The following is a 288,358-nucleotide window of genomic DNA, read 5'->3' as shown; positions in this document are numbered from 1 at the left end:
CGATAAACACATATAGACAATCAAATATAGGCGCAACTAGACCTCTAAAACTGTTGACAGTTTACCAATTGATATTTGATGGTATTTCACCAAAATAATAATACAAAGGAAGTTAGGTTTAAAAAAAAAAACGGGTACTAAATTTGAACTTGGGGGTTCTAAAGACCTTTTTGCACCGCTCTAGTTGCGCCATTGCTTCAATCTTACAAAGTTATAGGTAGAACGAAGTTGCTTCTTCGTTTTTAGGTTATTTAATTATTTTACATTTTGTTTTATTTTACTCATAAAACTCTATAAGACCGCCAAAAAACGACGCATGTATATCGTATCAGTGTATCGCATGAATCCTGGAAAAAAGAACAATTTTAAAAAAATATTAAATATATTAATTGAATATGAAAATTAAAAAATGATCACTTAGTACGCACACATTTACATGCCCGTATGTACACACATAGAAATTGTCTACATTGAACTCCTTAAAAACGGTCTGTATCTTTAAATTTAATATAATTTTTAAAAATATTGATACATAAAAAATATATTTCTTTTGAAAAATATTTTTTTCTTATTGCATAAAATTATGTGAAATAATATAAAAAAATGTAACTACCTAGTATATTTTTATATATTAAATATAATATATTAACTTGGTATAATATACAGTAAAATAAATTTTTATTACAACAATGTACATTATAATATAAATATTTAAAAATTTTTTAGGGTTGTGTAAGTAATCATTTTTTTTTATATCAATTAACATATTTATTTTTTTTTTAAACTGTTCATTTTTATTTTGTTCTTTTTTTCCTTGATATTTTTTACCGATTATACCGTATCACACATAGTAATTTTGATTTTATAATCACCAATATTATAGAGTCTACGAGCTTATAATTGAAGTTTGTGGCCAAGGATTTCAAAATAACTCTCTGTGTTAATCCAAAAATATTTATCGTGACAATAGTCAGAATTCATAATAAATATTGAGAAGAAGTGATATTGATTTTTAATTATGTCATTCAAACGTTAATAGGTATCATGTTAACAAAAACCTTCATAAATCTTAATTATTTATACTATTTCAATTTAATTTTTTCACGTAAGTTGTTATGATTAAATTGTGAGTCCTAGTGAATAATTTAATGGTTTTATTTTAACAGTATCAAACTACTATGGTAAAACTTAACATGGTTTAATTACTCTAATAGAATTTAAAACTGTTCTAACTATCTCTTAAAATAAATAAATTATGAAAATGAAAATTGAATATATTATGATGTGTTATTTTGCTAGTTGAATATTAAGAGTAAAAACATTTATGTGAACACTATATTAGATATTACTTTAAACACAAAAATATAGGTATGTCAATATACCTTATTTAATATAGAAACATTAAACGATATTATTGTATTTAACTAATAGTATTGAATTTAGTATACGTAGATACTATACCCAGTGGCGTATTTTGTATGGTTTTTAGGGGGGTGTCCAGATAATATAGGTTAATTGGTTGCAATATTTCTCTGTTTTACATCTACCACCACTAACAGACTAACCTCATAATATACTCATCAAATATTGTAATGACACATTTTTTATTTATTTAATAAATAGTAGTCATTTTTATGTAATTTAAATCATACAGGTATAAAATAACTACTGACTACTGTAAACATAATATTAGTATTAAAAATAAAAGCAAATAATAATCTAAATAAACACAAATTTCCACTGGAAAAGCAAGTAACACAGACACATGAATAAAGCACGGAGCCGTAAGATAAAAATATAAATTGCATGATTACTGTAATAGGATAATAATAATATAATATTATTAAACACATTAGTTACCATCATCAGTCACAATAATTTACTAATTATTGCTATATATTTTGTTTGTTACATTCGATACTAGTGGTGCTATACAGTGGTGTAGTCATAAATATTTTTTTGAGTATACACCTAAATTGAGAAATATGTAATACGTGGGGGGCTCTGCCCCCACACCACCCGGATACTAATTAACTTAAATTTATCTATTATTATAAATATATTTAAATACATAATAATAAATAATTCCATTATAGCAAATGTATTTATTTATTATTTATAAAATGTTCCACTTTGTTTTTCTAATAGCTCCACTTTCCTTAAACGGTTATCATCAGCTGATCTGAACTGCAACAGCCAGCTTCCAACACATTTGGTTGGGTTTCCTATACTAAGAGGTGGCCCATTTATATTGATAAACATTTATCAATAGTATTTAATTTTTCCCCATGTCTTATATATACCATATTGCCGTCGTCATAACTCATAATATTAATTTAATTTTAAATATTTATTTTATTAAATTAAATGTAATAAAATAAATGACAAGCATATTGTATTATCACTTATCAGTATCTATTCCCTAGTATCTGCTACTTGCCTAATTTATAATGTTTACATAGTATTTAATGTTTATAGTTTATTAATGACTTCTGATGATAAATAAATAAACCATGAGTAATTTGAGAAGTTATGCTTATGACGTTTGGACAATTTTAAATTTTCCTATTTCTTATAATTTTATTATTAATTATTCGGATACACCAATTCTCTTGGAGTTATTAGAAAAAAAATCAGAAATGTTCAAATTATAATATGTAAATTGTGGTAATATGGTTATCATTCAAAAGGCTACGACCGCATACCCGTGTATACCCTCCACTACACCACTGGTGCTATAAGAATAACAGTTTTATAAATAATTAAAAATATAATAGGACATAATAAGTATATTATTTAAAACTAAATTAATTTCCTTTCCTAATTAGTTAATGATTTGATATAATATTAAATTAGTTCGTAACGAATCACATATTATTGTTTGCCAAATTTCCTTCAAAATTTACCAAAATTAAATATTGAATTTTTTTTTGGTTTAGGGAGTGTCCAGACACCGTGGACACCTATCCAAAATGCGCCACTGACTATACCAAGGGCTTACAGAAAACTGTGACCTTGAATATTGTCTCGGGTGTCAAATAATATGGCAAATAGAGCATAATATATTATATGTTTTGTGTGCATTTTATGTCAGGATGTCACTATCATCAATCTTGTGATAAGGTTGCATTATAAATACTTGGCGCCTGATATAGTGATGTGTACTGAATGCAACCAAACATACAAGATTTCTTATCGCTAATCTTATGAAAAACAGTCGCCGTAGGCTCTGCTTATATATATTTTTATCCGTAGTAGTGTCGTAGACTCGTAGTGCATACTAGTGACTATTATTGATGGAAAGCCTTCGAAATATTTTATTTTAAGGTTTAATTAGTTATTAAAAAGCTAGTGGTTTAATTGTATACGAAAGATTTGAAAATACGTAATTATGTTTACGTACCTTATTGTACTTACGTTGTTTGCTTGTTTAGGAGATCTTGTCAGGTTGTCGTCACTCGTAGTTTTATCCCCATTAACAATTTTATCAGATTTTAGTTATCGTGATGAATTCAAGATCTTAAAATATACAAAGTTGTATTTAATAACATTTTCAAAGGACGTATTACTCCATTTATAGATAATGTTGTTCTAATTTTTTTACAAATTTGAAATCTTACCAAACTACTATTAAATATTTGGAAAAGTTTTCCTCATTTATAATGGATAAATAATTAAATTTAAAATATATACAAATGAAAAATAAACGTAAATAATAATTAGGATAGTTCTCTCACTTTAAGATTAATGATAAAAGATTACCGCCAGATGAAATATTTGAATTTGAATTATACAAAGAGATTGTAGTTGCATTAAAACAAATTTATTGTTAATTTAATCATGTTATTAGTTATTTTTATTTAAAGTTTTTCAATGGAGTATCGTAAATTAGTTATTGTTGTTAATTTTAAAATGATACTTACCAAATATTTAAAATAATAATATATAAATATACTGATCCGTTACTCACCGATGTGCTGTTATCAATGTGGTGACGAACGAGGGCGAATCATGCCGATGGGCGCTGGCCAATGGTCGATCAGTTGATACCATTCATTAATTTCCGTTCGTTGCCCTGTAATAGTTCGCTGTCCGTTCACAGTTGCAAATTAATGTTAATTGTTAACTAAAAGATTTATTAACTTTAATTTTAACGGTATTACTTTGAAAGTTTCAATAAGAACCAAAAATGACTTCCACAAATTTCAATGTTGGCATCGGTGACATCAGGAGAAATACTAGCAAGTAAGTTTGCGCTAAATCACGTTATTTCTTCATTTGCTTTTACGTGTGATTATTACTATATACTTCGGAAAATTTTGAGCTGCATGAATATTTTGACATTATTATTACATAAATGTATACATATTTTAAATTTACTCAGTTGTTGGTTACTATTCATTTGGTTTTTCTAAATATTTTTTGAGGGTTGTGTTTTCCCGCTAAAAAGTAGAACAAAGGACGTGTTCCATAATACATATCTACACAATTATATTTTTACGATCAATATCGAAAATAGATTGTAATTACATAACAATCAACCAAATATGCATGCGTAACTTTTATTATATTTATTTGACATATAGGTATAACTTACTGTTTCTTTAAACTATGTACCTATGTAAATTGTTAATGATTTTGTCAATTAAACTATAAATAATATTTATTATTTTTATTGGTTATTTAATATATTCAGTATACTATACTCGATATTATATTAATAAGACAATTAATTATTATTTGATTTCAAATATTTGCTGCTCTAATTACTTATAGGTACTATTGTACTAAAAATTAAATCATTATCAAGAACTAGGTAGATGCAGCATAAGTTTATCACATAAATAATATGAGTATACTTATTTAATGTAAAAATAAATATTAATTATATCTATCTTGGTTATTCTGTGTTTATTAAAACATCTTTTTAAAACAACTATATCCTTGATTAGTGCCATGGTAGTCAAAATTATTAACACAGAAAAAAACTATAAATTTAATATTTTTTTAGAAAATAAATCCTTATTTATATTTTATTATAAAAAAAATAATGTACAATTATTTATCATTAATATTTCTAATCTCATTTTCCTGTTCAACATGAATTACTATGAGATAACTATTGAAAATGACTAATATTTTTTATGTTATTATGTTTTAATTTTTGATTGAATTTTATTTACCCATAATGTTCTATTATATTACTATTTAATTTTCATAACTTAAGAGGACATTATACCTGCATGTGTTGTCTCTATCTTACTAAAGTACACCATAGCAAATTTGCGTTCAGCAGAACACATTTTGTGATGTTAGTTTTAATATTAGAGTAAATTTACCTATTATCAAATTTAAAGATAAGAATATTATCTAGAAAATTGCATATGCTTTCATTGATACTAAAGCTAACATCACATAATGTGTTTTGCTGAACGTAAATTTGCTTTGATGTACGTTAGTAAGACAGAGACACAACAAGTACGGGTATAATATTCTCTTAATTTGTAATTATAATTAACTTACCTTCTATTACCCATTTATATAATACCCTATAAATAGTTAAATTAAGTTGAAAGTTACTCATATGTTTTTCATTAACTTGTTAAATTAAAGTTAATTTAATATATAAAGTAACATAACTTAGTTTAAAGTTAAAATTTTCGAATTTGCAAAAATAAAAAAACTCCAGATTCATAATATTGACTTTTAGATAGTTTTTCTTTATGCTCAAGAAAATAACCAGAGAAATTTAAAATAATACATCAAAGTACCAACTAGCTATCAAAAAACCAGATTTTTTAAAATAAATTCTAAAATTATGAATTATTCTTCAGACAAAAATTAACTTAATTTAGATATTTTTGAATAAAATTAACTTGAAGTTAACACATAAAAAAAAAGAAAGTAAATTATTAAGTTATAAATTAATTTGAAAAAAAAAGTAACGAGTTAATTAACTTAATTTTAACTTTTAATTTGTTAATGCCCAGCTTTACACAAATTTATGATTTATAGGTATTCAATTTATAATTATATTTTCTCTTAGCAAAAAAAATGTATACACTATGAATACATTAATTAAACAAACTCTGGAATAAACCTAAACCTTATTGTTACTAATTCCCTGATTTTATAAAAATTAAAGTTGGATTTTTGAGACAAGTTCTATAATATTGTACTTTTAAATTAATGTTAGATATTTATTAATTACCTACTTATAATAGGTATTTATAATTTATGGGATTATTTAAATACTTAAAATTTATTATACAATTTTGGTTTGTATAAGTATATTTTGGGTAGCTAAGTAGCGTTATATTATGTATTATTAATTGGAACTTAATTTATTAATTTTTTAATTAGTATTATTTTTTGTATATAATTAAATTTGATAGTTTTTATTTTATGTATTGTTTAATCTTAATTCGATTTGTTTAATGATTTATTTGAATGTTAGTAGAATATTATTTTATATTTTTTTATATTACTATATTATTTTTATGTATTTTCTGAGTTGAACTAAGTTTCCTTTATAATTAAAATTGGTTTTATTAGTTGAATAATGAAATTTAAAAAGGTTTAAGATTACTAAATACTACTTGATCTACCAATAATTATTAATCTGTCAATATGCTTTTACATGTACTACAACTTCACTGTCTACATACTAGATACTAGTTCTGTGAAATATATAACATCCTCTTAAAACCTAGTAATTTTATATTAGTTTCAATTTATAATCAAATTTTTTTATAGGCAACGCCCTTCCTGAATATATCTTGTACCTAATCACTTGTCCTTAAGTGCTTATTGTTTCAAATACTATATTAACAAATAATAATTGAAGATTTTTAGGAGTGGTATAGAAATTAAATTTAATAAACGTTTGTTCTTGTTAGAATTATAAATGTAACATTATATATGTATATAAATATATATACACACACAAAAGTCTATTAAAATGAAACTAAACCTATAAAAATCTACTAAATAATACTTGAATTGTTTTAATGATTAAATATTTTCAACATGATTGTAAAAAAAAATATAGACGAATATCAATGGTAACATGTTTCTTTGTTCATGTATAAATGAATCTAAGTAAAATATTGTTTATATTTAGGTACAAGAATGTTGATTTAAAATCATTCATTTTTCTTTTATGAAAAATGTAAATAAATACATAATTACTAATAAGTCGTAATATAATTGATTAGTTTTTATTTCGTTTAATGATTCAGTTTATGATTTATTGAACCTAAAAATTAGTAGGTATAAATGTTATGCTTATTATTATTTAATATTGTTTATTTATTTATTGTGTTTGATTAAAAACAATTATGATTTCAAGCCTTATAGTCTAAGTACCTATTAAAAATTTATTGAAAAATTCGATTCGTAAGGTATCCGTACTGTTAGATATTAGTTTTTCAAACGCTCAATAATGAACCTATATGTATCAATACACTCTGATTTCTTCCTAGAAAATTTCGATCATTTTTTGTATTATTTTTAATGTCTATAAATAAGTATTCTCATTGTTTATTTATAAAAAAGAATTATGAATAGAAAAACGAATGTATGAGTAATTTTTAAACTTATTGATTCGTGTTAGATATTTAGGTATCCAAAAAATGTCTGGTCTAACACTTTGGGGTCATCAGTTGAATCAAAAAAACAGTTAAAATATTCATTTATGTAATAAATTCGTAGTTATATTCTTTTTGTTTTAATGTAAACGTATTAATATTAGTATACTCGTATTTTACGTTTGTATTGTAGTTTATTGCATTTATAACTAGGAAAAAATTGATTGTTTGTAAAATATTTTTCGTATAACAGTTTTAATTTTTATCGTAAATAACATGTATAGCACAATCGGGTTAATGTCCTTAATACAGTACAGGTATCGTAAACCAAAAATAACCATTCACAGATTCAATGTAACAATATTTTTTGTTCTTTGTATAACGAAAACCGTTAGTAGTCACTACTCAGAGTAGGTAGTAATATATCTAAGGCGCATTGTATACCATTAAAAAGAGATAATGAAAATGCACTCATCATCATGGGAAACATTATGAACCATGGATAATGGTCTGTTGTCCAGGCAAAAGGGTTTCATAATGATCATGCTGGAGCTGGACATCAGTATGCCCAGTGGTTTTTCGTTGGGCGTATATAGTAATTTTTAAAAAGAAAATAACTTTCGAAACTCGAGAGTTCAATGTTTACAACAGTATTTTTTTTATTCCATTTACTACTTCAACTTTTTAAGTACTTTATAACAATACAAATTATTTTATATTAAAATTGTGTGTGATTCTTATGAATTCACATATACATTTTTATAGTAAATATATAGTATTATAGTTGTTAATGTTTAAGTATACAAAAACTAAATGTGGTATAGGTCGGTGTGCTTAGAAATATTATTATTAGGTAGTTATATAATAATGTTAATCATCTATTCGTGTATATATCTGTAACTTTAAAATCGTTTCTTAAACTTCCTATTCTCGAAATAGTTAAAAATAACATAGTTAATAATAAATAATATTAAACATTAAAAAAATGCACTATTTGTGTTTCACATCTTATTTCTCCCCACCCTGTTTATAGGACGATGGCATTATAATATATGTAGTGTGTACTGGGTGTAGAGGACAAAGAGTAAATATGATGACCGTTCCGGTTTGGATTTGATTGTTCCGCTATGGTTTTGTGTTATATAATAATGTTCTATTAAAATGAACAGAAGATGCAACTAACGAAAATGTTTAGACAAAATTAAAACAATCAACAGAGTCGTCGAACTGTGATGTTAAGCGTGGCGATTATAAATATGGGATTAAGGTGCATAAGCGAGTATAGAAATGTAGCTAATTATAAAAGTAGACCTTTTTCAAAGATCGGTTCGTGAGCACGTATTCATTAAAACTTAGAAAGTCTAAGGATTTTAAACTGTTAGCACGCAAACAGATAAGATTTCAGTAGTCAAACGTTTAACTATTATATTGTATTTCGAGGATCAGCACGAATTAATACAGATATTTTTTTTAATTGGATTTACATTTTAAATTGCTGTTGTAAACTTGCGGTTGTAGCCCTATCGAGTCTATCGTATATAAAAGGCGTTAAAAAATTATTGAATAATTAATATAATTTACTTAAGACAATGTCAAAAGAGTTACTTTCCCCTTTCAGTTACTTTTGATCTTTTAAGTAGTTTTAATAATATTATTGTAATTTAATAATATACCGTTAACTGCAATATATGTAGAAAATAGCCTATTAACAAGAATGAACAATGGCCGCAGTCAAGGCTATAAAACAACACATTTAAAAAGTATCGAATCGTCTTTAAGAAATCCGGATATAACCTACATAATATTATTATTAATAAGTGCACGATCTTCTATAATCTTGGTATAAACTGTTCATGCACTAGTAATTATTTTCGTTTCTTAAAGAACTTTTAATCATACATTTATTGTATCTAACAAGATATTTAACAATAAACTTAAAACTCAAATAAATATGTTTAATAAGCTAATTTCAGTTAACTACGTATAAAAACAACTGATAGTAGCAGGTGACTGGTTTCAAATAGTCGACGGACCGTATCTTGTTTATGGAGGACTTGTCATCCATCGATAATTTGTAATTTTTAGATCGGTTAAAAATGTATGGATAGATCCGGTACCATGTATACAGTGTAAAGTATTTGACCACAGACCTTGAATTCATTTCGTCGTCTTAAAAAAAACCATCATGTTTAAATAAATTAAAATGGTAAAAGTTTAAATGAAAAAAAATAACTATTACCTAGAAGTTTTAAATACCTATACTAAAAAATTAAAATTTCGCCAAAAGACAAGCATAAATTATTTTAAAAATGAAACCTAGTAAATTAGTCGTAACTCATCATTTTATAATCTTATATCCTAACTCATATATTCATATTATGGTTAAACTTCTAAAATGTATAAACTGAGCCGAATTGTCTGTGGGGATAGAGGGCTATAGTCCAGGGGTTCTAAAATAAAGAGGCCCCCAGATTAATAATAAACGAAGTATAAACATTTTTTTGTAAAATTTGGGCCTCCAAAAATAGTAAACCGCCAATTATTACATTAATCTGGCTCTATTTTTATATATATTTTAATATTTCAAAAGCTTAACAATAAATAAGTTATGATATAAAATTACGTGAGTATAAGATTATAATATTAGTTTATAAGGTTTACATTTTTTAAATAATTTATACTAGTCTTTTGATAAAATTCGTAGTACCTAATAGTTGTATATATTTAAAACTTAATAACATTACAATAGTGTTTTTGAATACAAATTGATGTTTAAGATACTCATCCTTTTACGTATTTAATATTTATGTAGCTTAAAATTTAAATAGTAAAACCCATATATTTATATTTTATTTATAAGATGGCAATATTTAAATTATTTATTAATAGTTTTGCAGACCCATTTATATGAAATAAATTAAATGGTTATTGTAAACAATTGATTAAAGTACCATTTTAAATTCCATATTTAATAAAATTATCTTGCTGATAAATGATAATATTAGTTTAATTATAAAATGTCCTAACTTAATCAACAGAACTACTTTCAATTATTTAAGAGTATTTTGTTTTTGTATGACATTATCATGGACTTATAATTACATTTTTAAAAACTTAAAATACATTTTTTCCGAAAATATTATTTTGGCCAGTGTTTGAGATTCTATTGTTGTATATTATCCTATGATTATAATTATTATATTGTAGAATATTAATTTAATTTGCGCTTGACGAATTCGTGGTGTTAAAGTTTCAATACAAACCTTAAAACTGTTATGTGTGTAGGTACAATAAAATGATTATTGTCAAAAGTGCTTAAATTACGTGAAACTGTTTTCTGATTCCTTGCAGACATTTCCGTCTCATATTGCTACTTTGACAGTTATACTGATTCTTTTGGTGAATACTAAAACAGTGTAAATCCGGTGTAGTGTGTATAGTGTATATATTGTATATGTAGCCTTTCAATAAGGAAAGTGAGGAGTGGGCTTGTGTTAGGAAGTGTTGGATCCGTCTTTTTTGGTCGGTGGGTACGCGTCCGCCATAGAAGTGAATCGTTGCATGCAGTCTGTCGGCGATTTACCCGTAACCACGATACCGCAGCACACTAGGAAAACAAGAGTGCCCTACACCAGCGCAGTCGTGTATTGTCAGTAGTCCTCGTTTGACGTGTCCCTTGTGTTCTGTTCAAGTCTCTCATTAGCTGGACCATGGCTACTTATGCGTCCTATAGACACATTGAGTTGGACAATATAGGATGTGGAAAAAAAAAGTAATTATACATGATTCAAAATTAATGTAATATTTATTAATTTTAAGACAAGTTTGTCAAAAATTACTCTAATAACAAGTATTTAGTTTAGTATAATTTTTTATTTTAATAAATTCTTTTTAAACAGTTAATTTATCAAATTTTTTTTCTTGTCATTATTAAGTTCTTTTTATTTAACTTGTTTTGATATTTTCATATTGTGTAGGTAAGTTTTTTGAACAAAAACTGTTATAATACTATTTATATTATCTACAAAATATAGTATTTTTTTCAAAAGTATAGTTCATTGTTTTCAATTATAGACATTAAAAATTAATTTTTCTAATTTATAATAACGCGTCAACAAAGTACTAGTAGTTTTTACCTAATACATAAAAATCTTGATTGATCTTTATTTACGATATTTACCATTTAGTATTTACTAATGTATTAATAAAAAGTAATCTATCTTTATATATTCAATTTATAAATGCTAAATGAAAAAACGTATTTTAAAATATTAATTATTTAATAATAAATATATTTTTTTATTTTAATTTATGATAGAAACTTGTAATTAAAAAAAAACTTAAAATTTTAAACTAATTACGGTTTATATGATTACTTATTAGAGTAAAATAACGTATTTAATTAAAAAATTATTTAGAATTTAATTGATTATTAAATTCGTATGAAATTTTTGTAAATTAAAATTTTAATTAGGTATCTTTTATGTATGACTATGTATATGTAGTTTAATAACAATATAGTATTATGTGCTTATTATTATTTCCCATTTCTCAAGTTTATTTTTCTGTGACTAATATGATAATGCAGTATTATCTTTTAATGGATGTTTTAAGCTTAATTCTTGTTTAATTAAGTTAAATACTTTTACTTTACTAATATTATTGATATCTTTATTTTTTATTTTTACTCAATTTTAAAATTTATGTAATCATTAATGATAAATATCATGAATTGATCAAAGAAAATATTGGTTATTTATAAAGAAGCTAATTTGTGGTATTTAAATTGCAGTTTATATAGTATAGTATACAATTATAATATTCATTTTCTTTATAGAACGATGCCCCTAATAATATTATTTTTATTTTTATCTTTATGATTAATAGTGGATAAAGTTGATACGTATGCCTACAATTCAATATTTGTGAGAGTTGGATTTTGAGTTATTCTTTCACGTACATTAACAGTAGATTACCATATTATTCAAAAGAGTTATTTTACTATGACGTATCTTACTATTTTTCAATAATAACCATGAAGTATTTTCATTTAATTTGCTTCACTTTCATTCAATGCGGTGAATGTTTAGAAAGAACATATATTTTTCTTGAAAATTTGAACTATTTAATTTTCCATCTAAATATAAAAGTATTACAATGTACCTCATAAAAACGTAATTCACGTAGTAGGTGGGGGGGTACACATGGTATTGTGCATGCAAATAATAGAGCACGGAAAGTATACATAAATTTAGTAAACGATGACTACACAGGTACCTTATAGTGATTTGGTGTCTGGTACAGATATAAAATGTCAATGTGTATCACATTTTTATTTGCTATTTTAAAATATTTTCATATTGTTTCGGTACCTGGCAATTACTGCATTTAACTATAAATTAAATTGGTTATTATTATTTATAATATGTTTATGTTATATTCAAAATGATGATCCCAGGGGTAGAAAGGTGTGCTAGTTACGGTATTGTAACTCATTTGAATTTCTATGTGTACGGTCCACCGAACGTCATAGATGTTCACTATAATCATTATACTACATAGTGGCACGTGACTTCCTACGGGAATATTTTCGGATAAAATAAAAACGGTTCATTGAGTTTTTGAAATTATTTTTGAACAATGTTGTGTTACACTTCCATAGAGGAAATGTTTGATCTATTGTAGGTTGTCATCCGTTACTCGTGCTATAATAGCTTATTCTGGAATCAACATTCGTATTCTACTTTATTATTATCATGACCACCCTACAGTGTTAGTTATAGGATATACCAAAATAAATCGTGATAGGGGGAAAGTACATATTTATATTCTTACGTATTTGTCATTATTACCTTCACTGCAAATAAAATTCAGATATTTAATCAATATTGAATGCTTTCGAACGATAATATTAATCCTAGGCTTCAAATAATATTATACCCATGAACCAAATGCAATTGAACCTAATTGTTTTTAGTTAATTAAACTTTCCCTATTTGTATGTGACCCCAATAATCCATTAGGAAATTAATAAAGTATACATCTGCATTTTCCTATTTTAAATTACATACCACGTTTTTTTTTTTAATTTACATTATTAGGTTAGTAATATATTGATAAAAAAAATAAAACGTTATTGAGATTATGTAATAGATTTATTAATATTTTGTGTGTTATTATTACGTTTTTACATCTAATATATCTCGGAATGAAGAGTTCGTGCGCTTGATCAAATTTTTATGAAACTACCAGGTTAATAGTTTAATAACTAGTAAACTATATTAAACTATGAAGTTTCATACGCAAATAGAAAAACGAGTTCATAATGCCTAATGGTTTTTTTTTATTTATCACTTATAGACTAGAGACCAATAATGTACAATATATATGGATCCGTATAGACCACGCGGTTGCCCTCTTATCGTATTGTATTTTTTTTGTTCATTTAGTACCCGTTACTACGTAATCGCTTTGGAATCTAAAATAGTTTTATTGTACAAATGTACTCAAGTCAAGTTCTGTTTCGTCTTGAACCACGGCTTTGGTGTAATATGCTAACCGAACGTTGACCCTTGTCCGTTGTATAGTAAATACATAACAAATTACCCCGCAATGGCGAACTCCTGGCTTTTACTATGTAAATGACGGTTTTAAACACGCATCAAGTATTAAAGATATTATAAATTAACTGTGTTGCTTGAGAAATTCATATTATGTCTATTTTTATTTATTAATATTATAGACTAAAATATGTAATAGAAGTATAGTTTATTTAATTCTATAGAATATTAATTTTTAGATTCTGAACGGAGTGATGAATGTATTTTTTTTTATTCTTATTTTCATAAATTAAATTGAAATGTAGCAAATATACTTATATTGATTATTTTGACTTGATTGTATGTTGTGGGTAAATGAAAATATTTCAGACTAAAGTTCATGAGACTTAACATTTGTTTAAATAAATGAGTAATTTTTAATTCTTCATAACTCCGTGGCAACTATTAAAATATGTTATTCAATAGTTTTAATACAAATCTTTATTAAAAATTAGTTACTCATTACTCGTAAGTTTTTATATAACATGAGTCATGTCATTTGGAATGTGAATACGCCTTGTATAACATATTATATAATTTGGGGAGAACTCTAACCCTTATGAGGGTGAAATGATCGTGTCTGCGTCAAAACCCAATTTTATGCGTTGCAAGATTTTATGGGGTCTAAAAATCTTTGACATGTAGCATATAATAACTTATTAAGTTTTATAATGTGTGTGTCGGTTGTAAAGGAAACAAGAATGACAAAGAAAATATTGGACATGCAGTAAATTTCGATACTGTTATAACTTATATTGCATTTTTAGCATTGTCAATGTCAATGAACGTAAGTCAAACATAGTCAATCTATTATAGCGGCGTTTATTATTCTATAGTTGTTCTCAAACTTTTTCATGCCAATGAATAGAGAATCCCTCTAGCTATATTTATAATCGGATGTACTGTCCGTTTTGGTATACATACGGTATTTATTAAAATTATTAATTTGGTTTATGAAATAATAGAAACGTGCTTAAAATCAATTGCTCATAAATCTTCTATTATAAATAACGGTTGTTTCGAATACGACAGTTGGAATTATTGAGGGTCGATCCCCTTGTAACAAAATCTATTTAGTCAATCGAATTTGTTTATGATTATTCTGTATTATAATATATACCTACATAAAAAAATCAATATTTAATACAATTTTAATTTTATTATAAGTAAAAATGTATTAAAAACGAGAGTTACGGTTTTCAACAAATATAAATAATGAAACATAATAATTATGAAATTTATTATTAATGTATATTATAGGTATTTAATACGTTTTAAACATGAAAAGAAATATTTACTATTTCAATGTAGGATATATATGGGTACATATATTATAATATATTTTAAATGACAGTTAATATTATACCTGTATTACCTACATCAATTTCTTTACTTCTATATACTTGTATATTATATTCTAATTTAATAATTTAACTTTAAATAATTATTATTTATTGCCCCTAAGTCGTAAAGAACTACCATTGTTTTAACTAAACGGAACTCTTATTGTACATCGTATATTATTCATACAATCTGTATTTTTATAGTAATTAACGATTTGCAACTCTGTTAATCAACCATTTATTAGGTATTATATAGTTTTTCTTATTTGATTAAAACATGAAAAATAAAATAAAAGAGCACATTTTGTATTTTCATCGTGGCTGTACTGGTTTATTTTACAGTTCAACCTACACGCACAATTCAAGGTAGATTTTTTTATTTAATACTCCAATATAAAGCTCAGTACTCGATACAAGTTCTTCATTTTACATTAAGTGCTAGTCAAGACCTATCACTTTGGTAAATCATTTTTTGTTGGTTTTTGATATTCGTCGAACATGAGTTTAAGGTACTTATATTATTTTACTTTTAATTATGTATTATTATATTATTATACACAATTTTTTTTAATTCTTAAAATATTTAATTATTACATTTTGATTAGGATAATTCTAGAATTAAAAAAAATTGTAGTTTTAATTATGTTTTCATTTTCATTTTGTCAATAAAGAAATTTGTGTAGGATGATAACTATTAGATATTCCAAATAAGGCGAGGTCATTCAAATATCGTCCAGTTTTCTTTGTCTACCCACTTATATAATAAGAAAAATAGTTGTGATGTATTAAAATCGACCGTTTCTTGAATATGACTATCGATTTCCCAGTTTTATTTTTTCACTTTAATAAAAATAATATTTCTAAATTATCTATTAGAGAAAATAAAACACCTCCTGGAGGAGTTTGCCATGATCTTTGGGGCGCCGAGTTCGTAGGATCTCCGTGTCATAATAGGCAAGTAAAACACTCGAAATGTATGCAGTATTTTAAATTATGAAACATTAATTAACAATATTAAAGATAATCCTCATATCTTTGTCGGTGGTGTTAAAATTAATGTAAATTTAAAACATTAAAAGTCAATAATTATTAATTTTACATTTTACTTAAATAGTGCTTGAAACTAATTAATTATATTCTGGCTTATTTATAATGCGCTGATTTTGAGGTTTTGACTTCCTAAAAAAATGTTTTATTAAGTGCAAGTATCAATGTTTTTGTATGCTTAATTTGCATTAACAAATATTTACTAATTTCTTTAATATAGCTTTTTAATAATTATTTCTATCTAGTATTTACTTTGTATAGTATACATATAATCTACATGATATATACTATGGTACCTAGAACTATACTTCCTGTGAAGTCTTATGATTGTTATTTGTTATTTTATCTTCAATTATCTTAAAATATTGTAATTGAAGCTTGAAGGTAGGTTACTATTTATTGCTTATTTATAACTAATTGTATTAAACTATAATTTCTTTTAAATTAAAACCAATACTTTTTAGCTATTACAGGTGATAAATATTTCAAAATAATTAAGCTGTAAATAATAGTTTAATTGCATACTGTTATTACACTAATACACTTCCCACATACAAATATACGTGTTTGATTTATAGATATTATTACCATATGGTATAACTTCTTATGAATCCTTGGAAAAGTGGTGACCTATGTCAAGTTTTTTAAATAATAATGATATTTATTAGCTCATATTATAAAAATATAAATTTGTTAAAATAACTGAAGTACCTATATTGAAAATTTATTTATTTATTGTTATTTGAACATACATTAATGATAACATTTATTTTTATCCAATGATTAATAAAGGTAACATGTCACAATTAACAATATTAATATAACATGAAATATTATAGGTACATGTATTAGTTTTTAATATATTTTAAAATGCATTAGCAAATATAATTATTTATATGTACAATAAATTAATAAAACTTTTTTTTAGGGTTTTAAAACCACCGGGCGGTGGAAGTAGTGACATATTTGGAACAGCATCATGCGATGAAGTTAATCCACATAAACGTGGTACAAATCAGAAGAATCTTCAAAGTTCCATTATTTTGGGTGGTCAAACACCAAAACATAGTAATGGTACAGTTGCCGCTAATGGAAATTCAGATAAACCTGGTAATTTTAATATTTACTTTATGTTCTTTGTACAATATTAGTCTATAAATATTTTAATTGAATAAGTTATACTTTAGCTAATGATATTAATGTTGAATCTCAAATTACTAATGATAATAAGGTTGAGTCTAATGTTGCTAATGATAATAATGTTGAGTCTCAAATTGTCAAAGAAAATATTGAAAAAATATTTGAAACTCAAAGAAATAAAGGTAAGATTAACATATGCTTGTCTACAAATGTTTTTTCTAGTTTTTATATTTTTCATTAAAACATAACATATGAATACATAACTTTAATTTAATACATTACTTACATTTCTTTTGTTTTTGTTATTATTATTATGGATTTTAATTGTAAATTGTTAAACTGTAAAAATATATTAATTTACAGCTTCTTTGTAATAATTGTTAAAATTTGGTATTACATTTTTATTAACAACCAATTGTTATAACTTATAATATATTATAAGTATATCTCCTAATAAGAAATATTTATTCCATTTATTTTATTAAGCTGTAAGATAATTGTACAATTCCCTATTAATTATAATCTTCAAAATTAACTTCATTATGAACTTTATATAATAATTATTAATTATTATAATACAAAATACTTGGATAACATTTTTTTATCATAATGCTACTATTAAATTACTTTTATTATATTACTAATTTGTTAATTTTAAATTATAATATTTTGTTAATGATATTTGTTATCATTCAAATTATTTCATCTTAATGTTTTATATTTTATGCTTTTTTAAAACCTTATTATTTTTTGTCAGCTTTTAGTTATTAGTTAACCATAATATTATACATACTGCATTAACTATAATATTTTTTAACATAAATGTATTTTATTATTTATTAATAATTCATTTTTAAATACCCTGCATTCTAATAAAAAGAAAATGCAAATTAATTGCTTTTAAGTATACTATAGTGCATACCTTTTCTGCATATTTAATAATTCGATTCTGCTTGCTACTTTTATGTTTGTCTACTGGATATTTCCTTGAAGCTTTTAATTTTGAATCTGCTTCTACCAATAAAACTAATTGTCAAAGATGGTCATATAAGAAGAAAGGTATGTTATCAACTTAAAACCAAAAAAAAAAAAAAATACATATATAACTGTTGTAATAAAATAAGGTGATTATATAGTATATTATAGATTATATAATATATACCATATTATAATATACAACTAAAAAATGTTTTTTAAAAAAGAATTGAATTAGAATTTGTAAAAATTAATCTGTATTATGTAATTAATTATTAAATAACTATTAATAATGTTGTATGTATAATTGTTATAATTTTAAAACTCAATAAATTGTAAAAAATTAGATTTCATATACCATGTTAATGTAATGTACATTTATATTTTAGATGGCAATCCAGTGACTGGAGAAGGTTATGAAGCTCCTAAGGCTACAGCTACACCAGCTCAGCATGTTTCTGCTCAATCAGAACCAGCTCCAGAACAAAAGAAGGCAAGTCGTGTGCCACCAGGTGGATATAGTTCCGGATTATGGTAACTGCTGAGCCAAGAAGACCAACTAAAATTTTGTCACAATTTTTACATTGCTTTTGTATTTCTATGATATATTGATGACCATTGATCACATTTCATCAATAAAATATTTATGCCTTATGGTATATAAGAAAATGACTTTCAGTATATGAAATACATAATATTACAATTGTCATTCTTTTAAAACTACCCTGCATTTTACTCATTCTCAAATTGTTTGATTATTGTTTTGTAATGTTTGTGAATTGATTTATTCCTAAAAAAAATTCTTTTTTTATACACAATAAAATACTATATTTATTAATGATTTTAGTGTGATATATTAGTTAATTAAAACTAACATAACCTAAATGTCTTAAATGAATAAATTATTTATTTCTCCTAATAATTGTATATTTATTTCTAAATAATTTAAACATAATTTGTAGGTAGTAGGTATCATTAATGGCGCCAGCCGCTGATATCAATTTCAAATTGTATTTTATAAAAATAAAATCTTAGATAGAAGGTACCGCTAAACAGTGAATTTGTTTCACTAAAATACGGGACAAATTGCATGTACTTTTAACCAAATATTATAACTTGCCTGGATTATTGTCTGCCCCAGGCTTCCCGCCTAAATTAGGTATTTCATCACTTAATCAGCAATATTTAATACTTATACACAGCGATCGGTGCTACTGGGTACTTTAAAGTAAAACAAACGTGATATAATAATATATCACAATAATAAACAAGTTATTATTATCAATATAAAGTCAAATAATTTATATTAAAATAAAACTTAACAAAAAAAAAAGGAACATAATTTAATTCTGTCTTTTAATAATAGATACCTTAATAGCGGTTAGTAGTTTGTAATAAATACATCATTAAATATTATTACATAAAAAATAAAAATGTTTTCCTAATAATTTATTATGATAAATACAATTAATAGTTTATGGCTTTTCTATCGTTTTTAAACTGGCCGTAGTTAATTCCATACGAGAAATCGTCGTACTACTACAAGTCTATTGCGATGGACTCAATTCCAATTCAATATCTCTATTGATGGTTTTCCTACGCGCGACGCCGTATCCACCGATATATTTTTTTTCCACAAATCCAGACAGCTATGATGGCGTTTGGATTTCCGAAATAGATCACAGGAAGAGTTGGTTGCCTTACAGAGCATCAGCTGTTCGGCGTATCGCTGGAGCAGCGCGTCATCGTCGCCGGTGGGTGCCGCCAAAAAGTCGCACCGCTGTCGTTTGTGCACGCAACAGTGAACCGGTCCCGGGTCGGTTTCGAATTCGGGCCTCAGGTCGGTGAACGCGAGTCCGGCGCGTTCGGCCAGTATGCCCGTCACGTACAGGTCGTCGATCCAGAAGTATCTTTCGCGCACCTCTATCGCCCGCAGCAGACGGACGACGGACGCCGCCCTGGCCACGTACAGCCAACCGGACAAGAACGGCGGGTATGCGTCGCCCGCGAATTCGGCGCGGCTCACGTACCACTTGTTGCGCTCGTCCCGTATCGGTTTCGCGTCGATCACGCACCCGGCCAGGTCGCGATTGTCGGGCCGGCCAAGCACGGCGTTCAGCTTGAACAAGTTCACCGCGATGTCGTCGTCCATCTTGACCATGTAGTCCGACCGCGGGCACCGTGCCGCGAACCACGTCAGGCCCATCGCGTGCTTGTACGTCAGGTTCCTGTACGCTTCCCGGAAGTTGCCCTGCACCACGTCCCCGTGCCGGGACGATTCCCGGAGCAGCCGCTCCTGCAACACTCGATCGTCGACGCGGTTGCCCGACGACGGCAAGCCGACCATGAACACGTGACGAAATCCGAGCCGGTCGAGCACGGTCCGCGGGTAGGACTGGCGAATGGCCCGACGGCGTTCGAAGTGGCCGACGTGGCTGTGCACCACGACGGGCGTGTGGCGTCGCGGTCCGTCGCACGCGCCGCTGTCGATAACGTACTCGAAACCGTTCAGGTCCATCAGGCGTTGCCGGCTGTCGAGACGCGGCGGTCCGGGGCGCATCGGCGCGCTCCGCCCGGTGTTTCGGTCCGCGGAAAACGTGTCGAACAGCACCAGGAACGACGTGTTGACGGCGAGAAACATGGCGATTTCGTACCTCCACGACGACGGCGCCATTGTCCACCGGTGCTGCAGGTATCCACGGTCCGCGACATCGACGGTCCGATCCGGATTACTCGACGACACTCGTTGACGACAATATTATCATTATTATTATTATTCGGTTTCCGTTTCACGTGAACGATGTAACATAGTCATTGATAATAATATTATAATATTTTACTTCTCCGCGAACGCGTCGCTTCGACTAAATAAGGTCTCACGAGATTTTCTAAAATTTAGTCGTCGGCGATAGCGCGGCGTGTAGCATGTTTACTTTGCAGCCTTGGAATCGCGTGAGCATTCACTGAATGTCGGTTTTCTGCGACATTAAACATTTAAAACAGCTTTCACTTCTCTCAAGAATGGCAAACCCCCGCCTCCAACGGCCTACGCCGTTCGTTGTTGTAAACGGTATGATGGAGGGGCGGGACACATCGGCGGTCTTTCGACCTACACCATCACTGTCGTTCACTCAAACATAATAATATATAAATAGCAGCCGGACGCAGCGATAATGGAAACCAAGTCGACTGCAAAAGCTTACGAAATCATCTCTTGAGGGCACCTACGTTACAACGGGTGATCGAACGGCGCGTAGGTGTGCTTTGCGCAGTAGGAAAACTTAGCGTTTTTATTTCGTAACGTCGCCGCTGTGCTACAGACTATGCCGTTACAGCCTACAGGATTGTTTAAAAAACTATGATACTAATATACTATTGGTCCTACTTTTTTTTTTAGTGCAAATACTGTAGATACGGTAAAAAGGGTAGTTATTGGCATTCGGTAAAAAAAATAAGTTTGTACCTATCACCATAACAATGATATCATTTAAAAAATTTAAGTGATAGGAATTTAATTGTACCCATCGTTACTGACTGTCAGTGCCGGATGAACCGCCGGGGCCCTGACTTTGAAATATTAGAGGGCCCGGGGACCCGATTTTATGTACATTAAAAATCAAAGTACCATAAAATAAAATAGATACTTAGTGAAATTTGTTTTGTTTTTTTTCAAATTGTGTATTAGATTTTGTTTTGAAACTATTTTTAATTTATTTTCCTATCGGTGGTTGATTATGTGAACCTTACATAACACTAGACGTTTTATTGAAACTTGGTTTAGATCACAGTTTAAATCGTGGTTTAGACATTAAAAAATGTCGAGGCCAGGGATACGACGGTACTTCTGTGATAAATGGAGCACATTTAAGAGTGCAAACAAGGATAAAATATATTGTTCTATCAGCCAAGTATGATATCCATTTATTTTTTCTTGCCATTTTTATCTGTATAGTTTCTACAGAGTACAGGTATTCTGTTAAATAAAGATAAATTATTTTATCACAATATAAATATTATAGTTCTTACTTAGGGTAACTTATACAAGTATCAGTTAAGAATTTAAGATTATGTTGTCTGTCAAATCCCATGTTATTTACTGTATCAATCAAATATCCTATGTTAAATTGCTTCTTGAAGGGCCTATTAAGGGGATCGAAGCAGGTCGAAAAAACTTGTAATACATGTGTTTGGTAGATTTTAATTTAGAAAATATATTTGAACTTATATATTATATAGTCTTTTAGGTTTCGATCTAGGTGATTTTAGATATTTAAAAAAATGAACACGTACTTAAGTCTTCATCAACAAAGGAAATTTATGGTGCTTTTTTTTAATTTTTTTATTTAACGATTAATTTGAAAATTAAAAAGACTAGATGGTCTAGATGATAAATTCAAATCTGTTTTAAAAAATAAAATCTATTAATCTCAAACCTATATTTTAGAAATATAATTTGTGCATGGTGCACAGCTTAATTTTAAATGAATTTTGACTGGTCGTTAACATTAATGTGTTTATAACTGAAGGAGTTATCGACATATAAATAAATATTGGTGTTAATTTATAAAATTACACAGTGAATAATACTAAAAATGCATCCGTTATACAACTTTAATTATCTGGGTATTGGATTACTTAGTTCCAAAGTCTAGCTAGTAGCTATAACCTTAAGTCTTTAATAACTTTTAATCATTGTAACAACATCCAAGCCCTAATTATTATTATTTAATACTGGATAAATCATATCTTCATGTTGTGAAAAGGTGATGTTCTTTCAAAAACTGTTTGATTTTTATGCATAATTTAGCTATTTGTTGAACCCGAAGTTTAATCATACAAGTTTTTGAATTTAGTGTTGTCATTTTGCAGTGTTTAGAAATGGGATAAGTATCTAATATAAGTTTATCAAACAAAATATGAAAGTAATGGTATATTATTACCTATTATTTAAATTAAAAAATATATTTAGGTAGGTACCTAAGTTAGTCGAAAAATACAGATACATACATTGGCGTAGCCAAGGTAGGGGGGGGGGGGTTAAAGGGGCTATAGTCCCCCCGCAATTGGCTGTATTTTTTATATTGTTTTGAAATATTTAAATTCAAATATGGAAATTGTCTTACAATAATTTTAATTATTTAAAATAGTAAATATGTTATCGTATATAATCAACGCTAATATGTAATCCAGGGGCGTCATTTCAACTTTTTTATTGTTGGTGCCAAAATTCAAATCATTACCGGGAACATACTAGTTATAGTATAACTTGTAGTATATAGTTATAATAGTATAACATAGTATATATCAAATATAGTGTGCAGGGTACCCTGACACACCTGGAACCCCCCGTGCGCACGCCTATGTAAAAATATATAACTGAAATGTGAATATTGCACTTATAGGTAGCTGGTTTAGTGACTGTATGTATTTAAATGTACGAAATTTTCTAAAAATTGATCTCCTTAACAATTTGCAATGAAAAAGATAATTCTCATTTGAAAGAAAGAAGTTATTGTAAATTGTAATTTGTAATCGTTACAACCGCCCCTTCGCCTTCCAGCAATATTAACGACCAAGTTACTCTAATACTCAGTGACTTCGATTTGCAGTAAACTCTGCCGAGCAATCATAATGCATCTATATAATGCATATTCTGCAGGAGTCGCTGATAACCGTGATATATTATTTTGTTAGTTGTAGGAAATCGGTTGTTGGTTGTTATAGTGTTGTCGGTTGTTTTATTAGCGTTCGCCCATTGTTTTTTCACCATACCGTCTATACCTATATCAAAAATTAATGTGATAAATGTTTAAAATGGTTAATAATTTTAATCTATAGAAAAAATGTAATTTTTATTAAACGGTATATAGTAATAACTAATAATTTTATAGTGTTGAAAATTTGAAATGGAATCAAAAACAAAAAACCTACACGCTACTATAGCACGCTTACTGTTAAATACTATAGTTGAACAACTTACTGTAATATACTAATATACGTAGCTGTGTGCCTGTGTAATCATAATGTCAAAAATATTGTAGCAGGGGAAGGGGAAGTGTTACGGTTACAATAAATTCTATTTTTCAAATGAGATTTATCCTTTTCATTGCATATTGTTTAGGAGATAAATTTTTAGAAAATTTCGAATGCATAATCTATACTTAGTATAGCTAGAAAATAGGTTTATACAAGATAATTCAGTCAAATAGCATACTAACCACTTTTTATTTTTGAACATTAAATTATTTAACTAGGTTTATAAATCATCTTATTTTTTTTAAGTGGTATCATTTAATATTTTAATAATATTTTGATGATTCAAACTTATTATTTCTATCGAATACCAATAGGATGGCAGAAAAAATATTATGTGTATTGGCGTAACAAATTAGAATAATTAGACTAAACTCAAATATCTTTAAGAATTAAAATAACATTTATACATATACTTATGTACGTATCTATATCAATTATATTCTTCTAAAGATTTAAATACTTTAGAAAGAATAGTAAACGCTAGACGCCAGAGAATGATAAAATGAGCCAACAGATGATAAATAATAATAGGTCAATTCGTAATAAATAATTTAATAATGATAAATAGTTGTATACGTAATATATTATATGATCGATTATAAGAGGTATGGATAAGGGAAAACAAACCAATTTAAATTGCGAAAGTTGCAATAAACACATGCTGAAAACATATACAAAAATAGCGAGATATGACTTAATTAATACCTTTTTATGTCAAAATGTCGAATAGATATTGATATTATTACTATTAACAAATAAATAATTTTTTATAATGCATAGGTACTTAATTATTATTTTAAGTACAGGAGTAAAATAAAGTATATTATTGAAATAAAACCATTAAAAATGTGTAAAATTATTTAATGTGATGATAAAATTCAAACATTTTTGTGAAGATATATTTAAAGGGAATTATTCCTTCATCGTGGTGTCCCTCTAAATCAGTGATCTCAATTCTTTAAAGGGATGATCCCAAATTAGAAGTTACATTTTTTTGGGATATTTCCAAATATCTTTCTTATGTCTTATCTTCTACTTGCATTTGTAATTTTAGGTTATTGTATCATGTGTTGGTGTCTTGGTGACCAGAGAAGTTTTTAGAATTTTGACACCGTAGGTAAGATTTGATACCAGTAGCCTCTTCCTATAAACTACTCTTAAAAAATGTATTACTTATACAATTATTTGGGTATACAATTTTTTTAAGGTTTTCAGTCGCGTGTCTACCCATATGTAAACTGATAAGTTAATAAGGTTTGAACCATTTTTGGTTTAATAAACGATGATCAACTACCTACTTAAAGAACTGGTCATCCATTTTAAATTTCTAGTTTTAAGTTGATTTAAAAGAGACGAGATCAGTTTATAAACCTTGATTCAATAATTAACGTTTATAAGTAAAACATTAACCAAAAATTTTAATATTTATTACCATTCTTGGTTGGTTAAACTTTTCTACTACAGACGATTATAAAAAGTGGTTAAATTTTGCAAGGCTCAATTAAAAATTATTGAACAAAATGTTCACTATAGTGATAGCAAATGCTGTGAAATTCTTCAAACTACTTTCGTCTCCAAATGTCTTAAGCCCAACTTTTATCTTAATTAAGTACTAAATCGACTTGTTTAGTATTCTCATGATAAGTATAACTAAGTGTCTAAGTTAATACTAATTAAATCAAATTTTCCTGAGAAAACCTATTCAATTTATTATTAGTGTTTAAACCTCATTCATGAAATTGTTGATAGTCAATTGTATTTTTTTTATACTTGACATTTGAAATACGTATTTAGCCAATATTAATATCAGTATATATAAAAAATAAAATTGATCAACTAGGTAAATATTAATTAAATTAAACCTAATAAAAATATTTGTAGTAGGAGACAGGAGTAGTACCTAGTTTCAACTTTCAATAACTAAAAAGGTTTCTATAATAAGCTGTAAACGAAAAAATTAATCTGGGAAAATGTGGAATTTTTAGTTACATTTATGCCAAATACCAATGATTAAAAGTATCATTTTATAACAAAAGTAAAGTTTTTGGTAAATTGCTGAAAATATAGATAAAAATAATTTTGGTAGGTGCATCACTCTAAATCGATCACTATAAACCCTCTTTCAACTATAGTTATATACTTACACAAAAGTAAATTCGATGTGACATAATGAAATAAAATTCGGTCCTAAAAATTAATAAGTATTTATAGGCAACAAAATAAATAGAATAATTTAATTTTGTGTGTGGTTTATACACCGTAAATACTCACTACTCAATTGAACTATGTTGAACCAATAATGAACAGTTAGATAATTGGTTAAAATTTTCACCGGTGAACTGTAAATGAAAATGTTTTGCTTTTTAAATTTAAAAAAGTTCACACCAAGCTAAATTCACTTTTCAAATCTCTTAAGTCTTAATAGACGGGGCAGAAACTTACAGATCTATGTTTCGTACCGCAAATTTATAATAATTATAATTGTTACAAATTACAATTATTATAAATTATCATGTTTAATATAATCCTAATACTCATATTGAACTTCAATTTATTGTTACTCGGGACTCAACCTTTGGTATTTTAGGTGTTAATAAAGTTGACTTTAATTCATATTACAGATTCACAGATATATATATACATATAAGGTGTCATCAGTTACGTATTATAATAAAATATTTATTTTATACCCAAACTATTAGGTGGTTCAAATATAGGTACAAGTTGTACCGTACAACACCTGAAATGTATACATTTATATATGTATATATGTATATTTATATAATATGTTAATTGCTAATGTATTTAAGTATTCATAATAAACTAATAACCAATAAAATTAATTAGCATACACTTGGTATATACAGTACAGTTGATAAGATTAAAATATAAAACAGTTTTAAAATTAACGCGTAGCAGATAACTTAACACTAAATTTATTGATAAAATATTTATCATCGGAATCAACCTCTTGATCACATCACAAATTATTTGCAACAAGAATTATATTGAACATATTTTAATTGAATATGATTTTTTTTAGTTTACTGTAGCTTGTTACTTCTAAGATACCTAAGGCCGCCATTACACCTGCACGCCCACATTACACTGCGTATCTATTATTGTCGAAACGTTGCAGGGTCACTGCAGGTACAATGCAATGTGCAGTATTGTAATGACGATTACTTGTACAAATTTTCGAAAGATACAAAAATAAATTAATACCATTTGTTCGACCAAAGACCAAACGACCACCTTAAGATTCTACGAATATTCAACGTTTTAGTAATAATATATATATGCGTGATTCAGAATCCACGACTCCACCGCTGAAATCCTCGTGGGGCGCACCGTTGTCTGTTGTATATACTTATATTATACATTTTATAAATTGCAGTACCGTCGGCAGGGGGCCAAACGACATGTCCCTTATACAATAAACGCGTGCGAGAGGGGTCGGGGTGTTATTAAATAAGTTCTATGGCGGTGCTCACGGGGGGGGGGGGGTGAGTCTGAGCGGGTCTCGCACACAGGTGCGCGTCGGCGTCGTGATTTTAATATTTATAAAATAATATATGTATATTGTACAGTGCAACTGAAACCACGCAGCAACGGCGGCGTAGGAACTTTGACGGAATTGGGTCAGTCGGCCATCGATCGACTGCGGCAGCGGCCTAGTGGCGTACATCATGCGCACGTAACAAATTTGTGCTACATATTGGGACGATTTTTTTCTTTTTGATTATTGCTGTACTATGCAGTATAGGCATTCATACTAGTCAAGATGGTGTAGTGGTCGTCTTATAGACGTGGGCTAATAGTATTATTATGCCGACGAGCTGCGACCCTACAGGCACCCAGATATTCGGGGAAAGAATGAAGGCCAAAGGGAATTTCTTTTATTCTCGTCAATTATAGGTATTATAGTCGTACAGCAGCAGCTGCCGCCGAAACGGTCTCGCGGACTCGGCGGGGGGCCTCCCCGCATATTTCGTCCGTGTCAAAAGCCGCGCGCCAAACCGGCTCGACGGGGACGTCCCTGCGCGCGTAACACGCGACGTCGGCCGCCCGCAAGACGAAGACGTCGAGCCGCGCGCAGTGCGTGCCCGACGTATTACGGCCACGGGCGTTCGGTCCTCGCGCCGCGGTCACACTGTCGCCGCTCCGTATCGCGCAACGAAATCGTACCGTCGTCGGGACGCGCGTTTTACTATAACAACAACACATCGTACTATATATATATATGTGTGTGTTTTTATTATACCGTACGTACTACTACAACTATACTACGTACTACACTACTACGCGCATACTACGGCCGGCGTCGGCGTGTACGTTACCACCGCGCGCGGTCCGCGGTCGGGCGGAACGGTTAGCGGTGGGCTGGGGAGCGGCGGGGCACGCGCGTGGGAGAGCGAGCGAGACGGACCGACACCGCGGTCCACGTTCTCCGATCTATCCGTCCTTCGCACACACCGCTCTCGCCGCTTTGTATTGCGGCCGTCGCCGTCCCAATCAATTGTGAAACAACAGCGCCCCGCGCACCACCTCGCACCGGCCGCGGACACGGCGGTACGCGCGCGCGCGCCTTACACACGCGCACACGCACACACGCGCGCGCGTGCATTGTAAACGACGACGGCGACGACCGCGGCCGGGCCCCGTCTCGAGTTTAGTACCGCTGCCGTAGAGGCTTCACGTACGCGCTTAGGTTCCGTGCGCGTTTGACAGCGACACCACCGCCGCCGCCGCCGCCGCAGACGTAGCGCGCGCGCGCCCGCCCGATTCATTTTACCCTCCGAGAGTTTTTTTCTTTCTCATTTCTCCCGTATTATCATCGCCGTTGTCTCACGGCGCTTCTCCCGTTCCGCGCCGCCGCCGCCGCCGCCGCCGAGAAGGATTTTGACATTATTTTCGTTCGGACGTCGTTTTTTCGGCGCGCGCGCGAGCGTAGTTTTCCGTGTTCAATATTATATTGTTTAAAAATATAATGTTTATTAATCACGGATATTATGTCATGAACAATAATATTATGTAAATCCGACGGCTTCGTTGTTTTTTTTTTTTTTTTCCAATACCGTTTTGTGGTGTCTCGCGGCCGATAAGTCGCGACTATCAATAATAATAATTACGCGTAATCAACGCGATAGTTGCAGCCCGCCGTACACGCCAACCGTATAGCCCCGCCGCTACACGGATCGTCACTCGGTATGCCGTCGGTACGGGGTTGCTGCGACCGGACAGCAGCGGACCATCATCTCGTCGTCACCGACGACGGCTGCCCGCCCGTCGTCATTCCGGCCGACCGACAGCGATCGTAGATTCTCCGCGGCGTCCACATCGGGTAATTATCTTATATTATTGTGTTACGCGCGATTCCGATAACGATTGCCGTGGTGGCGCGGTGTTTCTGCGACCCGGAGCGTTCGCCCGTCCGCGAACCGTCCCGCGGTTTATCGCCTGAAACGTAACCCGCCGGTAATCGGCAAATTAATGCTAATTAATTAATAATCATCCCGTTTGCGCGCGCGTGTGTGTGTATATATGTGTATGTCGCGCATAGTATTCGATTCATTCATCCTTTGTTCCCGCAGGCCAATACACCAGCTCTTCTAATCATCTGTTGCGCTAGTGCGCGGCGTTCAGTGATAACACACGTTTTTCGCTACTCGTCGTCGGTAGATAAACCGAGTCCAATGGTTTACCACTCGTAAACGATTTTGAAATTTCAATACGCACACTCGTATTTTTGAGTACATGTCGCACGACGTATCTATGCTGTACCGCGATTGTGATGTGTCTGTTTTGCGAGTTTTTTCTCGGAATACAAAAACTCCGCGATACTACTTGCCAACATTTTCGTCCAAAATATATGCCCCCCCCGCCATCGTTCTAACACAGACTAATGACCATATATATTCATGTTATTCTTATTTTCCTGTTTGGTTGTTTCGACGATTAACCAATCGCAAATTGACCACCGTTCGTTTTCCAATACTTCATGAAGTACCTACATATTTGTTTACTTTTGGTTGTACCAGTTAATTTGTATCATAACTTGGGCTTCATCGATACACATCAATTACTACTGCGATACGATTAAATGTATCTATTTTGTGATTAGTCGTTATTAAATATGAGTCTATATACTAGGTATTATCATTATTCATTCAGAGATAGCAGTCATCTTATTCTCATTTAAACCCACAAATGTATGTGTATGTTTTTTAATCAAAAGTATTCTTTTTTTTTTTTAATGTTAAATTAAATATATTATTGCATTAAGTACTTGAGAGGATGTTGGTGTGTTTTCTCTCTCACCCTTACACAGAATAGCAAATTTATACCTAACCTGTTATCAAACTTAAATCCAAAAATATTATATGCGTATTTTGGCCTTTTCACAAAAAAAGTGTTGTTTTTAAAACAAGATGTGATTTTATTAAATTGTAACATTTCACATACTTGTATAAAAATGCCAACATAAGAACATAGATAACGTTCTTAACTTCAAGTTTGGTAATTGGTTAAATCACTTTAATATTAAAGGTAACAACACATTGTTAATCTTGCAGAATGCAAATTTATTTTGTTATGTATTAATCAGAGAAAAAAATAGTGTGATGACTTCCGCATTCCGCTTAATACTTATTAGTTATTTCATAGTCATATCACAAGCTAACTTGTTTATGTCACATTTTACTTTGTATTAATACAATATATCTTGATTTGTATTATTAAATAATAAAGTATGCATCTTAAATCTTAAATATTAAAAAATTATCTTCGATTACAAATTTAGCTTTAGATTGTGTCCTCATACAAATATATTAGGTATATATATTGTATAGTTTTTAACTTTTACAATGTTGATTGGAACTGTTGCAAGGTCAATTTATTTAGATTTATTTTTACAGTTTACCTATCTAGTTAATAGAAACAAAATAAATATTTAATAAAATTATTTTATTACATTTTTTTTCTTATGAATAATACGTAAATTAATTTAAAATTATTGATTTTTAACTATGTACTTACTCTAATTTTTTTCTTTTACTACTATACTAGTAAATTTATGCATTAAATTTTTCATAATACCTACCATGTATGTAAATGTTATAAATGTTTAAAAAAAACTGAATCATAAATAAAATAAGCTTTACTGTTAAATTTCTATAATTATTTTATAATATATCTCATAATTACCAAGGTAATTACATATACTTATAGTATTAACATAATCGACAAACCAGTCATCATACATGTATACAGCAAACATAACATGTTTGTCTTATGCAAGGATATTTGTTTACATTATCATTTATCAAATTGTATGATTTTGTATAGGTGACAATATATTTTAGAAATATTTATAGTTGTTACAATATTTATCTCCCTTATAAAAATAAACAATTCACTTTCAAAAAAAAAATTAGCTTTTATGTTAAATTTGATATTGATTTAGTTGGATTGGATATTATTATTAATTTACTTCCTATGTAGTTTTTGTGCACAAAAATATTTTAAACGAATCAGTTGAATTAAAACATAAGAAGTCTTAACTAATATGTTATTATTATTACATAACAAATTATATTTCACTAGTATATACCAGATTTAAGTACCTACTTATTTTTATACTGATGTCAAAATTCAAATTTATCTTTTTTCAAACTTTGTGCTATCATCGTTATCCTATGAATTTTAATAAAAGTATTATACGTATTATTGGTATTAATTATACATTTATACCTAGCAAATTGGTTTATTTCAACGGCTGATAAATAGAAAAAGTATTCAATTTTAATTTTAAATAGGTACCATTAAAATATCTACTAAATGTCTAAATATCAACTGATAAAATAAAAACCTTTAAAAATATAAAAGAATATTATGATTAACGATTATTAAGTTTATTTATAAATTGTAAAGGGTATATAATATATATCATATCTACTTACTGCTACTCAGTATTTTATATTGTTTTTAATTTTTATTATTTTCTTACAGATTTGAAGAGATGAGAAATTGTGAACAGACATACCCTAAAATAAACCCATTGATGAATCCACATGACAACATGGACCTAGTCAACTGCCATTCCAATATATCAGTCAATGTTAATAACAACAATAACCAAACTACAGTTAAAAAATTGCCAAAGAAACGAAAATTTGATTTATCTCAACTTGAAGAATGTGACCCTGTGTCTGATCCACTTTTACCTGTTCAAAAACAATGCAACACCAGTTGTGTAGCCAGTGTCGTTGTTGTACCTCCTCAGTCTATAGCTGTTGATTATTCTAGACTTGATGGATTTGACCGACCTAACTATGCTGATGTGCCAGTAATTGTTGAAGATCATTCTGAACAAAATGGGGAGGCAACATATACAAATGGTCATAATGAAACATCAAGACTTGGTGTTGACTTACAAGAATGGACTGATCATAGAGTATTAGCTAAAAGAGATGGAGTTTATTTGCCAGGTCTAATCAGACAAGCAACATCAAATGGTGATGTTTGGATAGAATTTGACTATTCAGATGAAGGACAACGATATGTTTCATTTAAAGATGTTATAAATGCTAGCAAATATGATGTTATCAGTGATGCCAGTCCATCTTTAAGTCAAGTATGTTATGTATAAGTACATATATGTTTCAATAATAGCCGGGCGTACAGATTATAGACCTTATACTATTAGACTAAAACTGTACATACAGTGGCAGTGTGAGAATCGTGTCAATGTGTACTCAGTAATATTGCCCATCTGGACAACAAGTGTACATGCTTAACATTTTAGTATATACAACACGTAATCATAGAAAAATTAAGTTTAATTAATTATAGTGTTGCACAACGTTCGCACTTAAATAACCTTATTGTATTGTACATATTGATTATAACACAAAATATTGAATGGTAGTACGAGATCGTATGGTTGAAATGAGAAAAAAACAAGTACCCCTATCCTGAAATACACATCGTACATTCAGTTACTGTCTATTAGTATAAGGTCTATGGTACATAATGACATTAAAACAGTTTTTAGTTGGTAGGAAATTACTAGGTTCATAAAAGAAAATATAGAATATAAATATTTATATTTTTATTTTTATCACTTATGTGCTTTACACACACAGAGATCTGTTAATTTTTCACATTTAAAAGTAACACGTGAATGTAGAACATATTTAAAATACTTAAATACATGATTTATACCCAATTTTTATTAAATTGTAACAATTATTTATATTTTACTCGATATATTAATTATGTTATATATAGCCTGTTACCATATAGATATATTATAAAATTAATTAGTTTTCAACTAAAAAAAATTATTATATTATTTAAATTTTATTCTACAGTTCAATACTTCAATGTGAAGAATGATAATAAATTATAATCAGTACATATGATTAAAAATGATAAATCATTTTTTGTATTAGCTCTAACTGAAAAAAAAATGTAATTACATAAGTAATTTTAACATTTATTTAACTGGCAGTTATATTTAATTATTTCTAAATTTGCAGTTAAATAGAGTGCAATTGTACAATTAGTGAAAATTTAAGTTTCACTATACAATATCTATAATATAGGAAATTTAAAATGTAAATTAAGTATAGGAAATAAATATGATGATACATTATGGCATATATGATTTGAAATGATTATTCATTTTTGTATTAGCTCTAACTGAAAAACAATAATCTTGTAAATTATTTAATTTTTACTCTTCAATATCTATAAGACAAGAAATTTAAAATGTAAATTAAGTATAGGAAATAAATTTGATGATACATTATGGCATTTATGATTTGAAATGATTATTCATTTTTGTATTAGCTCTAACTGAAAAACAATAATCTTGTAAATTATTTAATTTTTACTCTTCAATATCTATAAGACAAGAAATTTTAATTCTAAATTTAGTATAGGAAATAAATATGATGATATATTATGGCATATATGATTTGAAATGATTATTCATTTTTGTATTAGCTCTAACTGAAAAACAATAATCTTGTAAATTATTTAATTTTTACTCTTCAATATCTATAAGACAAGAAATTTAAATTCTAAATTTAGTATAGGAAATAAATATGATGATACATTATGGCATTTATGATTTGAAATGATTATTCATTTTTGTATTAGCTCTAACTGAAAAACAATAATCTTGTAAATTATTTAATTTTTACTCTTCAATATCTATAAGACAAGAAATTTAAATTCTAAATTTAGTATAGGAAATAAATATGATGATACATTATGGCATGTATGATTTGAAATGATTATTCATTTTTGTATTAGCTCTAACTGAAAAACAATAATCTTGTAAATTATTTAATTTTTACTCTTCAATATCTATAAGACAAGAAATTTAAATTCTAAATTTAGTATAGGAAATAAATATGATGATACATTATGGCATTTATGATTTGAAATGATTATTCATTTTTGTATTAGCTCTAACTGAAAAACAATAATCTTGTAAATTATTTAATTTTTACTCTTCAATATCTATAAGACAAGAAATTTAAATTCTAAATTTAGTATAGGAAATAAATACGATGATACATTATGGCATATATGATTTGAAATGATTATTCATTTTTGTATTAGCTCTAACTGAAAAACAATAATCTTGTAAATTATTTAATTTTTACTCTTCAATATCTATAAGACAAGAAATTTAAATTCTAAATTTAGTATAGGAAATAAATATGATGATAAATTATGGCATTTATGATTTGAAATGATTATTCATTTTTGTATTAGCTCTAACTGAAAAACAATAATCTTGTAAATTATTTAATTTTTACTCTTCAATATCTATAAGACAAGAAATTTAAATTCTAAATTTAGTATAGGAAATAAATATGATGATACAATATGACATATATGATTTGAAATGATTATTCATTTTTGTATTAGCTCTAACTGAAAAACAATAATCTTTTAAATACTTTAATTTTAAATATTAGGTATTATATTACTTAAGTTTCATTCTATAATAATTGTTTAATTGGAAATTTATATTCCAAATTCTATATAGTAAATAATTATGATGATATATTATGCAATATATGATTTATTATGATTATTTGATTTTGTATTAGCTCTGACTGATCAAAAAAATTATATTTAAATAATTAAATTTAACATTTTTTTATTTAAAGTCCCACAATTGTACAATTATTTTTAAATAAGTTATTTTATTTTATTTATTACATAAAAATATATTAATATATTATTCAAATTAATGTTTTTTAAACTCTTATTTTCAAAAATTAAATTTTAACAGAAATACTCGATAAACCATAAATATTAATATAATTTATATTATTATATCTTCACCATTATTATTTTGCCATACTATATCCAACCTTATTATAAATATATAAGTACACTAAACTATTTCTAATATGTCATTTTTGATTTAACCTTTTTTATAAATATATTGGCTATATAATCTTTAATTATCTATTTTTTTATTAATCATTTTCTTATTAAAATTGTTTTATTATTTTGTTAACTGAGTGTATTTTATGTAAGACATTTACTTTATCACTAAATTTTTAAAAACAATTAAACAGTTAATAAATTATTGAGTGCATCTATAGGTATCACTAAAAATTTATAAATAATAATTTAATAAAAATAAATAAATAAAATAATCCTCTATAATTTTTTCTTTATCATAGGGATCTTCAACGTATTTCAACTAGGTAGTTAGATATTATACTAGTGATAACCAGAGTTATTTTTAATATCTAATTTTGCATTTTTTTTTAAATTATAAATCAAATACTATCAGTTTTGTTTATGTATTCTTAACTTATATCTTTCTATCCAACTACTTTAATCCTAATGGTAAAATTGAGTTTTGCTGATAACAGTTAATTTTCAAAACTATTGTACTGATTCAAATAAAAAATTATATCAATAGATTTTTTGGGACTCCGCATTTATCAGAATCTTTTTTTTATTCCTGAATTATGTACTAAAATACTAATAAAATTTGGTTAACTTTATTCAATTTGCATAGGCAGATTGTCTATGTATGTAGGATGTATCCATAAATTAAGATATACCAACATTAAATATCAGCCATTACTAAGGTCTCAATAGCTCAGTTTTAAACTTGCATAAAAATGTATCATTGATTCTATTCATCTATATTGTTTTTCATAATCTACGATATAATAAATGTGATCAACCTATAATTGGTACAAGAAAATTGAACATAAATCAATCTTATTTTCTTTATTAAAAATGGATAGATAATTGTAATTAACTAATTAGTTTTACCACTGTTTTTTTTTAAATAATCAAAGTTAATTAAAAATTAAATTGTTATTTTTTTTTCATGTTCTAACACTAATTGAATAAATACAAAATATATTTATGTTTTCAGCTTATTATATTTTGAAAATATATTTATTTTTTTATTCTATATTGTATTTATATACCTAATGATTATAATTTTGTTTTTATAGGTTAACATTGGTGCAAGGGTATGTGTTCGAATTGCTGGTACTCAACCAGATGAAGGACATCTGGCTCCCCGAGTATTTATTGAAGGTGTTGTACAAAAAATAATTACTAGCCCTGTGAGATTTGTTGTAAGTGTTGTATCTGGTAACAATGAAGAATATGTGGTGAAAAGAGCAGATCTTCGCTTACTATTACCACCATGGTGGGATGAACTTGAACATGATGTACCTAATGGTCATATTCCATTAATACGAGAACCTACACCACCCATAACCAATGAGCCAGCCAATTATTATCAGACTTCAGTATCTTCTCCTTTGCAACCTATAAATAATCGCCATTTTGATGATTTCTGTGAAAGTGATGATGATCTCCGACGAGAAGACATATTATTTATGTCAGATGCTGGTAAGTTTAATATATAAAGTTTAAATTTTGTAAAAATAGGACTTATATATTTTAATATTCTGCCTTCCTTATAGAATACAATTAAAATATTGACAGTTTTTTGCTCTGTATTTGTATATTATAAAAAATTACCTACTTAACAATATTTTATTAAGTAAATCATATAAATAAATAAAACTTTACCAAAATAATTTAATAAATATATTATTTAGTCATGTAAATAAAAAATATGTATAATTTCTGAATATAATTTTTTGATCATTATTAATTTTTTAAATAAAATTTTAAGGCTAATTCCTATCCTTAATATGAATTTTATAATCATTAAGAGGACATCATACTCGCATGTGTTGTCTCCATCTTACACAGGTGCGACATAAAAAAATCGCATTTACACAGTCGAGTAAAACTTGCTTAATTTTGGTTCTAGAGTAAATATGCTTATTATAAAATTAAAATATGACAATATTTTTGAGGGTAAGATGCTAAATTTTTTTTAAAAAATTAAAATTTTCAAAAATTAAAGGTTATTAAAAATAATGAATGTTATATTAGGAGTAATGGAAAAAACTCACTAGACCGTGTAATTGCGTTTTATCTATGTCGTATGTGTGTAAGGCGGAGACAACACATGTGGGTATGACGTCCTCTTAACTAAATGTTATTGTAAGTACTTATTGATTTATTTTTTTGATTTTACTTCCATAATGAATTTTTCATTTTCTTTATTCTCAGTAATAAATAAAATTAACATTTCATATTTTTCTTTATCTTTATTATATGGTTAACCACAATAATTATCTTTATATTTCGTTTTATCATAAAGATTGTATAACATTAATTACTGGATTCTGTCTATTAGTAATAGTAGATTTAAAACAATTATAGGTATTCGTTTAGTATGTGACCTACCGATCGAAAATCAAGTTTAGTAAGTGACCTACCAAAACCATTACCACAAAATAACAAAACTAATTTAAAGTGGCGCGTATATAAGGGGGTCTTAGGAGTTCAACCCCCCCCCCTGAAATGTATAGTTGGTACGAGCATTGATTTTGATAGTATAATTAATTGGAATATAAGAATGGAAATTATTATTTTTATTCCCTCTGAAATTAATTTCTATATATGCCAGTGATAATTTATGCCATAAATGTCATGGTGAATCAAAGACGTTGGTACACGAGGAAAAAAAATAGCTACGGGTGAAATTCCAGAAATCAGCACTATACGATGTATCACATGTTCATGGGGAATTAGGGAGTATTAAAAACTGTATCTTACGAAAAATGCATGGAACATCAGCTGAAATGTTGCCACGTCATTTAATTGAGGCATGGTACCGATCTATTAACATGCAAGATACAATTTTTTTAAATTTTTAAGTGACGTACAAAAAGTGTATTGCCAAAAATAATTTAATATTTATAATAAAATAATTTTATGACATTTTTTTTACACTGATATTTTGATGACTGATATTGAATGTAATGCAGTAATCTGCATATAATAATAAAATAACTTAATTATTTTATGATTTTTAATATGACTGCTTTTTAATTATTTATATATGCATACAAACCAAATATCCTATACGATAGGTCACGCGTCCGGTAGGTCACATACTAAACGAATACCCAATTATATATCTACAAAATTAAATTTTAACTGTTTTTAATTATATCTTTAAAAATTTAATTTTTTGTTTTTAGATGCTGGGAAATTATCAGGAAGCAGCAAAAGGAGTAGTATGCAAAGCAGAGGTAGTACATGTAGCATATTAGATCATGGAGGTAGCACCACACCTAGATCCACTCCAGTTACTCCAAGATCTCAAATCACATCCCCTCATAAATATAAGAAAGGAGATATTGTAACAACACCAAGTGGAATAAGAAAAAAGTTCAATGGAAAACAATGGCGACGGTTATGTTCAAAAGAAGGTTGCTCAAAAGAGTCTCAAAGGAGAGGATACTGTTCTCGACACTTGAGTTTAAAAGGCAGTAGTTTAAGGTCTTGTGCTTCAAGTAGTACGAGTTTTACAAGGTATTAAATCATATAATTATATATATTTATTTAATTTACTAATTATTTTTAATTTGTAAATAATTTTAGAGGAAATCGAAGTACCATAGATGGAGATGAGACTTCAAGGGAATCTCAAACTTCTCCTAGTTTTTCTGAAAGACGATTGGCTGGTCGCTTTGACCCCGATGAAACGGAAGCTGCCAACATGCTTGGTATACAACGTAATAATTAATCTAGCATTTTCGAATTGTTTAATTTTGTAACAGATAACTTTTTAAGATTATTCATTTATTATTATGCATATACATTATACACTATAATTTATTAATCTAAATGTTTATTTTTACAGTTTCGTTAGGAAGTTCAAGATCTGGAACACCATTATATTCTTCCCCCTGTCCATTAGGTGGTAATAACACACAATCACCGCTTACAGTTGGATCCCGTCAAAATATGTTCCTACCCATTATTTTGCCAGCAAATCAAAATTATCCTTCCACAACACCTACTGGACTAGCTACTCCACCTGCCATAAACAATAATTCTAATAACCAATTTAGGCAACAACAACAACTCGTAAAGTATGAAAATTAATATTTATATATATATATATATTTTATATGTATTTTTTGGGGATTAAATCAATTTTTTATTTTTACAAATCTAAACTTAAAATAATTTATTTGAAGTAAAACTCAACTATTTAATTAGTTTATTAAAGTCATAATTTGGGTAATAAAAAATGATGTATGTATTTTTGTTGGCTTTTTTTAAGTATTTAATTGTAAACATTTTCGATTTTTTATTAATTATCATTAATTTTAAACAATATTTCTGATTTTCTTTTATATTATGTATAATTTATAAGAATATAAAGAAGAAGATAAATAATAGCAAATATTATTTACAGGCCAGAGTTATTGAGACCAAAAACACAACATGGCTTACATGAGTCAATGCCAACTTCAAGTCAAACTAGTGTTATCAGAATTTCACCACATACAATACAACCTAAACCGAGTATTGCTATAAATTCTCAAGCACAAATATGTTGGAGAGGAATCTTATCTTCACCTCAACAACAAACAAAACACATAAATCAACCTACAGCTCAATGGCAAGTTGAGAGACATCCAAGTGTTGTAGTATCATCTCAACAACATGGTCATATATTAGAAAAAGCATTAACCACCGTTGAAATGGTTAGTGCAATAAATATGAATAATAATTAATAAATAAAAACATTAATTTATACTTAATATTTAATGAATAGAATACAGTTAGTGATGCATATGGTCGAGTTTGTGAAAACAATGAAGTTCTTAATAGAGACAATAATAATGTTTTTCAAGAATCTGTGATAAAGAAAGAACCTGCTGTCAATAATGTATCATTTACACAACATTTATTACATACTACAGGATATCATCAAGTAAGAAGAATAGTTTTTAATTTTATTTAAATAAATATTTATTAATTTTTTAATTTAGCAAAACCGAGTGCAAAACATTCCAAACATAATCACAACACCTTCTGTAGTAACAAAACATAATTATACCACTCTTCAGAATGAATACCAGGATTATCAAAATAAGAATTCAGTACTTCAACAAGTAATTGTTCATCCTACTGAACTATTACCTGTATTACCCATCATGGATGAAAGAAAAGAAGATCCACCTGAACCTAACTCTACATTGATGAGTAATTACATTTTTATAGTTAAAATTTATGTGTTATTAATATTATTTATAAACAATAATGTTCTATTTTATTTTTTTTATTTTAGACAATGAAAATGGAAATTTAACTGTTTATTCATGGGATACATTATTGCCAATACTGAATTCAGAAGAAGTAGTCCAACCAAATATTACTTCAATGCCAAAATCACTCTCTCCCCCCTTATCAGCTCCACCTATTTTAACTCCACCACCAGCTGAATCACCCGATGTTGACGATGATGATGTATTTGAGCAAGAACCTTGCGATACTGATGATCAAAATCCTAATACTGCAGCTGGAAAACGTAGAACCCAATCTCTTAGTGCTTTACAAAACACTAAAGAACCACAAAGTCCACTAACAAAGGCTAAAGATCGAATAAGACGACCTATGAATGCTTTTATGATATTTAGTAAAAGACATAGAGCTTTGGTTCACCAACGACACCCAAATCAAGATAATAGAACAGTATCAAAGATTCTTGGAGAATGGTGGTATGCATTAGATCCGGATCAAAAACAAAAGTATCATGAATTGGCTTCTGAAGTTAAAGAAGCTCATTTTAAAGCTCATCCAGAGTGGAAATGGTGTAGTAAAGATAGAAGGAAGTCAAGTGGTAGTGGTCGATCTAAGTTAGGATCTACTGACGAACATACACCATTAGACCATGATCCTATGGTTGAAGTAACCATAGAAATGGCTGATGAACAAAAAGTTCAAGAAAAAAAAGACCCTGATGTTGAAATGAAAAATGATTCAGAAGATGAACAAATGGTTTGTGTGATATTTTTTTTGTTTTAAAAACATTTTTCATTATTTTGAGTTTATGAATTTCAATTTTTTTTTATATTTTATAGGTTGTTGTTGAAAGTTCTGAAATTGATTTAAAATGTAAAGAAAAAGTAACAGATTCTGATACTGAATCACAAAGTGATGCTGAACCACTACATGACAATAAAACATTTCCACAACAACGGTTTAGTCCTGTGAAATCAACTAGTTCTAGTGAAGTGACTTGTCGGCCAAAACCAATAAAAGCTAGGTAAATCGAAATATACATGTATAATTTAATTTAAAAAATGTGTAACATATTATATAATGTATTAATTAATAACAAAATAATAATTTTTTAAACTTTTATTGATCTACAATTTATTTACTTTTAAATTATATTAAAATAATTATTTGTTTTTTTATAATTCAAAATATAATTTTGGTTTGATGTTTTTAATATTAATATTTAAATATTTTATTAAATAATTTCATTATAAACTTTGAATAAACATTTTATTTTTAGATTGGTATCTACGGGCTCATCAGATTCTAAATATCAACCAAAAACAGTTAATTCAAGAGAACCAACAACTCCAATTGTATATCCCTATCATTCTCCTATTAATCCTGTAGGAGTTTCTCCATTTCAACCTACTGGTGGTGCATTTAAATTGATGCCAGCTTCACCAAAAATTAAAAATCCTTCTGATCAATTTCCTCAACAAACAACTGAACCAACCGCATGGACATCATCTGGATCCGAAACTTGGAATCAAACAAAATTGATCAATACAAATGCTTGGGCAGCATCAACTGCTGAATGGAACAATAATAAACCAACAACTACAACAACTGTTAACTCAAAAATAGTTGTAACACCCTTATCTCAGCAGAATATATTTCATTACACATCTTCACCAAACAAAGAAACTGAACAAAAACCTACATGTTCTGTTAGACAAGTAATAGGCGGTCGACCTGTATTAATACAAACTGCTGCTAAACAGTCTTCAGGGTTTCCACAACAATCATTAACATTAGCATTTTTGAATTCTGGTGACTCTTCTACGTCTCTAGTCACTAATTTATTAGTGGCTAAAGGTAATGATAATGCAAATCCATCAACAAGAAATAATGAAACAACCACTGTACAATATTTGATACCCAGTCGATTACCAAACATATATTTGCCACAACAAACGCTTACAAGTAAAATATATATAATATAATGGGTTCATTTATGTATCTAAAATAAATTATTATTTACAGATACATCATTGAATCAACCACAGTCTGTGAAAACAACACAAGCTTCTACTGTTATTGTCAGTACTCAAAATAATCCATTGGTCATTAATACAAAGTAAGTTTCTAAGTAAAAATTAAATTTAAATTATTTAAAATATTATGATTTCACAAAATTTGTATATTTTCTGTTTTCTATATTTTATTTAAAATAATTATATACATACAACAACAATTTTTAATACTATAAACCAATATACTAAAGCTTCAAAAAAATCAATATTTTTTTTTTCATGTAAATTTATTATATTTTGTTTATTATTTTAGTGAAACTGGAACTGCTGTAAAAAATACCAATACCTCAGGTAGTTAATTAATTTTAAATGTTTATTGTATTTAAATAATTAGTATAAAATATCATTAAATTCATTTAGAAAAACGAGATCCCGATATTGTAATAAGAGCTGATAATGATGAAAATCTAATGTCTTTTGAGAAGTCACAGTATACAGATTCTAAAGAAAATAGTTCACCAATTATATTTGATTTTAAAGACGACAATGCTAAGGTCAGTTGATATTGTTATCAATATTTAGTAACCATTTAATATTAATTGATTTTTGGTGATTGTACTTTAGGAGGAAACATCAAAAAATGACATAGAAGAAAAGCCATTTGTTCTTGCTCCCACTCCAGCACAATTAGGCAAAGCTCCTTTACAAAGAAGACAATCTATGGGTTAGTAATTTAACTAAACATAAATGTTTAATCAAGTAGAACTTTGATAATCTAGTTGAATTCTGACTCAAAGTTACTTATCACCATTGTAAATTTTAATTAATTATAAAATATCCAAAATAGGTCAAAATTATCTAACTAATTATTATTCTTTGTTTATAACCGCCGTCAGTGGCAATTTTAAAGTATATAACATAAATAATAATTTATAAAATACAAATTATTAATAATAGATACTGATATAACTATTGAAGAAAAGAAAAAACAGAAATAAAATAATTAATATTTTGTAAGATTGAAATATATTTGAGGTTTGTTATTAATGAAGTGGAGCATATTATGTAGAGCAGAGGTTCCCAAACTTTTTTGCCCCATAAACCACTTGCCAACTTTTTCCATTTTTGTAGACCCCTAAAATTAAATTTTTACAAATTTATCTAGGTGTTTTTTATAGTTTACAGTGCTTACACAGAACTGCTCACCTGAATAGGCTTTATTATGGAGTGCATTTTTTTAAAATAAAAAATGTGTTGTTTTTGATAATAATTATACCTTAATTTCTTTAATAATGACAATATTCAAATAATTTTTTTAGCAATTAAAACGATAATAAATGCAAATAAAAATGTAGTAACATAGAAAAAAATCAAGGTTAGTTTTTAAATATATATTTAATGGGAAGGATGAGCCTGATGCTTTGATAGTAAATTTTCAATATTTAGCTTCAAATTAGTCGTTCCTTAAAACTTTGTTACATAAATAACACATAGGTAGGTTTTTGTGGACAATGATGGAATGAAGCCGAACTTCAAATAATCAGTGCTATGTTGCTTAAATTTCCATTTAGAATCAGCCATAATTAATAGCAGTTATATTATACAATATATTATAATTTATATATTAGTAAAAAAATTAACCGATTTATGAATTAGTAAAACTTGGAAAAATGGCAAACAAAGTATGATCTATAATTGGCTGTCATGAATGAACTAAATTACTAAACGCACAGTAATATATTATATTTTAACCATTGACGTTGACCGTTATCATGTTTATTATACTTATCACTACCTAAAAATAAACGTAATCAACTGTAATGTGTAATATTTTGATTTATCTTGACATTCTGTTAGTCGATATTAATAATGTTCGTTATAATAATCGCTATCGTTTGCATCGTCACACACATATTATAAAATATGTATTTATACATTTTTTCATAAAAATTACAATACTCATTTTTGACATAATTTTTGTGGACCCCTATTTACACATGATGCACCCCCAATCTTAATTTTCATTGACATAGACCCCTTATAGGTCAGAATAGACCCCTGTGGGGTCGTTATAGACCAATTTGGGAGCCTATGATGTAAAGGATAGCCATAAAATATGAAATGAAAAGGAATAAAAAAAAAGAGTATGGCTTTGGGCATTGTAAAAGTGTATGTTAGATAAAATATTGGGTATATCCAACAAGCCATTTAGAATGGAAGAAATTAATTATTATTTAAGTATAAATTAGTAATTAATTTTTGATTGTATTTTTAACATTCATTTATAAAAGATTCAAGATTTTACGATGATAAAAGAGGGAGGGAATCTCAAATATAAGATTCTTGTAGATAAATTTGCTTTACGTTTCTGGAATTTACATATTTTACCATTTATATACCATCTGAACTACAGCATTTACTAGACGACTTACCATAAGTCTAGACTATTATAGACAGAAATACAGAATATTAATAATTTTTTTATGGACTCAGTCCCCCTCTAATGGTGGTTAAAAAATGTCTCCTAATTATTCATAAGATACACCAGAACACTCCAATTATAACCAAACATTAATCAGTATAATTCAGAATTCTGTTGAAATTATTATTTGAGACATATTTTTTTTAAGAATTCATTTAATGTTAAAGAAAACATTTATTAAATAAATTACAATTTATGTTCATATTTATAATTTGTTTTTTTTTTTTTTATATAGCTCTATATTAAATTTTGTAAAATTAAGCCTTATATATATAAACTGTAAATGTGTGTATTTTTAAGCATGTTCACCCCATCATATGTACAATTTAAAACACTAAAAACACTATTTCTACAATATTAATATTTTTTGTATGGATGATTTTTCTAGTTTACTTAAAAGACGACTAATGCTTACAACTTAGTATTATGAGAAAAACATATTCTATTTCAAAATATTAAATTTGTATTTGTTATTCTTGAAAATGTAATATTATTTGTGATTAAAATTTTTCATGAAATAAATTATAAATTTGAATATTATTCAGAGATAAAAGTAGATAAGGTAGAATGAGTATATTACACAATCACTATTTATACATTACATAAAACTATATTTTGAAATATAAAATTAAATACATTGTTTGAGTTTTGTGAAATACATAAATACTAAGTTTATAGATGCATTTGATTTTATAAAATAAAATTTTTCATTACATATATTACATTATATAATGTAATTAAAGAATTATAATCATTATTATTAGATTTATATAATTAAAATACATAAATATGGAACTATAATTTATAAATTATGTGGATAATCTCTAATATTTATCATACATTTTTAGTATCTTCAAGTCAAGATTCATTGCCAAATTCATTACCTGATAAAGATTCTGATTTGGTTGAAGATGCAACTGACGAAGTTCCAGTGTCACCGTCAGCTAAGCGCAGCTTTTTCAAAAAAAATATTGAGGACGGTATGGACCGTGTTTTAGAACAAGTTAATTTTGAAATGAAATTTTCGTCGTTACCACAATTCAAACCAGATGAATGTAATTCACCAAGTGCAATATCAGTACCGTCCAGTCCCCATGTATTCAATGCTCAAACATTCCGCAAAAAGCAATTACCTGACTGTGACACTCAAGCGGAAACTCCTAAATCATCAGGGAAACTTGTTGGAAATACATTCTTTGGTCCAGATTTTAATCCAGAAGCATATAGAGGAGTATTAGAACAAGAAGATACAGTGGCAGCTTCACCTAGAACTCCTAAAACACCTAGTGGACGAAATGATAGTTCTGCTGCAGAAAAGGGACACCGAAAAATGTTGGAACAAAGAAGACAATTAGTTATGACTTTATTTCAAGAGCAAGGCATGTTTCCTTCTACCCAATCAACCTCAGTATTTCAGGTAAATAATAAATAATAGTTGTATGCTAATTTAATAAATACTCTATTTTGTTCTATTTCAGGCTAACCACTCAGATATTTTCCCTAATAAATCATCACTACAACTCAAAATACGAGAGGTGCGTCAAAAGCTTATGGCACACAACACATTGACTCCAAGTAGTGCAAGTGCTTTAAATAGCCCTAGTGAATCTTCTACGACCAATACTCCAAGTAAGAATTTACGTTTCCACAAGGAGCTCTTGTACTAGACTGAATTTCAACAAAAATATCTAGAACAGTAACTACTAATGAGGTGATTATATTATAAAGAAAAGGGCATGGTCTAACATTTAAAATGATATATTTTTCAAGTATTATACTATCATATTTCTGAAATTAAGAACCTTGCTGGATTAACGCCGTCTGTAATTTTAGTTATTTAATACATTCAGAAATCAAAATCTTTGGAACAAAGTATGCTATTCAAAATTATAAATATCTATATTCATTTGTCATCATACATTTTTTTTTTTTAAGCAATATATTGATATTAATTAACATTAATATTTAAAAAATTATATTATTATACATTTTTAGTTATAATTTAATTTTAATTTATAAACATATACAATATATATATAGATATATAAATATATTTTTAATATTTATGTTTATTTATTTATATGGAATAAAATTACCTTAACTCAATACATTGTATAAATAATTATGATAGAATCAATTCATTATTTTATTAATACAATTTTGAAGTGCTTACCAACCATAATTGGTGATAAAATCAATTCAAATATAAAATAATTTATAAGTTTGCCGTTACTCCAGAAGGATCCAAAATTATTAATAAAAAAAATTGTTATAAGGCGGATTTGTTTTGTTTATAATTTTAGATTCGTCAACATTGCCATCTCAACAGACCCATAGTGTTATGACATCCAGCTAATGCCATTACATCATAATGCTTTAAACTTCAAAGATATATTCTGCTACAAATAATATTAAGTAACTGGTTTATTACTATATATTACTATCTATAAGTCACCATCGTTTATAGATTATTTTTTATAACCAAAATTTTATTTTTATTTGATTTTGTACAATAATGTTATTGTTTTAATAAGTTGAATAAAAGATGAATGAAAATGTTAAACGTTCTTTTTTTACCTATACATAGACTGAGGTTAAGGACATTAATTTATAAATGTTAATAAATAGCACTTGCTTGACACCTGTTATAGCACTGACATTTAATAATTCTTACCTCAACTGTTTTATTATTATTATAGTTGTGTAACATAACATGTATATTAATTAATTATAATAATAATATCGATCTCTAAACTCAATAGACAAATCCACCACCATAAAAGTCTTTCAGAACTTATTGTAATTGCTCTTAATGTAGTTTTGTAACCTGTTGTTTTTATTATAATTATTATGTATATTATTTTTTACTTAGTGTATACTTATATTGCTTAATTATTAATTATATTTGTGCCATAGATATGCGTGGTTATTCATTTTTAAATTAATTTAATTATTCGGGACACTTCAATTCCATTTAATTGTATGAATATTTTAAGTAAAATTAACAGATATATGTTTAAGTTTGAAAATTTATTTTTACTCATTACATTTTATTATTAATGGTCTATGGTAACATTTTGTGTAAGTTATTTTTAATGTTAACTATGACTTATAATATATGATTACAACCGTTCAATACAAATTCTATATTCAAAATTTGTACTATATATACTTGAAAATAATTTTATTCGTTTACAATGTGTTGTGAAAATCAAAGTTTTAAAATTAACATCTAATATTTATACAAACAACTTTTATAATTCTGTAATTAATTAATCAATGTAGTTTTAAACTCATTGTTGTTCTGTATTTGTGTTCATAAATTTAAATATTATATTCTGTACCTATTGGATGCAAAATATGTACAATTTGTTAAATGATAAAGATAAAAACTCAAAAATTGTTTGGCTAATTTAAAAGAAAATTATATTTTTTATAGACGAAATTTGATCAAATAAGCAGTTACTTTTTTTTAAAATTATAAGTGCCATTATTATAAAAATTAAAATATAATCGATTTGTTTTAAATGCGGGTCTGCTCAACAAAAAATGCATTTGTTTTTAATTTTCACTGGTATTTTGGTACATTAGTACAATAAATGAAGCCAATTATAATTTTTATTTTTAAGTACAAAAACAGTTTTATTAGTTGTTTAGAAAAGCAAATTGTATTGTATACTTATATACTGTGTTAAATTATTTATAAATTATCTTAAGTTGTAAGTATAAATAGTCTATGTTGCAGGTTAGTTCATTCAATGTTTAATGTCTTATTAACAAAAAAAAAAAAATACTGATAAATTAATTACACACTTAAATATGTATATTGTGTCATTAATTGACAAGTAAAAAAAAAAAAAAATCCTGTCAATTTAGTGCACCACTGTGTATCCATATATTATACTGTTTTATTATATTGAAGAGTGTAAATAATACGAATTTGATGTAACTGTTAACAATTTGTATAACTCTATTATAATATTATACTGTTTATTAATTTATCTGTTTATAAATATTAATGATGCTAAAAATTCTGGACGGTACAGAGGTATAAAATTCTTTATTCAAAATTCACATATTTATTTCTATTAATCTAATATTTTTAAATTTAAATTGCATTATTAATTAAACATTGCACTAGCCGTCCTCAGAATTTTTCAGTTTTGATTAAAATGTATGTGTTTACCTTTATTGCTTGTCATGTTTAACGCTTTCATCAACATTTAAATTAAAAATAGAAATTTATGTATATTTTAGTTCATAGAACAGTGGGTAAACATTTTTAATTAAGGGGACCACCTGTTGTATGTGACAATTGAAATTACCTTATGTATTGTAAAATTATGTTGTTAAATTAACCCATTCTATATGATTAGAACTAAATCAACTTTTTGTTAATTCTTTTATTTATTTTAACGTTATATATTATATTATTATATCAATGTCTGATTTTTTTATTATTATTATTATTATTATTTGTCTTCATATAATGAAATTGACTGTTTCTATTATTATTAGTTCTTTTTTACGTTACTAGTTATTATTTTTAATTATAATATTAATATATATTTTTAAACAAAACAAATATTACTATAAGTTGTTGTTAGTCAAAAAAAATTTTATAGTTTTAATTTATCGATTATTATATTGATACAATATGAAATTACTAATTAAAAGTAATATATTATTATTATATTATTGTGTGTAATTTATACAACTTAATTTATAATAGAAAAGAAAATCTATTGTTTACCTCATTAGTGGCACAAAATTGTTGGTGTAACGAAAAAATTTCAGTTACATCACAAACATATTTTATTCACTCAGTACCTTTCAATGGATGGGTAGGGCATGATATTATTTTGTGGGAAATGTATTGTATTGACTATTACACATCTTTATTATATTTCAATAATTATTATTTTTATATCCGTGTATAAAAACACTATAAACTATAAAATGTACCTAGTAAGTGTATTTTACATTTTTACGTTTTGTATTCTTAAAGTACCATCCCCTTTCCATTCAATGTATTTTAAATGGTGAACATGACGTTACGGCAGAAAATAACCAATGGAATTACGGAAATCAAATACAGCAGGGCTCATAGGTGCCTATTCGATTTGTTGTGCAATCATTATGACAATAAAATTGAAAGTCGATTATTCAATATAGAAATATATATTGAAAATTATAGAAAAAGAAGTATAACGATTCACAGTAGTCACAGCAGTTGGTGGTGAGCATACAGTACTCTGAAAGCCCATGGACTTATTTGTCAAACTTTGTAAGCTGTGTTTTTCTGTCTAATCCACTTAGAATATATAGGGATTTGGACGTGTTTTTATTCCCACGTACCGCCGAATGATCTAGTGAAACAATAAGAATTCTAAAAATTAATTTAAATTTTTCGACTACTTAACATCGACTTTCTCAAATTTTTGATTTTTACCTCTTTAAATTCTATAGAAGGAGAAATAAAAAAATGGGATATTTCAATTTTTGAAGAAATTATAATATTTAAAATCAAAAATACAAAATCTAGAACAGATGCGTTAAACAAAATAGATAGAAAATCACGGCTTTCAATCCCCTTAATACTGGATATCTATACCTGGATAATCAAACAATATAAAATAATTGTGGATATCAGTTAATGATGCCTCTCCGTACTATTATAGGCTGTAAACCAGGACTTGAATTTGGTATTTTGTGGCCTTAGGCAAGAAAAAAAAATGTGGCCCTCTGTCAACAATAGTGTATATAGGCACCCTTCCACAAATGAGTTGTATAAAACAAAATAATAATTTATCACAATTTATTATAGTATTTACTTATAGGTTCATTTTCACAAACATAATTATAATGTTATATACATTTTTATCTTTACAAGCTACAGATTTCTTCATTCTTGTACCTATTATTAATTAACTAATTACGTATATATATGTGTAATATATTTATTATTGTAATTGAAAACAAAATTTAACATTTTTTTTTTATATTAATTATTAACTGTAAAAAACAATACATTTTTGTATTTATAATAGAAATAATAAATAAGCTATTTTATAACATTACTTTTCTTGCTGTTTTTAAAGCAAATACATTTATGATGTTATCAAAGTTTAAAGAAGATATTGATATATACCGTGATATTTATTGTGACTGGTGGCCCGTGTAGTGTTTCCAGTATGTATACAAATAGACTTGTATTTATTTTCATTCACATTTTACGCTGATAAAGATTAATTATTTTATTTTTTTTTTAAATATTATATGTTTCTTATATTTATTTTATATGATAAAAGTAGTAGGTACTCAAAAAAAAAAGTAAGGTTCATAATAATCCGAGGTCCTCTAATAACGGAGGCCATAGGCAATTGCCTATCGTCCTATCCTGTCTAATGATAAATTGGTGAATATAGCTCTGCTGCAAACTAAAAGAAGGATGGCGGAGATTGTATCATCCAATGAGAAAAAGTTAAATATTTGATGATTTTTATTTTTCAGGTTTAAAGAACACTTTTTCTCTATAAAGTTCAAGAACGACATTTTAGCAAGTATATAATATTACTCTATTCTAATAGTAGCATGACGCATAATAAAGTATATAGTTGGTATGTATAATACTTTTTTCCTGTATATCGCAGGTTAGACAATGCATTCGTCGGTGGATCACACGTTGGGCCTGTCCTCTCTATTTAATCTATTTTGGTAATTTGTTTACTATATGAACATTATGAACCATAGCGTTTGTATTAATGTATTATAAACATATCTGTGAACCTATACACATAGGTCTACCATATATGACAGCATTTTTAATAATATAATTATAATTTATAACATGAGCCATTATCCCGATTAGCTGGTTAGGTACTATGGTACCCAGAGGCGGAACTAGGGGGGGGAAGCCGGGGATTGATCCCCGGGCGTAAAATTTTAATAGGCGTAATTTTTTTGTAGGTATTTAAATTAATGTTTGGTTTTAGAAGTTTTTTTCTAATTTTTTATTAAAATATAATTACAATCTATACACAAACAATAGGTATTAGTAGGTACAATATTTTTATTTCACTTAATAATGAAAAATAAAAATAAAATCATTCATGGCGTAAAATAATTAATCATTCTATTATTAGATCGCGTAGCTGCGCGATCGGCGGCGTACGTCGACGGTCGACAGTACATATAGATTATAGAGACAGACTAATAATACAAATTAAATATAAACATATATTATCAATAATAAATATAAATATAATAATTAATATGTACGTTATCGTCGACGCGCGGCGATGACGCGGATAAAAATAGTACAAAATTAATTACCACAGACCACAGTGACAAATTCTGCCATTTGCCATTTGAAAGCGCGGCTGAACCTCTCTACGCACGGAATAGCCAGTTAGTTATAGACAATAGACATCATTTTAGTTAAAGGTAAGATTATAAATAGATTCGTATAAGTATAAGTAATAAGTATATACCTACTATAGTCTATAATTATTAAGATTCTGAGTGATAGTGTCAAACTAGGTATTTATTAATGCTGTGTTTTCGTTAAAATGTCTGGTCTGATACCTACACAATAACTTTTATAAGATTATCAATCAACGTACGATATAATATTATATCTGTTTATTGAAAATTATGTTAATATTTTATAATATTATTATATATTATAATATTTACCAAGATGGTTATACATTTGTTTATGTTTAAAAAAAAAAGATTTTATTTTTATAATTTGATTACATTTTTTATTGGTCTAAAATCTAAATTTTTGTATCTTTATCAGAATAAACGAATTTATATTTCACTATAAAGGTCTATTATAATTGAGGCACACAGAACCAAAACAGCAAAAGTGTTTTTATATAGGACAGGTGCCTATTCAAGTTTTGATTATTTTGCAACATTTTTTTTCTTATAAAATCCACTCTAAGGAAAATAATAAACTCACGTTTTATATATAATTTCTTGCTTTTTAAACTAACTATCAAGCATTAACTCAATTAACGTTGATTAAGTTTTAATGTGGGTTAGGCCACTCAAATTTTTAAAAATATTTAGGCATACCAATGCTATGCTATTTAGTCCGATTCATTGAAAATTTGTTAATCACTTTAAACTGAATCTTTTTGATATAGTCTAAATTTGGTTACACCACAGTCCACAGAATAGATTAATTATAATATATATTATTATTGTTTATATTAATGCCTTAAACTGAAATTGATGAAAAAATAAAATTATGTTTAATTATTTTTTAAATTAAGGTTTATTATGTAAATAGTAAATATATAAAAATATAATACCTATATAATTGTTTAATGTTTACTATTGCAGACTGAATACAAACAAAAATAAACAGTTTCTATTTAAATACCCTATTTCGAAAAAAAATATGTAACCACTTTAAGTTTTTAATGTTGTAAAAAAATTTTAATTCCATAAACTAAATAAAGATATCTAGTTGCATTCATCGCTTCAGTGGTTTTAATTAGTAAAATTATATTATGATTTATGTTAATATGTTATTATATTAAATTATATTATATTATATTATTTTTAAAAAAGCAGCAACTTTAAGTTATTGGCGTATTTGTTTTATAAAATAGTATTTTTCCATCCAATTTTGGATAACTTAAAAAAAGGAAAAAATATAAAACGAGAGATTATTTTTTGTAGATTTTTATTGGTGCTATGAGCCTCAATTTATAATGTATTGTAAATTGTAATTAAGAGTGTAACAATATATCTACATATTACCTTAATTCGTAAATGTAGTTAATTATTCAATATTTTATAATTTTAATTATATTACAGTAAGCAATATAATATTAATTTAAGTAATTCAATAATTATAATTCTTAATGATATCAATACATTTTTTGCTTCACTCAGAACTTAAGACTGATTTTATTAAATTTTTAAAATTTCAAAAAAAAATGTTAATACATTTAAGGACGAAAATGTCAAAGCGGCCTCCAGGTTCATTTTTTCGCAATAGAAAGCAGAAGATAGAAGCTGAAAAGATACAATTAGCAAAACAGTGGGAAAAAACGCGGAAAAACTGGTTAAAGTGTGAAAATGTGGATAAGTCTGAAGATTCTTTGGATGTTGATGTCAATGAAGTAAATATTGAACAACATGAAAATGAAAACACGATTATAAAAGAACCATTACCATTGATAAGTTGTAATAGCAATTTAAATGAAAAAATTACTAATGACGATTCTTTGGATGTTAAGATAAATGAAAAAAATATAACTGTCAATGACTTAGAACTCATAACATTTAATATAAGTGAGAATTGTCATCAAGTTAATAATGAGAATACTTTTGAGGTATCTTTAGAAGGTCAAAATAAGTATGAACATTTTAAAGCCACACATTATCCTGACATTTTATTTGACAATCCTCGTTTTTGGTAATTTTAATATTTTCCCCGGGGGTAAAAAATCTTAGATCCGCCTCTGATGGTACCTATATCATGAACTATAGTTATACTTTTGGTATAGTCGGTATAGATCTAATATAAACCCGTACTTATCGCTGTGCAGAAAAAATAAATGTAGCGGTAAAAAAAGTTCCAAGTTTCTATGATTATTATTTTTGAATTAGAACAAAATTTTCAATACTTTTTCCTTATTCTGCAGTGTTATACTCGTATAGTCGTATTATTATTGTACATTTATACTCAATATGTATGCAAATAAGATATATGAAATGCTGTTAAAATAATCACACAAAATACAAACCACGTAAGATACGGTAACCACAAATAAGTGTTCTAATTTAAAATCGAATCGATGTAGGTTGTAAGTTGCAACCATAATATATTATTCTATTAAGTTCTAAAAAAAAAAATCAAAAAAATGAAATTGTCAAAACATAGATAATTTAGTGACGAATTCAAATCTGCTTTTAAAATTAATATCAGAACATTATATTGGGCGTAGTGATTGAAGTGGTGAGCTATGTTTTCGACCGAAAATGAATCACGCTTCAGCCCCCCCCCCTTAAAGAATCGCTTATAGATACATTAATTTTGATACGGCGCTTTGTGTATGCAATTTAACAGCATGACAGATGAGTCTATTCCGTTTAACGAAAACTGGCCGTTGACTGGCGCGACACTAGCGGCAATTTTTAACCAGTGGTTATCATAAATTTAATGTAAAACTAATTGCCGCGTTTTTTTAAATTTATATACGAATTACGAGAGAAAATGGTTTAAAAAATGATCAGTATAAAACATTATTTCAATACATAGTATAATATATTACATAAAACGTATTAATTGCAAATCAGTCAAAAAAAAAATGTTTACACATACAATAAAAATTAAATATTATTAATATCTATACTTAATATTAAACATTTATTAATAATATGGTCAATAATATTTACAAAACAGTCTACAAATACATATATACTTAAAATTATAATCAATATTAGTTATTCCAATTGCTCTATCTCTGATTCATCATCACTGTAATCGCTGTTATCGGGCAATATGGACAAAACTACTGGTTCCATTAAGGCGTCCCTAAGAATTTCCTTTCGGTGATCCGATTCTTGTAGTTTTTCGGTATGCCTTACACAATTTTCCCAATCCTCTTTGGTTACCGCATCTAACGCTTCATGGGTAAGACGTTCGACATCAACCATCTTGAACGTATTGTTATTTTTTGCTACTTGACGTTTAACTTGGGCCCATATAAGTTCTATTGCGTTGTATTGACAGTGACGAGGAGGTAGGTGTATTACTTCATGGTTTTTTTCTAACGCAATTTGGTCAAGCAAGTATTTCTTTTGGCGCGGAATCAAGGCTTTAACTTTTTGATGAAGTTCCGGTAATGTTTCAAGCGGATGAAATTCAATATTTTTTTCGCTTAACCATTTTTGTATGTCCGATTTTCTCCAATTACTTTTTGGGTGGTTTTCTACCAATAACGAATGATATGACGCATTACCCATTACTAAAACAGACGGTTCTTCCAGATTGTTTAAAAGTTCAATAAACCAGTTTTTAAACATTTCGGCATTCAATTGACTGTGATAGTCGGCGGTATTGCCTAATATATTGCTACGGAATACTAGTTTGGACCCTTGAATAAAGCCGTAACGAGCACATCCAGCATGATACACAATAACTTTGTTACTTCCTTTTCCTTTCAATCCTTTAGTGCCATATTCATTTTGCCATATCATTGACTCCGAATGGTTTTGGTTAACCCGTGTTTCGTCAATATAAACGATTGGGCGATCATCTTTCATTTCGCGCAACGCACAAATTTCTCGAAGAAATTTACATCGAAGTGCAACGATGTCATTTTTCTCCATAAAAAATTTACGGCCATCATTACACTTCTTATGAGAAAATTTCAAATTCCTTAACAGATATTGCATCGAGCGTAAGCATCCGGAATAATTGATTTTTTGTCTTAAAGCATTTAATATCAATTGTGTAGTTGGGTATTCACCTCGATCGTAGAACTCGTGCACAGTTCTCCTAACAACATCTGAGTCGAAATCGTTGAGCTCCGACACAATTTTCGCACGTTTGTAACCTTTGCGCGGAGACCTAAATACCATAACTGACGTTGAATCTTCGGCTTTACATTTTGCTTCGGAGCAAATACGTCGGACAGTGCGCTCTGACAATCCACAAGCTTCAGCAGTACGTATTTGTGTATTTTTAAAAAAATCGGCGCTTAAATCTGGTCTTGTTGACAGTTGTTTTAGAAACGTATACACTTTATAAACAATTTGTTTAGTCTGGCTACGAGTATCACTATTGCTAACAGACATTTTTAATAAATTTGAGAACAAAAATTTTTTCAAACACTAACAAGAAAAAATACACAAATATTCACGAAACACAGGTACAACACACTGTCTATTACAAATGTCGGTAGCATAAATCATATGGCACAAAATCAACATTTGTAATATACAATATACACGCGTTAGTATATACTCCATATAATCATTTCAGTTCTCCAGCTGAAACAGGTTTGCAGCATCGCATAAAAACATATACCGTACGCCTATTGTGTAAATATCACAGAGGCAACTCGTAGTTTGAGAACCCGTGATTAACGGCAGGTCGACGGCGGGCGGGTTTTGACGGTTTCCCGTCAGTTTTCGTTGCGCGGACTTTTTTATAATGTGAATAATAATATTGTTACATCTGACACCAGTTAGATAATTTTAAATCATATTATAAATATTTTTTTAATATTATCAAACATGAAAAAACCTAACTTCATTATATATCTTCAAATTTTAAATTTTATCATAATATCATGCTCATCGCCCACGCCTTACAATATCTAAATCCAACACATCCATCTATTTTTGTTTCATAATATTTTCATTGTAAATTTGTAAACCTATTTTAGTAAGTACTATAAAAGATTTAAAGATCATAATATTACTACGTGCTCTGGTGTCCCATAACGGCGTAACAGTATGATTATAGGTAATAGCCATGGTTGGATTTCAACCATGGTAATAGCTAATTGGGATCTATTCTTGTCGGTCATGGAAGAAAATACGTCCAATTTACCACCCCTTCCACAAAAAACATTGACCCAGGCCACGGATTAATCCGTGACTCAGACGTAGTAAACTCAAATAATCAAGAAATTTGTCGTATTTCATCATTCGATGCACTATTTTGTTGAAGCTGCATTTCGTTAATATAATCATTGCCGCGGCGGAAGAGTAGGGCAGAAGGGACAGCTGCCCAGGACCCCGCGCTTTTCGTGGCATTTAATGATTTATATTTCTATAATTTTGTTTTTCAAATCAAAAATACAAGTCGCTTCTGCAGTGGCTTATTGGTGCACGATCCAAAAAAAAAAATTAATCTATATATTATAATATGAATAATTGTATAAATCCATAATATTACAATGTCATCATTCTTCAATATTGATAGAAAACAAAACCACGATTATTGGATATAAGCCTACGAAAACCAATTTAAAAAAAAAAATGTTTGTGTAAAATATGCATTTATTTTAGTATGAAAAATGTCTCAATAGGCTAATTAGAGTATATAAGCAAAATAATATTAATATATCTCCAAATAATGAGTTTGTCTCATTATACTGATACTAGTGATACTCATTATACCCTAAGTAGTATGTACTCTAGGGCATACATAATATGAAACTTGTAAAAGTTAAAAAAATATAATTGGAACATTAAATATAATATATATTAATACATAATATTAAATAATAAATAAATAAATTTAAAATGTTACAAAATCAATAATATATTTACACAAAGAAACTACGCTAGTGGGCTTTCCACTGTTCCATCTAATAAGGCAATTAACTCTTCTACGCTATGTACTGGTAAATTACATGTATTATTCTTGCATACATATGCAGCTACTTTTCCATTTTCTGCAATTGCTAAACCTTTTGCTAGTTCTGATAAAGAGTTTTCATCAGCATGAGCTAATACAAGATTAGGCACATAGCGTTGTCTAACTGCAGACAATAATGCTTCTAGATCAGGATTGTCTAAATCACCAGTAACGTATACCTAAACAGAACAGTTATAAATTCAGAGTTAGCAAGTAGTTTGCAATAATTTTCAAGACTATTTTTAGAATTTGCAAGTATGAATTATAGCAGTTATCGGAGGTAAGGATATTGCAAGACCAACTTCACCCAGCCCTTCAATGTCGACCCAGAAACTCCAAACCTGTTTTAAAACTTTCCCTTAGTTAGCAAAAGTTTGCAAGTCTATTTTAAGAATTTGTAAGTAAGTACTATATTATTTATTTTTTTTCATCGCCTAGTAGAAATAAGTGGGAGAAAAGGCATGTCTTGTTGTAAGTAATTAATTAACTCTTCTGCATTCATCCTTGAGGTAGCTCTTAACAATATTATGGTCCAATAACTGTTTCTAAAACGAGCAATAAAATTATATATATTGTTTATTTTTAATTAACAATTTAATTTTTTTTTCTATTTGTGAATGGTTTAATTATTTTTTACATGTATGACATCAGTTGATTTCCCATTTAATTCTACCTTATAATTTACATCAAATATTTTTTTTTATTCAATTTAGGGAATTTTATAATTTATAGAATTAAACATATTATAATTAAAAAAACATCATAACTAAGCAGATAACAATAATAATTTTAGTACAAAACCGACACACCCTGCAATTCAGTCTACTTACAAACATTGAATAAGATAATTTGTTTTGAAGAAAAAAAAGTCAGTGTATATTGGAAATAACTGGAATGAATCTATTCTAAATTCAAGAAATTTCTTTAAACATTCTTAAAGAACAAATTTTACCTTTTGATTTAAATCAAATATAAGTAGTTCATTATATGAACTAAGTAAAATACCGCCATGAAGTTGGCCATTCAACATTGTTCAACCATTTTGAAAACTATGCTCAGTCTATCAGTTAAAAATGGTTTTAAAATATTCTACATCATACTTACAGAAGTGATTGAATCACAATGTAGAGTGAGGGCAGACACTAATGCTGGTAAAGCACTTGAATTGTTAGACAAACGGCCAGCAAATGTCAAAAACAAAGGATCAATTTTTAAACGGTATTCAGACTTTTCAGTCAATACTGATAGTCTTAATAGATTTAATGCCGATATTGAATTACCAGAAGGTTCAGCTCCATCATGATCTAGAAATAAGGTTTTAAAATATAACATTCATATATAATCCATCATTCTCTTACCACTCTTGAATCTCAAAATGATACTAGGATCTTTATCAGATGAAGAATAGTATCCAAATTTCTCCTTATCCCAAAATAATTCATCTTGTTGTGCTTGCAATTCATCAGCCCATTTTAACCATTTAGACTGTAGTGTACATTCATACAAATCTAGAAGGCCGCGTATGAGAAAAGCATAATCGTTGAGGAAACCCGAAATGGGTTTTTCTCTAAAAAAAATTATGAAACAATTAACATTTAAAACATTCAAGATTTTATGCTAAATTACATGTTAGCGATATCTCCATTATCATTTACATAACATGATCGCAATAATAAATTAATATTAGAGTTCCACGCATATGTTTCAAGAAATTCGGCAGCTTTAATAGCTCTTTGTTTATATCCCTCCACATTTAATGCTGATGCTGCTCTTGCGTATGCTGTTATCATTAGTCCTACAAAACTCAAGAAATACAATATAATATAATACAGTGAAACTTCAATATTACAATCTTAAGGGAAAAAAAATATTGTATTAGAGAAATGTTTTTTAAAGATTTGGTTATAATTTGATCTGGTTCTCAAAAGTATTTTGTTTAATGGAAGATTTCTTTTATAATAGGATTTACTTGTATAGTACATTTAATTGTGTTTGAAAACTTTACTGACATATTTTTATATTGGGAATTAGTAAATGATTAATAAATTAATATCATTCATTTTAGATGAGAGTCATTAGAATAAGCCAACAGTATGACTTTAGTTTTCATACATTTACAAATTGTTTTAATTTGTATAATATGTATAAAATATTTTATTGGAATAAATTTTATTTTTCCTATCTTTCTTTCATAGTTATTATGCTAAATTAACTATAGTTCTACATTTTTCTAGTAATTTTTAATTCTAGTTTTAATACAAAAAGGAATAATAATAGGGAATAATCAAAAAATAAGATGTATAAATGTTATACAATTTTAAATCAGAAAATTGATTCCACTTATGAATTTATAGTTTTAGTAATTTGTAAATATTATATTCTTAAACTTTTTTTTGTGTCCTGGTATTAAAAGTACTTTATTAATAGGGAAAAATAGATATATAATACTATACTCTATTCGGAATGAGATCGTACCTCGGTGGTAACCAGTTTTTGTTGAGCGGCAGTCAGACAACACCTGTTTGTCTACCCTACAGAGTCAACTATCTGCAGGCCTGCTATGTAGTAAAGCCATGCCCATACGCACAAGTTGGCCGCCGAGGTACGATCTCATTCCGAATAGAGTATAGTTATCATACTAAATATTATTTTACTATATAAAATTCAATAAAAAAGTGGCACATGTTAATTTAACTTTGGTCATTGTTTTATTTTTAAGAACCTAATTTACAGAATTACTTAAAATTTTAGTAAAAGGCTAATTTACCGTTCCATGAAGTTATTATTTTATTGTCTAAATGTGGGCGTGGTCTTTTTTTACGTGCTTCAAATAATATGTTCTTTGCAATTCTTAGTTCTTTTTCTACATTTTCTACAGTTATTTGAAACTTTTTGGCAGTATTTTCTTTGCTTCTAAACTCTATCAACACATTTTGATCCAATAACTCTCCATGAGGATCCTATTAATAAATTAATAAATGAAGTAAATAATAATTAAGTAAATGTTTTTATCATAGGTGTGTAATGTGTACATGTGCAGCAAATGATGTATTCTCTACATATTACATTTATTTTTAATTTAGTTAACCGGTAAATATTTATTTAGAGTTTACATAGAATGATTTTAAAAATATTGAATAAAATAAAAATATTTATTTTCAGTTGATCAAATTGAAAAAATAAAATAATTATAAATGCGAGAAGTTTATAAATATATTGAAGGTCATATCCACAAAACTATGGTGTGCACAACCAAATACATCATATTTATAGCATACAGGTGATATCCATTCAATCAGCAGAGTTATACAGCTTACAATAATAGATATACATATTATAATCCATTTGTCGGTATGTTATATCAATAACATTAAACAATATTTTAATTAATCAAATAATTAAATGATATACCATGTAAAAAAATAACATTTTTGCTTCATTTTAACATAATACATTTTACTATTCATAGATATAATGAGAAAAATAAGTGGGCTGCTTAATAGTCTATTGATCAATTAAAATTGTGTGCTACACAAGATACAAAATTCTACATACACTTATGGTTTGTATTTGTTTAAAACATCACTAGACACTTACTGAATCTGGTCGAACATTACCATTAGGTAAAACACTAAAATGCCAACAAAATAGTTCAGAAAGGTTAACATCAGGTTTTGAATCAAGAGGTTTGTCTAAGAGTGTTTTTACTTCTTCCTGTGTCCAAGTACAAAAAGCACCTTCACGTTTTTTAGTAGAATCAGCTGTAGGTAGTGAATCTGCATCTTCAGCACTATAAAATCCACCTTGCTAAAAATTATGGTTTTTTATAATTTAAATTAATTCATAAAGCTTACAATATAAATAAAAATATTTACTATCATGACATTTAATTTGTTTAAAAATAGTTTTGTAAATATTAAATTAATTCATAGTATAATAATACTATATAGATATTATTATTAAATTTTTAATATTAAAAAAAAAAAATATTTGTTTTAGATTTAAAAAAAAAGTTTAACTAACTTGTTCTATTTACTATTTTGCTCTGTGTTAAAAATAAATATATAATACATTACAATAAGGCAAATTCTGTACCTCATGACTTAAATCTCTGTTGACATATTGCAAGATGTCATGAACAACATCTGAATACTGTTCATGTTTGGTGATTTGGAAAGCAGTGGTATAAGACACAGCTAATTGTGCTTGATCATACAACATTTTTTCAAAATGTGGTACATGCCATTTTTCATCTGTAGAATATCTAGCAAAACCCTAAAAACAATGATAGTAAGTTCAATTTTTTTTTAACCCCTTAAAATTTCTCACTTGACCAATGTGATCATGTATACCACCCATAGCCATTTTTTGCAATGTTGTCAATGCCATTTCCAAGCTGTTTTTTCCCTCAGATGATTTTGACATTTTGTGAGAAACATGAAACAGAAAATCTAATATTGACGGCTGAGGGAATTTAGGTGGCATACCAAAACCACCCCACTCATCATCATAAATTCTCTGAATTTGTGAGTAACATGTTATCCATGTTTTAGGGTTAGGTTTCATTATATGAGAAAGTTCAGTCCCAAGTTGTATATCAAAAGCTGTAGTATTATTAAGTATTTTCATCAGTTTTGAACTATTTTCCAACATAGAGTTTGAATCATTTTTCCACTGATAAAAAATGAATTATACATTCATAATGATAATACAAATATTTATTATAATTAACTCACCCTTTTAGCCATGTGTAAAAGAATAGTTTTAAATCCAGGACGCCCATATGCATCTTCAGGTGGATAGTAAGTTCCACCACCAATTGGTTTCAAATCAGGTGTTAAAAATACGCTCATTGGCCATCCTCCTTGACCAGAAGCCGCCTAACCAATTTAGGAGAAAAATAGCATGTAAGTTAAAGGTACACTAACATTATTATTGGTTAGGTATAATTTAGGTCATTAGTTTTTTATAAAAATGTAAAATAATAATAATAATAATAATCTTTAGGACATAGGTACTTTACTATTAATTATATCCAAACAAAAGTATACAGTATAAGAAATTTTTAAAATTTAAATTTAAAATTCAAATATTCGACAAAAGCAGATTAGTTAAATTAGTATGTATAAATAATACTGTTATTTGCTCTTCAACACTTAAATAGTTGTACATTTTAATATTTTAATAGGATGCAATTAAGTGTATAAAAGATTTTGTTTGGATACCTGAACAAAAGTCATGTACAACTGATCTACATCGGGTCGTTCTTCTCGATCCACTTTAATGTTCACATAATGTTCATTCATGACCGCTGCGACGTCTTGGTTTTCAAATGACTCGTGCTCCATTACATGACACCAATGACAAGTGGAATAACCAACCGATAGAAAAATAAGTTTTTTCTCTGATCGTGCTTTTTCAAATGCTTCATCACCCCATGGATACCTAAATAGTATAAGGTACTGGTTAGTGGTTTAAGTATGACTTCCAAATAATTTAAATACCCAATTAATATATAAAGTTAGTACTTGGAGAATATTATTTAATTATAATATTATATTAGGAATACATTACATTTATAGGTTAATTACTTTGTATGATTTACAAGATAAAATTCCTAGCTTTTATAACAAAATAATAAAAGTTGAAAAAACATTTCAACAATTAGGCGATTCTATGTATTATACTTGTGTTTAAGTTTCACTAATTTGTTTGAAAATTCATAAAATGGATAGTTTATAAATTAAGAACATAATTAGAAAAAACAAAATAGGTATTATCTAAAATTCATACCATTGCACAGGATTTTCAGCATGTTGTAATAGGTATGGCGATCTTTCCAGAGCCAAACGGTTTTTGATTTTTTCCATACTTTTTGAGGATATATTCGCAGTTGAATTCTGAAAATGTCTATGAAAATTTTAACAATAAAAAAGGAGAAATTAAATAAATTCTTACTTATAATAATTGTAGTTGGGATAAATTATCACCGGTGTTTTTAGAAATGCTGTTTGTGTAGTATTCCATAAGCGATAAACACGGCTTTTTATTTTACTAAGACCCAGCATAACAGTACCTAATAACAGTTATTTGATAAAAAAAAATAATGTCTCTAAATTTGATCTGGTGTTTTAATGGCAAAAATCATGTTACTTTAAAATTATAAAAGTTATAGAAACCAGATAGGTTAGACCATAATTAATTATTATAAAAAAAATCTATTTATATGTAATAAACTATAGTAATAGCAAGAAAAAATAAAAAAAAAAATTTGGTAAGAACTACGAAAGTACGAAATATAAATTTAGTTTTATCACTAATTATATATTATCAAAGTATTAATTATCAATCAAAACACCGTTATCACCATAGTACATAATGTATACGGCTAGATTACGCTAACATATTGAGGAGCGTCTAAACACAGGAATGCACCTTATGCACTCTGCGCATGCGCGTAATTTATTCACCACTATCATTGTTAAGCTGTTATCAATACATACCACATATTATATTTGAAAAGTTAATTATTTTGAATTTGTTTCCGTTTACTACATGTTGTATAAATAATATAATAATAACAATTTAAGTGTTAAAATAATTTACAGTTTGTCATTTCATTTTAGTTGTTAAAAAACATGTCAAATGTATAAAGTATAATAATAATATTTAAAGTGCTAAAAAAAAATCAAAAAACATCTATTAATTTTACTTCTTAAAATAAGAATGTTCAGTTTCGTCACAACTTAAAATATATTTTTTTTTTTTAGTAGTATAGTATTGAGCTGTTCAGTTTCAACTCTCGTTGGTTTTATTAATTCGTTAGGTTTTTCCTGTTTTTTTTTTTTGTAGAGAAGAATGTGTCTTGAGTTTTAAGTTTTTTATTTGGTGGTTCATTTACTATCTTACTAAAATCTTCATGTGTCTCGTCATTATTTGATGTTGCATCAATGAATGCTTCTAAAGAGTTTAATTGTTTTAATGCTTGTTTAAGATGTTCACTGTTTTTTATATTGTTTATTTTATTGGCTAGACTAATGGCCTTTTCTTTAAATTGTTCTTGCATATTTTCTGTTTTTTTTTTTTCAAGTGTCTTAATATGAACTTGTATTTCATCATCTTTGTTTGAAGTTGCATCAAAATTTATATTTTCTGTATCTGCTGCTGACAAAATAGCAATATCTTCAGAATTTTCTGTTGACATTGTCTTCAGAGCAACATAATGTATGTGCTTACATATCATAGACTTGATTTGGTAATCAGGACAAGAACATTGAAATGTGTGAACACACAACTTACAAATAGAACATATCATTGGACAACATACATCATCATTATTTTTTTTTATTTTATAAAACTGACTTGGTGTAAATTCACTTTCAACACTCCAGTTATTCTCACTATCCAGATTGATTGTAAGTTCAAGTAATGTACTTTTATTGTGTCTTTTTTTTATTTCCTGAATCCTTGTACTTGTTTTTCCCTTAGTTAATTTTATAATTCTTTCAACTTTTTTATCACGGGTATATCTTCTAATAGTTGTTATACTTTTATCTAACCGCCCAACTTTGCAACCATTTAAATAATGATATTTTATTGTTTTGTGCATAGATTCTAGATGCATATTACAATTTATACCTAGACCTATACAGACAATCTATACAGAAAATATAAATTTTGATGCAACTTCAAACAAAGATGATGAAATACAAGTTCATATTAAGACACTTGAAAAAAAAAAAACAGAAAATATGCAAGAACAATTTAAAGAAAAGGCCATTAGTCTAGCCAATAAAATAAACAATATAAAAAACAGTGAACATCTTAAACAAGCATTAAAACAATTAAACTCTTTAGAAGCATTCATTGATGCAACATCAAATAATGACGAGACACATGAAGATTTTAGTAAGATAGTAAATGAACCACCAAATAAAAAACTTAAAACTCAAGACACATTCTTCTCTACAAAAAAAAAAAAACAGGAAAAACCTAACGAATTAATAAAACCAACGAGAGTTGAAACTGAACAGCTCAATACTATACTACTAAAAAAAAAAAATATATTTTAAGTTGTGACGAAACTGAACATTCTTATTTTAAGAAGTAAAATTAATAGATGTTTTTTGATTTTTTTTTAGCACTTTAAATATTATTATTATACTTTATACATTTGACATGTTTTTTAACAACTAAAATGAAATGACAAACTGTAAATTATTTTAACACTTAAATTGTTATTATTATATTATTTATACAACATGTAGTAAACGGAAACAAATTCAAAATAATTAACTTTTCAAATATAATATGTGGTATGTATTGATAACAGCTTAACAATGATAGTGGTGAATAAATTACGCGCATGCGCAGAGTGCATAAGGTGCATTCCTGTGTTTAGACGCTCCTAACATATTGTACAATAGTACTTAACTATTCGTATTTTTTGTATTTTATAATTTTTAGATTACATTCTGAGCCAATCCGTGACAAAAAAAATTCATGAAAATTTTAAGTCTGGTTATCTGCTACAGAATAATAAAAATTATTTTGTTGAAATTTTGAATATTAATTTATTAACAGAGATCTCAATTAAAGTTAAAGATGGATACATTTTTTTCCCGAATAAGTCAATAGAAATATATAGAAAAAAAAAAAAAAACGAAAAAAAAATGAACACCCTTTTGTGAAACAGATACAGTCATCGCTTCTTTCAAAATCTAAAATGTAATTATTTAAATTTTACAATTATGAATTAAGATTCAAGATATAATAACATAATATTGTATTATTATTTATGTTTTCTATAGGGACTCATGAGTAGAGAGTATGAGACTACAGAGTTACCAAACAAAAAGCTATTGATAACTTTATGTTAAAATACATTCAATTGTTTTGAAAATCAGTCATAATTAACTAATTATCATGCAATTTTTATACACATTGCTGACTTAGCTGGAAATAAAACTTTAATTATACTTGTTCCAGCTTTAAGTTATCAATTATGGATCGGCAAATCAAGAATTTATGATTATGTCTATCGGTAATAAAATTAAATAGGTATTAAATATTAGCCCATACGAATAACATATTCTTTTTATTTACACACAAAATTGGTTTTAATAGACACAAATGTGTAAGTTTTTAACTTAGTTTTGTTTGTAGACAAATGTTAACCCATTATTTATTTTCTTACGGAATATATTTACTAAAACAAATGTTTATAAATAGGTGCTCAATCTTTTAATAACGCATGGGAATTTGGATATGATATTTAAAAAATAAAAATGATACAATAACAATTAGGTCTAAATACACAAAACTTTTGTGTTATTTCAAAACCAATAACTTGATACCAATAAGTTGTAAGTATAAATATAAATAGTCTATGTTGCAGGTTAGTTCATTTAATATTTAACCTCTCATTTACATATCGTAATATGGTCGTATGTATCAAACCTTGCTTTATACAACGAGACTTGGAAATTTTTTTTTTGAATATACTTTCATCTCAATTTTATACGTCTTATAATATATATATATTATAATGTGAAGTACAGCAAAACATCAATTACCTGTCTTAAACTAGAGAACTAGACCAAGAGAGTGATAAATAAAAGAAAAAATTCATTTTTATACTTATAATATTATTATACGTATTAGTGCTAAATAGTGCATATTATAATGATAATTGATAAGAAAAAATAAATAAACCAATTTGAAAAAATTAGTTATTTTGATTTGTTTATATGATTCTCCGTATCTTTTTTAGATAAGTTTTATACTTCTCCAAGTACGTGCAATGCACATATCCACAAGACGGGTGTAAATTATTCAATTTATAATTCACGATACTATACTATGACGGTCGATGGCGTACAATAGAAGTTGGTCGATAATCGAGGTTTTACTGTACATATAAGGTATACATGTGATTTGTTTGTATGAATATTAGTGTAAACTAGTTACTATAGTGTACTTATATATTATGCTAATTTTAATTTACTGGGAAATTTGGAAGGTATCTATCAAAGGAGAGGCCAGTAAATCTTTATTTACGACGTAAATTTTACATACAATCCACATCATTAGTTTTAAGTTTTAAAAATAACATATTGAAATGTCGTCGTTGTACACTGCTTATGTACACAACCGTTATACGTTTTGCACACAATTTACTTCTATTACAATTATCAATTGATATTAATCATTTCATGTCGTATATGCGCACAGCTATACACAAACACATTACCGAAAACCAGTTTAAATTTGTCGCGATTAATAATCTGTCGTACTCGCAATACTCGCATGTATTATAACTTGTACTACTATTTACATGACGTATCCGTTTAATGTAACTACTTTAAAGTGGTAAACACTTAAGAAATCGCGAGGTGAGTACGAATATTGTAGATACTACCAGCCCAATCGTCCAAGGTTCAGTACCCACGGCCCACGAGATAAAATAACAATAATTATAAATATCAAGTACTTACCTAGATTATGCCTAACTGGTCAATTCTTCGGAATACAGACTTCAGTTAAAGGATACTAATGCAGTGCAATAATTATTATCAGATGAGTGATAAGAAGCTTGTGAAATAAGCATTAGTTTTATAGATGCCTTATGCCTACTATTAGAAGGTATATGATACCAATTACTATTGTAATTAATAATACTTATCATGTTATTGTAGAAAAGTTCACATATCATTTTTTTCTAAAAATATTAATCGTGAATGCTTAACTTAATTTCTTAGTTCCTAAATTGCCGATTAATATTAATATCAAAAATAAATTATACTAAACGATTGTTTTTAAATTAGCCTATATTAATTTAAATTTTTTAATAATTATTTCTAATTATTGTTAAGGCTCGGAGCTTAATAGCTTAAACTTAATTATGTACAAAAATTAACAATTTATTAATTAATTAAAAAAATAACTAATTTTATGTATTGTACTAAGCTTGAACATTAAAAATTTAATAGACTTCAAGACTTCAGTCTTCAATATTTTGTACATAATATACTTGTAAGTACCACTTGATATTGGTTAATTTTAGTCGTTTTAGATTTTTAGATACTAATCTGTACTATTTTTGAAAATTTAAATGAAATAATATAATAAACACTCATTTGGTTCAATATAAATAATTATGTTTTCAACAAATTTAAAGGTAAATAATATTTTTTACAATTTTTAAATAAAAAATTATTTAAAGATACACTTCTCAGGTAAAATCTTAATCCACATTGTACATTATATTGTAATATGCAATATAAATAATAATGATATACATTTTAGTATACATTTGTGTACATTTTAGTTTGCACGATATACCTAATATCATTAATTACTTGATAAAATTACATTTTATGTAACGTTTACTCTCTTAAGTCAACTAAGTACATTATGAGTTTTAACTATATAAATGTCTCTATGATTGATTTTAATTTTCAATTTTGGTTGTACAAAAGCTTGACAGTAAAAAAAATAGTATTACAATAATCTTGCGTAATTCAACCTATTCAATTTAAGACTTAAATGCGTTATGCCTACTCGAAATAATGTATACTGAGACATTTATAGGTATCTATTATATGTAATGTCTAATCGAAATAATGTATGCGTACTCATTCGTTACAAAGTATTATATTATTTAAATGGTATAAATACACGATTTCGCTTTAGTCCTAATGTGATAAATTTATCGACCGACCTTGACCAAACACCGTTTGGTACATACTACCTATACAGAATATATACTTATTGAATATTTTGGTTATTAAAAATAAAAACAATTTTATTGAGAGGATTTATCACCGTTTATACAGGGGTGACAACTGACGATGTTATTCATGAGATCATTTGAATTATAGCTACATTTTTGTACAAGCATGATATAATCATTAATCATAGTTGATAAATAATATTCAAGATTAATTCTGCAATATATAACGTTCAAAAATTAATTTAATATGTAAATAGATATACAATTGATATGGGAGCACGCAGTGGTATTGTGTGTGCGATGTCATTGTGTACATGTATATGTTTGTGTATTCTGTAACTTTCTATTTAATATAATATGTATGGTATGTGATAATTTGAAGATCGCCGTTGAAAGACCCGCGGGGACGAAAACTTTGGATATACTATTACTCTCAAGTTCGGCCCTGTAGACACACACACGCGCGCGCGCGCGCGCACATACACACACACACACGCATATATATATATATATATATATATGTATATTAAAGTCAAAAATCTCCAGCGGCTTCAACTTAATTATCTCCACTAGCCAATGTTTATATAATATATAAAGTTATGAATAAAAAACGTTAGTCGCATAGACCAGATGCGCTTGCGGTTTATCGTCCTAAAATCCTAAATATTCACTCTTCAAAGCTGTCGGTACAATACATTACCTAAATAATTGTATAATGTATTATATTACGCATTGCTGTTACATAGCCGCTAATAAATCAATGTGGAAAACGTTTTTTTAATCTACATCAGTCGATTTATCTAAATTATGTGGGTTTTCGCATTTAATTGTTTGCAATGTTGTAGACTTATTTTATTCATTAATATATATATATATATATTATATAATATTATTTAGCATTATATAATAATATATTATATTCGTCAATCTAGGTAATATTTCTAACTTTAATAAATGTTTTAATGATTACAGCGCTTGATTAAATTTGAATTGACTTGCCTACATTAAAAATGACTACTATTTATTTAAATTCATAACACCCGATTAATTATTTTGTTATTTGTGATTCGTGAAAAATCGTGTTAATTCAAATCAATTCATTGTTTCACACGCGGTGAAACTGCAGTGTTATTATTATTACTATTATTTTCAAATATATTATGCTCTTTCGATATAAACAGCGGTGTTTATTTAAACTGGCGCCTGAAAAGTTGGCTGAAACGTATGCAGTTATATACTGGCTTTAAGTGGTTCACCTAATTTTTAGTGGCTGATATATAATATAATAATTTGATGGTTTTGTTTGACTTAAAGATAATTCATTATTCACTATTAATACCTACCTAGATATTTTTTTCTTCTATGCAAAATCAAACTTATGAGTTATGGTATCCGATTAATTTCAGACAGATTGACTATAATTTTAAAGATTAAAACTCATGATAAATTGCTTATTATATATTATTGGTAATAAAGGTGTATAAACTACAATAGATAAATACATACAATTAAACGAGTATAATACAACTATGATAGGTACATATTTATTTGATACTTGATTGCGTAAACTGAAAATAAGAATTTTTAATTAGTTATTAACCATTGGAAAAAGATAACTGGAGTTAAACCAGTTAGAATAATGTATGCTTTTTACGTGACCTTAATAATTAACATTAATTCTGAATAGATACTCGTATTATTATCGAATTCCAATCTTTTTGCATTGCACAGTAGTAGGTCCGTGATGCTTAAAATCGATAAAAACTTTCATAATTTTGTTTGTATTATTAATAACACTATTATGTTACAAGTAAAATCTATAAAACGATCTTGTGTATATTATAGAATAATATATTATAATATAGACATACTTATGGGCTTTATAGGTATATCTACATACAATAATTTTTGTTTTCAAAGTATTGTAATATTATATTTTCCGTTAGATAGCTTAGCAATAAAATATTATTACGTTTTAAATAGCAGATTTATGTATAGAATTGACGCATTGTATATGCCATAATAGAAGTATACTAGGTACCTATTTGACATTTGATTTGATAGTGTTTGATATACAAAGCATAACATTATGTAAAGAATGTATATATTATTATGTATTATTATCATACCATTTCATTGTTAAAAATCTTAAAAAGATTTAAGTTTTTACGTTTCGAAGGTTATTTATTTTAATTTAATTTTTATAATATTATTATGAGTGGTTTAGGCTAGGTATTAAGGTTGTATATACCTTTACACTTTACACTATACAGTATTAAAGTAGTACAGTGTACGTATTTAATATATTATAATATTTAATATAGATATTTATTTATAACTAATATAAGAAAGTGTCTTCTATTTCAGATAAAATATATCATAAATCAATATTAAAATAAATTTATAGGTTATAGTATATAATACTTAAATTATTACAAAATTGAAAAAACAAATAAATTTTAGATAATGGTTCCTAGCTGTCGGATAACTGATCAATAACAATAAAAAAAATCTGTCTGTTCAGCGGTTTCCAATACAATATTGGACATTCGTCTTAAAACTATGTACTTATACATTTACATCGGCACTGCACGTTAATATGATGTATAATAAAAAATATATATATTGAATGAAATTTATTTTATAATTGCAAATATTATTTATCAACTAACCCTAAGAAGTCACTAAATGAATAAAGTATTATTGAATTAATAATATAAAATAGCTAATTAGTTCATAATAAAAGCGATAATCTTAATTATTGGTTATAGAATTTAATTATTAAAATACATTGCATTGTTACTAATTTTTAATATCATTAACTATTAATATAATATATTATTTTTTAATTTATTTATGATGTTCTACATTTTAACATTTAGTTTTTATCTGTTAAAAAAACAAACCTGTCTATTAATATATTTATTATTTTGAAAAGTATTAATGTTTTTTATATAAAATAATTAAAAAACAACATTTTTGAAAAATATTATTATATATATATATACTTCAAAGAATATTATTTTATTTAAGTTTTCTAATTTTTTAAACGCCAATGTATATTTTTTATTTTATATTCCAAAGTAGAATATGTTTCTGGATAAGTACAACATACAAATACAATTTTGAACCAGTGCAACTTACTGTTATAACTTTATAAGTATTTGATGAGTGGAGTGGTACAGGTGTAGATATCCCAAAATATTAGGTCCACTACTCCACTCATCAACACTTTAAAGATATAAATAATTTAACTTCTCTAATTAAAATAATTAGCCTATATTTTAAATAGTACAGCGTGACATGCATACAGATTTTAGGTAATATTAAAACTTTGATCCGTGTATATTATACACGTGTAGCTATTTAAATCACACGCGATTTGCCATGCAAATAAAGTTAATAAATAAAATATCTTATCAAAATTGAAACAAAAGCTGTAAAAACGACAATTATATTATATTATTATAGTAGTGTATTTCGTATTTGGATGTATATATGGTTAGCATTAACATATTTTAAGGGTTATTTATAATTTAGTAACGCCCTTCGGGCACTATTATCTTATAAATTAAGTATTGGAGGGGTTGATATTTATTTCCCTTTCAAATATTCTCGGCCACGATCATACAAGTAGGAATTGTAAACTTTAATAAATTATATTTATAATAACCAACTGATGAATATTTAAATTTTAAAACAGCATTTATAAAATACAATTTTTTTAATAATTTTGAGAACATAAATAATTAACATGTTTTACGTTTTGTTAATGAATAGTGAACAACAAAATATACAATACGTCAATACCTAGTACATCCTATTTGGTTTGTTATCGTTATGTTTTACAAATTAAGAATTATTTACTTTTAAAAATATTTTCTTTAGAAAATCATATAATAATTGTAATGAATATAAAATATTATTTTGTTGGTTGTAAATTAGTAATCCAAGTATAAATTTTATTTATTCATAGAAATTTATATTCATAAAACCAATATGAGTTATACTTTAGTATTATCAATAAATAATATATTAATTTTTTTCAAATTATAATAATTTAAAAAGATAATTTAAGAAATTAAAAAATATAACGAATTGCCTAATGTGGTTATACAATAATAAATAACTTTATGTAGAAGGGAAGAGCATAGTAACCAACAGTAGTTTGGGAATGCAAATTAAATAAAACAAATTTTATAATAAAATCTAGTGTCAGAAACAAAATAATGTGGTGTTAGTTAATCTGACGTCTCATAAATCATAATTGAAATTTAATTACGTTAAATGTTGATTTCTTAATTTCTGGTATAGGTGATATGTATTGTATATTTTTTTTAATCAAGTTAAACTGAGTAAAATTTAAATAAGTCTTAAAATAAAACAATCATAGAAAATCAAAATAGGCTACGAATGTCATGTTATAACATTTATATGAACTCACAGACTAGTTCTATAATTAAATACAATAAGTTATGTAATTAAATACTATTATTGTATGGCTTAATTTACAGAGTAACCGTATTTATGTAATTTAAAATGGGTTTAATAATTTGAGTATTATCTTATTATGCCTTATGTTCTAACATAATAGTTCAATAAAAAAATTGATTTTTAGTTAACAATAAAACATTTAAATAGTAAATTATCATATTTTAACATTATTTTAATAAAATAGAAATCTAAGTTTTAGGAACACTTAAATAGTATTCAAATATCTATGATTGAAATGATTACAAGCGATTTTGGTAAAAAGTAAATAATAGAATACTGGTGTCCTAAATCCTAATGTCCATTAGTCGGGACAACGGGGTTACTTACAAGCAGGCTTAACAAATTAAAAGGGACAATTCCGTTTCAGACTGAGATTTATGGTTTTATCATATTTTTTTTTAATCGACATCATTAGGCCTTAAGTCGTTTATAATTTTTTTACATATAGCCATAGTTCTATATATGTGTACATGTATATATTATTATGTCTCTATTTATTTATATTTATCTATCACTATCTATAGTGTACACACTATAGATAATTATTTAATTAGTATGTTTGTGTAATATGTTATGTTAGTGTTAAAAATAAATATAATAAGTGTTTTAAACAATCAAAGTTGAAGACCAGCAAAAGATTTGACTTCATCAAGAAATTTGTATTGTTTTGTTTCAACTAACCGATAAGTACCTATTATTAAATTAAAAAGTTCTTTTTTAATGAAAGGTTCGCTTACCGTGAACAAAATGTCACAACACAGTTGTTATCAGGCTATGTGCCAAGCTCCAATTAGACAATAGTCGTAATAATGAAAGACTGTTCATTCCATTAAAAATATATACAATGTGCCTATTTTTATCATCTTCACAATCTCTATTCTCTCGACATCGTGTCTGTCGGGGAGTGTACGAGAAAAGAAGACTTCGCTGAACTCTTTCAGTGAAATATGATCAGAAGTAGAAAACAGGAAAAAGAAGAGTGTAATATGTTTGCTTTTACCACATATTTTAGCTATATAGTTCCACAATGTTATTGACACAGACCCGAGTTACACAATGCTACATACCCCACAGTCGCATCAGTATAAATACATTATAAAGCATTTAAAACTTATTATTTGTTCGGTAATACAATTATGGTCTATAGATATTATATGGACATTATGGTTGCTAAAATATATTATTGTATAATTAATTTTGCAATGGACAATGTTATTATATTTCAGGTATTTGATGTTTTCAACAGTATTAATAATAATAATTTATTATTTAAAATTGTAAATTATCAAATACTATTATGTCTATGGTTTTTAAATTTTCAATAATAAAGAATTATAAATCCTTACTAATTTAGTTATAGATTATTATTTATTACGATTTAAGTTTCCTGAATTGCATATTTTAGATAAATATTTATTTATTGTTAAAGTTTCACTTTTTCTCCATCAGTACTTACTCTTTTTAAATGCTGAATATGAAGAATATTTTTAGCAGTGTTCGCGGAATTAATAATTGTTAAAGGAAAACAAACAAAATTACAGCGCCTAAACGCCCTTAACGATTTCACTGCTTTAAGTCTAGACAGTGTTATTTGTTTTAATAGTATCTACTTATCTACGTATAATGTACGGTAGTTTTATTTTATAAACCACAATATAAGATAATTTAGGATTAATTTTGTACCTTTTTTTTGGTAAAAGTGTTTTTATTTGCAAATAAAAAGTAGTTACGAGTAGGTATTTTGTTTTTATTAATAAATGAAAATTTTGAATATGAAAGATTTTGTAAGTTTCATCACTTGACCTGTATACATTTTATATAAAATAGTATAATATATTATTATTATTATTTTTATTAGGTATAATGTATAAACGAATATTGTTATTAGCTGTATAAGAGTACAATAAAATGAATATAGCTGATAATATTGGAAATATGTCAAGAAATATGAACATCCCCGAAGCTTATTAAATATAAAATATAATACGCGCATACCTACTTCAATGCTTCATCATAAGCACTTTCATATAACATCTGCTGGTTATTTATTTATATGCATTTATTAATGAAATTTGTTACTAACGAAAACTTTTCTTTGTAAAATAAGGTAAAAATCCTTATTTTACTTTATTACCAATATATTATGAATTATTATCTCAGGTTTAAAATGAACATTATTTTTTTATTGTGCAAGCATATTTGTGATATTTAGAGCAATGATATTGCCGCAATATGCTTCCGGTTATATACTTAAAATACATCAATCATTCTTTTATGCAATACGTATAGTTTCATAATTTATTGATTTGTTTCTAGGAATTAATTAAAAATATATAAATTAATTATTATAAATTATTGTTTATAAATTTATCTAATTTAGTTATACATTTTTTAGAATTTATGGTATTTTAGCTATTCAAGTGAGTTATTACTCATTACCATATAGCAGTAATTTATTTCACTATATTTTATTTCAGTTGCAAGATAATTAACGATGAAAATATTTGTTTGAACCTATATCAGAAATAATTAATAATAATATATAAACAATTACTTTCATAAATTGATTTATAGTAATAATAGTTTTAATGAATAAACTCTTAATTATTTTATAGTATATACCTACTGTATAATAATATCTAACGTTACTTGTAATCATTTATAATGCATACCGAAATAGTGGCAGCACGAAGGGTGAGCAAAGACCACCCCAAATTGTTTCAACCACATTATTCAGCCCCCTTCCTCTTGAAAATTTCAAGATTATAAAAAAAATATTAATTCTGCTATTGTATATCAGGACCACCTAGGTAAAGAATCCTGGCGTTACCGCTGTACCAATATAATACGACATGAATTAATAATCTTCAATATTAGATCCATTATTATTTTTATAGTAAAAAAAAATTATCACAGCTCAGAATTTAAAATGGTGTATATTTCTTATGCTAGAAATGTTTGTAATACACATGCGAAAACGCAATACAAATTACTAAAAATGTTTTAAAATTTTCCGCTATATTTAAAGGACAAAAATGGAGAAAAACGGGTAAATGTGTTTATGAAAATATGCTCTATAGTAAAAAATTATAATATAATATTAATAACTGTTAAAAATACTTAAATGCGACGAATATGCCTTTGTTATATTTTATAACAAAATATGCTAAAATATGCAATCAAACTTTGTATATATTTTCACAATTTTATAAAACAAAATAATGTATATCTTGAATATTTTTATATCTATATTCTTATATCTTCCATTAAATATTTTACAATAACTGAACTATCACAAAAAATATGATTATATGTACCTAAAGGCAAGAAGGATCAAACTCTATTTATTAAATTAGCAAGGTATTTTTTATATTATTCTTTTGCAAATTAAATAATTGAGTATACCATAATATTATGAACACATTTTTCATAATTTGGTCATAACATTCATTTTATAATATATGTATATTTTTTAAACCTAACATATCTTTTATCTATGATGTTGTAATTAAAATTTTTTAAACATTTTATATTGCCATAATGTTTTCTTAAATAATTAAATTACTTCATATTATTATCCAAAGTATACAAGAATTTAAAAAATGTATGTTCTGCAAAAGTATCCCTATATTATTTTTAGAATATAACATTGTGATTATAAAGTTACCATAGAACTTAAAAGTATATAATAATAATATATACAACAAGAACATTTATAACAATTCTTTGTATGGTGAGTAATTATATAGTTGTAAACAAATCGATATTGATTATTCATACATTATTTCAATAGTAAATATGTTTATCGAGAAGTATACTTATATTTTTTCAGAATATAAATTAAACACATAATTGACTTATGTTATGAGATTTAAATATCCAAAATTTATATTGATGTTCACTTATCTCCTATTTAACGATTTTTATTTCCTTTTATAGGTGTTATACGATGTTGTTGATGTGTGTATCATTTATTTTCTATTTAAAAACAATAAAATCGTCTGCTATTTTGCCAATAAGCAATTTAATAATTACTAATAAAGTGCGCTTCTATCAACTCGTTCGTCGGGAAACGAATACACTACTTGCTACTTTTATATTGAATGTCTATTCTAATAATCAAATAATAGTAATAAATAACTTTTATTTTAGCGGGAAAAAAATAAATTTAGAATTTTTTCATACTTGCACTTACATAAAACATATAAAAACAAGCTGTTAACAAAAATATTTTTATCCTAATTAGTATTAAGAGATCTTTCACATTGCATATAAATTAAGTCTGCCAGAGAATACATATTTATTATCAAAAATATCATACTCCACGATAATGACCGGAAAACTATTATATATTATCATATACTCAGAAACTTTTAAAATTGGGTCTTTGAATTGTTGATGATGCACTGCGTAATACAATTAATTTTATACAATCATGTCAAATCGTTACATAATGCATATTTATAATATTGTATACTTTCATCGATACTTTCAAGTAAACTTTTATTTGAGTACATTTGCGTGGATTAAAATATTCAACTCTATAGTCTAATATCAATATGGCATGTCAGTACCCGCAAAGAATAATAAATATTAATTAATATATTTTATATAAAATATTCATATCTGTAAAATATTATTCCATCACTTAAATCGGTCTTCAATCTTTTGTGAGGCGGCCTGTATAATATTCATTATATTATAATGTATTGTTGTTATTACTGATGTCAGCTATTTCTATTGTTTTGCTGAGGTATTATTATAATAAGTACCTGAGAAATATAAATATTATTAACATCGATTAGTTATTTTAAGCTTTAAAGATATTATATTATATAAAATATGAATACGAATTGTTTTACAAAATATCTTTTTTCATATACCAGTATGTAATTAATTGATGACAAATTATCGCTACAGACACTATAATACATATGTCACACGCGTTTAAACTATACATAATTTATAGTATCTATTTACAAATCACAATTAGTTTTGAAATTTGATTGTATTCGACATATATCATCATTGTATAATATATTTGGATAATGTATTGTAAATGATGCATGACACAATGCAGTATTATTATATTTGTAGCAGTAAGCCAAAATTATTATTATTATTTTTGTGATTGAATACTTTAACATTGCAATTTCCAACATGATATACAAAACTATGGTTTTTATACCTTGTTATCAGGGTTTAGTAATTTAAATTAATGTTGTTACCACCCACAGTAATTATTCTTTATTTGTTTCACTCCTAACCAATTTGTATGGAATAGACCTGTTTTGTTATTTCCTCATTTCGTGTAGGTATAAGTATAACTTTTAGTAAATGTAAACAGAACCCGAAATAAAAGTAATTTATTTATACTTTAGCTATACTTATTTATTTTTAATGAAGCTAAATAGGTACCATCATGACTTTTCCGTCTTATTTCTTTCTCAACTATCTCTGATATCTTCAACTTATCCAATTAAGAATATTTATCTTAAACTTTTATAAATAATAGGTACTTACGTCTTACGATGTAAATAATAAATGATTTATTAAATTGTAATACTCGTACCTAATTGTATTTTTTTTTATTAATAAAAAGTTTAAAAAAGAGGATATCATATTATATATTGTACCGTATACTAATTACTTATATATTGTAGTCTATTTAATCCTTTAGTATTTCGTTTTCTTCACCTAAATGAATACCATTTAATATGTACGTACCTACATAAATTTGAATGTGTGTTAACAGACTAATATTTTTTTGTTGTATTACATTATTTTTATTTTTCATTTATACTGTAAACCTTACAGTGTAAAGTGTGAATGAATGTGTAACAAATTTGATTCTTATTAATACTTGACTAAAATTTATTCGAATTTATTAAATGAACATAATTTAATTGTAGAATACATACATAAGAATTTGATTTACTGATAAAACGAACTTCCTAGCAAGTACATTATGCCTTTAGCTTGAAATTATTATTTTTATTACACAGCAGAAGTTCATCCATAAATAAAAATGTGGATGAAGTATTTTCAGATATTCCGACGAGTATTCAAAGAAAGGAATTTACAAAGGAACATGATAATAGAAAAAAAATGTGATTGAATGATTTCCAATAAGAGATTTTTTTTTTAATGATTTTGCAAGATTTAATAATATCATTCTAACAAAATATATTTCATTCAATTTATATAATAGTCCAAACTATGTTTGTATGAAATAATGTATGCGTACACAAATACAAAATGTACTTATGTATAATGTATATAATCTAAGAAATTATTGAAATAATTAAGATAAAATAATTTTTACGTCAAAATTTTCTTATTGCCTAAACCTATGTATGAAAGAAATCAAGATTTTTTCCTTTGAAACATTGAATTTAATTTTAATTATTTTAATATAAAAAAAAAATCATATGTATATATATATAGGTGAATATTTTTGTATAAAACCAATTTATAATTATAATAATAAATTATATATATATAATAGAAATATGGTTTACCTATTGATATAAGTACTTATATTGCTTAAATTACCTATACCTTTATTTTAAGAATAAATGTGTATATTTACTTCACATAGAACATTTTTTTACTCATTTTTTTTTAAAACATTAATTTCTGTTGAGTGAAATAATAATATAATTATAACAACTTGAATATGAATAATATTATATAAATACTATTCAATATGTTTAGTTTATACATATGTACGATAAACATAACAAAAACGTTTGTTTCTATTTTATTTCTAGTAATTTTATTGTTTGATTTTTAAATACATTTTTTTTTCTATCGAGCAATAGTGCGACAAACTTATTTCATGTGAATTAATGTCGTCGGAGATGTGCATAAATCTCAACAATGGTCGCGTGTTGATTCCGACGACGCGTAACACAACGTCGTAATCAATTGACGGTGTGTGCTCATTCCCCAAATAGTCGTGCACGTGTGTTATACATACGAAAAACGATTGCAATAGGGTCGATACAATTTATACGATAATTATGATGAATTTAGGGTAAGCTTCAGAGTTCAGACTATCGTATGTAAAGTCACTTATGTGCGTATTTTACTCATCTAATAACTTCAAAAATAATTTCGAATAAGACGAAAACTGCCCAAAAACTGGTGGAGAATATAGAACACAGAAGTATAGTTTACGAATTAAAAAAAGTATCGTTATATATCAGGAGTGGTCAACATGGCTATGTACGCGAGCCACATATATCAATGCAAATATATCAAGAGCCAAATATTATCTAATCTGTACTTTTATACCACAAAAATAATAAAGATAGCTAACATCCGATAAACATATCAAATTACGAAATATGAAATTATAAAATAATAATAATAATAATAAAAACATTTTTTTTTTTTTTTAAATGTGTACGAAAAAAATTAAAATTATTGGTTTTTGTAAATAAGATCGCGAGCCGCATACGTCGATGAAGAGAGCCGCAATTTGGCCACCCCTGTTATATATTATAGGGTTTTGGTCAACTATTTAATATACCTACTTGAACAGGTATAATAGTGCATTTAAGTAAGAAGAGTGATTTTTAATGCTTAAGTATGAATTTATGATAAATGAAAAATTAATAATAATCGTTCAAATGAATCCATATAATATATAAATCAACATCGATATTGATTTAAACTCGTCCAATAATACAGTTGGAGACTCAGTAAAAAAAGTATGGTATTTTGTTTGCGCTGCTTTGTTATAAGCTGTACATAATATTCACAGTATTAAATTAGAAGCAATTCTATAGAATATAAAATATATTGTTATCGTTTTGAATTATAATGTTCTGCTCCTATTTATATTAGCATATACCTGTTGCAGATTATAGCTGGATAAAATTGTATGCATTACAATGTTATTATTATTTATTGGTATATTAGGTGTATAAACGCGATTGGTTAATGGCGTTTTACTAATGTGTACTACAAGTGTTAAAATTCAATTCAATTTGGGAATCTTTAGCTAATCTAGTGAATTTATTTAAAGAAGCATTAATAGTAAAGTTAGTTCTGTGTAAATTAGTATGAAAAGTAGACTTAGTTTGTCGTCGGGGATATTTAAACATTTATAAAATTAAGCAATTCTGGACAGTCTATGTAACCATTGACTAATTTAAAAAAGAATTTCAAATCATATATCAATAAAGCTGATGTCGCTCTTCGAACAACAAGGCTGCTATACTATATAGTATATAGTAGGTATTATGATCGTATACATATATACATGTATATAGTTTGAGGAAATAATCGGAGGTCACCACACCACACTTCACCCCTTCACTTGTACGGCTTATATTCAATCGTCGGCCTCGTCTCCCTTATAATATATATAATATGCGTGGTTTTTTCCATCGAGGGTAAGATTTTTTTAAAACGCGTATTCTATTATAACGTCATAGCCTCAGTCATTATTGTGTTGTGTATATGTCGTCCCCCGCCACCGACGCCGCTGCCAGTGTCCGTTTGAGCGTGCAAATTGTCGACCCTCCGGATGATCGTCCCGCCGAAAAAGGGTTCCCTCGTCGGCGGCGAGTATCGATCCGTCGACGCAACTGCCGCGTTACGATAAGCGAACTAAACGCTGGTACATGAAGAAAAAAAACCACCAATTGCTGGCAAATTTAAAATACGTTGTTCTTCTTATTATTCTGAAACCATAATGATATGTGGTATAAAAATGAAAAACAGTCAACGCGTTTGATGATCATTTCTTTTTTTGCAGTACACTCACTTTATGTACAGCATAGGTACATCGTACATATTATTATGTATGTCTTTACGGATAAAACTTTTCCGCGATGTTTATAGACACAGTTTAAGGATGGGCGACCAGGGTCTACATACAAGACGCGTGCAATAAGGGGGTGCCTCAACGACATTTAAATATATATATAACTACTAGGTACCTAATAGTTTTAAAGCAGTGTATCCCAACCAGGGGGGAGGATGAAAACATTCCTGGGGAGGCGCATGCAGTCATTAAAAAGTAAAATTGTATGTATTAAATTGTTTTTATTTTACAATGTAGGGAAAAATGAAAAAAGGTTAGGTGATCGTTGTTTTCAATTTATAGGAGAGGGTGCGAGATTTTTGAAAACCTACAAAGGAGGCGTAGGATAGAAGAAATTTAACTACTGTTTTAAAGTGAAAATCGAAACAGAAATCTTATGTACCTATTGACAAAAAAGTAAAAACATAATTTTTAGTTATTAATTATTAATAATTTACTACCTCTATGACTATCTTGCCATCATAGTATTATTATTTGATTATTATTTTTATTCTATTTAATAACAATTTTGTATCTAATAAAATTTGGAATTAATTATTATTACGGCCGGGGGGAAGTGCAAAGCCAGGGTTTTTGTAGCATGTTTTAGCATTTGTAGTGCCGGTCTTGTGGCTGGCGGTAACTCGAAATTCATAGAGGAAAAAATTTCGAGACATCAAAAAAACAGTTAAGTATTATGGCGCCTAACAGATAATTTTTTTTATTTGAGATATCAAAGTTTCAAGTTGCCATGAGTCAACGTACTTTTATTTTATCTATTCTGTGATCCTATTTACAGGCATTATTAAATTGCTATGGTCAAACGTGTATGTATGATTTATTATGTATTATCTGTTTATCTATGTTTACAAGCTTAGTTCATGAATGGATCTGGGCAGGAAACTTTTTTTTTGATCCATTTTCTTATCATATACTCTGTTATTACATTATAAAATTAGTACATTGGGTATTTTTTTTTGTTTTTATTTTTGAACTATTTAATCTTTAAATATTTCTTTTAAAATAAGTATAAGTAAACGTGAAAATATTTAATTATATATATAAAATAAGAACAAGAATAAATGTTTATATTATACATCAATATTAAGACTACTGTCTTGTGTAAAAATCCAATAAATGTCTGCAGGACCTCAGGTAGATTAGGTATGAAAATATAATATATTATAGGTACATAATAAATAAATTAGTAATTAGTAATTACAATTTATATATTTTGCAAGCGTACACCTTGACTGGCTTAACCAGCCTGACATCCAACACCCCTACACCAATTCGCGCACGTATACCTATAAATTTTACAAATTATATTTATCGTTTAAAAATCATACTAAATATCTTATAGAATGAAAGAAGTACATACAAATATCTATTTATAAGTGTTATATATGGTAATAAAGAAATATTTGATATATTTCATTACCTATAATTAGATATACTATAGACTCTATAGTATAGAGTATAGACAAATATCTAGTACCAAAGTACCAATGATACACAAAAAAATTAATACAATCCATATATATCGTAGTTCAATAATTTACAACAAATTACTATTAGAAATTAAACACAGTATAACTCATATAGTATATAATATATATTTAATAACATTAATGTTTTAGTTATATAAGAAAATAATATTAAATTATAGTATAAATGTATTGCTGTGTAGTTGGGTGAATAAATTATAAATAGTACTTTATATTTTTTTTCATTCTATTCTTTATTCTGAAGCTATATGGCTATTTTTTCTCGGTTACAATTTTGAGATAAGTTAATTTAGTACTTTTTAAACTACTTTTATAATATAGTATTCATAGTTTTAAACTTATTTTGTTTCTAAAAAAATACTTTTTAATTTTTATTTATTTCGATTTGAAAGACAATAATTTATAGTTTTATACGCATCATGTATAACAGATAAATTGAGAATATACCCACTAAATACAATCGTTGATACCATAAATATAGATTTCATATTAAACATTACACTTATTTTCTTTATCTTCCAGTTTCATATTTTAAAGCTCAGTTGACGTGATAGAATGTAAATATTCATAATCACTCATTAATATATTATTATTATACATTAATTGTATAATAATATTTATTCAAGCACACGCTATTCGTGAAAATATTTTTACAGTAACTATAGTATAATTATATTTTGTGATTTTCTTTAAAGAATCTAAGAATTTCATCAGAATTTAACGAATATAATTAGTATGATCAATTGAATATTATGCATACTATAACTTTTATACGACTATATATTTAATTATTAAAATCTAAAATTTGTATAGGTACTTACTTCGTATTTTAAATGTTTGCTCACGATGAATACCTATATTATAAACAGTATAAATGTATTTGAAAGATACGTTCTATTTTTGTTATGAAATAACATAACATTACAACATAAATGTTGCAACTCCCCCGGACTCATGCACAATAACCATATATTATTTAGATTCATAATTTATGTAAATATAAATTATAAACAATAAAATAAATAAAACAGACTAATATTATTGTGTTCTACCTACAATATTAATTAAATACATTTCTAAATGATTTAATTTAATATTAAACAAAATAATCAAACATTGAAATTTATGTATTCCTTAATCCTTTGCTAAATTAATTGAATAAGTTATAAAATTATTATATACTCTATTAAATTGTACATACCTAATATACCTAACTTTCGGTAAGTTCGGCGGGTCGGTAGTCGACGGAATCAATATAAACAAATATTGGGCGGAATCGATAATATTTATTAGGTACTATACCACCTGTTTTGTATTAATTTATTATAATAAAATTTCTAATTTTTTTTATTATTGTTTTTAGTATAATTGTGTACCGATTATTTGAGTTAATTATTTAATTATATACCTAAGACTGATATTTTTAATAATAATAAAACATTAGATAATTTAAAAAAAATTAAAATATTAAACAATTCTAAATAACTATAATTTTAAATAAATAATAGAATAATATAAATTGTTACTACAAACTTGATTTATATAATTATAACACAAATGTTTATTATGGTGAAGTTTATGAACCACTACTTAATTGTATACGAGAGGCAGTGAAAAATTATTTTTGGGAGACAACTCGTATAAAATTATGAACTACCTACAGGCAACTAGCGTATATTAACCTTTTTATTTACGATAAGGATAGTATATTTTGGGAGGCAACTAGTATGCACCGTTATTAATAGCACTATTTAAGGTATTTATTTGGGTTGAAAATAAGGAACAAGACACTCCATTTAATCTTCAATTATTTTCTCCAGTTTACGTTTATACAATTTTGAAATAATAAATTATATAAAATATTTACAGATAATTAATCTCACAATTTTAACACTATTCTGACATTTTATAATGAAAAAAATAACTTTATTGCAGTATTACAATATGTCATACAAGAGTATACTAAGCAGTTAAATTTGTTTATTCACCATATGGTAACCCATACGACGTGTATAAATAAGTATAATCTGAATAGACGCTAAATAAATTCATAATAAATGTAACCACTACTATGCTTTCTTTGATTGCCCCTGGCAATCGAAACAAGTCGTATTTGAAATAAACGAGCAAATATTTTATTCTCAAAAGTGGAATTCCGATAAAATTACATATATTTTGTCCTTGGGACATGGGTCACATCCAGATCGCCGTCGATTATAATATTATTGAAACAAAAACAGCTCGGTAAGTCGTAATTCTTGTAAACCGTCCCACGCAAGAAACGGGTGTGTACAAGTTTCATTTTTTTCTTCTTTCCAACGAGAAAAATCCTTCGGCGACAACGATACGTTTTTTCCCCTGTTTACACCCGTACATTGCTTGTCCAGGTGAAGATTACAGGGTGACCCCACACACACGCATTAAATCTAAACGTGAAAAATAAGAACATTTAAACTACCGATAATTACGACCGTTTTGACAAAGAGCTGTCGTCCAGTGTCTACGCGTCTAAGATGGGGCCCGCCGGCTGTTTGTACACCTATAACGCACACACACAAAAACAAATGTAGTATAATATACACACGTTTTTTCCCTTCCCGTTTACTCACACCTGGGGAGCTACTTTTATAGTCGCTGCACTATGACTGCTGGATAATCAAACCATCATCATAACGTAATATGTGCACGAAAAAACGTATAATTTTATACTGTACGGCCAAACTTATATATATTATTATCATACATTATTATTATAAGTAAGAGTAGGTGCCTAATATTGAAATATTACATATTTTTTAGACTTTTTTTTATTTTATTTAATATGGTCATCATTTATGTAAATTAGATTTCGTGATTCATGAATTATTCGATAATTTCTGATTGTAAGTTGTAACCCATTATTTTTTAGAAATTTAAGTAGGTAGAATATTTATTGGAATATATACTCCAAAATGTAGTTAACATTGTAGTAAAGAAATACAATATAGTTAAAAACTTAAAATAAACAGTTGTGAAAAAAATAAGAATACATAACTTGAAAATAAAAAAAAGTACGAAGTTTTCGGGGTAGGTGAAGTATATACAGTAAAGGCTTTGAACACGTGGTAAAGAAGATGGCTATGGCTATACGCTATACGAATAGTGTGACTAGAGAATAAAGAAAGGATATTAGGGAATTCTAAAATAGCCTCTATTACAATTCTAATTTACTATTATTATTATACATTTTTTTATCACATACGCTTTTATAAGCTTAATTCTTAATAATGAATTTCTTTTTTATAACATTTACTAAAGTTAATAAATTTATGTTCTTATTTAAATATTTATGATTGATTTTTTTTTAAAAAAAGCTCTTTATTAAATGATGTAAAATTGAGCTTCATATGTGTATATATATATATATATATATATATATATATATAGGTAAAGTGTGAATGAGTGATTTTTTAAGCATGCTCACCCCACCCACAGAGCGTAGAATTTGAATTTTTCTTGTACAATTTAAAGCTCTAAAAAGTAAAAACATTACATTTTATGATATAAATATTTTTTTGTATGGGTGATTTCTTTAGTTTTTTTTAAAAAATAACCAATACTTGCCACTTAATATTATGAACAAAAATATTCTCTTTCAAAATATTAAATTTTTAATAAAACATAAGTTATATTTAAAAATGTTTTATTTGTGATATACATTTTTCATGAAATAAATTAAAAATTTGAACATTATTCAGGGATAGAAGTGGGATGGATATGTTACACAATCACTGTTTATATATTACATGATATATGGAAAATGGAACGTTAAATAAAATTATATGGAGACATTAGTCTCACCTGGAATTTGTTCCTACTTTAAGTCCTCATATGTTAATAAATTGGATTTGGGTAAAAATTCCCGTTTTCTTTATTTTTTTTTGTTTCTTTTTCCCGTTTACAATAAAAATTTTGATCTTTCATAAGTATAAACTAGATCTAGCTAATTTTCTATTCAAAACCACCCTCGAAGTGAAAACAAAAGCATTATCGAGTTATCGGGTGCACAGACAAAAAAAACATACACACAGATTGTAAAATCAATACATTGATCGCTTATATTCAGATTTTAATATAACATTATAAATTAATATTAAATTAAATAATTTTAAGAAAATATTTTAATAAAAAAATAAAAAATGTATATAAAAAAAAAAAATTGAAATATTATCAATAATATTGTATTTGATATGTATAATTATAAGAAAGTACCTATGTTAAAGAAAATGAAGATTTCCAAATAATAATTTTGGCTCTAAATTCAGTAGTGTAAACTTGAGCCTTCTCATTTTGTTAAATACCTAATGAAAATTTCCTTTTAATAATCTAATACTTTTTAAAATGTATTAGCTATTAAAATCACATCTTGGCGGGAAGCGAGCTTTTCGCGACGATTATAACGTGGAGGCGGGGCCACCGAATCAAAACCTACTCAATTATTAATTAAAATTATACCATAATAATGGTGTCATTATCAGTTATGGTATAATATCAAATTTATATATAAGATACCATATGGTAAAAGTATAAATATAATTCATATGAATAAAACGAAGCGACGAATGACGATCATGTACAATGTACATAAAAATAGTTGTTTACATTTTTCATTATTGCATTATAGACTATAATTATTTATCATTTGGATAATACAGGGGTGAATCCAGACCAAGATAGTAGGGGGGCGATTTTTAAAGGGCACACATTAATTTTGATAAATTATTTATTTAGGTACATACATATGTTACTTTCCACAGTCTCGTGCAGAATAAAATAAAATATTTTTTATAGTAGATAATTTTTAATAAAAAAATATATCACTATAATTTTGTTACCCTTGAAGTATAATTACGTCAAAAACTAAAATCAGGGACTTAAACTATTTTTTTGAGAGAACGGGGGGGGGGGGCGATCGCCCCAATCGCCCCCCTCTGGATCCGCCAGTGGGACAATTATATTAAAATACTTGAATAATGTTAAATATTTACTCATTATTTAGGTATAGTCATTCATACTTAATTAGTAATTACTATTTACTGTATAATTAAAATTATTTAAGTGTTAATAAATATTTTTTAAGTTTCATATTTTATTTATTTTCATAAAACTCAAGTAAAAAAGTAAAACATTGTTGACGTAATAATGTTATTAATTTTTAGATACATGTATTTTTGAGCATCAACAAAAAGATTACATTAAACTATTATTTTATATTGGACCAATTTAATTATACATTATTTATAAAATATAATATAAAAACAATATAACATGTAATATTAAAAAAATATATTTTTATTTAATTGCAAATTCTATAAAATTATTTCTAGGAATAGTAAATTGATAACAAAATTATTTTATGTGAAAATCAATCAAATCAACGACTGCGACTGAAGATAATATTTACAACCATGCTAACGACCAAACTTAATGATTAGGTAGTTGATAAGATTAAGTAAGTGAATACTATTATAGTATTATATTATATTATATTATATTTATTATATTTACCTATATATAACATATTATTACTACTTAATTATTATACCTATACCTATTATATTAACTAATATATTATAAAATAATTTAAAACGGAAAAATATTATTTTCTATTTATATAAGCTAGAAAATAAAATTTGATTATGATTCATTTTGTAACATATAACTATAATATGGAACCTATGTTATAATAGGTATTCAGTAAAGATAATATTTTATTAGTCTACTAACTTAATCTTATCATATAATGTATTTTAGATTATCTATAGGCCTTGCAATAATAGATCTCTTGACTCTTGTAATAGCTTTATTCAATAGCTACGAACGGTAAATTTAATTATTATTTAATTAATATCAAGTTAAAATCATTTTAGATTTTACTTCTTTACTATAAAGTATTATTTGAGCTCAATCAGAATCGATGAGTCCTATAATGTAAGTTTTGTTTTTTGAATCTCACAACACTTTTTATAGCAGAAAAAAATTCTTCAATTTTAAATATTAAGGGGTTTTTTTTTGGTAAAAAATTAGATCTAGTAGGTATTTGAGGTTAAATTCCCATCGATGTATATTAATCGACAGTTTTTAGCTGAACGCTAAAAAAAAATGTACTATAATTAAGTTCTATGATTATTTGAATGAGATTTAAAATCAACTCTTTACATTTACGAAGATGATATCATTAATAAGAACAACATGTTTTAATCATAACCGTAGAATTTTTGGGACAGACAAATTTCTAACTGGCCTAATCTATAAAAATGGTATTTATGGACATTTAAAATGTTTGCCTCTTGGCTCTTTTGGTTTGATTTCCATAAATGTTGATAATTTTCCATTAGGATAATAAGTTGTTATAATAACATATACTATAATAATACAATATAGAAGAAATATAATAATCTATCACGTTTTTTATTAAACGTTTGAAATTAAAATGTTGACAAAGTTTGTCATAATAATGAAATATTGCTAATTATTTTGTAGTTAAAAATTCATATTTTTTTTTTAATACCATCGAGTTGAAAATACATAATTCCTCATAAGGTGTTTTTAAATTATTTAATGCACGATTTATTTTTTAGTAATTTGAAATGTTATAAATAAAATAAAATATTGATACAAGATGTTTAAACGTAAAATAATCGATTTTTTCTCCAACAATTTAAGTTTGTATTTCAAAAAACATTAACGCTTGAAACTAATGTGAATAGATTAGTTACTTTTCCCCATCTCGTATATTATTTTAATTTTTACGTATAATAAAATATTCAAAATATTTACGTCAATTTTAAGCTGTTTTACCACTAACCTATTTAAACCTCATATACTAACGCCGTATCTATACTGTTTGTTAGTAGGTATACAAACGATAAACGTCATGATAAATATGAATATTAATTAAAATTGCAATTTACTCAGGTTCTACAAATGCAAATATGATTGATAGTTTAAAGTAATTGACCTATCGCCTTTCTATTTTTTTAAGTTGACTATAACGTTATACAAAAACAATAAGTTGATCTGCATTGTGAAACGTTACAGTTAAATTGATGATGATGTGACGGACTGTGGAGTTAGGATTAGTTCTGAATAACAATAAACTATTTATTAGTTATTTATTGGACTATGTTCATTATTGTATAGGACACTGCAGTCCACGGACACTATTGCTCTTACATATTTTGATGAAAATATAAGCTATACGTAAAATGTACAATAATATTTTGTTTTAAATTTCGTATACCAGTAGGTATACCTAAAGGACTAAGATATTAATTAACAAACTAACTTGATTAAACGCGGAGGCTTATTAAGCACTATATCGGCGTGGTGTTAATTAACTTTAATTAATTATTTTTAACTACAGTAGTAGTATTATAGTTGTCATTTTTATAGTAACGCCTTCAAACAGTAAATACACCTGGTAACCGAGAAAACCTCCCTTTCACGTAGCCCAAAAATATTTGTTTACTTTATTTTGATGATTATCTCGTCACGGGTGGACTTTGAAAAAAAAAAGAAACAATAAATTATTCAAACCACGTACAATATATACCATATATAGTCGGTTTACTGTAAAAAAGTAGGATGACTCTCGATGTAATTAATTAGTGTTCGACAAAATCGAAAAAAAAATTGTTGTAATTGCATTTTTAAGTCGATAACAGAAAAAAAATGATTAATAATAACAAAAATATGTAATTTCGAAACTACCATCCCTGGTCGGTAGAGAGCGCTTCTCGCTCTACTCGCCGCCGCCACCAAACTCACCGGAAAAAACCGAACCGCCGTATACCGGACCCGACGGGCGGTCGGCCACCGGTGTACCGCCGAACTGTCGTTGTACGGTTCTCCAGTCGTTGCCCCGTCGGTCGTTGTGCACGTACTGTTCGTCCGTACTCGTGCCGTGTGTTTTACGTGTGTGTGTGTCGTGTGGTTAAATCTATTTGTTTTTTAATAGATTTTCCCGAAACGTTTTCGCGTGCGTTGTTCGTTCGCGTCTATCCTAAACATGTTTCGGTGTCGTTATCGCGCCCGAGTATTGACTTTCGGAGAATAATTACAATATTTCGTGTCGCGATCGGTGGTGGTTTTGATTTAAAATTTTTTTTGGATTTACGTACTTTTTTCCAGTTTTACCCGCTGCCGTCGTTTTATCATACCCTCCCCCCAGTGCGCGAAGGTTAGGGTAGAAAATATGAAAACCTCCCGGCGACGGGAATTTTGCCGGCCTGTGCTGCTGATGCTGCTGTTAGCGTTCATATCGGTCGACGACGTTACAGGTACATATTATTTTTATTTTTATTATTATTATTATTATTATTATTATTATGTTATATGGATGATTGATAATTTAATATTTAAACTACACCTGCAGCTATTACACATTCACACACCTGTGTAATAAATATAGTTTGATATTTTACGTCCGATAAGACCGCCGTATACTTTGGACGTGATAAATCAATTAATTAACTTGTGGTTTTTTGTTTAATTAATAACTTTTTAAATTATTGATTACGTATGAAATCGGATACCTGTAACGAATAAATTGAATTCGATTTTATAAAAATTAAGTTTTTTATTAGATTCATTATAAATGGTTATATGCAGTAATTTACATACTTTCATTACCTTCATAATGAAATAATATATACATACATATATATATCTTCATAATAATAATAATGGTATTCATCTTCATAATTTTGTTTTTCTATGGCCGCTTGTTTATTCTAGTCAGAATGTTATGTTATGTTAGAAAAACATATTGGTTGCCCAGTAACTATAATTGAAAAAAATCATTAAAACTGAGTTTTAACATTGTTTGTTGTAATAATAACATTGAATTAACGTTCTACGTGACACTGACACAATACCCTATTATCCGATAGGTAGTAAAAAAATACTGTTCCGGTATCTAATTATAAAAAATGTATCATATACGTATTGTATTAAATCACAGTAGTTACCATTTGCATTCGTAAATCATATCATGTGATGAAGGGGTGATACCGGATCGCTAGCACGTTAAAATTTACGATTTCGTCCGCTCGACGTACTTGCCGAGTTTTTCGATTTATATGAATATTGTTCGCGTCCTACTGTCTCTCACTCTATGACGTTCTGCTGTCGCGCGTTACGCTAATGACTTACTAGCGTATTATATTTCGCTGTCCCTCGACTAATAATTATTATTGTTATTACTATTATAATATATGACCGCCGCCGCTGTCAATTCAACCTCGACCGAGGTCAACCATAGCCAAACGGTCATCAACTGCGGCAACGCTATGGTAATTTCAATCTGCACGAACAGGTAGTGTTTGTTATTGTCCCCATGTCCTCCATAAGAATGCGTTAAAAATCAAAAATATAAAACTTTTAATAGAGATGATCATTAAGATGTTGAAACCGTGTAACTACTACATTTCTACATATTATAAAATTTTTAAATATTTAATCTATCCTTAAAGTAAGTGGTTATGAATCTTTGTATATTTATTACTTTTTTTCATATATGTTTAATATCTAATTTTTCTTTATTTTTTCTCTAATTTTTTTGTGCCTTATTATTTATCAATGAATGGGTTTCTACAGAATTATTAAAAATTAATTATAATGATTATCTTGACGATAATATTTATACTTACCTACGTAATAATATTTTTGATTTGTTATTTGTATAATTTATAATTTAGGTAATGATAATATATGTAGATTGCTTAATTAACTTTCAATTAAAACATAAAAAAATACAGTGGTAAAAATTCTATCGTTTGGTAGCAAAATATTCTTAATCGACTTTTATTTTTCATATAGTGTTGTTTGCCCTCAAATACATACAATTGGTTACTGTGAACTTTTCGACCCTAAATATATTATGTTTTCAAAGATACAGAAGTCGTCATAAATCAATAGTTGATAATAAAATAAAATTCTAAAACAATTTTCGAAAACAAAAGAAAAAATTGTACAAGAGTATCACTGAGAAAAATTTGAAAGAACTAAAATAACTTTGTAGCCATGTCTATCCATTAACTTTTTCCGATGTTAAATACCTATTAGTATGACACTTGATAGTAGATTAGCTGACTTGGGACCCCTTCCTTAAATCAAAAATAAAGATTTTAAATAGCAGATTGCATTTACTAATTTACTAGGTATGCCTAATTTATAAGTCTAAGCTCTCAATCTGCACTTAGCTTATTTTATACTAATCTTTTCTGAGGTCTATCTGGACATAAGCGATTCAAATTTGGGGCTGTACAAAACCATCCTCAATTCGTAACATTCTAGTGATTTGCACTCCATGTGATAATTTCTGCATCGTGGTATATACTAAACTCCACAATTTACACATACTTTAAAAATGAATTAGTCAAACAATAAGTTACCAAACTACAAATTATTCTACCTAAAGTTGCTAATCCATTAGTATCACAATTAAATTTGATCAAGTTTATAATCTATAAATCTTACCCATCGACTAAAAAGAAAATATAGCAGAGATCTGATAAACTAAAATTATTATTTTAGTATTATTATGATGTCTTTTATAAGAGGTAATCATTATAAAAAACACGTGGGTATTTTGAATTTTCACTGAATAACTTCTTCTTCCTCTTCGTTGTTCATCTGTAGTATACATTAAAAGATTATCTTATTTGCTTATTGGGCACAGATTGTAAATATTATTTTATAAAATAAAATAATCTGTTTGAAGTTTGAATTTATAATCTATTTTTGTTATTGTTTTTTAATGAATACATATAGTTAATGTAAACTTATCGGCTTATAATGTACCTATGATGATTAAGTTGAAAGTCACATAATGCTTCCCACTTACTCACACTAAACGTCTGTAAAAGTTTATATACTTTTCATTTTTATGACGTTAAAGTTTATGTACCATACTTAAATTACAATGCATAATAAAATGTTTTTACGATCTCCACATTAAACTAGTGATGTGAAGTACCTTGTATGTACAGTCAAAAATTTATTATTTTCTTACATTAATATGTTATACGTTGAACTGTGTATATTATTATTATTATTATTATAAACGTGTTCAGAACAATTTTGTAGATGTTACTAAGAATAATTTTTTGGGTTTAAAAAATAGTTTAAAGTCAATTTAAATTCTCTGATTTATCCATTGCGAGAGTAGAAAGATACATAAATACGCATCATGTATGTGTTTTGTTTATTATATAATGTGAATATTGTATTACATTTGTATTATTTCTAATATTATTTCATTTATAAGTTATTAAATAGGTATAATAGGTAAAATAGGTAAAATAGGTAAAATAGGTATAAATAGGTTATTTATTATATCATGATAGGTAATAATTATAATATATGATATATTTATATTTATGATATATATTATACAGCTCATACAATGTAATATACTATAATTCTGTTTGTAACTGAAGCCGAACAAACTTTTCCATGTCTCTCATTAAAGGTTAACAATAGTTAAATAATGTGTTTTGTGTTCATATTCAATGTCTACATAACAGGGACATTAACTTTGTCATTGAATCCGTTAGTCTTTGAAATTATTTGTTATCTAAACTTCGACTATTTTAGTTTATTTTGTTTTGAGGAACATTGTTTTAGAGTATTTATTTTTTTATTATTGTTGTTCTTTCAAGATTATATATGAATTTACTTAAATTGTATTTTCGTGTTATTAATTTATTTGAGATTTTTAAATATACGTATGTCCTTAATTTGATTTCGATATGAATTGATGCTTACTTGAATTACTTCTTAATCTATTCTATGAACTGATTACATATTACATACGTAGGTACAAAATTTTTTTTATTTTATTTTAATAACGAACATATTATAAACATTTCTCACGATGTGTATTGATTTTCCTTTCCGTTATTAAACAATACTAAACACACTTTTACTCGAATTTATACGTACAATACGTACGATACTACATATAATTTATATGCCTAAATAAATTCTAAGGGGGGTGGTATACTGGTATGACTGCGTTCAAAATTGAATACAAAGTCTTATCCCTTCAGGGCACCTACAAAAAAACCCTATCATATAATATAGTATACAGTAGGTGTAAATGCACAGTGCGGAGATTAATGATTTATCGGCGGCAGACCGGTTTTTTTCTGACTTAATTTCATACATTGCTTCGGCTATTTGGAACACAAATTATTATTTATTGATATGCCGGAGGGGTCACAGGAAGGGAACAATAATAATCTATTGGGTCAGTATTAGGTTGAAAAAAATCTTTCATGTCCTACCGATAATTGGAAATCGGTGTTTAGGTATGTATGGCAAGAGAAAATCTAATCGGGAGTCGTAATTGGATTATTATACACACGTGTCTTAAAATATCAAAAATATTGACCGCTTTTATATTGACGTTATTTACAGTAATGTAGGTATTTAGGTATTTTTTGCTTAATTTTTATTTATTTTACAGCCAGCTATAGCTTCTACGTTCAAATATAGCTATTAATAACTTCCGGGTGACGGTTCATATACTCATTATCAAATATTCCAGTAATAAACGTCTTCGCTGATAAAATGTATTTGTTTTTATATTGAGAAGAAATGGACAGACATCGAATGTCGGCAAATTCATTTTTGTTAAATAACATACATAAAATACCTATACCATGATATCGTTATATATATATATATATATATATATATATATATATATATATATATATATATATATTTAGTTCATTTTATTTAATCATAGTTTTAAGTTAAGCCTTTGAACTTTATACTTAATATTTTAATATAACCCGAAAATGATTATAAAATACCATTGATACATAAAAAAATAAAAATATTATTACATTTATAATTTAAGTTTTTAACAGTAAGTACCCATCTAAATTGGAATTCATAATATTATATAATTGTAACTGAACTTGTTACATCAATAACACAATATTTTATTTTATTATATTTTTTATAGACTTTTTGCGTCCTGGTATATGAATTGTAAATAACTTATTGAAAATTATGTTTGATAATAATATTATGTCCTGTATCTATTATATTCTGAAAGAATTAACACATTTGTTTTCTTTACGTTTTGTTCAATTTTTAAATTAAGTCAATAGTCTAGTAGCATTGCAGTTCTCAAAATTAATATCGATATATAAACTATAAAGTAATATATTTATTAATAATTTTGGATAATGCTTGCTAATTCTTAAATAACTTATAATATTTTTTTAAATATAGTTATTTGTGGAGTTGTTTATTTAATTTTTATGGTTTGTAAGACTTACAGACTTTATCAGAATTAATTGCTAAAAAGGTTTTATGATCGATGTTTTAATAGTTTCGTTGAACAGGTCGGTGAATTTAACGTCTCAGTTTAAATATAATGATTAATGTTTTCCTTAGTTGTTTATATTCGTACTCGAAGCCAATCGGTTGTAAGTACACTATTGTAGGTAAGTATATCTCTATATATCGGTACATCTCTATGTAGGTAGTAGGTACTGTATAGATGTGTTATATGTGTATCCAGATTTCCGGATATATCATCGGGTTAACGGTGTTTGGAGCGTGGAGAATAAAATATTCTCAAGAATATTATTGTCGGAAAATTCTTAGTAAGTTCATTGATTGATGGTTTTTATAGTCAGTTATGTCTTGACGCGCCGTAAGGGGCGGTGTATCGATGATTTACATTTGGAAGTCGTGCGCATTTCTTATCCAAACGTTGATGGGTGAGCGGCAGCGCGGCGCTCGTGTTTGGTACATTGTTTTCGGGTGGTGATAATTCTTCGGAGCGATGACTACGACGACACGCCGACAACTTGCCGCGAGAGCAAACCATTAATGAGACTAAAGACAGATTTATACGCGTTGACGATGACGATGGTATAGTGATGTTTTTACAATGGTCGTGTAAGTTTTGATTGACGCGATTAGCAAACGGAAGAGAGATGACGATAAAGAATAAAAAGAGGAAAATAATAATAATACATATTATTATACGTCGCTGCCCGTTTTCTTGCCACTGCCACCGTAACTGCAACACATATGGCCATCGTGTAAATCTATTACCGAGAGCGTTTTATACAATATATATATATATTTTTTGGTCATGTTCACTTTACTAATAACTCTCGTTTATATTTACGCGCGTGTCTGTGAACATATACCTTATACATGTCGGTTGTCGTTTTTCGTCTTATAATATTATTACCGTGTTTTGGTAGGTACTATCAATAGTGTATACACAAAATGTATTATTATATTTGCTCTGCCAGGGTTGATGCAAGCTTATTGGCAAAAAATCTTGAAAATTTGTCAAAAAAAAAATATATATATATATAAAATATAAATAAATAAAACGTCGTAGTATGGAGGGGCAAAACCGCAGGTGTTATTTTTTCGTCGAAGATTCAATCACATCAGCTGTCCGGTTTCCCCCTTCCTTCTCCCACCGGGTCCATTGTCGGAACGATGTTTGTGATTACAGCGTGTACGTATACTGGAGAAGAATATATTATAAATTATAATATATGGTTCGTAGGGATGTTTGGTATCCCTATAATAATATATTTACGTATATTATATTATATTGGTATATTTCTACAGTGTTGTGTGTGCTTCGTTCTGTTTCTCAGCAGTCAACGCCGTGGTCGTTTCATTCAGTTGAAATTATTCTTATTAAAAAAATCTATGATCATTTTGCTACTAAATCCTGTTTAAGTTCCAGCGACGAATTGTACAAGATATATTAGTACATAACTCAATATGTTTGTATACTATAAGTATATTATATAATTTATAGATTGTTTAATGTTTATAGAAAGTTCGTATAATTCGTGTAATTAAATTTATGGTTTTAAATGTTTTAAAATTGTACATTCTACCTTGACTTGACATAAAATAATATCGCTAACGAGATGATAATGTCTCAAATATACTGTATTGCAGATAAGTATTGATATGCATTTTTCAAAATGCAAAATTATTTAATTGTGTATTTTTTACATGTTTGTTTTAATACAAATATTTAGATATAAAATTCGTGAATGCTAGTGAATTGTTAATTCGTATAATTAGAATATACAGTATACACTGACCAAAATCCTGAATGAAAATACATTTTTACTCTGTATATGACTAACTGTGAGTAAACTATTATGCGGAACGGGGATGTTAATTTCGTGATTTGTTTAGTTTGTTATATAATTTAAATAATTTAATTTATGTGTAGATAACAATTATAATAGTAAGATATTTTTTTCGTCACCTTTGAAAACTTTTGTTTTCTGAACTATGGGTGTTGCCGGTCTACAATTTTAATGAGTTTTTCAATTTTTGATTAGTCTGTTGTTATTAAGGCATTAGATAAAACTAGATATATTTCATAGAGGTTCTTATTAAAATACCTACAGGTTTGGACTGGTAAGAACAGGTATCGACAAATGTCATTATAGTTTGATATTTCAACACATTGATATTATATAATATGTATAAGTATGTTTTGTATTATATTAGAAAATAATATAAATTAATAAAAAATAATTAGTTGTAGGCATCGTGTGAATACAAAAATCTTACCGTTGTTATAAGCCAATATATTTATATTATTACGAACATGTCTGATATATAATAATTACCTATACATCTTTGGTGATTGGGGACGATGTGAAGTAGAAAAGAATAAACGTTTAGGGATTTAGGTGAAATCTACAATCGAGGAGGTATTTTTGGGTGAACTGTTCAAATTCACACGGGCTTCTCATTCCATCCCGTTGCTTTTCCGTAATACTTTTTTCTCATAAAAGGTTTATATATGGCGACAGTAAAATACAAAAATGCCTCGTGTATATTCTATTTCTATCCGTATGCGGACACCCGCCACCGAATGTAGTGCAATTTTCCCCTTCAGAACAACAACTTCCCAAACGCACAATGGGCTTCTCGATTACAAGCCTCATATATTATATCCATCACTGCCATTATTTGGAGGTTAATGTTCGATACTTGTGTATTTTTGTACATGTGTCTTTTTCATAAAGCGGACGAATGTTTTGTTTTATTATTGAGAAGTTATTTTTTCGGCCATATAGATATAGTGAATGTGTTACAAATTACTCGCTAATAATAATTGTGTTTTCCAAATAAATTTTTTTGTTTCTAATCTATGATTTAAGTTGTTTATGGATATTTACAATTGTGGTTGAATAATTTATAGAATTTAATTGTACTTAACTTGAAAAAATTCGTAAATTTGAGTAAATAAACAACTATAATTACGTGAATAGTTAAAATCATAGATCTGTTTTTTTGTATAGCATAATATGTAATATTTATATTCTATAGTAGAAGTTTTATTAGTATTATTAACCACTTTTAATAGTAGATATATGGGATATAAATAAAATCAGGATTAAATGCAACGGCCAGGGCCTGATTTAATAAAATTAGGGCTAAGTGCACAATTTTTTTTGGGGCCCTCAAGTCAAAAATATTTTTTAGAAAAATTTTACATAGATAGGGGAGGGGAAAATGTTAATAATAAAAAAAAATTTTTGTATGTTAAAAGTATTAAATACCAAAATACCTATTTCAAAATTCATAAAATATTTGTACATTATTTCATGTACTATAAATACAATTTAGTTACTCAATTTAGTTACTTGGTCTAGTAAATTAAGGATAATGAAAAGACAATTCTAATTAAATAACATAACAAAATTATACTATATTAAAATATTAAAAATACTTAAGGATTAAAATAAATTAATTTCAGTCTTCCATAATATTTTAAAAATGGAAAATAACTTATTAATTTAACAATTTATTCTATATAATTAAAATTAAATAAAAAATGACAAATTTCTATTTACATTTTATCATAAAAGAGTTTAAATTAGTTATTAGGTATCAAATCCTTCTGAAGTTCAAACAATTTTCTATTATTATTATTTTTATATTTTATGATGGTAACTTATTAGCACTGGGATATGGAATGACAAAAATAACCAAAATTCAACTGACAATTTAATGATAAGAATATACTAAAGTCTGAACATTCACAGTTGGTATTACATTTTAGAAAATACATTTTTGTGGAATTAATTAAAAAAAAATAATTTTCTACAACTTACAGAGCCCGGGGACCACTAGAAATTGGGGGCCAAGTGCAAGTGCTCCATCTGCACTTGCATAAATCAGGGCCTTGCAACGGCGTATATACAATAGCGATGATTGACGTGATTTGAAGTGATAACTTCTTGGTCAATAGGTTGGCAGGGAACAAAAATTTAATCGATGTAATCTATATAAATATATAATGATTTGGTATCATGTATAATAGATAGAATTTTTAAAGAAATGTAATAAATATGTCTTTGTATTAATATTCGAGTGTAAGCTTTAACGTAATTATATTTTAACTGTAACTTACTGGGTATAAGTTAATAATATTGTTATTGATTTATTATTGTTTTTAAATATTATTTCTGTTTACGTTTTTTAGCTTAAAAAATTATGCCAATAAAAAAAATATTATATTGAAGTTAAAAAAAGCGTTTTAGATAATATATCCAAGAGGGCTGGAAAAAGTTAGGGGTTAACATATATAGGGGTCGGTGAATGTTATAGCGATCAGAAGGTGAAGCCCCATATAATACTAAATAACTGTTGTTAATAAGAATAGGTATATTAAACAAAAATGAATAAGCATTTTATTTTACAATAATTGATTTCAGTGTTTACTGTTTAATTGCTTAATGCACTTAGCATGCTTACGAAACATTGATTTTCAACAATAAATATAAGTAAATAAGCAAATAAACTAATAAAAAGCTCGTTTGTATAATAGAAGACTTGTTTTAATTATTTTATTAGTTTTCTTTACATTTTACCTTAAAATTATTACTTTTTATTGAAGATAAGTTATTTTTTTTAATTATTACTTGTCAAAAATAGAAATTGTTTTTATTTTAATTAGTAATCTTTACGTTTTAAGATTAAACTGTTTTCTGTGTAATCTAGATGTTTTGTGGGTACAAGTGAGCTTTCGGTTAGTTATTGTTCTTTCTATTGTGCGTAAAACTAGGTCCATTGTTTCTTCAGGCGATTTATCAGTTCCCAAAAAGTTTTCAAATGCCCAAACTATGCTATAGACTTTCCAAAAACAGTAAACCTTCCATAAATCTCTTGGGAGTTCTATGTATAGTTACTGGAAAACAACACACGAGACAATATAGTGGTAGTACATGAAGCTGCCACCGAGGAAATATAACAAAGATAAAAAGTAACGCTACTTAAAAACGATACAACGCTATTCTTGATACATTTTTAGTATAGGGTTAACAATATGAACCCATCTCAATATAAAACTTAAACTTATACATTTTTCAATCAGGTATAGATACAAACAATAACGTACTCGTATTTTAAAACATTAAAACATTTATTTATTTATTTATTTTTAATTATACCTATAATGTTAAGATTTTAAAGTCTCAATCAAGTTTTGAACACGAACGACGAAACGTTCATTACTATAAATTATAATAATTTATGAATATTTGAATGATTTTTTTCAATTATAGTTAATTGAATTATATATTATTTTTGATAAAATTAAATCTGTCCTATAGAAAGATTGTATTATGCAATATTATATTTTGTTACTCATTTTCTATTCATTGCTACGTTATAATTATTTTTGGGATTTTCATATCTAACTAACCTTGGTCATAGTATAGTTTCTAAATGTGTCCTTGGTCTACAGAAGTGCAGACAGTGGTTGAGAGGGTTATGTTTCCTGAACGTCCGGAACTCTTTTTTCTCCCTAACCCCTGAGACATATAGCATGCGGTGTATAAATAGAGTCGCATCCATTAACTCCTCGGAGTGTCTGTCCGCATATAAACGGATATATTAAAGGTGTTTTTTTCTCTCGTTTAAATAAAAGAGCACGAGTCCCATAGGACTAGATTCGGATTAAATAAGCTTTTTTAGAATATATATATATGTGTCTAAACGGGTTTTGCCTAGACGATTTATATGTTACTTAAATTAAGGTTTTTTCAATGAAAAGAAGAGATTTGAAAATAAAACTCTTATTGCTATATAAGTACTCTGTACATCTAGCATAATACTATCTAGGTAAGAAAAGTTTATTATTTTCTCATTAAAGTTATTATTTAGTATTTACTCGTAAAATACTAAAATGTCAATTTAATTGTGTAATTCAGTAATAGCGAAGAAATGAAAATTAAAAAAAAAAAATTGTTATCTATCTAAAATTTTATTATACGTAATTTTTTTGTTACTAAATGTCTTCTTAAAATAATTTTTAAATACAAAATTGAAAGTTGAGCGAATAATAATATATATTATTTAGAATCTAAATTTTAGATCATAGTATATGGTTATACTCATAAATCATAATATGACGTAAATGCTTAATATAGCTATTGTAATTTATTCCAGATAACCTGAAAACGTTGCATTAGTTTTTGAAAAACATGATATTCATAGTTTCAACAGTATAAGTAATTTGTTCAAAATTCAAATCTTAAACGATATTTCTATGAGACTATGTTAGTTGCTTATCAAAATTTTTTTTCTATAGAAATCTTTCGAAAAATGTTATATCAATAAACATTTTTAATAGTATAATTATATTATTATGTAGAATCTTCAGTATTCTTATAACAATTTCGAAAATAAACTTATTTTTAGTAAAGATCAATAAATTATATTTAACATAAAACCAAATATTTTAATTTTTAAAATACACTGCAGTATATTTATTTTTAATTATTTTTATCGTGATAATTTTAGTTATTATTACTAATAAATTGAATTTAAATAATAAGTATAGGTTGTTTTATGTTATATTTTACTTTTCAAAAACCTATTTGTTTTATATTTTACCTTATTTATTAGTTATTATTCATCATCGATTATTTATCTATAGGAATTCTTAATACAAAAATTTGAGAAACTAAGAAAACATTCAGTATAAGAATATGAGGATTTTTAGTTTTGGGGAAACTTATTATGTTATTAATTGTTGTTACTATACGCAGGTGTGTATTTTTTCAATTCAATATTTTGGTGGTTCCGTGATTCTTTATACTTTGTACCGCAAATTCATCGTGATCCCTTATAATATGTTCGCCTTATTTGTCAGTGGTTTTCTATTGTAAGCGTTTGTAATACATACCTCCCGTGGGTCTAAGAACTGCAGGTGTGAAAACGGATGTGCCTCTCAATATGTGCTAATCTGGAAAGATAGGGAAAGAAAAAATATTTTACTAACATGGATAGTTTTCTGAATAGAACCTCTAAGTTTGTGCTAAAATAGTATCTTCAATGGTAATTATATATATTATATATATATAACATATATGATTGTGTGGCTGTTTCTAAAACGTTTTTGACGAACACGTGTCTCCGAGAGGGGAGACGATGATATTATAGTGTATATACCACTAACCCCGGCTGTGTTTACTTGACAAACAGGATCGTGTTGTTTCAGTTAGTGGATTCGTATGTTACCGAATATTTACATAGCTAAACGTGTGTCACTCTTGTAATATTCGTCTTGTTATATTTTTCTTTTGGCTTCACACCAGCCACTTTTGTATAGCATTTCCGGATCTACTGAGATTTTCGCCGTAGACCAAAAATACCATCATATTTTGCTGTTGCAGTTGCAAGCTAAAATACAACCCCATCGTTATGTCTACTACGCAGAGCCTGATGTACGATTGAATTTTCGAAATAAATAAATTAAAAATAATAATAAATTTAAATTTTATTTTTAGTGAATATCTAACATTGACGAATTGTATTATTTGAAGGATAATCACTGGTAATCCATTTAGCTTTATTCTATAATTGTGTAAATGGATATCATCTGTAATTTATAAATACCTATATCTACTGTTTGTTTAGAATGAGTATTGAGTAAAATAATTTATTAAAAACACTACAAAGTTAAATTCAAATTAGAAATATAATATATTGAAAAGATATACCTATTATATTTTTTGTTGTAACGAATTCCTATTGATGTTTATTGATGAAGTTATACGAGTATATTGAGAATATATTTAAATATCTAAAATGTTTACAATTAATTAAATGAAATTCTCGTCTAATAATTGTTTACATCTTTAAAACCAGTGATATTAATTTTTTTTTGTTATATATAATCATTTATCAATCAATTTAAGGTGTTATACATTATAGACTATAGTGTTTTTAATAATAGATTATAATTTAATATAATATAATATAATAATATCAAATACAATTTTAATACATTTTATATATTGTAAAAAACTAAAATAAATAAAAATAAAGGTTATAAATTCTTACATTTTCATTTTTTTTTTTTATCAAAAAGTGCAATTTTTCTTATTCATTGGTCCTACGGGAAAGGTAAATGATAAACTTCTCTTGGCCGCGTGTTTTGCATTTATGCCTGTCACGGGTCACGGAAATTATATCTCCCTTGCAGAAATGATTGTAATATTATATTATATGACTGTACACTGTTCAGTGTATATTTATGACGAAGGCTCGAGGGTGACCGTAATAAAACAAAGGTATACTCAGTATTTGATTATACCAGAATAAACATTGTGATTGTATTAGTTTTTAAATTATTTATATACATTATTAAATATTTACGTAAAAGTTAAAACATGCGTGTGTTTAAAAATATAAATACTTAAAAATATACAAATAACTAAGCACTAATGTATATTGTACAGACACTGTAGACCGGGATTTCAAAATGTATTATTTGGCTTTTATAATAATTATAGAGTTTGTTTAATATTAATTATGCAGTTTGGAATTCGTATGGAAATTAAAACAGATTGTATTCATTGAAAGTTATTTGGGTTAATATTCGTTATTTTAAAATGTATTTATATGTAAGTTTTATATTGTATATTATGTATTGTCAATATTTGCTTAAATGTAAATACCTATTTATTTTTATATAAAAATTTGTATTGGATGACCAAATAAATTAATAGCCATATTATATTGTGTTCAGTAAAATCTACTTCTCACTATCGTGTGTGTGTTTCTTTCTCTCTCGTGATATATTAAGTTTTGTCGATGCTAACATCTTATAATTTTAAACGTAGGATCCATTATTGATAAGAATAATCAATTAAATTTCGATAATACTTAAATAGTCTTTGTGATGATTAACACTCAGTTATCGGTAACATGGTTTGTACGACCTATAAGGTACACATAAATAATGTTTAATTGATAACGCTGATAGTACCACCCTCACGCAAGTGCGTTGAGGCTCCCACGTCATATCCTTATTAGGGCATCCTGACGAATTTTATATTAAGCAAAATATATTGCGGTCACACTTTTAACCGTACAGAGTAAAGTGAAATAAAAAATATAAACACGAGGCTTATAAAAGACCACCTGGGTTGGATATCTTTGGATTTTTATGCTAATACATACAACTCTACACGATTACGACATGGTTAATTCGTGCAATGTACCCTGTTCATAGATCTGCTCTTAAACATTCAAGTGTACATAGATAATAATATAAGCGTCATTAGTATTCTATAGTGTATAATATGAGTGTGCGAGTGCAAACTATTCATGTATTTGTGTACTGTGTATTGTGTAACATGGCGATGGTTAGGTGCATTCCCATCGGACTTGCCTTCGGATTACGACGCCGTACAAACATCATGTACATAGTAACACATGTATGCAAATACATATATTACAATAGAAAATAATTGATGCATTCAGTTATGGATAGGTTATGTCTTATTGTGTCTTGGGAGGAGGGGATAGTTTCATAAGGTTATGATGTTAGTTACTAAATATTGTCAATTCTATCTTACAATATTAAGAAATTTCTCAGAAATTATTTAATATAGTAAGAATAATAAATTACATAGAATCTATATCCATATTTTAGCTACTCACATTTTACTTAATATTTTTGTATGTAGCAATATTGTATACAATTGTAAAAAATATTAAAACATATAAAATGTAAATACGAGTATATGATTAACATACTTTTGATTGCTTTCATGATAAATTGTTTTATTTAGTTGATTAGTACTCAAAGTTGACTTAATTTAGAATAAGTTAATCGTACCTAATAAAAGGATTGATTATATTATATTAATATCGTTAACTAATAATGTTGTACTTATTTTTTTTTTACAGAGAGTTTTATTTTAGTTTTATTCGTTTATTTTATAAACACAATTTTATATACAGTGAAACTTCCATATAACGAAGTTGAATAAGTAACAAAAAAAATTTGTAATATGGAGGAATTCGTTAAATAAAATTACGTTTTCACTAACAATGAAAGTCATAGTTCTTAAAAATATTTCGTTAAACAGAAATTTTCGTAAAATGGAAGTTTGTTATATGGAAGTTTCACTGTACAATGTTATTAATTTTTTAAGTTTATAAGACTATTTAAATAATATATTGCATACGTGATAAAAAAAAATTATTTAAGATTTAATTCAAATCTTACCGCTAAATATAATAATAATTGTAGTTGAAGCTTAAGTTAAAATTAAACATTAATTCATTTTAAAGAAAATCTCTGAAATGTCTATGGAGTACCTATAACTATGATCAATATGATAAGGTATAAAAGTCCGATGATTGTATTTTTGCAATTTATCAAACATTATTAAGCTTACATTGGTTTAAACTAATATGTAGATGGGACAAGAGTTATCAGACACGGTGATAGACCAATAAAACTACCACAAGATCCTTTTAGTGAGCTATAGGTACTTATTTTGATTTGGATACAACTTATTGTCTATATTTAGGATTTTTTTTGGTTCAAACTATTTGAATGACTATGATGTAATATTTAATTAAATAAAATATAGAATTTGTAAATATTAATTTAATAGAATGAAAACAAAACATAAAGTTATTCTTTAGTTCTTTGATCATACAATTAATAAAAAACAACAGCAAACTAAATTTAGTTTCCAATTTATTATACTGCAATAGTAAGCAGATGTTTAATTTTAATCAAAAAATAAAAAATAATTATAATTATTACTCTTCAATCATTAAATATTAACTAGTTTAGGCAACTAAATTAAGTAAAATTATATTTTTATTCTAATTTTATCCGCCTCTTTGTTCAATTGTACTAAGGTTTATACTTGCTATAATTATAAATGATTATTTTATTACTGTCAAATATTATTAATGAGAGTAATAAATTTTAACTTTGAGTGTTTAAATTGAAACTACTTCTTTAGTGTTTTTTTTATACTTTTAAACAATTACCTGTTAAACATTGCTTGTAGTATGGTATGTCACATTAAAATAATACTCAGTTAGTTTATTTTAGCAGTTAGTTCTATTGATTTAATTTAGGAATTTACAGTGTTTATCTATACTTGATACTTATAAAAAATATTTTTTTATTTTATACTTATACTAATAGGTGTTTTGCATGTTTTCTGTTATTATTATTCAATTTTTGATAGAATTATGATTTTCCATACCAAATAGATTTTTTAATAACATTTACCTAATATTTACTAACGAAATATTTAATTCTACAAATACATATTTATTTTATAATACATTTTATAAATTGTGTGTCAGTGTCATTGTTTGTATTAACACATTTTAATAATTTTTATAATTTAGAAACGTGGTTTATTAAAATAAATAGTTATTGTAGAAAATAGAATTAGATACTTTTAGTGCTAATGAACAACGATTTTATTAATGAATAGCTCCAAAATCTATTGTGAGTGAGAAAAGAAAAAAAAATAGTATTTACATTGGTTTGAAAGTGTCTAGGTACTAGTTTTTTATCAGTCGTATTACCTAAAAGACGTTGACAAAGCACGGCACTTTTTTTTTATTGAAACACTTCTTTCTTTTTAGTGAAAAACAGCTAGTAGTTCATTTTTATGGTCCCCAAAAGTCGAGTTTCCTTGACTGAATTAGGTTTCGGATTGGAAACCATATATACACATTTTTGTTGTCGTAGAGCACACCAAAAAAGTGGTAAATGAGGGTGAGATATCAAATAATGAAAAAAAGAACCCTTACTCCAACCAGTCTTGATTTATTGGATTATTTTGGTTCGGTACCTTTCGAATTTACTTACATAAATATGAGACTTGTAGACTTCATAGAAAGTACATTTTAGAAATTCGATTTTACTTTATTTAAAATTATGTGTGTTTATAAAAACTATTATTTTGAATTAAATTAAATTTATAATCATATAGCTAAAACGAATGCTGATTTAACTACCTATATTCTATTTAATATTGAATATAATTATTATATTATTTTAATTTGAATGGATAATTTATAAAATATAATTTTTTGTCTATAGTTAAAAAATTATCTAATGAGTAAGTAATTGCATTGTAAATACTAAATTGTATTTATTTCTTTATGCTTTACTTTTTTTACTGTTTTAAATATCCATCGAGAAGATAAAACAAAATACTGTAATGATTTAAATGTGTTAACACTAGCATAGTTTGCTTATATATATATAATACATAATATATATAGCGTACAAAAAAAGACTGAGTGTATCTATATTAATTATTTAATGTAATTTTATTGCGTTTATAATATTTATTATATAACCATACGTTTGTAATAAATATATTTAACCGTAGGCTTTTAATAATGTACGTTCTATGCTAACTTTGTTCATTGCCAGAAAATATATTTTGTTTAAATATCTTTTAATTTAGTTAATTTTGGAAAGTTATATATTTACATCACGAGGTGATAATATACGTTAATTGTTTAATATATATTGTATAATATATTAAAGGAACTGTTGTGTTGTAGCACTTGTAGTTTTTATTATTATAATTTGTTTATAAATCTTTTAATAGTGTGTATATAGTTTTAAACCACTGTAGTAGAACATTTAAAATTGTTTTAGTTCAGGCATTCTATTTTTTTTTAATAAATGTTTTGCTAACACATTTTCATCTGGATTTTTAAATTAAAAACTGTTAAAATAGTCATTTACATAGTTTTAAGAAATGTAAAAAGTTTTAATACCCAAGTTACCGCTTAGTATTGGATAATTGTATCAATCATAGAATATAAAATTTTTTTTACATTATTTAAAAATTATACTTGAGATATTTAGGTATACCTATTATAATTTTAAGTACCTACCTAAGTTCATTTTACTAAGTAGGTATCTAGCCTAGTATTTAAAATCTGAATTTTTAGCAAATAAAGTAAATACCTTTTATTTTATAGCAATAATATTACAGTTTTTATTTTGTTCACATTTTTTTTTTGGGAATATTCAATTAATTATGATATGCATTAATTCTCAAAATCATTTAGGTTTGGTTTTTTAATTTAAATTTAATTTTTTTAAATTTTTATTTCACCATGGAAGTTAAGTTAATACTAGCTATTGTTTTGAGTGAGAATATAAATATAAAACAATAACATGTATACCTACCCTTATTTGGATTTTCGTTTCATACTTATTTAAGTTAATAAATATATAATCCTTGAATATTAGGTACGTACCTACAATTCTGTATCATAAAAAGATAGCAATTTAATGATGTACATATTTATATAAATAATTTTAAAACATTCCAGTTAAATATTTATTTGCCAGATTTAATTGTCGAGTTAATGAATACTTTAATGTTTCTTATGGTATTTTAATCACAGTAAAGAATTCACTTTTCGTTCTTTCATACTGGTTAATATTAGAAATTTTTTCACTATGGGTACCCCATAGTTCACGATCATGAAGTTTGTTCAAATACGTGCAGCTACTTTTTTATAACATACAATAAGTGCATTTTAATTTGTGTTTGAAGTTTCGGAAACAATTGATACAATTAGTCGATAGTGTATATTTAATTTGGTCGGGTGGATAACATTAGTAAAAAACACGGACTATATATCGTGTTGTGCTGAAAAAAAAATATAATGTCTTATGACATTGACGTAACTTTGCAGAAATACAAAAGAAGTCGATTAGCTTTAAAAATAATTAATAAACTACTTTAATCAAATTAATGAATATTTTCCGTTATATATTGTGCATATAAATTATTTAGTTAATTATGTAGGTTAGGTGTAATTATAAGTTTGGGTAACGAAAATTGAGTTTAACTTGTAAATACATAGAAGTATACAAATATATAATAATTAACACTTAATGTATTTAATTTCAAAATATGTATAATGAGATATAATAAAAATATATTATATTTTCATTAATTTAAAAGTATATAAATAAATCTTTCCAATGTTATATATAAATATATTTAAGCAATACTAGTAAAATATTTTATTTTATTTTAAAACAATGGTAATTTTCAAAATGTGTAGGTAGTATTGGTTAAGATGTAAAAAGGTTAAAAATGGTGGGTCTATAAAGCTTTATTTTTAATTTTCTATATAATCTTGAGTCTACACTTACACAGTACCACAATACCCGGTATTTGTATTAAGTGAAGTTCTTAAGAGGACGCTATACTCGCATGTGTTGTTTCTGTCTTATACACACGTAACATAGTTAAAAACTATTTTGCGCGGGACAACTTTACTCCCACGATAATATTTTAATCAAAACAGCCAAAATTATAAATGACATTGAGAAGAAATTTACCTGTGTTGTAGTATTTTAATGTTTTTGATAGTGGTAACCAATAATTTTTAATAATTAAATGAAAAAACCTAAAGTTCTCAAACCGATAACTTTAATTGCTTTCATGTTATCAAAAAAATTAAAACGCTACGTCACAGGTAAAGTTCTTCCCAATAGGATTTATAATTTTGGCTGTTTTTATTAAAATATCGAGGGAGTAAAGTTGTCCTGCGCAAAACAGTTTTTAACTATGTTACGCGTGTATAAGACAGAGACAACACATGCGGGTATAGCGTCCTCTTAATAGATATTTAATCAAAAAGAAACGTTTCTATTGTAATGATCAGAATACAGTAGATTAGGCACAGTGTATGTTTTTCAAATACAGTTTCATTAGTGTTTCAACCTTTTATTCTAGTACTAGTTGATTATTAAATTCATTAGTTTGTTTGATGTCGTCAATATCAGTTATAATTCAAATTAACCATATGGTTTCTTATGTAGTTTCTATATTTTATAATAAAAATAAATAATATTTATTAATAAATAGGTATTTAATTAAAATATATTGAAAATTATATTATTTATTATTGTACATTTTGTAATCATTATCAAGTTTTTTGTTTGGCTTATTTTTTCTAAAAGTAGGGATATTTTAGGGTGCCAAAATGTCGACAACGTTTCGACACGGCGCTAAAACCACCTGGCATAAAGGGTGTTGGTTTTGTCGAACCAGTTATTTCAAGACCTTGAAACCGGTCTCCCACAAAGACGCCGCCGTTTCCGTAGCACATAGTTTATTCTAAACATTACTCTCTGGCATTTTTAAGTTGAATGTGTGTGTGTATGAATGTGTATGCATGAGTATGTATTATAGAAAATTATATATACACGGCTATTATTGTTATTTTTATTTCTAGTGTGAATTAATATATTGTGAATATAGAAAATTAAGTTTAGCCATGGGTAATACTTCAATGATGCTCATTTTATTAATTATTAAAAATAATTTAAGAAACGTATACGATTAAGAATTCATTCCCATGGCGTTGTTTTTTATTTTTTTTTATCAAGTTGAACATGATATAATTTGTTAGAGAACATAGTTGTTCATAAACGCATAATCTTTGTAATTATTGTTGAATTATATAAAACTAAAAAAAAAACTTACTTTTTTAATCCATATAGTATATATCATAAAAATAAAGACGTTTAAAGAGTATATATTATATAATTTTAATTTAATGGAGAAAATAAAAACAAAAATAAAAATATTGTTTTTTTTTTAAATCTTTCATAAAAAATCTCAAGATTACAAGGAGAATCCAAAATAAAATTTTAGTTGTTCCCACGACTCGATGTATACTGTCAAAATTTGTTGTAGGTTTTAATATTTAAAAATAATTTTTAATAATATGCCAAATACTTAAAAGTGTTTAAAAAATGTTTATTATAATGTTACCAAATATAAATATATGAATTAAAAATGCTGCTATTTTCAATAATTATTTATTAATATTCTATTCAACTACTTATAAAATGTTTATAACACACACACACACATATACACACACACATATATATATATGAATACACTATTCATTTTTTAATTAATACATACGACATTTGTCATAGTTTTATCTTTTATTTAATTGTATGATTTTTTCTGTTTTAGGTAAATACTCGTAAATGGATTTTTCAATAAATATCTCATTTTTTTTTTATATTACATTGAGATTACAACACAGACGTTTTGTTAAATTTTAAACATTCAATGAAGTATTCTTAACAACTATATAGATTATAGTATCATATTTGTAAGTATCTAAATAATATTACTTATAAATAAGACTAATACAGTTATACAATTTAACTTTAAAGTTTCTATAAGTTAATGTAGATAAGTAGGTATTGTAACAAAAATACTGAAGTCAATTTATTTAGATCAACAAGTATTTTCATAAAACATAGTTATTATTTTTTATTCTAATTTATATATTTTATTAAGTTATTTACACTAACTAAGTTATAGTAAATATTTACTTGAAATATTATTTTTATTTTTGATAGTTTGTTATATAGTTAAAGACGTAATTAATTATTAAAAGAGTAATAATTGGATAAGATAATATTAGTTGCAATCCAAGTAGGTACTAGATATAGTATAGTTTGATGTACACATTTGGTACGTCAACAAATCTACGATAGTAAAATAAATATATATCAATTATCTATTAGATACATTAATTATTTTATTAGATGCCTAAGATGAATGATTTTCATTTTTGTAAAATTGAAATTTTTTTTTGCACGGCATAAAATAATGTTTATTTTATTTATCCGTACATTTTTTTTTTGTACAAGTTAGTAGATTTTTCGTTCGTAAGGCGTATTATTGCGTGCATTATTGAAACTCAAACAAGATATAAACTCAAGATAGCTGATAGTTTATTGGGTTGCAAGGTTGGTAGTGGGAAATATTTGTTGTTAGAATAAAATGCCACTGTATATATTCATGGAAAAGGGTGTAGGCAGAGAGAATAATTACAAAAAAAACACACACACACACACACATACATACATATAAATAAATAAATATATATATATATACATTATTATACAATTAATGAACAAAAGACTTATGTAAATGCGATAAGAGTAGCACGACACTTTGCATGTAGTAAACTTGCAGGTACTTACTAGTTATATAGTTTAATAAATAAAGAAATAATAATAATAATAATAATACGTAATATTGAAGAAAATAATAAGTTAACCGTCGAATTTCATAGTTTTAATTTTATACATGTATATTCAACAGAAGGGAAGTTTGTTGTTAAATTAATATTTAATAAATTATCAAAGTTACAAACAGTATATGAATTATATTTTAAAACTTAATTATGATTTTTATATTTATAAATATATAGATAATTGTTAAACGGGCAGAACAGATTAAATAATATCTTATAATTTGTTTTTCTAATAGGTATATTATTAAGATTCATGGAACTAAAAATATTATGAAAAATTGTTTAGTATTGTATTGTTAAGAGGACATCAAATATGTCATATTCATGTAATACTCATAAAAGAATATTTGTATATGACTTACGTATAATTAGACAATGTAAAAAATATTTTATATTTTTCATGAAATGAGTTATGTGATATTCGATAATAGTTTAAGTAATTTACTTATTATTATTATGCTATTGACTAATTGTTTACAATTAATGAAAATAACTAAGTATAAAGTAAATTTACTATCTATGTATTCGCATACATAATTATGTATTCTTAATTTCTATTACAATTGTGACAAAACTTTTATGTTTTTTGTGAAAAATTCATCAATTTATTATATTAGTTATTTTTCTCATATTTTTGAAAAGTCAGAATTGACACTTCTCCTTTTAAAACACATGTTCCAACGATGCATTTTATAAAGGAGTTGACGTATATACATTGACGATGATAAATGGTAAAGGGCACGAATGACGATATTAATAAGTTTTATCCTTTTGAATTTTTTTTTTATTTCTTAAGAACTTGATTTTAGAAAATTTTTTGATTTTTAATGAATCATAAATTAAAAATCTTTAGATTATCTTTATCACGGAATTAAAATTATATAGTCTTTAATATGTGTTTCTATCAGTTACAACTATAATATTATTGAATTGTAGGTTTAAATCATAGGTACCTAATATTTTTGTTTGAATGATTATTTTTTCAATTAAGCTATTATTATAAATCTTAATATAGATACGTACAACAGATTCCTATGAGCTGATAAATCTCTTTACAAATTACGCTGTATCCTTAATGTTATTACTTATTATTCTAATACTTTGTGTATTGTATTAATGAATTAAAATCATTGCCCGTTACCGCCAAACATTTGCACTTAAGAATACTAAAGTCTAAAATACAACGAAGTGAAATATGAAGAGTCTGATCTATATTCCATTAAAATAATTGCAATAACTAAATTTAATGTACTATATAATAGGTACATTGAAGGATTTGTTTGTCATCATTATTATTTATATCGTCATTATTATTTTTAATCGTAAACTATTTATTACTATTCACAAGATTAATAATAATACTTGACTTTTAAGTTATATTTAAAAATATACTATATACATTGATAATATTACTAATTACTAATAATAAAATTATAATTTCTTATTTAATAACATGGTGCTTCTTAAATTTAAGAAAATATTTATTAAAAATATAATTTATCTTTTTAGATCAAATATTTAAAATATTTATTTAATTATTACAGATAAGTAAACGAAGAAAATAATTTGAACATAATCTAGTAAGAAAATGTATTTAATTTTTGTCACTTATCACTTCTATAGTTGGCATTTTTTTATTTATAGTACAGTTAACTGGTACAAATTGACAATAATAATCATTAGCTCCTAAAAACGTACAGGCCCCTAAATTGCTATGCTTGGTGTAATTAATTACTGGTGCAGCGTCAACTCTGATTATAGATAATATGACTTAAAATATTTTTGTATTTTCATTAGGTAAAAATTATTTTAAAAAAATGATGATTTTTTTTCTTAGTTTGTATACAACGCCTTAAAAGCGTTCGATATCACGTGTTCACGATTATACGGTAGTTGTTCACTGGTACACGTGTGGATAAATCGTTTCCCTTCTGCTGTTTAGGACTTTTAATAATCCGCTTGATGACAGCAAGTCGTCGTCGTCGTCGTTTGTCTAATTTTGGATTCTTGCTGGCTACATAGTCCTCCGACCCTTTTATTATACGTTGAAATAGAAACCTGACGCGACGTCTAGAAAGGACTCACACATTCTTCAACCCTTTTTTAATCATAATCTGAATTTTTGTTATTTCACTTTTATGATAATACATTTTAATATGTTTAATATTATATTGTTTATGTTTAAATTATCTTTTAAATAGTATACAATAGTTAGAAATAGATTTTATTGTAACAAAAAACTTTAGAAAATATTTATATTAATTTATAATAATATTTAAAATTTTAGGGTATCCTAAAAATGAAACACAAAAATTTCGAAACCCATTATGATTATTAGTACCTACTAGTATAATATAGAAAGGGGAATTATTACTAATTGTGTGTAATTTGAATATTGTTCTTATATATTTTGAATGACCGGAAAAGATTTGATTGCCAATCTAAGTTTGCATAACGTTTCCTCTTATTATTCTTAACATTATTTTAATTTATTAGATTAAATATTATTGTTGTTATAAATTAGACCATTTACTATTGAGTGGTGGCTTATTATTACTTAATTCACCAGCTGCCATTTGGGGTAAAACGAATAACATTAGATTTGTGTGAGTGTATTGTTATATTTATGTAGATATGAATTGCATAATCATTTATAATGGAATGTTATTAGGTTTAGTTAGAACTAAAATATTTTTTTTTAGTATTATTATAATAAATGTGTTCGTTTATTCATATATTTGAATGATTACTTTATAATTTTATAAGTTTTAAACATTTGAAATATAAATTTCTATGTATTACCTATATTAACAGTCAGTGGTGATCAATCGGGAGGGGGGATGATATAATAAATACCTAATACAATTTTAGAAATTGAAAAGAAATATGAATTTCGCCTGTATTATATAAAATCAAATTATACGAACCTAAAGCATGCTTACTTTAAGTAATTATAAAATGGTTTGTATGTTAAACAAAAAAACGTAAAAAATTGAATTATTTGTAAGAATTTAAGTTATTATTTCAACAACTAATAAACGTAGGCCTTAATGTGATTTTAATAAACAGCTACTATATAGATAGAAAAAAAATATTGGGATGTTTTTCGCTTTTGACTCCTCAAAGTTTCTATCCAATTTGTTATACCAAAAACATGTTATATAATATATAATATTATATAATATTATATTATAATGGAGTTGTAGAAAAATAGTCAGATGAATGACGTACAAAAATGTAATTTTTGGGTATTTCCGGATATTCTTAATATTTTACTAGCACTACAATTCATGGGCGTCACCAACATTACAATGACCAAACCTCCGTGATTGATTCACAGGCGTTGTCAAATGCTAGGATATAATACTATGTAATTGGCGATAAAGTTTACTGACCCGAATAATAGATATATTTGGGGTATAAATAGAATGTTTGCAAATATGTTGAACAATAACTTAAATATACTTATATTATATACTTATATATATATATATATAAAGTTATTATTATTAATTTTGGCTTCTTGGTTACAGTTTTTTTTTTTAGTAAATTTAATTTTTTATATATAGGTAATATTAATTGTATAATGTACATATTTACAACGATATTATACCTTTTAAAAATAATTAATAAAACAAAATAATTTTGTACTTATTTTTTATTTTACATAGTACATTATTAGTATATTATGTTAGAATATCACATTTTTTAATGAGATAAGAATTTTTTTTAAACAGAATTGTCTAAAGAATATAATTTATTTTCTGTAATATAAGTTCTATATTGATTTTCATTTTGTTAAACTAGGTAGCTTTGTAAATTGTTCAAGAAGAAATATATTACTAGGAAACATTGAAAAAAATGGTTTCTCAAACATCCCTTAGGATTAAATGTCTCATAAGAATGTTGTTTTTATTTTTGTATTGGCTAATAAAAAATATAAAATGTTGTTCAACTATTTTAAGAGATAGAACAAATTTTTCCCTGTAGACAAGGAAAGTAATAAGTATTCAATAGGTAGTCATTACATACAGTTCCGATGACATTTCGCGAGGAAAGTGATTTTCAAGTACTAACATATCTATATATCTATATAATATATAAATATATATATATATTTTATGTTTCTATGTCTTATAAAGTGTATTTATCTGTGTGTACTATCTACAATACAATAAACTATTGATATCATGTAGTTATTATAGGTATACCGTTCTTATTGTGTAACATAGAAATGTAATATGTATATCTACTTCATAAAAATACATTTAAAAATTACACTTGACAAATCCTTGAGTAGAATATTAAAAATTATAATATAGCGGCATATATTCATTTTTTTTTAGTGAATATAAAAGACGTAATGTACCTGAATTACATTTTTATTTTATTAATGCTTTATTTTATATTATGATCATTTATCAATTTGAGTTTATAAATAATTATACTTAAATTTGTTTCTAATTTATTTTGTAGAATTTTATTTTAAATGTGTATGAGATACTATATTTCATGTAGTATCTAATTCTAAAATGTATTGTTTAAATTTTCATTGATAAATCATTTTATCAATTTGGAATCTCTGGTTGTGCCTATACGTATTTTGTTTTATGTATTTACCTATAATGTTTATATTGTACATAAGTCATTCATAGTATGGACTTTAACGGTGTACGGTATTGAATTTTATTATAGACAAAAGCAATACGACATAATCTTAAGCATGATAATACATGTGAATTGATATATTTTAGGAACGTCATCGCATTAGTTATTCATTTTGTTTGGTGCCGAACTTAATGAAAACATTGCTTGTGGGGTACTGCCTACCTCTGTGAGTTGTTTTACAAAAGAGACGTTTTCGACATCGTAATCACACGGTCGTACCGTAGTAGAATCCAATTACAGTTACGGTAACAGAGGCAAACGCACATAAAGAACAATGCGCCCAACAACCTCCGCCTCTCCACACTGCCAAAAACTAACTTTTCTCCCCCAGTAATAAACGCCAACTATATTATACTACATAGGCACAGGTCTATTGATCCACAGGAGAGTTGCATGTATGCCACGTGACGCCGATGTAGTTATACCGTAGGTGTTATTAACGTTTCCCCAGGAATTCACCCTTTTCAGGTTTTATTGCAGAACATCGACGTAATAACATATAATAATGATTCTTAGTTTTTCCACGCAATTTCTGTATAAATAAATGATATTAATGTAATAGTTTTTTAAAAATATTTTTAAGAAATTACTGTTCATTCTTGTGTTTACACCTATAGATATTTTTTAATGATTTTATATGTTTATAATTTATTACTTAAAGTTATTTAAACGAAGTAAGTATTAAAAAATTTTTTTTTGCCTAGACTCTGGTAATACTCCGTATAACATTAGATTATGTAAAAACTAAGCATGTTATTTTTCCTCATAATATAGTACTTACTAGAATAATAATCAACTTGAAATGTCGAAAAAAAATATATACAATTAATATTTTATTTTGTTTGGATAGAGTAGGTGGGATACATTTTATTGTTGTTTTGTTAATATGTTATTATACATAAATATTTGTATTTATTGGATAAGAAAAACGATTCGTTAATGATGATAGTCATAACCAAGATTTAAAAAAATTTGAAAATAATAAGGCCTCATAATAGGTGTTGATACTTAAATATTACTTAAAAAAATGAATAATTGGATCATTGTAAAACTAATACATTCATGCTTTGCTTAAAATCTGATAATATTTTTAGGTTTATATTAAATTAAATTAATATTTATTTTGTTCTCACTAAGATGTTATCTGTATTTTATTTGTAATAATTGTTCCTTATCATTTATTAACATAGTTCTTTAAGAAATTGTTTTAATTTTATAATATATTGTATATATAAATATATAAAATTATATAATCAAGTTCACTACTAACATTGTATTAGTGTATACTGTATACACATGTACGGATTCGTTATGGCTAGTTGTTTCTTTTATGCACAGAAAATAAGTTTGTAATTCTGTATATTACATTCTCATATAGTCACATACGTAATTATTCGCATATTAATTTGTAACGTATTCAACTGTCAAGCGAGACATAAATATTTTTAGTGTTATTTAAATTACTGTTGGATTTGTTTTTTTCAACCGAAATTATCATGGAGATATTCTTGTAACTGTACTACTCTTTTGATGTTTTACTAACGTGGAGCATAATATATATTTTTAAGAAATGTAGGCAAATGTATTTTAAAATGAGTGGCAACTTCATAATGTACTTAATTATTAGTTGGTTACATAATCGAGAATATTATTTTAAAAATAATGTATACAAATAGATATAACTGCTAGAGAAATATGCTATAATATATATTGGACTTTAATTTATTAAATCGTCCTAAATGTCAGATGGTTAAGATGCAGTCAAACAAAATAACTAATAATTATTTTAAATTTATTTCTCTCAGGATTATGAGTGAGATAAAATATACTCGTATATACACAACTGACAGATTGACAAAGAACGTTTTGACGTAAACTAATTGTCGAGTTGTATAAAATTAGGTCGAGCATTCAACTAAGTTAAGATAAAGAAAATCAATTATTGCTAACAGTAAGACTTAATCTTTGTGGAAGTTAAAGGATATATTTTTAAATTTTAAGCATGGAAAATACTAGTATTTTTTTTATTCGTATTATTTTCAAAACTATTTATATTATAGTTAGTACTTACATGCTCTAAATTAAATATTTTTTGCTATTATTTTTAAGTCAATTTATTAATTGTTTTTTTTTGTGTTTTAATTTTTCTTTATTTGTATGTACAGCGGTCAAAATTTAATCATATTGAAGATTTTCTGAAGATTGAATATACCTATAAAACATAATACATTTATACTTTACAATAGTGTGTATACATTTTATTATTTATACAAAGTTACATAAAAAGGAATCATAATATTATATATTTTTGATTGCTATTATCCCGTATATATTGAATTTAAACTTAACTTTCTCTGATTTACCTATATTTTAGTTTTTGTTCTATTGATAAAATATCTTTAATTAGAAAAATTATTACCAAATGCACTTTACAGCGATGGTTTTCCGCCAATACTAGTAGCCAGTGGCGTGTGAAATAACTCGAGTGTAATATTATTACTGTACTATTCATCGAACTATCACCGACAGTGCGTGTAATCGGGTGGCTTGCCCGTATATTGTATTGTATTGTCGTTTTGGTTGGATCGCGTGCGCCACCGGATGGATGTGCACGCGCCTGGTCGAAAGGGTTGCTCTGTTCGAACACATCCGGAAAAGGTATTAATGATGAGTGGATGAATAGTTAAAGGGAAAGTACGGCTGTTTACGTTAGGTATTCGTCATATGACTCTATATAAAGTTCAATGGTTCGTGACAATATATAGTATGTTTTAAATCATTTATATAATATATATATTATCAATGTTTTCTATGGAAAAAAAAATAATGAAAATTATCGATTTATCATTGATTTATTATACATGGAAAGTCATACATAATTACTTATCTAATTTCTTTATTTAATGTACATTGTTCATAATTTATTAATTAATATTTGATTTTAACCTAAACGTGATAACTAAAACTAAAAAAACATATGTATTTTTTTTTTTTAGAGTTAGGTGATCAGAAGTTTAATATAAAAAAAAATTAAATATAGAAAAAAGAACAGACACTGCATCAAAACAATTCATATTTTTAAGTATACAATTTGAACTATTGATTTATTCATTGTATCTACAATAATAAAAAAATAAATAGTGTTACTACTACTTTACACTATAATTATAGTATTTCGGCGTTTAAAAATATTTCTTAGTTTTTACTTTCGATGCCAACAATAAATGTGTGAATTTGTATATTATTTCGTGGTTTGCAGTTTTTAACAATGGCATTTCTTAAGCAATAATCAGAAACAGGTATATTTCTAGTTTATGAATTTTCAACCCTCGTAGAAGACTTGGTCTTATAGCCATAAATTCTCATTCACCCTGTTATACTAAGTTCATTTCTGTGGTAAGTTGAACCCTTATTGTCCAGGTGGATGTTCTCTCTAAGAACTAAGTTATTATATGTGTATGTATCAATTTCCCCCTACCAATTAATGTTTAGGCTATTCGTGTTCAAAAGCAATCTTGAGATAAATTATTTCATAATTTAAATACCTACTTTAAATCATTATTATTTATTATATTTTATTTTCTTGTAGCCAAAACACGTAGATACTTGTAAAATATGCAACATATATGTTTTATAAATTATTGGCAAAAATAAATAAATTAAAAAATGTATTTATATTATAATTCACTATAATGTAAACATATTTATCTATGTTATTATATATATAATATAATTTAGGCCTATAGTCCTCCTTCTAATCAATGTTAAAGAGTGTTTATTTGTACTACACATTTTCTATCGGTCTATTAGGCAAAATTTTAAATGATGTCGACAGAAAATGTCTATTAAAAATATTCGAATATCATTAAAGAATCGCTTGTTCTATAAGAAAAAAACAAAGCGTATTTTTAAATGTATATGTAAGTTGTCAGTAAATTTTGTTATACAATTTATGTCGTAGAATAATTCGGTAGTCAGTTAGGCAATTACGGTTATATTTTATTTATAGTATATGATTTTTTAGTTTGTCGTTTTATTTTATAATATTGAGTTTCTATTGTTTAATTTAATTTGTGATAATTTGTATAGGTACTTACCTATAGTCGATTAAGTTGCTTATTTAATTAATGACCTTATGAATTAAATTATTTGTTCATACATTTTTAATAAGCATTTACAAAACAAAAATTAAATTGAGTTACATTTTTATAATATAAATTTGTTAGTCATAGATCGATATAAAAAAAATTTATGGATTCTAATAGTAATAAAATATTTAATGTATTAATTTGTTTTATAATAAGAATTAATATTAAGAACATAATACAAAAGAAACATAATTATTAGTGAAAAATTATTTGATAAATAAGTAATAAGAATATTTTTATCGTGTTCGATTTCATAAAAATTCAATGAATTATAGCGAATGTATTTAAAGGAAATAATAATAAAAAGAAATAGGTAACTTTGACGTTTGTGTTACTGCTAAGTTATAGTTATAGTGTCTTGGTTCTTTTTTCTTTATATTTTATACATTTACATATATAATATACATAAACGTTATGTTATATTATAGACATGTTTAGTATCCACAGCTCGTATTATTAAGACGTATGTATTATAAACACCTCAAGTACCGTGCTTAATACGTTGTGATGCGCATCAAGTCTTTTTTATTACGGTATAGTCGTAATGTTTCTCATTGGTGAACGTTGTGTAATTTAATATAGAATGAGAATTAAACATAATTTTTACCTTAATTATATTTTATAGATGGAATGCCTTTTATGCATTAATAAAATTTTTATTTAAAACTAATGAAAATAATTGCTATATTTTAATATATACATATAGTTTAAATGGTAGTATTATTAATATGAAAATTACTTTTAAACGCATTTAAATTTTTGTTTTAAACATCATATAATATTATGTAAGTCGACTTTGATTTAGGACTAAAAAATAATTGTATATACAAAGAAACTATTTTTTTTTTTATTAGGTACCTGCTCGTTTTTTAATTCATATCTTATTATTATAAATTATGTGTATGTGTACTTGTTAAACGAATTTTAAGTGGCTGTAATTTAGAAGTATAAAGGAGGTAGAAGAATTATTAGTATTTTTATCTCGTTCTTTAATGACTTCATTGTTTAAAAATAAATTTCATGTAAGTCTCTTAATTTTTGCCTCTGGACGATTTTGGAATAAAACTTGCGTAGCAATGGTTTGATAGACGTATTATTTGTCAAAACGACATGAGTATTTATTGACCAAACTTTTGTAGGTTGTAATTTTCTATTCCCGCAGGCAACTACCGTCATCGTTACTCTCTATCAAAGTGTATAATTTTCTTTAAAATGTGTTTATCTTTCTTTGTCGTAGACAACAAAGCAAAAGTATTCCACGTGTATGAAAATCCATAACAAAAATATTGCTGTACTGAATTTGAGATATAGAAAAATATACTAAAATTTATTTAGAGCTAGTAGTTTTATCTGATTATAATGACAAAATATAGTCATTAGATTAATGTTATAAATAATCTATTGCAAATTCCATGTAATTTTTTTCTTTTACTTTTTCTTATAATTGAATTTCGATATAGTTATTGTTTGTTAATGTTTACTGTTGTAAAAAACTGTTTGAAAGTTTAAAATGCCTCAATATTTGTAGGTCTATTCCAATTTAAAATAAATAAATCTGCAAATAAATTTAATAATCGTATACAAAGATCAAGGGTATAGTGAATAATTTTTTCTATGTGGCGTACTTTTCGTTGAAAAATATTATGAATATTTCGTGGTGTATTTAACTTTGGTGGTATAATATAATATATGTATATATACTCGTATAATACGTGGTAGATATTAAATAATGTTCGCTTGAGATATTACGTGCAATGAAAAAACTCGTTGCAGTTTGGGGTTTGTATAGAAATAGAAGTCTTATCGATTTTCTCGTCTCGGTTCTTCCTTGAGGTGAATCCCTTTATACCCTCTTTTCATATCTATATGGTTTTCTTTCGGCCGTAATAACTGGGGTTGATGTTAGATCCCTTCTTCGGAGTTCCAAGCACGTTCGTTTGTCGACCAAGGATGAGGGCCACAAATGCACCCTTCAAGATAATTCGCCTAGCACCCTAACCAATGTCCGAAAACGCATAGCTTTTATGGGACACTTTTGGTCAGCGAATTCCGTGTGTATTGTTTACACGTAAAGGTAGACAAAGAATTTGTCCCCCAAGGCCAATTTTATTATTTTGAATTCTTTCTTTATAATCACTTCATTTTATTTTTTAACTGGGATTTTGGGTAAACTATTTGCTAATTGTAATTTAATTGATTAATTCGTTAAAAATAAGTATAGCTTTTATACAATATTATGTAGATTATTGCATGTCTACATTATTGTATTATTGTAGACTCTAAAATATACATAGGTTATAGACTCTTGACATATTTGTTTTTGTATGACGTATATACTAGTATATACATTATATACCATACACTTTAAAGTTCAAATAATTTATAGAAATCAATTTTTCAGTTTTTTACTTTGGCCATCTCCCAATTTTTTTTTTTTTCATAACGTCGAGTATTAAGGTAAATCAAATAAATACTATAAATAATAATAAATATGACTCTGTTATTCACAAATAGTTAAGTCGTCAAAAAAAAATAAGTTTTCCGTAATATGTTTAGTAATATTTGATATAAAATGTATTTATTAATCAATTATTATTTGTTCGGAGGATACGTTTATTTATTACGTTTTTTATAACCAAAAATAAATATCCGCTATTTGTGTCTTGTGATATTATATTGAAATTTAAATATAAAATAATACAGTTATTATTAATTGTTGAATTGTTGTTTTTTTTTTAAATATCATATCATCATTATCATATGCTCTGATAATTCAGTAAGAATTTTAGCTCCAACTGACAGTGCTCACCAACTTTTTTGGCTTGGAATTCTTTCTTCTTAGTCAGTAACTTCCAATATTTTCGTATGCAAATTATTCATAAATTAATATATTTGCTATAGAAATTAATTTGTATATTCATTTTTGTTTGTATTTAGTTCACGTACATGAAAACTATTCACTCGTCACAAGAATAGATTTAAATCTTTCATCTACTTTGAGTTTTTTTGATAGCTAGAGATTATTATTGAAATAAATTATTAAAGTATATTTAAAAAATATTATCAACCAAACATCTTTTACTATCTCATAAAACTTTGAATTGATTTTCGGTTATAGTAAAAAAAGTTTTGTTTGATATTGTTTTATTTTATTATAAAAAATTGCATCGTTTTTGTCATTGTAAACGGGGACTTCTCAAAATATGATTTTTAAATAGTTGATGATGGTTTTTGCATCATTTTGTATGCGATATCCGGATAAAAATGCATTTTGATGATTTTATTAAACGGAAATAGAAAACCACTCTTAGTGGTAACAATAAAGAATCGCCGACAAACGAATTTATTTATTTCTTTTCGTAAAAAAGTACGTGTACAAAAACCTAAACTGAATTATACCCTTGAGAACGATAATACCGTTCGAATAATAATGAGCGCTGAAGTTACCAGGGGGGCCAATGTTCTTAAAAAAAAAAATACAAGATTACTTTTTTTTATTTATATCTATGTATGAATTTCGATTTTACACAGTAAATATTTTTGCTTCAGGAATGCTTTAGAAATATTCAAAATCGAATAGATAAATCCATAAATAGAATAGAATAGATATATTATATGAAAAGACCTATTTTTTATGACATTGCTTATAAATAAATATAAAAAATTAAAAAAATTAATTAACTATCATTATTATGAGTTTAAAATTTAGAAATACAGCATATTTAAAAAAATCCTTCATTTTCTCATTGTGATTAATAACAGTTTTCGGCGTTTTCGCTGTTTCCTAATTACTCTGAAAACTTGATGATTATAATAATCAAGTGTTATCGGAAATTCCGGTTCTTGATATTTTGATGGTAGAATTAAGAATACCGTTCAAATAAATAATATCTTTTATGATACTTTATTATAAACATAAAAAATTATTTTTTATAAACAAAAATAATAAAATACTCTTATCTTCTGTTAGTATTTTTTTATTTTAACAAGAAATTGTATAAACTTAATCTTAAAAAAGATCTCATTACCTGATCTGTTGATAATAAGGCAAATTGTATTTATTGTGATATAATTATAAGAATTAAAATTATATTAGCTATATTTTGTTTTATATTTATAAAAAAAAAAATATAAAATTATGATATTGGTTATTGATATGCCTACTTTGTTACCTATGTCTTTATATATTATAAAAATTAATATTTATGTCTAAATTTAGTGCTATATGATCAAATGTAGAATTGTTATTGAAAAAAAATTATTTTTATTTTAAATAAATATTAACTACAAAAGTCTTGTGTTACTATAAACTTGTTACGATATGAATTTGAATGCAAATTATCAATTCAAATGAATAAATTAAACCGTGTTCATATTATTAATATAATGTATGTACATAATAATTCAATATAATATGTTGTGTTTAATACCGAATAGATAGTTTTAATTAATTATGGTTTTTTTGTTTATTTCAGGTGAGAAAAATGAAACTTGATATACCTACTTCATTTCGTTTTTAAAAACATATTGTTCCAAGAAAATATGTTTGGAATACTATGCCGATTACATTACGTAAGATTATAAATTATGATGTACGGCCTTGATTAAGAATGGTTGTGTACATTGTTCTGGTTATTGTCTTGTATACCTTTAACTTACTACGTACACACAATGAAAGGTTGATCTAATAGAATAACGTATTTATGAAATAAAATTGGTAAAAACAAGTTAAATAAATTGATTCGTTTATTTAAAAATAAAATAAAAGCGAAATAGCATAATTTTAATTAGTAATATTATTTATAATATGGTGATGATAATACAATATTTAGTGTTGGTTTTAATGTTTCGGAATTCCTGTCGGTTTTATTGATGTAAAATATTAATTATGATTTATGTTGAAACTGAAGGTTATCCTTTGATAACTAAGTTTTCTTAAAAAATAATTTAATATAAATTGGTAATTTGACGATCTTGTATTACGTTGTATTATGGAATTTGATCCATCACGATTTTTATATTTCGAGTATAACCATTATAATAGGTACTGAATTCCGACAAAATTGTATAGTTATTACTTCATTAGTTATATAGACTGTTCTATAACATTGACTTATTGAGCTATAGTAGACACAGTAGTTTTCTATATATACCCGAGCATTTTAAAGAGGATGTATTGAAATAATATCATTTTACACACACTCACTCACTCGGGAATATCAGACTTTTTTAAAAAGTTACTACTATATGTTAGGGGGTTTGTATATATTTTTACGATATTAGCACGCTTCTTTCGTTTGATGTGTTTTACTTCTAAAATTCCGTTTGGGAAATGCATTGAAATTCCAGGCAATTTAAACACAAAAGATATGCCCTCGTTTGAGTTTCGTCAAGCAAAACCGAACCGGGAGATTAAATTTGTGGACAGACTTGCCTACTGGTGTTGGTGTTTGATGGAGTGGAGGGAAAAACGGAATTATGATGTTTTGGTCTGGGGTGGCGTGATATACTTTAATGAATTCTTCACCATCCTTGTATATATATATATATATATATATATATATTTATAAGACTCTTCCTCACAAGCAATCTAATTATGATGCGAGAAAATATTCTGTTTGTGACGATAAAACTGTCAAAAGCTGTGGTTGAAGTATTATACAATTATCTGAAACTTATATTTTACATTTCAATTCGAACCATTCTTTAATTATTTGATTACGAAAAAAGTAGTTCTATATTATATTTTTGACGAAATCGTGACTAATTTCCATTGTTCTATTCCTCTTAATAGTAATCTAAATATTATATTAAATATCGGTAAAATCTGTTATATATACTGGTCACGATTATTGGCAACGCGCTTAAACATGATCATCATGACTTAGTATCCATATAAAGTGTGACAATTTAAGATATGATAGCAGTATTTCTCAGAGTGAATCGATTTATAACATTAATTATAATTATTTTTTTAGTATTTTATTAACATGTTGTATTACTGATGTATAAAAAACTTCAATGAATACTAGTAATATTGTTTGTTAACAAACGGATACATTTTTATTAATGTTATATATATATATTTTTAAAATACATAAACTTAATTAAAATTAAACGAATTAATTTAAATATCATGAAATTTACTTAATGTATAATAATTTGCGTATTTGTAATTTATTAAATATTATGAATTGTATACATTTTAAATCTTACAAAATTTTAACCAGAAACTTAAAGAAAAAAAATAAATGTTTTAAATCATTACTCATTAAAACTTATCTATAGTATCTAGTTCTGCTACTATTTGAAAAAAAAAAATTGTAGAAAACCGTAGAATAAAATACAATATAAAAGCAGAAGTATTTTTATATTGTATTGAAAGGTAAACAATAATATAAGATTTACGATTATAGGCACATGTACATAATTTAGAAAAATTACTGTCACATTAACACGCCACATACTACCTAATAATAATATTTATTTAATTATCCAATCCTTGTTTTACCACGATATTGGCATCACGCAAGTCTTTCTCATCTGTAATGATTTTACGCCGTTATATACACCTATACGTATTACGTATTTATATAATATATACGAATATATGATATATATATATAAACTGTCGCGCTTTCACGATAAGCTCGCTGAAGATTTATGCAGTCTGATAGAATAAGAAAAAAAAATCGCACACGTGAAACTATAAATCGTTAACGTATTTTTATGCACCTAGAGTCGGGATTGCATATATCTGCAGTGACGGTCTGTTTGCATTCAATAATCTCGCATATTATTTGGTGCGGGAGTGTAAAGAGACTGTCGGCGTAAATAAATTACGGTGGTAGTGTTTTTAAGGGGGAGGAGAGGAAAGAGGTGATCCGCGTTGTAGACGCTGCCGTCTTGGGAAATTGGTCGTGCAGCGTGTCTCTCGTGAATGTTTCCCAATACTATGTAATGGGTTTTCTTTCGCGGTAGGCGGATTGGGCGGAGGTTGTGAGCGGGAGGAAGTTCGCTTCCTTAAACTGTAATAAAGGGTCTTGTCCCGGAAGGGAGAGAAAATCGAATGCGTAAATTTCTGCCATCCTGTGTGCACCTTTACAGTATACGGCTGTAGCACCGCTCTTGTGAACGCCAAAGCTCGCATGTCTGAAAAGGCCATTACTCAACGACGCTCGTGACCAAGGAGTTCGACAATCAAGTATTAGATGCTTGACGATGATTGGATACTATATATAGTGTGGTTCGTGTTAGTAATAATATGTTTTATTGTTCAAAACATAACATTACAGTGCAGCATATATAACCCCTTCCGATGGACTTGTTCGATTGTTTTACGCGTGTTATTAAACCACATCAGAGTTAAACTTTATAATGACGTGAAAAGTCGTAATGAAACTTACAATATATATAATTATAAGTTAAGAATAAACTGTTTTATTTAAAATCAAATAGATAAAAATAATTAATTTTTTTTTGTGAATTTTGGTTATTAAATACTTTGTATATTATACGTTTTTTGTATTATGTCATTAATTTGTGTAGATTGTGTGTATCATTTAATAAGTTTTAAGTATTAATAAAAATGTATACAAGTATATTGATAGAGTTATCGTGTATCAAAAACTTAAGCATAAACGGTAGATTTACGTGGTACAATGGATCTTGAAATGTCAACGCACTGTTAGTAAAAAGCTTAAACGGCTTAGACTTCAATGGATTTGAACGATTTGTCTTTTGGCTACAATGGTCGGTTTTTCTATTATTTTGTGATATGGTTGCCTAGAGTTGTAAGAGGGAAACGTCATTAGCACGCGGTACGTAAAACGTCCGTCTGCTGATGATTGATGTCATTCAATTCCAACCACTTTGCTCGCAGCACATTCTGGTATTATTATAATGGTCCTCCGTTCAGTATTATTCGCTGGGAAATCAGCATTACTATTAAATGTTGTGTGAAAAACGAGTCTTGTCGGCGTATAGGAATAATTTTCCATTTCCGTTAACACTTGATAACGTGTATAAATCATCACAATTGTTGTTAGCAATAATTGTGAATAAAATAAACATTGTGGTATAATTACATATAGGTACTTGATTTAGATTTAAAACCACTGTATTTATAATGATAGATTACGTCAAGTAGTTATTTTAATATCGTTTGATTAAATTGATTAACAATTAAACATAACTAGTGTTTTATACACGACTAGGTATTTATACTCTACCTGAAATTACCTGAAAGTTGAGGCTGTTTAAAACCACATAAGTTTACTTTTATTTGAAGGTAATATTATAATGTAATACCCGAACACCATATAAAGCCCTCGTGTAGCATAGATCGTAGTCGTCAGAGGAAACTGTTGGGGAAGACTGTTTGTATGATAGGGATTTGCCGACTATAATACGCTAAGATGACAGCTGCAGAAAAGAAATGAAAGAATTCCAAAATAGGGCACCTTCTCCTTATTTACACGCGTGTGTGTATAATATGTTGACAGAAAACCGAGCCGGTCACGGTCGACTGACCTGCTGCGGTGCATAGTCGCGTCTTCAGCCTGGCGTTGAATTATTATTTATTATTTTTTTTAACGGATACGCCTGATTAGTAACACAAATACTCCACACATGTCAATATTCCTGAAAATGGATGACGACTGACATATATAGAACAGTGATAATGCGTGACATGTACGTGTGGTAAATACAATTTTTAAATCCAAATACCGGTAAAAAATGTATCTAAAAGGCTATTTTATTCTAATAATATAACATCGATATTATTGTGTGTATTATTCCCATTTACAAGTACATGGCATTTTTATTGTGTATATAAATATCAATTTTTATTCAATAAATTATTTTATTTATAATCTTAATTTTTTTTATTGAAATTTTGTTTTTGTTTTTAAATTTTAAATACCTCCTATCTAATGATTATTAGTGAAGTTAACTTTAAATTTTTCCACATTATATAGAGAACCAAAATTAATATTAAAAAAAAAAAAATAATAAATGTGATTATGGTTATTTTTGTGACAGTGAATAACTTATCTTAGGATATAATACGTCGTTTTAATGTATAATTTATTTTTATTTTTATTGTTAAAAATGTACCTATGACGACTTTCATCAATATTTTTTGTATAATATGATTACTTGCAACTATTAATCAAACAGCCTCTTTTAAATTTGTATGGATAAACAAAAATCAGTAGATTATCACTAATTTAGTATATTAATATAATATAATTATTAAATGCATAATATGATATAAAAATTATATAACTAAACACATATTACTTTATAATAAAAGTTTTTTATTTTAATCATTATTATTCAATTTTTGTTTTTAAAAATATTTTTTTTGTAATTTGGAATAATAATTTATTAGTTATTTTCGTAAAATCAAAAATGTGTTATTAATTTAAATGATTATAACCGCAATTTCATGTAATATTAGTCTAAATGTCTGCTGGCGGTGAGACCAATAATACTATCCAGTATACTTATTACTTACCTATTGGCTACCTATATGCTATATGTTACAATAGTTTTGTTTCTCTTTTTAAAATAGTTTTATTTTTCTGAAGCACTGGTATCTGATTAAATCAGTTATATATTTTAAAGAAAACTGAGGCAAACTGAATATATTTTTATGAGTTCTGTTTTCAAACTTACTGTACATACTCGTCGTATATTGATATAAATTTATATGATGATCATATTCATAAAACAGTAGAATAGGCGACCAATAAATTCGGGTTCTCAATAAAATCCCAACCCCTCCCAGATGACGCGAATTTCGATACACCTCCACAAATATTTCTGCTTCAATATATTACATATATTTATAAAATGTATACTTTTATACGCGTATAAATGTACACGAGGAGGCTGAGATTTATTTTTATTGCTAAGAATAGTGTACATTGTATTGAATCATAAAACATAACGAGAGTCCTCATCTTGGTATTTTCAATGTTTTTTTGGAAATATTGAAAGGTATGCGTCGCAATTGACCATTAAGAATACATCTGGGCGGATGACTACTGTATAAATTACTCGGTTCCTCGATACGGATATTATGTTTGAAAGATTTATTGATATGCACAGCCGTGTTTTGAAATTTGAGAAGGATATCGTTCGTATAGTTTATGTCTCTAAATGGTACTAAACGTGTTTAGTTTTTGAGACTGTCTTTAAATGTATCAATTTTCATAGATTTGGTATTATAAAAAAAAAATAGTAATAAAACGTACAGTAAAATAATTATATTTTTTAATTTAAATAAAACATGCAAAATAATTGAACTTAAATTAAGCTTAAGTAACACGATTATTTTATTTATCATTTGATTATTAGGACTTAAATATATAGTTAAAAGGTTCTGTTAACCATTAGGGTGTTATTTTTTCTATATATAGAGGTAGCTATAATATAAAAAAATATAATCATTTAATTACAGGTAGGATATGTTTGTAAAATTGTATTTTAGTCAGTATTTTTGTTTTGATGTTATAAACGTTTCTTTATATTTGCTTTTAATTATTTTTATCCTTGTTAATATATTATTTGAAATGTGGTCGGACGGTCGTAAAGTCAGGTGTCGGCAGATATTGCACTACATAGACTCTGGGGGCTTCAGACCCATTAAAATCGTTATTATTATTACGATCCCTGTAAATTTTGCGTCAGGAAGACGAGACCTCCTACAGGCGGAACTTAACAGCGATTATCTTCTGAGACCTATTAACCGGCACACAACGACTGTGGACCCGCACAATATTATTTTTGCACTTGCATGACGATATGGCCTGTTAATGGTCTTTCGACAATAAAAACGACTTAAAACTTTAAAACTTTAATTAGCATACTGGTACATATTCTGTGCTGAAGTGTTATATATGTAGGTATACATTTTATGTATAATATCACGAGTAATTGTTTATGGCCGTAACTAATGTTGGCTAGAAAAATAAATTAAAGTGCGAGTGATGTGATTATTGGTTACTTATTTGTTGTTGGATTAAATAAACAATTTAGAAAAAATTAACATAGGCAAGTTATTATACAAAATGTTGGCCTTGTAAACGTAAACAAATTGTTATGGAATATATAAATCATGGCCATATAGTTATGTATACGTATGTATACGTATATAGTATACGCACAAACGTGTACCTATCCTAATCCAATAATTAAAATATTTAATTTTGAAATTAAAGTTAAATTAATTTTGTAAGTAATTGTGTTCTATTAAAATGTTTTATATAATATTTTCGTCGATATATTTCTTTACGATATTACATTTATTTCATTATTCAATGCCAGTAGTCACAGAGTATGATATGCGTATAATTAGGATGTTGTAGGTTATATTATTGTGGCATTGATTGATTAGTCCCGGAATCACGCTGTCCGTGATTAGTGATCGTTACTCTAAGCATCAATTTTAGCCATCTATAATTTAAATATGTAAAAGTATAGGATTGTCATATTATATTTTTCTGAAATTGGGACAAAAATGTTTGTAAATAATTTTCATGGAAGACATCGTATTACTCCTCCGCAGTCAATCGTAAGTTGTAACAACCTATTTTTCGTTACTGGAATATTACACTCAAATATAATGACTAACACTTTGCAGAATATGTTTGAAACGTAAAAACTAACTTGGTGTTACAAATCGGAATGAGTAACCAACAACATGATTAATTAATAAGTAATTACAAAAATTTAGTTTGGGGATGGAAAAACAATGCATAATATATATATATATTCGTCAATAATATTGTTGTCTCCGAGCCGAAAAAATAATCTTAAATAAATTTCTTTATTTAATTAAGTGATCAATTTAAATATTTTATCATTTATAGAACTTTGAAATGTTTAGTAGAAGACTAAATGTTAACATAAATTATTGAAGTTTGATTCTAAATTAATTGCCTATCTCCAAATACTTTTTTTTTTATCTGGATTACAAGACTCCATGATTAAAACAGATACTGTAGTTACTTTATTTCAGTAACTTTTTAATTGGCTTGATATTATAATAATATAATGAATCATTAGTTAAGCAGTATTTACTCGTGGAAAAAATATAACCATTTATTATAGCTGATCCAAAAGCTTGAATTTGTCTACCATCTGTACATGGCTTATGTCTGTAAATATCATAGTAGCCAGGCTATAATATATATATTATAGAATGCGTAAACTAAAACCTAATACACGTAATATAATGTTTTATCGTTGTCGAGACGATAAAAATCGGGAATCTCCTAAACGAGTCTTCCGACTTTGATACAAAATATTCAGCCATTTAATGAGCACCAACACGTACAATCAGTTAAAGCCTCAATAATCCGAACTTACGCAGTAGCGTCGTGGTCTTTGAACGTATGAAACAGATGCCCCCGGTGGAGAGCAAAACAAAATATTATATAATAAAACGTCTTTACGCACATGTTACTCATCACACACATGCGGTTCTATACATTCTGCTAATTTATAACGTCTCTTTGGCTACCGAAAATATGTACATGTAGATAATATATATATATCACATACGTCGTACACGATATTTATGTATTACGCACGTTTCTCATAATAGATGCAACGACACCAAACCTAGAAATAACTTACTGTCTATAAAATAAAAACTATATAATATGTATAATATTATAAACACGCATACAGCATGCAGTATTATACATTTATAAATTATAAACGAATTGAGTATTTTATATATTATTTGTTATTGTAATCGTTATTTTCTTCTACTGAAAGTAGTTATATAGGTAGATAAATACCTACGCCTAAAAAAAAAAGAAAAAAAAATAGTTGATGGAAAAAAATTTCAATTAGTATCGAACTATGTACCTATTTGTATATAATATGAATGTGTATATAATGTATATATTATATACACGAAATGATAATGGAAAGTCCACGTTATAGTGTTATGAGTTCCTGATGAATTATTCAATATGTGATTCTTGGACGCCGAGAGTCGATGCAGTACAGATAGACACCTACCCCCGCTGTGTCGAGAAGTACCAGTTGTCAAATCCGCGGGACTGGGAAATTTACGTTTCCATTGTATAACAGTTATAATTTATACTCGAGGGGAACCCGAAAATTGTTCTATTTATTGTTTATTGGGCATTGTGACGGACCTCCGGATGCGCGCTTACATTCATTAGCCACCTCCGTAGATAACGTGGTCGAATATATAACTAAAGGTATCGTATACAATTATACCTACAATCGTGTACGACGACACGTCAAGTTGATCGATCGAAACGACGACGTGTGCGATAATATCACTTTAACCTGGTCCGTTCGGATGACATGAACATAATAATATATATTTATTATATTGAGTTGTCTGCATTCGAATTGAAGACACGTTTGCGATGATCAAAGTGGGGCTAAAAAAAAATAATAAAAAATACTATATAAAGGCCATTCTTTGGTGAACGGAAATTATACTTATCTTGTACAGACATACGCCTATGTGCTATCTATCAACGAACAAACACGATAAATCAATTAACGAGAATATAGTTGTCGACCCACTAAAACAATATGAAAAAAGGGATTCAGCATTGACCGGAAATCTTAATATGTTTTAGATCCATCATCTCAGCTGTGTTTGCCGCCCAGTCTGTTCGTAATGTAATAAAACGTGAGAGGGGAAAATACGGGCTAAAAAGCTAATTCTTCACTTCCTACGTGTGCCACAGCTAACCGCAGCTATTCCTATTGTCCCAATATAATTCTATGTTTATTCTTTTTTTGACTGTATAATTTATTTATATATATTAAATTTTGGTAAATTAATTACAAATTAATTTTGTGGACTATCGCTTTATAAATCGTTGTTGTATACACACTATTCCATTACTTTTTATGTATAAATCACATTTTAAACATTCCGAATACTCCGAGACTAACGCGTTTTTACTAATGAGCACGAGCATGATGATTCATCCTTATTATATATTACTTTGATGGTTTATTAATACTTAATGTTTTTGATAATGCAGTTTATTTACAAGAAATTATTGTTATTATTGTTTTTATGTGATCGAGGCTAAAAGAAATTGCATGTTGTTTATAGGTACAAAACTATAAACATGATTCTAAAAACGATTTTTTATTTGGTATAAGTATTAAGTCCCCATTTCAATGTGTGCATTATAATAGTGTTGTGTTGTGAAAGCTTTCGTGTTCGTATACCTACTTATCGTTTTATAATATACGTAATTTTTACATCCTCATAAGTGGTTTAGCCCTATGTACTGCAGGGTTAGAGTGTGGTACAATTGAGTGCTAGACACGCGGCTTTTAACGTTTATATATAGTACAAAGACTTTCGCGGTATGTCTTATTATTATTGCTACCACCTGGTTAGAACCACGTCCGTATACAACAGTTATACAATGACACTGTCGACGCACTATTTCTAGGACGCGTGACATCTGTGTATTAAATTCATTACAAATTAGTGCATTGTTTTACTTACATAGATATTATTACTTGAAGACTTTAGGTAAGAGCAATATGTGCTAATATTATGCATAATAACGTGTGTTATTAAATTATTCTAACAAAAAAAAAAAAAAATAACTATCAATAAATAACGGAAAACAATATTTATTTCGTATATGCACCGATAAATATGATGGTTGTTTTCAAGTTTCAGATCCCAAAACTACTTGTGAATTATTTAAAGATTATTCGTGTGTTTTAAAAAATTTGATTTAGCTAAAAACAAATTATATTTTAGGTATTTTCTATATTTTATCATAAATTTAAAAATTACATTGGTACCTATGCTACCTGCAGTATATTTTTTAAAATTTTATTTATATGAACCACGGAAATACATCTCATGGGGGAAAAAACTATTATTTTTCAAAAGTTTCGACTTTGGTCGAGTCTGAAATATCTTGAATATTTTCTCATACCCCGATGTATCTTTACGCTTCAACAAATTCTCTACAGGCTAATACCATAGATTTACCGGTACTCGGTACCGGTGTGCATTCACCGTAAACATAATACGTATATATTATATATACATATATCATAATATTATAAAACGGAATTAGAATAATAACTAAAACAAACTGTACACACTGTAGTGGAATTATAAGTGACCTATTATAACTAGATTTGTTCATGCAAATGAAACGCATCGAATAACAATAATAAATATTATTAGTATTACCGGCCTACGCCTACTGCACGTTTTCTAATAATTGTGGTGGGCGAAATATGACGTGTTTCATTTTTTTATTTTGGTGGTTAACCTTTGTTGTAGCGATACCAGAAAATATATATTTGCGGAATTATCTCACTAATCAAGGCCAAACCAGCGTCGAAATGCTGGGATTTGAAAAAGGCTCCGCGTTAAATCCAATCATTGAATAAGTATTTTTTTTTGGTGTTAGACATTTTTTTTCTCGTTTTTATGGCGACGTTGAAGAAAATTACATCGCACACAAATAGCCTTAGTGTTAGGCTTTAACAGCTTTCTGATGAGTCATAACTTTAATAAATTATTCTTGTGTTATTTTTCTTATAAAGAGCGATAGGAAATTTTACAAAAATATTAACATTATTATAAATTATAAATTATAATTCATTACAGTTTCTAACCATCCGCTTCAGCTGTTAATTTTTAGATATCTAATTAGACTGTCGTTCTATGTATCATATTGCTTTAATAATTGTAAATAATTCACAAATTTTACTTTATTGACAGTGTGAAATGTAGAAGGTCATGTATATTATAAAGAGGAATTTATTTTTAGATGAAAATCTTACACTGTTGAACTGGTTGCTGGAATAATTTTTGCATACAATCCATAACATGGAACCCACGCTCGAGATGAGTCGTAAAAAATAAAACTCCGATTGCTTAATTCCGATACGGCTATACTCTGCGTAGTCATTTATTATTTGGGTTTACGGCACCTGTCGACTCGGTTGTCAGTGTTCGATTTTAATGTGAAACACAATGACGTTTAAAAAATTACCTTTATAACTATTTTACTTATTATCGTTTTTATTATTGTGTATGCCTTGACAAGAGTATTAGAAAAATCAACATTTATATTTTTATATTGTTTCTACAAATATTATAATCTTGATAAATTGTATATTAATTTCGCGGATAAGCATTTTCGATAAAGATTGGTGTAGCAACACACGAGTTGTATATCTCTAATCAGTGATTGTTAATTTAAAAAAAAGTTCCACGTAATTTATATTTGACTTAAAAATTGTATTACCTTAAGTATCAATCTATAAACATAATAATGTGTACACTTCAATATATTTTAAATAATATAAGAGTTTTGTCTTGTAATTTCTATGATATACTAACACAAAGATTATTATTTACGAGTTGACAAATACGTCTTGTCGTATTTTATGATATTGTAATAATAATATTGTAGTACAGCGCGACGGTATTATATATTATCAGACATCGACGTTGTATCAACTCCCGCTATATTATGTACCGATATGAAAAATGGATGGTACATATGTCGGTTTTCATCTGTTCTATATGCAAATACGATCGACACCTACTCGATATGAATGAGTGCATCTCCTTTGCCATTGTCGCACGTGTGTTGGCACATCATTATATTAATTTTTTGAAATTTTTTTACGGATAAAGCCGTTTTTATTCCTTAACATATTATAACATATATTATTATCATCGTCTGAGATCAATAATTTTTTTACGCTCGCCCACTGCACGTTGCAATATCCACTTTATAAACACAGTAGCGGAGGCTGCTCGACCAACAACAAACGCTTTTTGTAATAATCGATGGGCTCCGGTATCCTACATTACTATTCAAGTCACGGCAGTGTCGTGCACACCATCGATATCGAAACAAGTTAACAGCAATTCAAAGGTTTTTTTCCTTTTAAATGCCAAAAACCGATATATATATATAATAGATAACTATCCATGAATATTTTACTTAACCTATGGCGATTGCCGTATAACCTTTATGACAAAACTAATACGTGCATATACGTAGGTACTATGATATGTTATAGTGGTATTACGTATGGTTTGATAAAAAAAAACATGACATTTTTTCCTATGTGGTTGTTGAACCTTAAGCATTTAAATTGATGGTTAATCGAACATCGTTGTAATATATATACGCGTTTATAATGTTATGTACTTAAATACTGTAATTAGGTAAGTTATTATTATAAATACATTAATATTCAATCATGTCAAATGTAAAATGAAATTAATTATTTCTCATGTGTAAAAAGTTATTTAGATTTTAACAAATACCTACGTCATGTGTGGAAAGACATTTTTTTTAGTTGTTTTAAAAATTTAATGTATTATGATAGGTATAATTAATAATATGTTCATATTATTTACACTTTATTTGCATCATCCAATAAAATCTTAAATCATCGTATAAATAAAGATTTCATTTCAATATTACATTTTACGATTTAAGTGTTTTGATCAGTTTCGATATTTTAATTAAAAGAAAACAAAATACGTTATTAATTAATATAAATGATTCCTTAACTGTATGCGAGCATATAAATTATAATAATAATGTTTTAAATTCTTTTTTTGAACGGAATAATAAGTTGATGTAAGTAAAATTAATCACATTTTAATCAAAATGTTTGTTATGTACTTGAAATATTATTATAACCATTGTACAAGGTTGTAATTTATTTCTTTCATAAAATTAAAAACTAATAATTTTAATTTCAAATTTTATAATTATGCGTGTAAAAATATAAAAACATGATATTCTATTACAATCAATTGTCATAATATCATTTTTTTTTTCATCCGAAAATCCTCCGAACTACGTGAAATATTTTTTTTAAGAATAGGTCACCATGAGGGTTACTCAAAAACGGATTATTATTAAACTGCACACGTTTCATGACTGATATTATGTATTTTTCTATCATTTCACTCTTTCTCTCTCTCTCTCTCTCTTGGTATATATTTCAGGGTGGTCTGGTACATGCAAAGCGTGAAATAGCTCCTAAAGATGCTAAAAAAAAAAAAAAAACGTGCCTACCGTGCAGTACAACGATTGTCGTGTGCTACAGCAGGGCGACATTGATGGATTGCCATTTGCGCTTCCCCTTCAAAAATTCCATTTTTTTTAAACATTCTGTGAATTCGTGTTTCCCTTCTTTTTAAAACGGATAAGACTTTCATCCGGTAAAACTGCAGTGTACAAAAGGGTTTATGTACGTGATTCAAAGCGAACGCGAAACGAAATGAGCCGGTGCTACACGCTTGAAAGCTTTATCGTGAAGAGCGTGAAAACATTATGAATCAACGCAAGAGGTGAACGAGAAAAAGTTCGTCTGGTAAATTATGTGTTATTAAAATATTATCATAGATGTGTATCGTGCCGAGGTTTTATAAGTGTATACAAATACCAAAATCGAATTCCTATAATGTGCATAGAAATTACTGTTGATTAAAAATTAACCGCGTAAAACGATAGTTTTTCCCAGCTTGTATATCGATTTTATTATCTTCTTTTCCGCGAATTGGAATGTCTTAAGTTCGAAACAGACGTTATCTGTTGATGTCGCTATCGGATAATATTTTATACGATAGGGCGGCGTGGAGTTTTCGCGTCTACGTAAGTAATTTTGTTGACAAATCGACGCGCGATAGCATATTATTGCCTGACAAATCGAGTTTCCCAACTCGTGTCGCGGCGCATTAATTCGCTGCGCTTAAATACCCGCCGACCGCTCTCCTGTTATAATATATTATTAGATCGGAGGAAATAATAAAGGCTTTACAAAGGTCCTTTTCCTCTCCCGCTACCGGTAACCTACTGCGGCAGGGTCGCCGCAGCCACTGCGGCAGCAGTCCTGAGCTGTTTATCCAGTCGTGGCGTGTTTATTAATTGCCGGTGGATTTGCGAAAGGCTTTACGTATAAAAACCCTCCCGCACCGGCCCACCATCGAGATTTGCAGCTTTTGTCCGACGGTGTTATATATATATGTATATTATACCCGCCCAAGGCCATCTAAACTACCGTTCTCGAAACGATGACTCCACCACGTGGCGGCGGACTAAACTGCAGTGTATATTATTATAGTAACTATAATCTATATATACGAATACATGGAGTTGGTTACGTTTTCATACAAATACTGTTTAACGTCGCAACGACGATTAATATAATAATAATATACCTACCGAAGATTGTTATCATATTATTATTGGTTATTCACAATAATATAGATAAACCTGATGGTACGAGTTTTATATTTCATAAATATTGGTGTAGGAGTTGGTTTTTAAATACGATTGCGTAATAATACGATACTATAGGCTATACTATATGGTGCATTTATTTGATCACAATGCATATGCACCTTTGTAAATATTTGTTGTGGACGGACTTATGGTAATATTACAGTATGCGTAATTCGTATGTATGTAAAGCGATCGACTGGGTATCTTGTTCACAATAAATTCATAAAATATAAACTAATTTAAATTAATGATTTAATTTTAACAACGGGTAAATTGCATATTTGTTTAAAAGGTTGAATAACGCGCCCAGAGAAAAGTATTTGTTTATTGCGAATACACCGAGTATTACGAATCGATACGATTTGCTTTTATAAAACCTTAAAAATATAATTTACCAATGGCTGTGTGTGTCTCGTTAATAACATTTACAACTAAATTATATAAATGATTATTGTTCACGATCACGATATAAAGTAAATGTAATAAGTACTTTTAATTAAACTTTTGTTTTGATCACTTATACAAAACGTATAGCCAATCGTCGAACACCAATTAACTTTTCAGGAGGCTTATTAAATTATTATGTATACAGCCAATAAGTTAATATTTATTTATAATTACTGTAAGTTATAATAACAATTATTGTATAATGGTTATTACTTATTATTTATTATGTTCAGCAGTTTAACAAAATACATGTATAATGATTAATGTGTAAAATGGTTTCATTAATATTGCACTTTTTTCTAAAAATATTTTGATTGCTTCATTATTTTATTTAGTACGCACTTACAACGTTAAATCATTCCTGAATTATAAAAAATAAATTTTTTAGCATATTAAACTATTAAATTAAATTAAAATTCCACGGATATTATTCGATTTTTTTTTTTTAATAATATTTTTGTTACTCTTATATTAACTCAATCATTATTATAGAAATGTATGCATTTAATTTTGTATACAAAATATCGTAGTTTAAGGCGTTTTAAGTGTTATTAATTTAACGGCCTCAAACTAAAATATTCGATTTTAAACATGCAGCATCGATGCTGTCGAAATCAATGTACCTAATGCTTGTATTATTTTGGAATTTCAACAAAGAACAACATATTCATATAATTTTCATAAACCCATTGAAATATTGTTGATTTATTTTATCGTCATACTGCTGAATTCCTCTTACCTATGTATACTATGTTATAATAATATGTGTAGTATATTGTATAAAGTTTGGGTTTTTTATTCTTTTTTTCGAATAAATTATCGATAAACATGGTTTCCAACACATTTTTTTTTTTCATATTATGCACTCTTTTAAATTCCACGTCGTTTGCAAAAACGACCGTATGGGGATGTATATGTATTTATTTACACGGCAGGACGCGTGTGCATTGTAGCGTTTTATTTTATTACAACTGCCGTAGTGCTTAACACACGCAGAAACATAACTATGGGGCAAATATATAACATTTCTGTTATACTAATGACCATCATTCTAATGAATGGTTATTGTCTTATTAACATTTGGCGTATTGAGCGTTTTCGGTATAGAATATCATAAACGATCAACAGTGATTACGATTGGAACCGACAAAAATATACCTATTGATATATTATATGTTTTAAGGTTTTTTCAATTTTATCAGAAATTTACGAAACAAATACTCAGTTGTGTGTGGCTGTATGTACATAATATATAGAATACAAAGAAAATAACTATAACGTAAATCTATATCATAATAATTAGTCTTGTCACATCCTGTAAATATATTGCATAGTAATGAGTCTTGGGATTTTAAAAGTATTACCATGAATGGAGGAGCTCTTAAAATTTTAACGGATTTTATTTTCGTAAACAGATATCAATTAAATTTTCCTATATGATAGTAAAAAACGTAAATATCCTCTCTCTTTTTCTGTTATAAATATTGCGGTTTTAATTTCAGATTTAATAAAATTAATTTTTAAATATTAAGTCATTAAATACGTAGGACTCGGTATTTGGTTTGGATCAAACCACTATCACATTTTGAATGTGTATATCAAGTATCTATATTTTAATTCATATTTACCTGCATAATTTGAATATTATATATATTATATATATATCTAATATAATTTTATTTATAATCATTGATTGTTGATAGTATGTATTTGAAAAATAAAGACAAGTTTACTCGTGTCCGTTAAAATGTAATTGTTAACAACATTCTTTCGACAAAAAAAAAAGGTAAAAATAGTTTTTTCTTTCCATTGTTCATTCGTCGTTGTATTCAAAACAAATCTTGTGTAAAAATTGAATTTTTTTAATGTTCTTTGTCCGTTTTCCAACCTCTTGAAACTTTGATATTACTTTAAACATTTTTCTATTTATAAAAGTTTAAAAACTAAATGGATTTTTTTTAATCAAGTCTTCTTTTTAAAAGTTTAACTTTTAAACTATTAATTTTGTACTTACCTTTATTTGTATTAGTAAAATATCTCCAAAAATGAAATAATATAACAAGACATTTATTTATTATTATTTTTTACATTTACTTTTTGTATGTGTTGCATACTTTATAATGATATTTATTGTATAATAATATTTCTCATTTAAAGATAATATAATTATTATAGTAGTGTTTGTTTGATATTTAATAAAAGTTAATTTATTTTAAAACTACCCTAAGCTCTATTGTATCTATTACGTATAATACATTTAAATAAATTTAATTTAGGTATACTATTCAATAGCAAGTTTGAGTGTAATTGATATGTAAAACCTGTTATTCTACTTGTTATTTTTGTTTTTACATTGGTAAACTACGTATGTACTCCGTTAATCCGGATCCCAGACACCATTACTAAGAAAAAAAAATCGTGTATGTAATTCGTTTAACTAATGTTTAGTCATTTAGTGAGCCTTCTTATACTTATAAAATACTATGTAATCTATACTTACTAATCATTTTTAAAATGCTGCCACTAAAATTTACGTTTAGTTTATGTTGAATAAAAATATGATATGTAAAATAAAAGAAAAATAGACATTTATCTGATTATATTTATATATTTTTTTTTATCATATTTCAATCGAGGAGTTTTTTCTCATTTACATAATATGAATGTGTATAATTCATTAAATATCTTACGAAATAAAATTATGCAGACCTCCATATACTAAAATATTATGTATTATGTATATAAAACCATATTATTATTTTATTATCACTATAGAATAATTACCTATACTGTTTTTGTCATAGTCAATCATTACACGTTTTAAGCGAATTTTATATAGTACTGTACAACATATTATGTTATGCATATATATATATATATATATATATACATTATATGTGTATAATAATATTTTGCTTAGAAAGTAATTAAATTAGAATTTTATAATAAAATTTCATGGTAATTAAAAAAAATATATTCTATATATATATAGAGTATATACTTATATATAATTGCATTCGCTTCCAGAAATGTTCATAACATTATAATTATTGATGCGACAGTACATTATTGCAATGAAAAACATTGTTCATAAATTAATGAATTATTGTTAAGACAAAAAAAAAAAAGGCTTAAATATTTTATGAAAATAATAGTTATATGTACAAACTATTTGGTAACTATAGTTGAGAACATTTTCTATAAAACTAATTTTATTAAATATATCTTATTTTTATACTTGACATGATTCGTAAAATAATGTATGTTTATAAGAATGTTCTATTTAAACGTTAGATCCAACAAAATAATTTTAGTAGTCATATGAATTTGGTTACAACCGTTTTGATTTTATTACAAAATTAGTTAATCAGCATTTTTATTAATATTAATATTACCACAGTTTAACAAGTTAACATTTAATCATTTAAACATCTTAGCATTGTATAAATTACCTTAATATAGTTTTGTACACATTCATTGGTTATAATTTGTTAATACTTAAAAAATAAAACAATACATAATCAAAACCGTCAAAATACTAGTTTATTTCAACACTCTTTTAAGCCGGTTGTATAAAGTAAAAAAAAAAAAAAACGTTAATAGCACTATATTTTAAAACGATTATGTTGTAGCAATAAAGTTTATGTTATTAATATTAGATACTTTGGTAACAATAATAATGTTTATTCTTCTTTCGTTATTGTAAAATATTTAATCAGAACTTTCAAATATTTTATCTAATATCTGGCACGATATGTGTCAAATATTGAACAACTTACATTCTGGAAAGTTCTATAGTTTTTACTAAACGGTTTTTCTAATATCCAAGTAGTACGTATTACGTAAACAATTGTTGATACGAATTAAAAGCAATTCGTTCATAAGTCACTATAATATTAAATATAGCTTTTAAATGTATAAATGCTATTAAATCGTAAAATGTCGTTTACAAATTGCCTATATATGTTATATACAGTATATATGTATATATTAGTAATTACGTTTCCTTCGAAATTACACTTTCGCTCGATCGTGCGGGATAATTTTATGTTCATAAAATATTATACTATAATCGAGTGTGACATCGGTTGTATAATTAATGATTAAAAGCAACGTGATAATTATCGGTGTAGAAATTCTAACTTTCTGAATAATATACTGTTGTTATTATTATTATTATCACTATTACATTAAGTCTTTGTTTCGTATTTTAATCATGTAGCTTATACATTATTATAGTGTAGGGTTTTAAATCTTTTGCGTGTGCGAGACGCATCCGGTTACAAGGTATATGCATTGCAATAATACGAGGGGTGGTGCGAACAGCGAGCGACCCCCTGCTGGCTGTTTATCCGAAATGACATTAAACACTGCATCTGGTAGAATGAAAATAAGGGCGTTTGTCGACAAATATACGCGAAATACGATCGGGAACAAATTGACCGGTAGTTTTTGGACGAATGGATGTGACATACAACTATAAAATATTATGTAGGTATATATTACTGTGTGTATTTAGAGGTACGACGAAAAACGCTTACGTCGAAATTTTATAATATAAACTTGACGTATGTAGCCCACGTGTGAGAATGACGGTATTTTACAGACAGCCAAAATCTAGCTCTCGAAACAAAATATTTAAAACGAATGGGCGTTTCAAATAAATTTATCATTTTCTGTATATATACTTACTTTACGTTACCTCGAATAAGACTTAAATCGACAGGATATTTTGTCATGTTCGTAGTCCTTAAAAATGAAATAATATTAAATTTGACTAATTAATGGATTTTTAAAATTGATTTATTTATCTTAATATTTTAAGAGTTTAATAATTGCTAATTCCCACTGGATATTCAAAAAGGTACTTTTTGCAAGGTAGCGACTATAATACTATATATTTGTTATTATAGTTAATAGACGTACACGCGCCGATGGCAAAGACGGAAATAAGACAATATATATATTTATACTGTATATATTATATACAATGTACGAAGTTCAATAGCGATATAATTTAATTTGAATCATTATAGTATTCTACATATTATATAAAAATACATTAATACAGAATTGACTATAATATGATTTATTGCATAGACCGCTTCGAATCAGTGGTAATTAAATAATAGTATTATGTATAATTTATACTGTACAGGGTATGGTATAGACATACTTAACAATAAATCGAAGTCGTTCGCTTTGTAACGGCAAAGATGAAAATCGATAATTAAATCGTGACGTGTGTGCGTTAGTGATTTTGGCGGCATAAATCGTTGTTTCATTAGAGTAATTAAATCACGAAGAGGACGACACGATGAAGAGCAGTCGTGCCGGTTATTCTGCATTCATTAAATTATACAAATGAAATAGTAACAATTGTCACCAGACCTATAAACTATTGAGATTTATTTTATATGTACACATTATTGAACTCCAGCAATTATTTAAATTTGAAAGACCTATAGTTTGATGAAATCAGAGTATATACTCGTATGAGTATACCGTCATATTATTATTTTGTGACGGTTGACCTTAAATATTAAATATCTGCTGGTGTTGCTCGACGGCATTAAAATTTCGAGCTTGGAAGACGGATTCATAATTTAACATGAGATAAACGTGGCTGATTATTTTATAGTGTGGTGTCAAATCGCTTCAAACAGACCGTGAACTTAATGCCGAGTGCTCTCGGAGGAGAAAAATAAATAAAATGAATACACTCGCATAGAGTTAACAGTCGTAAATTTCACTCCGTCGGTTATATATATTTATATATATGATCACGGCTATATAACTATATACAGTGCACTTCCGAAAATACGGTTGATCTTCGGAGAAGAGACGTAGGTCGGGAGTAAAGATTAAAGTTATTCGCGGCGATAAAAATTAATGTGCACTACGGCGGCGGCGTTGAAATCGCTAAAATATTGTTGTCGACCGAAAACGCGCGTGGTATACTAAGTGTAGTTGCGGGAAATTGAAAAGTTGTATAAATATTTTATCATTTTCGAAATGCGTTGCTAGATTATGATCGCGTAAACTTAGTTGTCCGTCTGCCATGTAGTTTCGTATTTTTCTATTATATATGTATAATATGCTTTTGAGACTTATAATTCATCTCACAGTACAATAAAGCATGAATTATACTCATTATATGCCCAGTATTAAATGTCAAGATTGAGATTTTCGAGAGTAAAATAATTTCTTACTTATATATATATATATATATAGATAATAACTAATAACTAATAAGTATATCGCGAACAATTGATATGCACACATCAATAATATAAGGCAGTTTTGAAAGGTTTTTAAACGTTTAAAGTACAATTGTTATGGCTGTCATGTGTAATAACGGATTAGTGTTTTTTTTTTCTTGTGACATAATTAGCTATAGTTAATTGTATTGATGTAGATGAATATTATCACAATCATGATGTTTTATAATAAACTTATTTAATAATAATAATTATTCTTTTTTAATTATATCTATTATCTATTTTAATATGTTTATTTAAATATAATTAACTTTACGTAATTTACTGAATAAAACCAGCTATCTTAAATTATTAACTAATCGCATGTTTTGTTATGATATTGTTTTTGTTAATTTTAACACTATATAATTTGACATATTTAGTTTGGATTAGATAAAGTTTTAACAAAAATGTTTGTTGACATTATAATTTTTCATCGGATAAGTATCTCATGACTATAAAATATAATCTTCAACGGAAATTAGATTTTATACGGTTTTGTTTAATGTTTGATGAGACTCGTAAACGGTCTAACGATGATACACACTGCAGTGACGTCTTTATAACGATTTGAGAGGATTATGAATTGTGTCTAGAAATCGAGTGTTTATAGTGTTCCTTCAGAATTACTTTTGAAAATTACATCTCTGCTTTTGATGACCTTGTTACGCTTATCAAATCCGATTGATACATTCGCGACGTTGGTTATAAAGCTCGTATAAGTTAATTTAATTTATTTATATAGAATATTAAATAATATATTATTATAGTTTATTACTTAATTTATGCCTGTTTACTATATAGCATGCTCGTTTTTAATAATACATTTTCAGAGATCAAAAACGTATTTGTGCAACTGTATACATTGCAAATTATCATAACCATACCTTTCACAACTATTCAATATAAAAATAGCTATGTTCATAACCAGTTGAAACTAAACGAATCTGGTTCTAATAAGTGACGTCAACATTATATTTTAATATTCAATATTTAAGTTACGATCGGTTTTTATTTTTCGAGGGAATAAATTCGTTACAGTAGCAGCTGTTACCGCCGTTCTGAACTTTACTACAGGCTGGATATATCAAACGTTTTGAACTTTCGAATATAATATAATGTAGGTATATCTGAATAAGTACACCAGTGAGTCTACAGCGACCGGCAATATTCGCAACGATGTTTTCTCGAGTGGTAAATATGCGGTTTGCAATATCAAAGTGTATTTAATGTGACTGCAAATATGTAATATATGTTATACTATAGATTTCTGATGATTCGTGCACATGATTAGCCTAGCCGATTACTAAGCGGTTGAGTATATCTCTATATAATATATGCCTGCGGCTTCTTTAGTCGTTTTCCTCTTCAGATGTGTTTGTTATAATATAATGTTCAGAATTCGATTTTAGTTAACCGATTATTGATTTTATTATAGGTTTACCTATCTAAATGTATTTTTTATTTACATTTTCAGCATAATAACGAAAATAAAATAAATATTATATTCAGTCAATATATTCAAATATTTCGATATCTAAAATTTAAATATGTGATTATAAAAATATTCTATATAAAATCATACTTACTGTGTTTATTAATCACTAATATATTATAGGCCCTTATATTTACTAAGAGACTTTTATTTTATTAACATTATTTTTTTCATGGAAAAAAACAGAATTTAATTTTCTAACTATCTAGGAATATATTAAACAATAAACGTATGTTATAATGTGCCGAGTATGATGGTATCGGATGAAGGCCTATTGCGAAATTTACAACCTATGTATGTGCTCGCTGTGGTTTTTAATAGTTCCTATTAATTACAGTATAATATTCCTCTCGAGTTACCAGGGCATTATATCTTAACGGCTCGTATATCGTATTATTGCTCATCGCTAGATGTTCTCGAGTGGCTTTGTTGCAGATATTATACTTTTATCGCTATTGGAATTAATTAATTAAATACCCAAACCGGCCAAACTGTATACTTATAAACCTATAGTTTACTTGGCAACAAGATGGATTAAATCTAAAATTAGCTGAAAGAACAATATGGCACAGTATTGCTTACAAAAATAATATTATAAACTTTTTGCACGAGTTAAGTAATTTCTCAATTTACCGATAATTCTTCAACAACAATTTTTTTAAATGTTAGTAGTCGACAAACAATGTATTAAAAATAATGGTATTTAGTGTAATATCATTATACATAGATACATTTTATTATCAATTGAAATATTTATTGTAAATTAGAGTTAAAAACTCCAATAATTTCACAAATTAAACCTTGAAAAATACTTGCACAGTTACATTTTTATTTAAGTGTGTTTTAGTATAACTTTAACATACGTTCTTAATTTTATCATTATTTTTTTAATATTCCCGTTTAATTGTATTTGTTTAAGATATGATGTATATAATATAAGTTAAATTTTAATATGGATTTGTTTGCTTTTTTAGGACAATATAGAAAACCTAGAATCACCGAGCATCCTACGGATATAACTGTACCGAAAAATGAGCCGATCACTTTGGGGTGTAAGGCTGAAGGCCGACCAGAGCCGACAATCGAATGGTATAAAGACGGCGAATTGTTAAAAATCCCACCAAATGGTGTGGCGGCTGGTGGAGGTGGTGATAATGGAGCTAGGTCTTCGCAGAAAGTGATCCTATCAGACGGTTCTTTATTTTTCTTGCGAGTGGCGCACAATAAAAAGGAACAAGACAGTGGCGTTTATTGGTGTGTTGCTAAAAACGTAGCTGGTATAGAAGTAAGCCGAAACGCAACTCTTCAAGTAGCAGGTAATTTTATATGTAATTTATTTTTATTTCATAGAAAAAAACGGCTAGTGTAAGCCATGAGAAAGTGTATGACGAAAAAAACGTTTACTCTCAATATACTATATTATATTAATTAATTTAACGAACAATTTTATGTTTAGGCGCAACTCACGTTATAATAGGTGTTAAAAATGCGAACACGCCCGATACTAATACCGTGCATATAAACATTATATAATTATGTTCATAATATTACATACCATATAAATTATCATAGAACATATGGCTTATTCGTTCTTGCTATAATATATTTTTACTCATTATAAATAATTATAAATATGAGGTTTTTATAAAATTTTAAAGTTTAAAAAAAGAATAGTATGAATTTGATAACCCATATATTGAGTAATATAAATACTTAATTTATGAGGTAATTTATTTTTAATTTTGATTAATACGTGTTAGATATTACAATCATTATTATTAAATCGTTAAATCATTTTTTTTAATTGGAATAATAGCTATTGTTAAAAAAAAAAGATAAAAATGAATTATGTTGCATCCACAATCATATATATATATATATATGAAAGTATAATTTGATTTATCTAAAATTAAAATTTGTTGAATTTTTTTTGGTAGGTAAAAAACAATTTTTATGTTATAAAAATAAAATAAAAATTGTAGTTGCTATTATAAAATTTTTGACTTCATGTTATATCATTGCTTCAACATAGTAAAATAGATTACGGAAGTATCTAGTATCATATAATTAAATACAACTTAAGTTTTGTTTTCGTAAATCGTATACTTCGTGGGAAGTGTATAAATTAAACGAGATTTATAACATAAATATGGCAAGTCTGTACGAACGTTGGTCTTAATTTCGTTGGATATGTCTTTTTTATGACTTTATGTCTTTTATTTACACGCGCTCCCGGATTTTTATGAACGAGTCACCCTTTGTGGACGCAACTCCTTTCCACTCTTTTTACGACACAAACTTTTTGCTCCCCTTTTCCTTTCGCTTAGTGAAATTCGCTTTTTACAGTCCAAAAGACAGCCGCCTGTAGCATACATAAAGGCGACCTCAGTTGAACCTACCAATACCAGAATGCTAAACTTTTTGTGACTTGTAGATTTTATGTGAAGGAGAACATGTCACTATAATATATTTGTTGTCTAAAGAAAATAATATTTTTTAGAAAAACAGTAGTTATTAAAAAAAAAAAACTTTTACTATAATTTTGAAATCACTTTTTAAAATGATTTGGTGCGTCATTTCAAAAATAGAATTTGTTGTTTTTTAATTTTAGAAAGTGCTAACGGGAAATGCTATTTCATAATGTATTGTTTATATACTTGCAAATATTTTAACGGATTAAAATATAAAAATTGTTTTCAATAAATAAAATAATTTTTACTTTTTATGTTTATCAACTACACGTACCTTAACTGTACCTTAGGTATTCAATATTATTGAGAATAAAGATCGTATCTTATATGACTGCTTGCCTAAAATGATCCTGTCTTTAGAATTTATTTATTTAAAAACACTTAATACGTGTCATTACATAATTGTATGAACTATATAATTTTAAAATAATGAAACTTAAACAATACTGAATTAGTTTAATTAATACAATATATCCGTGATAGTATAAGCAAGATTAAAATTCAATAATGACCAATCTCAATGTGTTTCTTTTTTCGTTTATATTTAAATAATGGTCGGGGGGAGGGAGGTATACAAAAATAATTCTAGATGTTAGATCCATAGTCTTACGTTTTCAAATAACGGGTAATTCGTTGAAAGTTTAAGTGAATCATCAAAGTATTATATTCACTTATAGTAGAACTATATAAAACGATATTTAAACAATACGTTGGGGATAAAACTTATATACACGCACTATAATAAACAGAGTTTTCGCGTAATACGCGTACATATAATTATACATATAATCGTATTTGACTTTGTACCCATCGTTCATTGATTGGCATGCACGACATGTCCACCGTGAGTACGAGTTACTATGTCCCTTTCGTAAGGGAGGGCCCGCGGTTGGTTGAGGGAACAGTGGTTGAACATGACGTCCATTATCCTATGTGCACGTTAAAATCACCAATTCATCGTTAATTCGATCGACAGACAGATCTATCAAATCCAATTATGCGTATACGACATTAATTCGTGGGTTATACATACATAACTAGTACCTAATATACATACCTATAATATATATATATTTCCATGTGTCACTTTGTGCGATTCGCGATTAGTCTATGAGTTCAAGCTGCAAGTTTTTCCCGCGCTCGCATAGCGAAATACGTTTCACCCCCTCAGTGTTCAGCTAATTTATTTTCCAATGATCTCAGCTCCCTAGAAAATATCTAATTAAGGCTGCTGTAGTCTTCCCCTTTGTTGCACGTTTATGCTATCCTTTATGTGGTACTATGTGTATTCCTCAATCGTGTTCAAAGTGGAAAAAAAAATAATATAGGACGCTTATCTCTCTAACCCCGTTGCCAGGTGAGAAAGAAAAAAAAGAAAGAAAGAGAGAGAGGGAGAATGCATGTAGTAGATGATTAATGATGTATCAGTAAGAAAAGATGGTTTCAATTATTTTGTGATTTTTCCCCGTTTTTCTCAATTCTGTGAAAATTTCTCGGGAAATTGATTTTTTTCGGACACATGTTTGATATATGAGAGATACACATACATTATAATGGTTTGTGGTATTGTGAAGTGTCATAACCAATTTTTCAATTTATTTTTTCTAAAAATAACGTTAAGAATTTAATCAATTCTGATTTCATAGTTTTTAAACTTAAACATGTTAAATAAAAATGAATAGTGTGTTAAAGAATAATAATCTATAAATAATAATAATATATTAAGCTTATTTTATAAGAATTGTTTTAAAATAAATACAATTTAATTTAGTAAAATAAAATAAATAAATTCAAAAAATATTTTTGAATTTTTGTTAAACTGTGTAAAATAATTTGTTCTTAATTTTAAATTATTATATACATTTTTAAAATGAAGAAATTCATTTTATAACTTATTTGTAATATTTGATGTTTAATTAAATTAAAATAGCTAAAGTGCATTCGTGTATAAATAAAATCTTCTAAAGTTGCATTGGAATTCTATTCACAAAAAAAATATGCTTTATTATTAATATAAGTATTAATAAAAAAGTATACATGATTCAATGACTTTAAATTTTTAAATAAACTAAAATAAAGTATTCACTTATATAGTTAGATTTGAATACATAATATTAGGTAAAAAAATTAAATAAAACAGTTTATACTTGCGATGTAATTTTGTATTTTATACATTTATACAATATAAATATTTAATTAGTTTTGAAATTTATCCAATATTATTTTCCCTTCAAAGGCGTTTTATGAGACAATCTTAATTAAGTATAAATTTTAGGTTTTACTATTTTAATTATATTTTAAACTTGTAGTTTGCTTGATATTAAATCTCATTTATCAAGTATTATGAGTCGTGAGTATGTTTATATCATACAAAAATTTCTATTAAATACTAAAATATTGTGTAAAATAATTTATAATTAAATTTTATTTTTATACCGTAAAATACGACGGGGGAATGTTAGTAATGCAAAATAAATTTATCTCTTAGAGTTTGTTTCTTGTTAGTTTTTGATGCCCTGAATAATTACAACAGTTATGTACGTATATATAAGGAGGGGATCCGTTTCAGAGTATGATATGATCGCCCTTCCGGAAAACAAAAAGGGGAAAATGAGAACGATTCAAGCATATATATACGGACATAATATACCTGTCTGACCGACAGGTCAATTGAAGTACTGCCATCTTCATTAAAGCTATCAACCTGGAAACAAAAATAATTTAATTCGTTTAATTTTCAGTTGTGTACTTGTAGTTATTGTATTTATATTTTTTTATTTACAAAAAAATGGCATTTAATATAATATTATTGTTGATTTTAATATGTTTCGATAAAAATGTAAATAACAGCTAGTATATTATAGTTATATTAGTTTCAATGTTAGTCATATTATGAGATATTCAATCGCAGATTCGTTATATACCTATTTACAATGCTGACAAATATGTATTTCTAGTCACTATATACACTCGAACATATATAGATTAAGAAAATATAAATACTTATTTTTATTTTTATTTAAACAATTGACGTTTCTTTGTAGTAACATAACTCGTTTGGTATGACTGGTATGCATACTATTCCATTAAGAAATATTCATCGGTCCTTCCCTGCTGTTTGTGGCATACGTACGTCTGTATTATTATATTAAAAGAGAAACGGAGTAATGGATGGTGTATATCGTGTGTGCATACACGTGCAGTGAAGTGGGTATCACCACTTTTGACGGCAAAATCTGCGAGGGAAAGAGAAAGAGAGAGAGAATGAGAGTGAGCGCTCTAGCTATGGGGATGTTGCTGGGTACCTGCCGCGGAAAGCTTTGTGGGGGAAGTTTTCCGGTTGCCCGGGCAACTGGCTCCCTCTTTTTGTTACAGCATATATATAGCTTCGTAGCCTTTGCTACCTTGTGCATTAATTGAACTTGAACCTCGCATACACAATCTTTGTGAGTTGATGTTTTCACGCCAAACGGTTTTTGATGATAGCTATAAATAAAACAACAAAAAAACCTTTTGTTCTGTCTATAGAAACGTTTATAAAAGTCATTGTTTTCATATTTTATTGTAAAATAAATATCATTGCTTTGATATAATTTAAATCCAAAATCAGTAAATCATACTTATTGGTTTGTTTTTGAAAAAATATACTGTAATTAAAAAAGTTTTTAAATATTAACTACCTACTATTATCAATATTATAGTACCTATCATTATTATTAAAATAGCTGCTTGCTTGTATTATAATTATTATAAATATTAAGTAATTTAATGCTTTTGGTTATTTTTACTATTTATTAATATTAATAAATTGGTTTTTTTGTAATTTAAAATAAAACAAATCCACAAAATTTTTATTATATAGGTTTTCTAAAATTTATAATATTTCTTTAATCATTGCGTATTTTAAATTATGAAAAAATTAAGTTAGTGTTTTCGATTATTGTAGTTTTTATCGTTATTTTATGAACTAATGGGTATTTGTTGTGTCGAAATAGACAAACACAATACTATAATAAATAAATTATGCATAGACCTAAGAAAGTTTGGATATATTTCAACAATAAATAGAAGTGATTACAGCCGACACCACCTACCTAGTTAGCACTTGAAATATGCGCATAATGATGTGATCTTGTAATAGTTACCTACGCTCGGTTATTAAAATATCGAACACTGACAAATGTTTGGTTCCTTCATCGTGTAGTGAACGTGCAGGTTTACCATGCACTCGGTTATCTGTTTAACATCGAATGTTTTTAAAGGACTCAAAGGTCAGATTAAAAAAATTGTTTTTCAATATTGTTAAACTCGTTGGACTTGTACCATTATTATAAAGTTGAAGTACGGGTATTATATTATTATTAGTATCCTTCTCGTTGTTTGAGCGTATCTAAACATTTATATATAGCATTATTATTATATATTGATTTACAGAGCGATTATTATTGTTTCACATCGCTATATATATATATAAACGTATACGTAAACCATCTCGAGGTGGACCCCATGCCACGGGGGAGCGTGGGATGGGGCACTGAGGTGGCTACTTATTTTGAGTAATTGCGTTTTTACGCCGGCGTTCAATTATTATCGGCTTGTACCGATAAATCATGTGTCTGATTCATTAGACCAGCAATAATTCAAATACTGTACCGCTGGCATTCCGAGTGTACTTAACATATAGATAGCCGCAGTAAGCAACACGTGGTGTTTGTATATATGTGTGAAAAGGTGTGTCTCATCTTTATATTATATATTTGTATGTCCAGCGTGGGCGATATAAAATAATAATATGTGCCCTAAAAGTCTCTGCGGCGACAAAGCCTGTTCCTTACGCCTTCTCGTATGTATCGGAAAACTATGCAGCTAGTTTAGAAATATATAACACGTGCTTGTGACAAATTCCGATTTGTGTTGACTTCTAAAATTGTTTTTTTTTTTCGAATATAGTTTTCATTGTATTTAAATCGTGTAATACCTACCTATATATATATATTGATATATTATAGTAGTGACGTCGTCGGTCGTGTGACATCTGCTGTAGGTTATATTTTCTTTTCGTGTATATTCGGCATTAGGAATCAGCTGGTTCGTAGCGACAGCTGCACTCTTCGTTTCGAATAACGACATATTATATTCGATTCAAATGATTCACTGCGCCGAAAAAAATTGATCTCTCGTTGTCATCGCTATCGCGTGTGTTCTCTATAATAGCAAGTATAACAGCGGGGAATATTATCATCAGCGACGACTCTTCCACGCCAAAACACATTGTGTTAATCCGATAGTACAGCCGAAATTGAAAAAAAAAGTCTTTGACGAGAAATTAGATCGTATTTCTGCTAAACGGACCATGAACGAGAGGGTAACAAATTTAATCTGTGCCAGGCTTTTCGGGGCTGATAAACGAAATTCGGGTTGGTCCTTGACGGTGACATTTATGTGTTGTATAGACTCGAGGCGCGGTCCGTTGACCACGAACTTTTGTTCCTATTCGAATGCGTGTCTGATTGCGTCTATTTCTTTCTATATAGCTTTGACACCAAGACGAAGGATGGTTTCAAGTCCTCCAACCGCAGTTATATTATATAATATCTTATTATAATTGAGGATGTATGAATAAATCAAATGTTTAATCGGTTCTGACAACCCGCTCTTTTATCTACTTGTAAGTAAATAATAAATATACATAATATATGGATACAATTAGAAAAACAAAAATTTAAGTTTTTAAGTTTTTTTTTTAGACAACCATTTTGAGTTCATTACAATCGATTGTTCGGTCCCTAGGGTGACATGGTTACCGATCTAATTGCCATCTTTGTTGTATAGATTTGCCCCTACAATGATTCATTATAAATATCCGACGGGGGTGGCGTGAATAGGGGTTCCCAAAAAAAAAAAAAAATTAATAATAATAAGAAGAAAGAGCATAATACAAATTACTATCAGATAATGTGAAATCGTGATAATTTTGTTAATCCGGAACCCAGCCTAATGACTTGGAAAACGGATTTTGGATGGGTTTTTTATATGCCTTGGTTATATAATAACTTGAAAATGATTTTATTATTATTATTTATTTATTTCTATTTTTTTTTATTTTAAATGTTCTTTTAATGAGTACTTGTGAATTTAACCTAAAATTTGTTTATAATAACCGCTGTTCTTTTTTTCAGTCAATTCATTTTTTCTTGTATATTCTACTCAGATTTTTATTTTTAAACGTGAATTGTAGTAATTGATATTATATTATATATGTTGATAACCATTGACTGGTCATTGTACAGCAGCCCTCCTCTGACAACCGAACTAAATTGGTCACGTGTCCCAAAGTTATCTCGTGTTTGCTGATATAGTGTGGGGACTTGTTTTCTGTAGAGATTGATACGCTTGTTGTTTGACTTATTAGTTCGGTATAGACGCCAATGTTCACGGTTCAATTTAGTGTCGTGCTAAATGTTGCCGCTTTGTTCCTACCCCTCTCTTATTATGTCGAGACCGCTTTATTTATAATGGGCCAATAGTAAATTCAATAATTATACGACTGAAATATAATATCGGTGATTCCCGTAACCGGTCGAGTTTATACAAACTCAATAGTTATGTAAATCTCGATAGGGGTATATTTGGTCGTTTCAACTACCATGTTATCAACATATATTATACTGTAATAATATTATTATGTACGCAGTTTTTAAAATTAGGTCCATTTATAGTCACAGTCAACAGGACTTTACATGTTTATGTAATATTATTATTTTATAGTTCATTATGGTTTCGTAACCAAACTTTTGAATCGCATGTTTTTAATCAATTAAGTTTGTTGCATTGCAGTATATAACATTGTATACTACTACATATACCTACTTAAAATATAATTATATTCGTATTTCGTATGCCATAAATTAATCACATACATATTTACAACTTACTTATAACTACTTATTTGGCTTTAAAATAAAATATATATTTTCCTTCTCAATGTAATTGATTTAGATCCCGATAAAATGTGTATGATGATGTAAATATTTTAAAAGAAATCCTATTTGCTCATTTCTGTATACCTATCTTTAATTATTTATATAATAGTATAATACATAAAATATAATCTATTAGATTATTGAAATTGAATGTCTTTATTGGAACCATTATTTTTTTTTTATATATCCGTCATAATGTTGTCTATGAATGTTTAATACAGTTTGATTTCCCTCGTTTCTCGATTACTTTGTTCTAGTCATGCTATACTATACCAGTTCACACAATTAGGTTAAGTTTTCAAATAATGACATTCATTTATCGTTTATTTTAAATATATTTTTAAGCTATCGTATGTTTTGTTGCGTATAATAAAAACATATCATAAAAACCAACAACTATGGAGGTTATTGAGTTAAAAATTAACACAAACTTGCTAAAATTATCGTCTCATTACATTTCTTGTTAACATGTTTTGTGCGGAGGTTGTAATGGGCCTGAACAACTAAACCTAACTATACATAATAATGTGTATAAAAAAGAAAATTATCGTGGCGTGATTTATTTATTTAAATGGAATTTTACTTGGTTCGATTTTGTATTGTTGATTTATGGTATATAATAATAAATATTTTGTTTTTATTATTTCTCTGTGCTACAGCTAAATAATATATAGTGTTAGTGTATTTTAAATGTAAAAAAATAATCAAAATATAGAAATAATATTATTTTAGAACCTATAATAACAAATATCTCATAAAGTCATAACTCTAAGTTATTAAAAAAAATAAAAATTAACTAATTAAATTATATTACTGATATTTTATTGTAATTATTAAAAAAGATATTTTTTTTATGTTATTATTATTTTTAATCATTTAAGGTTTAGATTTTTTTTTTATAAATACATTGGTTACGTATTTCTTCTGTAAATAATATATTTATTTGTTACAAAATAGTTGTAACTATGGTTAATTATTTCTATTAAACTCTCTATGGATAATAAATACTTACATTACTTATATTTCCCAATATATTTTGACATATTAAAATAATTCTTATTATCTTCAATGTTAGAATATTCGTAGAATATGAACTTTCTATTGCCCTCGCTGTGTTATAAGTATTAACATATCTTACATGTTTCATATCAAAACTAAAAACATTTATTCACACATAACTTTTGGTGGTTATGTATGATTAATTAAATCTACTGTAAATCTTACTGTAAATTAATTAAGTCTTTAGTAAGTTATAAATGGTTGTTACTTAAACCACTAAGTTTTTTTTTTTTTTTTAATGAAATCTTTAAACACTTACTAGCTTCAATTTGTATACTTAGATCGCATATACTTTACGGTCCATTAATATATTTTACAAGTATAAACATTATATAAGTGAAAAATATTAATCGCTGCATTTTTCAGTGAAATTAATTCAGTAGGTATTAAATATAAAATACACTGACAGCATTTTTAGTTATTTCATTTGTCCTTTTTACATATTATATATATATGGAGTACCTATCTGATAAACGACCGTCAGGACGAATTTTCCTGTATTCATTAATCCAGGGAGCGGGTGCATGCCGAAATCCGGTAAAAACTTTATTTATCATTAGGTGTACCTATATAATATAGTGTTGGTACATTGTGTATTGTACCCATTTTGACGTAAAATAATTATTATTATTCGCCGTTTGAAAAACACCCCCGCGATAAGCCACTCGTGTAATCTGATACCGCAACTGCATTCAGCTTTGATAACTGTGCACACAATATGCATATTATAGTATTATATTTATGTATGTGTGTGATAGTGTTCTGCAACTGTAGATATTTCCTGTTGAGAGTTGTATTACGCGCACGCGATCACAGTCGTTTTATCTCTCGTGTAGTTTTAATTACAATTAATTTAGCGGATAAGTATTTTTTTTAACCGTACCGTGTGTAATACGAGTAGGTGTTACACCTATAATAGGCGTGCTGTATGAATTGTTTTCTCTTTTTTTCACATAATAAGTTACTGAAACCTTTCTTTCATGACATTTTTCCATTAGATGCGTTAGGTAGAAATACACATATATATATAATTTGTAAAAATAGTACACGTTCTGTACAAGCATACGCAAGTATGTGATATATTACGTAAAGTTGCCTTATAAAATTTCAAAACATAAACATGTCTTATACTACGTAATTTTCTCAAAACTCATTTGTGGTGGTTTCTACGATAATGGGACAGCTCACGTACAATTAATATATATATATATGTATATTATAAACAATAATCATATAGGTTATACTATCAATTGATTTATAAATAAAATTTATTTATTGATACGTTTCTTATAATATACTAAGTCATTATGACGATATAAATTTTTTATGATTCATACTAAAATAATTTTGGAATGCTTAAATAAGTTATTCGAAAGATTTCTTATTGGCTTTTATTATTATAAAGGTCATATTGGATTTTTTTGTTTTCTTTCAATCGGTATTATTATTACTGTTTCATTACATTTTTAATTTATTGGTGCAGATACCATATTAAATGGCTTGATAACTTACTGTGTGGTGTTGATATTTATTTTTGTTTAGTATTTATCTGAACTAACTTATATATAAAAAAACATGGTTGCGCATTTTACGATAATCGAAAATGGTTGAGTTCTTTAGTACACCTAACTAATTTGAACTTTGAACTAGATATAGAAACGACCATGGCGGGTAAATAATGGTAGTGAGTAAAATGCGGATTCATGTACCTTTCCGAACCGGACGTGTAATAGGCCAGATAAAAATACGTTTCCGGTTTCATCTTATGGTCAAAACAAAAGAAAGTCCATTTTGTCCATTTCATATATTCGACAGACAAAATTACCGTTGTGCACACACAAAACACAAATACTCTGGCTATATAACTACATATATACCATATTATATATTATACGTAGATAGAATTCATCTACTTCTCTTATTTTACCCGTCATGTATATATACTTATAAAACATTTTGTATTTATATAATATATATGAAACATTTTTTCAGAAGTCGTTATGTTTGTACTGCACTTGTTTGTGAGACTCACTCCCACGCAGAGTCACAAATTCACCGGTTTTGTTATTTATTTTATTTTTTCACTTATTCATTTCAAGTGGGGGTCATAGTAGTTTTTGGACCGTCGAACAAACATTATTCGAAATAGTCGGTTCCATACGGTCAACCCAAGTCGGTATAGTATCGGCGACGGTGGTCTTATGAGCATCTACTGATAATCAACATAAAATAACCAAATGGAAGGTTCCTTCTGTATAATTTACACACACACACTACTATAGTACTATATACAGTCATTATATAATAGAGATTAAGTGGTCTTTTATCTTAACCAAGTTAACAGAGACACGGAATCATTAATTTCAAAATAAAAATTATTTACTTTTATGGAATGTAAATCCAAAAATAATATTGTCATGCATATTTTTAAATAAATAAAATAAATTTAATTTATGTATTTTTTTTCAAATTTTTTTTTTGTACTGAAATAATATAAATATAGGAATATATTATAAATGTATGATAGTTTATATTGTAATTATTATTTGGAAGTTTAAAAAGTTATTTTAAAAATGTAATTAATAATAATTGTGAAGAAGAGTGATATATTAATAACAAAAGCTAATAATCAAAACGACTTGGTGAATGTTATAAATGAAAACACTGTCACCGAGTTGATTTATTTAAAAAGTTACTTCACAATACATTAAATTTAAAGTTTTTATGGTATAATAACAGTAATTTATAATATTTAAATATATGTTTTGTCTTATGTAAAAGTTACTATTTTCTTTATAATTTCAATCCATTGTAATAGGTCACTCTATATGTGGTGGTGGTAAAATTGTAAAAGTGTAAGTAAAATTGTATTGACCAAATAATATTTATTTAAAATATTATGTTTGATTTGTGTAATAACTTAAAGTGAATATGAAGAATTCAATATTTATATGACTTCTAGATTAAAGAATTTTGATTAATACCTTAATATTTTAATATAATAACTGTGATTTAAGTTAATGATATTTTGTTTTAAATGTTCTGTTTTATTGTAGATTTTTTACCACTAAAATAATTAAAACATCAATGCAAATTAATAAATCTATTATCATACTTTAAGAATTTAAGAAATTTTTATTTGATAAATTGTTTGCATAGACATTTGTTTTTTTAGCATTATAACATTTGAGCTATCTATTAAAAAAATTCCAAAACAGAAAACCCGGCTCTTAAAATAAAAACGTTTAGGTATATAAATATTTAAGAGCTTACATTAAAGTCTTTGTTAAATGTATTTTATATAGTGAAAAAAGAAGATTTTATTGTGAATATCAAATAAAATTTTCAAATTAAATCCAGTCCGTTGTCACGAGTAACTTTTAATGAATGTCATCCGGTTCAGTTCGAACTACAGTACACATAATAATAGGTATTGTCTGGCCTTTAAAAATTAATGACGGCATGTTTTAGTTAGAGTAGTCATTTTAAATCTAAACAAATCAAAATAATGTACGTGTTGAAAACCAATTATTATTTGAAGTTTGTATTTTATATTTTATGATCATTACTTAACGCACAATACTTAAGCGCTCGCGTTTAAAATTGTTTAGGTTCTAAGTTTTAGAATTGAACCTGTCAGAAACATACGCATATTAGACTCATGGTTATTATCATACAGTATTATTTGTTATTTGCAAATAATACGACATCTTAAAAATATTTCGTGGTTTTTATATTAATGATTCATAATTGGGAAATTACAATTTACAATAAAAATTTTTGTTGATATACTATCTTATTAATTTTTCATCACGCTTTTTCATAAGTTATTTAATTGGTGGTAATAATAAATATGTTAATTTAAAAATGTATTATATATTTCCTTCAATAATTAACTTACTTGTGATATATGAAAAATCTACATCAAATTTATTAGTTTTTAACTTAATTTATTGTTTTGTGAAACTAAATATATTTAATTAAGTGTGTAGCTTGTAATGACACTTTTATTTAATGTGTAATGAGAAAAGTAAATATTATTTTTGAGTAGGTATAATTTGGTTGTTGACTGATATTATTAATGTGTATTAGACATAAATTATTGATATTATAATTTAGGAGTATTCTGGGCATGGAGATTTTTTATTAAAACTAAAAAACATCAATAAGCTAAAAAAAGATAATGCTTATTTTTTGGCACACATTATTTTAGTTTTTCTGTATTATGTATGTTGTGTTGTACTTAGGGAAACAATATACAACATATATTCAGTCACTCGATTTCCTAATATATATATAAGCAAAAGATATTTCATAATAATATTATTCTTTTAAGAATAAGCCGGGTATACGGATTTCACTGGCTCAACAAAAACTCGATTCCCGGATTTCCATCATAGCTAGTTCAACTAACTGGTCTCCGAACTTTGACCAAAAACTTCTTTTGAGAATTATTTTTTCCCTTTCTCGCATTCATTGGAATGCAGCTGTTTCCAAATGTCTGACGCGTGACAGCAATGCCGGATTTCCATTCGGGAAGTTAGCCAAAACTTCTATAGCTGAGGAGCTGAGAGTAAAAAGAATTAGCCAAATGATTCGTCTAAAATGTGGTATGCTTGTTTTTTTTTTTAACTCCTCACCAAAAATACGGAAGAAAGCTAATACAAAACAGTGTCGTTAATCAGCCTAAACCAAAACCTACTGGGTGTCGTTTCCAGGACAAACCGACAGCGGGCTTCTCGGTGATTAATGAACTCTCAGGCAGGGAAATGTGTCAGAATTTCCCCTGACTTCCTCCCCTATATACACAGACCTTCTATACCCCCCCAGAGGAGCTATTCTCACGCTAGCAAATTATTGTTGTGGAGTGTTGTTTCAAACCATTTGTCATTTAAAATAATAATTTTTTACAAAATTTCCGTAAATTAATATAATATGTTTATCAATAACTCGCTTATACGCCGAGGTTGTTATTTCTAACAAAACAGAGCATTATATTAATATTCTTAAAACACAATATAAATATGCACTATGATGTACTCATATAGTTGTTTTATATATTATAATAAATATAATGGCTTAGGCCTTCCATACTAACTTAAATAAGAAAATAATTGTTAAACAATAAGTTAATAAAAATAATATAATAGTTAATAGTGATTAGTGATTTACTTACGTATTACTGTTGTACTTTTAAAATGCATAATTTATCGAAGTGACTAATTTCATCCTGTAGCTAAAACTTTTGATCGAAAATAAATATTTAAACAAAATTATAACATAATTAATTAAAATTTAATAATGGTAGGTATTTGTTCAATTTTATGACAAATTAAGATACTTAAATTTAATAAATAAGTCCTACAAAAAAATAAAAAAATTGATTTGTAATACATTAGTTGATTAATTTTTAAACTTAAAAGTTTAACTGCTTAAATCATTTTATATTTAATGTATAGACAAAATTGAGTAAAGTCACGTGACTTTTATTATTAAATGAAATTCGATAATTTTATAAACTTTAACACTTTTTGAAGCTAATTAAAGTTGGGTAATATGTACTATAATTTATATTAATCCAAAGAGCTTAATTAATTATACTAAAGGATTTCAATACACTTTGTTCTAATAAAAGGTCACTAACACTCGAGGTTTTAAGTATCAACCCCTAGCTCTTTAGTCTCTGTCCTTTGATCATATTATACGAGAAGGATAAAAATATTTCTAAAGATATTTTTTATACTTAATTTCATTAATAAATTCACAATTTTAACACAGCATGCCTATATATTGTTGTCAATGTTCCATCGTTGAAAAGCTATTATCTTCACATAATATAATAACATATATTATATTATGTAGGTATTGGTAGATACATTTATTATGATTAGTGGTAATTTATAAAAATACATATATAAAATAAAACATGATACATATTAATTGTAATAACTTGTAAATAATTTAATTATTTGTTTATTTATATTAATTAATGAAATTAAAAACTTACTTTTTTTTTTGTAAAAATATTATTATCAAATTATATATATTTTTTAATTAGTGTTGTTTATAATAAATTTAATCATACTCTTTCATATTGACCATTCTGTATTATGACAAATCGCACTAAATGCATGTTCGGCCGCATGCTATTATATTACACCCCAACCCACAAATTATAAGAGAAAGACTGACACGACATCGAAAAAAAGAAAACCGCTATTGTTTTCAACGCACTCACAGCTCTAAATCCTCTTTGCCCGACACATAATCCTTTACCTAGGGTCTGTTTGCATTAAAGGAGAATGATAAAGGGAGAGGGGGCGAAAGAGTGTTAGTAAAAGGAGGTGAGAGAGAGAAAATATAATTTAAATCCCCCCTTTCCTCAATTGAATTTTACAAAATATTCCGTTCGTTTTTGTTTGTAGCGACGTTCACGGGGGTTCGTAATCCATCAAAGCCGGATCTTTTTGTACAGAATTGCCATGGACAAAACGTATTTAAAAAAAAAATATTTTTATATAATATATTTAATCAGAAAGTATATATCATGGGAGGGTAACGTGGATTGAATTCTATTAAAACCCAATTATTTCTGTACATTTTTTGGGGAAAAAAAGTACGCAGTTTTATCAAGAAGTTTTATTATTGTAAGATTAAAATTTGATTATATATTATATTCACGCGCTTTTGAAATATTAAACCACTCGATCTAACAAACTATATTTAAATATTATATGTTGCAGAATTGTTAGTGTATAAAATATTATACAACAATGGTCTGAATCTAAATTAATTTAATAAATAACTATATTATTGGTTTTACGTATAAATCTTTTATTAAATTGTTTCATAACTCACATGTTTATTTATATATATTTTAATATTTTCCATTTTAGAATAATGTTAATTCAAAATTAATTATTTCATTTTTGCATATTAATTACGTGCATAAGAAAATATTGTTGATAAATTATTATGTGGTAAAATACAATCACAATTGTAAAGGTTTTCATTTACATGTATAGGTTCACATTTATAGTTGGGTGAAATTTAATATAGTTTTATATTTATTTAACGCGTGTGATTTTTAAATAATTGAATTGAATATTACAGTTGTTTGTTTATCTCAAAAAAATTTAAAATCGTTTCTATAAGTGACGTTGTGTAAACTTAGTTTTAAGTTACAACTCTGTTACATTTCATAAATTCAACATTTTCAAATATTTGGCATAATATTGTATGTATAATAATATGCTGTATAATATGTACAACTTCGTGACGACTTTCGTCTGAATTCGATTTATGTATATTGACAACTGTTACTTGGACTTAAATGCCGCGAACAGAGGTCGGGCATTATAATATTATAATGTTATGCAGATGAACGATGTTTGTATTCCTACGCGAATAACATGCTATGGTCGCATATGGCTTTATACATCGAATGTTATATACCTTATTATACCATACACAATTCTAAAATTCCCGTAGCTCGGCATTCGATATGATTTATAAATTTATACTGCGTCATTGATAATAGGTTTTATTTCGTGTACTTGTTATAGTTTCGGTAGTACCTACTTGAATCGTAAACACGCTTACAGATCGAATACATTTTTATATTCCCCACACGTACGGTAAATCAAACGAGTTTTCTCTCTCTATTTTTATTTTTTACGCGTTTGCCCTGTCGATATTTACAATTTACACCATTCGCCCACCATTTGTCCTGCCAAATGCCCCTGGACACAATTGACCGCTTCCACTCGACGGCAGCAATAAGTCACATCCGTCGTAGAACCTAATCAACCGGTCCAGTGATCTTTTTCGGTGCTTGTATACGTACATTTTTCATGTATATATTTTATATTGTACGCCACGTGGCTATAATAAAAAACTATATTTTAACTACCATGGCCGCCCGACTATAGCTAGGCTGTCACAAAATCGTTTTTAATAAATGTTAAAAGCACACACATATTATTATATTTTAATATATTATGTATAATGCCATAATAGTCGAGCCGTTTTAAATACAGATTGTCAAAGTATAATTAGACTAATGCCATAACGTATTATGATATATTCATAATAGCCCAATAGTGAGTAATTAATACAAACGTAGTATTTTAATAAATATGTCCGTTCATAAAATATTTAAACGCGACTCGTATAATCATGCATCCAATCTTTAAAACGATAAAATCGCCGTTCCTCTACTATGTGATCAAACTTGGCCGTGCATGTATTATACTATACGACTTATAGTCGTGCCTAAAAAAATAATTTTTTTTCTGTGTGGTATAAACCGATTCACCTGTCGGTTACCATTGATCAGAAAATTCGGAATTCCATCAGGTGTAATAAATATATATGTATACATTATATTTTATAAATATATACAGCTTAATATAATTTATTAAAAAGATTTCTTTTCATCCATCTACATAATTACCCGTATGGTAGACGCTATATATATGCGTGCATGCGTGTAAGTGTGCGTGAATAACGTGTCGATTCATGTAGGTTTTTCATCATCCCGGCCAGGTTCGTTAGCGAAAAAAAAAACTAGCCCGCAGCGCTTGATGCTAACGTGTGCGTTGTGCCAGTGTGCAATCTCTCGATATTTCGACGATCTTCATATATGTCAGATATACGCATATTATGTGATATCATTATATTCGGGTTAATTGAACCCGCGAACAGCAGAAGCCGTGTAACCCTCAGGCGTCATGAATAAAATAACGATTTTCAGTCAAGTAGCAGCAATATGCCGGTATTAAATAGGTATGGGTATTGGGTTATACTTTTCGTATTCTTTCATTTTAATATTATTATGCTGCTTATTTTTATATAACACATAATGATCATATATTAATGTGGTTATGAAATTGTTTATGGGTAAGGTATAGGTGAAATATAATAAAAAAGTACAAGTATAATATTTATTGTTTAAAATTGTATATTAATTAAAATGTAAAATATTACATAGTACCTATATATTATATTATCTCGTTCATATTGAAGTAATTCGATAATTGCTATCTTGTGAAAACTATTTTATATAACTTGTATTAAGTCGTTTGACGGTCATCAATAAGTATTAAAAAATTTAAAGACAACTTCGACTTTTAAAACAGTCTTATTGCTTACACACTCTCATAATTTATATTGTTATATTCTTAAACATTTTTACTAACAGCGTTTTGTTATTAATATTGATCAACATTCAAAATTATAAAAGAATTAAATTGTATTTATTGTACATAATTTATTCATGCAATAATAAAATGTTTTCAAAGTAGGCTTAGAGAGTGAGAATCCAAGAGGTCTAATTCTAAAAAATATTGACGAGTAAGACTAACTATGAATTATGATTTTTTCTAACGCATTTTGTATTGCCAATAGACATATTAATGGATCACCCCTATAACTCTACAATATACATTATACATAATAATATAGTATATAATGTGCTGCAGCAGTGAATACTGTGAATATTATGTGTATATTGTGCCCATTTAGTTAAATTAATATTGTCGCCGACACGACCGCTTTCGGACATAACTTATCATAATGGTAACTACCTACTTGGTAACATCCATTAGAGCTGTTCACATTGGTAATGCATTCATTCAAAAGTAGTGTATATTTATACTCGTCGGGGACACCCTAAACGACTAAATCTGTGGGGTTTCGGGGTATTTTTGGGGTGTAAAATATACGATGGAGGATATACGAAAATAACGAGATTTATGTACAGTTCGTTGGTGACAGTATATAATAATGGTAAGTCTTGGCGGCTATTCTTTGTGTTATTTGTAAGACACAATTGCTGGCGATGGTGTCCGGTGGTCATTATACATTATATTACTAAATTGCCATTACTTACATTAGTTTAAGCTTTAAGCTATTAACGGATTACTGTTCGAAAAATTTATATCGATTCGTAATGCGTCTATACTACGTCACCGTTTGTACTGGCATTTAAATAATAATAACTGTTCAATATACTGACCCTGTACCGATTCTAAGGAGAAGAGAAACAAACAAATACCCACTCTCATAAATTCTCTAGAACGTTAATCCTGATTTATAAACCTAACAAATCGTTTTTTCGGAGATAAATGTCGCCGTGTGTCAATTCTGATGTGGATTTAGGAACTCGTTATTTTTGTTAGGGCAAAAATTCAGGCAATTTTTAGTTTGGTTGCGTTGCGATGATCATAAACGATTTCACTTTGTAAAATATTCGGGTAATTATAATTTTTGTTTTATTTTAAAATAAAAAACTGTACTTGGATTGTATTCAACTCTAAATTTTGAATTATCTAAGTAAACAACGTAAAGAAATACATTTAAAAATACTCAACAGTTTGTGATATACCGCGTGTTTATTACAGAGACATATTTTAGAGAATAGGGTATATACATTTAATGTAATAATGTCCTATTAGCCTTAAGCATTCGAGTCTTCGCTGTTAAAATAAAAAATAAATTATCAACATTTGAATATTTCCTACGAGATAAGTTACTGTGCTAAAAATGCGTCGGCTCGATAAACAATACGTGTTTTTGATTGTTATCAATATAAATTGTTTAGTTATTACGCCAAATTTTTAATAATCGATCTTCATTTTTTCTTATCGATTTTACTCTCCAGACATATTTTGTTGTGTAGGTTGATATATAGATACGTCATCGTTACTCCAATAAACTCTATTGGATATTCCGTGATGACAACTTTCATTTTTCGCATATACAATGATAATCGTGATAGGTGATAGGTCAGGTTTGCAGCACACGTTTACTGTATATATACATTATATATTATGTTTCTCATCCGGGACCTTTTCAACTCGCGATTGAAATGTAAATATATACTTATATACGTTGAAGAACGTTAACAACTAACATTAAGATGTAAATTATCGTATGACGTGCGTTATCGAGTAACAATATTATTGTTCTCAATAAGAATGTCTGGACTAATATGCGTGTACGTAATTCCGTCACGCCAGCTCAAGACGGAATATTGTTTTATTTTGCTCTACCCCGCTTGATAATATTGTAATAGCATGTGACTAGAATTCAATTTGTTTATACGATTTCACTTTTGTTTTATATTATAAAATTGATTGATACTTTTTGTGTACCGTTGTGGGGAAATATCGGTAACATAGTTGAAGAAGCAATGCTCTTTAACGAGATTTTTCTACATACCACGGTTTGAGTTCGACTTTTAAATAATTCTGAAATATATTTCAATTTTATATGATAATATATATGAAACCTATTAGTCAATATCATACCACTGTGATTTTGTACATTTTTCATTATTTGTTATGAAGATTATAAAATTATAATGGAGTAAAATGTATTATTATAAGTTATAGCAAATTAAATATGGGGTCCATATATTATAATTCAAACTAGAAATCATATCAAAATCAAGTTTTCAAAATTATAATCAGAGTGTCTACCTACAACTAAAAAATTTTAACTTATCTAGATTTGTAAATCATAAAATTATTATGTACATTTTTGATATTTAACTTAATATGTTTTATGTCTATTTTAATATAGATAAATTGTACAATGAACATTATATTTTTTATTTGGAGAGCTCGTAAATACTATGTACCATCATATATTTATATATTATAATAAAAACTATACACCGCAATTCATTAATAGATATATAAACATGCATACATTATATTTATACTTCAAAATTCACACAAAATAATTAAAACTAAAATATTATTTATCAGCTAGTAGTAACTATTATTCAGAACTCAAAAGAGTTATGTCGCGTCAGTGATGTTAAATTTAAATTTAAAATTGTTCAGAATTCTTACAATTTAATAATTTGAATAATGAACATAAATATTTAAACGTGAATATTTAAATACAGAACTTAGAAAGTTTTCTGAATTTGAAAGTGCACATTGAATATATGGCATACAATGTATATGGTATTCTTTATTTTTCTTGTGGTATGAGGTGCACGAGGATGAACCGTTTGCACAATACTTACCTCACTGCATATATGGTCTAAATAATGTATTAAAATTTCAGTTTTTAAATTTCCTTCCAACATTCATTATAGCATATCGAAATATCAAATGAGTAATGACACCAAATAATATATCGTTATAAATCATAATTATCATGTGTTGGTTTAAAATATAATCCGCGGTCAATATTGGTAGGATTGTTAATATTATTGTTATAGTTCCGTGACTATAATATAATATATAGATGTTTCTGCGGCGTTGTTGGGGTATGAAATATATATATATATATATATATATATATATATATAGGTATATGCAGTTACGACAGTGTGTGTGCAGACTATGGTCGAGCATGTAATATTGCGTGGTGCCTAAACATAGAAGAGGGTCCAGCTGCGTGTGCAAAAATCCCCTCATCTGTGCGAACAGAATCGGCAACGGTCGCCGCCGACGGTTATTAGCGAAGTTTGGACGTAAGCCCGCTTTGGTTGTTGCTGTGGGAAGCTCAATTTGCTCGTCGGTTTTCCGTCCCAGCGTATATAGGTAACGGGTAATATGGTTGCGGCGGCAGCGACGTTTGTTTTTCCCCTCGCCCGGGTTGTTATTCTCATTAATTCAATATTGAAAACTTTAAAAGCAATTTCGCTATATAAGATTGGCCGCCACCGCCACTGCCGACGTTTTCACGTTTAATCTTCTTTGCGTTGCGCCTTATTACTTGCGACGAAGAGGCGGTCGCTCTCTCTCGTTTCCTCATCGCGTAGTCATCGCAGTTTTGTTTTTCGAAATATATCACGAGCGCGCGGTTTCCAGCCCATCCCGCCACAGTCCAAGTTACCACTAACCCTCTGTCCATGAAAAATACCATTACGTATTCCGATCACGGTATCCCAGGTAATTTTTTCCTTTCTTTAATACATATATATATATATACATACACTGCTTTTGCGTCGAAAGAGTTGGAAGCTTTAGAATTGAATTACGGACCCACATGCTGCACCGCCACTGCCACCGCTCCTGCTGGCTGTGTATACCTTATAAAAGAATGAGTAAAAATTCCATCTTTTGGCCGATTTTGTATTTTGCTCGGGACTTTGTACGGGTTTTCAGTGGGCGTGTTTTTTCGCTTTCAGCTTCTTTACTAATAATATTTATAAAATGTATTTTTCGTTCTATATAGTGACGGCACCCGCTCGTAACACGTCGTGTCTCGCCGCTGTTGTTGCGTTTTTATTTTTATTTTTTTCCTACATGTCTTCCACGGGCCGAAAACTTTTATTATTTCCGTGAATCACATAACACGCAGTGATGTTCATTACTCGAATTGGCCGTATAATTCCTGAGCACATTAGACCCGTTCCCGAGGGAAAGACACGCACCGCCAGTACCCGGACTCCCGAGGGACCCGCGTAATGTGCGGCGGCGGCGGTGGTCATGTCACTTATTCGAATACTGCTACAGCGACCACTGTAGCGGTGCGTGTACAGTTATATATTTATATATATAATATATATGCTTGGATAACGACGAGCTACTAAAAACCTTTATGGTATTTTTATGAAACTCCTTTTTTAACCGACTATTGAAATAGACGACCGAAGCTGTCCGTTGAAATTTAAGTCACGATGCAAATTCCATCGAAACAACGTACATAACATACCCATGCGTCCAAGTATTTGGGTTTATTTAAAACGCACGTTTGACGAATGCCTAGCTTTTTGTTTGAGTTTAACGTAAGTCCCGATTTTAGGTAGTCTAAATAATACATACAGTGATGAGTGTTCGCTATAATATCGATCAATGGTTTACACAAGTTTTACATTCTTTCGTTTCGAATTTGTGATTCTATGGAAATTGTAAGTACAACAGTGACGATTGTTTCCAAATAGTTGAAAACATAAATTGAGTTTCAAAAGTGTGAGACAAAAAGGTTCTTTTTTGTGTCCCCTGAAAATTCCTTCTATTTCAAAAATTTTCTCAGGCTAGGTATATACATAATTGGAATTCAAACAATTGTTGTGAAAATCTTTAGAAACGCCGTTGTAACAGGATGTAGATTCCTTTTTTTTTTATCTGGTTTTGACAATCTTTTTTGAGCTAAATTGTTGGAATTACATTTTATAAATTTTCTGCGTTCGAAATGTAGCATTGCATTCTGTCTGCAGTATATTATTATTTCTTCGTTGAATTTAAAACATAGAAACAAATGCATGTGTGTAGATATATATTGTAGAGTTATTTTTCTGCGATGTTCTTTAAGGATTAAATGTGTACCTACTGAGATTTATGATGACTTGTTGGAAGTCTTAGAATTTTAACATTAGCGTAGTTAAAATATATTTAACCGATAGATTATCAAAATATATCAAGTCTCGAACTTCTGTCGATTACTTTGAATGTAATTGCCGTCGACATAAGATATTAGCTATAGAATATTATATTTAATACAAGTATCTACAAGTATCTAAAATTTAAATATTCTAAATCCTTTTTACCTTTTGTTTGTGATAAAAAACCGACTACACTGCCTTTACTATATGTGTTGTGACAACTTAAAAACAAAATATTATTATATTGTACAATAAAGGCATATAGACGTACTATCAATTGGACTAGTATTATTGTAAATATTATCGGATATTTAAAATATTTATATTCTACTCGTACTATATGTATTGCATTAATCCTCTGCAATAATGTAATAAATCACTCTCTATAGCTTTACGATGAATACTTTTTTCTCACTAGGATTTGTATTCGTTGATATCAGTGCAGTATCGTCTATATGTTATGTCTTTTCAAAAAAAGAAGCAAATAAATCAAAACGTCAGCAAATACATTTTTTTAGTTGTTTGCAATATTTTTGGTGATTTATATTGCTGTGGCTTAATCGTAATGCATATATTATACTCGCGTATGTGTATATTTGCACTGGTACGTGGGATGGAAGTTTTATATTGTCGTAAACCATCGTTTGTACCTCAGCCGCGAGCCGTGACTAAACGATTTCTTTTACGTACACCTCATTTTTTTCTGCAGACGTTCTGTTTGACTTGCGTGGCTGGAAGTATATATATTATGTTATTATGATTCACATGTATGTGTATATAGTGCAAATCGTGTACGGTATTTATACGAGACGATACAGCTGTTATGCGGAATGCCTCTCGAAATCTAAAAACCCATTTATTATAATAACACTATTAATCATTAACGTACAGCACTATAACGTCGAGAAAAAAAATGAGATGATATTCTTTGAATAAAATTCTGCATAATGCTTTCACTCTTGTTTACCCTTATTCTTAACGTCGGAAACATTATTGTTTCTATTTTATATTTTACGACGGTGCGGCTATACTACCTATACCGAGTAATAAGAATTTTAAAAAATCTCATCTATAAAAATGCATTTAAAAAAAATTCTATCCCACTGTTTATTTTCAATTTATCAGAGTTAATTGAAAAACCTTCGAGTTTCTACAGTGGAAAATTCATTTATTTCATCAGTTTTTTCTTAACACTAATTCAAAATTCATTATTTTACCTGTAATAATTTACCTTAAGCAACAATGTAATATTTTTAAGCATTATTCGATACCGATTTTCTAAGTTTATGGATGTGATGCAATTATTCGATATAAATTCGAGTTAATTATTTTTTTTTTTATATCTTTTTACTATGTAATTAAAAAATAAACGATTTGGTGCTTGGTAGCTGGTAGCTCATTCTAGACTATTATGTTATTGGTACTTACATAAATATATAAAGTCGGTAAATAAAAAAACGATTTTAATAATAAAACGCAATAGTTAAATATATATAATTTTATTATAATTTATTAGAGCATTAAAAATTGGCTTCGTTATATTTTTTTACAGGCGTTTAATCGTGTATGTAAATTGTCAACGATTAACCTCGTAAATAAATGCGTGTAACGATTTATGTTTACAATCACGCGTAGGTACCTATAAAACAAACTATGAAGTCTATGTATACAGGGTAGGCCGGAAATCAGTTTTCCCGTTTTTCCTTAAAGCTAAACAAGGAAACACGATGGCCCCACTTTCTATATTTATAAAATGTACATGGGAAAATTGTTTTGCATATATACGAAGTAAAAAAATCGACGGAGGTTGATCGGTATATTGATGGGTGTCCGTAGTACGTAAAGACATTTATTTTCCGCTATAAACCAAACTCTGGAATAAAAATTGGTGCGATCTGCAGCTGCCAAGTTATAAACGAGTGAGGGGTTTGGTGGCGCCGTTGCTTTTAATGAAAAGAAGTGTTTTTCGATACAAATCTTCGGCTTTATTGCAGCCGCTTTATAAGTATACATAAACGTACGGTAGTACATGTATATAAAAAAACCACTCGTTTTTGTATACATCAATAGCAGTTTTCTAAAACAATTCTCGTATACAGTTTATGTTTATCTCTTAACTGATTTTTACAAAGAATAACAAATGTAATATATAATAAAGAAAGGGAATACAGGCGCCACTCAGAGTATTTAAAATTCTACACAGCCAATTACTCAGTTTCTTTACGCATATATAATATTATTGTAATACAAGAATTTTTTATGAGAAGAATATTTCTGTGTCGTCGTGATTATGATGTTTTTAGGATTTTTTGAATCCAATACCATCTTACACAATATTATATATATATATTGTAATATACTACGTTTTGCCTTTAAAATAAATAAACACGTTTATAAAGCCCTTTCGCAAATCTTGACTTTTCAATGATGTAATTAAAAAAAATAAAACCCGACGTTTTATTTTTCAAAAGAAAACAAGCCAATTCCGTATATTACAATACGTATGTATATAGGTATATACAACCATAGTAATACTGGTATTTTTGTCTTATTATTTTCCCCTCTTTCAGCTTTGCTCCTATTTCCCTCGGAGGCAGTTTGCGCATCGGGAGCCTGGCACATATTTTTCGCCCGGAAAAGCCTCGGAGGAGACTATAAAGCTCAGCGGTTCGAAAACCCGATAGTAAAATAAAAAATAAAACGAATAAACGGGGAATTGAATTTTTACGGTGTGCCGAGCTGAATGAGCCTCGGCCGGGATTATGACGATAAATAAGCCGAACAAAACGTACTCGAAGAAATTTTGCCTGTGCATACGAAAATTTATATTATCTAGAAATTTATTTTGTATTAGGTTCCTGTGAATAATACGGTATTATAAAATATATTTTTTTATGGTTACGGAAAATATGCAAACATCATTATGATATTATTTATTCCGGCGTAACTGCAATACACGTGGACATTTAAAATACTGCAATATTACACTGCAAACGCAAATGTATGTATTACATATATATATATAATACGCATACACATTATACATATATATATATATATATATATATATTTATATATAATGTAGCAACACTCACAATAATAAACAAACAAAATTGCGTATATACGAGGGTGAGTTTCAATAAACTAACATAAATGGGAAATCGGAACGTTAACGTAAAACGTAGTATAATGGTTGAATAAATCAGTGATGTGGCAACGAATGAAATACGTGTATGTATAATATTATGTTCTCACGGAGTAATTTAAAATAATTTTCTATACCAAAAGTCAAAGAATTCGTATGAATTTTGATTTTTGATTGATAAAACGTTATACAACGTCAGACTTTGTAAATCTTGAATGTTTATTGTTAGTTGTTACGCCGTTTCTTGTAACAAATACACAACAAATAAACGATGACAAAAGAACAAAATAACACTTTAAAAATCAAAATATCTTTTAAAAAATTGTACAACATGTATTTTTTTTCTTACGTTTATTGATTTTTTAATAATTATTGAAATATGAAACATCGAATTATAATTATAGTGTTGTGATGTCATTAGAATTTAATATTGTTTGTGCTCTGAAAGACTAAATCTATAATTGTTTAAAAATAATGACAGAAACTGATATGATAAAGTGTAGGAGTGAAAATAAGTTGGAAGTCAGTTATGAATGTACCAAATGAAATTTGAAATGAATAATATTGATCTAAATGCTAATATTAAACTAGTATTTCTCAAGGGACCTGTTTTTTTGTTTTCATCTTAGTCAGCCAAAAAAAAAAAAATGATTTTAACTTTTTTAATTTATAAAAACCAAACATACACTGATACACGGTCCGTATACAATTATATAAATAATATTATAAGAATAGCAGGTACATCAGTTACATTGAGCCAGAAACTGAACTAACCTTAATTACATATATAATACACTCTGGTAGTTTTAATCTCGCGATATACATCTGAACTCTCCGAACTGCTTGACAAATGTTACGGGATTAGCAGCTTTGTGCTTTCTAACGCGGCGGGCGTACTTCCGGGATCGACCACCCACCTCCGCAGCCTTTGCCACTAACCGTTCATCTCTTTTCAGTCCGGAAGACGTATGACCTCCAGACGGCCCGGAGCCTTTTCCGGGTCGTGCGCCATAACTCACCCTACAGCGCTCTCGTTAGTCTGCGTCCATAACGGTGGTGGTGGTCAGAAGTAGCTGCAGGGTAGGTGGTGCAAACTTTTGACCGTTGCCAATTCGTTTATACGTGCGTACAGTTGCTGGTCGCGCCGTAGGGCTACAGTTCACGTAATATACGTACATATATTATGTATATATATATATATTATATTCTATACACACAGCATCCTTTCCACTGCTTTGATTTACTAGCTTTTATCGCTTGCCGGTAAAACTATATATACATATATTATATTATATTTTATTTATACACGCAGTTACTTAAATTCTGAGTAAAGTAATATCGACTTGTTAAAAAGGATTACCCGATCGGTAGTTTGTAGCAGTACTTTGGCAAGCCGGACCGGGGGTTATATTATGCTAAATTCGCGTACACTTTATACATACAACCATCAAAGTACACTTATTATATAAACGTACAGTATGCGAGTTTGTGTGTACGTGCAGGATGTGATTAATGTCGATAACGGACGTGTTGTCGTTTCCGATATAACACTCTGCACAGCAACAGTAAATATTGTTGTATAATATAATATTATTTGTGCGTACAAGCTCTTTCCTAATGGCGTCTGAAACTAATGAAAAAAAAAAAAAATGAAAAAAAAAACACCAAACGAAACAAAAAAAGAAAAAAAAGAAAAAGAAATATATACTAAGACGTTTGCCCAGCGTTATACTCGTTCAGACGACAGCCCAGAGCCGGTTGACGGATATTCATCCAATCCTGCTAATGGATAGCCGTCGGTTCAAACACACACACACACACACACACACACACACACACACACACACACACACACACACACACACACACACACACACACACACACACACACACACACACACAACCCTTGTCGTCTAAGTCCTGTCGGCGTTATGAATGACGCGTTTCTATTTTATTTTTTTTTTTTAAATAGATACCGCCGCTGTTATAGCGTTATCTATTTATATGCGTTATTATTATATTATATATTATGGGGACAAAATGTTTGTTCATCGTCGTATAACAACGTATTTTGTGGGATTCCCCGCCGCTGTAGTAGCGTCACAATAACAGTTCATATTAATTATAATGTTAAAACGTATTTAAAAGTCAAATATCAATTTGTAGCAATAGAAAAATATATTCACCAAGTGTTTGGGAAACGAAAATAGTAAACTTATAAATATTTTAACATAATCGTACATATTCTATGTTAGATTATGTTAGGTTATTGTTCAAATAGATACTTGACGTTTTAAAAATATGTATATGATATAACGTGGATGCCAAATCAACAGTTTTCAAGTTTGATATTATTAACAGCATATGACACCGTGTGTCGTACTCGTATGTGTCACGTCGTCACGTGTGTCGGAGGATTGCTATTTATATTATATAGTATAAGTATTATTGTTTATATGTTTATATTGCGATATGATACCATTTTCAAAACATTTTCGCCATTTCATAGTGTAATGAATCACGCCTGTGGTAAAGGCTCCGAAATCTTTTCCGATCAATAATCGTGCGTGATTAATGGCCTCTTAAGTAAAATTATTACGTGTTTAAATTACTTCGACCCACGCACTCAATGTTACAATGTCGCTGCAACCAAGTTTTTGTAGACTTATTATTTATATTTCTTTATAAAATTGTATACAATGAGTTTTTTCTGTAATAATGTTATGTAGGTATTATATACAGTCACTGCGAGTCGACGGTACATTGTTCGGTTAAAAATGTAAAACATAAAGCGCATATTATTATGTTGTTATAATATTAATTTATATATAGAGAATAGTAATATTCATATTTCAGTTTATTATTATTTATTATGTACTTATAATAACAACAAACGAAAAACGTTGTCTATTTCAAGTATAGTAACCTCGCGCCATCCAACGAGGGTCAATATTATAACTAATATTAATCGAATAAATACATTGAGTTACAATAACATACATAGTTCAATAATGCAATAACATGAGTTCACGTATTGGGAAAAAAAAAGGTCATTAAAATCATTTGATTATGTCGGAATAACATAATATAATCCCCGACGAATACGAATTTCGAGTGTACACAATATTATAATGAACGCATAACTTTATTGGAATAAAAACGTATTAATGGACGTTTGTGTAATAATAATTAATGCGTAGGTAAGCGATTTTTTTTCGACCGTTAAACGTATAATATTATAACAAGTGTACTTACGAAACTTACATACGCGCACCGCTAAATAATAATGTATAATAATTACTCTATAATTTAATGGAGGTTAATATGCGAAGCGTGCAATTACGTATTGCGCCGTTTCGTATATAATATGGCCGACAAAACGACGTCGGTGGCTTAAACTCATCGCCTCCGTGACTTACCGGACTCTATCCAGGGGCAAGGTGGCGCGTTCGAGTCTCGTAGGTGTATAAAATTTATCATACACCGTAATGATTCCGGAGCCAGAGAACAGGACTACAGGCGAGTACACGCGGCGGAACGCAATTTATTATATCATTATATTATTAATGTTATCCGAACATTTTGCTGCCCGAGTTTAGCGACCCAGGTGTGCGCGCAGCGACTGCATGGGATGGAGATTACTATAGTAGGGAATCGCCTGTATGTAACTTTACCATTCTAACGGGTATAATTATAACAATAATGTGTATACAGGGTGATTTGCCAAGAAACTCACCCCTATCCACCAATTAATCATTAATAATACTTTTAATAACATTTTGATTTTAAAATTTTAAAATACAAGTCATATTTTTGAATACTTCGATATATTATATAATTTGTGTAGTATCCTGTTGGTTTCGTAACATCTTTTTCAAATAAGAACCTCATTTTTAATTGTAAATTGATATTATTATACGATTATTTATGGTTGATCTTGATTTACCTAAACCGAAAATGATTATGATAATACAATACATTTTAATAAATCAATCTAATTACTATAATTTTCAAATTATCATTCAATATTTTCTCAACCTTTATTACATAAGTATATATATATTATTATTCCTATGAGGTTGGCTCTTATAGTTTATTGATTCAAAACTGACTACTTTGAATTTTGATTTAAACTTTCAATATTTAAAAAAGAAATCAATAAAAAGTTAGTTTTCATTTGAAAAAAGGAAACATAAAAAATGTATTGAAGTATTTTATTATATAGTCCTTGATTCCTTTTTATATTTGAAAATCAGAATTTATCATTAAATTATTAAAGTAAAGAATTTAGTTCAGAATACTTGGTGAATCACCCTGTATGAAACTAGCAGAGCACAAGAGCGTGGGTGAGGATAATCGGATATATATATATATATATATATAAAGGAACGCATAATGTATACGTTATGTGCGTGTGTATATATATTTATAATATATATATGTACCGTATGCTGCGAGCCTGCGAATAATTAGTCGGCGGCGGCGGTAGAAACTGAGAGAGAGTGAGCAGGGCTCAAACGGTGTTTGTGTAATTTTTGTCGAATATCTTCACCTTAGGTTTGGCGGGTGGTAGTCGCGTTTTCCGCATAAAATAATAACGCGTACAAAAGAACCTAAAGCGGGGCGGGTCGACAGAATAATCGCCGCTGGTGAAAAGGGATACGGTGCAGCGCATGTGCGTGTGGGAGACGTAGTTTAATTGTTTGATCCTCTATATTGCAGTGCAGGTACGCTATATTATGTATAATATATAATATATATGTATATATGTATATATATATAATATATATGTTTTGCCTTACCCGTGTGGTAAATCTATTATTATTATTATTATTATTATTATTATTATTGCGATCGCAACAAAGCGCGCCTAATTGCGTTATATAGAAAACGGGACGCCGCGCTCACACGTCGGCAAAAAAACGAATTAATAAAATGAACAATTTCACTCACAATATTTGCTTCGGTTGCGGACTCTTTTATTATGCGTGAATATAATAACGACGTAGATATTTCGATATTTTTTAATAAACGTCGCGTACTGCTGGTGCACTCGGATGGTGGGACTGGCGTTCCTACTGCTGGTTGGTCCGACGGTTTTAGGGGAAGGTAAATCATATATACAATTTTCTATACACTCGCATTTTGTATACGTCAAGGTAGGGTAAAGTTATATACTTCCTAATTCGTTTTATCGCAATATATTTTTATAAACTTGAAATGCGGCGTATAAATTATATACTGTATATATACTTACGGTATATTCAGACAAATTTAAGTAATCTCTAATATATAATATATATTTGACACGAACAAGTGAATTTCTATACTGTGTCTCACTAAAATGTTAATAATATTTCATACGTTGAATTATACTATCTATGTATTATATCTATTAGTTTTTCGCGTGAATATCAGATATTATGTGTATTACCATAAACTCGTATTGTTATCACGGTACAGTAATCTACTGCCACTAACAACTAAAACCAAAACTATTTAAAATGATAAATTTACAATTATTATTTTACGATTATTTTTATATAAGCATATGGATTTTTATGTAATTCCCCAAGTTCAGTTTGAAAACCCTGCGACTAGACCAAATCTCAAATTGTCGTCTGTAAATGCATAAAATCTATGGTATACCGGGTGACTAGCCAAAATGGATCGTATTATATATAAATACGAGTACCAGTGCAGTCGCGTGTTACATTTTTTTCGGACGTTTTTCTTATAGGGACAATATGATTTACTATTGAAACCCAGTCGCCACTGATCAGAACGCCACTGTGGAATGCTACATATTATTATCGCATTCAACTTCTAATTTTATCATTATACATTATACTAGGTAGTATACTATAATATAATATAATAGATCAATAAATTAAAACCTCTCCCCAAGGCGCATTATTTACACACGGTGTTGTACATATAAATGCGAGCGACGCGCGCCTATACACCCGTATATAATTTATATGTAATAATTTATTATAATTTATAATGCTTGATTGCACCTATACCTATGTTAAGGCTGTATAGTCTATAGTGTACACTATACATATTATTGTACATTATAATAATATTAAACACTGTATTTTCGTTTGCGTCTTCGATAACGAAAACAAATAATTAATTGCAATTTTAACGTCGAGTCTTACGACTATAATGTAGTCTCTCGACGATTAACAGCTCCACCATCATTTGTTAATGTCACGAATGTTCATTAGCGCGCATATAATAATAGTAGATATACGTGTATATTGAAAATAACGTGAGCTGCTATCCTGGATTCCCAAATGTGCATTATTATATTATCAGCAAACTAATGGTTTACACGATATCTAAATGTATGTAAATGCATAAGCAAATATTTTTGGTTTGGTATTTTTTTTTTTTTTAACGTTTAGTATCATATTTTCAAACAAACACAGATACCTGCTGTATGTATACGTATAGTTATAGTTGATATAGTTGTTGAATGATGGTATTACTTAAAAATACATGCACGATTTTATAGTGTCCCGCGGGTGTTTAGATTGCACGAAAAAAATATACGACTTTTACAAACTTCATTAATAATTCAAGAACAATTGGAATAATTATGAGAGAAAAAAAGACTCATTAAAATTTGAAATCCGACCCAACTAAACACGTAGAATGGAACTTTAACGACACGCGTACTTATAATGAAATCAGAACTTCAGAACTTCTACAGGTTCAAAGAATTTCTTTAAATCCAAAAACAATAGTAGCGTGTATGATGAACATGAGTACTTGCAGTGTACACTTGATACTCGTTTAGACGTTTTATTGAGACGTAAATATAATTTTACTTTGATTGAATTCTAAAAATGTTTTTTGTATAAATGTTGAACGAAATATCTGATGTATATATTTATTTTATGTGTTTTGGTATACCTTATAAAAGTTAATTATATTTTTATTATTTTATAACATCTATTCATAAGTCTATTTAATTTAAAAAATAATAATCGATATTTAAATCCGTTTTAGATTTCACACTATATATAATTCTGTAATACTTTAAGTTTTTTTTGAGAATAATTAAAAAGTAATCAAAATGTCATACATTTTTAATTATAAATTCAATCATCTTTTTAAACTTAGTTTTTGTGACTTTTGCTAGACGCTTGCCAAAGAAAATTAGGCGTATAAATAATTATTTAAAAAAGTACATACTCGTCGTACCATTCGCGGTAATGAACACGACTACAGACATTTATACGGTAAAAAACGATTAAGATGTATTTTTTAAATGTGCTGCAGATAAATAGGAAAAATCTTAGTTTAGTATTAAATCAGATAACATATATATACAATGTAATAATGTATATTGTATGTATAAGCTAAAAAATATTGAAAATATATGTTATTGTGCTTATAATAAATTATTGTTTGTTTTTGTATTTCAGGTAAGACGATGCAATTGGATTTATTAAATAATTTTATTCGCAGTAATAATAAGTGAGTCCTATTAAATATATATATATATATATATAATATATAAGTCCTATACATTTTTAATAATTAGAACAGATGCAGCATTACTTATGCTACACAATAAAGCGGCCAGTACTCTAATTTTATTTTGATAGGAACGTAGTGGAGTCTTTTCAAAAAAGTATTTTAGTATATTTCATTTCATTTATTTTTCTTGAATAACATTCAGCTGATTATTTAACGCATAATTTGTTGTGTTTCGTATAGGGACTAAAAACGTATATTTTTAATACCTTTATTTTATTCCTTTAATTTCTCGTTTTCAAATTCAATATATTATGTGTAGGTATATTGCTTATGGGCGAGCATATATATCTGGTAAAAAGATACCGTGAAGTATATAATATATTGTTTCATTAACGTGTTTTATGTATTTAAAAATCCAAAAAGTAAAACAATGGCACTTTTAACGGCCATTTATTCCAGTTCGTTTGGCAACGGGCACGATGCCAAGTAGAAGGTTTATGCTGATCCTCCTCTGTGCCGGTGTACAACAAATGAGTACAAGAGTGTCTGACCTTATATATATATATATGTGTGTGTGTGTGTATTATGGTAGTTATATGAGGAAATGGTGGAGAAAAAAGAAAGATATTTGCGCCAGATTTATACGTTGTATAATCGCCGCTGAGGTTTTTAGTGTTCCCCGGAATCACAAAGGGTCGTTTGAATAATATTATTGCGGCCCCGTTTCCTAAATGAAAATTAGATCGTTTCCGAAGGCGTCCAGTTCCCTTTTGATCACTCTTTCCTCACTCCCCATTACTCTTTTTCCCTTTCTCTCTCTCTCTCTCTCTTACACACACACACATACACACACTTCCATTGTGTAATAGTACAGAGCACGCTGCCTTTTTATACATTATTATTATTATTATTATTATTATTATTATTGTTGTTGTTGTTGTTCCCGCCGATACGCGTTTCTAATATCCATTCTAAATACTGTCTCTTTGCGTATAAATTTATAGTCGTCCGTTGTGTCTCTCTAGGGAATAAACAGTCGCGAGCGCCCCGCGGGACCATTATGGAACACTACGCAAAACAAACGGAAGAGAGACTTAAACTGTCGCCGTGTGACATTTAAGAATATATAAAACGTCGCTCTGTCAAGCCCGTTATCGGGCAGATAATATAATATATAAACTACGTCAGAGGTATCGTTTTTTTTAACGGTGTCAAGTCTTTTGGTCTCATAATGATTTATCATTTCTTTTCTTGTAAAGTATATAATATAATTGGTAATGTAATATCAAAATAAAGTATATAATATTATTGTAAAATTTTATTTGATAAATAAATATATTATTTTTAATATATTATATATTTTTTAAAATTTTTAAAGTATAATCTATTATCATTATTTCCAAAAATTTATAAAAATAAAAATCGATAGAACTATTTAGAACACATAATATTATTTTTTTATATGATAGAAACTGATTCATTTCATCGTATAGTTTGTGGAATATTATAATATAGGCTCTGAAACACACACACATATAATACAATATAAATCACTTACCAATTTGGTATTCATACTTATTTACTAACAAACACTTTAATGTCATGAAACAATTTACACAAAAGCATTTATAAAATTAGTCTAACATGTATCGTAGTATCGGTACGTACTTTTTTAGTATTTTCTTAAAAAACAACGGATCTATATTGTAAGCGAATGAGAATGAGATGTATTAATGTATAGTATTTCAATAATTGAAACTCAATTTATATTGTACGTATAGGTATATAATAATAATGTTTATTGTGTAAACCATCCCATATTATGTTATATTATATTATTATTATTATGTTTGTTTGTCAAATATGTACGTGTAAATATTTATCGTTGTTGCCATCACATGCGCCGTTAATATTTTGAAATTTAATTAATTTTCTAATTACGCACGTTATGGTATAATATTATATTATTATAATATACTCTCCTCGCAGATAAAGCGCCTGTATGACGTATACGTATATGCTTTTTGCGACCGTGGTATGGAGCGCCGAGACGGAGAGTCGGCGGTTCAATTTACATATTTAATGGTAATTCGATACAATATCGTACACATTGAAACAAGCACCCGCCATATACACTTGTACACGAGTGCATGCTACATAATAATATAATATTGTTATTGCACGTTGGGTACCTACCCTTATGTCGCCGACCGACAAGTAGTGATGGGAGGGGTTGCGACTCGATTTCATTAATTGACATATTCATACGATAATAATACAATGTGCTTATGTACCTACCTAGGTACATTTGTGCAGCATGGTTGTTTCGATCTTATTTATACGCTTTTGATCTACTACTACCACCACTTTTTGTGTACAATATAATGTATTAATATGTACCTACGGAGCAATTTGTTTTCGCTGTTGCAAGACAGCAACTTTTTTCAATAAATTATCGCATTTTCTTAGGAATATTTATGTTAGTGATCTCGTTAATGCTCGTTCAAATATATTTATTAATTGAACATCTTAGGTATTATGAGCGAGAATGTATATCATTGTGATCCTGAAATCGTAGCTACTATATAACGGTCATCTACAAACATAAATAACACAAACTGTTATTATTTTCTTTGTTCTATAAAACGCTTTAAAAATTAAAAACCGAAAATATGAGTTACTGTCTTTAAAAAAGTAGTAAATAATGATAAAAGACAGTAAATAGAATGGATTTGAGGCGCATTTGCAACAAATTACATCGGATGACATATTGATATACATTATAAAGTTATGAATATAAAATTGTATGTATACAACATATTAAATATATTATTATAGTATAATATTATACTACATCGGTCGGCTAAGCGTACAGCCTTAGTGAGAGGACTCGAAAACAATCGGTCGACGAATTTATTTATCACGCGGGATGGATAGTGTAATGTTCGTTTTAATAGTCGGGTTTTTGATTAGAACCTAAAGCGGCGGCGGCGGACTACACGCATTAATCCCGCGCGCTCTTCTCGGTGGGTGGGTTACTATATACTAGCTCGGGTCCTATTGTTCGGAATCGTCATCCCACACGGGTTAAAGAGATCTTATACACACACACACACACACACACCGTCATAATTATACACCCGGAGCGTGTGTATATGTATACAGTTTTTAGAACATATCCTTTTATATTATTATTATCATTATCATTATCGTTGTGCGAGTACAGATATTATTATATTATATATTGTTGTTGTCGTCGTCGCGCTGTGTACTCGTTCACGCACGAGACTAAATCAAAAAAAGGCGCCACACCTTTATTATATAATATACGTATTACGTACCTATATAAACAACCCTTCGCTCAGAATTGAGAAAAAACTATCGAATTTTATATTATTGACAGGGTGTTACAGAAACAACTGATAATGTAATTATCTGATTACCTACCTAGTTAATGTCTATCTGTATATAATTAGACTAATTATATTATGACCACAGATGCTCTAATCAATATTTTTTGGTTTTTTTTTTTTGAATAATTACTATAGTATTTATAATAAATATATAAAACATATTTATCAGAATAATAGCAATGTCGTACCTATTGCAGTTGGTCGGGTAATTACATATTTCGTCAATTATTTCTGTTAAAATGTGTCAATAATAATAATAATAATAATAATAATAATAACAATAATATAGTGTGGTAACGAATCGTCTTTGCGGCAGAACAAACAAAAAACGCGATCATATATGATATATTACATATATCAGTAGGTGGGTAATATGTATGTGACGTATACACGCGTAACTCGCGGCGTGTTTGATTTGTAACCGCTTTTTTTTTCACTCCCCTTGTTGGTTTTATTTATTTTTTTATTCGTCGATAGCAGCAGACGTTGTTCATATACGTCAATCGGTTCTCGCCTGTATAGTCGATAACAGAACACACTATATTATGTATAGGTACAGATTTATTTAGACACACACACACACACACACACACACACACACACACACACACACACATAAATATATATATAAATAATATATAGACACGATACATGTATGCGTATAGGATCGGAGTGATCTACGGAGATTCTTTTCCTTTTTTTTTTTTTGTGCTTCATTTGTCTCCTACGATCGCACTATCATAATACAACAACACATTATATTATTATGTGTACTACCCGACGCATTACCGTGTCTATAGTGGATACGACGATACGTTATTCATAGTATAACATGTCGGAAGGGAGACCCCTCCGGGTTAAATGTGATTTTTTCGTCCGATTGTGTATACACATCACTATAGTCTACAATATACGCAATATAAACGTGACCCCACGGTCGTGTCAAACTACAGTCGTACCTACATAATATTATAATAACGTATTCCTTACGTCTGTCATTCCTTACCTACGTATATATAATATGTATAAGTGATAATAATATTAATATTAGTATTTTTCGAAAACGTCTTTTCTTGCACGTAATAATATCATAACGCTTTAATGCTTTGTACCTGCTACGTCTTGCATGAGAAATCAAATCGAAAAACAATCGCATTTGATTTTCATTCAACGTATGTACCCATGTTATAGCTATGTGTGAGTGTCTTATCCACCGTGCGAAGGGTGCGGTGGTCGTAGTGCCCACGCGATTCTATTCGAATTATTCCATAAACTTATTCAAATACGAATCGGTAATATAGTTATATAATTTATTATTATTACTGTTGTTATTATATCTGATATTAAATAATCGAATTAATTTTCTGGCTATATAGGAGAAAATATACAACATCTGAAACCATATTATTAAAACTACATGGTCGCTTATTGACGTGTTCATCTGCATTCTGTACCGTACACGGATAACTTTTAAATTGCCTACATTTAGTCGTAAATATTGTTTGCAATATAAACACGATCCTTAGTTATGCATTGATAATCTATAATGAAATAATAATAATAATAATTACAATATAACAGTTTTACGTCGTAAATATTTCATGATACATAACAATAATTTACTATTTTTAATTTTTATTTTACCTCGACCTTACTTTTAAACGAAGCATAAAAATAAAATTAAATAACATTTTACTACAACGTTATGATAAAAAGCAAAAAAGGCTTTACGTTTGTTATTATGCAATTAATTTTAATAAAGAATTAAATTACCAAGCTAAATATAATTTATAATATTTTTTTTCTACAGCGAACGTTTTTATTTATTAACTTAAAATTTGATGATGGCATAAAATTTATTTTTCTGAAACAAAATTATTTCATAATATCGACTTGTATATCTATATCAATAAATGACATCTCGTTTAATTTTAAATCTACTGTCGCACGTTGTAATTAATAACATTTTAATTACTTTTGTTTCCGCCACCGTCATAATAAATTTACTGTGAACTGCATTTATGTGCCACGTCATATTTATACATCACAGTTACAATCATTGCACCTGTACCTATTATAATACAATATTATACTTAATAATTTTTCACTAAAAATATATTTTATACGTATACGTATTTGGTGTAATAATATTATATAATATATAATATTATTACATACGTGTCTGTCACAGCATCATCCTAGTTAGACTGTGCAGTGGGTTCGAATGGCTTTTAATATGATGTGTATTATTTTTTTCGTGATGTTTTTGAGTAGGTCTCGTGGGATATTATTATTATTTTATTATTACCCGCTGACGTGTGTTCCCCATAATATCATCCGAGTCGCGCTGATTATGCGGCCTCCCACGTGTCGGCCAGCCGGCCGGTCGCCCGTCCGTCCGTACGCCGAATATACGCACGTAGAATTACCGGGTAAATTTGATTTAAATTAACTGCGGAAACAAATGAATATTTAAAACGACGTAGGTATGCAAATAAACGACGACAGCCCTTCGTTGTATTCATTATTATTATTATCCGTAGTCGCGAGCGTTCAAAGTACACACACCATGTCATTGCGGGTATACACGTAGTTGTATGATAATAATATGTATATTATTATGTTATAATTTAACACATATATACTTATTTCGTTTTAATTATCCAAATACGGTTCTTGAATCTGCTGTCGGGCTGTGGGGGTGGAGAGGCGGGAGCTCGAGGTAAAAAAAAATTCAAAAAAAAAAAAAAAAAAACAAACGAAAGGAAAACACGTCTACATAAATTACTTAATTAGAATTTCCGAATACATTTGTCGCGCATTTGCGTCGGATCTCTTAATTATTACACGCAGACGTAGTCCTGGGCGTGTACTTTTTTTATTTTATTATAATATATTTACGTATAATATACGTATATATATATATATATTATACGCTCGAACGAAAACCGGATGTCATATAATAAAAAAATAATATAATATATTATATTACATTTTACATACATGTTATAGAGGTGGCGCTTAAAAGACGACTGCGGTGTACAGCCGTCTTATTATTATTGAATCGTTTGGAGAATTTCATTCCGAATGGTATAATATTAATAAATCCGCTTAAACGCCCGCTGGCCACTCCAGACTGGAGTCGCGTGGGTGATTTATCATGGCAAATTTCAATGAAACCGTATATACGCGTGTACGTGTAATGTTTATTTATTCGATGTATACACATTTGAACTCGCAGACGCATATGTATATAGGCACTTACTTGTATGTACGCGGCGGCTACATAAAACACTCGGAAACTAGTTTTGGTGAAAGGTTTCCCCTGGGCACAGTAGCCGTATATAAAGTATAAGCACACACGTATATGCGTATTTATAATGCGATGTGTATGCGTTTCGGTAAAGCTGTCGGGAAAACTCGTAGGAGAAAAACGAAAAACTTTTCGACCGACCGTCGTCGTAATTGAAACAGCTATGTGTATTGTGTAGGCACCTATGGGGTAATCATAATTATAGGGATTACACCAAATGTTCTAAATTATATCTTATATGCAGTGTTGAAGGTATACTATACTTGTATAGATTTATTATTTATATGGTGTTTATTACTATTTTATTTTACCTGAATTTATTTTAATAGATGTATATAATAATTTACTATTATTTTCCTAAAATGTACGACTCATTTAAGTATGTGTATATAATAACAACAACGAGTGAGTGAAATATTATTAGTTATAAATTATAATTAAAACCCTAATAAAAATGGGTCCAGATGTAGTTTTTTTATATTCTTGCACTATTATACTGCTATAATAAAGTTTAGTTCAATACATTTCTATATTTTATTTATTTACTTTTAGTATTTTTGGTAACGAATTATTAGTTTTTTAAAACAAAATACGTAGATTCTTCGTCGCAGGCCTTTTCCTCAGTTTTCAATGGTACACATTTCCCAAGACCAGAAATAATAACTTTTATCTTAGTCTTGTTGACAAAAAATTTTTATTTAATTTGTATATTATATCTTGATATACATAGTTTTAAATATACTTAAGCTGTATGCAAATATTAGTATATCAATTCTGTTTTGTGCCTGCTTGTTGGTTAATACAATTTCAATGAAGTTTTTTTTCTTTAAACAATTATACGCAAAGTTTTATTACTTAATTGTCCATGCTGCGCTAGACGTTAAGTTTAAGTTCAAATAGATCGATAAAAGTAATCGGTTTTTTTTCATGCAAAATTAGTTTGAGAATAAACTTAAAATACTTAGAAGTTTCGTAAAAATAAAAAAAAAAGTTACCCTTATTATTACTAACGAACAAAAATTAATTGATTTGGTCGAAAACAAATAGCAATAAAAAGTTTATGCTTGATCGAAAAATAATAATTTTGCAGTGTATATTTTAAATTACAAAATCTCGAGAGCAGTAATAACAACACTATAAGGTCTCCAATGTAATAATATAATATTAATAAATAGCTTAACAATAAAAACCAACGAACAGAGAAGTTCGTGATCACCTTGTATTAAATAGTTTGTAGATTTCAAATAGCACAAATTAATAAATTTTATTGATTATACGGACATATTTCACAATGTTCAACGACAATATTGATTAAAGTCATATATTTTACATAAGTGCGCTAACGTATACATATATATTATATTATATGATAGGTACGTAAGATTTGTACATGTATCGATTTTCTATTTAAAATACGTTTTGTATAATAATATTTGATGGACGACCCTCCGAGTGTGTGATGAAAAAAAAAACACCCTCGAAAAGAAATATGAAAAATCTTTGCATCGCCGTGGTTTATGGGAAAAGTTGGCATGAACGTCTAAAGACGTGTGCAAAATAAATATTCCAGATCATGCATGTACGGTGCAGGATAGGAAGTGAAAAGTTTTATCGTCAGCCGTCCACAAAACAAATAGCTCCAGACAGTTCGGAGACATTGTTCAACGAACGGATATAAATACACACGCGAGCGTTTTATTTTATCATCGTCGTTTTTACTTTTTTACGTCAGCACTCAGCATGCGAAAATACACACACACGCACACAAATACCAACACTCATTTTTCGATTCTAAGTATATAACCGTCGAAACTATATACGCGTATGATATTCTATGTTATACTACAGTATATAGGCGTTTATACCGATTTTGACGTTAACGACTCAAACAGTGCTCTGCGGACATTTTTTTTTTTTTTAGTGGAAGCAGTCGTTTATTTACGTGATATCAGTCATCGCGGTCGCTCGTTAGCTGTCTTAAAAAACGTGCCCGCAGACAGACGGACATTATATTTCCTTTGTCGTCGACAAAAACATGAATTGCTATATAAAAAGGCGTTTTTATATGAGCCATAAACCAACCCTGCCTTCTCCACCCTCCACCCCCGGACCATTACTAAGGGCGACGATGATGACGAGGAGGGAAGTAGTTGGAGGTTGTAGTAACTGATGACGACGACGAACAGGGGTGCCTGGCGAATGAGTATTGCCCTTTGGCCGGACGCTTTTATCGTCCCTTCCGGTCGACTGACAGTCCGTCATTGACAATATATATATATATTATACACATCGCGCAGTCCGGCAATATTTCAGACGATATCGGAATGATTTTTACAGCGATGCATTTTAGGTGTAATTTGTCATTCGACCAGGGGACAAACGATTTCGTGTTTGCGCATCGAAGATACCGTCGATAAATCGAAGTCACGTCATCTCGAGAAAGGAGGGTGTACGGGTTGATTTTTTATGCGTGATTGAAAATTATTATGCCCACAATAACTTCTATATGACAACAGAGTACAAAATATAACTGAACACGCTTTTTGCTTTTGTTTTAATTGTTTCATTACATATTTTTTTTTAACATAAGCTCGAAATGCGATTGTTGTACTTTCGTATTGTTTGTGGCGGATAAATGGAGCAGTCAGCGTATACGTACATATATACCTTCAGTGAAACGCGTTTAATGTTGATATTTACTGTTGTTAGGACAATGTATACTCACGCGTCATTATATTGTAAAGTAGTTGGATTTTAGTAAAAACATTATATTATTCACCTGTATAAGAAGAACTGTATCCGCTGTTATAAAAATCAATAATTATACGAGTATATAGATATGCCTTTATAATTTTACTGAGTTAACAACTTATAAACCTATAGACTAGATTTATCATACAAAAAATATAAAAAGTGATCGTAAGAGTATAATATAATACATATAGACTTGTTTGAATGGAAAATATTATTGCAGTGGCATATTATGATTATTAATTTGTTTTCTCATATATACACATAGACATATTATTTCCGCCTCAGTGGAAATTTATAAAACGTATTAAAAACAATATAGTATAGTAGTATAGTTAATAAAAACAATAACTATATTAAATCAATGAATTTAACCAGAATGTATAATCTACACATAATTTATCTACTATGTATAGGTATGTAATTATCATACATTAAAATATAGTATTTTTGAGTAAATTTTTAATGTTATATAATTTGTGTAAAATTGTTTTTCGCAAAGAACGGGTGTAAAATTTTTTCAATTATTTCATCTTAACTATATCATGTTGTTTAATAACAAAATACATGCAGGTGTACTGTAGCGCAATAAATAAATTGAGATGAATATATATATATATTATATATATTTTTTATAATAGTTCCCTACCTACACTTGTTTTTTTAATGATTTCAGATAACCGTAATATTTTCAGACGAATTGTGTATTTAATTATGTACGTTAGTAAAAAAAAAAGTTTATATTAATTTATAAAAACAATTCAACAAAATGTTTCCACCGAATCCTCTCGATTTTATATTTCGTCGTTTAACAACAATTACTATACCTATGGAATGAAAAATATTAATGACGTGGGTCCCCATTTGTATTATATATATAGAAAAAAATATACTCCTTTTATTTCTCTTTTTAAATTTCATTTTATATAACGATTATTGTTATTATTTATACAGTATAACAATTGGAGCGCGCGCGCGCACACACACTATTTTTTTCGCGTTACCAACATACGTCTGCTACGTTTTTCAATCAAGTAGACTTGTAAATAACCGTCTGACGAACGTCATTAATATATTATAATGAGCGCTAAAACAGAGTGAAACTACGCTACTGATATTTTCGAGTGCACGCGGGTACCTCGCTCGAGGGCACAAAACAAACACGCCGCGCGCGCTCACACATGGGCTACTTGTGAGGGCAATTCAATGAATATTCAACAAACGGTATATTATCGTGTGGTGCGCCGCCCCGGTTGTCGTACTAGAACACCTCTGGGGAATGCAACCGTTCGTTATAATAGTGTAGAGAGAAATTATTGTAGGATCGTTTTATTTCTCCTCTCCGACGGCTGAGTCGTAGTAATATTATAATATAAGGGGTAATATTATGGTGATAATAATATGGGACGTAGACATTTTGAGGTTTTCGATTTCTCGTAATACGCCGACCGCGTGAACCGACGACACGAATTTAAAATATAAATCTTCTGGAATAAATTACTTATGTAATATTACAACACTATATAGAGCCATCACAGTTTTTTTTTTTTATAGCTTTCTTTTAAAAAAAAAAAATAACAACTCGAAATGAAACGCATTACCGTTATGCTAAACCATGTTTTAAACGTCTCCTTCACGAGCGCTATCGTATTATGGTGTTGCTGATAATCGATACAACCATATGAAAAAGTTATTTATAATTATGCTACATCTACGCATATATGGTTTAAATTATTCATTTTTTTTTTAAACGATATTATTTCCTCGTTCACTATCTTATCGTTATATTTGTAAACATTGATGTATATAACCCTCCGCAGATTGCAGGTGAGTAAACTCCATACGTTCAACAGTAACGAGTTTATATTTTGTACTTAAAAACGATAATCATTAAAGTCTGAAAGTGGTTTTATCATAAGTAGTTATATTTTTGCAAGTTCTCGCAAAAATAATGGAAGTTTTATAATTTCATTATATTCGAGGTATAATATCTACGTCATCATTTTTAAATTTTAACCAGATTAGGTGAATGTTTTTTTACGTTACAAAAACTTTTTTTATCAAAACTACTTTTATAAAATAAAAACACACGGGTTTTAAACCCATATGTATACATCATACGTAGATACGCAAAAGAATCATTTTAGGAAATTAGGAAAAACATATTCACTGAGCGTGTTAGTTGTCCACATTATAAAAAATATAAACCTAAGTACAGTATACAATAATAATTACTGATTAAGAATTATTGAATTAAATTATAATAACGACTGTTTATATAAAATAAGTATAGCAGATTAATCAATATTTGTAACCGTAGCAACGAATCGTAAGCGTAAATATCGAAATTTAAAACTGTATAATACCGACACTACTACGATGTATTGTATTTATTCGTGAATACATATTGTATTATTCAATTTGTTTCTATATTGTTTTACATACTAATTCTTTACTTAATATTATATTAAATATCATTGATTATTCATATTATAAATCTATAGTAAATGTATGTATAATTAATATGGTGCTATTATCATTCATATAACTGTCGTATCTCTAATGACTAATTTATTACAGACATAAATTTTTTTATTATAAAAAATAATTTACCTATGTACTTATTATTTATGAACTATTTGTGGCAGTTTTATTAAAGTGACATCATAACAGACTAGTAAATCGCGAGTGGATTTTAATTATTTATTTAATTATTAATATAATTTTTGTATTATTACAATGTATGTAACTATAAATATAAGCATCGGTAATATATTAAAATATAATTATATTTAATATAACTTAAAAGAAAATGTTGAATATTTATTCAGGGTTTTTTAAAAACATTTTAGCATAAGAAAAACTATTAGTAAATGTAGATTTCTGTCCCTAAAATAGATTTGAAAAAATACATTAATAAATAATAAATATGTATTTATTCAAAAAATATTTAAAGTTAAATTTAAAAAATGTCTGAAACACACCGATTTTGTAATAAATAAATTATATTTTTTAAAGAGTACCTATGTTTCTCAATATTTAATGAATTCGTATTTCATTTTATTATGTTTAGATATAAATAACATAGTATCAAAGTTAAATGAAAAAAATCAGTATATTCGTATTTGTATAAACAGCGTTAATTTGATGTTATAATATTACTATATAAGTACTTATATTCGAAAATAGCCGTTAATAACCTTTTAATGTCTAATGTTCTAATTATTAAACTAATTATCCGTATTAATATTTTAATCCCGATTTTGAGCTATTAACTATATCCCGGAAGTCAGATAATGTTACTTTTCCATCTTATATATACAAAAAATACATATAATATCTATCTATCTATCTATCCATATATATTTATCTTATGTATATAATGTATGTTAATTTCAACGGCGTGTATTATTATTATAAAAATACAATCGAATATAGGTTATTTTAATGTATATTGTAATATATATTTATATTTTAATAAATGTTTTATTATAGTAAAATAAATAATTATAGTATAATATGGGCCTTTTATTTCACCGATGTACATTTTTTTCGCTGCTACAGCCGTGTTCGAAGACAGAAAGGGTGAAAACAATGGATATTTCCTTTTGCGCGAACACATACATCAGTCGCCATCGTCATTTAGCGACAACGGGAGCGATTTGTTAAGGCTCTACACCGTGCGCGCAATGAATGATTGTACATGGCGGGGGAGAGGGTTACAATGAGCCGTATTCGTTCGTTGTATACACCAGCTGACAGAGAGAAAGAGAAAGAAAGAGAGAGTGAGTGAGATAGGCAAAAGAGGACACCGTGTAATTAATTCCAGCTAACAATGGATTATAAATCTGCAGCAGAGAAATATCCTGTAAAAATGCCACATCGATCTGTGTCATGTAGAATTTTTTTCTCCGCAGATTTACTCCCCGTTGTTGTGAACAATACTTTTCTATTATTATTATTTTTTTCAGCGTTTTTTTTCGAATTAATCGTCGTAGGTACTCACATATACTTCATATCTAATTGTTCGTTTGAAGTGTCACATCACATTATTAAGAAATCGTCTAAATAAATTAGAACAAAAGTTACAATAAAATGTAATTTATTGTATAGAACATTATAATACGGGTAAACTTTATTTAGTAGTACTTATCTATAAAATATTATTCAAAACTATACTTTCACTTAAATCAGTGGTTTTTATTATTCAATTTAAAGTTATGATACGCATATTATAGTGAATATGAATAATTTATAAATTGGTAAAAGTAAAATATAACTAAATGAAAAAAATAAGATAGAACATAGGTTGAATGTTGAGCTTTCTATACCATATATTTATAATGGTATCCTGATCAATTAATTTTTCTAAAAAAACTTTTTTTTTTTTGTATATCTTATGTTTTTAATGTATAACAATTTTTTTTAAAATTAAAGTAAGGAAATAATACATTATATACATTACATAATATATATTATTATCAATTATTTTATTTGAAGTTATCATGAATTATTATTTATAATTATATTGCTGTAAAGTAAAAATTATAAAATACCCACTGAGTGTATTAAAAAATAATAAAACATATCATTAAATAATATATTAATTGTATACATTTTATGATTAAACGCTGTGCTGATTTTTCTTTTTGCTACAAACATCAACTGTTGAAAGCTTGTGCATCTTTGCACTGACGTAATTCGTGAGCTCAAATACTCAGTTTAAATATATAAACATTTATCATACCTATTAAATGTAAATAGGATTTATCACCAAAGTGTCGGAAAAGTTTTAATTGCCATCATTTTTCTACGCCATAACGAGCTGTGGAGGGTAACATTTTTAAAGTCTTGAAAAATTACAGTGCGTAATTACCGATCCCCAAACAGATATTCCAGAAACTTTAACTGACGTAAAAGCTTCTAGAAAAAGTTTCTGAAAACATATACGCCGTAAAACGCAAATTCAGGATGGTTTATTGTGCATTGAAAAGAAATGTTACAAACAGATAGGGATAATATAATTGCATTTACTCAGCAATCTGTGCATGTAATTTGTATATGTTTAAATATAAGTGTGTTTCAATTTTATAACATAATAAAGTATCTAAATTTAAGTATTAATCTATGACCGCTTTTATATTATATTTAAAATATTTTTTTTTAATCATAGGTAGATATAAATATTTTAATAACAGAAATTTAAATATAATTTATACAGTTTTATTTATTTCACGGTTTGAATAATGGATCTATCGTTATATTCTAATAAGAATAATATGATTTCTAAATTTGAAAATGTATTATCTACATTGATTTTAAATTCAATTGCATATTTTTGATCCTAGAAATAATTTTCATTATGCTATTAGCTAGAAGTTTAATCCTTATCAGCGAGGTGCTATATATTTAACATAAACTTATCACATCCTCCAAAGCTAAAATTCTAATTTTTTTGTTTGTAAATATTATAAATATTGATTCTACTTATTAAGATTACATCTAAATGTACATAATAATATATATAAAGCACAAATTACATTACTTAATTATAAAAATTAGTGGATCTATATGTAAGATAATACACGCGTTTTGTTCTATACTCTGCGTGCATCCAATTATCACATGACGGTATACGTTCTTAATAATAATAATGATAGTAATAGTTATAACCCGTACTGGGATAAAATCGTGATACAATTTTAGCTCGTTTACAACGTGCGGTAATGTAATTACATTGGCTGTAGACATTGTCTCGTATGGACACGTGTTGCCACTGTTTTAACGTGCTTTTACGGCTCAAGTTTTTATACACTTTTGTGACCGTATATACATAATATCATATTATTATGTACATTATGTGTTTTCAGTCTCAAATAAATATGTTTTCACTTTGAAAACTGCTAGGAGGTATACACGGTCAGTATTTATAGAATTAATCCCGTTATTAAATTATTTCGCGAGAAAGGCTAGAAAATCTCATGGGCCACCGCGCAACTTTAAAAGCTTTTTAGGCATTTCTAGTCGTTTACGCTCGCAACATATATGATGGACACGATTCATTGTTTTCATGGCAAAAATAAGGTTTACGATAGCTTTATAACCCTCTATAAGATCCATAACTCTTGAATTATTTTTATTTTTATGTATTATTTTATTTTTTTAGGACATAATCATATAATTTATAAGGTAGGTAGCAAAATAACAACGTTATTCAATTATCCACTCTTTATAATTACAGTTACTAATATATATATATATATATGTAAAAAAAAAGATTAATTGCAATTTTAATCGTTTCGTTTTAATTTAAAAAACAGTTTTAGTCCTCAAGAAATCTTTAATTGCAGTCTAGAATGTTGTATTCATTCATTCAATAGAAAAAATTATGAATATTTTTTAAATTCCACCAGTCTTGTGTTTCATTATACTACATAAATTTGAAACACAGTAATAGTTTCAGACTAAATTCTAATTACAATCTATCATATACTTACATTATAGTTCACGTAATTTCAATGGAATACTAGTATAATAATTATTACGTAGCAATTTGTGCATGTGACACGGCGTCTAACGTATGCAATTTAAGTACATGCAGTATTACCGTGTCCATGTCGAATAATTACCATGTTTTATTATACCTAGACTAATATTGTTACGCGTTACTCGTTGTTAAATTCTATTTTATTACAGTTTGCGTGACCAAATGTATAAGTTTGTTAAGTATTATATAGTCTTTTGGGGGTGCAGGGGTATTTTAACTACTCTAGTTTAGACAATTCCACCCTCCATAGCGTGTTTGACGTACAGAAATATATCCTTTAAACTATATTTTAACGTGGAGTTTTATAGAGGCGTTACAAAGAAAAGCCGACAGCAATATCTTACATATCGCTTACATCGTGCCACGGATCAGATTTCTCTTCGAAACCGAAGGGACTCCGCGAGACCATAACAATATTGATCTATTTTAAGGAACTTTTTGGAAACTGTGAAAAACTCATAAACCTGTTGGTATAATAATATATTATACAGCGACTCCATCGGTATAATATGATTTAAACTGCGGCTTTTCGAGTCACTGCGTGGACAGCGGTGATGATGGCCGAGACGAACGAGACCATAAAAATAGCTTAAGCTGCGGTTTATTATCATCGGGCGTATAGAATTCAGGCGGCATCCATTAACGTCTGGCACCGGTTCAAACTACCATTGACGGGCTTAAAAGATGTCCGGCCCCCGCGCCGCCGATACGATGAATTCGAAGACACGTTATACGACGACATTATGACGTTTTTAAAGCAATTAACGCGTGTTAAACGGTCCTCTGAATTGCTTTGTTGTAAAGGCATAAAATATTAACGCGAAAATAAATCCACACGATAATAATACGGTATCATACGAGATTCGCGGTATATGTATATAGATATGGCTTATTGTCGAAGAAATCTCACGGGAGCTCATATCGTATATACGACACTGCGGGAAAACACGTTTTATATAATACGTTTATGTAGATATGTATGATAGGTATATTCGAACAATGCGCGTGCACGCGTTTTCTATATACTTGTATATTATATATTATAAATTTTTTTTTAACTTCTATTTTTACCAGGAGCGTCTTCAAGCACGAACTCGTATACATACATATTATAATATGAGCGCAATGCGCTATGCAGCTCGTGACTGGAAACAAATTCGTGATAAGGGTTAGAAAAAGATATTTGTATAAAAATAAATAGCTTATATAATACGAACGTCAACGGCAACGTTGCGTGATTATCATTACACCGCGACGTAGTCGGGTTGTGTGAACAAAATAGGTTCGTGATGAACGAACGGGGTGGCGTAGAATATATATAAATATATATTTTTTTGCACTTTAGTATAAAACTCATCAAACACACGATTTCTAAAGGGAGAAATAGAAATGACGTGCGCTAGCACATAACATATACACACGTTCTACACACGCGTATTATACTGTGCGTGCTGGAAAAGACGTGATCTCGGGAGGAATATATTTGATGGAAGACCGGGTCATCCGTCAATCGGTAATCTCTATTAATCGGCTGTATACGGGCTTTCATGTGTCGAACGTATATAATAGGTGGCGAGACGGTGGTTTTAGTGCGATAGGATATATTTTTAACATCTGCCTCGTCATTTAATCCGATCCGACTGACACGAGTCTGTTTTGACAAAAGTTCGCGAGTAGAAGTCACGTTTTTTTTCAAACAAGAAAAACTGTATTTTATTATAGCCGGATGAAACGCAATTATTGATTCAATATATTTAACACTATACTTCCTCATAGGTATATACTTTGTCATCGATGGTCTTAGTATTGTCGCATGCCTGCAGTATCACCAAATCATCGGGTTTGTACAGTGGTGTAATAGTAGTCCAATAGATGAACTGTGAGCGAATATATGCTTAATTATTCTTTGCCTAGTAAGTTTTATTTTATATGCGATTACCGCATTAACTCAACTCCGTAAACATAATATCATTAATGTAGAAACATATATGTCATATATGTTTCTACATTAATATAACTAATTAATAATTTTACAATTTTAAAATCTACCTATGCATTAGTTAAAAAAAAAAAGCTGTACAAAATCATGTAAAAATAATAATGTTATAATTCATTATCATTTTAAAATTTAAAATGTATGATATAACTATAGCAAATGGAGAGATAATGTTTAAATAATTTTAAACTCTTAGAAAATATCATTTTTTACACTAGGTATCTCACTTTGTTTGTCTTTGTACACAATCGCTCTTCTACTATATTTACTATATTATAATATACCCATCTCTCGCTTAAACTTTTAAAGCTTAGTTTAACCATTTTAATACTTAACGGAAATTAGTAATTTAACTTTTAGAATATTAACATAAATTAACGCTTCGTAAAATAACTACCGTGGGCTTTTAAAGAAATACTAAAATAAATATTTTAATTTTTGGTTTTCGAATTAAATAGTAAAACAACAAATACTACTATTAACAATAATAATAATAATTCTCTGATTCTAAATTCAGAAATAATATTGTCCAAATTCATATTTCATGAATATTGATTAATAAAACTATATTATACAAGATGAAGCTTACGTTGTATGGTATAAAACACTCTGAAAATGTATAAATTGAAATATTTAAATTTGTTTAAATCTTGTTAAAAGGATCACATTGTATAATAAACAATCTGTTAAAACATGATAATATAATGCTAAGAATTTATATAAGATCCCATAATAGCGTCTGTATATATAATACAATATAGATTCGTATTTCTTATTTTTCTCATTATTATTGAATATTATTATCTAAGGATATTCCATAAATATAAAGAATAATAAAATATAACTTCGAATCGTTTGGGGAAACTATTGAAGAAAGTACCAAAGTTTTTTCTCCCTTCGTGCCCTTTTCTTATACTCCGTATAATTACGAGATATTTTTCATAACACAGTGGCCAAGTTTTAGATATTATATTCTATATAGACTATAGTATAGTTATTGGCTCGAGACCAACGGTCGGCGATCGTAAAAGAGAATGAACTCCCTCCGGCAAATGATAATGTTAAAAACAAAATGGACCGGAAAATTAGAGTTTCGAATACGGTTCTAAGTGCACATTTTTACGCGTGCCCAAAGGCGAAAGACCTTTGGAATGTATAATGTTGTAAGGTTTCGCGTCTTCTGATACACCGCACTGCAGTTATTATAGAACACGTAGAACCCTTTTTTTATAATTATTGTGCGTCAGAAACGAATATTCAAAAATAAATTGTTAGTAATGTATTCAGAAACAACTTTTAATAATATAATAAATAATTTAAAACACAGGTATATATAGCTGCTTTAATGTCAAAGTTTAATTTTAGTTTAACAAATGCAGTATGTTGTTTTAATTTTAATGAGATTACTTTACATAAGTTCTTAAAGTGTTTAATTTTAAACTAAAATATAATTATTCACGAGCAGAATATTTTAATTATTTTTTAATTTCTATGTAAATATCGATGAATTCTAACTAAAATTAACAATACAATAAATTGCAAATATGGTTTGACTTTTAAAAAAATATTCTACGTTTAATCTTGGATATTTTATATGAATGTACACTTACGAATAGTATTTTTATTATTTACAATTTTAAATTATCTTTTTAGTTTTTGCCAATTTTAATAGTATAAAAGAGAAACAAAAATATTTTGTAGTTATAAACTTTACTAAAACATCTTCATTCCACATTAATATTTAGGGCGAGTATATTAAAATGAGAATTATAAATACAGCGTTTATCATAATTATGTATAGGTAACATTGTGACTATATTTTCACTTTGATCTTTATAAGTATTTTTTATTACTAGAAATTCTTTCTTCGCATACATGGATGGATTAACTTGAGGCTCCATTTGAATATACTTTTTTAACAGTGTTTACTTTGAATGTGAATAGGCACTTCTTCTATTTTTATTAAATATATTCAATAACTTGTGTATATAAAGCACATTTATAATATTTTAGATACGAAAAAATACATATAAAAACTTGGTAACATACTTTATAAATCATAATGCTATATTAGTATCATGAGATTCATAACCTTTGATTCCATACATGTATAATATTGTAAATATTATAAAAATATAGAATTTCAAAAATATATCCAATGTTTTGCAAATGTTATATTTAAACTTCATTTTAATATAATTTCACTTTGTATATTGCAAGTGCTATATTAAGCATTTCATTAGATACAATAAGACCTGGGATCGTTTATTTTGTTATTTTTAACTCACTAACGACAACAATAATTCGTTTATTTTATTTCTAAATTCTTTGACTGGAACCGCTGCAGGTAACCCGTTATAATATACTTTATACTCGTATATACTTATAATATATATATATTGTTTTTTACGTATACCGTCGACTATAACGTGAAATGCTTACCAGAATAATATATACGATTTCAAGTGTGTGTAATATTATAATACATATGCTGTGGTCTTCGCGGTATACCTAATAAAATGTATAAAGGATTTATTATTTTTCGAGGACGACCACAAGTATACAATAATATAAAAACTGAGCATTTATATTATTATATCCCTCGATAGTTTTTTATTACATTTGTTTTCTTTTCTTTTTTTATGTCCCCGTAATATTTACTGAGACATGGTTTTTTCTATACACACACTATATACTCGGAACAGTTTATTCAAATCGTCACGGGAACCGGTTAGGAGTGCGTCGACTATACTCACGGCGTTAAATTGTTGATTTTTATTTTTTATTTTAAATTTTATGTTTCGTTGTTTACTGTTATCAAAAAAAGAAAAAAAAAACTGTACATACTAAATTAAATATATGAAGAAAAAAACATAGACGTCCCGGCACACAACTCACACGTGCGCGGGCGACCCTTGTGTGTGCGGAGTAGGTACGACGGTTTTAATACGTTTTATATCGTTTCACACGATCACGCAGCAAAGACATCCCCACCACATATATAACATATTTTAATATAATAATAATTAAAAGTCGATTTACCGTGCCGGCCAAATGTTCATTATGAATTCCGGACCTCGACTTATATATAAACAAACTCATACGTAAGAGGCGCTCATCCTTGCGTCGGGGTCTATTTCCGTTCGGTCACCGCTGATGAGTAAATACGAAACGTGATAACGCTGTAGTTTCAAATATATATAGTTAAAACAATTCCCATGATTCAGGAACTGTAATAATACACCTACAGTAGAATGATAATATATTATGTTAGTGGACTGGGATATGTGGTTGAGATTCAGCGTAGGACTGACGAAGATTTACCATCTATATCGGAATCCTGAGGAAAATGCCAAAACACGAAACTCGCTTTACAGCTGTTTTGGATGTAAATGGTGATAGTATAGACAGACACTATCGTCATTCGTAACTTAATAGATCAAAATAATTTGTTGTTTGTGTTGTTCTGTGTATAATACATTTAAACCTAAATTTTTACAAAACATTAAAAAATGCTTTTTCCTTTTCATTAAAGTTTTAACGAGCAAAAAAATGAAACAAACATTTCATTTATTTGAACTTTATTCTGATTTAAATTTAAAACACTAGTATATTGACATATAAAATATTTTGCTGAAGAATATGCAGTTTCAGAAGTTAAAAAAAATAAAGTCATTTAAAAATAAATAAAAATAAAATCAGAATACTCAAAAGACGTGTAATGAATAGTAACAGTCACACACTCAAGTAATTAGTAACTATACTAATCATTTCATACCTTTTTATGGAAAAAAACAAAAGAATTAGTTAAGAATAATCAATGACTTAGTACATTCAACCCCTCACTGGTATAATTTTACCTATAATTGAGGTGTAGTTTAAAATAAACAGCAAAAGGTATTTTAAGATTAGATATACATAGTTTTTGTTTTAATATATGTCGGTAATTTACACAAGGGTGATTATAATATAATATACTACACTACACCTCGTCATTATATATATTATTCGTATTCGGGTGCAAGAAAAAAATTTATCGTATCGCGTGCCATTTGATGAACAATATATATATAGGGCGACCGGCACCCCTTTCGCGCGCGTGCATTATAGGTACGGTATATATACATTATATTTTTTTTGTGCTTTTTGTCCGCTGCCCTCGTTCCGAATTCATCATTTCCGACAGCTCTCACTTTTGAACCAGCTGGCGGTGGTTCTCCTTTTGTGGGGCACGTCGGTCAAAACGAGAATATATATATATTATGTGTATATTGTATGTATAGCGGTGGTGAATATATATCGCGTAATGATAGAATAAAAAATAATAATAATAATAATAAAGGGTCGAATAATAATAATGATAATAACAAACGAACACGGAGAAGGCGGATATCCGACGCACATTTCTTTTTTAAAAAGCACGGCCGTGCGCAACGCCGCTGAACTGGGTAAATGGCGCGCGCCATATCTCCGGCTTGGTCCCATCACCGCCATCATCATCATCACAGTTGTCGTCATTATGCATAATGTTTTTATCGTAATTTGTTCTTGAAAACAATGGGCATGAGCGTCACAGGAGGTATGTGATCATATCGAATTACACAGTTTTTCCTACGTAATAATAGCTAAACGTTTCAAATCGTTTTCTTCCGCGTGTACAGAAATATATAATAATATAACTGCTCACAAACCACCATCCCCCTCATCCATTTATACTATTCAATATAATATATAATAAATATATATATATATATATATACATATATATGTAAATATCCTACCACGATGTATAATAACGTAAATGGCACTCCAGAGCGTCGTTACGTGCCTTTTTATTAGTGTATAGTGGGAAATGTGCGGCGGGTACTTTTCGTTTGTAGGTAAACCTATATCATATTATATTTACTGTTCGTACAATAAATTATATTTACTTAAATCCTTATAACAAGAACATAATACGGACGAAAACTAAATTATATTTATATGTATATATGTTATCAATTAAATGATGTTATGAAATGTTGAATAAAAATGTATGAAGTTTATATTTGTATATATTATTGTTATTTCTGTTGTCACATCTTCTTTAGAAAATAATAGTTTTTTACATGGTACGAGATCATTATTGATCATAACAATTGCATTATTCGTACATTAATCACTATACGGTATTAATTACACTGTCAGTGTTCTGATTCAGTTAAACACTAATTGTACGACTAATCTTTAAACTAATTTTACGAACATTCAAAATTGCTTATATTTATCTAATTGAATCAATTCTATGCAATGACATGTAATTTAATAAAAATCATATAAATTTATAATAACGATCGTTCTACCCGTAAGAAAATTTTACGTTTATTTTACATCAAGTACCTACCTGATAATAATATAATTTATACCTTATAAACGATTATATAATAAAGGAGCATAATTGAAATATTGATTAATTTTATATTTTCCAAGTCTTCATTGTTTTGTCGTGAATATAAAGTAAATATAATAACCATAAAAGTAATTTATTATTAAGGGCTCGTATTTTTTAATCAGGATTATATTTCACTTAGAGTAGGAGATGGATGAATTAATTAATTAATTTGCCGACTGGAGTATAATAATGATGGTGGAATAAAAATAATTCTGACGAAAGGATATTTCGATTGTCAGGTAAATAATAATGCCGTGTAGTCAGAAAAAATACCACTACCATTGTACTGTATAATTATGAAAGGAAAACTTTAAAGGTATATAATACAAACTATTGACCCACGTCAGATTTGAATGTCTGGAAAAAAAGTTTCCTAGGCTTTCATACCTATGTATATATATTATATTTATATGTATAAATAAATATGTGTATATGTGTTGAGTTATGTAAAATAAAATATGGGTCTTCTCCAAAAAGGGTTTATTCAAATTTAAAAAAATGGTTTAGTTTTCTTTTTCTTTTTTTTTATTACTTGCATTCACTTCTCTTTTGGCGGTTATATTTTTATATTCGATTGGACAAATAGCGAAGAACAATAAGCGCAAAGGCCCCAGGACAATCGTAAAATGAAATAAATAACCTTACAAATAACATTGGAAAATAAATTTTTATATTCGAAAGAAACTTTTAATGGTGCGCGTAAACGAGATTACGTAAAACTTGTGAAAACTGCAAATGAATAATACAGTTAACTGAAATATTTTCCCGACGCCAAAATCGTATTTTAAGTCCACACAAGCCCCATATTCGATTGTAAAGTTTGTTGGCAAGACATTAACATGAAAAAAAAAAAATAATAATAATAAATAAAAATAGAAAATGCTCGTCAAAGTGTGACGACGTTATATTACATCATTCTACAATAAAGATTTAAATCTACCTCAGCCCAGCCAGCCCCGTACAGATGTACATTAATAATTGAGTAATAGTGTCACTCGTTGGTATACGGGACGACAACGGATCTAATTAATATTCATTCGTAAACGAAAAAAAAAAGATACTACCGGAAAACCCGCAGCAAAACTGCATGTGCGCATAGTGCACATAAATACCAATGTTTAGCCACCAATTAAGGCCTGTTAAAGTCTAATCGGAGGGTTACAATCATCTCTTTTTCTCGCTCGTATACGGATTATTTTTTTATGTGTGTATTTTTCTGTTGCACATTTTTTAGTTTTTGTTTTATATTAAGGTGCTATTATAAGTACACTCGATTTAGAGTTGAAAAAAAAGTATCAAAAACGCCACACAACATCTTTATCTACAAAGGACGAATTTAGAGGAAAAAAATACCTCCTATACCGCCCTTCTCTTCATTTTGCGGATTACCATTGTTCCGTGTTTTACTTTATTATCATAATAAAATATTAGGTATTTATATTTATTTTGTTTGGCACACCCTTAGTCGCTCGGTTCCGAGGACAATAACTCGTGATTATGATGCGAACGGCCGACTTCGTATTTCTCTCTCCCTCCCTACCACAAAATATGTAATTCGTCGTTACCAGTCGCACCGCCACAGGAAAAAAATTAATTTCAGCCACCCGAAAACCGCGCTTGACGTGTGGTACTGTACTTTGCAGGCAGTCATTTGTCCGCACCGTGTTGGCTGCCGAGAAATAATAATAAAAATAATAACGGCCCGTGTTACACATGCAATACAATGCCATCATCACCATTGCAGTGTAATTAAAAACATACACAATCCACCCGGACCATTACTAAATAATACAACGACAATAACGATAATAATTTAAGTAATACGATTCCAGAATACGATAATTATCTCATTCGTACGATCGCTGCCAATGGGAGACAATGGGAGATAAATAAAAAATAGACAAATCCTACAAATATTTAATTTTTTTTGTTTTGTTTTGTGAAAAGGGATTTGGATTAAGAATTTTACGAACAGCAAGAGCTGTATTTTATTTACGCAAACACTTTTTTTTCGATCAGCAATTATTATTGTAATATTCTATAATTCTATATCATTGATTCCTTTCGGTGTAGGCAATATTATACAATTCACAAATAGTTAACAAATTAGTGAAAAACCTGTATAAGCGTGTAGCTCTCAACATTTGAGCTTTATTTAGTTTGGTGATACCCGTCTATACATAATATATTCATTGAGCGATCACCAAGACATTTTATTGTGTATAAAAATAAAATAATAATAATAATTGTACTGTAATATGTATAAATGTACTATAAATATACCATAAATATACTATAATGGCCTAGTCTTCGATGTATCTAAGATCAATAAAAACAAAGCGTATTTATTTCATTAGGTAATATAAATAGTATATAGTTTTGTATTTATTCTATACAAATTACAAAGTATTGTTTCAATTGTTTATTAAACTTTATCCTATACGTGCTCGAAAACTAAAAAGAAAGTTTTTTCTCAAAAGACATTGGAAATCGATCTAGTCTGATGAGTTGCAAACCAGACAAAAGTATATTGAAACCATCGACTGCAGTTTGGCTGTATTTGTGAACTTACAGACAATACACTTGTAATACCTGTTTGAAATTACTTTTTATTAATGGCTATGAAACACAGAAATAAAAACTTGAGTGATAAAAATGATTTTTTTTTCCTCGACAAAATCTTATTATACCAACGTCTCAATAGAACGTATGTCAATCTCTTACATATATAACATTGAAATAGTGATTTATAGGTCACTTTGTTTTTTTGTTGTTTTTTCTTTTGGTGCATATATGAAATTGTTATAAATAGTAAACACTTAATGTCCCCTAATATGTGTATAAACTATTTGCTAATAAAACGTTTAATTTAAAATATTTTACTCGTCATTAATTGTATTTATAATATTAACGAACAAAAATTATACGTTACCATGTGTGTATGCAATATATCATTTATATATTATTATCGATTATTAATAATATATATATATATATATATATATATATAATCAATTATAATATTTACTATTTCGTGTACGTAAGATAATTAATCTATAGCTTTTTAAAATGGTAATATTATTATTTATCATAATATCATGTTGGCGGATGGATGGTGCGTTAGTTGAAAAAACGTCAAATTATTATCCCGTATATAGCAATTATATTATACGCCAAACCAGTTGTTAAATTAATAGTATAAAATTATTCTATAGGTATTTATAATCACGAGCATGTCGGTGTAAACTCTTGTTACATCACGGTTAACTCTCATCGTTATGTTGTGACCCCTCATCATAACGTTAGTGGTCATTATTTTTACTCTATAATAATTAATTATATATAGATTAGACTCGTTATAATTCACAACGTAGAATAAAAAAAAAAACAACAACACAAGATACACTATAACACCAATATAATAATTGTATTGTGTATGTTTTCAATACGGGACCGAAAAATATATAACTATAAATTTATAATATTTCGGCGATACGAGTAGATATTACCTTATGTTATAATGTTATTGGCAGACGGCAGTGTACACTCATGGAAACTAGGAAAAAACGAACTCGGCCTGCAGAAGGTAGAAGACGAGTATAGCCGCAAGACGTTAAAAGAGTATTTCTACACCATCGGTGTAATAATTTTCTGAGCATTAACGTATATGTAATAATTAATAATGTACGGCGTGCATATTTTACCACTCATTATATCGATAGTTTTTAATGATTTTAAAAATATATACATATTATTTACTATATATTATGATCGAAATGAAGTGGTCCGGAACACTGAACAGGCGAGGCGGGTTCCTTGTTAAATATTAGTCTACCACTCTGCTTGTTCTTATGGCCAAATAACTAATGGGTCAAATTTTGATATTATTCATCGAAATTCTCTAAAAATTATTCTACTTCAAAATAAGAAAATAAAAATATATTTTTTCATAGAAGAAATAAAAATAATGATGACATAAAATAGTGAAAATTAAAATTCTTTTTTAAAAAATGTTAATACTTTTCGAAATAGTGAGTGTTTACTTTGAATGGAATCACCCGGTATGCAAATTTTATATACCTATTTTTCACCGAGATTATAAAACAGGGGGGTTCGTATATATACCCTGTCATTTTAATACAGGAACGTAATATTATATATACGCATAAAAAGTATATAATAGACATTTCACCAATTTCGAACAATTGTTCTACGAACCGGAAAATTATATTCGTGCCCGAGAGTCTTCTCGTCTGGCGTGCCGGTGCCTGCAGTGCATGCGCCACCGTCGCCACTGCAATAGACGTTTCCATTATCGGAGCACTCGTATATATATACATATCCTCCTCAGGGTGTCTCGGTTCGGTTTAATTTTATTGACAATACCTTACCTGTCTCGCAGCCACTTTCCGCACGTGACGGCTCGCCGAGTCGCGGTCTATGTGCGGCAAAAGAAAAGAAATAAGTAAATAAGAAATGGGAAAACGTTGGGCGCATACCTCCGGGTGGTGGTGGGGGGCACTCAACCGTCACCCCGGGCACGTATAACCCCGCTACGCCCCAAAGGAATCAGCCTTCTGCGCAGCGTGCTGTTTCCGTGCAATTTTCTTTATTTATTTGCGATAACGATAATAATATTATAATGTAATGTAGTCCGCCGGTAATGGTCACCCTAGATCGTGTCTCTATACAAATTCGTATTAAAATAATATATTACTTTTGTACGGCCGTTCATTGCATCTCAAAGGATACTGGACTACAAAGTGATTTTGTACACATTTTGTCATAATACTATACGTTATACGTCTAGAAAATAAATTCAGAAACTTATACAAGGGTAAACATTTCGGGGAAGGGGTTGAACTCCTAAACCCACTCCATCTCCCTGTACTCCAGGTTACACTGAACCTTAATAAAACTACTGCCCACTAAATGTTTGGTCGAGACAAGTGGAGTATGTTGAATTATCATTCTAGAATTTATTTTTAAACCAGTCGGTTTGGTTAATTAATATTAAATGCGCGTGAACAAAATCAGTTCAATGCTACGTGAATTTTATTTTTTTATCATCGAGATGTATCTCGACCGTATTGCAACAGAAAAAATAAAAATAAAATAATCACTGTGTTTACATATATAAATCAAGTGATAAATAAAAGATACATAAATACAACATAAACAGTTTGACCGAACATTTTTTTTTTTTTTTTGGAATGAAATTTGTATATTACTATAAGCGCAAAGAAAATCAAAAGAAAAATTGAAATGTCTCTTCAACAATGGGGTTTTATATTATTGTCTGAAGACGAGAAGTGTAGTAATGAGTGTGTGGCTATTATTATACAGCTACTAAGCAACGTCTCAAAAAAAAAAAAAAATCACACTACCGTCGAATACCGTTTGGTTTAGTATTTTTTTATTTTTTTTATCATTTGCTGCACGTGTCGGTGCGTATAACAAAATTCTTAACTGCTAACTGCTTTATACAATGTACGCTCTAGGTACCCATATAGCACGTGCTCTATAATACATGTCTATATATATACGTAGATAAGTATATGTTGGCCCCGTTTAACCCTATAATATACGCGCGCGAATCGTCCACACGTACCTACGGCGTAATAAACGGCGTAACGGCACGCGAAATAAAGCGATTTGCATTCAACGTGAATAATAAAATTATACGACATCCCGCAGTGACTTTCGATTCGTATGTCATCGTTTATTATTATAGTGCTGCAGCCACTGGTTTATAGACGTATTATTATGGTCGATTTTTATTCGCGTGAACGTTGCCCGAATTGCCGATCTCAGCGATGTATACAATAATCATATTTTTGTTCTTCTTAAATCATTATTAGTTAGACTATTCCAAGTTATTCGTGTCAAACCATCATTCTGCAGTAGTTGAAAACGCTATTTCAATTTCCCGATGATGGTACCTATATATACTGTCTACAAATGTTTTTTTTCTGAAAACATATATTTGCCTACCAATATATAGGTTTATTTTTATTTATTTGTTTATTAGTAAGAGTTGAAATACGCAAATACCCATGCCCGGACCGGATCTCGAAGTAGGTAGCTGTTGTTGGTGGTTATTGGCGACCGATCCGATTATACGTAACGAAGTCGGCCAACAATCAGGCCCTTGTAAAACCAGTTGAGCGTATTAAATAGATTTCCCGCAATTTAGAAATCAACTGTAGAGTTTAACGCGTTCATCGACTCGAAAAAACACAGTATTTTTATTTTTTTTCTCGAATATCGGTACATAAAAATATTTCAATTTTTCTACGGAAAATCTATAAAATATGAGATACAAAATAAATTCTTTTAATTATATCAACTAACTTGTGCTTGTATATTATGATTATGAATATAATATGTTTGTCATGTCTCTAAAATAAATTCCTAAGTGTAACACGTGATCGTGACACAAATCATCGTGATGGAATTACGGAGAAGACACATTCAAGTTAACGTAATGCTGCAGAACTGACGAAACGTCACTCGGCACAACTATCGCAGTCTTTACCATCAACTGATTGCCAAGTGTATAATTATTGCTCATCGAGTCATGACTAACCGAGCCCTCTTCACGGTGCTAAAGAACTTTATTTTCGTCCTTTAATAGCGTATGTCTATTACACTATTAATAACGCATTACAATATTATACATAATATTATTTGTGCTTATAAACAATTACATTTTCATAATACACACAAAATACATATTATAACACAGGAATTATACGCATATATTATATAGTTATTTTCTATATTATTCTACGGTTATAAGGCTGCAGATAAGCCGACATGGCTCAAACATTGTTTTCCGTATTGAATATTTATTTATTTTTAAATTTTAAATTTTTACGTATTTGCATAATCTTAGTTTAGTTTTTGTTATAAATTAAAATTATATTTTTGCTTTTTAGTATTCATAGTGAATGCAAGTCCTAACCAAATTTTATAGCAATAAGGCCTGAATTTATTCTCGTTACAATTTATATTACGTTGTATATTATTATATTATAATTATGTATAGTTATGTATCATGATAGTATATATTATACAATATATTATACTTATCTCCACATAGGATTATGACTACATCCCGCTGGTATGCGTGCAGATATAATATATATATAACAACACGATAACTTTAATAAGAAGCGGAGGGATTCAAAGGAGCGGGAAATTTAATATAGGTTAGGTAGTATCTGATGCAGAATAAGCGCGAACGTTTAGGCGTGCGTTTTATGTTCGTTTTTTTCGCATCCGATTACACGAGACTCGTCGGTTATCTTTGTGAGTGAGATGCGTCTAAAAAAATCAAATTAACTTTCAACTAAGAATTTTTTTTTCGCATACAAATTGGATAGCTGAACCGAGAAAAAAATAAGGGCGACCATAAAAGAGTGGGCTTTTTGAACTTTTTTCACTCATGACTTGACTCTTTATAAACGAGAATACATATAAATATATATATATATATGTGTGTATAAGATCCAGGAGAAACGATATTATTTATTCTTTTCGGCCCCGTAAAAGCGGAACTTTTGAATACGACAAACGAGACGGGGATGAGATCTCTGGGTTTTATTTTATTTATTTTTTGTCTGTATATATATATACGTATAAATGTATAATATATACTCTTTGCTATTTCCTTCTTCTCGTAATAACAATAAGTGTGTAGAATATATATAAATATATAAGCTTTTTTCAAAAGCATATCTTTTTCCTTATTCGCGCGCACACACTTTCTGAACGCTATACTCCCTCTTATCTCCGCTAGTGGCTGTTGTAGTGGAAAAGTGGTGTGAGTGTGGGACAAAGGTTGATTTCAATGAAAACAGCCGCCGACCCGACGCAATTTAGATTCTTTTGCAGACATCGTTTTACACCTTCCGAAATCCCAAACTCTGAAGATCTTGTTCAGAACACACGGCACCGATATATTTAAAATGTATTTATATATATAACCTAATAGTTGCTTTGTCATCGACACCTTTCAGTGCGTCCGTGAAGGGTGGTAGGGTCTGTCGGACCAGATCCATTATCCGTCCGTCTCAGCACAATGGCCGTTTTCCCCTTGTCCTTCAAATTACGTTTAAAAGGATCCCCGCGCGCTGCAAACCAACCAATATATAGTCATTCTGTACACACACACACGCGCGCGCGCCCACACACACACACACCATTTCTGTTGTGTTTGTAATTTAGATGGCGATTTTGTTAATCGATTCTTAATACCATTATAGCTTAGTTCTATATTTAGTGTCGGTCTCTAAAATGGGGGAGGGATCGGAATAACGCTTAAATAATCATTAGCGGTGGATTTTATCCTTTTTTGAGCGTCCAAAATAGTGGGTTTTTTTATGATAATTCATTCTTTAAAAGCGTGTAGCATTATTAAAAGTGAAAAAAAATACAATGTATAATGTACACGCGTATCAATAAATGTATTTAGTGTTTACGTATTATATTGTATTGTTGTAACCGATAATTGTTGTTGACAATATAATCTTTACATTAGGTAATAACTTCGTATTCAAGTTAAGATAAAATACGAAGAAAAATAACTACAATAGTTTTACAATACGAAAAAGTAAAAAAAAAAAACGAAAATTTGGGTCACTGTAAGCTATTACATAAGACTATATAATAATGTGTATATTTTTAGTATTATAATGTGTAAACAACAATTTCATATTTTTTTATTTTTAAATGTCAAACAATATTTATTTGTATACCTACTATATATAAATATAATTTATTTATATAATATACTTATTTCCGTAGCTGAATTTTATAATAATATTATAAATTAATGTATTTATTATATTTTTGAACGCGTTAAATTCTCACTGGCGAGCTGCTACAGACACTTGATTATATAAACTAGAATGAGAAAAATGTGTTGAAATACATTCTTTATAAATTTAAATATTACTAAATACCTACCAACAGCAATGTTTAACTGATTTCTCGTGCATATTATAATAATAATCGTCGTCGTTGTCGTTATAACGGCCTATTATTTCCCATTAAAAAACCACAGATTCGACATTAAACATGTATTGTTGTCGTCCAGTAAATATCTACTGCAGTAAGCGTATGTATACTATACATGTTCCTCGAACATGCGTATACAAAAACACGTATTTTTTTACATTTTTTCAGTCCGTTTAACGTCCGGTGATAGTTAAACTATATCAGGTATATATATATATATACAAAGGATAATTAAAACAAACTGTAGACACGTGTCGGTGACCGGTCGGGCTGGTAGTGAACGAGGTTCGTCCTGCGGGAAACAAACGAACGATAACGATAATTTTTTCGGGATTCTGTGTAGATCACACCGACCGACGCGCACGATAGGGTGCCCGCGACGGTATACCGGATCCATTATGTATTTTAACGGCTATAATAGTATTTCAATATACAACGGCGTTAAGAAAAACACTGCTGTTTTTATTACACCGTGGGCGTGTCAAGCCGTGTTCTCTTTTCTCTCTTCATATTTATATTATAATATATTATCTTATCATATTATCGTCATTATAATATAGGTATGTAGTAGTTGATTTATCACAGAACTCTATTGCGCTCAAACCCCTCTTCACTCAAGTGATCTGACTATCCAAGTACAATATTAATAATAATAATAATAATAATAATAATAGTAATAGTAATAAGAACTTTATCGTTGCATTTAATGTTGACATTGTACGACATGACCGCATACTGTGTCAATGTGTCGACCAAATATTATACACAATGAGGTGATTATTTTGCATTTAAACACTTATTGTATCAAAAAGTGTTAACGTGTTTGAAAATATATATTTATATAAAATTAAAAATGTATGCTGTTTAAAAAAGTAAAAAAGTTTAAAGATTGTGGTGATAAAAAATAGTAATAATGTTGTTTTTTTAATGATTTTAAATCGTAATAAAAATATATTTCCATAAATGTTAGAAATATATATATATATAATATATGTATACACATAGTTTATTCAAAATTCAAATACAAAATGCAAATCTGCTATCATATTAAGGGAGCCACAGTTGAATATTAATTATACTATTTTCTAATATTATTATTATTATTATTAAAAAGAGACAAATAAAACTCGTTACCGTTTTAAGTAAATAAGAAAGCAAAAATAAATTATAATTCCGTTAGTAAACATTACATACACATTATGAGTAATGCACATAGAACAGTGTATGGTTTGTCTTTTTCAAATCCTTGAAATTTTGATCGGAAACTGTCAAATTGTCAAATCAAAATTCAGTTATTGGCAGTTTGAACCCCTCGGGATATTTATTTTTCGCCTACGCCCCAACAAAAGAGGAGAATAATGATGTACGACTATAAATTGTGAAATCACTACCGAAAATGTACGATTGTTCTTTTGCTCCAGGTACCTAAAATATTTTTTTGATTACTTCCATTGTAAGATATTATCAGACAACATTAAACGAGACGTATTTGATATATTGATTTATAAATAGTATGACGCTTAATGTAAATAAATGTAAACGTTAATGTAATTATTATATTTAACTTTTAATACCAAAACAAGTTCATTTAAAAAAGTCAAAATCTGATAAATTGTTATTGTTTACTTGATTTAGTAATTAAATATTTTAAGAACTATTAAAATATATAGCTATATTTAAACTTCAATGTAATATTATACTTCTATTTTTTCATTATTAAGTTTGTAAATATTTTAGTCGTTCAAAACATGTAATTAAATAAAAAATACCGAATTTCGTTGATAATTAATTTCTAAAATTCCAATATATTGGTATCTACGTAATAATTATGAACATAAATGATTTTTTTTTATAGCTGTTACTTGTTGTAAACTCAACAGTATAAAATATCACAAGTCAACGGGTTGATTTTATTATCCAATATCGAAATAACTACTTTTATTAAAAATTATCAAAGTGTTTGAACTATAATTTACTCTCAAGTAGTGTACTTGGATAGCTTAGTACACAAAATAGCGAGTAAACTTTGGTGAAGTACTGTAAAAGTTTCTGTAGTGTATTACCGTCATTTTCTGGATAAATCGAGTTTCACATTATTACCTTGGACTTTCATCCAATTTTTGCTATTCCGTTTTACCCAAAGAACGTAAACCGTCCGTAAATATTTGTCCAACCCCTCGAGTCCAATAGATGATAAGAGCGCACTCAATTTCGTTCTGACCGTTGTTGTCGTTATTGTCAACCACGCCGGACCATTATAACTTTTAAGTAACCATGTCATCAGAAATAAATAACCAATGGAATTAGGTACTACAAGAACCTATTAAAAAAATTACTCTAAATTACTACCTGTCTGTAAATTTTTCTCCGTATTAATTTTAATGATATAAAAATCTCAATATACTCCGTAGGCTCTTTTAAAACTCATAGTATAAAAAACGTATAGATATTAATTATTTTTACTATAACATGTTTATTTATAAAACACATAAATACATTAAGCGCGCACAGTAACAATTTCTATAATATATGTGTACAACAGTTTAAAAAACTTACTCAATTTCTCAGAAAAAAATTGATTAAAATAAATATTGCTTTGAAGTATAGTTATGCCGGTCAGGTTAGGTAGTATATTTAAATGTTCTAAAAATATATGTGTTTAGAAGAAATTAACTTATTTAATAAATAAAAATAATAATTGTTATGTTTAACTATAGGTACTCGTATTGTTATTATATTAAATCCCACTAATCGTAGATATCGTTATTGTTTCAAATCTTGACCAGTAATCTCGTTCACCAAATAATATTATTTGGTCATTGACTATCGTCTATCAGATGCACCCTTATTAATACACATTTAATTGCGGCCTACCAGTTTAACACGATTACTGGACTATTTCATTAAAGCCGACTGCTGTCTATTGTTCCAATTCATTGTGTCAGCAACCTCTTTCACGCATTTGTGGTTTTCGCTCCAAAGCCTGGACATTTTTTCACCCCATCGGCAACACACGAAAGACAATTTAATTAATTTTTTTTTTTTTTTTTTGATCTTTCCTCGTCGGCTGACGGGAGGACTTTTAACAGGATTAAACCACGCGACATCCCCACCGTGATTCCAACAGCACCACTGCTGCGCTTTCTAAAACCCACACCGGAAGGCTTTGTCCTTAAAATGCCAACTTTAATAACGTGTCTATTGTACGGGTTGCGGTGCATATGTATATCGGTCGATCGACATGACATAAATTGAAAAACGTCCGTCGGCCACGAAAGTGCTGACGATATTTTTCCAAGTCACCAAGTACACTGTGCTATTGTAATGGGGTTTTATCGTATGGGGGTCGGGGGGTTTAAAACAAAGTAGTTTGTTTGGATTGGATCCAAAATAAGAAGAAAAAATAAAAACATTGTGTACCATACAATGTGTATGTGTGTGTGTCTTGGAACCTTTTCAAACATTGTCTAACTCTATCTATCTATCTCTCTCACACTATTACCACCCCCTCTCTATGTATCTTTATCTCTTCCCCTCTCTATCATCAATCCCTCCCCGTGTATCTATATCTCTCTGTCTCTCTCGGGTAGAAAAAGGGCCTTTTCCCATGGAAAACGCCAATAACATAATGCGTACACGACGATTTTTCCCAGGCAATGTGGTCGGCTCTCCTCTCTTGAATGGGGCGGTACGGTTGGTTGAGAGTGTATATGCGCCATAAAAAGAGATTGCGAATCCGAGATATTGCCGTCTGGGCCCTATTCGATTTGTGTTTGAAATATATTAATCTCCAATCGTTATTACATATTTTATTATTATTATTATATATATTTTTTTCTACTACCGGATATCCGATGGCGCCCTAAAAGAACCGGCGTTTTTATTATTGCGCGACGACGCACGTATATATTTGTTTTCATGAGTGCAGCGTTTATTTTGATAGAAATCGTCAATCGTGGGGGTAAGCTAAAGTTTTATCATCAAAATTATAGTTATGTTATTTTTCTTGTTTGCTGTTTTCACGGAATAACTCAAAATATTATTAAGTTATTGTTGTTAAAAAAAATGTTGCTTTGTTAAATAATATTGATAAATTATATAATATTATAATAATTAATTATGGTCGTGTAAATAATATAATAACCATCGATGAACTATTTATAAACAGTTTTATCATTCATAACGATGTATGAATTCGATAACGTTTAAGGATAAGGTATTAATGAAAATATTATTATTCTGTCCCACGTGGTTCTGCAGTATAGTATGATTTTAGCCACCAACAATGCATTCACACCGTATTTTGATAACTGTTCAAACAATAATTATATATACATTATTGTTGTGAGTCTTGAATATTAATTTATTTCATCCGGCAAGTAGATTTTTACCTAGAAAAGACTTCATAAAAATCCTCCTTAATCCTTAGGTGATTCGTTGACGATATTTTAATTATTCTTACTATTTTCGTTGCTTCTACGCATTCGTTATTATAAAAGAATATTAACTAATAGTTATACTTGTGTTTACTTGTAATGTAACTTTGTTTATCATATAAGTACAGAATATTTCACAAGCATTCTCATTATTTTATCCATTCACAAAGAATTTAGGTATTACGACTATGATATTTTTTGAAATTTTTAGTAGGTAGACTTAAAAACCATATTTTCATGCGCCGAAATCAATATTTTAACTAATATTATTATTTTATACAATGGTTTTTCATCAAATATAAAATAGATGTAAAACAGTGGCGCGCATTAAGAATCTTGTTTTGAAGCTCTAAGCACAAAACCAAACAATATCATCAAACTACTTCAATTCTTACCAGGAACAAAACTTAACGATTAAATATAATATAATAATATAATACATAAACTTTGATTTACTTAATTTTATATAATTTATTTACTCTTTATATTATTTTAACATTTTATGATTTAGATATATTCTGCAGTTCTCTCTCTCTTTTATGAATAATATTATGAATGTGACCTAATTTTATAAAATACTATATGTTACATTCAATGGCCATAGATGTCGTGTGTAGTTTATAGTAAAAAAAAATGGATAAAACGCATATAATACTCAGTCTATAGTACCAACTAATTATATTCAGACTATTTTTACAAACCTAAATAAACACTAATATGTTAAAATTATTTATTATAATTTTCAAATCATCTTTTACCTATATTATCATGGGGTATATATTGGTTTGTTACTATAAAGTAAATAATTAAACATTAACTAAAAGTTTATATTGACACAGAACAATCCTTATATGAAATAAAAGATACACATATTTAAAAATACGGACCTCGAGTATACTTAAAAGTTTCAAAAACAAATATTAAAAAAATTGATTATTAAACGAAACATAGGGATGAGTATGTTTGATGAATCGCCCTGTATGTAAAATTGGAATGTACAATTATATACATAATACAATAGTATTCAATACCGTCATCAAAGTGCGTGTACTTTGATATTGTAGCGGAATTAATGTACGCTTAATCGAATAATAAATTGATAATCGATGTATATATAATTATAAATAATAAATATATTACCGTTTAATTCCGTCGTCTGACAGAAATGAAAACGCTATTAGCGCCAAACCTATATTATATCGGGTCAGCGCGTTCTCATTTTGTATGAATAATGAACCGTATTTGGATCGTGATTCGTGTATACGCGTATAATAATAATAATAATAATAATATAGTAGGGTTTCAGGATTCGCTGTTATTAAAATTCCAGCAAATATGGTTTTCGAATATGATTTTCGTATTTTTTTTTTCGTTCCGTTTCATTACGCCATCCGAAACGACGGTGAAATAAAAAAATATATATACTGATCCCGCCATTGTGCAAATGATATTGTATGAGCGGATTACACTTTATCGCGTTAATTGGGTCGGCAAAAAAATATACGGGATCGCGCTCTGTTGGAAAAAAAATAATAATAACGACGATAAATCAACAACACTGCTGAATAACAATATAATATATGATATATTTATATATCCTTACCTGACACCACGCGCACCACTGCTAAACTGCGAATATTGCAGTGATATAATAATAATATGCACGCATAGTATCATAACTCGTGACGTTACTATGCGCGTTACTGGTGTGCTAAAGTATATTATTCTTGAGCATATACTATTATCATTAAACTCGGTGGACTTGGCTCGAATTCGGCTGACTGTCATGTGCAGGCCCACCCGCCGACCACCGAACGCGTTTATATTGCGCGACCCGTACCACATCCCGCGCGTACACAGCCATCATATTATATATAGGACGTCCGGAAAACGTATATTATATTATTATTATTGCGTTATACTTTATCGGACGTCGCTGCAGGAATGTCCGTTTGTTGCGAGTCTCCAGCGACGCGTAGTCCGTTGATTTATTGTAGGCGCGAAACGTATATTATATAAAAACTGGGAAATATATCAAATGTCTCTATTCCCGCCGGTATTTCCGGAGAACGCGAGCACTACTTCTGCGCCGCTGAGTTTGGCCATAAAAGCCGCGGCGGTGGCGTAAGGATGAGGTGAAACTTATATTGTTTATGGTGTATATAAGTAATGAATGTCTTGAGTGCGTTTTCACCTTTGCAGGTATGTATAACTATTATTACACCTATAATAATGATAAAACGCCCTCGTGACCGTACTTCCGTATTAGGTGGTAGGTGAGATACCTGTATAGTGTATACAGAGCGATAAAAAAAAAAATACCTCACCAAACATTAAATATGTATGCATAAGTGAACAATTATGTATTAAATATCGTATTGTATATCGGAACTCTTCTTGTGCAGATACGTATTTAGTTATACCGAAAATCGCGTTTTGGCAGCGACACGTGCACACTATTAAATTATAAATTAATTATTTGCATACTTTTTTCGTACACATAATATATTTATTTATCGATTAACATCATTGCAGAATATAAACCATATCATAATAAAAAATATTGTTTATATAATATAAATCGAATTATTTGTTTTTCCTAAACTAAAAATTTAAATTGATGCTATTTAATATTTATCTTATGTTTAATGCTTTTAATATTATTATTATTATTATTATGATTCTATACAGGAAATTATTTATTTTATCTGATAACATTTAAACGAGTCGTGGTATTTAGGTAATAGCTATTCCAATTTCTTTGAACAGGGGAAATAAAATAATTTAAATACAATTTACATACTTAATCATTCTCCGTCGATATACGGTTGATACTAAGTTTCGGTCGGTATCAAAACAGTTAAAAAGCAAAATCCTAGTTGCGGTAGGGATCAAAACAGGTAAAAAACAAACTCCGATTTACGTTCGGTAAATACAATTATCTTGTTTTAAACATTAATAGCTACACATTTAACGAATAAAAATAATATATTTATTATTTTATTGCTTTATATTTGTATATTTGTACATTTCACAAATGTCACCGAATTAATTAATTTTTTTAAAATAATATTTTATTTTATTTTTAATACATCTCTGCCTAATACTTTAAATATTTTTATTAGTTCCTAAATCTATATAATTGATTTTTGAATATGTATCTATCTGACCAATCTGAATATTTTTAATACACTTTGAAAATTCAAATATGTTGGGATGTGGCAATCGGTTCTCAGCTTTGAATTTAGAATTGAAAGCTTTACCTTCATTATTCGTTCTCCAAATATTATTATTCAAAACTATTCAGCGTTGTTAGAAAACTAGTATCGGAGTCAATATAATTAATCATCAATTAGTAAATTCTGTAACTCTTAAATTCATAGGTTGTTCAATAATTAATTCCAAAAACACATACCCCACTTCATCTAAAAGGAGAAAAATCGATTCAAAAAACATAGCTCAATCATTTTTCAATTTCCTAGTTTTTATTTTTATACTTTATACTCTATAGCCAATCCTAATTCTACAATTTTTCTCCAATAGACTTGACTGAGATAAAATCTGCATCCAAACAAAGTGTTGTTTGGAATTCTCTACTTACAACTTTAAGAATTCTTCTTTCAAAGTCAGAAACTATAATATGTTGTCGCTTGAATATTAATGCATTCCCAAACATTTAATTTCAGCATAGACTTAACAGTTCTGTACGATAATTCCTTTTATCTTTTAATAAACTAAATGCAACAGGAACAAATAACAAATACTGTACTAAAACCAATTACTGTAAATATTTGCTAAAAGAATTTCGTCTCGCCATAACCTAAAAGATATAACGCTGACTGCAATTTGGATGAGCGCTTATCGGATAATCGATAATAGAATACGGGCCGCATTATACCTTCAATACTATTATGACGACAATAATTCGTCTATTACGACCGCAATTCGAACTAAAAATATTATACAACTGTCCGACAAAATCGTGGTGTAGTTGGTGTAAACACCGCTGCATTCATTGTTGCACGACGAGTACTTGTAGTATACTTGTAGCCAAACTAAAATTCTTATTAGAGACGCTATTAACCAGGGTGCGTACGGCTTGAATAAAAGTTCTTAATATGTATACCTGATAATTATTTTGAAAAATTTTAGCACAAAATTATGGCTTATCACCTCCACCTCCCCCCTATGTATCGTGCATTGTGTTGACTTTATTTGTTATCTCACTTATCCTTCCAGTTCTCTAACTCATAACTATCTCGCACACTATATGCAACAGCGCGTGTCCCGAGTAACGCTTGAGATGTGACGTGCAGTAAACGGGTAAAAAAAGTGCACCGAGAATATTTTGTTGTGTGTATTATTTTTTGTCTACCTAAACGCTACTTGAGTTAATTATAATTATTATGCGGCGGCTGCGAGCAGTTTTCATTAACGAGGGGCGAGAAAAAACTTTCATTTTATTATTATGATATTTCCTCTAGAGGTTAAAAAAAACTCAATAATAATAGTTGTAGTCGTCGATGATGACGATATACATATTATTATAATAAAAGCCAGCCGTCATCTGTGACCTTTTATCGTTTTTTTTTTTTATTTTCCATAAATCAGTCGGCGTAGATACTCGTCGCACACTCGTACCGCGGCCGTTGTCGTCGTCGTTGTAGTTATAGAAATAATAATTTCTTATTTTTCAAACTCCGAGTGGGCGCCGCCGGACAAATATATTATCTCCTCTAATATGGTTGGCCCACGTGTCATCTTCTCTTCGTCGCGTGTACGATCGCGTGTGGCCACCGGTAGCCGGTTCTTACACCTCATTAAGTATACACCAAGGCCCGGTCGTTCATCAATATTTCGTTGTCGGCTAATATAATATATTATTATATATATATAATCAGCCGTCAGTGCGCAGCACGTATGGTCGATTACCCGAAAACATGCGTTCTCCGTCAAATATATTAACGGGGCAGAAATCAATCGTTTGGGTGATTATTATTATTTGCTCTTCGGCGGACGTTACTGCTGGTCGTTCATTGAGGACGATTACCGATGAACGTTCACCGCGTGTAGCTATTAAGTTGATATTATGTATAATAGGTATATATTTGAGAATAGAGTTTGAAATTGTTATTAGTAAGCACGTTTTAGTACACCGAACCGCCCGGGAGTTAAATGAGGCACGTGTATAGATATTTGGTGAGTCGGTACATATACTTTCGGTACCTATACACATAGATACCACCCAAAAATGTTTAAATCTTACACTTATTAAAACTTATTACCAATTTCATAATATTAATGAGATTTTTCTTATAGCTTAGTTAAATGGAGCTCTTTGCATATATGGCAGTATTCAAATTATAAGTACCTATTTTATCTACCTGAAACGTGCTGGATACACGTTTTATAAATAGTCATATAATTCGTCTTGTGTTGTTAAAATATCTACTGAAGTAATATTAAAACGGTAACCATAGCGATCAATCGATTTAACTATTAAAAATAGGCAACCTTCGGTTATCGCTCTTACTATTACCGGCAAAGTTTAAATACCAAATATTCGGGTGTACGTATTATAGTTTCGTATTCCTCTAGACATAGTATCGTACTTGGATAGCTTACATAATTACTGCTGATAACTGCATACTATTATCTGCAGCCAACGTCACTGAAATAAGTATGACACAAAGCGTTTCAAGTCGTCACTCATCTTTATAGCGATATCAAATTGAATACTGGAGAATTATCTATTTATTATTATTATTATTTATAGTCGATCGATATAATGGTATCCACATCCGGTAAAGCGCAGTAATATAAAAAACAAATTTTAAGCATTCGTTTTTCTATTTTGCCGTCGCCGGTCTATGTATATCGTATATACATAATATACTAATATACATATGTATTTGACGCACTCGATATGTACAATATAATAAAATATATTTAAGGTAAATCGTTTGAAATTCCTCCGCGTGTATACTGCAGGGAAATATTATCTATACGTTAGAGGCCTTTGGAGTGCTTTTCAAAAGTTCTCCGGGTTAATAAAAATATATATCACGTAGTACCTAGTCCCGTGTTGGAAATTTCTCGCTTTTAAAATAATCTACCAGTCTCCGCCATCCCTGCAACAGCCAGTCAACGTTAATCTATTCATGACCTTAATCGTTGCCCGTCGTCGTGTATTTATTTTCGATCAGAACTTTTCCGGTATAAGTATTAATACCGAAACCGTTCAAATTCGCATCGTTAAATGTTTATTATGCATTATCATTTCCGTTTCCTATATACGACTGTCGGCGTTTAAAACAATTATTTGTAGTGTTTGACAAATGATGACAATACTCTCCAGTCGCCGATATAATAAAGTTGGTGACACAATCGTGAATCGAATATTAATTGTTTTTTTTCTTTACCCGAACACGTTTTTAGTATTCGCGTTATTGTTATTCATCTTTGAAGTTTTGTGTCATAGTATCTTTACGATACTAACCAACAACGCGACGAGTATTGTTTTATATCATTAAAATCATAATGTATATAGATATTATAACGATGAAAGCATATATACGAAGATTTATTTTTATCGAAAATAGATGCAAAACAATATAAATAACTAATGTCAGTTTTGAACTATGTGTGTAATAAAATTTTTATAGTGGTGGTGATAATATTTTGTGAGAATTTTTATTTATTTATTTATTTTTTTGTTCGATACTGTCCGTTAAGTGTTTGTCGTTTCTGTACGACATAAGCCAGAAGTCGTAATGTGCACAGTGTGTACACCGTAGTTGTATGTATACATATATAAAATGAGTCATTGTTGTGTTTTCATTTTTCTCTTTCTCGACATCATGCCGACGAACACCAGATATTCTGAAGGGAAAAATATGATATTTACACAGTAGCGTTATAAATATTATGTATATATATATATATAATGCGTTTAAAGAAACGACAAATACCACGCTCGGAGACGATGACAACCCCACGTGCTGCGTGTTGTCAATATTTGTCGACCATATAACGACGACTCGGGTCCGGTCTTAATCCATTTAAACACGGAATCAACCCTCTCTCCTCTCATCGTTATGTTCTTCGAGAAAACTGACTACAGCCACGGCTAACCCTGCAACAGTGCATCAGCAGTAACTTAAAATACCAATTCATTTGCGGGCAAGTACGTTTCAATTCCTACATTTCAATTTACTCGTTTTCAAATCGTCCCACGCGTCTCCACCCCTCTCACTCCGACCACCGCCCTAAATCAACCAATCTGCATATAAATCCCGTCACAATATCTAATGCGTTTGCACTATATATGTACATTATTACGCGTGCATAATCCGGTGTCGCGTTTAATCCGGATTTATTTATATGTGCACGATGCGGTGGTGCGGAAAACAAGTTTAAAAATGCAAAATATATTATTATGCCGTGCCCCCGTAAAATATTAATGCGTGTAACGTGTGCCTAATCTCTTTGTATATTATAACGAAAAAAATGTCCGATATCGGTACCTAATGAAACTGCGTGTATGCGTCCCGCGTTTTCGAAACAACTAAATAATATATACTTATATAATATGTGCATACACACAGCTGCAGTATTAGTGCATGACCTATAGTCAGAAATTATCGGAATTCATATTTTGTTTTCTAATTGTACGCTACGCTAAATACTGTACATACAAAATTTGCGATTCAAACTGAAAAATCGCAGCTTTTGTGTGGTTCAAAAATTAATTCCGGGCCAAAAATACGTTTTTTACCAAAGTCTTACTGACGTGGCTGTTTTATAAATCATTTTATCTTTAAATTACTGTAACGAAGTTTGATATATTCTGTAAAAACATAATTATACGCGTTACTAAATCTGGTGTTTAATATCATCGGCCATTGCTAATAAAAATGTACATATACATTAATATTTTTTATTAATAATTATTGTTTGTTTACAGTGCTCAAAGACGAATTCCGAGTGGAGCCAAAGGACACAAAAGTAGCTCAGGGACAAACGGCGCTCATGGAGTGCAGTCCACCAAAAGGTCATCCGGATCCAATGGTCGTTTGGAAGAAAGACAGAGAAGACGTGCACATAGATTCGATGACAAGGTACACTTGGTCTATAATATATTATATGTACAACAAAGCGTTTCCAATTCATTTTTAAATAAGGCTTAACTGACGAGTTTAATATTCAGCGTATATATCGTATTATATTAGTATAATACGATGACTTACTACAATATATAGCAACAGCTACGAATGCGCAATAATGTAACCTAATCATGAACGGTCGCAAACTAATAATAACAATAATAGTTTCTTCACGATTTTCGATAAAAGAAATTCGCAATAGACAAAACAGTTAAAAATGGTAACGAATAATCATTATTTATTATTGTACATTATAAAATATATAGCGCCAGATGGTTGGTGTATTGTCATTTTTTATATCATCAATTTCTGTCGATAGAGCATTTATCTTTTCACACTAAATTACAATCAGTGATGAGAAAAACTCTGTACGATCAACCGATGATTAAAGCAAGTACATGTATAATAATATCTATACTCATAATTTAAAATTCATTAAATTTTAATAAATATGCATTCGTTGAATTTTTCAGTATAATATAAATTATAACAATATATATTATACCTATATAAGATTATATAAAAAAAAATTATGATCACTTTTAATTGATTCACGAACTTGACTTCTCCATAGTTTTCAATCGTTTTCATTTTATCGTCGATAATACATATCATCATAATACTTTAGTATTGTAAAATATAAACATTCTAAACTTAAATCATATAGGGTATCAATTATATAAATATTTTTTTTTTTTGCTAACACTTTTTATAAATTACTTATTAGGATTAATGGCATACCCTTATAAGTTATCGTGTTACGTATTATGTAAATATTTTTTTTCGGTTTTCGGGTATACTTTAGCTAATGTTTTTAGGTCGTCACTTACATTATGTGTTTGTTTAGGATGCGAATCGTAGACGGCGGCAATCTGATGATTACAGACGTCAAACAAGATGACGGCGGTGAATATCTTTGCGTGGCACAAAACATCGTAGGAAAAAAGGAAAGTACGCCGGCCAAACTCACTGTAAATGGTACGTATGATCACAATGAGATGTGGAAGATAATTGTTTCGGCTTTTCTGTTTTTAACCGCTTTTATTAAATATTTAAATTCTAAAAAAATATTCTAAACAATATATTCAATATTTAAATTTAGAAATTATAAGAAAAAAATATATTCTGTTTAAAAATAATACAAAACCTAAAAAGTAATGTGACAAAAGTGTGATTTTATTTTAAAAACAGTAATATAAATATAGTTTACACGAAGCAAAAAATGTAAAATACAAAAATAAACCGACTAAATATTTGCGTACGCATAATCAACGATATACTACATTATTTGTGTTATGGAATAAGTCCCGCAGTGTTTTGATGTTTATTATATTAATTATTTATGTGACATTAATTAGAGACGTTTATTAAAGAAAAAACGTCTCGAGATTAAGAGAAGAAAATATCCATCGCGATAAAACAAGTACAACGTGGTTTATTGCTAATCGTCGACCAAACGAACACCGCGAAACCGTTGAAATTAGTCGTACATTTTTTATACGCTTTTGTGTGGCGTTTACACGCGTGCATAATGTATAATATAATTCATGTTATTTTAGTCTTTTTGAACTGCTCCGCGTGAGAAATATCGTAAAACGACGAATTCGACACGGTCGAAATCCAGTGTATTCTCTACATATACATATGAGTGCACACCCTATATATAATATATATATATATATATACGCATATAATATTTACATTGACAATCGTACCGGTCTCTTTTAGTTTTTTCTGTACGCGTGAATTCGATTATATTGGGTGAAAATAATATTCGTGAATGTTCGGCCGGAGGGAGAAAAAGAAATCGCGCTCGGAATAATAAATGCCCGGTACATACACACACACACACACACACATATATATATATATATATCGCCAACCTACCTGTCGAGTCGGTACTTTTTCCTTCAGTACGCGTACAAAAAGCTATATATTCCGTTTTACAAGATAACAAAAAAATTAAATAAAAAATACTAGCAATAGACATCATCACCGGATCGTATGTGTATACATTTAAGACAGCATATTATTATACCGAAGGTTTTTCATACGCAGGTATAAATTATTATACATAAGTACGTGCGTTCCGTTATACTCTTGCAGTTTCCATATACCTACTCATATATATTATCGTGTATGTATACGCAGCACGAAGGATGTATATGAAAAATAATACATAGGTATGATTCGTTGTCAGCACATTACCGTGGTTTCTTATCTCTCTCGCTTACGATATAGTCGAGCAGTCACTTAATTTCCGCACATCGTAGTAACTATAGTGGTGGCGTAGTGGGCGTGCAAAGAGGTACCCACAACAATCGAAATTTCAATTTAATTTTTAATTTTAAATGTCAATCTCCAATGGATGGTAGTCGTCGTTTAATAATTAAACGCTCATCCACAACGCTGCACAAATGTGATTTTTCTATTAAAATATATATTTAAAAAAATCGAAAACTACTTATATTTAGGAGGTGCCGGAAAAACGGATCTACTACAGTGGTGCAGTTAAATTGCCTGTCACAGACGCCGCACGAACGTAATTTTATTATTGTATTGTTGAACGTACATATTATAGTATTAAAAGAAATATATATGCGTGCAATTATATGAGTTACCGGAAAAATGGGCCCCCAAAATCGTGTCAAAAGCATTCACTGAGTATAATAGACACCTAATAGTAAGTGGGTATTGTTGTATAGAATTAAGTATATTTAAGAGTGTGTGTACTAAACTCATTACTCATGTATACCAATACTCGTTTATTGCTATTAGTTATCCACAATTTTAACATCCCCAAAAACGTCACGCCCATAGTCGCCCCTATGCTCCCGCACAATATATAGGTATATTGGATGATATGGGAACCGATAGGAAAAAGTTTTTTCGTCGTCAAACCTAATCGAAACGAATACGGCGAATCGGATTTAGTAGCAATCGTTCAGCACGCGAATTTTCGATAGAAGAGCCATTAAGCATGCACAGAGAGTTAGAAAGATCTGTATGGACTGATGTATTATATATGTTGTATATTTTTTATACGAATAGGGAGAATTCAGTGAAAAACTGAATGTTTAATGCGCCGGAAACTGAGATTTTTTTTTCACATTCGATCCGCCGTCGTCGACGCCGCCGTTTGCCACTCTTGTACGGAATAAATTCTTCCCTGTGTATTCGTATATACATTTTGTGTTTTCGTATTTTTTTCTCTCTTTTGAATGCAACAATAGGCGCACGTCATCGGAGTAAGGGCCGTTTGAATAAAAAAATAAATAAAAATAACGCGTATATACATTTAGAAAATATTGTACCAAAAGTGGCGGTATATATACGATGCTGTTAGAAAGTCATTAATCCGATGCACGAGGGGACGACACCCGTTGCATTTGGCATATTATATAGACCTGCAGACGGGCGGACAAAAAAACCCGTGCGGGCAATTCGAAAAAATAAACGCCAAAACATAATAGTAATAATGGCTGTACATACCGTACTGCTCGCGTCTAGACAATGTACAATATTGAAGTATAATGACGTTCCACACTGCGTTTACAGTATAGTTAGATAATTATTATTATGTATTATATTGTTATTATAACACATAATTTGTTTGCCGTCAGTGTATTATCACGACCCATAATGGACTGCATTATTTAAAACTATACAATTGAACTTTAATTATGACATACCTACGGTCGTTAAAAACACCTAAAGTAAACTTCATTTTTATTTTTTACACAAAAAAAGGCAATTTTTATAATGTTAATTATATGTGAACACTGGACAATAATGTGTTTATGTATTTCACCCTACTTTTAATTGCATCGTTAATGTCATTGATGCATAATATTATAATAATACGCTTTCGATGATATTTTATCCCTTGTAGTTTGCATATAGTTTAGTGAATACATCTTCTTAATATCTTAATTTAATCGCACATTGAGATATAAATTTAATTACACGCTTGTTTTAAATTCCAACAGGGCCGATCATTGTATAAATTATAAATACATAAATCGTTTAACTGTATAATAAATATCCCTTTAAAATTAACGGGTTACGATCCACTAAATACACACTTATCCCTGTAATACGCCCCAAAGTTAAGGTCTAACCAACCAAAACAACTTTAACAGTTATTACAGAGTAAACTCGCGTTGCTTAATCTTCTATAAAACAAGATAAACTGTTATTTGTCAACTTTGCTAAGTAACCAAATTGCCTCCGAAATTCAAACGCTGATAATTACGATGTTAATGATTTGGGTACGATTTTCAAACCTTAAACTAATATCTGCACAACTTACCTAAAAGCCATTGTTGTATAAAACGTATTTATATTTTAATTATAGATGTCATTCAGATTATGTCCAATGTATATTCCATTTTTAAATTTTTTTTTTAAGCTTTCAAAACGCAAACCCAAAAATAATTTTTATTCTTTTCAAAAATAAAATAAATTGAATACCTACATAGTATCGTGTGTTAAATAAAATAATATGTATATAGTGTATAAAAAAAAAAACATATAAATATTATTAAAAAAAAATGTTGTTATTTCTGTTTAAAGAAGACAAATATTTTTTAACTATTATTATACTATAAGCTATAACTTATTTCGAACATACTATTTTTAATATGTCCATAGTGAAACCGTTCATAAGTTCTGAACCCAAAGATGTAACAGTGCACACCGGACAGACTGCTGAGTTCGAATGCAAGGTGGGTGGTGATCCAAAACCAAACATCTACTGGGAACGCGATGGTAATAAAATGCCTTTCGGCCGAGCCCAAATATTGGACAACAAATCACTGCGGATCATTAATGTGATAGCACAAGACGAAGGACTCTACGTTTGTAACGCTGAAAATGACGTGGGTTCCGAGAAGGCCAAAGCTTCATTAACCGTGCACTGTAAGTATTTACCATCATATTATATCGATAAGTTATATTTTAACTTATTAATAATGTTAAGAAGACATTCATTTGAAAAACACGAAAAATGTGACAAAGCACAGCTCAGCTCATCGTGCGTTGCATTATGTTAAGTATGATATTTTTAATGAAAGACGATTATCTTCTCAGATAACTTTTATTGTTTTGAAAAATAAACTTTTTTCGCCTTAATATTTGTTAATGGAAAATTCTATTTTTCATTTGATTTTTATTATTTGTTAGTATATTTTGAAGTACAATAAAAATAATTTATTATATTGAAATTCTTTGAAATGTATTCCATTTCAAAATAGAAATTGTTGTTGTGAAAAAGTGAGTATAAAAAAAAATCGCAAAGATAAACTGAATAAAAATAATACTCGGTTTTTGAATGCTCATTGTACTGTTATACTTAAAAAAAAATTAATTTACGTGTTATCATATTTTATTTGAAATTTTCTTGCGCAGTTCAAACAGGCTGTTTACATACTTATATAAACATAAAAATTGCGCATTATATAGTTTTCAAACTACTACTGCGCGTTACTCATATAATAATATACGGTTGTTTCTTTTTGAATTGTAAATGCAAACCTCCAACATATATTATGTTAATTTCATTTCGTGTTCTAGCCCCGCCGACATTTGTGACCAGACCCAAAGACCAAAAAGTGGGCCTCAACGGAATTGCAAATTTCGACTGCGTGGCCCAAGGCAACCCGCCGCCATCTGTGTTTTGGTCGCGTGAAGGGTCCCAGGTGCTGATGTTCCCTGGCAACGCGTACGGTCATTTTCACGTGACTCAAGACGGAACGCTGCGTATACAGGGAGCTCAAAAAGAAGACGCTGGTTTCCTAGTGTGTTCCGCGTTGTCTGTCGCTGGGTCAGTGACTTGGAGAGCGTTCTTGCAGGTATGTATTGTTATAAATATTCAAATCAAGAAATTGTTTCAAACAATTCAACTTTTAGTTTTTTTCCACTTGTGTATGACATTTGACATTTATATTTGTGAGTGAAAAAGCTCGACAAATCAATGCAAAATTTATGCATTGATTGCATAATACTGCAATAATGCAGTATTATTTAAAAAATGATAAAATATTTAAAATACTATCATTATTTCTTTTCATAAGCATTTGAATTTCCTATTTTAACGGAATTCGTCGAAATTGTCAAAACTCTGAACTTATTTTGTAGACATAATTTACAATAATTTATCATTGTATTCAAATTTAACATAGGTATCCATTGTAGCAACTTTCTGAATGACAAAGTTAATTTAATACCACTATACAGCAGATCGTCTTACTCAGTTGTTTCTATAAAAACCTCCTTTTTTTACTACTAAATTGTTAAGCTAATTTTTTTTTTTTTAAGTGTTTATGCGTCTAAATCGAAATTCAAATGAACAATTTTTAATTTATTATAAACTTATAAATTCCATGTTTAAAGAAAATATGGTGTAAACCTGTTTGGGGAATAACACTGTATACAAATTAAGGTTTTGTAATTCACCGCGTTTTCTCACTATCGAAACGTCAACTATAATGATTATTGTATTTGTTATTTCACTTACTGTAGGTCACTTCTGTGCAAGATGTTCCTCCACCCGTCGTCGACATCGGACCGACTAATCAAACGTTGGCTACGAGATCAGCTGCCACATTACCATGTCAGGCGTCCGGTATACCATTACCTACCATAAAATGGTATAGAAACGGAAATTATTTATCTCCAGATGATCCTAGAGTAACTATTACATCATCGGGCACACTACAAATAGACGGTAAGTTTCTAAGTTATTGTAATACACATATTTTGACTTAGAAATCTTACGAAATTTGTATAATAATATTGTTATGATCATATTAAAAATATGATATAGTACAAGCTTCGGAGATAGGCGGTCCGCAGAAGAAAAATAACTGGACCAAAAATATTTATTTATTGCTAGAATACCGCACATAATTTATTTTCGATCTATTTTAATGACGTATTTGGAGATTACGATAGCGTTCATCGTCTATCGCCATTTAAAATAATACAATTAGTTACGAAAACACAACAATTATTAACTAAATAAGTTTTTCTGATCCTCGGAAATATTTTTTCAAATTATCTGGACCACCATTAAATTGTAATTTCCGGTCCCTGATATAGCATACATTATTGATTTACATTACGCAGTAGACACACGCATAAATATATTGCACAATCTGTTACAGCTATTCATGATTTTATTTATTGAAATTTTTCTTTTATTTATTATTACTTTAAACACAAAAGGGAATAGCCTTTTTTTATAGTAGCTACTCCATACTTTATTTTTGAACTCGTATAAATAAATAATAAAATATTATTATTATTATTATTATTATTTAGTATTTACTCTACATCGCATATACTATATTTTTCTTTAAAATCCTACAGTAGAAGAAATAACTTTCTAACGTACCTTTGAACTGGAATCTGAATTCTTTTTAAATTTGTTTTTCTTAATAAAGATTAAGTATAAGCAGAAATACCTTCAAGTTTGATTATATTAGTGTATTATTTATCATATCATTTAAAAAAATTCCTCGTTTCAGAATTCTTTTGAAATGCAAATAAGTAAGCTAAAATCGTCAGTTGTATTTATTAATTATATATTTAACTATATAACTAAAAGCAAAACCAAATACTGTGTTTATTCATTCTGCAAACAAAGTTTTTTGCATGGCTCAAATTGAATCTTTAATAAAATAGTTATGACTTTTTTGATACATAATATAGTATTATGTAATCACTAATCAGCATCTCGTACTCAAAGATGGCACGCATAATTTATTATTCAACGTGTTCGTTGTGGAAGCTTATTAACTTTAAACCTTTGTGGTGATTTTCATTTCATATACTCGCCTACCTACGATGTATACATTTTTATGACAAAAATAATATTGAAATATTTTTCGAATAATTTATTTCGAACTGTCAACACGATAGCCTACTGTATAATATTCATAGTTGTAATCAAAATATGACTTATCTATATATGCCTTTAGAACTTGAAGTATCTGATTCTGGTCTGTACACGTGCACCGCTTCTTCGGAAAGCGGCGAGACTTCCTGGTCGGCATCACTGAGCGTGGAAGAATCCCCGGGCTCACGACTCCACCGCGCGCCTGACCCCGCCATGTTTCCAGCGGCCCCATCAGTGCCAACCATAGTAAATGTCACCAGAAACTCGGTTACAGTTACGTGGCACCCACCCACTCCACACCTTGGCGCTTCTCCGATCATCGGGTACACGCTTGAGTATTACAGCTCAGACCTGCAAACCGGTTGGGTGGTCGCCGCACATCGTATATCAACCAACACCATGGTCGTAAGTATATTAGCCAAATGATACTTGGCTAACTAGCCTGCTCTCAATCTTAATAGATCTAATACGCGTCCTGCAAACACTAGACGATATATTAAATTTCGTGTTATGAAATAGCTGAAACCCATTTGATTATTTACATAATCTTCGCCGTTTTTGTCACCCGAAATTTGAAATATTGTAATTATACTCACATTATAATAAAATAAATCTGTGTTTGTGTTCAGGTTGATAACCTAAAACCGGACACGTCATACGTGTTTATGGTAAGGGCTGAAAACTCGCATGGCTTGAGTGTGCCAAGCGCGTTGTCCGCTATGGTAAAAACCGGTGGAACCAATACGATTATCACACAGCAGTCGCTAGAAGAAGCCCGAGAAAGGCTAGGTACTAAAGTTATAGACTTCAAGGAACTATATCCGGTATCATCTACATCAGTACGAGTAACGTGGGAGGTATGTAAAGCGTATAGACTTATCGATGAGTGGTCAACTGAAAATTATAATATATTTATATTACATTTATACTACTATTAAAGGTATTGAGCAGTCCCGAATGGGTAGAAGGTATTCACGTAAGGTTCAGAGACTTATCTGGTGGCTCTCAGACCTATAACATGATGACAGTAATGATGAACAACGGTGAGCCTAAGTCGTACACACTGGCCAACCTCCGTAAGTATAACAAGTACGATTTCTTCTTGGTGCCGTTCTTTAAGACGGTCGAAGGTCAACCGTCGAACTCCATGGTCGTCCAAACCATCGACGATGGTAAGTAAACATGCCTAAATCTCAACCTACAACTTTAATTTCGAAATATCGTTAAACCATCGATGTGTTTTGTTTTTATCATCACAGCTCCTTCTGCGGCTCCGGAAGACGTACAAACCGGTATGGTTAACGCCACTACCGCGTTCATACGGTGGTCGGCACCTCCACCGCAGCACATCAACGGCGTACTGTTGGGTTATAAAGTAAGTGAATCAAAACCAAATTGAAAATATTTCAATTTTTTCTCCTGTGGGTTTATTTTAATTTTGTGTAATTTCAAATGTCCGTTGAATACGTAATGATCTGCTATTAAAGCGTAATAATGACTAATTTAAAAAATATATTTATGTATAACATGGGTATTATGTTTTAATTTTTTATTTTAAAAGTATTCAAATATTTGTTAGATATATTGACTAAAATAATATTTATTAGATACCTGTATATTTCGTACACATTTTCAAAGTATTCTTTACGATACGTTGCCCGTGTGTCTCACATAATATGATAAATTATTCTACAATATAATTTTTACATTAATTGTATTCGTAATAAACCGGTCTGTCAAATCGTGTTATCTATAGATACAAGTGAAAAATAACAACGCTACAAAGGCCACCGTACAAGAGCTGTTGAACTCGTCGACCACGACGATTCTGCTCAACTTGACGGTGGGCGGCAGCTTCACGGCTCGGGTACAGGCGTACACCCGGAACGGGTACGGGCCCTACAGCGCCCCGGTGCCGATCGTCATGGACCCGGCGTACCCGGCCAGGGCGTATTCGTCTACTTCCAACGGTGAGGCGTGGATCATCGTGCTGTTGGCGGCCCTGGTAGTGATGTTGGCGTGCGTTATTGTCACTGTCGTGTACTTGAAGCGGAAACAGAACGCCGGCAAACAGCTGGGCCACTTCAACGGTAAACATATTTAACACCGGCCGTGCATAATGTTATGTACCGCGGTTATATTATATGCACGTATGTATAATACCGCTATCGATATACCATTGCAGTGCCGGTGGTCAGTGGTGACCTGTCTCAACTGAGCATGTTAAGCGCCGGCGGAAAGGAGGCGCTGTGGATCGACCGCGGTTGGCGCAACGGGGAGAAGGATCCCGAGTCCAAACTGTTGAACGGCATCGGTAGGGAGACGCCTTGCGCAGACTACGCCGAGGTGGACACCCGGAACTTGTCGACGTTCTACAACCCGCGCAAAGACATGACGTCCAACCCAACACCGTACGCCACAACTACTCTGGTGAATCGTGACGATTGCAATGTAAGTTCCTGTCGTATCTACATGCGTTAGACCACAAAGGTTTTCGACCCGTGACCCGTTTTGTCGTTTTTTGAGACTCGCGAATACATTTTAAGTATATTATCGTGCGTATTTTTGATTAGTTTTAATCATTCAATACATGTTTTTATTAATAATATAAAATGCGGCCCATGAGGTTTTTTAAAAATAATAAGTGGTTCGCTGCCTAGAAAGGTTAAAGACCTCTGCAATAAACACTTAACACTGATGATCGACATTTTTAAAACGTCTCATCGCATTTTAATGATATTTTTTTCCCTATCCTCTGTTCCTACGAAAACCTCTATACGTTGAATTCAATAAATTTCATCTTGAAATTTGTTTGTCCCCTATGCGTATGACGCATGACGTAGGTCTATTAAGTATAACAAAAAGCGAAATCGTTTTATGCATTTTACTCATTAATTATATACATCTTATAAATAAATATACCTACTCATTGTTTTCCATTATGCTACATTAGCAATATAATATACTAGAACGTGTCTTTAATTTTCAAATTATAAACACCCAAACAATTATAAAATTTACAAATTATTATACATTTTTTTTTTATCAATCACATATGAATAGGAATCTACGCATCTCTTCGGAGCCGCTAGCAGCTCTTCCGAAACCAAGACACTGAGCTCCAACGGTTCGTGCCATGAACGGTGTCATGAACAAGTGGCTGCACCTAACAACCATTATCTCGGTAAGCGCAACAGGATTTGCAATTTATAACCATGGCTTTTTTTTTTTATTTTTTTTTCAACGAACTAATCCTTTTTTTCATAATATTAAAGACGAAAACGTGGACTTCAACAATCACAAGCGAAAACCGCCAATCTACCCGATTAATCAAGCGCCGCCCCCGAATTGGAACGAGTTCCTCCCACCGCCCCCTCAACACCCGCCGACCGATTCTATGCGAAAAACGTCTCAGGTATGGGTTCTCTTAGTTCGTCACACTCTCTTGGTTACACGGTCGATTTATTTCGCTCGTCTCATTGGTGCTTTTTATATTCTTTTTTTATATCTGTGTTGGTTTAGGAGATTATAGAAACTGTGATGTTGATTTGATACTTAGACAAGGTTAATTTTTTTAGTTTTTCATACTTTTATATGTGTGAAATCAATTTTGGTATTTTAATTATTTATATAGGTAATTAAAAAATTCGAATGCGTGACTGCAAGATACTTACAATTTTATTAAATTTTAATATTGACATTTTGTCCTCCTTATTTTTTTATTGATTTTTAAAAATGACATTTTTTTTCCTGTCCCTGTGTAGTCCAACGGAGGCAGTCCACAAACAAGTCGTCGTATGCACGCTGGAAGTTTCTCCAAACAGTCACACATCCACTCCAGCAAGTCTTTGGCCGGTAGTTGCAACGGCTACACGCCCGCATGGATTTACACTGGCAACCAAAGCAATGAACATAGATTCAACCCACCACCTTCCACACAACCACCTCCGGTAATAACTCGTCACCGTATTGCATTATTAATAATACAATAATCATAATAAATTATACTTAGTGTGAATTTCGAAATTTTTAACCAGATAAATTGTATTTTTCATTTTACTTAACAACCCATTAACGACTTTTATCGATGGTTATAGACAATAAATATAATGTTTCAATGCAAATTGTCTTTTTAAATAAAACTTAAAATAGTTACCCAAAATATCTTCCATTCTGGTTAAAAGTATTTACAAATTATTATAGTATCTAGATGTAGTAAATTTCAAATGAACTACTTTTTATTTTTGTAATTTCCTTCTACTAAAGACGTATTCTAAAATTATTATATAATCTAAAATATGTTATGTATTTATATTTAAGTAGGTATTTGGCAATTTACATATTTTAATTATTTAATTATTCATAAGTGCCTTTTAAGAATAATTGTTAATTTTTTTCTATATTCAAATATAAAATTTAAATTCTTTCGTAATTAGAACTGAAATTTAAAAATAATTTTCTATTTTAAATTATTGAAATTATCAATCATTAAATTCGTGTTAAACAGTAAATACTTAAATTTCTTAGTAAGTCAATAAAAAAAATAGTTTAAATACTAAAATAATTAATGATTCACTAGCTACTAAACCATTTCTCATTAATTTAACCGTAAAAAGCTACATCCCTGCGCATTTCCGCCGCTACACATCACATGAACGATTGCACCTAGTGCATTGTAGTTGTACAAAAATCGCTTTATATCGTAATTTCATTGTAAACAGGTACCGAACTCGTCTCATCCATCCATGTGCAACGTGTCTTCGTGCCAGGGACTGGACCGGTCGTCCAACAAATATGGCGCGTCGCGGAACCGCATGCACTCCGATTACGAATACGAGAGCGCATCACTTTTGTACGGCCATGTCAATCAGCCAACGCAACAGCAACCGCAACCACCTCCGATGTCGTGTAATAAACGGACGCCTGACGAACAGCCACAGCAGTACAACACTTGCTGTTCCGAGGGGAATAGCATAGATCGTTGTATGCAGTCCACTCTACCGGGTCTCGCGTACAAACATCATTCCGGTAAGAATTAACGATTTACATTATAATTTTTGAATTCGATGCAATGCAATTGACTTAACTCTCTTTTCTCATTCCATTACCCAAAATGTGCGTTGTACATCGGCCTACGATAGGTATAACTAGTGTTTAACACGTTCCATATGAAAAGGATTCCGTTTCATTTCCCCTTATATAAAACGATAGGAATCCGTTCAGGCTATTTTTCGTTTTATTTTTATTTTTTGAAAAACAATTCGTTATTCTGTCGTTATTTAAAAAATAAATAATATTTTATTGGTTTCAAATTGCAGAAAAAAGATATAATTGAATAATGGTGAAACTAAGAAATTCTCAAATCATTAATTTAGAATTTAGAATTACTTGATAAAATAATTATAACATTCATTAAAGTTTAAAGCTCGTTAACTCTTCTAGATTTAATTGACTGTCATGAACCCTTCTACAATACGATAGTTCTTTTAGTTCTTATAAGTCTGCACTCTCTGAATTGATTAATGCTTTACATACTTTATGCAATGAATGAAAAATGTTAGTTTTTTCCCCTGTATACAAGAATTTTGTTCTTATTATATTTATTTTTAATGAATTGGTTCAACATGTTTGTTTTTGTAAAGAATTCGTTTTTTCCAACATTGCAGGTTAAAACTTATTCGATGCTCAAAATAAATAATAGTACGATGTATTTCCGGAACCAATTTATAGTATGATCTATAAAAATAAACACTATTAAATAGATATTATTAATAGGTTTATAATATTATAGACATTATAGTAAATCACCAAGTCAGTCTATTAAGATTTCTTTCGTTGATAACATTTTTGCTTTTATCGAATATCAATACTATCCATGTAGGCGTATTAAAAAGTTTGATTTATTATAAATGGTGAACTAATATTTATCATCAAAGTGTCTTACGTAAAATATTGTTTAAAACTATAAATATACTTCCGTTAACGATATTTTGTGTAACAACTGTAACTGTAACGTATTACAAAATTAGTTATATTTAAAAATTAAATAATTAAAATACGAGGATATAATTATTAATATGAACTTTGATTAACCAACTTCATATTTATCTTTTTTTTCTAAATAAATTTACTCGTTGGGAAAATTATTAATGAATTCCTTGTTATTTAAGTCTCGTCTCGAGGAACAAACAAAATCTGAACGTTTTTTTATACAGACTACCATTTATTTATTCTTATATGACTTAAACATAAACTAAATTAAAGTTACAATAGTAGATATCAGTTTTTAAATAATAATTTAGATACTAACAGTAATACTTAATTAATTAATACAAATGGCACTAACAAAATGTAATGTAATATAACATGATCAAGAAGTAATTAATGGTAACAACAATATAATAAAAAAAATATAAAAGTTATTATAAGTTACAAACAAAACGTCTTAATACTCTTGATCCACTATAATACTATCTCTGGTATTATCTCGTCGATGTCCTGGCTAAATTTCTTCGCCTGGAATTCCACGATAATACGATTTAAGGTTTGTACTTGGTTGCCACAGTTACATTTAATATGTTGCACTGCCTTTTAATCGCCGTAATATATCCACTGTATATTTCCCATTGTTATATAAAATGGTTATTTTATCACAAATAAGACAATATCTTAAGAAGTAGGTACAAGATATTTTTAATTTCAAGAACAAATAACACTAACCGCGTAAAAATACTTAAGACAGTACCTATATGTTCTTAAACGTTCAAAAAAATTAACGAGGTTTATTTCCCGGGGTATTATTTGGTTCGCCATAAAAGAATCGACATATACGTATTATAATACATATTGATGTGGAGGGCCAGGGGGCCGTTATACACGCGGTTATTGGACGAACGTATATTGTTTTTCGAAATCCACAATGTACAGTACTCGGGAGACCATCGGTATAGCGTAAAGACTATAAAAAGGGCCGGGAATCATTGCAATAATCGAACGTCCAAAATTACTTTTTACGACCACCGCTATCATCCGTATTATCGTGCGTTTTATACCGCCAATATAATAGATAGGGTCATATGTACACGCGGTGCGAACTACTCGTACAGTGGTATATATAATATTATCAAAGGTGAAAATTACTTCAGCTACCTAGTTACAAATTTAAAGCTAAGTAATTTTTTTTTAACTTTTAATTTAACTATTTAGTTAGTTTTCTAATTAACTTAATAATATAAAATATACTTAAAGTATCTATAAGAATTAACACCTAAAGTATAGAAAAATAATGCGTTAAATTAAAAATCGCATGTTCATACGTAATATAAGTGGTTAAAACTAAATAACTAATAGTTCTTTTTGTTTAACCATGTTGTATACGATGATTTTAAATTAAAAACAAATAAGAACCGATTTTTAGATTCAGTTTAAAAATTAAAACTAAACTATTATTGCTGACAAATGATATAAAGAATAAAACAGAATTATTTTTATTTTTATTTTTGTGATGGATATTATAGTTCTTGGTATATTTTCTTCGTCATCGATATAACAATAAGTTATAATATATTACATAATAATATTTTAAGTATATTTTGTATAATTAAAAAAACGGTGTACAGTCGTAAACACTAAACATACAACTCCGCGACGATGCATTGAAATAAATATGCTGGTAGGTTTTCAAAATTATTTCAGGCTGTAGTTTATTTAGATTAAATAAACTATCTGCAGACATTTAAATGAAAATAATGTTCAATTCGTCTTGTTAGTTCTTTATTTGTACCTTATCATATAGTATTATCGGTGTATTTTTGGAAAATAATCAATAACAAAAAATATGCATTGATGTTTTAATCAGATACGTATGCGGGGAAATTGATGGAAGTCTGTTCCCCCTATGAAAGTCACGTATCTTTACAGTATATAATACTTTTAAATATTAAAAATGATTAATAATATTATGAATATTATCGTTATTAACAATGTGATTGGATTTTCAGAACAGTGGCATCGAGACCGTGGTTGGTGTGACGAAGACGATGACGACGATGACGATAGAGGGGTCGGTGGCGGTGGCGTCAATGTCGCGGGAGCTGACGATAAGGGTAGCTGCAGCAGCGGTTGCTCGTGCAGCGAATCGTCTTGTTTGTACGCCGAGGCGACGGACGTACCGTGTCCAGTTGTACTCCAGACTTCTTCATCGTCAACAGCTGTTGGCCGCAAATGATAATGTCACTCCCGACGAAGTGTTGTAAGTACTTTGTGCTTACGATCTACATCACTACAGTCGTTGGTGTTCCCTTATACGTTTTTAACTGGAACGTTAAACAATACTGTAAAATACTTTTTGATACATCTACAGTATGGCAAAGCGGTTATCTATATACTTGCCCGATATTTTTTATCTAAATAATTATAACCCGTCTAATATCTATTTGTTAATATTGATAATGTTTTTTTTTTAAAACTGTTTTTCAACAATGTTTTATATTATTTTTATTGAATTAAATTAAAAAATTAAAATTTTCATAGCACACCCTTAGTTGATCACTAAATTATAGAATTCTACACAACAAATAAAAATACTATGCATTATATAATATATTTTAATATTATACGTATCAAACTATTGCTAAAACAGTATAAATAATTTTTTTTCTAAAATTGTAATGGCAAAACCCATCAACCTAAATAAAAATTTAAAAATTATGTTTTGAGATCCATAAAAAGGTTAAATCTAATTTATACGTTTAAAACTTAAATATTAATTCAAAGTAACTTACAAGTGGTCCCGCGTCAGCCATCACTTTTGTTTGTTACGTAATTAAAATTTTATATAGAAAAACAGTTTTGCAAAAAAAAAAAATATTCACTTAAACTATAATAGGCACTTACCTAACAAAGTTCAGAAAGTAAATTTATAGGTGCACGCCAATAAATATAACTTACATAAATTTTTAATATCTCAAAAAAAAAAATTCAAAATGGTTTAGCAGTTTAACTAACAAATGTGGTCCTGTATATTTTATACTCATTTTAAAAAATTAAACTATGACTATAGACTAAAGTATTTTTTGCGAGAAACAGTTTTCATAAACAATTAATGAATACGTGTCGCCTTTTTAAACTTGTTAGGAGATACTTTATGTATAAAATCAAAAAAATAAAATATATCATAATAATGCATTGTTATAAATGTTAATTATACAGGTCACTCCAGTACTAGCTCCCATTTCGAAGACTGCGACGGTTCGTTGAAAACCGTCAGAAAATCGTCATAAGTCAATTCGATGTTTCACATTCGAAAAAACGCGCAACCGAACAAATCAAAACGTTTCGAGTAAAATTTGTACATATGAAATATTTTCACTCGAATTTTTTTTTACCTTATCGTTATGCATAGTTATATAACTTTATTATATGCCTATGCATTATACATATTTGTAAATTATATAAATAATCAATCGTATTGTATAATTCTTTTTTTTGTTATTTATCAATGCACACCATGAGTGTTGTATGTACAATACGTAATCGATTTCTTTTTTAATTTTGTTCTTGTAAAAAAAATAATGTACATAATGAATTGTTATTTATTTGTAACCTCGATTTGTATTAATTTTATGATATAGTTCCTTTTTATTTATTTTTTCTTTTATATATCGAAATGTTGTTGTGATAGATTCTATTTTATTTATGTAAATTAGTTTATTTTACGTTTCGTTAGACACACATCACACGTTTTAGCCGGAAACAAATCCAGCTCATTGTTTTAATACTATATACATAAAAGTACCGACTGCGCAGAGCTCAAACGCGTGTTTTTTTTTTTTACCGAAAACGATACGCTTTTCGCCTCCTACCCTTAGCATACATAATATAACAATAATATTTATTGTATAACAATATAATATCGTTTAAGACAATCCACGAACAAATTCAATAAGCATTCTATAAAAAAAAAATTAAAAACCAACTGATTTTTTTACTCTCGAATACACCTATATTTGTGTACAGTATTTTTATTATCAATATTATAGTACCCAATTCGATCTTGAGCAAATTATTATTGTTCATTCCAAACGAACAAACGCGGTTTATTATATTATTGAGGACCTGCTTTTACAACATTAATTTTATTATTATTATTATTAATTTTTCATATGTTTACAATAAATTTGAACCTTAAATTATATATATTATAATATCATAACGATTTATACTTTTCTATTATTATTATTATTGTTTTTACTGTGATAATTAAATGATGAATAATATTATGTAGTTATGACGGACCTATTAATTTGTAACGAGTATTCTATTATGATATGCATATTATTATTACTATAAGTATATTATAAACGCACGATTAGGGTATCAGAACTGAATGTAATAATGTACAATAATATGCATATTATAATAGTAATATTCCCGACTACGACTAAATAGTGTATTATTATTTTTATTATATTATATTATTGTTTCGCGTCAATGTTCAACGTTAGAGTTTAAGCGTAATTGTAACTAATATTTAAACGGTTATTTATAATTCATAATGATCTGTAATATTTAATGTGTTGTAATAAGTGTCTAGATGTATAAAGAATAAACGTAATAATAAAACAATACTACAACTGGCGCCCGTCAGCTATAGGTGCCGCGTGCTTGTAAAAACTACTATTATCGTTACGTTGTATATTATTTATAAATAAAAATAAAAAAAATATTACTGAGCCTATGTTTACGATATAAGGATATAATAATATTATATTATGTAGACACGAGTCATATTGTATACTTATATACTTGTAGTTATGTGAACGAAATAAATAAAACGTAATATTATTCGTGAACGTGTTCTATGATATTAAACCTATACGCCTTTATCAAATATTACCTACAGTTGATCCTGCACGGCGCGGCGGCGTTTCTGACGCCTCGCGAATCCAATGCCCGTCGCATGACGTCCATAAAGGTAGCCCCGTCAACTCGTTCAATCGACTCCAAATAGCTGTCAATGTTTTGTAAATTAATTGAAAATTGGGTTTTGAAATTTACAAATCAATACAAACGCCGCAAATCAAAATTTTAGTTTGGTGGAGCTAATTTCAATCATTTGCTTGAAGTAAGCACACCTCTACCACTTACGCTATCGAGTTTGAGCCAGTACTAATTTGCAACAAATTTTTAGCATCACCTGTTATCTGGCCAACTTCACGAAGCCCCCCCTCCTCAACTTTAAGCAATCGACTTCAAACTAGTGCCTACCTTTTGCAACTAGTTTGTAAAAAACTGCGATTACAAATTTTAAATTTTTATATCAACCCCCACCCACAACTATCAGGGCCGTAATTATGGGGATATGAGAGTGACAGATCCTCTCAGAGCCTTCATATTAAAACATTAAAAACTTAAAAATACCAAAATCATTAAATATCTTGGTATCGGGCACAAAAATCCTTGAAAATCGTTGTCTAAAAACTTAAAAATTACCAAAAATTATTGAAAATTAGGGTAAAACAGCAAAAAATCCTTGAAATTCATGGTCTAAGAACTTAAAATTCCTAAATATCCTTAAATGTCTTGGTGTAGGACACAAAATTCTTTAAAGAATCCTGAAAATCCCAAAAATCCTTGAATATCTTGTTGTAGGACACAAAATATCTCAATAAATCCTAAAATTCCTTGAAAATCATAGTCTAAAAACATAAAAATAATAACAAAATATTCGAGAATTTTAAGGATTTTCAAGAATTATTAAGAAATTTTATGCACTACATCAAGATACTAAGAATTTATGGGATTTGTGAATTCTGTGTCCTACATCAAGAAATTTAAGGACTCTTGGGATTTTTATGTATTTAGACAATGATTTTCAATGACTTTTGACCCTTACACTCTGATTTCCGTAGATTTCTTTGAGAATTTTTTGACCTACAACAAGATATTCAAGGATTTTTGATCTATAGCTTTTAGCCCATGATTTTCAAAGAATTCAGTGTCCTACAATAAAATATTCAAGGATTTTTAAAGATTCTTTAAATAATTTTGTGTCATACACCAAGATATTCCTGGTTGTTTGGGATTTTTAAGTTTTATACCCATGATTTTCAAGGAATTCTGTGTGCTACCTCAAGATATTCAATGTTTGTTTGAGGAATTTTCTGTCCTACGCCAAGATATTTAGGGATACTTGGGATTTAGTTCTTAGACCATTTTTTAAGGAATTATAGGTTTTTAAGGAAATTTGTGCCTTACACCGAGATATTCCAGGATTTTTGGGATTTTTAACTTTTTAGACGATGATATTCAAGGATTTTTGTAAATTTTAAGGATTTTTAATTATTCGTTAAAGAATTTCAAGAATTTTGTGTCTCACGCCAAGATAATTCTATGATATTTGGAATTTATAAGTATTTAGACCATGATTTTTAAGGATTTTTGTGTTGACACCAAGAAATTCAACCATTTTTTGGGATTTTTAACTTTTTAGATGATGATATTCAAGGATTTTTGTGAATTTTAAGGATTCTTTAAAGAATTTTGTGTCTTACACCGAGATATTCTAGGATATTTGGGATTTTTAGGTTCTTGGTCCATAATTTTCAAGAATTTTTGTCTATACGTTTTTAGCAAATAATTGTTAAGGATTTTTAACCTCTACACCCTGATTTTCAAAGAATTTCCTTGAGCATTTTTGTCTTACAAAAATATATTCAAGGATTTTTGGGATTTTTAAGGATTTCTTGAGGAATTTTCTGTCCTACACCATGATATTCAGGAATATTTGGGATTTTTAAGTTCTTTGACAATTTTTTCAAAGAATTTTGTGTCTTACACAAAGATATTCAAGTTTTTTTTATCTATATCAGTATATTACCAAAATAGCAAAAATGTGTTAAAGCAGCAACGATAACATATCTAAACATGATAAACTGAAATGTATAATATTAAAATTACAATCATAGATAAAGTAAGATAATTTGCCATTAAACTAGCATACCTACTATTTTTTTTTATAAATATATATTTTGTTATTATCCCTTTAACATTTACTACGGTATTCAAACAAGTATGCTTAAAACGGGTTGCTTTAATCTAATGAAATCACTATACGTTATAGCTGCATTGTAATATAAGAGTTTAAATATTTAAAAAAATAAATTTCTAAACATTTTGTATATAATAATACTAGTTGCTTGTTAATAGTACCTACCTAAATGGTTTTCTCTCTTTAAAATTGTTTTATTATTGGACCATTAAGTACTTAAAAAATGATATTTTAAAATTCCTATTTAATATAACTAGCGTTAATGTATGTGGTTATATCAGGTACCTACTTACAATACGCTTAATAAAACCTCTGTAATTTGAGGACGTTGGTTGAAGGCGGACGGAGAGTACTACAGAGATTTCAGAATAACGTATGATTATTTATTAATATAAAATATAGTAAAATGTAATACTTGTAACATTTTAGGACAGGGTGAAATAATTTTTCCCGAGAATTTGTTTTAAACACTGAGACGTGGACTTGGATAACAAGCGGGGATGTTGAGGTGCAGCTCAACAACCTGAATCGACTATATCTAAACCCTACAAAATAACACTAGAAAAGGACTTAGGTAACAAAAGGCGAAGTTGGGGTGTCTTCCAACGACTTGACTAAGTCCGGTAAACTGGAATATCAGAATAATTCTGATTGCACAGCGTACGCGAGACCGGATTATTATTTATTTAGTCCTCAGCTGTACAAATATACTCGGTAGACTTAGGTGGTGGATAAAAAGAAGCTGAAAATGTGTCGTTGTGAGTTATCTTTCGGGTCTTATATTATTAAAAATATTACGATATGTGATATTGCTCGCTTGAAATCATAGTTTCTTGGAATCGATGCGCAGTCTTAACAACGCATTACGCTTTTAAATATCAACAAGGTAATAAAATAATATAATACTGTATTTATTATAAAAAACAATTTAAGGACAAAGGACATCTAAGTTCGGAAACAATACATTGGTGATAAATAATAGTAAAACATAATAATATATATGGTAGTAAAGAAGCAGCGTCTGTTTAATACAGTGTATTAAAAAAGCCAAATAAATTACTGTTCGATTGGTATGCTTAGACGAATAAAACTTATTGAAGTAATATATAAATACAAATAGGTAACATACCTTCATATATATTTAAATGGAATTCCATCAAAAATAGGTTTGAACTCATAATGCTTAAACAATCAACACATCTGAATACAATTTGATTATTAACAGGTCACAAGAAACTATAAAATTGAAAATAGCGATGAATTCTCTTTTAAAATATTATGTTCTAAAACGCTAGGTAATGATCAAATTAAATTTATATATACATAATTGATTTAAAAATCATACTTAAAAGTATAGATAAATACTTTATCAGTCTTAATTTGCACAAAATATAGATTATGAAAATAATTCAGTAATGATCATAACTTATTTTTTCAATTCGATTGGAATAAAATTAATCAATAATCATTCTAAAATAAAATATAAAATAATCTATTTAAAAAACTTAATCAACATTTAATTCTTCCTATTCTACTAAGTCCATATACATTGTTATCTTATTACACAAATGTTCTTCTTCGTCGCTACTGTCATCATCATCATCTTCATTTTGATTCATTTCATATTTTTGTGTAAGGGACAACAATTCCAACTGTCTGGGCATTTCTTCTTTATCATAATCCTTATCCTTGGATTGTTTCTCACTCATTGGTGTACACAATAAGTTATCAACTTCCATGTGTATTCTTTCATGAACTATAGTCTTTAACAACGCTTTAGCTTCTTCTTTGGTTTCAGCATAGTTCAAACATTTTTGTGCATAATGAAATGCTTGATCATAGTTCATACGATTCAAATTATAATTTGCAAGGAACATATAAGCATAGCTGTGATCACGAGTCTGTTCATCTAGTCCATGCTCTTCAATGTATTCCAAAAACATTTTTGCAGCATCATTTGGTCTATTTATAACTACATACAATCTGGAGAAAAAGAATAAATCAATATTTAAAGTAATGAATTTGGTACATAATTAATTTTAACTTACTTTGCTAAGTATATGAGTCCAAGCTTTTCGTCATCGCCCATCGCTCGCCCTTTTAAGTAGCTTTGAAATGCCATGTCTATATTACCTAATTTTTCATATACATTGCCAACAGCAATTATCATACGGCTATCAAATGGTCTTAGCAATTGCGCTTGTTTGAAAAAATAGAGGCTGTGTTTGAACATGCCAAGTATTTCATATGTTTGACCCAAACCATACCATGCTCTATACTCGTATTTATTTATTTCTGTATCAAAATCATGAAGTTAATTATATTTATATAAACTATTAACATTATAATGATTATTACAACACACACCCAAGGCTTTGCTATAGCTTTGTATCGCATCGTTTGAATTTTTAAGTTCCATATATTCTTGACCAAGCAGTGTCCAGGCAGCCAAATACAAAGGATTCAATTTAAGCGCGCGATGAAAGTAACGCATTGCTTTTTGATGTTCCCCGTGAAGACTGTAATAGTTGCCCAAAATACAACAAGTCTCCACACGATATTTATCAATTTTGACTGCACGCTGAGCAAGATAAGCTAGTTCAACTCGTTGATGTTGTACATACAATAAATTTGAATAAGTATCCATATTTTCCAGCCGACAAGGTTCAATTTCAATGAGCTCTTGAAATTTTTGTACTGCTATTTCAATGTCTATGATATATTTAATAATAAATATTGATTAGGTATCATAGACTGGACTATACAATAATTAAATCTTTTACTTACATCTTTTGTTGTGGTAACAAACTGCCACTCTAGATTGGAGAAATATACTGTCACTGAAACCACAATTAAATAAATACTGTGTCATACCTAGCATCTGTTCATTTAACTGCAAGTCCAAATATTTTTGACAGTAGAAGAAATTTTTCATCCAATGATTGGGTAACTCTAGCTTTGATAACTGAAACGATTTAAACATTTATTGTTGACCAATAAACAAGTTTTTTCCATGATTTATTTTATGTTGCTTACTTTAACTCGATCTACAATAAGATCACCAAGTTGCATCCATGCATGCCAATTAAGTGGCACTTCGTTTATAGATTCAACAAGCATTTTAACTGCTGCCTCGTATTGCTCTAATTTCACGTACACCACACCAAGTAAATATGTCAAATATCCATCTCCCTTTTTTTTTTGTCGTATAGACTCTAATAGTTGAGACAAATAATCTAACAAATTTCGGTATTCTCTAAACATGGAAGGCGTTGCTTCACTACCAATGTTTTTAATATTACTGTCAGCAGCCAAATAATCTGAATACATTTTCAGAAATAATGGTATTTTTGAACAACAATTTTTCAACCAAAATGATGCTCTGAAAATAAATTGTGTTTTTGTAATATCGCAGATAGATTTTAGATTTTTAAATTTTAAATAAATTAATTACCTTTGATATTCTTTGGCATTGTAACAGGTTCGAGCATGGAGATATAGTTCCATTTCTTTATATGGTATTGGTAGTTGGTCAATAGAATATAAATCTGTAGATTTTGCAACCGGCATACGTTTAGGTACAGGAGTCAGAAGACTACGGGTGATTTTTGGTCTTTTGTATCCTTCTATTTTTTTGGCCAATGGTTTTGGGTTGTTGCCAACCTCCAGTGATAGGAGTAGATCTGAAGACCTGGTAATGATGAAAAAAAAATCATTTGGTAATAATAATTTAAAACAACAGATCAAGGTTACAAAATAACAATAAAAATAAAAAAAAAAACTTTTAATAATGAATTGATTCCAGAGAAGTTTTTTTTAGCAATTGGCCACCGACACATGACTCTCAATTCTCAGGGTTAGTCGATCACAGAATGCATACAACAGTCAAGTAAATCACACAATGTAGCCGCTGTGAGCGCATGAAATAACAATAATGACACTCACCACTGGCAGCTGGTTTTCAGACCTCGGGCGTACAGTTCATTCATGCTGATGAGGAGCTCTTTTTTCACCTCGTCCATTTTTGGGACGGGGCAACCGACTTTCGCCACATCGACGTCCATAGCGTAGTTACTCATGATACACCGCCGGAGACAAATGATACTTGAAGTCGGTATCAGTTGTTGATCTCCGAAGACATTGACCACCGATAATTGAGTAAAGAGTGTGGAATATAAGTCACCTCAGGGCTTAGACCGGTATTCAGCCTGTATTTCTTTAAAATTTTAAAGTTTAAATCGTGCTATACGCTCAACAGTAAATTCGCAGGCCGACTGATAACTGATTCGTGATAATAAACATTACCGTTTACGTTATATCACTGATAAGCTGTTAAGCATGAATAAATTAGTCATGCTGTCAAGTTGATACGGCATTAGTGATAAAACAAATTTGCAGCGCCAATTTGCCTAAACACTAGTCACTACTCACTATATTCAGTACAGTCTAAACGTAACTAAATTAATTCACAAAAACCCTCAGCCATACACAGATTGTCTTTTATATTAATTAGCTATTACCCGTGGCTTCTATTATAATGGGTACTTGTAACCTGTCCGAGATCCCAAATAATATCTGTGCAAAATTTGGTGCCAATTGGTCAAAATCAGTTGATTAGTATATTATTATGCTTCATTTAAAAACATTAGATACAACTCGATTGTTTATCATACCTAATTTATACATCGAACATTTCAGTTATGCTTCAGTTAAAATATTTTCAGTTGTTTATCATGTATTATTTCAATACTAAAAATGTAGCAGTAACAAGAGTTAGTTACTTAGTGGATAATAATAAAGTATTAGATATTTTATAATTGTATATAATATAATGAGGGTTTGGTTTAGAATTTAGATAATAATTACCTAACTATTACAGATAGTCATTTTGATTTTTATTAGTATAAATATCAGTATATATTTTAATATTTAATTGGTTCTGGTTCATATTAATTTGCTGTTAGATTCAGGACTGTGATTCAACTTGCCATAAAGTCCAGGAAAGTGACACATTATTACACAAATGCACTGCTGTTGCATCACATTAACTAATCTAATATAATAATAAAAATTAATAGGAATTATTTAATAAAAAAAATCAATAAATAGCATCTACACAATTTAGATAAATATTATAGAAATTATATACAATTTAATTTTTTTTACTCGTATTTATTTATAAGTTAAGACCTATTATTTTTTTTATCTAGTAGTATATTTATCCTATTATTTATTATTATGAAATTGTATACGATTTATTTATGGTTATTTGTATTAGTACTGATATTTAATGACGTGGACTTCAAGTCAAGTTTTGATCAATTTGCCCAGTATTTTTCTGTAAGAAAATTAAACAAAATTGAATCTTAAAGTCGGTGTTAAAGTGCGATATCCATAAAAATATATTTTGATAGAATGCCAAGATAATTTGCAAAATTTGCATTAAAGCATTTTCTTTTGGATTTCCAAGGAAAAATATGTTGAAAAGAAGAGATAAATAATAATATCAATAACCAAGTTGAATAGTACTGTTTTTTTTTGTCATATATTTATCACAAGTGCACCAACAATAGTTACTGTTTAGATATTAAGTATAAAAGCAATAACGCTATAAAATATGATTGCCTTAATGCAATATAATAGAGTAAAATTACATTAAAAATAAACAATTTCGTTGTTCTGGTAATTTTGTTCAAAGTTTCTACATACAGTAATTACTATTCTGGCACACTGTATATACTAAAAATAAATAATTAATGTATATTAGTCATTTATAATATAATAATATATATATATATTAGTAATTCTATTATAAAATCGTACAAAATAGTAGTAAAACTGTAAACTATACTTAAATGGATTTTCTTTGGTGGAAGATTGTCTAGACAATACACAGAATAGTGCTTAACATCAATGATTAGCATTATAGCATTGATAATAATATTACATAAAAATATAATTGTTTGTACATAAAATGAATGCCAATTTACTAACTTCCTAATTTTTAATTTTTATATAGGTGTGTTTGTGTATGAGAACTATTTTTTTAATAAAAAAAATAAGTTATCACATCAGAAAAATTAAAGCTATAAACTTCATTGTGCTAAGTCCAATTCTTCATAAAGCACCGTAAGTCACTTATCTAGTTTCTCTGCCAGCCAATTTATCAATGTAGTCTTGTAATGGAGCCAATTCTCTTCGATCAATTAGTACAAATTCCTGTTGAAGAAAAATAACAATGATCAAAATTAAATTAAATTTATATTAATCTATGAAACTTTAATCAAGGTAAAATAATTCTAAAAGATAAATATCAAAAATAATTATTTTTTATAAGAAATTAAAATTCTAATAATTATATTATTTTTTTGTAAAATGTTGATGGATGAATATTCAATAATTAAATAATGAACAAATTGTTTGTATATATTACAGTATTTACCATAGAGCATAACAGCACCATTGTTTAATGTTGAAATAAGTAGAACAGAAAATTCAAATTCAAAAATTTTACACAATAATCAAATAACTTGACAATTGCTATAATCATACAGTCCAACTCACTTTTTTATATATTATACATAACAGAAAATCAACATTTTTATTAATTGAACTATTTTGGTTTGTTATTTTTAATCATAATTATATCACATATTATAGTTATGTCATAATTATTATTATATTATCTTTTTTTATAAATTACCATGCTATCCCTCCAAAAAATTCAATTTCTACAAAATTGTTTACTTCTAATGTATTACATACAATAGTATATAGTACAACAAAGAATTTAACACTAAAAGATATACGATTGACATCAGTTATTTTTGTGTCAACTGAGAAATTAATAGGAGGAAGAACTTGTTAAATTAGATTTTTTTATTTATATTGCCATAAGACTATTATGGTCTTAAAATTAAAGAGAATTAATTTACCTATTAATTATACAAATATAAAGATAAGAACTTACAAGGTCTTAAATTGTATTTTTTTTCTTTAATATTTTAACTTTAAATTAATATGCTCATAATTCACTTTAAATTAAAACTGATGACATAATTAGTGCTCTTACATTTCAAATTTTATAAATTAATTTGCTTTAATATTATAATTAACAAAATTAAATGGATATTATTAAACATGAATATGCTTTGTTATACATTTATAAAATTAAGACAGCAAATTCAGGTGTTCTCTTACTTTAACACTAACACACAAAAAAAAAAAACAGGAAATCAAAATAGCCCATTCTCTATATTAATCAAGTATGAAACTATGTAACTATTAATTATAATAGTATAAAATTGGTAATAATAATATTAATAATACTGAATTAGGATATAGATGCTGAAAATAATTTGTACACATACCTGAACAAAGTAAATAAAATGCTTGAACGATGTGTTGAGATGTGCTTCCTCGCCTAGTGTAACAATTGAATCGAAATGTGTATGATATATATGAGCATACACCCTGAATAACCGTTTAAGTATTGTCTTAGCAATCGATAAGAAGTTCTTAGGAAATGGGACACCGATTTTTGAAGGGAACAATGTTTCGTCATCCAATTGATCCTGAACCCAAGTCATCAAATAATCAATGTATTTTGGAGCAGAACACTTAATAGGTTTCTTAACCGTCAGGCCATCTGCCCAATGATATTCGTATTTGGGTCCAGCAGACATTATAGAACAACTTTCCTCAGTGCAGAACTCCGTTATTGTACCGTATAACATGTTTATTTGATTGAAAAAATCAACAGCTGAAAAAAATATAACATAGTTAAATACTACAATTATTTAAATAAAAATTTATCAATATTTTGCAAGATAAATATTAAAGAAAAACTAATATAAATATATTATTAAAGTTAATAACACTAGATTATCATTTAGGTATAAGCTGTAAATAATAGTAACTCTTAATCAATTGTTAAACAGATATTTATAATAATTTAATTTAATTTAAATAATTTTGTAAACAAAAATAATTATAATTAAAACACAATAACTGTTCTGAATACTGATTAAAAAAACTCCATTTTTATATTGTTATGAAAAAGAGTATTTTAGTATTTTATTGTTGGTGATATTTCAACTAGATGAGTAAACTATAAAAAAAGGCAGAAGAGACGTTCAGAATCTTCTATAAGATGGCGGTGGAGATCCTAACTCTCAAGGAACAAGAAGAAAGGGTGCAGAGCAAACAGCCGAAGCCAACGAGCGGTGAAGATTCATAAAAAAACATAGAGGGTGGTGGGCTCAAGCCAGCCTGAAAAGAGGTTCTTAGGACGAGATGTCTAGGATGGCTGACTTAGACCAGTCCGCGAAGAGGCTCTCCAAACAAGATGTCTAGGGCGGCCCGAGAAGATCTCTCAGCTGTATACATATTTTTTTTCCTTAATCTTGTAAGGGGATAATGATGGGTAATCTCGGGCCCCTGATCCACATATACATACCACCTTCCGCTGAGGAAAGTAGTTCCCGGACCCTCGAGGGCTCACTAAATTATATAAATTGAATGATTATTCTTTATTCAATAAACGATACTGCATTGGGGCTAAGCAATGTGAAAATAGTCTGGCCTTCATGTAGTGATTAACAAGGAAAAATAAAAAATAAAAGGTATACTATATAAGTTGTATTATCCTAAAATAAGTTCAATTAAACAAATAACAAGTAGACTTTAAAAATAAAAACATAAGAACAATGCTAGAATATTATTTAAATTAAAATGTATTCCTAGAAAAATAAAAGTTTAACATACATAATTATAACTATACTTTTAATTATGTACAAGATATTTATAAGAGTATAATATTCCTCATTAATCTTTGTACACACACACACAAAAAATAAAAAGATTACAGAAGAAATGAGAAACAATACTTCAATACTTATGTTGATAAGACTATAACATTATAGTTAGGACCAATTAGTAATAGTAATTATAGTTTAATTAAAACCAAATAGTTATGATAATAAGATTTTTACTATTTTATCATATTTAACTATCTAAAATAATTTAAGAAACAAAAACTTTTCAAGACAAATTAGAGCAACTTTAAGGAATAATTTGTCATTGTAAGAAAACAATATTGCATTGTGCGTTTGAATTAAAACTATCAGCATAGGTACTTAGATTTGAAAGTTTAAACTTAGAAATAAATATTATAACTAAATGGATTAAATATTAAGTATTTTATATTATATTAATATTATTGATAAATTTACAAAAAAATACAGTATGATATTCAGTTTAATCACTTACAGACTTTTATACCTAATAATCAGAAATAATTTTAATGCATTTAAACAAAGAATAATAGAAAAATTAAATTTAAATCATAAAAAATCCAAAATATAAGTTGTTACAATGTTACATATGAAACATACAATCATTATGATAAATTATAAATACTAATAAATATATCTATTGTAATACTACTATGTTAATTTTTAGTTTAACTTAAGTTTATTTTATACATATTTTGAATATTTATATAATTTTTGAATAAATAAATAAATTTATTAATACTTAACTAAAAATTTAAGACTACACATTGATACTCACTGTTGACGGCAACCCATTCATTGAGATCTTCGCCTTCTGGTAGTAGTACGGCCAATCTCAGATTGCCCGAACCAAGAGTGGCTGCTGCGTGCTTCATTAGATCGTATTGGTGTGTACCTTCTGGTATATTCTTCTTAGGTTTAAAAGTCTTTGATGATCTGCCTCCACTGCAAAAAAAAAAAAAATAAAAATACAATTTACAACCATCAATAACATGTCTAGTTTATCGATCTCAGCTAATGAACATTGTAAAACACTCACAATAGGAAGCTCATTATGAATTGGCCTAGAACATAAACCGAACGTCTCTTGACAAACGATCGCGATGAATACCCTTTCGTAACAATGCGAACATTTACCAACTACCTCTGCACAAAAACAATCACTGGTATGGTACACCAGACAACAAAAACAAACGATGTCCGCGGAAAAGGATAAAAATATTAAGACGACAAAAAAACAAAAGAAAATACTTAATTCATCGAGTGCGTTACTGCTTTTCAACTTTGCAAGACTCACACTAGTCAAACTCGATATCGATATGCATTAATTCAGATGTTAACGACTAGAATATTATTATTATTTTTACTCGGAAAAGAGTTGCAACAACAAAAAAAAACCTATAAAACTATAATGTGTTAAATCAGTGGTGTTGGTCAGCTGTTAAATTAGTGTTACACACGAATTGATAAGGAATTACAATAGAGGAGCGTCTAAACACAGGAATGCACCTTATGCACTCTGCGCATGCGCGTAATTTATTCACCACTATCATTGTTAAGCTGTTATCAATACATACCACATATTATATTTGAAAAGTTAATTATTTTGAATTTGTTTCCGTTTACTACATGTTGTATAAATAATATAATAATAACAATTTAAGTGTTAAAATAATTTACAGTTTGTCATTTCATTTTAGTTGTTAAAAAACATGTCAAATGTATAAAGTATAATAATAATATTTAAAGTGCTAAAAAAAATCAAAAAACATCTATTAATTTTACTTCTTAAAATAAGAATGTTCAGTTTCGTCACAACTTAAAATATATTTTTTTTTTTTAGTAGTATAGTATTGAGCTGTTCAGTTTCAACTCTCGTTGGTTTTATTAATTCGTTAGGTTTTTCCTGTTTTTTTTTTTTTGTAGAGAAGAATGTGTCTTGAGTTTTAAGTTTTTTATTTGGTGGTTCATTTACTATCTTACTAAAATCTTCATGTGTCTCGTCATTATTTGATGTTGCATCAATGAATGCTTCTAAAGAGTTTAATTGTTTTAATGCTTGTTTAAGATGTTCACTGTTTTTTATATTGTTTATTTTATTGGCTAGACTAATGGCCTTTTCTTTAAATTGTTCTTGCATATTTTCTGTTTTTTTTTTTTCAAGTGTCTTAATATGAACTTGTATTTCATCATCTTTGTTTGAAGTTGCATCAAAATTTATATTTTCTGTATCTGCTGCTGACAAAATAGCAATATCTTCAGAATTTTCTGTTGACATTGTCTTCAGAGCAACATAATGTATGTGCTTACATATCATAGACTTGATTTGGTAATCAGGACAAGAACATTGAAATGTGTGAACACACAACTTACAAATAGAACATATCATTGGACAACATACATCATCATTATTTTTTTTTATTTTATAAAACTGACTTGGTGTAAATTCACTTTCAACACTCCAGTTATTCTCACTATCCAGATTGATTGTAAGTTCAAGTAATGTACTTTTATTGTGTCTTTTTTTTATTTCCTGAATCCTTGTACTTGTTTTTCCCTTAGTTAATTTTATAATTCTTTCAACTTTTTTATCACGGGTATATCTTCTAATAGTTGTTATACTTTTATCTAACCGCCCAACTTTGCAACCATTTAAATAATGATATTTTATTGTTTTGTGCATAGATTCTAGATGCATATTACAATTTATACCTAGACCTTTTCGATGGCAATATGCCCACAAACCAACTCTATTGCCATACATGCGATCAAAATATATGCCAAAGTCTCTAGTGTCTGGATCATTCATTAGCTCAAGGTTAAATTCTTTTAAAGCATTATTAAATTCATTTTCATCACACATTGATTGAAGAACTTTTAGAGTTTTATATATAATTCCTTGTTTTTCTTTGCGTGTAGGTCCAGTTATCTTGCAAATGTTTTGTCTCCAAGCTCTATCTACATGCCATGAACATAATAAACGGTGAGGTACTGAGCCCATTGTATTTTGGTTACTTTATGTCGATTGTAGTTAAGTATTTACTATTAAGATAATGTAATTTATATAGATATTAGATAATATTGAATTTTTAAAATTGTAATATCAGTCTTGTAAAGTATTTGAATACACATATTTAAATACTATTTAGGAGGTATTTATACTTGAAAAATCAAATACTTTTATACAAATACTTTTGATAAACGAATTATTCGTACTATTATTATACCTACTTTACTTTTTATAGTTGAAAACATAACTGTGTAAATTGTTGTGTCCTTTAAATTTGTGAACATATAACAACATGGAAATCCAGAACCAAAATCATCAACTACTAATAATGTAACTAACTCAAAATCATAAGCATTAAGGCCATGTGTCCCATCAATACAAACTATTTTTCCATTTCCAAATTGTTTTAACATATGCATTTGGCTTAGGTCCATTAATATAATGCAAAAGTCTTTTATGTCCAATATGTTGTTTCCATCTACTTCACCTATTATAAAAAGTTAAAAAAACTACTTTAATATTGTTTTCTTATGCAAAGCTGGGCACTAACTAGTTAGAAAGTTAAAGTTAAGTTAGATACATATCTAAGTTGATATATTATTAGTGCCACTTTTAAATGTTACTATTGTTTTAGGTCTGGGGTTAATGGAGAATTTGTTCTGAATTTCTTGAACATATGTTTATCAAAACCGCCCAACTTTGAAAAGCTATTACTCGCGAACGGTTAAATGAAAAATAATACATTGGAACACAAAAGTTTTTTAATCTAAAAAAAATCTAACTTAAGTTACTGTTTTTGCCAAACTAACTTCTAACTAAGTTAAAAATTTGGACAGTTTCAGAAACTAACTTATGTTCTAAGTTAGTTTTTTTACTAAAGTAACTTAACATCAACTAGTTAAAAAAAATGACTAACTTGCCCAACTTTGTTCTTATGTGGGGTTAATACATATCATTTTTGTATAATTAAATCACCTTTATATTTTATTATAATTAAAAATATATAAATTATATATGTTATATACCTATTAAAATATTAAAATAAATTATTGTTATATTATTAACCTTGTTTTTTGTAATATATAACTTGCGATAATTTAGTTGCTATTTCATGCTTTTTAGTAATTGGTAAACTAATATGTTGAAGTTCACTTTCTTGGTGGCCATAGTGATATTTATAGAATATTACATCACAACTACTTTTATTTAAATGCTCAAATAATATTATGTGACTTGTACAGTTGGTATTAATTTTTTTACTACCTTGTGATTTTATTGATCTTTTAATACTATCAATTTCTTTATGAACACCTGTTCGACCACACTCATAGTAACTTCTATGGCCATCTTTTGACTTTTTTTTCCCCGTCTGAAGGACATATTCACATTTATTTTTTGATTCATACTCTTTTAACCAGTTGTTAAATTCTAGATTTTAATGAATTATATATTATTAAAAATGATTAAAAGCATATTTTTATTAACTAAACCATTATACATACCAGAGACATTTGAAAAGTTAATAATTTCTTTTTCAATACATGTTCCATGATGATCATTTAAATGATTAATTAATAATACTTTTTTAGAAAATGTTAAATTAGAACAAGTAATACATTTAGATGATTTTTGTTTTACTTCATTTATTATATTATGTTTATTTTTCAAATGCCTTGTAAGTGTAAACTTAGTAGAAAATTGACTTTTGCAAGTATCACAATTAAATTCCATTATTCTTTATTGTATTTAAAATAATTAAATGCAAATTTTATGTTAAAACAAAAAATCATTACACTTTATATCTGTCATTGACAGCAATAACTATCTAATATGCTGAGATGGCTTTTAATAATGTTTATTTATATCTACATTTTACCCAATTACCTATTTGAACATGTCATAAACTAGACTTTATCAAAATTTATTACCAAAAGGCTATTTACTAAATGTTTTATTGAGTATTAACAATACACAGTCTTGTAATAGATACTTTTAAAATTGTATTTAATTATAGATACCGAGATACAAGTACATCCATTCAGAAAGCATTTAAAATACATATCAAATACTTAAAAAAAATATATTTAAGAACAAATATAAATACTTTATTTTTTACTTTTCTACTAGTTAGCTTTCCAAATTAATGTTGTAATAACTAATTTAAAATTGTCATGTTACATTCATTTTAATATTAGGTAGTAGGTTGTTAATGAAATATAAATAAGAGGATAAAAAAATATCATTCCCAAAAAATTTTGTTGTATGTAAGTATATTTATATTTTATAATAATCACATTCACAAATAAACAATAAACCAGCAATAGGAGACAAGAGTTTTCAATATTTATAAATGGAAAATATAAATAAAATAGACAAATAGTATAATAATTTTCAAAATAAAAAATATGTGACAACTGACGAATAATTCGTTTATCAAAAGTATTTGTATAAAAGTATTTGATTTTTCAAGTATAAATACCTCCTAAATAGTATTTAAATATGTGTATTCAAATACTTTACAAGACTGATATTACAATTTTAAAAATTCAATATTATCTAATATCTATATAAATTACATTATCTTAATAGTAAATACTTAACTACAATCGACATAAAGTAACCAAAATACAATGGGCTCAGTACCTCACCGTTTATTATGTTCATGGCATGTAGATAGAGCTTGGAGACAAAACATTTGCAAGATAACTGGACCTACACGCAAAGAAAAACAAGGAATTATATATAAAACTCTAAAAGTTCTTCAATCAATGTGTGATGAAAATGAATTTAATAATGCTTTAAAAGAATTTAACCTTGAGCTAATGAATGATCCAGACACTAGAGACTTTGGCATATATTTTGATCGCATGTATGGCAATAGAGTTGGTTTGTGGGCATATTGCCATCGAAAAGGTCTAGGTATAAATTGTAATATGCATCTAGAATCTATGCACAAAACAATAAAATATCATTATTTAAATGGTTGCAAAGTTGGGCGGTTAGATAAAAGTATAACAACTATTAGAAGATATACCCGTGATAAAAAAGTTGAAAGAATTATAAAATTAACTAAGGGAAAAACAAGTACAAGGATTCAGGAAATAAAAAAAAGACACAATAAAAGTACATTACTTGAACTTACAATCAATCTGGATAGTGAGAATAACTGGAGTGTTGAAAGTGAATTTACACCAAGTCAGTTTTATAAAATAAAAAAAAATAATGATGATGTATGTTGTCCAATGATATGTTCTATTTGTAAGTTGTGTGTTCACACATTTCAATGTTCTTGTCCTGATTACCAAATCAAGTCTATGATATGTAAGCACATACATTATGTTGCTCTGAAGACAATGTCAACAGAAAATTCTGAAGATATTGCTATTTTGTCAGCAGCAGATACAGAAAATATAAATTTTGATGCAACTTCAAACAAAGATGATGAAATACAAGTTCATATTAAGACACTTGAAAAAAAAAAAACAGAAAATATGCAAGAACAATTTAAAGAAAAGGCCATTAGTCTAGCCAATAAAATAAACAATATAAAAAACAGTGAACATCTTAAACAAGCATTAAAACAATTAAACTCTTTAGAAGCATTCATTGATGCAACATCAAATAATGACGAGACACATGAAGATTTTAGTAAGATAGTAAATGAACCACCAAATAAAAAACTTAAAACTCAAGACACATTCTTCTCTACAAAAAAAAAAAAACAGGAAAAACCTAACGAATTAATAAAACCAACGAGAGTTGAAACTGAACAGCTCAATACTATACTACTAAAAAAAAAAAATATATTTTAAGTTGTGACGAAACTGAACATTCTTATTTTAAGAAGTAAAATTAATAGATGTTTTTTGATTTTTTTTAGCACTTTAAATATTATTATTATACTTTATACATTTGACATGTTTTTTAACAACTAAAATGAAATGACAAACTGTAAATTATTTTAACACTTAAATTGTTATTATTATATTATTTATACAACATGTAGTAAACGGAAACAAATTCAAAATAATTAACTTTTCAAATATAATATGTGGTATGTATTGATAACAGCTTAACAATGATAGTGGTGAATAAATTACGCGCATGCGCAGAGTGCATAAGGTGCATTCCTGTGTTTAGACGCTCCTTTACAATAGTGTTTTCTTATAACCCTGAAGTTAGGTACAAAATTTTTCCGTGACTAATCTAAAATAGTTAAGTTTCGGAGCATACATATTAAAATTTAATTTTGTAATTTGTATATCAAATATCCTACACATCATTGCAAAAAGTTCTGAATCCTTACGAATAATATTTTTTGGTATTACAACAAAATAGTACCTAATAAAGTAAATAGGTAATAACTAAAACCGTTATTTTTGTTTAAATTTATATTCAAATTAAAATTAAAATATCTACAAAAAAGATTTTTAAATAAATTGTTAACATTTATTGATAACCAGGGTTAGACAGTATCAAAGATACAATTGTATCTTGTATCTTGTATCTTGTATCATGATATATTTTTAGTGGTATCTTGTATGAACTACTGCTAGCCTACCTAATTGTATAAAATGTTCTATTTTTTATCCAAAAACAAAAATTATATCATAAATAAACCGAAAAATATATCAATAAAAAAAAAATTTAATTTACACTTATATAATATTATAACAGTAGCGCAAAAAAACACTTAGCTCAAATTATAAAGACCAAAGAGCAAATTTCTTGGAAACTGAAAATAGCAATACTAGGTACAGCAATTGAATACAAAAACAATAGTTTTTTTTTTTTATTTCGTTAAATAGAGTAATAAAAATCCTATTATAATACCTACCTAAAACCTAATTAGTATAGGTATATTTTGTTGTTAAATTATTGTAGGTACTTATATATATAAACAATATAATTTGTATAAAATTCACTCTCTACGAATGTAGGTACTTACCTAATTCCCGGTTTCTAATTACATTTTAATTTTTAATACAATGCAAACTATATTATATCTTAATACCCAATCGCATGTAGGTACCTATATTATTATACATAAATAATTTTAAAACAATTTGGTAAGAATTTTATTTTTCGATATTTTTTAATATTGACTAATTTAATGAGTTTATATTGAGCAGAACTAGCTGTTATACAATCTTAACATAAAGAATCATAACATTTGTAACTATACACAAACAATAAATAAATTGTAACTATGTACATGTAATATGCACTGATATAACTATTACGAACGAACAAATGGACATGAAGAAAATATTCTCAACTTATGTTTGTTGTAACCTAAAATGTGTTTATAAAAATAGCTTTAGCAGACGGTAAAAATCTTTAGTTGAGTGTACCGTAAAAATTGTAAAAGTGCTGTAGGCACTAAGGTATGAGACTAATTATAATAATACCTACACCGATTTATGTACATAAATGATAAATAGCATGCGTATCATTGTAACTCAAATAAGTTGTATATAGTTTTAAGTACATTAAAATCAATGGTACATACTATTATGTACCAAAGTGTTTTTAGTATATATAGATAGTTAGCTTTTCTCGTAATGGCGTAATGCATATATATATTATACAAAATAGGTACTGAATGCATATAGTTTATACAAACAAATTCCAAACAATATAAACTTTTGTTATTTCTTCTTAACATTTTTCTCGAGTTAATAAGTTACATCTTTTAAAATCTATTTTTCTATAGATTATAGCCCATAGGTGATAGGTAGGTAAGTTCTAACTTTTGCGAGTGGCTTTAATACAGTAATACCTACCTTTAGTACATTTACCTCTAGTCTATGTAGTATGAGGAATGAGCATGCAATTCAGTGAGTAGGTATTCTGTTTACAACGAATGTATACAAGTCGTTTACTCGTTTTTCAATGACCATTTTTATTTATTATGGATTAAATATGATTTTTTATAATACGTTTTATAGATATTGTGGACTAAATTTGTTAAATGTGCTGTTTTTGTGAACTGAAAAAAAACTTTTTGGAGAACAATATTTTACTGAAACATAATTTAAATCACTCTATTATATTAAATGAAAATGTTGACGCGGCCCGTCGATCGCTGTGTCACGTGTATCTATAGTCTGATAAAACACGCGTATTTCGAACATTAACGTAATTCTTGTTTTAACCCTTTACGAGTATAGACGGAAATTTCCGACATTTGGTATGTATGTTCTATAGAGGAATGACGTATATTTCCGTCATTATTGTATTTTCGTATTTTTTATGTTGTGATATTTATCGAATTTTAGTGATTGCACGTACTATAGCAGTGATAGACGCTAGTACATTGATTTGTACAGATTTTGATCATATAATGAAAAATATGCTGCTGTCTATGAATATTATTTTGTAATCTTTCTAAAATCATTATTAGATTAGAATAATATTCATAACGAGTGTGAAGTTGGGTGACTAAAGCTAGGTGACTATTTTCAGACGGTTAGTGATAAGTATAACATCGTGTACTCGATTGTGTCTCAATGTATACAAGACGCCTAACGTTTATTATGTAATTCAAACACAAGATAGGCGCAATGACAATGATTATAGTTCATAAAAGCACTTAACAATCGCATACTAAATAGACGACCAAATTCCCAGGTGACTACTTTTCGTGTGGCCGCCGTCTAACGTGAATTGGTTATTCAGGCGTGGTTTTAATTTTTTTGACTGTGTTCCGGAAGGTAGCGAAGCACTTAACCTACATATTAAAAAAGATAGGAAAATTCTACACAAGATGAAAACAAATTTGGAGTGCACACGGGTCTCGGTCATATAGTAAACAGCGCCTAAAATCCCAGGTGACTATTTGTCGTGTGGGTGTGGCCGTCGTAATTAATTTATAATCGGTGTAGTTATAATAGTTATACAACATATATAGGAATATAGGATATGGGTATATGGTTAAATGGCTTCACAAATAAACATAGTTAACAACCAATAACGTTCATATCAGGCTGATATTAACTCCGTTTTGATGGTCACCCGAATTTCAGCACTCATTATTCGCTTGTGACATTTTCAATTTCAATATCATTTTTAGACAACAAATGACGAGCGTATTACATTCTGATGAGATAAATCTTTAACAAACAGACCGCTTACTATTTTTAAATTTTTCTTTATCATTTTATGATTGGAACAAATAATTTCATTGTGTATTACAATTTGGCATCTTTTTTTTATAAACGTTTGTAACGACACTATTTGACGTTATTTTAGATCACTTATACTAGTTATACTAATAATACACGTAGACTATTGTTTCACTATGAATTCGTTTTTATTATTATTTTTATTTATACAATTTATGATGTGTAACTAATTTGATTATTTATTTTAACTGCTCGGTATGTAATGTGTATTTGTCATTTGCATGTGTAGAGGACACCAGCGCCAGACATAATAAGAAGGCCCAACAATCCTCTGTTGGCACACCTACAGAAACAATTACTGTTCTCCTCGACCGGACGGCGCTTGTGGTGGCTGAGGCTACCGTAGCCGGAAAAGTAAGCCAGCGCGTGACCAAGCTTGACAGCATGGTCGAGCCACTTGGGCGGGCGTGTCGGAGACAATAGTTGAGTCGTCGATGCCAACCTGCACCAGGCCGTAGGCTCCGCGACCGTTTACAGGCCGTGTCCAAGTTGCCGGCCAGAAGGACCCACCGACAACGTTTGTCCACGCGGTCACCACTTGCAGTGTTATGGCTGTATCCAGTATCCTTGATTGAGCGACGATGACATCCAAACTTATACGGAGTTGATGAACTTGAAGGATGTGCAGGATAAACTGCTCTCACGGACGAAAAAAAACAACGACGATTGCTAGAACTTCCGTATAACACAATCTCATTATCCTGCTTTAAACCGCTATCTTCAGTTAAGGAAAACGCAGGACGAAAACACGTCGGCGCAAAGGATCTTGATGGTGGAGCTAGTTTCGCATTTTGGGTCTCGCATCATAACCATCTGTTAATTGCAATATAAAATATCATCATCAAATTAGGTATGTCGAGCGCGAGTAATATGATAAATGAGAGTGACCATCTTTTTTTCTCACCCCGCTTTATACGAATATAGCTATTGCAATTTTGTAGTTGTAAAGAATGATCCTAGAATAGTGTGTGGCACAGGACCCAAGTGCACCCCAAACAGTTTTTTTGTTTATTGTGAAATAAATAATAATCACTATATATTATTTGGGGTTCTAGTCTTATATTAATTATTATTATTTGTTGTTGTTATAATCTACTTTTCCGGTGCCATCTGCTAATAATAATACCGTACCTATAGTACTACAGACCATACAGTACATACATGCAAATTATAATAGCCCCCCCCTCATATTTAAAATTCAAATTGCGCCTATGGATTGAACTAATTTTTGCAAAAACAAATTGTGTATAATATGCATCATATTATTTCGTAAGAAAATAAATTTTTGCCTATTATAAAAAAAAAGTATGAATCTATTTATAATAATTTTTAACTCAGTTAAGAAAAACTTATAAGAAACCTTGTACTATAAGATATTATATACATAATTACAATTTTCAAAATATGCAGATTAATTTTAAGCTGTTGCCTATATTTAAACCCCGAATCTATTATTCACATTGTCTTACAACAAGATGATATTAAGTCAAAAGGTAATAACAATAATAAATTAATATGATATAAATAAATACTATTATAATAATTAATAATTAAGTATGATAAATGCAATGTTTTCGGCAAAAATTAAATTAAAATAAATTACTTCGACAGGAATATAAAAAAAAAAACATATTATGAAATAATATTATTATATACTTTGGTAATATATAATAGTTTGACTGTTCAGATATCTCATCCATTCAGAATGACTTTTTGCATAGAACGATATTATAAATCATTGAATTAAAAAATACGATACCCGTTGTATAGTGACTCACTCGACACCTGTATACTGTACAGTAGAGAGATACCTTTCACTGACCACCTTTCTATTATTACCGCGCGGTTTCGGCGGTTGACGGACTTACCAGACCTTTGCTCCGCCGTAAATTACGCCTTGCGTTGTAACCGAGTATGGTGGTCTTTAGGCTGAACTCTAAGATCGTGATTTACTGAAGTCTTGTCAATCGACTTTGTTCTTTTCGTTTTACGCGAGCGCTTCTGCAATTTATCCTGCAACTCCCTCGCGTCCATCAATTCCATGTAGGTTTGGACGTCATCGTCCAACCATCAGGGAAATTTTATACAGCCATAACGCTGCAAGTGGGTGCCGCGGGACGCGGATTTGGACACTCGTTGTCGGTGGATCTTCTTGGCTGGCAACCTGGAAACGGCGGACTGTCGCGGAGCGTGCGGCTTGTCGCAGGCCGGCTTCGGCGACTCGACCGTCTACTCCGTCACTTCCACTTGAGTGGCACGACCGCTGTCGACCTTGCAGTTTACGCGACGCCTCATTTTTTTGGCCACGGTAGCTACGGTAGTCACTTCTGGCGCCGTCCGAGAACAGTTTCTGAAACTGTGCTCCTAGCGCCGTTGACTTTTAAATTTTGTGTTCATTTTTTGTTGTGTGAAGTGTGAAGTGTTATTATTAATTTTAAAATGTTATGAAATAAATCTAACTTTTATAAATATCTGTATATTTATGTCTTAGAGATGGTAACGATAATATACTCGTATATCATTATATCAAACATTTTCGGTACCGATATTCAATTTTGACTGTCGATAAAATTATTCGATATAATAATAATTATCTTAGTTATAATCATTTTTTTGATTTTAAACCGAACGATGAATGTAATAACTAACATTAAATGTTAAATGTGTATTTTTTTTGTGTTCACGATTTATAGTAAAAAAATTTTTTATTTTATATTTTTTGTGAAATCAAAAAGGTTAAGAAACACTGATTTAGTAAATATAGTAGGTACTTTAGGAGATCAAAAGTAAAAATATCCCATAGTACTTTTCTTTAATTGGGAAAAACAAAATAGAAGAATTTTATTATTTAGTTTTTTGCAAAATCGATTTCGTATTTTTGTGATAATTTAAAAATAAATATAATGTATATTTAATTCTCTTAAAATATTTATTTAACATTTTTTAGAAATGATATAATTTTAAAATATTTGCAATTATTTGTAATACAAATTGAAATTTTTAAATTTTTTTTAAAGTTGATTTATATGATTAAATTTTTATTTTTAAGTAAGAGACTTAGCAATTAAATATACGATTTTTCTCACGAGTTATTCCTACCATAGTTACAAAACATCAAAAAGACATAGTTGCAATTTTTTTAATAAGTATTTTAAGTTAAAATGTATACCAAATTTATTAAAATAACGAAGAGACGAATATATTTGAAAACTATTTTGTAGTCATGAATGCATTTGATTCATATTTATCAAATATTATTTGATTATAATTTATAGCACCTTATTATACACTATAACATGTGTCACCAAAAAAAGTGACTATACTATAGTAACTACGTATAATAATAATTAATAACAATACCAAAAACGGTTTTTAAAATAGTTAAAATAGATATTCCAAGACTGAGTAGTCGAGTAGTGATTATAGTTTTATCACTTCACATAGGTTAGGTAGCTAAAAATTTAAAATTAAATTTTAAAGCTATAAGCACGCATCATTTTATTTGTATAAATTTATTATAAACTATATTTTCAAATTTTTTTTTTTGTACTATTAAGGAAGTATATCGTATTTCTATGATGGCCATATACAAACTTCTGCTACTCAGTTAAAATAGTTAAATTGTATACTTATGTTTATTATATTAATTGGTAAAATATGTATTTATGTTATTTATAAGACAGCTTTTGTTGTACCAATACATAACTGCAGTATACTTAAAAATGTATCTGAAATAAACGGTGACGGTCATCGTTCCGTGTGTTACGACCCACTTGTCATAATCGTTGTACCCACGATACAACGTATCAAAAATGTTTATAATGTTATAAATCGTTTAATTAAAAATACTGAAATAAAATGTAAACCATTGTTTAAAACATTTATGATAAAAATATAATTTGATTTGATTTTGTCTCTCTTGCAGAACGGTGTTCATATTCTTATTTCCGACCCAGAATGTTTAGCTGGTATCGTGACCCGAGGTTGAATAACTTTTACTGAATTACGAATAATTGTACAAGACGAAGCGGATTCATTGTTAAAAGTAGGCTATAAGCCTGAAATCAAATTTATTTTAAACAATAAACCAATGGTGTCGATGGTAAGTACATATAATACTCTCTTTTACTTTAGTAATTTTTTTAAAAAACTTATAGGTTGAAAGTACTATTGCTATATTGTCTCCTTAATCCTTGTAGAACGTATTATGGTTAACCGGCCGTTACAACTTACTGTAATACCTATGTCAAAGTTATTCAAATACAACCTTATGGGCCAGGTTAATGTTAATTTAAATAATAAAACTGTTTTATGTAACTAAACAATATTATTTAATTTAGTAAATAATAAAAAAGTTCTGAACATAAATTATACGGCCATACGGGAGTATAATACGGAATACGGTTTAATAACTTAAGTATCTATTAATATAATATTAACATTTTACTAAATAAGCAGATATTAAAACACTGTTTAGACTTACCAGTTACTAAAGTCGGTAATGTATGACATATTTTACATTTTGAATTTACAAAAATATCATTTTGGCATAGTTTAATCAAAAAATTTAACTTATTAATGATAACTTAATTTTAGATTCTGATCCGGGCGAACATGAATTTATTGATTTTACAATTATCGATGTTTTTTGCTGTCTTTCGTCACCTTTTGAAGCAATAACAATGTTACGATTTTCAACTTGTGGGGGTGGTTTCTGGTGGATCTAGTTGGTACTTTATGGAGTTCAAAAGTATATACATTTTTTAGTACTTCTCTTAATAATTGAGAAAAACAAAAAAAATTAAGAAAATACGGGAATTATTTGATAAAATGACATTATTTCTTTATTTTGACATAATTCAAAAATTAATAACTGTATAAACTTGGAATTTTCACCAAGTATTAATGTTATAATTTCCTATACCTATATGGTATAATTTTTAAAATGTACCCTTTTAGAATATTTATAAAAATTGACGTTTTAATTTTTTTTCTTAGTTGCGAATAAAAATCTTTTTACAATTTTTATATTTAAAAGTTAAAATTGCTTATAAAATTATGCTTTTTATAAGTAAGTTAATATTGAAATCAAAATTTCTAATGAAATATATCACAATTTTTATTTTGCGGTTATTGTAAGTTCAGAAATAGACAAAAATAGATGTTTAAATAAAAACTAACAATTTTAGTTTATTTATTTAGTTTCTAAAAATATCAATGACAAATAGTTAAAGTCATTCAAATACAACCTTATGGGCCAGGTTAATGTTAATTGAAATAATAAAACTGTTTTATGTAACTAAACAATATTATTTAATTTAGTAAATAATAAAAAAGTTCTGAACATGAATTATACGGCCATATGGGACTATAAGAAATGTATGAGTGAAACTGAAAAAGAATTCTTGATATGTATTCAAAGTTCTTCATTAGTTATTTATTTATACCAACAAAAATATCGAACATATTTAATCACAATATTTTTTATACGCGTTTACAATATTACTATGTTGACAAAGTTCTTCTTTCAGAGCCTTTCCGAGTTTATGATTTTTAATATACTTCAATATGCAAAAATCTTTATTGTAGTATAAAAATAACTGAATAAACATACATAATAATATTAATAATAAAAATTCATTTAAAACGCTATAGTAGTAGCATATACACAACAAATCAGAAAATCGAAAATTTCAGAAACCTGAAATTTTGTTAATACTTAAAAATTAATGATTTTCATGGTCTTTTGAAGCGTGGCAACCAAATTGAATTTGTTTCTAAATCACCAACTGACTATACATTTAAGTAAAAATATAAACTTTTTTTAGAACAAAAGAACAACAGCTGTGTTTTTGACCACCACGGACAAAGGTGTTCAACATTAATAATGAGGAGGTATAATTTTTAAAAGTAAAGTATATAAATTTAAGTTTACTAAAAAATTAGCTTGTGGAACAAAATTAATTTTTAAAATTTAATTAAAAATGTATTTATGCAAAAGCAATACATTTTTGAAATTTTTTTTTAAATGTATTTAGAAATATTATAGAAAATCGTCGTTTTAACAGTTGTTTTTTTTTAAATAAAATATTGTTTATTGTGATCCTATACCTTGTCAATTACCACAAAGGCAGTTTCATCAATATATTAACTTATAGCTTATTAAATTGTATATGCATCATAGCGTGATAGCCATCGTTCTGCATGCCTGTGAATTATTGTGATGCCTTGCAACTACCATATAATAATTATTAAAGTATTAAACTGAGGTTATACTTATACTATAGTAAAAAATTCTTTGTTTGTTCTATGCTACAGTTGTGTCTTGTTTGGTCCACACATATACATAGGCGGAGATTTGATTGAATTTGGAGGGGCTTAAATCTTTCTTTGCAAAATAATAAACAGTTTTGGTTAAAATTTAGAATAAATTGGTTTTTAAAAATTACATAATTTTTGGGTTATTTCTGGTTTCAATTCATGCTTTTTAATGTGTGTATTTACAATAAATTTTATTGCATTTCACATTTTTTGCAATTATCGTTATTGTAAAATAAGTACGAGAAATATATTTTCGAAATATTAATACTCAAGACAAACTAAAATTACAAATTTTTTTCATAAATAATAAATACATCATACATCTTTCATAATTTTTATTAATATATAATAATTTTTATAATATGTGTATGTGTTATAGCCTATAAAAAATTTAAATTACCTAAAAATTTTATAGGTAATTTTAATTTTATTATCAGAATTTTAAATTTATTCAGTAATAGATATGTTATATGTAATATTAGGTATATGTATTAAAGTAAAATATAGAGTAAAATAAAATTCATAAATACGTAATTCAATTTCTTTTTCCCACTTCGCTTATAAGCGGCGTCCACTGTACTACATCCAATACGTGTTAACTACTAAATAACTAATTAATAATAACCAACTAAAAAGATAACCTACTAAATACGTATTACTAACTATATATATACTTTAAAATAATTAATTTATAATACAATAAATATTTTATTATTTTAGTATAATAAACCTATTTTGATTAGCAAATTTAATTTTTAAGGAATATTAGAAGTTAGGAAACTTATTAAGACAACGGGAATTTATAAGTCGGCATGTCACCGACATAAATCCTAAACATCGTTATCCTAAACAAAATAGTAACCGATCTTTAAATTACAGATATAGTTTTAATATTAATGGTCTTTTAGTACAAGTATGTAAAACCTATTTTAAAAATACTTTAAATATTACGGATCGTACAATTCGAACTGGTAGAAGTAAACTTCAAAATGGTTTTTTGTCTGAAGATTTTAGAGGAAAACACAAAAATCATAAAGCTATTGTCCCAGTAATTAAGGATTCCGTCGCTGACACAACTCAAAATTGTTCGACTTAAGTAGTATTTTATTTTTAAAACAAATTACATAAACCTACACAACTCAACATTTTTTTTTTAATAATTATGTTTTTAAATTTGCAGTTATATTAATATTTATTAAAAAATAAATAAAAACAATTGGTATAATTTCGGAAACTATTGAACGATTGGTTAGTTTTTTATTTACATTATAAGTTACAAGCCAATTTAAAAATCTCTTTCCTGAAAAAATACCGGTTTTGACTTGTGTCATTATAGTTGCCGAGTTGCGATATTTATAACGTTCTCAATACTGACCTTAATATATTTTTCAATTTATAATATTGAAAAGCTATTAAATTTTTCAATCCACCGCGACAGTCGCCTGGTGTGCGCCGATGACGAGGTATATGTTACAATAATTATTATATTGACTAAATTTTGGGAAAAAAAATATTTTGTAAAGTTCAAAGGTATGGCAATTTTTGTAAAATAAGTCTGACGTCCGGCCGACCACATGACTTTGAAAAATTTTCAATAATTTTGTGTGGGGCTAAGCCCTCAAGCACCCCCCAATATCTACTTATGATGTATACACCTATATTTATCAAAACGTGCAAATTGTGACAAATGGTAGTATGTATTGGTAGATACTAGATCGTATAGGACTTATATAGACTTTTTTTTTCCGTTATAACCGACGTCGCCGCGGGATCTGCTTTCGCATTGCTTCCGCGGCGCCGCCATCGTTAATTGATTTATTTACAATATCAGATATTTATACATATGTGAGAGGTAGACGGAACAGCTCCCCGACTTATCCCCCCCTCCGTTCGCGCCTTTTCAAAATTATACATTTTATATTAACAGTACTTCCTGGACCTATTCCTGATCTTCTCGGGCTGACCATGAGTTCGCGTGCCTGTCCTCCGGTTGGTCAGACGATCGGAGCCCGCCGCTCTAGTTGTCTCATTCTCCATCAGGGCAGTCACAGCCGTGCAACGCGCACAAAAGGACTTATATAGACTTATACGTTATACAGTTGTACATCAACTCGAACAAGTCGAACATATACAATTTTATCATTATTTAAGTTTAGCTAACACAGAATATCGATAAATAATTATTCACAACATTAAAAATTGAAATTTGTTTGAATGCAGCAAAACACTGCTATTGAACACGTTCGCATAGCGTGATGGTGCACGTTAGCGGATAAGACAAATAGCCGATAGGTATATAGGCACACTCGCCGTATTCAAATTATATTATACTACAATATTATGTACTTATGTTATAATAGTCATAATTATTATTTAATAATATTTATCACCAAAGATAACTATAATTTGTAAATCGTTTATTTTAATAATACATTATGGGTACCTACACTTTCATAATTTATATTGCATGTCGACGGGTTGTGATTCCCAAATTCCCAACATAGATAACCAGGTAGTTATAGATATATATTTTTCGATTGCACCTGCATCGAAAGTTTAATTTTTCACGGAGGTCTAAGCGTTATAAAATTACTTTTTTCCGTTCAGTGAACACCAAATGTTTTTTTTCCTACCCGTAGACGGAAAAATGGAAAAGATTATCGTCCAAATCAGATTAATATATTTAAATGTATCGATAGGTACGTTTTATTTTTTATATAAAAATTTACTAACTGGTAGGTGGGTTACTATTAATTTTCATATTATCGTTTAGTTTTCTAATATATAAAACTGTTTAGCAAATCTAAATACCGATAACAGTACCTAAGAAAAGTACATTATAGATTACTCATTACTATAATATCGAAAGAGTCGGTAGAGGCGTGAAAAATAGTAGGACGTAATATGGCAAGATATTTTAAGTCTTGGGCGAATTTTGTAGCTCTTGCTTCATGATATCATGCTAGCCGTTTGTACTCCAAATGTCATCCACGACGAAAATAGCTAACTTTCCACCCTTGTCACACATTATACTAATACTAGTATAATATAAAACATTTATTATCCCAGCTTAATACATATTTATGCATTTTGATTTTCTAAACTAAATTATCATTTACCACTCTGGCACTCTACGTACTATATAATACGAATTACAGAAAAAAACCAAAAGATAATAAAATCATGAAAATAAAAACCAACATTTTATATTTTGGTATATTATGTCATATTTTATTACATATAAGTTTTAATTTTCTAATTCAAAATTTAGATAAATAATCCAACTACCCAGGTGTTCTATTTGTTGAATACTTTCGTAACTAAATTTAAAAATATATAAAAATAGCTTTTTATAAGTTTGTTATACTATGTTTTGGGAGTAGTTGTATTTCTGTGTTGAGAACATTTAGGTAACATAATTAAATTATCTATATATCTTATATAGTTATATATTTGTATCTATATATGACCATAATAAGTGTATAAATATATAACCATAAAGGTACTATAGAGGAATAGAACTACTATTAAGGTGAATAAGGTACCTACGTTATTCATTACAAATGTTGACTTATTTAGACTGTTAAAATAATATAAGCACACGTGCATCATTTTATTGTAATTACTACCTAGTGTCCTAGTGGTTAGTTATTATATAGATACCTAACAGATTATTTAGTTGTTACACAGTGTAGTAAAACTTTGGAAATTGAACTAATGTCGCCAAATTGTCGTATTTAGAGTAGTTTAAACGTTTTATTTGTAATTTTCAAATTTTTCAAGTTTTTATCTTTAATAAAGGAAAAGACAAAGTAACATTTAAAGGCAATATGTTCGTTATGAAACACGTGAGAAAAAAATATTATACATGGAGATGTAGTAAAGAGTTATCTAAACTGCCCAACTATTCTCCACACTTCTATACTTAAAAAATACTCAATACTCAAAGTTATACATGAGCATCCTGATGAACAAGCGAAAATTGATGTTGCAAAAGCCATAAATAAAATTAAAGAGACTGCGAAGAGTTCTGGAGCTATTCCATCGTGCGTCGCAGATGTATGCTGAAGTGGTGTCTCAATCAAATGACTATACCAGAGCAAGGATGTCGGTTGAAGAAACATTAAAACGTGTAACCTGTCCAGACTTTTTGTCCAACATTTTTCAAAACGGAATTTTTGTTCGTAATTGAACTGCTTGCCTAATTTAATTTAATTTATTTCCCATTATTTATTTATTACATGGTATAAGTACGAGTATCTATTATATTCTATATAGTAAATTATATTTAATTAGAAAATTAAAACTTATGTCTAAAGAAATATGACACAATACCGCAAAATATAAACATTTGGTTTTTTTTCATATAATACACTATAGGTATACCTACTGTAGTCTCTATATTTAGACTCTATAATATACAGTATATCTATAACCACGTAGCCATCGTCCATCACGAAGACAAATTTATTATTTTCAACACAATAAAATATTGTTATGGGTAATAAATTAGTACGTATTTTTTGGATGCTGACATCACTTAAAAACCAAAATACAATAATTGAATTGATAAATATAATAGAACATATATTATATAATTTATATTATAAGAATATTATTTTAGAGTTTATTTCTTATAACTGATCATTACTCTCACGTGCAAATTAAAGATTCTTCAAAAAAGTGACGGTAGGTTCATAATATTATATTTACCTACTAGCAAAATGATTCTATATAAAAAAAAAAAAACGAGTAACTAAATCTTTATAATAATTTGTCATTATTATAATATCATACAAACTACAGGTTCACTGTCATAGCATATATTTATGATTTAAAATATTTACTATTAGATTACTATAATAACCTCTTTTAAAGAAGCTATAGCGTCATTTTTTACCAATAATTGAATGGTCCCCACTCACCAGCTAGATTAGTACATTATCCATAGCTTCACGATGTTTATATTAGATAGTATATGATTATAAATTATCTACTGAAATAAAAATAAACAAAAAAATTTATTTTTATTTAATTAAAATTTATTAGAGTATAAATTATAAAACAAATCTGTGGATTTAATCGATATATTTTACTTTTTCGAAGTGTTCAATTAAAATATTTTTCTCTTAACTGGACTTGGATGTTGTATTTTTTCCTCATGTATAGTTATTGGGCTCAAATAGTTTTTAGTACGTTCTGATAGAAACGTATAATATTATTAATTTATTATTATTATTAGTAGTAGTAATAAGCCGATATCAAAAGATGACAACTATAAAGAACAAGAAAAAAACTATTTATGTTTATTATGCATTCAAATACATCATCAATTAATCTTTCCAAGACTGTTCATTCATCATTTCTGAAATCTATTTAACAGCTTATATTTTTATTTACTTATACTTTAATAGCTATTAGCTTATAAAATTATAGTGTCTATAATATTTTAACAATCTTCTGCGGGGAGGTATGATACGGAGACTAATTTATAACGAAGACTCGCAGAATAATAATCATGAAAAATTAATAAAAATAATAATAAATATTAATTTAATATTTACCTTTATCCAGCTACTTTTCAAGTTCTTACTATCGGGCCCAGTGAATACACGGATAATGCTCACACAATTTGTACAGACAATTTTCACAAACGGGATAATCTGAATTACTTTTTAAAAACATGAACACTGCTTTCAGCTTTGTTTTAATTTTGTAATCTCTGGACTCGCCTTTATCGACTATCGTCGACAGAAAGTGTGAATCGAATAAATATTTGCATTCTTCAGCCGTTATAAATAACAGCAATTATAAAAGTACTTAAATCATACACATTCGTGAATAACACCGAAAATAGTCACTCGTATATAAACGTACAGTCATATATTTTTATCGAACATATGGTGCGCATAGGTAATATTATAATTTAATATCACAGAGTTCACAAAATATTAAATATTATTAGTAAAGTATACAACGCACCGAGCGGCACCTATATGACTATATTATTTTACATAGGTAGGTACCTATCTTGCAATGACAACGCGACGACAACGACGGAAACATACATATCTACTGAATCATATATTCTAGGTATGTGTATCTTAATATGACATATACAGTATGTAACTGGTGCCTCTACCTACGCTTTAGTCAATGCTGTAAATCACCTTTTTTTTACGATAGTAAAAATATGTCTTGCATTCTTAATATGACGCACGATTAAAGATAGATAATAGATACTACTATCTATCTTTAATCGTGGTATGACGATAATAATATTTACACTCGTACACTTGATATTAAAGCAGATGTCTACAATTAAATATAGAAATTAATATATTATACTTTTATAAACTAATAATAAACCTAAAATTAGTTTTTAATTGTAACGTATCTTAACCATAATTGATATTGTACGATCTATGTGCGTTTAATTCATAACTAAATAACTTATACCTTTTTATAATATTATTATTATTTTTGTACTTGCTTTGCAAATCATTTTTTCTAATTCATAACCATTTCATTACTTTTTATAAAATTGATGCCTTTATATATCACTGTATTGTATTTTATTATTAACAACATTTTTAATTAATTTTCTTTTGAATATGAAACACTGTTCTTTGTCTTTCATTAAAGAGGCGTATGATATTGCAATATATATATTTATAATATTAAAATTACAATGAACATTCTTCAATCGAGTTCCTGACACTAAACAATTTTACATTCACAACGAACGTACGTAAATGATCATGAATCAATGTGATCACTGATCAGCAAGTAGATAATGTAGCAACCACTGCGACCAGGTCGATGACATAAGTCAGAGTGCAGAAAAGAAATTAGCCTTTGAGTAAATAGCTGGCTTAAAGGATTAGGGAAGTATAAAATACCGTAAGTGACAAGTTCCCTGCAGGATTACACCTTCGCCTAATTTATACCAGCGATTTAGAACTTTTGTTGTAGGTACGTGCCAATAAAGCATAATAGTATAAGAAACAATAGTCATAGGCAATTTAGTTCAACGAAGGTACGAAGCAATTGAGCTGAGACAAAAAATGTATACAATACATCCAAAACAACACAAATGAGAGAACTGGGAGTCTCAAGGCCGGATTGACCTGGCTGACATGGACCGATTTTGAGTGTTTGGTCGTATTTTTTTTTTTTATTATAGTGATAAATCAGTACAGACATTAGTAGAAAATATAATTTGTTCGAATTATTTAAACCATTCAATAGCTGTAGTTGTAATTAAACTTTTGAAATTCTAAAACTAGGTAGGTCGATACCTTGTCAATCCGGCGCTGGGGAGTCTCTTCAAAATCGTGGTATGGGTAAGTATATAACGCTTAAGCGACCTTTATGTGTGTTTTTATAAATAAAGGTTTTTTTTAACGTGTTATGAATTGTTTGTGTTTTTAAAGTATCCGTAATACCTTACTTATAGTGTACGCACCTATACCGTTTTGAATAGGATTATTTATTTTTTGTACCTTTTTCTTATAGTCCAGAATTCCTGCGGCAACATAAATACAGGCATAATAATTACAGGTAACATTAATTAAATATACATAACAGGCACGTACACAGCGGGGTGTTTCGGGTATTTAAATACCCACCGAAATATTTGGGTTTTTTTTTATGGTTATTTACTTATTCAATTTTAATGTTAATTTTGTTATATCAAAGATTATATTTAAAAAATGTATTATAAGTATACCAAATTTTCAAAAAATTTTTTTGCTTATTTATTCAAAAAAATTTTAATTTTCAAAAACACTCCCCAAAATTGTTTACTGCTAACATCCCTGATATATGATAAATATATATTCAATCAATTGATTAGGTATATATAGGTATGATCTGTCCAGCGTGAGAACACGTTGATTAACGTTTCCCTATACTTGACACTCTTTCTTTGAGACTGCATGCAAATACCTTTATAATAATTAGGGCTGTGAATTTAATGCACTAAAAAACTTTAAACAATGCAATAAAATATGCACTTAAAATGAAAAATGCATTTAAAATTCCAAAAATTATAGTATAAAATGCATTTAAAATTGTTTTTAATTTAATTTTTATATTTGTATTAATAATAGTATATTATGCATAAAAAATTAATTATTCGATAAAAAAAAAAATTATAAAATGTTGATTTAATTTGAATTTTGATTTTGAAGTTGATAATGCTATTTGCCTAAAACATTTTTTAAAATGTTTTAAAAGGTTTTCAAAGATGATAATTGACGAAATTTAATTAAAAATACCAAAAAATGAACAACCAAGGAAAATGTGACCAAAAAGGCAAAAAAATGATCTAAATAATTCAAAACGTCAAAAAAATGCAAAATAAAAGTTTCATGAATGGATCTTATTGTAACATAATTCAAATTATGTACCTGCTTACAAAGCTACGTTTCACAACCTCCTGTAAATTTACAGCTTTAATAATAATGTATACAAGCATAATTTTTCATTTTAGTTTCACTTTGCCATGGTGTAACGTAAGGCCCGCGGTCTTCCTGTGAGTGGGTGGTAGGGCATTCTCCCCCCACCCATGGACCGTATAACACGTGTGCTGTGTGCACATTGTATTATAAACATGCCATAACCTTATTTTTTGTATTACATTATTACTATGTTATATTTTACAAGTATAAAATAGCTTAATTCCTATTTCCTGATAAAATTATTATAGCTGCGACGTTACACAAATGGGTGAAAATACATATCGTCCTCTTGTTGTAAGAAAAACCTACTGCGTGGGAATGCGGAGAACTGCAGAAATATAGATTTTTGTCAGGCTTAGGTGCGTTCTTTCGGTTGGA

The 288,358-nt window shown here is 28.3% G+C and overlaps 11 protein-coding genes across 16 annotated transcripts; 4 read left to right on the top strand and 7 right to left on the bottom strand.

The window, feature by feature from the left end:
- Positions 1-4,045: 4,045 nt before the first annotated feature.
- Positions 4,046-19,534, top strand: LOC113549612 (microtubule-associated protein Jupiter-like). Of its 3 annotated transcripts, XM_026950996.1 has the most exons (4): positions 15,968-16,040; positions 16,408-16,485; positions 17,507-17,688; positions 19,083-19,534. In XM_026950996.1, the coding sequence occupies exons 1-4, from the start codon at positions 16,030-16,032 to the stop codon at positions 19,229-19,231; spliced, it is 420 nt and encodes a 139-aa protein (XP_026806797.1). In that variant the 5' UTR covers positions 15,968-16,029; the 3' UTR covers positions 19,232-19,534. The 3 variants fall into 3 exon arrangements, with proteins under 3 accessions (XP_026806799.1, XP_026806798.1, XP_026806797.1); XM_026950998.1 differs by lacking the exons at positions 15,968-16,040; positions 16,408-16,485 and adding an exon at positions 4,046-4,245; XM_026950997.1 differs by lacking the exons at positions 15,968-16,040; positions 16,408-16,485 and adding an exon at positions 11,207-11,361.
- Positions 19,535-20,053: 519 nt separating this feature from the next.
- On the bottom strand, positions 20,054-22,022 carry LOC113548355 (beta-1,3-galactosyltransferase 5-like). Its single transcript, XM_026949197.1, has one exon. The coding sequence runs from the start codon at positions 21,365-21,367 to the stop codon at positions 20,255-20,257; it is 1,113 nt and encodes a 370-aa protein (XP_026804998.1). The 5' UTR covers positions 21,368-22,022; the 3' UTR covers positions 20,054-20,254.
- A 7,402-nt stretch (positions 22,023-29,424) lies between these two features.
- LOC113558572 (putative transcription factor capicua) lies at positions 29,425-48,870 on the top strand. 3 transcript variants are annotated; one of them, XM_026964075.1, is made up of 19 exons: positions 29,425-30,073; positions 32,740-33,364; positions 37,242-37,647; positions 39,360-39,693; positions 39,763-39,887; positions 40,025-40,256; positions 40,586-40,877; positions 40,949-41,107; positions 41,166-41,379; positions 41,465-42,174; positions 42,258-42,442; positions 42,698-43,383; positions 43,444-43,537; positions 43,747-43,784; positions 43,854-43,987; positions 44,058-44,157; positions 46,764-47,332; positions 47,394-47,544; positions 48,219-48,870. In XM_026964075.1, the coding sequence occupies exons 2-19, from the start codon at positions 32,750-32,752 to the stop codon at positions 48,269-48,271; spliced, it is 5,097 nt and encodes a 1,698-aa protein (XP_026819876.1). In that variant the 5' UTR covers positions 29,425-30,073; positions 32,740-32,749; the 3' UTR covers positions 48,272-48,870. The 3 variants fall into 3 exon arrangements, with proteins under 3 accessions (XP_026819876.1, XP_026819873.1, XP_026819883.1); XM_026964072.1 differs by having other exon boundaries at positions 39,763-39,896; XM_026964082.1 differs by having other exon boundaries at positions 39,763-39,896; positions 47,394-47,626.
- Positions 48,871-56,385: 7,515 nt separating this feature from the next.
- LOC113560022 lies at positions 56,386-57,741 on the bottom strand. Its single transcript, XM_026965831.1, has one exon. It carries the CDS (start codon positions 57,739-57,741, stop codon positions 56,386-56,388), a length of 1,356 nt encoding a protein of 451 aa, XP_026821632.1.
- A 1,375-nt stretch (positions 57,742-59,116) lies between these two features.
- On the bottom strand, positions 59,117-65,587 carry LOC113555254 (spermatogenesis-associated protein 20). Of its 2 annotated transcripts, none has more exons than XM_026959662.1 (12): positions 65,273-65,587; positions 65,108-65,224; positions 64,540-64,759; positions 64,051-64,194; positions 63,644-63,988; positions 63,410-63,589; positions 62,912-63,121; positions 62,082-62,274; positions 60,941-61,109; positions 60,673-60,881; positions 60,419-60,618; positions 59,117-59,493 (listed from the first exon to the last, which is right to left on the bottom strand). In XM_026959662.1, exons 1-12 carry the CDS (start codon positions 65,380-65,382, stop codon positions 59,236-59,238), a joined length of 2,355 nt encoding a protein of 784 aa, XP_026815463.1. In that variant the 5' UTR covers positions 65,383-65,587; the 3' UTR covers positions 59,117-59,235. The 2 variants fall into 2 exon arrangements, with proteins under 2 accessions (XP_026815463.1, XP_026815471.1); XM_026959670.1 differs by having other exon boundaries at positions 65,108-65,214; positions 65,273-65,411.
- A 28,189-nt stretch (positions 65,588-93,776) lies between these two features.
- LOC113549584 (roundabout homolog 2) lies at positions 93,777-250,454 on the top strand. Its single transcript, XM_026950963.1, has 19 exons — positions 93,777-94,189; positions 153,648-153,989; positions 233,053-233,206; positions 234,099-234,229; positions 237,905-238,171; positions 238,826-239,103; positions 239,774-239,978; positions 241,234-241,556; positions 241,781-242,008; positions 242,092-242,323; positions 242,411-242,526; positions 242,908-243,241; positions 243,337-243,602; positions 244,215-244,335; positions 244,427-244,566; positions 244,916-245,101; positions 245,873-246,179; positions 249,152-249,402; positions 250,362-250,454. The coding sequence occupies exons 1-18, from the start codon at positions 94,105-94,107 to the stop codon at positions 249,376-249,378; spliced, it is 3,942 nt and encodes a 1,313-aa protein (XP_026806764.1). The 5' UTR covers positions 93,777-94,104; the 3' UTR covers positions 249,379-249,402; positions 250,362-250,454.
- Positions 250,455-255,678: 5,224 nt separating this feature from the next.
- On the bottom strand, positions 255,679-258,462 carry LOC113549600 (cell division cycle protein 23 homolog). The gene is made up of 7 exons (XM_026950987.1): positions 258,148-258,462; positions 257,657-257,893; positions 257,239-257,584; positions 256,990-257,167; positions 256,570-256,914; positions 256,251-256,497; positions 255,679-256,185 (listed from the first exon to the last, which is right to left on the bottom strand). Exons 1-7 carry the CDS (start codon positions 258,279-258,281, stop codon positions 255,729-255,731), a joined length of 1,944 nt encoding a protein of 647 aa, XP_026806788.1. The 5' UTR covers positions 258,282-258,462; the 3' UTR covers positions 255,679-255,728.
- A 1,263-nt stretch (positions 258,463-259,725) lies between these two features.
- On the bottom strand, positions 259,726-264,619 carry LOC113549622 (MOB kinase activator-like 1). Its single transcript, XM_026951018.2, has 4 exons — positions 264,037-264,619; positions 263,776-263,942; positions 261,573-261,964; positions 259,726-260,421 (listed from the first exon to the last, which is right to left on the bottom strand). Exons 1-4 carry the CDS (start codon positions 264,048-264,050, stop codon positions 260,341-260,343), a joined length of 654 nt encoding a protein of 217 aa, XP_026806819.1. The 5' UTR covers positions 264,051-264,619; the 3' UTR covers positions 259,726-260,340.
- A 197-nt stretch (positions 264,620-264,816) lies between these two features.
- On the bottom strand, positions 264,817-265,998 carry LOC113559934. Its single transcript, XM_026965757.1, has 2 exons — positions 265,177-265,998; positions 264,817-265,113 (listed from the first exon to the last, which is right to left on the bottom strand). Exons 1-2 carry the CDS (start codon positions 265,996-265,998, stop codon positions 264,817-264,819), a joined length of 1,119 nt encoding a protein of 372 aa, XP_026821558.1.
- A 593-nt stretch (positions 265,999-266,591) lies between these two features.
- Positions 266,592-268,228, bottom strand: LOC113549633. The gene is made up of 2 exons (XM_026951028.1): positions 267,510-268,228; positions 266,592-267,435 (listed from the first exon to the last, which is right to left on the bottom strand). Exons 1-2 carry the CDS (start codon positions 267,736-267,738, stop codon positions 267,068-267,070), a joined length of 597 nt encoding a protein of 198 aa, XP_026806829.1. The 5' UTR covers positions 267,739-268,228; the 3' UTR covers positions 266,592-267,067.
- Positions 268,229-268,637: 409 nt separating this feature from the next.
- LOC113559851 lies at positions 268,638-269,819 on the top strand. The gene is made up of 2 exons (XM_026965657.1): positions 268,638-269,459; positions 269,523-269,819. Exons 1-2 carry the CDS (start codon positions 268,638-268,640, stop codon positions 269,817-269,819), a joined length of 1,119 nt encoding a protein of 372 aa, XP_026821458.1.
- Positions 269,820-288,358: the final 18,539 nt, after the last annotated feature.

This window comes from Rhopalosiphum maidis, chromosome 1, assembly GCF_003676215.2.
Source record: "Rhopalosiphum maidis isolate BTI-1 chromosome 1, ASM367621v3, whole genome shotgun sequence".
Lineage (NCBI taxonomy): Eukaryota > Metazoa > Arthropoda > Insecta > Hemiptera > Aphididae > Rhopalosiphum > Rhopalosiphum maidis.
The sequence above is the reverse complement of the archived record's forward strand: the minus strand, read 5'-3'. Positions and strand labels throughout refer to the sequence as shown.

What these genes read in the sequence shown, in the direction of transcription:
- LOC113555254 (XM_026959662.1), bottom strand. Translation starts at nt 65,382, where the DNA reads ATGCTGGGTCTTAGTAAAATAAAAAGCCGTGTTTATCGCTTATGGAAT. An exon ending in GTAATGTTCGACCAGATTCA is followed by an intron (nt 62,275 to 62,911) that starts GTAAGTGTCTAG and finishes ATTTATTAATAG; the next exon opens with GATCCTCATGGAGAGTTATT. An exon ending in AATAATAACTTCATGGAACG is followed by an intron (nt 61,110 to 62,081) that starts GTAAATTAGCCT and finishes TGAGTTTTGTAG; the next exon opens with GACTAATGATAACAGCATAC.
- LOC113549622 (XM_026951018.2), bottom strand. An exon ending in TGAATGGGTTGCCGTCAACA is followed by an intron (nt 261,965 to 263,775) that starts GTGAGTATCAAT and finishes TATTTTTTTCAG; the next exon opens with CTGTTGATTTTTTCAATCAA. An exon ending in ATTTTATTTACTTTGTTCAG is followed by an intron (nt 260,422 to 261,572) that starts GTATGTGTACAA and finishes TTTCTTCAACAG; the next exon opens with GAATTTGTACTAATTGATCG.
- LOC113549612 (XM_026950996.1), top strand. An exon ending in GGATCTCCGTGTCATAATAG is followed by an intron (nt 16,486 to 17,506) that starts GCAAGTAAAACA and finishes ACTTTTTTTTAG; the next exon opens with GGTTTTAAAACCACCGGGCG. An exon ending in TGGAAATTCAGATAAACCTG is followed by an intron (nt 17,689 to 19,082) that starts GTAATTTTAATA and finishes TTTATATTTTAG; the next exon opens with ATGGCAATCCAGTGACTGGA.
- LOC113558572 (XM_026964072.1), top strand. Translation starts at nt 32,750, where the DNA reads ATGAGAAATTGTGAACAGACATACCCTAAAATAAACCCATTGATGAAT. An exon ending in CCAGTCCATCTTTAAGTCAA is followed by an intron (nt 33,365 to 37,241) that starts GTATGTTATGTA and finishes TTGTTTTTATAG; the next exon opens with GTTAACATTGGTGCAAGGGT. An exon ending in ACAAAGAAGACAATCTATGG is followed by an intron (nt 44,158 to 46,763) that starts GTTAGTAATTTA and finishes ATACATTTTTAG; the next exon opens with TATCTTCAAGTCAAGATTCA.
- LOC113548355 (XM_026949197.1), bottom strand. Translation starts at nt 21,367, where the DNA reads ATGGCGCCGTCGTCGTGGAGGTACGAAATCGCCATGTTTCTCGCCGTC.
- LOC113549600 (XM_026950987.1), bottom strand. Translation starts at nt 258,281, where the DNA reads ATGAGTAACTACGCTATGGACGTCGATGTGGCGAAAGTCGGTTGCCCC. An exon ending in TTATTGTAGATCGAGTTAAA is followed by an intron (nt 257,168 to 257,238) that starts GTAAGCAACATA and finishes AAATCGTTTCAG; the next exon opens with TTATCAAAGCTAGAGTTACC. An exon ending in TTGTTACCACAACAAAAGAT is followed by an intron (nt 256,915 to 256,989) that starts GTAAGTAAAAGA and finishes AATATATCATAG; the next exon opens with ACATTGAAATAGCAGTACAA.
- LOC113559934 (XM_026965757.1), bottom strand. Translation starts at nt 265,998, where the DNA reads ATGGGCTCAGTACCTCACCGTTTATTATGTTCATGGCATGTAGATAGA. An exon ending in ACAAAGATGATGAAATACAA is followed by an intron (nt 265,114 to 265,176) that starts GTTCATATTAAG and finishes TTTAAAGAAAAG; the next exon opens with GCCATTAGTCTAGCCAATAA.
- LOC113559851 (XM_026965657.1), top strand. Translation starts at nt 268,638, where the DNA reads ATGGGCTCAGTACCTCACCGTTTATTATGTTCATGGCATGTAGATAGA. An exon ending in ACAAAGATGATGAAATACAA is followed by an intron (nt 269,460 to 269,522) that starts GTTCATATTAAG and finishes TTTAAAGAAAAG; the next exon opens with GCCATTAGTCTAGCCAATAA.
- LOC113549633 (XM_026951028.1), bottom strand. Translation starts at nt 267,738, where the DNA reads ATGGAATTTAATTGTGATACTTGCAAAAGTCAATTTTCTACTAAGTTT. An exon ending in TAACTTTTCAAATGTCTCTG is followed by an intron (nt 267,436 to 267,509) that starts GTATGTATAATG and finishes ATTAAAATCTAG; the next exon opens with AATTTAACAACTGGTTAAAA.
- LOC113560022 (XM_026965831.1), bottom strand. Translation starts at nt 57,741, where the DNA reads ATGTCTGTTAGCAATAGTGATACTCGTAGCCAGACTAAACAAATTGTT.
- LOC113549584 (XM_026950963.1), top strand. Translation starts at nt 94,105, where the DNA reads ATGAAAACCTCCCGGCGACGGGAATTTTGCCGGCCTGTGCTGCTGATG. An exon ending in AGCTTCATTAACCGTGCACT is followed by an intron (nt 238,172 to 238,825) that starts GTAAGTATTTAC and finishes TTCGTGTTCTAG; the next exon opens with CCCCGCCGACATTTGTGACC. An exon ending in CTTGGAGAGCGTTCTTGCAG is followed by an intron (nt 239,104 to 239,773) that starts GTATGTATTGTT and finishes CACTTACTGTAG; the next exon opens with GTCACTTCTGTGCAAGATGT.